Genomic DNA, 267,493 nt, shown 5'->3' on the forward strand with positions numbered 1-267,493 from the left:
CTTTTCGATTAAAACAAAAATCCATTAAATTGAGTAATCTTAAACAAAATAAAATAAAATTAAAATATTTTCAGTTTTATTAATTTAATTTTGTATAAAAAAACATTGAGATAGAATTTTGTTATGAAATTTAAATGCGCAAATCTTAGAAATAGACTCAAATATATATATATATATATATATATATATATATTTGTGATTCTTCAAATAAATCTTTGTGTTCTGCAGAAGAAAGAAAGTTGTGCGAGTTTGGGATGGCATGAGGGTGAGTAAATGATGAGATAATTGTCATTTATGGGTTAGCTATCCTTTTAATGGCAAACACTTCAGTATTTGTCACAAATGTGTAAAATACAGTATAATTTTGTCTAATTTGAGAAACGTTGACATCATCCAACACTCTGACACTATTATGACAGGTATTACTACCTGTCTGCTGCCTGAAATTGGTGCACAAAGCATTGTGTCTGTTATTAGAGATAGAGATTGTTTATCACAATGTTTATGAATTCAGTTTGTTAGCTTTATCACTTAAATGTAAGATGTTGTTGTCACTCTCGAAATATTTAGTGTGATTCAGATTTGTTTTAATCCAGTTTATACAGCAGAATTCAATGTTAAGCTAGCAGCATTGCTAATGTTAGCATAAACCTAGCTTATCTTAAATTTCATTTTTATTTGTTTTGAATGATGCTACAAACCAACAAACCGAAAAATTTGTCTTCAGAGAGGCACCTTTAGCCACAGTACTTCAGCATACAGTAAAACAACATTTTATTTACCAGTGATGGGAAGTTATTGTAATTAAAAGTAGCACACAAGTTTTGTTGCTGAGCAAGCTGCAACCAACCGCGCTTTTCGAAACTCTCCTCTCGTATGTAGCGTTGGACAGTCAGAATCTTTATAGTGAATCAGTTCTCCCTAAACAATCCTGCCTCTCATATGTAGCCCTGGAAAGTCAGTCTAGTGAATCGGTTCATCCCAAACAGTCCTCTCTCTCTCATGTTGATACGGTAGCTGAGGAAATTTTCAATTTCATTCTACCTCCATTGGACCATGAACAGATTCAATAATCCCTGCTTGGTATTTTAGGTCTACTTATTTCATAGCGAAATGTTTAGTTAAATGCTGCTGTTTATTACTGTTTTCAACTAAGTTCAAGTAAATTAGTTTGTATTCTATTTTTTTTTTTTTTTTTTTTTGTTGTTGTTGTTGTATTTAGTGTAAATGTATCTGTTCAAGTTTAATTCTGTCACCAAAATTGAGATTATTCTATCAAAAATCCTCTTTGTTTTTGTTTTTTTGTCCCAGACAAGAGTGCAGGGGGACTTCTCAACATAAATGTTCTAATTCAACACAGACTTGGTGACATTAAACAATGACATCCTTGTAATTTAACAAAACCTTTTTTGACAGTGAGACTAAGGTGTGATTCTGTGGAAGAGGGTTTGGGGCACACTAGGTAAAATAAGAAAACACTCATAAGTAGAGCTATTAATGTATGGTTACCTGAAGGAGCCAAAACAGTAATGAAATAAAATGAAACTCAGACAGCTATCACTGGTCATACTTCACCAGCCATCTTCTTTCAGAAACGGCACTTTATTTCCCCACCACATCTCATGGGTTGTGTGCTCTTGGGTATAAATTATATATTTTAATCTAATTTTCTGTGGAGATTTAAACCTAATCTTCAAATATGATGCGCATTGGTGCATTAAAAATAGTTCACAGAAAAAAAGTTGGGCTGAGGTATTTTGAAAGATGAGGCCACATACAGTATAAATGAAAAATGCAACTGAACAAAAAAACAGGTCTTCTAATGATTTTTATCTCCGGATCCGAACACTAAAATCTAGTTAATAAAATTAAATCAAGGATATTTTACAAGTGTAAGTCACAGTGGGAAGCTTGCGCTTAATCTGTATTCCCCCCTCAGTTTTTCTTTACAAACATACACACACAAAAAAAGAGCAATCCTCCACTGAGCCATAGTATGTGCAAAGCCTCCTTTCCTTAGCTGGAATTAGGCCCTCAACATTCAGGTCAGTTGGAGTCTTATGTATGTTTGTTTTAATTTGTATGTTTCTAATCCCATGTAAGGTTACTGTTTTATTGTTTCTTTAGAGTACATCCCTCTGCAGAAAAAAAAAAAAAAAAAAACTGCATTAAAAACATGCTATTACATAAAAAAGACTATTTAATTTTAAATAACAGCTTACCAGTGAGGGTTGCATCGACAGAGAAGACATGCAGTAGACATGTTTGTGAAAGCAATTGTTCTTTTGCAGACTTTAATGAGGTATTGAGTATTGAAAGTGTTATGTATGTTACAGTGGAGAGGCCGCAGACCAAACTGCAGTGTGTGACAATGGGGTGCATGTGTTCAAATTCCTTCACAAAGCATTGATGTTTTATTATCCTACACTAGGATAAAAGCAAGGAGGAACCTTGTAAATAAAAGAGCAATTCTGATATTCAGATGTTTGTTTCAACAGCTCAGAATCCTCGTTACTAGTTCTCTTCTACAACAAGCAAGACAATATGTGAAATTACTGCAATGAAGTATATATTTAAGCTTTTCAATCATATTCTGATATGTATAATGTACTGTAATTTAAAGTCAGATACAAAACGTCTGCATTTCAGTCATGAGCTGACATCACATTCATTTAAATATGCTTTGCCAGTATAGCACCAGTATGATATAAATATAAAAATATTTACGACTGCACTGCCGTGCAAATGCAAAACAGTAATTACAGATTTTGCCAAAATTGAAATATGACTATAATCAGATTTCTTTGCCCTAAAAAGGTTTTTTGAATCCTGGGGGATACAAACATTTGAAAGGCTAGGGTGATGAGCAAAACGTGAGTGGGCCAGATTTCAGAGAAAATTACTGAAAAAGGAGTACTTGCAATACTAAGGTCAAGTGACTTTGAATAAAAACTCTGACATCAACTGACAATCTGCAGTATATCTAAAAGTAACATGGCAGCATTTTTGAGAAGGCAGCTGACATCAAAGCAAATGTTCCTATCTCTTCAGTTGTATTTTCACGATTTCTACCAGCTATAAAATTCAAAGTAAAAGGATAATTTTGAAGAAAACATGAAAATGTATTATTTGGGACATGACGTGTTGGAAAATAGTAATACATTATCTTTCTGAGATACTGTATCTTTGAATTCATGCCCTTTTTAGGATTAGACTATGATCTGGCCTGTGACAGATGTGTTTAACTGAATTGTAAGTACAAAATCAACACTAAAACCAGTAACTTTGAAGCCATTTTGCAGTGTTTCCACCTGGTATTACGATGTGTCTCAGGTGATCCGATCACATGTGGTCAGGTGGGACACATCGCTGTTTACTCCTGGTGATTTAAATGTGTCTTCTGTGACAACTTGTGATCGGATTTGGAGGATAGGGACTCTGTTTCATGAGGACATACATCAATCACTATGTCAGAGTGTTCCTGCATGATAATAAACTGCAACAAAGTCAGAAAAAACAAAGTAAGTGCAAATAAAATGGCATGCTATTTCTCCCTGATGCAGCTGAAATTTAATCCAAGCAAAAAATCAGCATTTCGAGCAGAATTATCCATTATTTTAGTGGATTAGTTGTATTAAGCTGAGCTGAAGATGTTTGTGCTTCTCATATGTGTCCCTCTGCATGTTGATATCAGACACACTGAAGAAGACCTGTGAAGTTCTCACGCTTGTGTATATATCAGCTTTTTAATTTTTTCAGATCGAATGGTTATTTTCTTTTAAAACCGCTCAGAACCAGCGGTTGATTGGCAGGTGAAGGGTGGTGCTTCTCTGCTGCCGGGATGCATGCAGGACGGATTAGCGTTTACACCTCAAATGTGATACTTTCAGATGCGTTTTTGACCACGTTGGTATGTGTTTTTTGTGATCTAATCACAATACGTTTTAGATCCCGTTTAGACCTGTATTTAGTCTGTGAAAGTAACATGCCATTTGAATGCCATTTGAATGCCATGAATGGTTATGATTTTTTCAGCATTACAATATTACTGCATACAGATCGAGGGAACATGACATAAGTATAAAAGCAATAAATCTAATTAAATACATAATTACTGAAGGTATAAACATCCCACACTTTGTGGTAAACACATTTTTACCCTGAAAAAATATTCAACAAATATATGTACTGATAGTGTTACATGTAATAGTTTTGATTAATTTCAAATACTTACATTCTGAGAACACACCTGAGCTGTTTACTAAACCCATACAAATGTGTTAAATTCTTGGAATCTAAATCAAGAACAGCAGTGACTGTGTTTATAAGAATAGGCTTTGCAGAGGGAGGAAATCAATAGTAGAAATCAATGCTCGACTCCTCTTAATGGTGGAGTTATCTGTCACTGAACATGGCTCGCTCTCTGTATTTCAACCTCTATACTAGCTGTCCAGTAACTGCACAGCTTCTGTGTTGTTGCATTGTTGAGCCAAGGTTACGGCAGTACATCCTTTAGAGTCCAGCATAGCTTGCTGTGCATTATTCATTAGCTTTGATAACAGGGATGTTGCTGAGCTGGGCAGCTAAATGTAATGGTGTCGACTGGTTGTTGTTCAGGGCGTTCACATTGGCTTGATGGGATATCAGCTGTAGGACACTAGGGAAGCAGCTACTGTTACAGGCCATGTGGAGGGGTGTCCAGCCATTATCCTCTGCCCAGTTTGGGTCAGCACCTGCTGCTAATAGGACTGAAACCACTTCCTCCTGTCCATGATGGCAGGCCAGGTGTAGAGGTGTCCAACCATCCTTCCCTTGGACGTTGACTGAGCCGTGGTTCTCCTCCAACACAAGAATAGTTTCGGGATGGCCCTTTAGGGATGCCAGGTGCATGGCTGTCCAATTCTGATGGGTTCTGCTGTCAGGTTCTGCTCATTTACTCAATAAGAGTCTGCAGATGCCTGTGTATCATTTGAGAGTGGCAAAGTGAAGGGGACTGCAGCTTCGTTCATCAACTTTTTGCACATCAGCTTTCTTATTCACCAGCAAATGCACTACTCTGAAGTGCCCCTCATCTGCTGCCTGGTGTAAATTTTGTGGACTGGAAGTTATCTGCTTTGTTTAAATCAGCTCCTTGTTTGAGCAAGAGCTTGACTATATTTACATGGCCATAAACGCAAGCCACGTGAAGTGCCGTTTAGCCAGATTGGCGCTTTTTCTCATCCACACTATCCAGACGTGGGAGCAAGATCCTCACGATGTTCTCGTGGCCGTTCTGAGCAGCTAAGTGCAAAGGCATCCATCCACCCTTCTCCTTGGCATCAGCTCTCACCTTATTGTCTAACAAAAGGCGAGTGGCTCTGTCATCACCAGCCTGGGTGGCAAAATGCAGCGCGGTCCATTGGTCACCATCGCTGAGGGTGGTATCAGCCCCACAGTCCGTTAGCAGGCTGCAGATCTCATAAAACTTGTGCAGGGCTTTTGTTAAAGGGGGCAATACACAGTATTAAGAACTAAGGGTATGCAAACTTTTGAGCAGGGGTCATTTCATTTTTTTCTTTGTTGCTATGTTTTGTTTCATGATTGTGCCATTCTGTTATAACCTACAGTTGAATATGAATCCCATAAGAAATAAAAGAAATGTGTTTTGCCTGCTCACTCATGTTTTCTTTAAAAAATGGTACATATATTACCAATTCTCCAAGGGTATGCAAACCTTTGAGCACAACTGTATCTTTACACATCTCATCCACACCAGAATGTATTTTTCCTCCACCCAAAACTGAAACTTGCTCTTAAGTACTGTGTACATTAGAAAACGATGATGTTAGGAAACTTTTTTAACTCAATTTTGATTTTTCAACTCAGTTTTCAAGCTGTCAGCTCAGTTTTTCATTTCCTAACGTCATTGTTTTCCAAAGAATTCTGTACTAAAAAGCAAGTTTCCATTATTGGTAGAGGAAAACAGTGTTCCAGTGTGGATGAAAAGGGGTAAACAGCTAAAAAAAAATCTATGCGCTTTCAAACGACAACGTATTAGTGTGGACACAGCCTTAGACTATTCGAAATTTTAGCCATTTGTTGCCATTTGTTGGGGCAGTGTAACCTAGCCTTAAAATTTTTTTAACTTTACACTGCATCTAAAAAACGAGCCAGTCCAGAAAAAAACAAAAAAAGTTGAAAACTCAGTTGAAACCTCAAACTGAGTTAAAAACTAAAAATTAGTTGAAAAAAACAAAAAAAAAACTACGTTGAAACAGAGTTGAAGACTCAGTTTCCCATTTCATAATATCATCTTTTTCCAAAGTATGCAGTACTCTAGGCATCATACTCTTACCAACTTTGAAAATAACTACAGACAAAAACTGGCCATCACACCACAAACGATTGGGGATCCAGACTGTTAAGTCGATCTGCTCCAATTACAAATTCATGCAGAAACACACCCTCCTGTTCTAAGAGCCGCATAAAAGATGTAAACAAACATGTATATGGGAACTGCCTGCTGTTGCAACTCTATGTGCTGAACTGTAAAAGAAATGAGCCAAACGTTTTTGGGTGCGGATTTGGGTGTGAAGATGCCCACCATTTGTGGCATCTAGAGACAATGCGATGTGAGTGGTGTTAAAAGTTAAACTCCACTTGAATCCTTGTTCATGCCATCTCCATTTTGTGAGCTTCATGGCACCATGCAATCTATTTCAATTGGCTGCTCACCGTATGACATCAGATTTGAGTTGTGCAACATCATACACTATGAATTTTTTTCTGCTTTTGTGGATAGTCGGCTCAAAAAAATATAAAACATCCTAGTTGTAGGGTAATAAATCGGAGTTGGTACCCATCATACACTACACGATTTGCTCTGACTCACACGTTCTCAAAATCTGCAGACTGTTGCTGACTAGCACTAACTAGCACCAACTCGAGCCAACTGAAAATCGTGACTAAATTCTGCATTAAATTTGTGCAGTGTGATCCAGCCTTTAGTGTGGACATGACCTTAGAATTTTTTAAATGTTAGCATTTGTTGCCTTTGTTAGGATAATGTGAATTTGTTTAGTGCAGAAAGTTTGTACAGAAAAAAGAAGAATATGACTGCATAATTTCTTGACAATTCAGTCTTTGAATGCAAGTACTTCATATAAAATACTTGCCTGAAGTGTCAGCAGTTTGGTTTGATGCCTAATGCAAAGAAACAAGTAGAATAAGTGTTATACCTTTTGTGTGACAAACAACATTTACACTGACATCAATAAATGGAAAAGCATGAAGGTAAAGTTGTAATGGATTGCAAACAGCACATTGTTCAGTATTACTTTTGCTAACACCTTATGTGCTGATGGTGTACTATGGTCTAAACATGCACTGGAGGTCTCACTTACATTCAGCCAAACCTGTTCAATCAGACTCTTCCTTATCTCGCCCTGTGACTTCGTGTCTGGGATTTTCAGGACTTCACTAAGGACTTCAGTCAACCGAACTGTCTCTGCAGAGAAATGGAGATGATCCCGATCAGTGTCACTTTGGGAAACAGTGCTCATTTGGATAAATGTGCTATCTGCGAGCCAATGATTGACAGCCTTTCAGCCGCTTTAATGGAGGGGCATCTTAATTGGACAGCCCATAATGTGAGAGATAAAATCGTTGAGCATATAACCCTGCTAATCACATCTCATTTTCCGTAATCTGATGAACAAGTTTAATCGTATTCAGCTCATTATACAACACGGCAACAAAATTAGCAGAAGCTTAGTCAAGTACTTCAGTGCTTGAATACATACGATGAACATTAGCATTCCATCCCACAGCAACTAAATAAAATAATTTAATTAGATCTTTTACCAAAGGTGACCTGATGAAGATACAACAGAGGGAATAGGAGGTTGATGAAAGATGCAACACTCTTGGGGTTCTTTTCTAATTGTAATTTCAGAAGAAGCTTACGAAGCAAAACCAGTAAAGCTACAAAGCAAATGTCTGCTGAGACTTTGTCTTTAGATAATAGAGCACCATAATTGTCCACATTAAACAGAAAAGGGGACAAAAATTAGATTAGTTTCCGGAGAAAGCAGGTCGCTGGTTGCAGTCTTGGTGCCAGGATTACTCCATGACACCGATCATGTCGTGGCACTCTGGGGGCTTGTCTTCAGGGATCTTCTCAACACTAGGCCTTTTGCCAGTTGACACTCTGATTAATATTTCTGTCATACTCAGCCCTGTGTCAAAGAGAACAGAACAAATTGCTTGCAGTGTTGTCACTGTACTAAACAAATTCCAATTAATGAACTTCAGAACACAAATAATGTTTCTGCTTTGAGCTCCATCATAACAAACAGAGTGTAAAATTGGGAACAAGATATACCTTGATATGAGCACTGCTGAGAGAGAATTTCCCACATAACAATAGAAAAGCTGCAAGGTGAGAATAAGCTTTGAAGTTTATTTCATGGTATTCCATTTTTTTCCACAAGTTTTAAATTGACACACATACTGTAATGTTTTGCAAGTCATGAACTCTCACCTGTATACATCATACTTGGTTCCAGGGGATTCAGGATTCTGGGTAAAGGTCTCTGGAGGTACATAGTGTATATTTCCTCAAGCAGTTAGGTTTTCAACGAATTCCGTCATACTAGAGAACTCCTCCCATTTAATGAGGCCAAAATCTGAAATCTTTTAGAAGTAAATGTAGTCTAAAACTGCTTTCATTATTGCTTTTTAAATGAATAGTTCATACCGAAATGAAAATCTGTCATCGTTTACTTACCCTCATGTAATTTCAAACCTGCATGACTTATGCAGAACATAAAAGGAGAATATCTTGGTCTGTCTTTGCAATACAATGGCAGTTGATAGTGACACGGGCTGTGCCGATACAATCATATATCGATATAACACGATATTATATATATTATATTCTATTGATACTCTATGCCTGTATCAATGTTTTAATTAATCTGTTTGTGCATTCAAGAATCAGGTCTTATAAAAATGAGCGCAAACTCTGAGACCAGAAACGATTTGATGAAGCGCAAGAGATCGAAACTGAACTAGTAGATTCACTATTTCTCTCACGGATATTCTCAGGCTCTCACATTCACTCGTTGCAGTTTCGGTAGCAATTCAGTTATGATATTGTGATGTAACACAATATATTGTATAGTGACAGCCTATGTATTGCAATATGTATCGTATCATGAGGTGGTTGTTGATACCTAGCCCTAATAGTCTCTCACTTTAAAGCTTATAAAAAGACCCAAAAGTATCATAAAAGTAGTCCATGCGACTCGTGCATCATATTCCAAGTCTTCTGAAGACATTTGATGGGTTTTGTTGAGAAACAGCCCAAAATTTAAGTCATTTTTTCTTTGAATTCCAGAGCACTATGAGTGAAGCTCATTCACAGTGGCTTGCGTGTTTTTAGCGTGTAACAAAAAACAAGTTCTTGCATGAACATGCAAATCAACGTGAACAAGCTTTTCTCACTTGAAATATAATGCTTAAGTCGCATAGACTACTTTTATTATACTTTTGGGTTCCTTTCAAGTTTTAAAGTGAGGCACTATCCACTGTTATTGTATTGAAAAGACAGACCGGACCATGATATTCATTTTAGCTTCTCCTTTTGTCTTCTGCATAAGAAAGAAAGTCACACAGGTTTGGAAAGAAATGAGGGTGAGTAAACAATGACAGAATTGTCATTTTGGGGTGAACTATTTTTTCCACTGAAATTAATTCTAAATAGTATTTGACTCACCTTCACATGCAGATGATCATCAAGAAGGATGTTGGCTGGTTTTTAAATTCAAATGAAGAATGAGAGGCTTAAGACTGTGCAGAAAATTCATGCCCATGGCTATGGATCATTTGAAACTTCTTGAGCCACATTAAGACATGACTCTTGAGGATGTTGTCCAGGGATCCTTTGCTCATATATTCCATCACTAAAACTGATGGATCTTTGCTTATTCCGTAAATGGAGATTAAGTAATTGAATTTCACTTTGCCAATTTTGGACATATTTATCATGATCCTGATGGGACAAAAAAAAAAATATAGTGCTGAGTTTAGAAGAAAAGAATATTAAAAAAATAATGAGGAACAAACAGACACAAAGTAAGCATATATCTAATACAATGTACTTTAATGTTGTCTAATTACCAAAAAGTGTTCAACACAACTTTCAGTACAACAGTCAGATAATACACATTAATACTACTTTAAAACATACTGTAAGACAACTAACTACTTATGATCACTGGTCATGGTCTTTAGGGCACATGTTTCCTGCCAGAGTTTAAGCTTCACCTTATAGACTTGACCAAACTTGTGCTCAGCCACTTTGTCCCATTCATTTTCAAAGTCATCTTTTTTCAAGTAATTGAATCTCTCCAGGCTGTTATCTCTGGAAGGATCCCTTCCACTGTCATTTTCCAGTTCTTTCAGGAAATGAAGAAACATCCCTTCTACATTTCTCTTGGCACATAGAAACCAGGTCAAGGAACTACAAACTAAGCAAAATACCTGCTAGTTTTAATAGGAGGAGTCAAAGCTCTGATTATTTGAATAGAAATGTGACTTAGCCAGTTTTGAATGCTTTACACAGGAGAGGCTGAGATATCTGAATGAGACACCTGATAACTGGATATCCCAGCTTAATTTTTTTTACATAACTGCAAGGTTTAATTCAGGCACGTGTGCGCGGTTTGTTTTAAGGCATGTTCCCTATCTGTCACTCACTCGACGTTGTGTCGATGTAGTGACACTAGGGGTCACTCTTGGGAGCCCGAGACACCTCTGGTCTTTGATAAAATGCTAATGAAAATTGGCGAGTGGTATTTGCATGCCACTCCCCCAGACATACGGGTATAAAAGGAGCTGGTATGCAACCACTCATTCAGATTTTCTCTTCGGAGCCGAACGGTCATGCTCACTGAGCTGAATTCTCACGCCTGTTCATTCACCTCTGCTGGATCTGACGGCGCATTTCAGCAGCTTCTCCCCCCTTTGCACTGGTGAACTGCAGAGAATGCCCCTGGGCACTTCGGCAGAAATAAAAGAGTATATTTCTCTAAAAGAGCGGCACACACGGAACGTCTTTTAAAAGACGCGTCTTTCTAAAGATGCTTTTCCGATTGTGTGTTATTCCTGGTTGCGCTCGTTATCTCTTGCCTTCTGATGGTCACGATCACTGTCTTTCGTGTCTGGGCAGTGCTCACGTGGAGACAGCGTTTGTGGATGGTCATGTTCTCATTGCGAGGACATGTCCATGGCAACGTTTCGGTCGTGGCTCGCCTTCGTAAGAAAGCAAGCCACCCCAGAGGCTCCCCGCCTTGGTCCTTTTACACACGGGGTATGAGGCCAGCGTGGCTAGCACTGGGGGCGATTTGGGGGCCCCAATGGGACCGCCTCCGCCGGGTATCCCCCCGCGGCCCTCCCATTCCCCAGCAAGCTCGTCTGCCCCAATCGGGCTTCCGGATGAGTCCGCCGGCTTGTCTCACGGCGAGTTCGACCTCTTATTCAGAGCCCGCGAAAGTGATGAGCTCTCGAGCGCAGCATCGGAGAGTGGGCTCATCCAGTCGGAAGCCTCAGCTGGGCTCCTCCCTTCGGGGACGAAGGCTGATGCAGAGATGATGACATGCTTTCCTGGGCAGCCGCGAGCGGCGGCTAGAGTGGAACCCTCTGCTCTTCCCTGAACCCTCGCGGCTCGGTGATTGGTTCCTGGGCTCGCTGCGCCGCTCAAAGCCACGCCCCACCCCCGTTCCGTTCTTCCCAGAAGTGCATGAAGAGCTGACAAGGTCGCGGGAGGCACTTTTTACTGCCCTGTCCCGATTTATTCAGCTTCCCTGCCCTCACTACCCTCGATGGTGGGGTGGCCAAGGGCTATTCGGCAATCCCCTGGTGGATAAAGGCGCTCGCGGTGCACCTATGCCCGCAGAGTGCCGCCACCTGGCACGGGTGCCCAAAGCCCCCATCCAAGGCCTGTAGGTTTACGTCGTCTCTGACGGCCAAGGCCTACGGTGCCGCTGGACAAGCCGCCTCCACTCTGCACGCCATGGCTCTCCTGCAAGTCCGCCAAGGCACTAAAGGAACTGCACAAGGGTAGTTCCGCCCCGGGATTGATGCAGGAACTGCGCTCGGCGACCAACCTCGCTCTCCGAGCGACGGAGGTTACGGCGCGGTCTCTCGGGCAGACAATGGCCACACTAGAGAGTCAGCAGCTTCGAATCAGAAGCCTTGGATCAATAGCGATGTTCGCACGGCACTTAATGTGCGGACCTCCGCTTTTAATTCCGGGAACGCGGAGGAGCATAAACAAGCCAGTTATGCCCTCCGCAAAACTATCAAAACAGCAAAACGCCAGTACAGGAGCAAGATTGAAGGACAGTTTAACACCACCAACTCTAGAAGCATGTGGCAGGGAATTAACATCATCACGGACTTTAAAGGGAATAAAAACTCCGCCATGAACACCGCTGCCTCTCTACCGGATGAGCTAAATACTTTTTATGCTCGTTTCGAGGGAAATAACACCGCCCTTGCGGAGAGAGCTCTCGCGGCTGAAGCTACAGAGGTTAGTTCACTCTCCATCTCTGTAGCGGATGTAACACGATCCTTCCGACGGGTGAATATCCGCAAAGCCGCGGGCCCAGACGGCATTCCGGGCCACGTCATCAGAGCGTGCGCGAACCAGCTGGCTGGTGTTTTTATGGACATTTTCAACCTTTCCCTCTCTTTGTCTGTAGTCCCCACATGCTTTAAAACATCCACCATTGTGCCTGTACCAAAACAATCAAAAATAACTTGTTTAAATGACTGGCGTCCTGTTGCTCTGACCCCCATCATCAGCAAATGTTTTGAGAGACTAATCAGAGATTACATCTGCTCTGTATTGCCACTCAATCTTGACCCGCTGCAGTTTGCTTACCGCAACAACCACTCCACTGATGATGCCATTGCATCTACAATACACACTGCTCTCTCCCACCTGGAAAAAAAGAACACTTATGTGAGAATGCTGTTTGTAGACTACAGCTCAGCATTCAACACCATAGTGCCCTCCAAGCTAGATGAGAAACTCCGCGCTCTGGGCTTAAACAGCTCGCTGTGCAGCTGGATCCTGGACTTCCTGTCAAGCAGATGCCAGGTGGTTAGAATAGGCAGCAACATCTCCTCATCACTAACCCTCAACACTGGAGCCCCGCAGGGCTGTGTTCTCAGCCCACTACTGTATTCCTTGTACACACATGACTGTGTGGCAACACATAGCTCCAATGACATCATTAAGTTTGCTGATGACATGACGGTTGTAGGTCTGATCACTGACAATGATGAAACAGCCTACAGAGAGGAGGTGCACACTCTGACACACTGGTGTCAGGAGCACAACCTCTCCCTCAACGTCAGTAAGACAAAGGAGCTTGTGGTGGACTTCAGAAGAAAAGACAGAGAACACAGTCCCATCACCATCAATGGAGCACCAGTGGAGAGAGTCAGCAGCTTCAAGTTCCTGGGTGTCCACATCACTGAGGAACTCACATGGTCCTTCCACACTGAAGTCGTTGTGAAGAAGGCTCACCAGCGCCTCTTCTTCCTGAGACGGCTGAGGAAGTTTGGAATGAACCGCCACATCCTCACACGGTTCTACACCTGCACTGTGGAGAGCATCCTGACTGGCTGTATCTCCGCCTGGTATGGCAATAGCACCACCCACAACCGCAAAGCACTGCAAAGGGTGGTGCGAACTGCCAGACACATCATCGGAGGTGAGCTTCCCTCCCTCCAGGAAATATATACAAGGCGGTGTGTGAAAAAAGCTCGGAGGATCATCAGAGACTCCAGCCACCCGAGCCATGGGCTGTTCTCACTGCTACCATCAGATAGGCGGTATCGCAGCATCAGGACCCGCACCAGCCGACTCCATGATAGCTTCTTCCCCCAAGCAATCAGACTTCTGAACTCTTGATCTCCCACGATCAAAATACATCAGCACTGCACTTTATTACCCTTACTCTTATATCTCACACCGGACTGTCATAAATTATATTATTATTATTATATTATGTTCTCTCTTAACAACTGACTATCAACCGACAGCCTGAATGTCAATACAGTACAATACTGTACATTCTATATATATATATATATATATATATATATATATATATATATATATATATATATATATATACATATACTTTTTTTAATATATATTTTTATTTGTAATTTTTATTGAATAATGTGTATCTATATAGTAAAAAAAAACAAAAAAAAAACAGCGTATTGTATACTGTACAGTGTATGTTATTATTTGTATATTGTTGAGTGTAATTATGTGTATAACAGATGTTTAAATTGTGTTGTGTTAATTTGATGTTAGTGTATATTGGTATATGTCTCATCACTGTCATGACTGCTATGTTGATCGGAACTGCACCCAAGAATTTCACACACCATTGCACTTGTGTATATGGCTATGTGACAATAAAGTGATTTGATTTTTGATAGTGGTCCAGGAGTGCCACCTTTGGCTCAAGCTGGTCGAGATGGGCGAGGCTGACAAGACACGGTTCCTTGCTGCCCCCATTTCCCAAGCGGGCCTATTCGGCGACACCGTCGAGGACTTTGCCCAGCAGTTCTCGATGGTGGAGCAGTAGACAGATGCTAGCCGGCATATCCTGCCCCAGCGCGCCTCAAGACCCCGCACCCCATCTACTCATCGCCAAGGGCGTCCTCCTGCGGTGACTGCACCAGCTCCGCCGCAGCCCACCCCTTCGGCCCGGCCTCGGCGTGGAGCCCACTGCAGGAAGCAGATGCCACCCGTCTCGCGGCCGCCCAGAACCCGTGAAAGGCTTCAAAGTGCCCTTGAGACAGGCAACCCAGGGACAACGAAACCCGCTGCTCTGGAGCTGGTAAGCAGATCTCTCCATATTTTTGTTACCTTTTGCATTTAATTGCGCTGCATGCCCAAGTGGCTGCAGTACTCAAGAGCTCAGCAAGAGCGGTTTCCTTGTTCCCTGGGTCACATATCCGGTATGCATGGCCGTCATCACGACCACATCCACCACTCTATTTGGCAGGTTTGGTGCTCCAGCGGTGGTCTCCCGCCCCTGAGAGCCCAGCTGTGGCACAAATCCACCCCAATGTGACAGTCTCCACGGGTCACGAGAACAGGCCTCTTCCTCCCCAATCCCAGGCTGTTCTAGGGGTGGTCACAAGGAGCCAGGTAAGTGCTTCGATGTCCTTAGACTCAGCATGGCCATGATGTGGTGTGGCACCTCGAGCTCCGCCTCCACCCCACCTGCCGGTACGTCCAATGACGTTGTCCTTTTGGTCCCCCTTGCACGGGACTTGGACGCATGGCTTGCGCTTTCCAATCCGTCACGAGGGCTGGTCCGGACCGTCCGACTCGGCTACACGATTCACTTCGACGGGCATCTGTCCAGGTTCACCGGTGTCCACTTCACCTTGGTGAAGGACGAAAACGCTGCTACCTTGCGCGGAGATCGCTACCCTCCTACGGAAGGGTTTGATAGAACCTGTCCCTCCAGCCGAGATGAAGAAGGGGTTTTTCAGCCCCTACTTCATCATACAGAAAAAAGGCGGTGGGTTGCGGCCAATCTTGGACCTGTGAGTACTGAACTAGGCTTTACATAGACTCCTGTTCAAGATGCTGACGCAAAAACGCATTCTGGCAAGTGTCCGGCATCAAGATTGGTTCGTGGCGGTAGACCTGAAGGATGCGTACTTCCACGTCTCGATCCTTCCTTGACACAGACCCTTCCTGCGGTTTGCGTCTGAGAGTCAGGCGTATCAGTACAAAGTCCTCCCTTTCGGCCTGTCCCTGTCTCTTCGCGTCTTTATGAAGGTCGCAGAGGCTGCCTTAGCTGGCTAATCCTAGCTCATTCTCGAGTGATGTTGTGCGCACAAAGGGACCTGGTGCTCTCACACCTCAGCCAACTAGGGCTTCGGGTCAACTGGGAAAAGAGCAAGCTCCTCCTGGTTCACAGCATCTCTTTTCTCAGTTTGGAGTTGGACTCAGTCTCCTTGAAAGCACGCCTTACGAACGAGCGTGCCCAGTCGGTGCTGGCCTGTTTGAAGGCATTCAAACAGAAAACAGCGGTTCCACTGAAACATTTTCAGAGACTCCTGGGGTATATGGCATCCTTGGCGGTGGCCACCCCGCTCGGGTTGATGCATATGAGGCCGCTTCAGCACTGGCTCCAGACTCGAGTCCCGAGATGGGCATGGCGCCACAGGACACGTCGCATGGTCATCACACCGGTCTGTCACTGTCTTTTCAGCCCTTGGACCGACCTCTCGTTTCTACGGGCAGGCGTTCCTCTAGAACTGGTCTCCAGGCACGTCGTGGTCACGACAGATGCCTCCAAAATGGGCTGGGGCGCTGTTTGTAATGGGCATGCAGCCGCCGGCCTCTGGACGGGTCCGCGACTGCATTGGCACATCAACTGCCTCGAGTTGTTGGCAATTCTGCTCACCCTGCGGAGGTTTCGGCCGTTGATTCAGGGCAAGTTCGTGTTAATTCAGACAGACAGCATGACAACGGTAGCATATGTCAACCACCAAGGCAGTCTGCACTCTCGTTGTATATCACAACTCGCCTGCCATCTCCTCCTCTGGAGTCAGCAGCACTTTAAGTCGCTGCAAGCCACTCACATCCTGGGCAACCTCAACACTACAGTGGACACGCTGTCATGACAGGTTACCCTCAGGGGAGAGTGGAGACTCCACCCTCAGGTGGTCCAGCTGACTTGGAGTTGATTCGACAGGCACAGGTGCACCTGTTCGCCTCCCAAGAATCCGCCCCACTGCCCGTTCTGGTATGCCCTGACCGAGACCCCCTCGGCATAAACGCGCTGGCACACAGCTGCCCCCCTGGCATGCCAAAATATGCGTTTTCCCCAAGTGAGCCTACTTGCACAGACCCTGTGCAAGGTCAGGGAGGACAAGGAGCATGGTAGCACCCTACTGGCCCGCACAGGCGTGGTTCTCGGACCTCACACTCCTCGCGACAGCCCCCCCTGGCAAATTCCCCTGAGGAAGGATCTTCTTTCTCAGAGACGGGGCACCATCTGGCACCTGTGACCAGACCTCTGGAATCTCCATGTCTGGCCCCTGGATGGGACATGGAAGACCTAAGCGGTCTACCACCAGTGGTGGTAGACACGATCACTCAGGCTAGGGCCCCCTCTACGAGGCGCCTGTATGCCTTTAATTGGCGTCTGTTCGCTAAGTGGAGTTCTTCCCGTCGGGAAGACCCACAGAGATGCGCAGTCAGATCAGTGCTTTCCTTCCTGCAGGAGAGGCTGGAAGGGAGGCTGTCCCCTTCCACCTTGAAGGTGTACGTTGCCGCCATAGCAGCACACCACGATGCAGTCGACGGTAAGTCCTTAGGGAAGCACGACCTGATCATCAGTTTCCTAAGAGGCGCCAGGAGGCTTAATCCCTCCAGACCGCGCTTCGTTCCCTCATCGGACCTCTCTGTAGTTCTTCAGGGTCTACAGAGAGCCCCCTTTGAGCCTTTGCAATCAGCCGAGCTTAAGGCACTCTTCTTGAAGACTGCCCTCCTGACTACGCTCACTTCCATCAAGAGGGTAGGTGACCTGCAAGCGTTCTCTGTCAGAGAAACGTGCCTGGAGTTCGGTCCGGGTTACTCTCACGTGATCCTGAGACCCTGACCGGGCTATGTGCCCAAGGTTCCCACCACCCCTTTAGGGACCAGGTGGTGAACCTGCAAGCGCTGCCCCAGGAGGACGCAGACCCAGCCCTGTCGTCGCTGTGTCCGGTGCGTGCTTTATGCATCTCTTTGGATCGAATGCAGAGCTTTAGAATCTCTAAGCAGCTCTTTGTTTGCTTTGGTGCACAGCGGAAAGGAAGCGCTGTCTCCAAGCAGAGGATCGCCCACTGGCTCATTGACGCCATAACAATGGCATATCTCGCCCAGGACATGCCGCCCTGGCAGCACCCTACTGGCTACAAGCCCATTCTACCAGGGGTGTAGCGGATCCCTGGGCCCTGGACAGGGGTGCCTCTCTAACAGACATTTGCAGAGCAGCGTGCTGGGCAACACCCAACACATGTGCAAGGTTCTACAACCTCCGGGTGGAACCGGTTTCGTCCCAGGTAGTGGCACGCAACACAAGCGGATAAGCCCGGGATAGATGGCCGGGTGTATCGCTTGCACATAGCGCTTTCCACCTCCCTTGGAGCTGAAGACGTGCGCCATTAATTCCCAGTAGTGTTCACAAACTTTGTTCCCTGGTTGACTTCCTCCGAGCCCTGTGGCAGTCGAGTTTTCGGAGAGATTTGCTGCTGGCCCAGTACACGCGCTAACTAAGAGCTCTGTTCTGGGGAAGGTGCTCCGCATGTGGTGGTTCCTTGTAAGGCTAACACCATACGATTATATATCTTCCGCTAATTCGTTTCCCTGTTGGCAAACTGCGTCTTCCTTGGGCAGAGCCCCTCTGCCCCAGTCTCCATGTTTGTAGTAACTCCTCCCCCATTGGGCAGGATCTACCTTGAAAACTCTCCACATGGTTGGAAAGACCATGTGACATATTTTTCCACTTAAATATCCCCCCCCTCACTTTGGGCGAGGTGTGGTCTCCGCTGTGTCTTCCCCTTGGGAGGGACACCCCCCGACTAGACCTGGCGGCCCAGTCAGATCCCCCTTCCTTTTTAGGGAGTGGAAAAAAAGAAGGGGAAAAGAGGCCACGACTGGGTTAAGCCTGTCTCTATCTTTTGGGTAGTCGACTTGTCCCCAAAAAGGGCCGTTCGACACTCATAACTATGTTGGGGGAGGTTACGTGTCGACCTGGTGTTCTGGCTATGAGGCACACAGTAGTCTGCCCACCACACACCGCCAGTTCACGTAACACAGTTCAGCCAATTGTGGCATTTTGTATAGAGTCCCCTAGTGTCACTATATCGACACAACATCAAGTGAGTGACAGATAGGGAACGTCATGCTTACTTGTGTAACCTCCATACCCTGATGGAGGGAACGAGACGTTGTGTCCCTCCTGCCACAACGCTGAACTACCCGCTGAAATGGCCGGACCTTATATCGGCTCCTCAGCATAAAACCTGAATGAGTGGTTGCATACCAGCTCCTTTTATACCCGTATGTCCGGGGGAGTGGCATGCAAATACCACTCGCCAATTTTCATTGGACCAGAGGTGTCTCGGGCACCCAAGAGTGACCCCTAGTGTCACTACATCGACACAAAGTCTCGTTCCCTCCATCAGGGAACGGAGGTTACACAAGTAACCATGACTTTTCATTGTATTAAATGTAATTCATTAAAATAAGACCAAACCTTCTTACAGCTCAAGACATAAAACAGTACATCATGTTTTCATTTTAATCAGGAATATTCTCTGGAAGTTTATCCAATTGTTAATTACTCTCTCGAGTGCTACTTGAATTTCTTGACACATTAGCAAAACTTGTGGTGTGATGCAAATTAACCTCAAGAACATGCTTTCAAAAATCTTAAGTAATAATCCTAATAACAATCATTAAAAATCAAGCAGTGCGTACCACTTTTGAACTGAGGTGACAACATGCTGTTCCTGTAACACTTTGGAGGAGAGACTTGGCATGCAGCCACAGTGATTCAGGCTTTGTGTGGCCACCTGAAGGGACACTTCATCCTTAAAGTCCTGCACAGAGAGCCAGCCACTGTGTTTCATCATGAATATAGGATCTGTTGATGTTCTGCTTGGTATATTGATGCAAGGGCCAGGTGCACAGTCAGGCATTTTGAGTCATGTCAAAATGTACTACTTGTATTGATGCAGTGGAAGTGACTTATTTTACTGTGAAATGTGGAAAGCATTGGAAATTAGTTCTAAACAACATTTACCACTTAAGATAAAGTCAATATCAATAAGCTAATTACCTAAATCTTTGAGAGAGTAATTACATAACAAACTACCAGCACTGTTTCTGCCTTTGTATTTCTTCTCTTTCAAAGATCCTTTGTCTAAGATTTGATGTTGGAGCTTTTTCCTTTCAATGTTCTCTCTTTTCAGTTCTGTAATATTTCCTGTTGGGCCCATTTTGTTTACACTTTCAATTTCAAGAAACCATTACAGTTTTTATTAAATGATCTTCAACACAATTTCCCTCTTCCGTCTAAATCTGCTTTGCACCTGAGTAATCAGCCTTGTGTAATTTACATACAGATGCATCTCAAAGGCAATATATGCATGTTACTACTTAATTGCAGTTCTGTTTTTAATCTAATATTGGCTATTTGAAGGGTAAATGCATTATGTGAAACCTGATGTGCAGTAGTGCAAAACACGTCCAATGTGTGTGTTGGGTACACTCTATAGAGAAGCCTTTGTGCATCTATCTTTAATTGCAGAATAGCAGTTTAATAGCAGAATTTGTGGAGAATAACTACATTAGCCGTGATCCTGCTAAGAAACATCCAACAATCAAAGAATGGCGGCAAACAAACCATGGCAAAAGAGCCCAGCAACGACCTCTCAATTCCATGATGCACTGAAAATGATGCAATTGATTTGGTCTCCCCTGCACTCTCAAACTCAATATACAGTATATATGAATGTTAATCAACTTTAAATCAATATTTGTATATTTTTTCAACATTATTAATTCGATTACATCATTTGCAAGTTTCGATGGGATTGTAGTTCATTCCCTCATGAAAGACATTAAGTACACAGTTGTGTACCTTTGTCTTTTTGTTAGATTTTGAAATACCTTTTTGCTTCAAGTTTGTAATGTTGTGATTTACCTCAGAGCTGGTTGATTTGATTCTTAGAACTCTTTTATGAGGGATTTTATGAAAATATTAATTGGAAAAATACTTCTGGGCAGAACCAAGAAGGCTGAAAAAGTGGACGATCACTATCGTGCTCGATTAGGGGAGGGACATTCTAATGCTAGAGAGATTTAATTGGACAAAAATGTGTGTAGTGCAAGATGAGTCATCAAGAATTTTGGTATGTTTGGTCAGATAAAGACTGTAAGTTAGGGATAATGTAGTCAGTCGGTTGTTATCACAAAATTAACCCCGACAGGATGATCAGAATCCTGATGTGAAGAAAAGGGGATTGTATCAACCTAAAGGGGTTTATTTTGCGAAAACAACCAGCTGACTGTACATTAACTTGCTTTTTTACACAGCTACTAATCAAATAAATAAATACATGGGCATAAAATATTTAATTGAGTTAATGCACATAAAATGATGTAATTATGTGACAAGAAAGAAATTGCTGAACAGCTAAAATCCACCTCTGTTTGCATTATGAGTTCTGTTGATGTTTATTCTGTGAAAATTACCATCTCACTACCCATTATTCATACTATTATCAGGGTTGGGAGGGTTACTTTTGAAATGTATTCCACTACAGATTACAGAATACTTACTGTAAAATGTCATTTGTAATGTATTTCATTAGATTACTCAAGGTCAGTAATGTATTCTAAATACTTTGGATTACTTCTTTAGCACTGGTAGATTTTTTTCACTTGTTTTGACTATAAAAACTCTGCCAGTACAGTAAGACAAAATACACATGTTAAAAAAACCTAAATATCTTATGCAATGTTGTTTCTAAAACAAGATAAATCAAATTGATCATTTTTAGATAGTTTTTTACAGGAAAACAATACAAATGTATTATCAAGAATAAGATTTTTGCCCTAATATCAAAGAAATTATGATCCAACGTGAATTTTCTTGATAAAACAATATGATCGTGCCTGATATCACGTGCATATAAAACAGCTAGAAATAGCATTTTAGCTTAGCGTAAAGCTGACAATTTACACAAGGTTTATTTCTATTTCTTCTGCTACAAACTTATTTCAAAGTTCTCTGTCTGCTCGTATGAATGTAACACATCATAAGAAAGTGTTTCACCGCTGTTCAAATGCACTTTGGATCGCATCATTTATATGTATAAATGTTTTCCATCTGAAAGGAATAAATATTAAATGAAACAAATGACAATAAAATGCAAAGTAATCTCTTCAGAAATCAAAATACTTTTTGAATGTAACTGTATTCTAAATACCAATTATTTAAATTGTAACTGTAGTGGAATACAGTTACTTATATTTTGTATTTTAAATACGTAATCCCGTTACATGTATTTCGTTACTCCCCAACCCTGCCTATTATTACAAGATTACTTGCCAAAAAAACAAATAAATTGACATGAAACATTGATTTGCGATGAAATTAAGTAATTATATGAGAAGAAAAAAAATCGCTGAACAGCTGAAATCCACCTTTGGTTTGCGTCTGAATTCTGTTGGTGTTTATTTTGTAATTAATGAATGTCTGACTGCTCATTATGCATCTTATTACAAGACTACTTGCCAAATAAATATATGCACATAAAACATGTATTTGAGTTGAAATGAATTAATTAGCTGACTTGTAGAGATTGCACAGTGATCCAAAAAGCAGGAAAGATGGCTTGCAACACCTGCATATGCGGTCTGATTCGTGGATGTGCGGTTGTTACTGAGAAATATCAGACCACTAGATGGCACCATTGACCAGTCAGAATCAAGTATTCCAGAGAGCATGTAATAAATGTGTATTTTGTCAACTTTTAGGAGAATACTAGCATACATATATACTAGTCACATTACAGTAAATAAATCTCTATTTGCTCAGTTGTAACACTCAGAGCCTGGCACTAAAGAAACTAGATGATTATTCAAGAGCACTTTGGGTCGCTTCTTCCAATGTTAATTGTTTCATTAGTTTCCCAGTGCTGCAACTAAACACAGTGATGAGCAATTCAGGAACTATCAGTGAATGATTGAGTGTTCGCTGCTGATTAGATCTGGATGACTGGTTTGTTGTGATCTTTGTTCTGTTAGCAATCACAAAGGGCCCTGGACCAGCAGTAGGCAGACTTTTCAAGACAACGTCTGTTTGCCATCCAGACGAGCATCAGAGCCAAACACACCAGTAAACAGCTAGCCACTGAGCTGATAATCACCACCGCCGCTTCCATGTCAGCTGTGCCACAACAATAACATGGGTTAAAAATATTCTTCTCAAATTGGTTTGTTTTATTACCAAATCAGTGCAACCTGTTAATAAGTTACCTGCTGTTTCAGAAAATGATGAATTATCCATTCCTTTCAAAAGAGGACCAAAAGAAATTCGATTTCCTGTGCTGCCCAAGATGGCCCCTGCTTCCTCAACTGGATGTGTATTTCGATGCTGAACTGACTGCTGGGATTAGAAATGGATAACCAATAATGTGATCATTCTGGTATCAAGGCATTAACAGTGCAGAAATGAATTGCCTGAACTTCTGCATACTTTAAACTTGTTTACAGTCTGCTAGCCTACGAAATGCTTGCTACTTCACATTCTGTCTGGTGGTGACAGAGTAACAAGCTTGGGGAATATCATTTATTTAGCAACTGCAGGCACTGTCATCAAAAGAGGAAGAGTAATGAAAAGTAGAAAATTTTTCATGAGAAATATTGAGACCTCTTCAAAGTGATTAATGATCGGCAAGTTTTCATCTGGGAGGCCTATTTGAGTTATACGGTTGAGACTCACCTTCCTGCACTCAGAATGGTTCCTCAAGCACACACTCAGGTCACAGTGCAGGTAAGCAGTGGAGTAATTGATCATCTGGAAGAGACTGATGGTAAAGCTGGCCCTTTTTGACAGGACACTGGAAAGCAGTCTAATGCCATGAGGGTCTATAGGCGGCCTAAGGGAGTTCACATCGCAGAGACACATTAGCTCTCTGTGAGGAAAAGGAACTCTGAGCCAATCAAACAGGAAGTATCTATCTGACTGACATGTAAAGCAACCAACCACAGTGTTTTTTTTTTTTTTTTTTTAAATGCCGTTTAGGGAGAACTGTACAGTGTGACAGCTTTTCTCGCATTTGCGATTAAAAGTACAATATGCTATGACAAATTGGAACCCATTTGCACATGCTAAGTTCATGAAATTTGCAGACAACTAACTAGCTAGCTATCTAGATTCACTTGGATGTTAAAAGTTACGGTTCAGATAAGATAATAATGGCATACCATATAACACATAATTCTTCCAAATGTGACTTGCCTTTATAATATGTATTCTAAAAGTATTCTAAAAGTAATATAAGTTACTTTTACATTTGTAATATAAAGGAATACCTTACTGATTACATTTAAGAGAGAGTATTTATTATTCTGTGCAGAATACTTTCTTCTAAGTAATTTGCCCAACCATGGCAGTAAATAAGAAAAAATAGTGCGACCATTCTCTTCTGTCTGCTAATATATTTTCATTTGTGTTAATTAATTTTATAGTTCACTAGCACCATTACTAAAAAAGTAGCTAAAAAAGTAAGCATACAGCCCTGCATTTAGGGGTGGGTTCATCTAACATAAATTATATACAAGAATAGACCAATTGGGGTGTAACAAGTTTCAAAAGGGCAAGGAGGAGGCGGGAACCGGCTGAACAGTCAAAGTAATATTTTAATTTAAACTTAAACAAAATGACACAAAACATAAAAGCACCCACGGCAGCTGCGTGTGGCTCTCTCTCTCTCGAACTGCCACATCCCGCTGCACTTATCCCTCTCTTCGGCTGATTAGCCCAATTAGGGGCCGGGCGTGTGTAGTTATGGCCCAGCCCTGCCCTCCTCCTCATCGCAGGGGGTAAAATACATTCAAATAGTGTTCCAGCAGTCTCTACGAATAGTTGAACAGAAAGCACCATAAAAATAACTATAGTCAATTATCTATAGGTAATCTTGGAAATTCTGTAAATCCAGCAAATCATATTAGAGCTTGCTAAATCAAGAAAGTAATTTCTAATTTTGTGTACAATATACATCAAACCAGACATTCAGCGAATGGACTTTGGGTGGTTCGTTGGTGTGCCATCTGAAGTTTTGACTAACTGAAACTACACAATGTACTCTCGCTGGGTATTAGATGCAGCGTGTCATTGGCAACAGAGACTTTCACATGCAGAAAAGACTTGCAGTTCTAGTGCAAGTGAATACTTGACACATCAGCAGGGACACAGACATCAGCAGTTTGCTGAATAGCTCTGACAGCACAACTTTCAACTCAATACAGAGACATGCATTGCTCAGGATATTTATATCTTTCTCAACTTAAACAGTTTGAGGGAATGTTTCTTAGCCAATCATTACAATGCTGTTACCCTGTGATAAGGTGCCCAGCTAAAGCTGAGTCATATAAACAGGAAGGCTGCTGATGTATTAAATCTGCACATAAAAATTTGATTGGATCCATATAATCCATTTGGTACCATAATGTGAAATGTAGCTTGGTTCAAGGGCACTGTGTCATTTGAGTTAACACAAAATGACCTGAGAGGAGCACATTACCTGGAAAAAATGCAGCAGGTGGTGTTAAATTCATCAAGTCTGACGGTGGGCGAGAGGCAGCAGGATTTTATCTTGAGGTTCACCTGGCTGTTATTTGTTTTCAGGGTGATGACGACAAGCAGGTTTCCTAAGGCAGGGATGAGATCTCCAGGCATGATATCTCTTTCCAAATTCAGACTCATCTCTGCTGTGTAGTTGCCAGTGCCACAGATATCATCTGAGATGTGTGCCAGGCTGAAAGAAAACAATCAAGCAGTCAAAATTAAATTGAGTGCAGTGGAAATTAATCAAGTTGATGACAATTTGCCACCATGATGGCATCACCTTAGATCGCATTTGTACCTTTAGAGCTAAAGTTTACCCAGTAAGGTAAAAAGCTTTCCATCCACAACAATGGCAATTATAAGTCGATGGTTCTGCACCCAGAATAAATTTTTAATTGGAAAATCACTAAGTTGTACCTGTTGTGTGCTATTAATCCAAGCTGCTTATTGATTTAGCACAGCACAAATGCTAATTAAATACTACAACTATATGTTCCACAATATCAAAGTGATGTAAAAATCCAATGTCATTACCCACTGAGAGAGTCTGGTGATGTGATCCTCCTCTTCCTCTTTATCAATGGGAGGTCTGACAGAAACTCAGTCGAGTCATTTTCTGCAAATGATGTAGTGTTGTCTGAAACATTTTCACTCCCTCCCCTGGACTGTAATGAACCTTGTGGGACAGATTCTGTCTCTGTACTTGTGGAACTTAAATCCGTGTAGACACTGCGAGATAACTTTTTCCCAGTAACAGCAGACAGTGCATTCTGCCCAAGGTGTTTTTGAATATCTTCAGTTGTGCCTGAACTAGACATTTTGTCAGACAGAAAGTTAGGTTGTGCCATTTGTGACTGCTCTTTCCTTGTAGTGAAAAATTCTGTCTGGTTTTTGGTTAAGGTCAAAGAATCTTTGTGCAGCACAGTCTGCATTCGAAAGAGAAACAAAGGAAGTGTTGGTGAGGTTGCTGCAGTGGATGATTCAAGGGGTGAAAAGGGAAAAGCTGACGTGTTTAAGGCTGCTTCTGTTTGTGCTGCAGCTGTGGTGTGCACTGTATGTCTTTTTTGCAACTCTGTGATGCCTGAAATTTGGCTGGATGCCATGTTCTGAGCATACTCCTTAACATCTGTTGAATTTGCAAACCCTTGATGTGATAAAAGTGAATCTTTGTGGTTGTCCTTTCCACCTGACTCAGTAGGAGCAATAGGTTGAACAGTAAAATGAGTAGCACTTGTTTGTGTCATTGCCTGTTCAACAGATGTTGAAGTTTCAAGCAAAGCAGAGAAGGTTAAATGTTGGTTAAACCCAGAAGTCAAGTAAACAACTGGGGAAACAGATGTGCTGTGTATTGGGAGTATGTTCTGAGAGAGTGTAACAATCTTGGGCAAAATTGACATCAACGAGGTCTGATTCATGCTTACAACTGAGCCACTGCTGTGATCACTGTGTTTCAGAGTAGTTAGTTTAACTGTGTCATTTCTCTTCTTTAAGTATGACTCAGTCTGAGCTCTAGATTGTGATTGCAGTGTTGCTGTGACGAATACCTCTCCAGGTTGAGGTTCAATGTGCTCTTGGACTGATGGGACACTGCTAACTGTGTGGCTGCCAACAAAAAGCCCCTCAGTCGCTTTTTGGTTTTTAAGGTCTTGTTGTTTGTCACCTAATGGCAAACCAATCTTTCCAGTCGTTGAGTGATTTAAAAAGATGCTTTCGCTACTACTTTTCTTAGAGATGGCCAAAAGTTTTAAGATAAATGTGGCATCTGTTGTCACAATATTTTGCGACTTACTAAACGGTGTTGATAGCGGCGAGGTCTTGTTTTGTAAAACCTTATTTGCAACAAACACCTGGGGTTCAAAAGGTGAGGGTTTTATAATCAAGATCTTTATTGCCATGGCAGATGTGAAAGAAGCTGTTTTGGATACATTGCTGTTAGTATTTTGAGGTGTTGGAAGAATAAGTGGAACATGAAATAGTGAAGTCCTTTTGTCGCTTGTTGAAGGTATGGTAGAGTTAATGCTAATGTTCCTGTTTGGCCTCTCAGATATTAGTGATTTGCCTTTTTGTGACACTGTGTGTTCTTTGTTTTGGTCTGTAGAGTAGACTTTAGTGAAGTCTTGTATATTTTTTAACCTCTTAACAGTCGAAGATGTAAATGAAGATTGAATCAATGCAAGCTCACTGAATTTTCGAGTAGATTGAGCTGGTGTGAGTTCTGTAGGATTTGATACAAAAGGCTTCAATTTTTTTGAACCAAAGTGAGTTTGAGACACATTAAACACATTGTGAAGCTTTGTCAGAGGTGGAAAATGTGATGCTGTAGATAATTTTTCAAACTGATTAGGATGTGTTAAAGTACCTGCTTGTGGTGAAAGGGTTTGCAGAGCAGTAAATGAACTTTGAGTCAGTTTTATAAAATTTCTCTTAGCACTTGCTGTACTTCCTTCCTCTGCATAGGTAAATGGTGGGGTACTAAAGGCCATCAATTTACTGAGCAAAATTGTACAATTATCTATTCTGTTACGTTTCTCTATCACAGAGATATTCAATGTTCTGGCATTAATAGATACTTTGGTACAAAGATCCGGCGTTTGGAGAAAATGGCTTTGAGAAGATGAAGAATTCTGAAAGGCCAAGAAAAGGTCATTGTTAGGTTGGGCATCACTTTTATTTAGACGATGAAGGGAACTGGTTGTTGATGTTTGGAATGGAAGTATTGGTTTAATTTGATGCTCTTTACTTGATTTGGTATGAAAAATCAATTTGCTTTCTCGTTCATTACTTGTGGAGACAATTCTATGCAAAGAGTCAGATGTCAACCGTGAGGTCACAAATTGTTTTGTCAAGTGTATTTCGCCCGCAGCTGTTACATTGTTTGAAAAATAATTTAGTGTGGTTTTGTCTTGAGACTTTGTAGGTGCCAGCTTTGAAGCTACAAACAAAAATATTGAGTCTGGGCGCTTTTCATCTGTGCCATTTAGTGACACCCTCAAGATGGGATTTGGTCCATTGGTGCTGAGATTTCTGCTACTTTCTGTCATTTTATTAAGTCCTACTTGGCTGGTTGATTTCCCTTGTAATGGAGTTTCAAGGATCACTGAGCTTGGAGAGGGTAGATTTTTATGCACTTTTGACTCATGTACAAATCCATTTCTTGGATTTTGACCAACAATTCCCAACTCAGAAGCACTGCCTACTGTAGTTAAAAGTCCTTTATCCTGCAAAACTGCCAAATGCATAATGGTAGTATGGTTCTTATTCAAAGAAATCTCATCTACTTGAATTGGTTCAGTGCGATTCAGAGGGTCGTCAGTTGCGAAAGACTTCAGAGTCCAATTTTCATTCTTGTTTTCGCCTTGTCTTGCCACACTCTCATTTGACTCCCCAAGGTCATCAGTTACTGGCTGATCAGAGGCAGATACCATGGGAATGCCATTTGTGGGTGAAAGAGTAATGGAGTCTAAGACTGTTTGACTCTTGCTTTTCAGCGAAGTGTGATGTAAAGCAGAGATCATTTCCCTGCCTCTGGACACATGAGCAGCAGGCGTCATGGTGTCATTTATCATTGGCTCAAATTCAGCCTTTGCTGAGGGGTGAACATTCCCTTCATCATTAGAGATCAACTGGAGATCTCCTTTGAATTGAAACTGCTTCACTGTATTGCTGTCTTCACTCAAGGATAGGGAACCTGTGCCATATGCTGAGACAAAGCCAGCACCATTTGAGGTAATTGCAATAGTTGTGGTAGCATTTACTGTACTTGATTGCTGCCTTTCATGTGTTGTATGAAACAAATCTGTCCCTGGAGGACTGATTACAGACACAGTATGGAGAGCAGGGCTTTCAATGGAACCTTTTCCACGGTTGTGACTGGAGCTGTTTTGCTCTTCTGATGTCATAGTCATTATGAAGAGAACGCTTCCAGTTTGCAGGGACTGATAGCGTTGCAGGTCCTCCTCCTTAGCATTGACTGAAGAAAAGCAGAGTTGCAACATTTCTTGCAAGAGTGCTCATAAAAAACACATGAATACGATAATGTAAACAGTCTGAGAGGCAATACAATTTCACGACTGACTACACAAAAAAATGGATAGTTGCATTTTTAGAATTATTACATACACAAGGTTGTTCTATACCATTGTCAAGACAAGCAAATTGTAACGTTTGCTCCATCTAATGAATAATTAATGGCTCACAAATATGTAATATGGGAATTTAAACAATCGCTGAATAGCTGATTTGGTGGCGCAGTTAGAATTATTGCATATGTAAGAATGGGTCCATAACATTGTAAGGACAAGCAAATTTGCCATTATATCTCATGAATAATTCAGTCCTCTTTTCGGAGCACAAACATGTATGCAAAATGTTATGGTAAATGAAACAATATCTCTCTTTAAAGGACAATAAATGGAAGAATTCCAAATTTTGTTGTATTTACTCACCTGATCATGTTGTTCCAAAAGCATATGACATTCTTTCTACTGTTATTTTCAGTCACCATTTACTTTCATTATATGGTAGATAAGATGCAGTGAAAGTGAATGGAGACTGAGGATAACATTCTGCCTAATATCTCATTTTTTGTTCCAGGGAAGAAAGAAAGTCATACAGGTTTGAAACAATATGAGCATGAGTAAATGACAGAAGTTTCATTTTTGGGTGAATAATCCCTTTAAAGCTAATTTAATTACAATTTCATTTGTTTGTTTTCAAGGTGTTTTTAAACAACCATGTCTCTGACTTATGATATGTACTGCTGTTGAGAGAATTACTTACTTATCTGACATGATCACCAGAGAGGACATCAGATAAGCACAAGCAGTTATTGAGGAAAAAGTTTGTGTACATACCTGTGAGTCCAAAAATGAAAAATAGAAAACAAATCTCCATAATTAATCTTCTCCCTTGGGTTTTTTGACGGCAGACACATATAGCATCATAATAAAGTTCTTGAGATGCACTACACGGGATACTCTCCCAACAAAGCTCACACAACCCTCTTCAGGAGTCACACTGTGAGCCTACCTTCCTCTCTAGTCATTTATAAGTAGATTAGATTACTGACACGTGAACAAAAGCAAGCTGAGAAAAATAAAACGGTTTTCTGAGTCAGTAGAATCCCTCATCGCCCTCATGGTGTTTGACTGGGTATAATTTTCCATGTGCATAAGAACTTATGTGAGCTGCTATGATAAGGTAGTATTTGAGTCATCCATTATTAAACAGATTTAGATAAGGCTCAAATTCAGTGTACAGAGTTCTGTTAATAAGCTTGTAGTACTTTTGTCAGTTCCTCTTCAGGTACATTAAGCTGGAACATTTTCTGTGGTAGAGAGATTACAGCATAATCTATATCACTGATAGTGCAAACAAGTAGAAATATACACTAGAAAAGAAAATTACAACATTAATTTTTAACTCCACCACTCACTTGCTTGAAGCCCAAAGAAAAATTAGGGGTTGGTTATATCATTATTATATAATTTTAAAGGAACAGTTCATCAAAACATGAAATTATGTAATCATTTACTCACTCTCATGTTTCTTCTGTAGAATGCAAAATGAAACATTTTGAAGGATGTTCATGCTGCTCTTTTCCAAGTCACCAGAGGCCGGATTCACAAAAAAATAAATAAAAAAAAATAAGAAAGTTCTTAGGTAAATTATTAGAAGTTCGTAAGAATGTTCCTAAGTGCAATTATTGAAAAATTCTTACGTTATCAAATATTTTCTTAAGAACACCTTAATTTGATTGCAGTCACCACATTAAGAAGCTTCAAAACAACATTTATTGTTTAATTTTAGTTATAACATTTACATGGTTTCAAAGCGGAATCATATCCTAACTTTAAGATGATATTTACAATGATTTTTAAGATTTTTTTTTTTTTTTTTTTTCTCCTTCTCAAGTTCAAAATCTTCAAGAACTTTCTTATGAAGTTTTTCGGGAATACAAAACATTTGTAACTTTTTTTTTGTACAAATTAAAAAAACAAAATGGTACTTTCATGGAAGGTAATGGTAGTCGTGAATCCAGCCCAAGGACCTGTCAAGCTACAAAAATGGTAAACAGCACAATAAAAAGATCTTTAAAGTAGTTTATATGACTTGTGTGCTTTTTTCCAAGTCTTTTGAAGCCATATGATAACTTTTTGTGACATATTCATGTGTATATTCAAATTTGATGTGCCAACATGCACCACGGCAGATTTGAAATCAATATCTCCAAATGCAATTGGTTTCTCGTTACTGAACACAGCGTGCCAAGTCTGAATATACGGACAGGGAAATGAGATTTGAGATTTTTGAGACTTTGAGATTCCTGCTTTTGTGTTCCAAAGAAGAAAGAAAGTCATACTGGGTTGGAACAACATGAGGGTGAGTAAATGATGACATAATTGTTGTTTTGGGTTAACTGTTTCTATTAGGATGGTGTTGTACCATCTTTCTATCTCAGTATATTTTTATTGACAGATATAGAAACAGAATCAAATACATGCTCTGGGACGAACCTAAAATGTCATGGCTTTAAATTGCAGTCAGTTTTTAAAATCCTGTCCCAAACCCTGGATTATACTCTCATCGACTTGAATTGTATTACCTTTTTTTCTCATTAGATCATCAAAAGCTTTCAATAGCTATGAAGTCTGCAAACATGAACAGGCTTTAAGCATAATTATCTTCAAATGCAGTTTTATTAATAATTTTTATTCAACACATGAAAGCTACCATTAATCCATTTACCAACAAACAGAGAGCAAATGTAATCAAGGCAACACACTTCCCAAGTGGAACATTTGGGATGAAAGGAAACTGAAACGTTTTAAATATTGTCCTGGGGCTACATGTTTACTATGACAGCAGATAACAGAGTCACGTGTCAATGTAAATTCTCTCTAATTAAAATGAACACAGGAAACAGCTGCATAATCAAGCTAGGCCTAAAGGCATGACAGTAATTTGTGACCTCACTTCAGATGAGCATCTTAACTGGGGACCAAAGGACAGCATTCATCTGTATTTTTTTGTGTGTGGGTTTGCATGCTTGCCCTGAGTTATGGGGTCATTGATTGAAGAACTGAATGAGGGTAGAGGCTCATGTGATTAATCTCACACAGGAGTGAAGGATTTCTAAACCATGGAGCTCCCTGAGTTTCACCATGTGCCTGAAAAATCAAAACAGAGATTTATCAAACCAACAGAATAAGGGCCCCTCTCATTTCGGCCACACAATGAACTAAGACAAGCAAAATATAAAACCAGAGCTAAGAATATTAAATGCAAACAAGCATATATGAAAACATGACCTGGTGATTTGCTCTGCATATGAAGTAGTTTCTTCTGTTATGTATAATATATTTAGCTGATCTGTGCCTTCCACTGTTTTCTGTCCAGAATGTGTGATATCAAAGTCTTGAAACTCACTGAAAAGAAGCTCAAATGCTGTAAGTTTTTGATTCCCTGACAAACTGTCTGATTGTCCTTGCTGGATGCTGACTGGGAAAATATAAGATGCCCCAAGAACATTCAACTAACAGACTTGAGGAGCTACTACTTTTCTAAGGCCTGAATATGTGGACACAGAGAAAGCACCTTCATAAATTAAAAACAAATGACTGTCACATCCGTAAGCATACTTGATAACAGCTGTAAAATAAAGAGCAATATTATGAATTTTACAGTTTTACAGAATTTTATTGAACTGTGATAATGCAAGCACATTGCAAATACTCCTAAATGAATGTTTATATCTGAATCATATTGGTTTAAAAGGGTCATAGCATTTTCTAAACATTTTAGTTTTCCCAGTGATCATCATTTAGTTTTAGGGGCCATTCAGACTGAATCCGTGCTTGCTTTAAAAAAAAGCTAGAGGCCTTGCAACGAATAAAGCAGAATGCAGTTGTCTCAAGATGTATTTTTAAAAGTTGAAGTGTCAACAGTTTTTTAATGTTATTATGCGCTAGACATGCGTCTTTTGCAGTTGTGCCACGTTACGCTGTTTTTCAGTGTCTCGTGTAGGAGCACCGCGTTTTTCAGGTGCAGTGTCAAGTTAAAATGACTTTTAAGAAAAATCTGCTTTGAGAAACTTGCGTTCTGCTCTATCCATGGTGCTGTACAAGGACGCATTCTGTCTGAATGACCCCAAAGTCTTTATACTGCAGATCTGAGTGAAACACAAAAAGCACATCTCGTTAAGGTTAATTTTGAAGAGCGAATCACTTCAGTGTATTAGGGCATCAGCATATGTTAACCAATATAATACAGGTTGTTACTACAAAAGGTCTGACTTAATTATACCTGGGCTCTTTTTTGCATAGCTTCCCAAGGGTGATGGCAGCATTCTGCTGAACGGCTGCTCTCTTGGTGTTGCTGGCAGCATGGCGTAGCAGCAGCAATACACAGTCTGTGTCAAGGAGGCTAGTGGCAGCTCCATCCACTCCTAAGCAATGCCCCATACACAGAGCTGCATTCCCCACCACCACCTCATCAGTACTGCCCAGAAGTTTTCTCAAAGTGCGCAGACCTGAATAAACAAAGCACACCCAGCCGCACAGACACACACATACACACAAAGTCACTGTAAGGCCACAGAACTTTTAGACATCTTATTGAATCCAGTCCTCTGCCTCCCCACCCCTCAGAACTCACTCTTGTCAAGCTTAACCATCTCCTCACAGGCTGGTGGGATAGAGGCAGTGCACACTGTCAGGGCTTTAATGGAGTATCTGGAGCTCATCTCTCCTCCTCCCTGACACGACAGACACACAAGCAAACTGTACCATTTCACCAGTGTTCATTTTCACACATTTATTTATTTTAGTCATAATTTGTGTATTTTGAAGGAAATCTCCTTTAAATTTAGTTAATATTTGATTGTGTCATATTTATTCATTTTAGTCAAAAAACAAAAAAACATTATATTGAGTGCTAAAACACGATATAGGCTCTACCTTCAGAATCTTCAGCAGTCTCTTCACTATTCCTTTCTCCACGACTTCTTGAGTGGCAGAAAGAGACTCCGGAAGGAGGACACTTAGCAAACCTGCAGCTCTCTAAAGCCATAGACAAAAAAAGACAATATGTTTGAAACTACAGCTCCTATCGTTAGAAAGGAGGCGTGTTTGTGCTGAAAAGAATGATGGTGACTTCATTAAAACAGTGACTTAATTAAAATAATGCACTATTTTAGCACATTTAACCCCTGGTTAAACTGGACTGTAGGTGATTAGTGAATGAGACTAAGGGATTTTTGCTGAAGAACCATGTGCATTAAAGTGGTGAATTTACCCCATATGGCTTTTGCAGGATTAAATGCTTCAGTGCGTTAGATCTCTCCAGTCAGGCTGTTTCTCAGAGTAAAATTAAAGTGACACATCCTTGTCTTTGTCTTCCTTATATATAAAAATGGAACCAGCTTTTTACACCCAGTGGTGGAGTTTCAGTGCCGTGACATGGCTTGAGCAACAATTATGACAAGGTGCCACAAAATATGCAGGAACAAAGCCTAATCCTTTAATGTGGCTTACAAATGTTCCATCCTTCCTTTTAAAGGGATAGTTCACCCATATACTCACCCTCATGCCATCCCAGATGTGTACAACTTTCTTTCTTCAGCAGAAATGTCTCAGTTCTACAGGTCCATACAAGTGAATGGTGATCAGACTTTTGCAGCTCCAAAATTCACATAAAGGAAACATAAAAGTTATCCATAAGACTCCAGTGGTTAATTCCATGTCTTCAGAAGCAATATAATAGGTGTGGGTTTTTTTACTCTAAATCTTCACTTTAACTTTCACTTTCAGATGTGAAAGTGAAACTAAACAGGCACCACATGTGACTTTCAGATGTAAAAGTGAAAGTGTAGATTTAGAGTAAAAAAAGGACTAACATTTTAATCTGTTTCTCACCCACGCCTATTACATCACTTCTGAAGATATGGATTTAACCACTGGAGTCTAATGGATTACTTCTATGTTTCGTTTATGTGATTTTTGGAGCTACAAAGGACTGATCACCATTCACTTGCATTGTGAGGACCTACAGAGCTGAGATATTCTTCTAGCAGCCATATCACCTTGTAGCTCAAGACTGGTTGCCCACTGAAGCTAAGCAGGGTTGAGCCTGGCCAGTACCTGGATGGGAGGCCTCCTGGGGAAAACTAAGGTTGCTGCTGGAAGAGGTGTTAGTGAGGCCAGAAGGGGGTGCTCACCCTGTGCTCTTTGTGTGTCCTAATGCCCCAGTATAGTGATGGGGATACTATACTGTAAAAAAGGGCACCATCCTTCAGATGAGATGTTAAACCGAGGTCCTGATTCTCTGTGGTCATTAAAAAAATCCCAGGACACTTCTTGAAAAGAGTAGGGGTGTAACCCCGGTGTCCTTGCCAAATTCCCCCCACTGAATTGGCTTTATCACTCCACCAATATCTGGTGTGTGGTGAGTGTACTGGTTCACTATGGCTGCCGTTGCATCATCCAGGGGGATGCTGCACACTGGTGGTGGGTGAGGAGAGTCCCCTGTTCACTGTGTGAAGCACTTTGAGTGTAGTGTCAGAAAAGTGCTATATAAATGTAACGTTCATTCATTAATTCATAAAAATCTTTGTGTTCTGCTGAAGAAAGAAGGTCATACACATCCTGGATGGCATGAGGGTGAGTAAATGATGAGAACATTTTCATTTTTGGAAGAACTATCCTTTTAAGCTTATTATTGATTGTATCTTTTTCACAAAACTCAGCGCTATTTGTCTGGCACACTTAAAGGGGTCATGACATGCCTTTTTTATTATTTAATGCTCCTTGAGGTTCATTTATAATATTAGTAGTGTTTTTTTTTTTGTTTTTGTTTTTTTGCACAAAAATCAGACATATGTTTGTAAAACATGATCATTTTTCACCCTTATTCTGACCCTTTTTCAGAAACGCTTGGTTTTGGTGCTGCTTCACCTCTAAGACTTGACAGTAAACACCCACTGTTATGATTGGCTCTCTGCTCTTGACTGACCTGCTCTCTCTCCTTGCCACTGTTCACTGCTACTGGGCGGGGAAACAGAAGTGATAAGGTAAAGTAGCTGTTAATGTGTTGTTGTGTAAGCGGTCAGATGCAAATGTCAACCACAGTGTGACATCACAATTGGAAGTAGAGAATGAGTTTTGAGTTCTGAAACTTACAGTATGTTTTTATACTACAATGACCTCTTATATGTCAAAAGATTAAGGAAAATTTTATTCCTCATGTCATGACCCCTTTAATGTTACACTAATAGCACCTGCGGAAAGCAGGCAGTAAACAGAATTTTATGTCAGAGAGATGGTTTTCTACATTTTCGATTGATCATGGCAATAGTTATTCATAAAAATGAAAAATAAATTGTGCCATGCAATTTTTGGGCATGTTTACGGCATTACCTGACTTGTATAATTCATTTAATTAACTGGGTACTAAAACAATGCAGACAGCATGTGTGAACAGACAATGCTATCAGTGGACGAATTCATCATTGTGAATTTCCCCTATACATGTTTGTGTTTTGTGATTCATTGTAAAGATGTTCTAGAAATGCCAGTAAGCTGGGTTCCAGAACAACCCCACATCCATTAAAATAAACATTTCAGTAAATGTATTTGCAGACATCTACTGTTCAAATGTCAGAGCAGCTCCAGCCATCAGAGGTTGGGTTAAAGCTCACTTTGGCCTTGGTAAATAGAATTCAACTCACTGTGATGATGCCTCCATGGGGATCACTCAGCAAGCCCAGGCACCTGCTGCTGGTCAGAACAGCATGTTTCTGTTTTAAAAGAGAGGCGAAAAATGTTTTCTCCATTCCTCTGCATTTTCAGGCATGATTTTTAGGCATGATTGCAACATATGGATGTGCTAACAGAACAGCCTATCCAATTGCCCCTTTCCTTCGGCTACAAAAACTGTTTATGTGCTGGCTGAGAGCTCAGCCAGAGCCCAATGTATCCAAATTCCTACTTTACCTGTACAACTTGAGAGGGATTTGAGCCTAAGTTGATCATCAGACCCAAGAGGGGATAAAGGACACTTCTACATTCACAGCCACTGCACTGCTCCTGTGACAAAAACAGAGCTTTATTTTGACAGTGCCGGAAATTCAATTTGTGTCATTTTGCAGTTTTAGCATCTGTGGGAAATGGTTGTTTCAAAGCTCATGCAACAAGATAGCAAAAGGAGCTTAGAAACAAACGCGCTGAATCAAAATTCACACTGCAATGTCATACATTATTCAGTAACATTCAAGGACGTAGCATTTGGAAGCTCGTCGTGATGTAAAGGGTTATCATCTGAATCAAGCTTACCATAGCTTGGAGAGAGCATCTCCAAAATTCTTCACGGCTTGCCATTTTCTTTCCAATGACATCATCCAGAGCCATGCACCCAATCACAGAAATTAAGGAAGCTAGTATCTTGGGGTTGGCTGTCACAATGTTTGACTAAAAATGAAGAACTTCAAGTTAACATAGGAAAACCCAACGTGATGTCTTTAGTGATTTGTACATAAAGTGTGGTTCTTTCATATTTACATTTTTCATATGTTTGGATAGACACTGAAACGTATAATATCAATATACTGACAGCATCTAAAACACTTTTACATATAAACAATTTTAGTACAAGACAAAAATCCTTTGTTTCATTGTTTTTTAGAATATTGAATTCATATGTTGATTTTTTTTGCATTTATAATATATTAGATTAATTAAATATGTTAAATGGCATTACATTATTTAATGCAGTTAACACATTTACCTTTTTGACAGTTTCATTCTGTTCTTTGTTATTTCTAAAGAATGGTCAAACCACTGACAAAACATACCCACTATCTTCAACATTGTTTGACTTGTCATACTTGTTAAACTTTGATGATAATAACTTATGCAAATGACTTCTATTAGTCTGGATTTAATTTATAAATAACAATATTTTTCATGGGATTGTGTCTAAGTACTGAACTCGATACATTCAGCGGTACCCTTGCAAAAGTTTTGTATTTCTTTAATGTTCGCATTTTAGATGCTGTCTATACATTGATATTGTGCATTTCAAAAAGTACAAAAAGTACAAAAATGTTTGTGTACACTGTATGTACTAATACCTACTATTACGAATTTACCCTGGAAAAACTGTATTAGCCATAATGAGGACAATTTTAAAAGCTAATGATGCTTCAAGACATTATTATACATCACCAGAAGATGCTCAAAAGGAAGGGCAAAAACTGCTGTGAAATTCTCCCTTGATTGAATCTTAAATCTGTAAAAGACAAACCAAAACAAATTCATGATATAAAAACGACTACTTAATTCAAACGTAGAATAAAGCACTACAGATGTTTTTTCTAAAACCTCAGCTAACCCTCTTGCTGTAGTGCACACTGAGCCTTTGGGGGAAAATGATAAAACATTATAATGTGGTGAGCACTAATCCAAGCAGAGCTATGGTTTCAGATCTCACATTGCTGACTGCCAGCATACAACACGAGACAAGACCAATCCGGCTAACCATCCTTATCTAGAAACAAGAGAGCAATTTGAATTCACTAACCACATTTCACTGACTATCTATCAAACCGTTGCGCCATTCTCATTTCCTTTTGTGCATGAAGTGGCTTGCTATTTAATTGAATATCCTGGTCACCATGAGCAACCTTTCTCTATCTGTAAGATGGCGAATGCCTAGAAAAAGTGTAAGGCTGATTTCAGTCACAGAGATAAATGGAGGGATTCTTGAATGTGATGGATTGTTTTGCCTTAAATGTGTTCACTTTGCGATCTCAAGGGGCCTGAGCTGTTGAGATGAATGAATTTGAATGTGTCTCGATTTAATACGTGAGACTGTGATGTATGGGGATCTAATGGGCTCTTGGGTGAGTCGTGCCAAAGATTTCGTAAAAAGGATCCAGTTCTCGTCTCTTTTGCAGGCATTCATCAACTTCAAATGCAAACAGGCCATGGGATATGTTAAGGCAAAATATATTGACCATGCATACTTATTTTCTGCAGTCAAGTTCTCCAGAACTGTCAGCGCAGAGGCAAAGCTCGTATCATGGCAGACGCAGCCCATCAGGTTCTCTGCCATTCTACAGAGGACAGAATGCATTCATTATGAGGGGTTAATTAAAAGGACTTTAATAAAACATGCTTTAACAGTAGGGGGCCTTCGACATGCTAGCTAATGAGATGATTCACAGATACCGTGAGAACACCACACTTTCAAATATTATCTCTTGCTCTGCTCTGTAAACAACAGGGAAGGTTAAGATGAAACCAACATCCAAATGTACTTACACTGTAAATATTGTAAAAGAAAACCAGGCACTTTTGATAACGAATTTCCAACACTTTTTAAATATCACTATAAGGCTATGCAAAGAATCATTATTTGTACAGAACACATGAGGAAAACAAATCTTATATTTTAAGAGATTAAAATCGTCTCAATATAAACATGGAATATCTTTAAAATCATGCCTAATTTCTAAGCAGTTAATGATATCTGGATTTATTACTTATTAATTAGGCCTAGTTTGGAGTATGCACTTTAATCATTACCCTTGATGTAAAATGATCTAACACACATAACTATTTTAACATTAATTCTTAGCAGTGTGACTTATACATCAATTCCATTTGGTTTCACATTTTCAGCAATATCTAAATAGTTCATCTGGCTTCAAGTGTTTATGTTTTAAATAATTAAATTCAAGGCACATCATTTAATGCCCTTATCAATATGATACCCACTGGTATAAATTCAGGTTGTCTAGAAGCAGGTCTCTTCCATCCTGAGTATGTGAGTACATGCTGAGCAATTCCAGGCATTCCCTGTGTATTTCAAGTACTGGTGATGCCAACATTTGGACAATGTACTCTCTAGCATTGGGACACTCAATCAACAGCTGCTGGTTCTGCTCTGGAAGGAAGACAATTATGGAGAGGGTTTAATTGAGACAAATGCAGATTTAGTTGAGCAGTTAATGAGAATATAACTGAAGGGCACAAACTACTTACTAAACAGGCTTTTTAAATGTGGAGGCAATAACAATTTCACTACTAGTAGGCTGGAACAGGATAAATTGATATCGACTTGGATTCAGACAATTTCACAAATCCTCATTACTTTAAGAGGGGAAAATGCAGAACCGGATCAAGTGGTGTCGATACCTTTTAAGTTGTCCATAGGGAGGGAGTTTAATAGAAAAATAGAGGAATGCGCAATTGGGATTGCTATTTTTTCCTCAGCAATAACATCTTTCATTTTCAAGGACTTTGGAAAAGCTTCATACACTCACGTGATGCATCTTACCATTTCCACTGCAAACTGCCCTCCATAGTCTCAGGACAGACACGCATAGATCCACTGCACATGGATCTTTAAAATTCTGTGAGAGACAGCTGAACACAGAAAGAAAAAACCAGAGTTAAAAGAATGGCACTTGACTGAGTCAGTCACTGTGGTTCATGTGGAGTTAAATGGACATGTTTTAAAGATGAGGGACCACATGCATACAAACTGTATGAAACAAACACAGCGGATCTCCTAAACAAACCAACCAATCACTGTCAAATACAGATACAGTAAACCATGTAAATGTCATTCTGATGATGGAAAGGGAAATCCTGTGCAAAACATGATCACATTGCAGAGACAAGGTTACATATCTGTTGCTTAAATGCATTCAACTTAGTCAATTAATTTTAATAGCATTTTTTCATTGGATTAAGAAAAATGACAAGTAAAGATAAATCTGTTTGACAAATTTGAGGATGTAAATCAATCATACTTGGGATTGTGCATACACATTTGAATGAATATAGGGTGAACAGGTAAAGTGGGATAATTAGCCATTCTTTTAAAATACGATAAGCCAAATGGCTTAGCCACTCACAAAATACCATTTTAAGTAGTTAAAAATCTTCACTACACTATACAGATGTGAAAGGAAGAATTATTAAATGCAGTACGTACACATACGTTACCTGTTTTCTCCCTACTAAGCACTATGTATAAAGCTTCTAATACAATTATAATTTTATATAAATATGGCAGTATCTGGAGATCATTATGCTATATTACATAACCCATTTCTAAATGTTCAAAGTACACACTGACCACAAACTGTCAAGATCACTTCTTTAGCAACCTTACCTTCTTACAATGTTATTGCCATTAATGATACTGAAGCCATTGTTTAATCTGAATAACGTCTGCCCAGTACCTGTGAGGGACACCAGATAACATCAGTGTTACTAGGTGTGTAGTGAGCCCCATATATCAACACTGAAGCACAGTAACCAGCCTCAGACACACAATACGTTTTGTTCAAGGGCAAAAGTGCGAGCAAGGAGAATAAACAAAAGCTCATCAAGAGAAAGAGTGTTCCCTTATCTACACAAAGGCAGGGTTCTTTCTGTGGAAACACAAGACATTAGTTCACAAAGACCCATTCGATATCTTGCATGTACAAAACATTGGCATAAAGCTTTCCGTATTGGAAAGCTTTCAAGAAAAAGCTGCACAGTGTGCAGAACTTTGTCTAGAGGCCTTCACTTTAGTAGCAGATTACTTTCAACACTTAAAATAGCTTTAAGGACAACAATATAGAAGGTAGAAAGTCAAGACCAACATTAAAGTTATTCACTGAAAATCCAGACATACACCCAAGCTCTTCTTAGCATTTGCATGAGAGGAGTATAGCAAAGTCAGTCAAATCTTTGCAATCAATCTGAATGATTCGTTCACAAATCAGACTGATCTGTTTCTTGAGTTTAAACCAATTATTCAGTTGCAGCGGTGAAAAGCTCATCAGAGGGGAAGATTGTCAGTGAATAATGATTCAAATTTTAGACTGTTCCTCACAAAAAGCTATCGTATGGCTTCAGAAGATTTGGAATATAGCACAAAAGTTGTAAGGACTACTTTTATGACAGGTTTATAGTGCTTTATATTCTTTTTAAAGTTTGAAAGCCCCAGGCTCCATTCACTGTAAATGCATATATTTTAGTGAATAAAAGTGTAAAATATCACACCACTGTCGCACCATTCATTCAAGTAACGCAATCTGCTTTTTTCGACATGAATAAGTCCATAGAGGTCAGTGGACACACGACCCAGATAGCTCTATTTAAACTCTCAGTGAGAGTATATGGCAGATACCCGAACCATTACAGTAGATTACAGGTGAGTAAAGATGGATGTTCATTGGACGAGAAGCTCTAAACACATAATTTAGAGTCCCACCCCGATGCCGTGCTTCTCTGGGAGTCTATGGGAGCTTCATCTGATTGCCTAATTGACACTCTGATTGCTTTCCATCAAATCTGATTGCTTTCCATCAACGTATTTGCTGATTGGTCGAGCTTTAAAATGGGAAGGACTTGCCAACAAACAGCCAATAACTTTAAAACAGTGATGTAATTGATTGACAGCATATGAAATGTGAAACCAGAACAGAGTGTTGTTCAGCAGTTAGTAGATACTTCTTGTGCAATTATTTACAATCTGACATACAATCTGACATTTATTTCACCTTTATAATATGATATTTTGCCTATTTTGTTGAAAAAACAGTTTTGGGTTTAGTTAATTGTTTACATTAAGACATTTCACAGCTTGAGTAGTCATTTAGTAGTCGCAATTGCCAAAGATCGAATCGAAATTTTATGCACTGATCTGTGCAAAGGTATATTGGCACAAGATCAGAATTGAGTAGAGACAGACAAACTGAAAGGTAATGCATACATTCACTAATAGAGTCTAAAAGCCTTTGGGCTTGTGCTCGTGATAGGGCCTGCATCTGTCTTCAGTGGCTGATCATGAGGATTAGTTTGCTCATCATGAACTGCAAATGAACCGCAAAGCAGAATCAATGAGCCCTCCGCACAAAATGCCTCACTCCTTTTCTCTCTTTATCGATCCTGAGCACAAGAAATATCACCCTGCTTGCTGGAACAACACTGAGTAAACTGAAGGCATATTTCACACAAATCTGAACTTCAACACTGTGGCTCAAGCATTTGTTGAGCTTACCATAAACAGCTGCACAGAGTTCACTGGTGATTAATGGAATTAATAAGAAATAACAAAATTACCTCTTGAAAAAAGGGAGACTCTGAATGAATCATGTGAACTTACAGTTTTTAATAGCCTGTGTGAGCAGCTCCACTCCCCCAAAGTAGTATAGATTGATTTCATTTGGTCTGTCAAGCTTTTTCAGCAGCTCTGGTATCGCTGTGGCCTGCTCAGTTCCCTCCTGTAGCTCTTTCCATGCTGCCTTTTCCTGGAGAGCCACCTTTTCTTCCAAATCCACTTGGGTCAGATAAGCTATTGTAATTTACGGTGATCATTCAATAAACATATTTCTTCTTTGCAAATTCATGTGGAAATATTCTATTAAAATGCATTGGATGTGAAACAGTAATGCCATTATTCCTCTGGAAAGTTTCAAATTGAATGGAAATGAGCAGCTAATGTTGTAAAACTGCCAATGTAAGCATGTGGCACTGTATGTATGAATCCTCTGTATGTATGAAAATGAAAGACAGAGTAAATGAGAGAGAGAAAATGGGAGACTTATGTGAAAAGTGAAAGCGACGAGCTGCTTAATCTGGCACCACTGAGAGATGCTTGATATATACAGCACATATCAGACAGAGCAGACACCATGTTTCATATACGTAGCTACTCAATTGCTAACATGCATTTAGAGTCTATTTACGTTTATTAACTCCATGCGTCTTGATCGATTGGATTGTAATTTTGATTTAGTATGCACATCCTATTTATACTTGCAGTGGTACTACTCCTGTGCTATGCAAATATAACAGAGTTAACTCCATTATGATGCTAGTGCCAGGCAGCAACATTTTGCTATGATTTCTCAAGTGATTCGGTTTCTGTAAGTTTGAGAGAGTTTATGTTAAACACCAGTTTCACTGCTGCTACATCTTTGTGTCTCATCCATGATTGCTAGCTCATGTGTGGATTGTGAGGCTCTCAAATGTCTATATGCTGATGTAGTTCTGTTTATGTATGTGGACTAAACAAATAGATGCATTTACACTTGGACGATTCATGTCTTGTATGCTTCAAATGTCACCACCCAAGTAGGGTTGGGAACCAAGAACCGAGAACAAATGGTGAATACTAAAATAAAGATACAATTTCTTTTTTTTTTTTAATGGAACCGTTAAAGGGATAGTTCACCCAAAAATGAAAATTCTCTCATCATTTACTCACCCTCATGCCATCCCAGATGTGAACGACTTTCTTTCTTCTCCAGGAACCAATTGTACCAGCTATCCGTAAGTTACAACTTAGCATAGTTGTGGCGTAAATGGGCACTAAGTCACAATTTACGCACTACTAAATATTTGAGCCATTAAACTAAAGTAGAACGTAACCCTTCGTATAAACTAAATATTTACGGAAGCCTCCAACCAGGAGTATCGGTTGGAATAAAAAAGCAGACTGATATTTTATGACATCAATGAGCTTGTTTTGCATGACAGGCTTCAATCCTTTCGGCATACAGTATGATATTGATATTTTCACTCATTTAGATTTAAAGAGAGAAAAAAAAAAATCTTTTAAGCGGCTCTTCAGCATGAAACCATTCTAACGATGCAGTTTTCAGGGTGCGTCGTCCGGTGTCAAGTTTCAACACATTCAAAATATATATAGGATATTAAAATGAATAAATGTCTATTTTTCCAGCCTGTTGTATTAGTATTTATTTATCTGCCCTTATTTATTTTAGATACAGTACCTATATATTGGTATTTACATAGGGCAAATATACTATTTATCAAATCTACTTTTCAAAAATACTTATCGTATTTTAATGTACATTCAATGATATAATTTATTACAGCTGAGAGTTACGTGAACAAACCAGGTTTGAACATCAACCGTAACAAGATCAAATTGAAATTCATGGCTTTTTAACACTTCTGAGCACAAATTTCAAGGCTGTTTATTGGATCAATACAAGTAAACGTCATATTATGCGACTAAGTATTACTTTACGGAGAGCTTACAACATATTAGCTAAGTCTTGCCTTAAAAACAGGTGGTGCAACCAAATTAAGCACTGACTTAGTTACAAACTAACTAATAGTTCCTAAGCACTTAGTGTGAACTTTACGTCCTAACTTACGTGAGACCTTACGCACAGCTGGTGCAACCCTACCCAGAACTCAAAGATTTTTAGAATAATATCTCAGCTCTGTAGGTCCATACAATGCAAGTGAATGGTGATCAGACATTTGTAGCTCCAAAAATCACATAAAGGAAACATAAAAGTAATCCATAAGACTCCAGTGATTAAATCCATTTCTTCATAAGCGATGTAATAAGTATGGGTGAGAAACATATCAAAATGTAATTTCCACTTTCACTTTCACATTTACATCTGAAAGTCACATGTGGTGCCTGTTTAGTTTAGTATTATATTGCTTCTGGAGAAATGGATTAAACCACTGGAGTCATATGGATTACTTCTATGTTTCCTTTATGTGGTTTTTGGAGCTACAAAGGTCCGATCACATTCACTTGCATTGTATGGACCAACTGAGTTGAGATATTCTTCTAAAAATTGTTCTGCAGAAGAAAGAAAGTCATACACATCTGGGATGGCATAAGGGTGAGTAAATCATGAGAGAATTTTCATTTTTGGGTGAACTATCCCTTTAAGGAACCGAAATCTTTAAATTCTGACAATTCCCATGCCTCCTCACAAGTGATCGGATTCCTATTTGTCTCAGTTGCATCTTGCAGGGCACTTACACTTTTCATGATCGGATAGCTATTTGGTCAGTAAAAATGTGTGAAGTGAACAAGTGTAGATACCTCTTTAGTACAGTAGTGTTTGTTGCAGTAAAGCATGTACAGTTGAACTCAGAAGTTTACATATACTTAGGTTGAAGTCATTAAAACTAATTTTTTAACCACTCCACAGATTTCATATTAGTAAACTATAATTTTGGCTACTTTGTGCATGACACAAGTCATTTTTCCAACAATTGTTTACAGACAGATTGTTTCACTTTTATTTGACTACATCACAATTCCAGTGGGTCAGAAGTTTACATACACTAAGTTAACTGTGCCTTTAAGCAGCTTGGAAAATTCCAGAAAATTATGTCAATAATTATTGCCTTTAGGCAATTAGCCAATTAGTTTCTGATAGGCTAATTGGAGTCAACTGGAGGTGTACCTGTGGATGAATTTTAAGGCCTACCTTCAAACTCTGTGCCTCTTTGCTTGAAATCATGAAAAAAAAAAAAAAAAAAAAAAAAAAATCAGCCAAGACCTCAGAAAAAGAAATGTGGACCTCCATAAGTCTGGTTCATCCTTGGGTGCAATTTCCAAATGCCTGAAGGTACCACGTTCATCTGTACAAACAATAGTATGCAAGTATAAACACCATGGGACCACGCAGCCATAATAAAGCTCAGGAAGGAGATGCATTCTGTCTCCTAGAGATGAACGTAGTTTGGTGCAAAAAGTGCAAATCAATTCCAGAACAACAGCAAAGGACCTTGTGAAGATCCTGGAGGAAACAGGTAGACAAGTATCTATATCCACAGTAAAACGAGTCCTATATCGACATAACCTGAAAGGCTTCTCAGCAAGGAAGAAGCCAATGCTCCAAAACTGCCATAAAAAAACCAGACTACAGTTTGCAAGTGCACATGGGGACAAAGATCTTACTTTTTGGAGAAATGTTCTCTGGTCTGATGAAACATAATGACCATTGTTATGTTTGGAGGAAAAAGGGTGAGGCTTGTAAGCCAAAGAGCACAATCTCAACCGTGAAGCATGGGGGTAGCAGGATCATATTGTGGGGGTGCTTTGCTGCAGGAGGGACTGGTGCACTTCACAAAATAGATGGCATGATGAGGAAGGAAAATTATGTGGATATATCGAAGCAACATCTCAGGAAGTTAAAGCTCGCAAATGGGTAATGACCCCAAGCATACCTCCAAAGTTGTGGCAAAACAGCTTAAGGATAACAAAGTCAAGGTATTGGAGTGGCCATCAGAAAGCCCTGACCTCAATCCGATAGAAAATTTGTGGGCAGAATTGAAAAAGCGTGTGCGAGCAAGGAGGCCTACAAACCTGACTAAGTTTCACCAGTTCTGTCTGGAGGAATGGGCCAAAATTCCAGCAACTTATTGTGAGAAGCTTGTGGAAGGCTACCCAAAATGTTTGACCCATGTTAAACAACTTAAAGGCAATGCTACCAAATACTCACAAAGTGTATGTAAACTTCTGACCCACTGGGAATGTGATTAAAGAAATAAAAGCTGAAATAAATAATTCTCTCTACTATTATTCTGGCATTTCACATTAATGTTTTTTTCTTCTTTTTTTTTTTTTGATTTTCTCCCTTTTTCTCCCCAATTTGGAATGCCCAATTCCCAATGCGCTCTAGGTCCTCGTGGTGGCACAGTGACTTGCCTCAATCCAGGTGGCGGAGGATGAATCTCAGTTGCCTCCACGTCTGAGACCGTCAATCCGCGCATCTTATCACGTGGCTTGTTGTGCGCATTACCGTTGAGACCTAGCACGTGGGAGGCTCACGCTATTCTCCGCGGCATCCACGCACAACTCACCACGCACCCCACCGAGAGCGAGAACCACATTGTAGTGACCACGAGGAAGTTACCCCATGTGACTCTACCCTCCCTAGCAACTGGGCCAATTTGGTTGCTTAGGAGACCTGGCTGGAGTCACTCAGCATGCCCTGGATTCGAACTCACGACTCCAGGGGTGGTAGTCAGCGGTAATACTCGCTGAGCTACCCAGGCCCCCGGCATTTCACATTCTTAAAATAAAGTAGTCATCCTAACTGACCTAAGACAAGGAATTTTTTCTACAATTAAATGTCAGGAATTGTGAAAAACTGAGTTTAAATGTATTTGGCTAAGGTGTATATAAACTTCTGACTTCAACTGTATCTACAGGACACTGGTCTTGCCTTTTCTTGCCTCAGATCTTCACAGCATTTTCAGGTCTTACCTTTGACCATGCTATCCTGTTGTGGCTCTATCTCCAAAATCTTTTGATAGCACATTCTGGACTGCAGATGAAGCAAAAGAAATATGATAAAAGGAGAGAAGGCAAATAAAGTGAGAAGTGAAATCAAGCTTTAGACCTCGGGTCATGAAAGTACAGAAGGATGGGTATTGAATGATACTAACCTCTGGGAAATTTCTGAGTGCTAGGTATGATTTCCCCATGTGTATATACGCTTTAATACACTTCTCATTGCACTGTGAAAAAAATATATATTGATTATCCATTTAAAAAACTACAGACAGTTGCATTGATGTTATACAGTAGTCCATTTGCAGGACTTTACACCAGGTAAAGTATAAATCAATAAATAACATTTATTTAATACTTTCTGAAGTTTCTAAAAGTTTTCCAACAGCAAAGATATTATTTGGCACAGCTCAAGAGGAACTTCAACCCAATTTTCCGATAAATTTCTGCTAAGCAACTGTACAGATCAATGGACAGCGGATTAACCCTTTCATGTGTTTTTTCATGGGCCCACACGACTCCAGTCAATCAAGTAATGTCTTCTGAAGTGAATCGATACGTTTGTGTGAAAAACGAATCGCTAATTAAAACTTTATTCACTTTAAAAAATATCGCTTCCTGTAAACACTCAATGCCTCACATCGCTGTCGCGTAACGCCATCACGTTGGCGTATTCACGCAAGAATTCAGAAGTTTCACTCTGTTTAACACAGAGGAACGGACTTCACGTGAGAGTTAGGTTAATTCAAACAGCTACAGAGAGCTGGCAGAAGTGCCGATTTAAAGTTAAAAATGTTTTAATTAGCATTTTGTTTTTCACACAAACATATCGATTAACTTCAGAAGACATTACTTGATCGACTGGAGTCGTGTGGATTACTTTGATGCTGACTAAATATGCTTTTTGGATCATCAAAAATTAGTGTCCATTTACTTGCATTGGATGAAGCTAAAAACTTGGGATACTTTCCTAAAAATCTAAAATCCTGTTCTGATGAAGAAAGAAAGTCATATACATATTGGCTGTCCTGGGAGTAAATTATCAGCAAATTTTCATTTTTGGGTGAACTATTCCTTTAACGGAGCCTGCTGTTCCCACCAGACAAGGTAGGATGAGAAACTCTCTGCTTGGGTTGACACTGAAAAATGAGGGGGCACTTCCTTGCCCTCTTTCCCACTGTTCTACTCACCCTCAGAGCCCACTCACAGTCACTTATGGCCTCCTTATATCTCTTCAGCTTAATAAAGGCCTACATAATAGATGAATACATGAGACAAAAAACACATGAGGGGTATCTCATGGGAATATCAGGTTTCATGCAATTCAGCTGTTTATTAGAAGAGCTTGTTCTGAAATATAGAAGCATGTAGGCATAGAGGCACCTGAGCTCTGTTTGTGTAGAGTGTCTGCATGTCACGCAGCTGGTCCAGCCCTTCTGTATAAAACTTGACAGCCGTTTCATAGTCACCTTGAGTGAAAGCCTCATTCCCTTTCTCCCTCAGTGCTGCGGGTCACACGGGGACAAAGCAAATCTCAATGTTGCAACTGAAAATGCAGCCAGGCAAAACAAAACCTTACTATTTCACACCCATTGTACCCACAATTGGCCTTTTCCACCTTCATCTCTCTCCTCTGTCTTCTCTCCTCTGCATCTTTTTCTAATATCCTCATGAAACTCTCTGATGAATGGAAGGGCACCACAAAAACAACCGTTGCAACATTTATAATCAAAGAAAAGGAGAGAAGATGAAGGTGCGTTAGTTTGTATTGTTTTCTGTATTATTTACAAGACTTCTAAGACAGACATTCAAGTTTTATACTTGAAACCAAATTATTCAACAGAGAAAGAGATGTCATGTCAACAACCGAAAGAAACCGAGCTGATAAGTGACTCAATGACACAAACCGTACCTGGATTTTGGCTTGATATACACTGGACATACTAAAAAGGAAATGGAAGAAGAAAAATAACACAATGTACTGATAGTTTAAACAATGGATGAAAATGCATTTCTTCAGACTGTACATAGTATATACTCTATAGGCCAACATTAAATAGAGACAAAGGTGCATACTGTACCAGTGGCCTATTTTCAGATGAGGGATATGCGTTTATAATTGTCTTATTGATTTTGGTTTGACATGGTTTCTCCCGCTCCAGGGATGCAATAAATTGGTCTGTTTTCTCAACAGCTTTCTCTTGGCATGACACATCGCTGGAATTTAACTCTTTTACCAGTTCACCTGCAATCAAAGAGCACAAACTCACAAAACTCAATAACATATTTGTCTTATCTCAAAGAATTCAAAGAACTTTACATTTTTAGTTTCTTAAAGCCCAAAAATACTCTACGTAAGTATGTGAATGCAGACGCATCTTGCTATGTAAGCTCGATTTCATGCGTTGTTGTGTTGTGAAATGTGTCAGAGCGCAATTCATAACCTAACGCAAGTACGCGCTGTATTCTCAGCGTTGCCACAAGAAGCGCTACAGCGGATTTTCTTTTTTCGATCAACAACTGTCATGGCGGAGCAGCAATTTGAGGAGAGTCTTGCAGAACAAGTTAGATTGTACAATCATATTTTTCTGTCGTCTTTTCAGCAAATACAAAAGCACACACTCCTAAACTGTTGACATTTTGACTCTACTACATCTGGTTTCGTGGTGCCTAAAACTCATTCGCCCCCTTGTGGTCTGAGGTTTGTAACCGCCAGAGCAACTCAAGAGCGCACATAATGTATGTACAACGGCATCACGTGTTGGCGAAGTGCTCACGTCAGCGTTTGCGTATTTGCGTGAAGTATGTTTGGACCCTTTTTTATCCAAATTTTTACTTCTCACAGGTTTTTATTAACATATTTATTAACTTTTTTTTATTTTAGTTTATTTTGTCATGTGATGATCACATAAGAACTGTCCTGAAAACTTTTCACCCAGCATCATTATTTATTTTAGCTACTTTTCAAATGCTTTACAGTATGTACAAATTGTATTATTTTAACCTTATCCCAGACTTTTTACTTTTCTTAAAATATGAAAATGCTAAACAATGCTACACAAATCTAAACAAAAAGGTTAACAGTGTTTACACAAATTACGATTGTCCCTCAGGAGTGGCATAATTTCTACCACAACAAATAATTTTGCCCTTAGTAAATATCAAAAGTTTGTGCTCTTGTTTCAATCCCAAGAAGACTACAGTGTAAGTAAAAAGCACGCTTATATGAAACATCCCTGATAGCACATCACACCACTATAGCACACGTACATCACCAAGATGTCTATTTGATGTGTGTGTGTTTACATCTGGAAGATGTATTTTTTTTAGGTTGTTTGTTTGCTCATCTGCAATAAGTCTTTAAGACATTTCATCTCAGATGCCAATAAGACATTCAGCAGATGTCTTTGAAACTTTTATGAAAATCTGATCTTTTTAAGATGTTTAGCAGATGCTAATTAGAATTAATTATGTGGCCAAAATACTTTTTGGATTTTATTTTGAGAGAAAGAGAGAGAGAGAGAGAGACAGAGAGAGAGAGACTTATCCAAACAACAAGACATGTTCTTATGTGCTCTTTATATTCCTCCCTCTGAATCTCCTTACTATAATGAGGACATCATTGAATCTCTCCACAGTCAAATTAACCACAACCAGGCCCAGGGAAGTGTGTTGATCTGTGGGGATCTAAATGCCTGAACAGGATCCCTTCCTGACTACACTACAGATAATGGGAATAACTATATTTTTGGACAGAACTTCCCACAAAACATTGTAAACTTCCCAAGATATAATTCTGATGCCCAAGTGAATAAAAACGGGAAGCTTCTGATTGAGCTCCGTCAAAGCCTCGGTCTGTACCTCGTCAACGGCAGGGTGAGAGGGGATTCTCTGGGAAGGTACACCTACAGTTCATTTCATGGTTGCTCAACAGTAAATTACATGATCAAAGATTTAGATCTATTCTCTTTCAGAGCATATTCATCAATATTGTGAGGAGCTTAAACAGTATAAAAATACACTCAGAAAAAAGAGAGAACAGTGCATGCAAAATCAGCTAAAAACTATTGAAGAATCTATAAATTCTAACAAATTCTGGGACAATTGGAATTCCCTGAATAAAAAACAACATGAACAAACAGCCATACAAAATGAAGACACCTGGAAAAATCACTTTGAACAACTTTATAGCGAAATAAAAATGAACCCAGAACAAACCCAAATATATATATACAAAAAAAAAATAAAAAAATAATACATAAATACAATCAACCAAAACAAAACCAAAATATTTGCATGCTTTGTAGATTTCCAGAAGGCCTTTGATTCAATTTTGCACCAAGGTCTACTGTCTAAACTTTCAGAAATTGGTATAGGGGGCAAAACATACAACATCATAAAAACGATGTATTCAAACAATAAATGTGCAATCAAAACTGGCAATAAACAAACTGAGTTCTTCACTCAAGGGCGGGGTGTAAGACAGGGCTGCCCAATATCACCGACCCTCTTCAATATATACATTAATGAATTGGCGAAACTACTAGAACAACCAGCAGCTCCTGGCCTCACACTACATGACTCCACTATAAAGTTCCTCCTGTATGCAGATGATCTGGTCCTGCTGTCTCCAACAGAAGAGGGTCTACAGCAAAACCTGGACATCCTGTATCAGTGCTGTCAGACCTGGGCCCTGACGATTAACCCAACTAAAACTAAAGTTCTATCATTCCAGAAAAGACCCAGATGTCAGGGAAAGAAATACAGTTTCACCCTTGGTATGATCAAAATTGACCATGCCACAAACTACACATACCTTGGATTGAAATTCAGTGCAAATGGAAACCTCAACTTGGCCGTGAATGAACTGAAAGAGAAAGCAAGAAGGGCTTTCTATGCCATTAAAAAAATCTATCCAATTTGAAATACCAATTAGAATGTAGCTCAAAATATTCCAATCAGTCATAGAACCTATTGCACTATTTGGCAGTGAAGTTTGGGGTTTGGGAATTTGACAAATGGGACAAAAATCCATACAGAGTTTTGTAAAAGCATTCTTAGGGTACAGAGAAACACACTTAATAATGCATGCAGGGCAGAATTAGGCCAATACCCTCTAAGAGCCATTACATTTTGAAACATCTAAAATTGAGTGACCCCAACTCTTACCATTTTAAAGCCCTTGAAAACCATGAAATGAATGCTGAGAAGAGTCCCCTCATTCAGCTGGTCTTGAGGCTCCACAAACAGACTAACACGACTAGCACGACTAACAATTATCAGCCTCAGGACACTGACACCCTCATCCACAGAATCCGGCCCAACCAAATGATTAATGCACAAAAAGAAAACTACCTAACTTATTGGAATGAAACAACACAAAAACAAATCAAACTACAATGTTATTTGGCCCTAAACAGAGATTACACGACAACAGAATACCTGAGCACAGTCAGAGACCACAAACTGAGGAAAAACATGAGGAGGTACAGACTGAGCGACCACAGCCTGGCTATAGAGAAGGACAGATACAGACAGAGCTGGATGCCCAGAAAGAGCAGGTTATGCCTGTACTGTAGCCAAGGAGAAATAGAAACAGAGCAGCACTTCTTAACCACCTGCCCTAATTACAATGAAATTCGAAAACACTTCTTTCCCAAATTTGAAATTATTTGTCCCAACTTCAAAAAGTTGAAGAATGATGCACAAGCTCAATATTTACTTGGTGAACAAAGAGACTGCATTTCACTAGCAGCAAAGTACATCAATTCCTGCCACAAAAAGAGGGAAGAATCGACCAAACAGTGATGCGCCCATTTATTCACACACAGACACGCACACAGACACACACACACAAACACCTTTTTTTCTGTTTTTCCACACTTGTTCAATACAGAATTTGTTCTAGTTTGTTCATTTTTATTTTTCATGCTCATATAAATGCTTTTGCAATACAATGTACAATTTGTCGAGCCAATAAAGCTCATTTGAATTGAATTGAATTGAATTGAATTGAGAGAGAGAGTGTGTGTGTGTGTGTGTGTGTGTGTGAGAGAGAGAGAGAGAGAGAGAGAGAGAGAGAGAGAGAGAGAGATGAGAAGACATGCAGGTCATATTTTACCATTAGAAAAAAATATCTTTATTTAAGCATTGCATTCTAATTACCATCTGCTAAACTTCTTAAAAAGATCAGATTTACAAACATTCTTAATAATAAAAGTCTCTCAGACATCTGCTGAATGTCTTATTGACATCTGAGAGGAAACGTCGTATAGCACTGCAGACGAGCAAACCTAAAAAAAAACATAAATATATGTCTTCCAGATGTAAACACACACACATCTAATAATAGACTGATCTGGTGATTTACGTGTGCTATCAGAGGTATATTTTCATTGTGAATCATTTCCAATCAAGCTGTGATTTTGTCAAAATATGTTAGCATTTTATAATACATAAAATGCTGCTGCAATGACATTGGGCTTAGCCAATAATCACGTCGCTATCAGTTTTAAACACGAAAGTTATAATGAACTCAGCAAAACAAACAGGACTTACTTATCTGGTCTACATTACTCAAAAACCTTTCGAAATCGTCGCTTTCTTGCAAAGTCATGTTTGCAAAACGAGGAAGTCTTGTTTACGCTATTTGATCCGTAACCATAGCAACAACAGCCACGTGTTTGAGGGAGAGGGTTTTTTTTTATTTTTTTAATGCTTTATTGATTCAGTGCCACAAGAACAAGAGGTATTACATATCCACATAATCAAATTAGCTGCCAGAGAGAGAGAGAAAAAAAATAAAGGAAGAAAATTTCATAAATTTCAATGCTTTCAGAGCATTACATGTTTTCAGTACTTTTTTGTTTTTTGTTTGTTCCAAGAGATTTACATATAATTTAAAGTCATTTATAAAATGTGCAAGATTTGGTTTACATTGAGCCCACTTCTTTTTATGTATATGGAATTTTCCTAACAAAATAAACAAATGTATAATATGTTGTTCTTTACAATTCAAATTTTCTTTTTCTGTATAAAAAAGTACATCAAATATACAAATTTCTATCATACACTCCATTTTTCTGTTAATATAAAATTCCAAATCCTTCCAAAATAATCTTGAGTAAAGACAATGAAAAAAAAAAGATGCAAAATAGTTTCTTTTTCTTGACCACAAAAATCACAGGAATACGAAATATTAAGCTTAAATCTATTCAAAACATGCTTAGCAGGATAAATTCTATGAAGTATTTTGTAAGGCACTTCCTTAACTTTGTTATTGATACAAAACTTATTTGGCAGTTTCCATGCTTTAACCCAAGAGATATTACCGAATAAAGAAGACCAAAAAAATCTTGCTGCCGGTAAGGACACAGAACAAAGAGCATTCCTTATAATCTTATTGCTGCACTGTTGTTTTAAAACATCAACATTTTTGAGGGAGAGGGTCCTTGCTGCAGACTGTGGCACGATGACGTTATGGATTTTGATGACGTGGTGGATGTTTTGATTTTACACTGAGTACATTATTACTTAGTATTAAAGTATTACACTGAGATTTGTTTAATATAGCTTAGCTTTTAAAAATGGTCATAACCATGGATTTCGTAAATTACTTTTCTTTGTTTTTCCTCTTCTCCTACAGAAAACAATATATAAATTAAGCAATATACTCCTCACTATAATGTGCTCCTCATTTTAACATCTCCGCTGTACATAAATGCTATGGGGTGAATTATTTGTTTTTGTATATTGACATGTAGTGGTCAAACATACTTGGAAGTATACAAAAGTGAAATTAAAGTGAATCTGGAGCACTTTAAAAAATGATGCGATCAGCACACGGAAGACGGAACCGAATGGAGCACATCTGTTACTCTGAGCACAAGATGGAGTTGTGAAGCACAGAACTGCACTGAAAACAGTGTAATAATGCTTATACACAATACAGACAGGACAGAGCAGCTTGCATAGACTCTGAAGTGAACAGCTTGATTTATCTATTAATTTAAAGCTACTGAAAAATAAAACTGCATGTGTCTTGCGGAAGGACATTATTTTGGTTGTGCTTCGGCTCTGCTTCTCTGTATGGATGAATGTGATTCGAGGCACCGGTGTACACATGGATACAGGACATCTTATCAGAGCGAATGGACAAATAAACAAAGAAAGAAAAGAAAAAACAGATATCCGAAAACATGTCATCTGAGCAGGTAAGTGCCATATCTTATGCTGTTGTTTTGACTAATTGGAAACATTGATGTTTTGAAATAAATGACGTTACTAAAGTTAGGCAATGTTTGTTCACATTACACACAATGATTGCTGGTCTAATAAGGTCAAACGTTGTAAAGTTTTTATAACTGGAGGATATTCTGGCCAAATAGACCAAGATAGTAACTCATTTATAGATTGTCATTGTTACCAACCAGTGGTCAACATCATTTCAAGACTCACATGTCCTTGGCAAGCCTAAGACTAAAGGATTTATTTATGTAAATAAATAAAAGAAAAATACACACGTGTGCTAGCAAGTGAAAATTTCTGCACCGAATACAGTATTATTATTGTATTTTACTACACACACACACACACACACACACAGACATGATTACACAACTACACATAAACCATATCAATAAAATATCTTACCTGTTGAGTAAGAAAAAGCCATCTCTGGGTCGTTTTTAAGTCCTTTCAGATCTCTGTGTTTTCGCCACCTCTGAAAAGCCAAGCCGATGTTGATTCAGATTTTATTACAGACTCTGTCTTCTCTTTTTGCTTGTAGACTCTGCTCTGTTCAGGGTTTCTTTGTTTTTACAACCGGTGATTCCCCGGAGGTTTGCCATTTTTAATGATCCATAGTCAATTTTTCTCATTCGTTGTGACGACAAACTTTCAGCTTCATAATACTCCCACACCATACATGCACTACAGTAGCCGGACCTTATTTTCTCTGTGTACGGATATGACATGACACGCTCGAGCGAATGACTTATGTATGCAATTTTCCACTAAATCCATCCCGACAGCTCAAAAATATAAATCATTATTATAGGTTTATCAAAGTGTATTTGGGTAAAGACATGGTTTAGAAGATGGATTTTTGTTGCACTCTATCATTAATAACATTGTTTTTATTTTGTAAAAAAAAAAACATTTCAATAATGTAGCTTTAATTAAATAGTCATAGCCCTTTGCGTTGAAATAATCGCATAATGTCATTGTAACGGGTAAGGATGGGCAAGAAGGAGGAGGGAACCTGCAGAACAGTCAACATAACTTTAATGACATAAAAGAACTGAACAAAACATAAAACACATAGACGCCTCTGTCTCTCTCTCGAACTGGCACCCCGGCTCGTCTTTATCCCTCTCCTGGCTGATTAGGTGACTCAGTGCTGGCCGTGCACCCTCAGGGCCTGGCCACGCCCTCCTCCTCGTCACAGTCATACTGCAATTTTATTTTAATTAATTGTGCAGCGCTAATATATAAATGTGTGTGAGTGTGTGTGTGTGTGTGTGTGTGTGTGTGTGTGTGTGTGTGTGTGTGTGTTAAATGAATATATACTGTATTAATGACCGCTAAGTGCGCTACAGTAATAAAACAAAACATAAAAATTAGAGCCTGACCGATATGGGATTTTTGAGGCCGATACCGATTTTAGAGAGGGAAAATTCACCGATTACCGATATAGTGGCCGATATAGTTAATTTTTGAGCTGGAATGAAAACAGACCTTTTCTATGTGGATTGTGCACCGATTTTGCACCGATATGACCATGCAAAGGTACTCAGAAGGCTGCTTTCTTAAATATTTTTATCAAAGAATATTTGACATTATTATTATAATACATAGTCAACAAATTCTAAAAATGAATAAAAATACAGTAAATAGCTAAATAAACATCAGTACTGTTTAGTATCAGTCAAATGCTGACCATTAAAATAAAGAATAAATAAAAATAAAATAAATAGCTAAATAAACAACAGTATTAATGTTTAGTATTAGTCGATTGCTGACCATTAAAATAAAGAATAAATAAAAATAAAATAAATAGCTAAATAAACATCAGTATTACTGTTTAGTATCAGTCAAATGCTGTCAAGATACACAGCGGCAGCGATGTTACACCGTATTCTGCTATACAAGTTCAGGGGAAACTTTCAACAGTGGAAAACCAGACTTCTAAATATTGCATTTTGTAAATGCAATGACCGGAATTGTTCGGTTGAAGCGGGTACTAAACTGTGAATCCTGAACAAAACAGTTTGGTGAAAACATGTTTACACATTAGCTTCCACTCAGCTGACAACAATGAAAGTAGCTACGTGATTAGCTAGTTAGCTATTAGCTCGTTGTCACAGAGAGTAAAAGACGGACGTTGTTTATTTTACTTTCCAGCGTTGTGTCTCACCAAATAGGTAATAACATAGCATGAAATCAACACTCAAACACAATCCACCACTGCACCGTTGTCTGCTGAGCTGCAAAAAGATGCTCTGATGTTTACCTTTCAATCTGCTACATAACTGACTGCACTGGCAAACTATAGCTGGCTAACAGCAAACAGACATGAGTGACATGGTTGTCAGGGACAGGGTTAACGTTATATTAGTAATATTGAAAAGGGAAAATGATGGAGTAATTTTTATTAACTTTCCAGTATGTATTTCACAAACTAGTTAGCAACTTACCGTGAAGAAACACAGCTCAACTCCGCCCTGTCTGCAGAGCCACCGTCAGCTCAGAGTCAGCTCTGTAAACAATGGAGTCGGAGCGCGCTACGACAAACTATGCTATGACACCAATTCTAAAGCATTGTTTTCTGCATTATATGTTCTGAAAAAAAGTTTTCATATCGCTGCATATCGGTAAACATATACGCAGATACCGATATATCGGTGAAAGGCTAATATATCGGCCGACCGATATATCGATCGGGCACTAATAAAAATGTGAATATGCATGCGCATTAAAACATCCACTATGTCACTAAATATGTCATCGTGCTACAGTCTGCAGTGAGGAGTACTTGGAGAGAGGGGGAAAGCTTCCCCTTTTTCTTTAAGGTAAGGTACTGCACCTGTTATCATTCAACCCTGGTTGAACAGCCCCATTTTTACAAGGCATGTTGAATTATGATTGTTATAAGCTAAATGTACATGAATACATTAAAACTTGCTCATTCACCATTTTTTAAGTTTTATTAAAGCTGCATTATGGAACTTTGTGCTCTCTAGTGACATATGTGGTTTAAACTTAAGCTGTGTCTCGTTTGGAAGGCTGCGTGCTAGGTAGGACGCGTCCTTTGAAGGCTGCAGTAAACTGAGCATCCTCCTTTAAACAAAACTCATTTAAACGAGACGGCCTTCGTAGGACAAATGGAAACGGAATGTAACATGGTTGCTATGACAGCACGCCACTCTTTAACAAGCACTTTGAGTGAGAAGGGAACAAAGTCCCTCTGGAAGGGAATGTATGAGGTATATTTTAGGAGAGTTATAATGATGTAAAGAGAAAAGAAAATAGATTTTACAGGTGTACCTTTTGTCTAATACTTTATTTTAATTATGTATTAATATAATTATACATATTATATACTCTGCACCCATCTACTGAGGTACTTCAACTTGGGAATTAACATTACTTGCATTTGAACATCATATTTACGGGCAAATTGGCGTCATTTTTTTTAGACATTTCCGTTGCAGCAAAGAATTGTGGGTTGTGAATGCCCATGAAGGATACACTTCATGCATCCTCTGAATTCCCATGAAAGAAGGTCGCATTCGAAGGCTGCATTCGAAGTGTCCTACTTGCTTTTCTGAAACGAGACAGCCTCGATGACGTATGTGGCCGACAAATGTGACCTCCAGAGGACGCAGCCTTCCAAACGAGACACAGCCATAGTCATTTTGCCAGCCGGAACATGTGACGGACATGACGTAATGTAAAGATGAACAAAACAAGCCTGCAATTTCGCGCCATTTCCAACCTGACCACTCAAAATAAAAATAATATTTGTAGGCTTACCGTAGAGAATCGGAGTAAAGTAAGGACGTTTTGAACACTGCTTTATAATGTACTCAATGGCATTTTATAATTTTTTAACCAAAAAATCTTTTGAAGTGCAGCTTTAAAAAAAATAAATAATAATAATAATATATATATATATATATATATATATATATATATATATATATATATATATATATATATATATATATATATATGAAAAACAAAACTATTCTAGCATAATCTAATAGCAACTGAAATGCCTTTTATGCAGTGTAAATATAAAAGTTGCATTTTATTTATTTGGTACAAAACTGTTCACAAGTTGTAGTAAGTGAAGTGTTAAATTTTCAGTTTATTGCTCTGCTTAGCTATTTACTTAGTCTCAAAATAACATTTCACCAAACTATTACAAACTTTTATTCAATTTGGTTTATACTGGATGAAAACTGAATAAACAGTTCCACTTTGCTCAACAGCAGAGAGAATAACTGGTAAAATAACACCTTGGTTGGTGCACAAGGACACAAATCATGTGAATCACAAAAGTGAATTGCAGTACTTTTTAAAGAGAAAATATAAACAGCCAGAACACTAGTTTATGTTTTATGGTTTAGAACAGAGGAAGGTGCTCCAGAATATAAGCAACAACTCTTGTAATCCAAATGTAATCCAAAAACAGACATAAGATAAAAATGTTTTATTATTTAATTATATTTCTTGTTGTTGCACCACATTAACATACTTCATTGATTCTCAGGGGGAAATTCAGGCACTAAGTAGCAGCAATATCAAACATGAATAGCACAAGCACACCACCATCTACATAGTGCAATCAAATAAAACAGTGCGAGACAAAACATTGAGTGGCATATATGGGTATTTAATACGTATGGTAAACAAGATTTTTAACAACATTTTAAGACACCATTAATAAACAGAAAGAAAGACAGCTATTTTATGTGTTGCTTTGAATAGATGTTGTTTTGTTTAAAATGTTAGCATTCTAATTCTTCCCTGAGCATTTTGGATTATTATGTCTGCTCTGAACTGAATGCATAGTACAAAAAGGCTGTTATATGTGTTTCTACTTATTGTAGTCATAAAAATCAAATACAGTGTGTGACGAGGAGGAGGGCATCGCCGGGCCGTGAGGGTGCACGGCCGGTGCTGAATCAGCTGATCAGCAGGAGAGTGAGATAAAGGGGAGCCGGAGACGCCAGTTCGAGAGAGAGAGAGAGAGAGACACGCGGCCGTGTTGTGTGTGTCTGTGTTCATGTTTGTTCTATGTTGTTTTAAGTAGAGTTTTACCATTAAACTTTTTGTTTACTGTTCAGCCGGTTCCCGCCTCCTCCTTGCCCTTGGGGAGGAAAAATTGCCGTCGCTCCACTCACCTACTGTAATCTAGTGAGTGCACTGTTTGGCAACACACAAAGCTTGATGCTTTGACTCCTTTTGGTAATATTTTTGTCGGCGAAAAAAAAAAATACTAACTAACTGATCAAATTTTGTCTGAAACATAAATTACTCAAGATTATTGTCTTGTTCATAGTAGGGATGTGACGGTCTCATATTTTCATTTCACGATAATAGCTGAAGCATTTATAACGGTATATACGCTATTATCACAGTATTGTATTGAATTCCAAAATGGGTTGAAAGATAAATAAACTTTATTGTTGTTCTTAATTACAAGATTTAGTTACTTGTTTTGTACTATTAAATTAAAAGATCACAGAGAAAATAACTTTGCAAAGATCAAACAAGGTTCAAAGCGACATGGTGGCTTTCAGTCCAATGCTTCTATTTTTGCTTTAGGCCTATCTTATTTATTACGGTTCATTTTCATTGCAAATGAACAAGTAACAACAATGGTAACTTTTTGAGCGAAAAGTTTAACTGAAAAAGTAACATGAATTTTAGAGTTTCCTAATAATCTGGTATGTCTTCCTATTACTGAAAGAGAGAGAGTGTTGGGAATGTTGATTTATTGATGGAAATGCTACAGTGCATTCAGAAAAATCGAAACAGTTTGGTTAATATGTTATCTAGAAATGTTCACAGTATTTTGAAGTGCTCACGATAATAATATTGTGCATGTTAGTTATCACCGTATACCTTATTATTGAATATGGGCAAATGTCTAGTTTATAGAACTGTTGTATAAAATCAATATCAAACTACAGCCTTGTGCCTTCAGCTGTGCTAATATTCACTACAAACGCATACTTGCTCGTGTGAAACTGCTAAAAGAAATAGTTGACCCATAAATGAAAATTGCGTAATTATTTACGTGTGTCTCATTTGGAAGGCTGCGTCCTCCGGAGGTCGCATTTGTCGGCCGCATACTTCATTGAGGCTGTCTCATTTCAGTAAAGTGATTAGGACACTTTGAATGCAGCCTTCGAATGCAACCACCTTTCACGGGAATTCGGAGGATGCATGAGGTGTATCCTTCGTGGGCACTCACAACCCACAATTCTTTGCTTCAATGGAAAGTATAAAAAAAAAATTATGCCAATTTGCCCATAAATATGATGTTCAAATGCAAGGAATGTTAATTTCCAAGTTGAAGTACCTCAGTAGATGGGTGCAGAGTATATAATATGTATAATTATATTAATATATAATTAAAATAAAGTATTAGACAAAAAGTACACCTGTAAAATCTATTTTCTTTTCTCTTTACATCATTATATCTCTCCTAAAATGTACCTTATGCATTCCCTTCCAACTTTGTTCCCTTCTCACTGAAAGCACTCGCGCTTGTTAAAGAGTGGCGTGCTGTCATATCAACCATGTTACGTTCCGTTTCTGTTTGTCTTACGACGGCCGTCTCGTTTAAACGAGGCTTGTTTAAAGGAGGACACTCGGTATACTGCAGCCTTCAAAGGACGCGTCCTACCTAGCACGCAGCCTTCGAAACGAGACACAGCCATTGTGTCTCATGATGGATCGTGCAATATGAGAACCATTGAGGGTTGATGTTATCGACATAAGTGCCATATTTAATTCAAGCACTTTCCTTTATTAGTATGATTTGATTTGAGAGTCAGTAATGACTTACATTAATCGAATGGCTTCAGAAGACTTGGAATATAGTCATAGTGACTCACTTAGGGTGAGTAAATAATGACAGAATTTTCATTCTTTTTGGGGTGAACTAATCCTTTAATTCTGTTAGCACATTCCTTTAAGATTCGGTCAAGCTGTGGTGGTATGTGGCGTTGCATGTAGTAGCTTGAAGAAGGCCCTCTGGAAGGCAGTAGTGGAGTCGGTCCTCATATTGTTGGTGGAAATGTGTGCACAGTGCATCAGCAGCAGAGACAGGCCACCCACCGACTGCAACCTCTGACTGTGAACAAAGACACGGGAGAGTGCTAAGTGAACGGAGGTTTGTATGACAGAACAGTAAGTGTGCAAAACATGAATAAATTATCGCTCACCCTGTGACTGACAAATGAGCTCATTTAACCTTATTAAAACCCAAGTAGCTGTGAAGCCAATTAAATCACAGGGAAAGTGGAGTTAAGTAACAGAAGAATAGTTTCCACTAAGTTCTAATGATTAGTAATACATTTGTATTAATATTAACAATATAAACTAAATATAAATGCTAAAAGAGATGTTAAGCAGTATGACAGCCTCAGTCAACATTTACTTTCATAGCATCTTTTTTCAAAGTGAATGGTGACTGAGGCTAACATTCTCCCTAACATCTTCTTTTGTGTTCCACGGAAGAAAGAAAAGTTATAAGGGTTTGGAACGCATAAGGATGAGTATATGATGGCCAAATGTTCTATCTATTTTAACAATACACATGAAAAAAAAACTTGCTCTATAAAGCACCTAGAGCGCATTGGGAATTGGGAATTCCAAATTGGGGAGAAAAGGGTCACTTTCAAAATCTTTTGATCTGAAGGCGTATGCTTAAATGTTTGAAATTAGTTTTGTTGACAAAAATATAATTGTGCCAACTTATTAATTTATTTAATTACAAAACTAACATTTTATTAAAAAAAAAAAAAAATTTTTTTGAAATGGATGACTTGGACCGAATAATTAAGAAAAGCTGGGAACTCCTTCAATACTGTTTAAAAAGCATCCCAGGGTGATACCTCAAGAAGTTGGTTGAGAAAATGCCAAGAGTACATTTCTGCTAAATCTAGGCAAAGAGTGGCCACTTTGAAGATGCTAAAATATAACACAGTTTTGATTCATTTTGGATTTTGTTTAGTCACAACATAGTTCCATTTATGTTATTCCATAGTTTTGATAATTTTACTATTATTCTAAAATGTGAAAAAGAATAAAGAATAAGTAAGTGACCCTAAACTTTTGAACGGTAGTGTACATACACATATATATTCAGTATATAGATAGATAGATAGATTGTAAATTGTATGTAAAAATGAAATAATTAAATTATTTTAGTAAATGAGGGATGAGTCGAAATTAATTTTTATGGTAATCAATATTATGCTACAAATGCTGTTGACTGAGCTCAACTTGTATTGAACCCAGAACATTCCTTCAAATCTGATTGCTTAGAACATCATACCTTACCATAACAAGTCACAACATTTGAGGTATTTTTCATGTCCGCAGCAAACGTAGTGTTAAGAGTTATGCACCAAATTATCATCCTTAGTTTTAGGGGTTTTGAAAAATACCTAACCCTAAGTATGACCAATAGTGATAATACTGATTCAGTTAGAATAGAATAGAATAGAATAGAATAGAATAGAATAGAACAGAATCGTTACTGGGCTTAAAAACACATTGATTTTGCTACGTTTATGCCTCTTATCCACACTGGAAAGGCGTTTCCTTCCAACAGTGCTCTTCATTACCATATACTTTGAAAAATTATGACGTTAAAAAAATGAAAACTGAGGTCTTAAACAAAAAATGGATTAGTGTGAATGTGGCCTAAAAATGCACCTCAGGACCTGTGCATTCTGTTCTTGTCGACCAAAATGAACCCAGCAATCCAACTCCTACGCCTACGTCAGGGGAATCGTCCCCTGGAGGATTATGTGGAGGACTTCTGCGCTCTGGCCTGCCATTTGGACTTTAATGACATTTTCCGTTTTGGACTGAATGAGCCAATCTCTTCTCTGATGCCAGGCGGTCAGAGTACCCACAGCTTGGCTCAGTATATCGACCTTGCCCTGCAGATTATTGGTTCTACGTTCACTGTGGGGGAGGCGGATGCCGAGCCGGAGTTCCACATCATGGCCGCCGAGCCGGAGTTCCACGCCATGGCTGCCGAGCCGGAGTTCCACGCCATGGCCGCCGAGCCGGAGTTCCACGCTATGGCCGCCGAGCCGGAGTTCCACGCCATGGCCGCCGAGCCGGAGTTCCAAGTCATGGCCGCCGAGCCGGAGTTCCACAAACACCCCCCCCCCAGCTCCCTACAGAACTTTGGGATTATGCCATGTTTAATGTGTTGTTCATGTGTTGGGGCATCAGGAGCTGCCCCTAGTGGGGGGATATGTAATGTTTATTCTGTTCGTTCATTTTTTTCATGTCTTTTATTTTGAAAATCTAGTTCCTGTTTCATGTCATGTGGCCCCCTAGTCATGTGATTTTATGTTTCCCTCCATGTTCATGTGTCTTGTTTTCATTGGTTTATTGTCTAGTTATTTTGTTATCAGTTCTGTCTTTTCATTGGTTAACTTGTTTGTCTTGTTACCCTTGTCCATGTATTTAAGCCTCATGTTTGCCATTGTCCATGGTCAGGTATTGTTGAATGTAACTTTGGTTGTGTTTTCAAGTCTATGTCAAGTCAAATTAAAGTAAAATTCATGATTTTTGTTTACATTTGTAGTTAGGGTTTTTGGATTTCACTTTTGTTAATAAATTTGCACTTGAGATCTTTACTTCATTGCCAGTGCCAGCAACAATGTTACAGTTCTTTGCAAATGCCACAGAGGTTTGCTAAATAATTACACTGTCAAATGTGTAATCAAGCCACAACACTGTCCCTGAAAGCCAAAAGGTCGCTAAAAATAAAGCTTTGCTCACGTTCAAGTTATTTCCCCACTGACATGTCGTGATAGTTCTCATGGCTTTAAGTCATCTGTTGCTAGACTAATAACTATGCAGTTCTGATGAGTTCAGATTGCACATTTCAGTGGTGATAATTAGAGCTTGACCTGGGGGCTGAATCTTGAGCTGGCCTCTATCTCTGGCACTATCCCTGAGCTGCTGCTCCACTTCCTTCATCAGCTGGAAGAGCGGAGATAAAGCTACCAGTCTGGACCAGTCTTCCTCTGCAATGCAGACAGTAAAACAAATACAAAACATACAGAACATAGAAAAGGGATGAATCTATTTTCTGAAACAGTTTTGCGTTCCCTTACAATAAGTTTTCCTCCCTGTCCCCTTAGGGGCTCTGTTGGAAAGTCACATGGTCACATGATCACGTATTGTTGAATTAATTAAAACTAGATTGGTTGCTCAGGTGTTCTGAGTGTTTTTTATTGTTTTTGTTTTTTTAGCAAGTAGTTATGTGGTTGCTAGCGTGTTCCAAGTAGTGGCTACTGTAGGTACTGGCCCTAGTAAAAGGAGCCCAATGGTTTTAAAGAAACCCCCCCCCCCACCAGTTATTACTGGTTAAGCTAGTCAAAAAGCCAAAAATTTTGAGATATCATTTATGCCTGTAGCACAAAAGTGGGGGACGATTAAAGTGCTGAAGTTTAATACTTAGACATGGGATTTGTTCCAATATCCAACCCTTAGTATGAGCAATAGTAATAGTGATGCTTGCCTTGGCCTAGTATTTGGGTCACGTGACCACTGAGTGATTCTGATTAAAAAGCGTTGGATCACAAAGCCCTTTAAATTGGGTCATGATTTTTTTCTCAGTGCCAAAGCATTTTAATAAATAACTTTTCTGGTTCACTGTTCTCTTACCGCTCAAACTTGACCTTCAAGGTTAACAGAAACATAGTCTGCAACCAAAAAATTGGAAAATGCTGCCTTCGGAGGCTGTGTATGTTGGTAGGATGAAAATAAGGTGCTTTTCAAACTGTTCTGAGACCAGAGTTCCATTAGTTCAAAAACGCTGTCAGTTAAGCCATTAACCGATCAGGCAGAAAGGCAGCAAGCCAGCTGCCTACATTTTCAGATGCAGCCTAAGAGTTTTAAACACGTACTGTACTGGTTCCATTCAAAGCTATCCATTAAAGAGCCTTGAAAAGGAACTAACCTGCCAGTTCAGGGATACCAATGTGAATGGGCAACCCGGGTTCCTGGATATCTGTATGAAACAAGAGGGAACATCATGTCATAATCTGAAATTTGGATGCCAGTAAGATCTCTAACTGAAGACCATCTTACCCAGGCTGTGGCTCAGTTGAGTCTTTTCCTGGACTTTGTGTGAGTAAGATGGGTTTGACAGAAAAGGAGAAGGCACTGTGGCATTCTGTTCATTAGCAGACAGAGCCTTCATTTGATCTGAGTTGAGATGCCTGCGCAGCAGGGAACACAAACACAGTGGTGAAATTCTTCAGGCTGACTGACAACCAAAGTCTCACAGTTTTTCTCCCAGCATTCAGATATACCTTTAACTACAGACACCAATTCAGTCCACGCTCTGGAAATAGTCTCTTGGCCGAATGCCTGCTTCCCTGGCATATTTTGAGAAAGATTTTAAATAGCATTGAAGATAAAGGCATGATTAAAGGTATAGTCCAGCCAAAAGGAAAGTTCTGTCACCATGTACTCACTCTCATTCCAAACATGTATGACTTTCTTCACAAATACAGCAAAAGTGAATGGAGACTGAAGCCCAAAGTACACTTCTGTCAGACGCTAACACTAGGGGTCTGCATACAGGATCCGTGACGCAATTTTCAGCATCAGTAGAGGGCTCGACCACTGAATGCGTGCGGCCTGATTTTTTTTTAATTGCTCATATTCTGAATGCAAAGAATGCGCATGCGCCTGGAATTTTTTGCAATAATTAGTGGGTCCACAAGTTGACAACACTAAAACTGAGCCATTGCTGTCATGAAGAAGCACTAGAAGAAGATGTAATCGCACTAAACAACAGGAGACGTAGATGGAAACAACAACCGTAGATATGCACGTCAAGAGCGCATGTGTGAGGAGGTCAGGAGATACCTGCATTTGTATAACTCGAGTCTGAAGGAATATAAAGACATCTTTATGGGTCTAAACTCCTGAAGAAAAATAGTCCAGTATCTCATAGCAGTCGTAGTGTATGCGCACTCAGTCAAATGAAGTTTACTTTGAAAGGCTAGCGTTTGACTGCATGCAGGAGCTAACACACTGTCTACACAGGACGCCAGCGATGTTGCGATGCATTGCAACACCTTAAGGCTGTCTACACTGGATGCTTTAATGTGAAAGTTCTAAACTGTTTATTTGACTTATTGGCTCGAGTAGCGCCAGCGCGTGCAGAGCAAAATAGAATGGGGCATCCCTTTACTGTCGGCATGACATGGCGGACACAAAAGACGCATTCAGTATAAACAGCATTATTGATTATAATGGGAAATATTTAATTATGTTGCATCGTTCTGTACGGCTTGCATCTGGTGTAGACAGGGTGTAAGAATTCACGTCAAAATGAATTATCCTATGGGCTTGAGACTAACATTCTTACATCTCCTTTTGTGTTCCAGAGAAGAATGAAAGTCATATGGGTTCTGAACAATATGCAAGTGAGTAGTAGAATTTTCTTTTTTTTTTTTTTCTGAACTAAGGCATTAATGTGAATATTGGACCAGAGCTTGGCTGTCGCTGGGTGCTGGTCGATTGACCAGGTGCTTTGCTTTCCACCAAGAGCTGAATGAGTCATTCAAGCCCAGGAAGGATTTTCTGCTAAGTCATAGCTATGACATTCAGAGGGTTTTTGACACCCCTGGGCTGCAGCACACCAAAATCTCTATACCAGAATGAGCCAGACACCAAAGACTAGAAAGGAGAAGAAAGGCATTTCAATACACTGTCAGAAAAAAGATCTCCAAATGATAAAAGAGATTTATTCTTTCCTAAGCTGCATATACTATATACTGAACACCTCCAAGGTAAACCAAGGGCATTACTATACAATTCTCGGTCATTGCCTGAGGTTCAGCACAAACATGTATAATGGATTGTATGTCTCGCCTCTAGCATGAGATACCTGCGCGGTGTCAGCACGCAGCTGGCAGACCTGACGAGCACAGTGGAAAGATGAAAGAGCTTTGCTTGTCTCTGCATTAATTGCTCCCACAGTTCCCTCTCTCTCAGTTTCCCATCCTGCAATAATCACAAGACACGTCCGTGTTATTCACTTCGGGCCACACTCCATCAAACCGGAAAATGGACAATGGAGTGCAAAGCCAGAATATTGGCAATCACACGAAAAGGACATGTAGCAGAGGAGTACATTAAGACTTCAATGTATTGATCAGTTCATTCAGCTGTTTAACGAAGTAGTAATGAGCTCAATTAACTGTTGTCAGCTTATATGTTTTTGTCGGAAGGTGTGAGTGTGTTATATGTTACAGTACAGTGCCAGTCAAAAAAATGGGCACACCACATTTCCACATTTTAGAATAATTGTAAAGTCATAAAAACTATGAAATAACACAAATGAAAGTATGGGGATTATGTGGTGACCAAAAATGTTGTATACCTTATATTTTAGCCTCTTCAAAGTAGCCACACTTTGCCTAGATTAACGCTCAGTGAATTCTCTCCACAAATTTCATGATGTGCATCCTGAAATACTTTTAAAATAAATTTTAAGGAGTTCCTAACTTCACTAACCGGTCCAACTCTTTAAAAAAAACAAAAAAAAAACATCTAAAATGTATATTTGTGTACAAAACTAATTTCAAAACTAATGTTTTGGATGTTGGTGTCCAGCATGGGATGCTGATTTCCCTACCAGGTTTTTTTACTAAAAATAACACTTCCCAGTGATTGATGCACAGAGCGCTAGATGGCGCTAGGAATTGTAATCAAGCTTGAAAACATTATCTCCAAGGAAACTGCTGATGTCAAGATTTATAGTGAAAAAGGAGTTGTATTTTTGTTTGTTCTCATCCAAAATCAATTGGATCGCTTCAGAAGGCATGGATTAAACCACTGCAGTCTTGTGGATTACTTTTATAATGCCTTTATATGATCTTTGGATCTTCAGAGTTCTGGCAACCATTCACTTGCATTGTATGGACCTACAGAGCTGAGATATTCTTCTAAAAATCTTAATTTGTGTTGTGCAGAAGAAAGTCTGGGTCTTACTCACCTGGGATGGCATGAGAGTGAGTAAATGATGAGAGAATTTCATTTTTGGGTGAACTATTATTTTAAGCAAGACTTCGTTGGTCAACTAGTTTGAAGATTCAGAAAGACCATTTATGCTGGTGAATAGCATTAATGAATCAGCCTAGACCTGCATATAAATGGATTCTGTTCTAAGTTGATCTTTGCAGCAGGAAAGCCTTTAGATTTTTGGGGATTTTAAGATCATGGCAAACATAAATTCATTCATATGTGTGTTCAAGCTTTTGACTGGTAGTGTATGTGAGGAAAGTGGGAATGTATGTTAAGAAAAGCAGACCAGATACTGCACTTCCTGTACTGACAGCTGATCCTGATCCCTCTGCAGTCTCTCCATGGACACATTCACTCAGTTCAGTACAGCCTTTAGCTTGGAGTTCCAGTAACACTGCTGTTCCCACTCCTCGTCCCCTTAACACACACAAAAACACACTGTTAGTAAGTTGTCAAAAGTAGTTTGTTACTTGTCTATGTCTATGTTTTATATATGAGGATCATGAGTGCTATTTAAAGCATAAATGTTTGTAGTGTTTGTGGGAGTGTGAATGTGAGGGCTGAACTCCTGTGAGTGCGAGTAACACTTGGACTGGTGGAAGCAGAGATAACTCTGTGTTCTGGAGAGCTTTTCTCTGGGCTTCACACTGGGCAGTTTCCTGAATCTCAGCAGCTGTCTCCCTTAGCTGCCTGTCTGTGTCTGTCCAGTCTATCTGGACACACACACCATACAGTCTCATTCAGATTGCAAGGATAGTGGAAACTCTTCCCCATCACACTGACAGAGAAATAAAATAGACACTTGGTCAAAACACATGCATGTTAACTAGGCAACTCACACAGTCAGACTCTTGTATGGTTGTGCAGAGATAGCGTTTAATGACTCCCATCATCTCCTCTTCCTTCAGTGTCTGCTCACACCAGTAATTGCCCCGAACACTGCTCGCCTTCTGGAGGGCTTCCACCTGAGGCAAGCAAACACATTTACACACATATATAACACCCCAAAGCCAAATGAGATTTTGTGCGGCTGTGATTTAGTTCAACTTTGCTTACCATTACTGTCTGAGTTTTCTCCTAATGTCAGTAACTGGGACACAGTTACAGGGACCACGGTCCACTTCCAAACATCCTGTTGGACCCCCACAACAGAAGCCAGCACACCTGTGACTGGGTCTACCATCTGGGCTCCAAAACATATGGGAACCAGCCCTGAGAGCAATAATATACTCTGGGTTAACACACGGAGATTCATCTAACAGGATTTGACATTCCCCATAAACTCTACCTTTACCAACTGCATCCTCCATGGTTCCTGGCAGGGGCACCATGCAGCCTGACACCCAGTCTAACTGAGCATCGAGAACTGAGATATGTAGGCCCGAGCCCCTGGGGTCAGGATTGTCCAACCCTGGTAGAGAAGGCAAGGACAGCTCAATGCCAGGCAGCTTGATCTCTCCTGTGTAAACAAAAGGATGGAGGCAAAAATCGGTTTTTAAACAAATTTATTATAATATTACAAAATTGACCAACTTTGCTTATGTAATTTTAATCAGACTACTTAAATTACTAATTGTAATACTCATTTGGTAAGTATTTAGTTAATGATATTAAAGGAATATTCCAGGTTCAATACAAGTTGAGCTCAATAGACAGCACTTCTGGCATAATTTTGATTACCACAAAATTAATTTCAACTTGTCCATCCTATTCTTTAAAAAAATACAAATCTGGGTTCCAGTGAGGCACTTACAATGGATGTAAATGGGGGCCAATCCATAAACGTTAAAACACTCACTTTCAAAAGTATAGCCACAAGATGTAGACAATATACATGATTTTAATGTAATAAAATTGCTTGCTAACATATTCTGTGTAAAGTTATAGCCAGTTTTACAACTTCGTTGCCATGACGATGTAATCTCAGTAAACCCTTAAACCCTAAAATGACTAAAAATGATGATTTAAACAACTTTAATTATTCTGTTTAAACTCGTGCATTATTTGAGCTGTAAAGTTCTTTTATAAAATTATTTATTTTATAATATTTCTGCTTTTAAACCCACCAAAAAATTTGTCACATCCACTTCCATTGTAAGTGCCTCATTGTAACCTCTATTTTTGCTCTTTTGTTTTTTTTTTTTTTAAGAAAAGAAGGGACAAGTCAAAATTATTTTTTTGTGGTAATCAACATTATGCCACAAACAAAACATTATGCTGTCCATTGAGCTTAACTTGTATTGAACCTGGAATATTCCTTTAATATTATGTGAAAAAAGGAAAATATTTAAGTATATCATCAAACATGTTTATAACACTTCATTTGAAGTTACGTAGACGCATTAACAGAAGGGACCAGCAGGGGGCACAAATGAAGCTGCAACAAAAAATTTTTACAGTGGTGCCATCTTTGATTTTTGGCAGGAATGAAAATGAGGCTGTGAGGGATAGGGATACTATCTCTTCAATTACATGCACTGTAGAAAGCTATCAAAAAGCTCCTAGATCACATCTAATTCTCCACAAATCATGTTGTCTGGAGTTTTATGACTACTGAAATTTCTTGGAAATTCAAAGACATCAATTTAGCACATTTACAAAGGATAACAGCATGGAAGGACACAAAAACTATTTTGGTGTGAATGACCCCTTAGTTGTATTACCTGTAAAATTATATGTTTGCTGCTCATGAGCGAGTGGCTCCAAGTGTTGAGGGAAAATAATCATGTTATATAAGTTAATGGCATTGTAGGAGACTTTCTTGGAGGGAAGCAATTGGCAAGCCATCAACAGGTATTTTGAGGTAGGCCTCCTTGCTTCTGCTTTTGGTGATGTTGATATATCATTGTTTGTAATGTATGCCCTTACAGTAACATTTGTGTGGATGCTGATGTAATAAATAAATATGCCAGTTTGTTGTATTAACATAAAATACAGCGTGCTGTGTACAGTGGTCCCCATCACATATTCATGTCATTAAATCCAGTATGGTGGGCCTTACAGGTGTGAACAACGCTGTGAAAATGTGTCCAACTGAATCAAAGTTTGCAATGCAAAAAAACTATCCTTCTTATGAAAATCAGAGAAGCATTACAGCGCTGCTTTTATCAAGTGGGAGACATCAGTACCTAGGGCATGCTGATGTCAAAATCCATCTCTGAGTTTCTGGGGAGAACTTGGGTATTCAGAGTAGCACCATATGTATTTTTGACAGGAATGAAAACAAGGCAGATTTAAAAGTGTATGAACTGACACTATTGAAGTAATGTGCTTCAACCCACACACACTACCACCATTATCAGCCACACACTGGCCCCACTCCTGCATAGATTCCAGGCGGTTCAGCAGCTGCAGCATATAATGCTGACTACACCTCCAGGCCTGCTCCAGCTCAGATGTTGCTGCTGAGAGTTTATCCAGGTCACATTGTGGATCTGCTGCTCCTGAGCTCCACTCCTCACTGCATCCTTGCAGGAGCTCTGCCACCCGCAAACATGCACCCAGAGCCTGGCTGACTTGCAGAGCCTGAAAACCCCCAGCATGAGGCACCACCTTTCCTCCCTGCATGCTGACTCCACCAACCCTCACCATCCATCTGCTCAAGGGCTCGATGAAGGACTCGCCCAGGAGGAGTCCCCCAACTGGAAGTATAGCCCATGAACAGACAGCGTCATCAATCAGCTCTTAAACAGTCTGTCTGAACCTGCTGAGGCAGTTTTCACCACAAATCATTGTCTCAATTAGAATTTTTTCTTGTTTTCAATAAAAAGTATCTAAACATCCATAAAACAAAATCAGTTTACATGAGAAGTTAAATTGCATTAAAGGAACTGGCTATTCTGGGTTCAATACAAGTTCAAACGACAGCATTTGTTATAATGTTGATTACCAAAAAAATATTTCAGCACATCTCTACTTTTCTCTTGAAAAAGCAAAAATCGAGGTTACAGTGAGGCACTTACAATGGAAATGAATGAAGAGCATTTCTGGAATGTTTAAAGGCAGAAATGTAAAGCTTATCATTTTATAAAAGCACGTACAATAATTCTGTTAAGTTTGTTTAAATAATAGTTTTTTATGGTTGTTACGAGGTTACGTAGTCATGGCAACAAAGTTGTACAATTGGATATAACTTTACTAGATAAGCATACTCAGATTAGCAATTTTATCACACTACAGTCATGTTAATATGCATATTGTTTACATCTTGTGGTTATACTTTTGAAACAGTGAGTATTTTTACTTTTACGGGTGGGCCCTATTCACTTCCTTTGTTAGTGCCTGACTGTAACCAAATTTTTGCTTATTTTAAAGCAAAGAAGAGACAAGTCAAAATAAATTTTGTGGTAATCAACATAATGCCACAAATGCTGTCGATTGAGCTTAATTTGTATTGAACCCAGAATAATCCTTTAAGACTTTTTTCAGAGAATATATATTTAATCACTTTTTCTTACTCCACTGGCAACTTGTCTTTTCTTGTTTTAAGCACAGATCTATCAGAATTTGGTGAGGTTTATACTTAAAACTAGAAACAGCTAACAATTTGCTTAAAAAATAAATACATTAATAATAGACATATTCAAGATGTATTCTCCTAAAAAATTATTATTATCTTAATCAATTGTGCTTCTCAATAATTTTATCTTGTTTTGAGGACATTTAAGGAAATTTACTCGAAAACGAGACAAAAATACTGCGTATGAAAATTACTTTTTGCAGTTTTCCTGGGTTAAAAAAAGAATGATAAAAAGAATAGCAATATTTGAAAACTGACTCCAAGCCAATGGCTGTGAAATGCATTAGCAGATTACTTACCTGTTTGGGGATCAAGATTGACCCCTGTGATGAGCACCAAGTTGCCTGTCCTTGGGACTGGCATTGGAGAGCCGATCTGAATAGGCTGTCGCAGGCATGAGAAGGGGCACGTGTTAATGCCACTTAGAAGATAAACCAGTCCTGTTTGTGGGTGGATGGTGACTGCCAGAATAGGGACCAACACCCCAGTGTCATAGTCACACATTGCTCCCCCGAGCTCCAGCCTTTGCCCTGCACGGAGTCCCCGAAGCTTGGAAGCTGTGTGGATTGCGTGACAAGATAAAGGGAAGGGGATAAAAGGCAGCAGGGGTGATTCCCATTTTCCCACCTCACCTAAGAAGAGAGAAAGGCTACTTAAAGACAGAAAGTTTTTAAAGGGTTAGCTCACCCAAAAATGAAAATCCTTTCATGATTTACTTACCTTTAAGCCATCCCAGATGTGTATGTATGACTTTCCTTCTTCAGCAGAACTGAACTGAAGATTTTTATAAGCAGATTTGTCCATACAGTGCATGTAAATTGGTGCCATCAGGCTGGTGGCTGTTTGACGGTCCAAAAGGCATATTTAGGCATCATAAAAGTAATGCACATGACTCCAGTCGATCAATTAATGTCTTCTGAAGCAAATTGATAGGTTTGTGTAAAAGATACATTGAAAATTAAAACTTTATTAACTTTAGAAAGACACTGGCCAAAAATGGCATCCATGGAAGCGTGGCGAGGTGAAAACCATTGCTAACCCAGAACAACATTAAGGCTAGTCTGAATTTTGCCAAAACACACCTTAATGATCCTAAAAGCTTTCAGGAGAATGTTCTGTAGACTGATGAGTTGAAAGTGGAACTGTAAGGAAGACGGGTCCCGTTACATCTGGCGTAAATCAAACACAAAATTCCACAAAAAGAACATCATACCTACGGTCAAGCATGGTGGTGATAGTATGATGGTGTGGGGATGCTTTGCTGCTTTAGGGCCAGGGCGACTTGCAATAATTGAGGGAAACATGAATTCTGCGCTCTATCAGAAAATCCTAAAGGGGAACGTCCTGTCATCTGTCCATGAGTTGAAGCTCAAGTGCAACTGGATTATACAGCAAGACAATGATCCAAAGCATTGGAGTAAGTCCACCTCTGAGTGGCTCACAAGAAGCAAAATTAAAGTTTTGGAGTGGCCTAGTCAAAGTCCTGACTTGAACCCAATTGAGATGCTTTGGCAGGAGCTTAAAAGGGAAGTTCATGCTCGAAAATCCTCAAATGTGGCTGAACTAAAGCAGTTCTGCAAAGAAAAGTGGGCCAAAATTCCACCACAGCATTGTGAAAGACTGATCTCCAGTTATCGGAAATGTTTGGTTGCAGTTGTTGCTGCTAAAGGTGGCACAACCAGCTATTAAGTTTAAGGGGGCAGTTAGTTTTTCACAGGGTGATATAGGTGTTGGATAACTTTTTTGCTTCAATAAAAATATATATATATATATATATATATATATATATATATATATATATATATATATATATATTTTTTTTTTTTTTTTTTTTTTTATTGAAGCAAAAAAGTTATATATATATATATATATATATATATATATATATATATATATATCTGAAAACTGTATACTGTGTTTACTCAGATTGCCTTTGTTTTATGATATACTATATCTTGTTGTGAGATTTAAAACAATTTAGTATGAAAAATACACAAAAACAGAATGGGGCAAATACTTTTCCACAGCACTGTACATGTAATACATGCATTGTATTGACAAACAAAGCTGAAAAGTGCTTATAAAAATCTTCACTTTGGTTCTGCAAAAGGAAAGTCAAACATATCTGGGATGGCTTAAAGGTAAGTATATCATGGGAGGATTTTGGGTGAATAAACCCTTTAAAGGGATTCAGTAGTTCACCCAAAAATGAAAATTGTGTCTTCATTAATTCACCCTCATGTTGTTCCAAACCCATATGACGTAGTTTCTTCCATGGAACACAAGAAGGAGATGTTAGGCAGAATGTCGCCTCAGTCACCATTCACTTTCATTGTATGGAAATAAGACATTCTGACTAACATCTTGTGTGTTCCTAAGAAAAGAGAGAGTAATACAGGTTTGGAACAACATGAGGGAGAGTAAATTAATTGTCAATTTTGAGTTAACTATCCCTTTAAATCCATTCTGCTGTTCAAAGACAAAGCGCTGTAACTACACATGACCAAAATCAGGATTTTTAGACTATGATTTGTCTTGTGACAGACTGATGTGGCTCAATTATGCTCAAATTCAGAGAAAATAGAGTGGAAAAATGCAGTTAACAACTAAAATTCATAAAAGTTTGCTATTTTTCCAGTTTTAGTGTTGGCATAGTTATTGTGTTTTGCCTATGTAGAGCAGTGTGTACTAGTGTATTTTGTGCTGGTAAAAAACTTTTGCATGCATGACTCACCTACACAAGCATCCGTTGTAAAGACAAGGGTAGAGGTAGCAGGATCAAAGCCCACATTCCCCGCCACAGGCAGTAGTTTGCCAGTCTGGGGGTGCAGGAAGAAGTCAGGGGACACTGGCATGCTATGCCCGCTGGGCAGTAACATATGAGCACTAGGGATGGGTTGAATGAGGCCTGTAAGGGGGTCTAAATGCACAGCTTCACAAGCCCTAACAGACCCATCTAGAGCTGCAGAAGTATAAAGAGTGAAATCTTTTTGTGTTTTCCTTAGACTTTAATCAATCAGCCATGCCACAGACTTGCCAAGATGAGCTTCAGAAGAGATGTGTCTGGATTTGACCAGCAGATATGTGTGTAATGTTGTAAAATAGCACCACCTAGTGGTGAAGCTGTACTTTTCAAATCTTACCAGGAAGAACTATATAGCTCTGGAACAAATTAAGTGACCACTGCAAAATTATCAGATTCTCTGGATTTACTATTTATAGGTATGTGTTTGAGTAAAATTCAACATTCCCCCCGTTTCAACATTTTAGTTTTATTCTACAAATTACTGACAACATTTCTCCCAAATTCCAAATAAATATATTGTCATTTAGAGCATTTATTTGCAGAAAATGACAACTGGTCAAAATAACAAAAAAGATGCACTGTTTTCAGACCTCGAATAATGCAAAGAAAACAAGTTCATATACATTTTTAAACAACACAATTCTATTGTTTTAACGACGAAGACAAATCACAGCCAGGTCAATCAAAGTGTGGATGGAGGACCACCAGATCAACCCTGTCATGGCCAGCCCAATCTTCAGACCTGAACCCCATTGAAAACCTCTGATCAAGAGGAAGATGGATGGCCACAAGCCATCAAACAAAGCCGAGCTGCTTGAATTTTTGTGCCATGAGTGGCATAAAGTCACCCAACAGCAATGTGAAAGACTGGTGGAGAGCATGCCAAGACGCATGAAAGCTGTGATTGAAAATCAGGGTTATTCCACCAAATATTGATTTCTGAGCTCTTCCTAAGTTAAAATATTAGTATTGTGTTGTTTAAAAATGAATATGAACTTGTTTTCTTTGCATTATTTGAGGTCTGAAAACACTGCATCTTTTTTGTTATTTTGACCAGTTGTAATTTTCTGCAAATAAATGCTCTAAATGACAATATTCGTATTTGTAATTTGGGAGAAATGTTGTCAGTACTTTATAGAATAAAACAAAAATGTTTTAAATAGTATATAAATAGTAAATACAGAGAAACTGATGATTTTGCAGTGGTCTCTAATTTTTTCCAGAGCTGCATAATTCCACTAGGGGGTTGTTATTGAACAGTAATGAAGACTGAAAACATCAGTTAAAGCCTGTTATTATTGTATGTATACATGTATGTGTCCTTTAAACACTTTCTGAATACATAAGAAATTAATTTTTGGCCAGATTTACAGTGTTTATATCTATAAATTCCCTGAGCAGGGTCTCACCGATTATGTCTTTACTACTGAGGGCTGAACCAATAGCAGGGCATAATAGCTGTGCTCCAGTGCCCTATTTAAGCACAACACTTGCCCCTTGATTCTGGCTCTCCACTTATACCATGTCAGTCATCTCATCAGCCAGTACAGCCTCTCGCTCCAGAACACTGCAAGTATATAGGTTAAAAATCATTAGTCTAGCATTGACACAGATATAGCAGGCCTCTTATAAACTTAATGACCCAAGCAGGCCATCTGTGTCAGTCCAGAAGAGTGATGATAAATGGATCAACATAGCATTCATAATTAATTCATTCATTCATTCATTCATTAATAATAAAGGACTACTGGTAGGTAAATACTGCTTTTAACAAAATGTTTATTCACTGTTGTGGTGGAGAAAGAACCTTCTCAAAAATTGACAATGGTAACCATAGTTTCTGCAAGTAGAATTATTGCTACTACAGTAAAACTCTCAAAAAAATTAATATGACAAAAATAATAATAAGATGACAGAAAAATTTAAAAAGCTTTTTACACTGTTTTATTATTACCATGGTATTTTTATTTTATTTTTTTCTTAAGGGAAGACAGACAGCGGGATAGGTGTTGACACCTGGAGGATTTATTTAAAAATAAACTACAAATTATGTTATCCATTTTCCACAACACTGCAAGCCATGCAGATTTAAGTGCATATGAAGTGTGTAATAGAGGGTCCGTTTGACCAATACAGGGTCTATTGGTCAAGCGGCTTTTAGCTAAATTAATTTGCAGGTCAGAGTTTACAAACACTAGGCGTATGTGTAAAGGACGCATGATGCAAATTTCATCGTCAGCAGAGTATTGAACACGTGCGGTCCAAATTTTCTAAACACGCCTATTCAGAATGCGCATGCGCCTGTATTATTTATATAAAAATGGATCCACAAGGTGGCAACACTCACAATTGAGCCATTCCTGTCAGGAAGAAACACTAGATCAGGGGTGGGGAACCTTTTTCCCACTAAGGACCATTAGAATATTTTCTAAATTATTCGCGGGCCATACAATTGCTTGCAATTTCTGATTGTGGGTTGAAATGCTTTTAAATTAAGTTATTTTAGGGTTTTAGGTTTTGCTGACATTAAATCATCATGGCAACAAAGTTGTAAAATTGGCTTTATCTTTACAAAGAAAAGGTTAGGAAGCGATTTTATCAAACTAAAATCACGTTTACCTTGCATATTGTTTATGTCTTGTGACTATACTTTTGAAAAAGTATTTTAATGTTTAAAAATTGGCCCTCATTCACTTCCATTGTAAATGCCTCACTGTAACCTCGATTTTTGCATTTTTTAAAGAAAAGTAGGGGCAAGTCAAAATAACTTTTTGTGGTAATCAACATTACGCCACAAATGCTGTCGATTGAGCTTAACTTGTATTGAACCCGGAATGTTCCTTTAAGGCTAGCATTCTGCTCAACTTCTCGTTTTTGTGTTCCACAGAAAAAAAGAAATTCATACGGGACTAGAACAACATGAGGATGAGAGAATGAAGACAGAATTTTCATTTTTGTGAGAACTATCCCTTTAAATGCTAATTAAAAAAGAAAAAACTTTTAGCATTTTTTAACAAATTAAAAAGATTTGTATGGACCTCTTTTCCGTTAGAGCACATCCCCATAAAGAGGTGTGACATGTTTGACATGTCAGAGTGACATGTTTGTCACCAAATTATGGCCACATTACAGCACACACCTCTACACAATCAGAGAGAGGAAACAGACAGGTATTTATCCCTTTACATGACATAATGTTGCTTGATGTTTTTATCCCAAAGTGAAGTCTGGCCCTCAGAGAGCAGTCTCAGAAGTCTTATGCACTCCCTCAGTTGCACTCTGAAGGACTTTTGCATGGCCTGATGCGCTCTTGTCTCCACACGCAGGATCTGAATCTGACAGTCCAGTAGCTGTGTCAGTTGATTCCCCAGTGCTCTCCTCCAGACAATCTCCTGTTCCACCTGTCTTTCCAAATTCTCGGTTTTTACCCCTTAGCATCCTCCAGCCTGGGTGGAGCTGGGGGGGCCCTGTTTCCATAACCTTAATGCGCATAAACTTTTATGTGAATTTTAAGGGTTTATGCACATCTCAAGCATTTCCATTCATGTTTTTTCAAATGCAAATTCTAAATTCGCAAAATAGTGTTGGTTGGAAACCCAGCATATTATATTATGGTCCCTAGATATGGATTGTGGCCTTCCTTAAATGCAGGTCTATGGGATATTGTTGCTTGTTTTATTGTCCACCAGTCGAAAATTGCCTTAGCAAGCACCATGTGAATCGTTTCTTTCACCATGTAAAAGAAAGTTTGTAATTAGGGATTCTGAAGATCATAATACCATGTGCCTGAGTTGGTTGCTGCTGAGTTTGAACACATACACCCCAGGCTCATCGATGCTTATGGAGAACAGAGAGTGAGCAGACTTTGTCTGTTTCTGGCTGTGCACCAGTAATCTGAAGGCTCCCCAGTCAAAGGCAGCATTGGTGTTGTACAAGTTGTCTCTGTGAAGAAGAATTGAGTATTCCCGCTGTGACAGTCAGGGATGGTGAAAATGGTTTTCAGAAAATGAATCATATGTCAGCATGCACTTACTGATCACACTGAGGGTAAAGTTGTTGGGTCACAGTAAAGAGAAGAATGTCCCCCTGGATGTAGACATGCTGCTGGGTTCAAGACTCCTTCTGGCCTATGTCAGATGCACTGAATGTGGATGATTTGATAGACCAGTGATAGCCGCATTCTTCCTCTTTGTCTTTGATGTTTCCCAACAAAACACATCTCATAAAAAAAAACCTTACTGTGTCTTGTTCACTGTCCTGAGTACACATGCTAGGTTTATGTATTAAGGCAAGGGTATACTTTGTTTGGTAACACTTAACATTAAGGTTCACTTTGTAAAGGGGTTTATTAATGACTAATAACTCATCTACAAATGCATTATAAATCATTTATGTGCAGTTATAACAACATGAATAAAAAGAGTGAAGTTCATGCAATACCTGCCAAATAGTGAGCCAGTTTTTACTCACATGTAATAAATGCTTAATAAAAGTATCGATTCATACTTATTTTAATCAAAATCATGAAATGTCATAATTATTTATGTCATGATACAGCAAAAATTACTTTAATGTCTTGACTCGCATCACTTTGCTTGTCAAGTTGGTGACAAAAGAATGCAGCTACTCAGAGTGGTAACCTACGTATCAAAGTTGGAATGTCTCAGCCAAACACTTTTCAGGTCTTCATGCTCATCCACAGCAATACCTGTAACTTTGATTTCTGTCATTTATTAAAAGTATATCTATGTTATTTACTTCTCTTCATATTAGAGGTCATTTATTAATTAAGTGACAATATCTGCACTTTCTAGTACAAGTCTTAATGTAAGGTGGATTTACAAACTTATTTAGCAACCTCAAAAAAGTATACAAGCTGAATGACCATGGCTAATTTATTGAGTAATCCATGAACCATTCACTGTATTAATGACTTACCAACATTAATAAGCTGTGAAAGTGTACCTTAATGTAAAGTGAACACCTGTGAACCATTTATTAATTATTTACTAACATTAATAAGCTATGAAATTGTACCTTAATGTAAAGTGAATACGTTTGAACCATTTATTAATGACTTACTAACATTAATAAGCTATTAAAATGTACCTTAATGTAAAGTGAACACCTGTGAACCATTTATTATGATTTACTAACATTAACAAGCTATGAAAGTGTTCCTTAATGTAAAGTGAACACCTTTGAACCATTTATTAATGACTTACAAATATTAATAAGCTATAAAAGTACACCTTAATGTGAAGTGAACACCTGTGAACCATTTATTAATGACTTACTAAAATTAATAAGCTATGAAAGTGTACCTTAATGTAAGGTGAACACCTGTGAACCATTTATCAATGACTTACCAACATGAAAGTGTACCTTAATGTAAAGTGGGCAACTGTGAACCATTTTGTAATGAGCTACCAACATTAGCAACCTATAAAGTGTACCATAGACAATTATGAATCATTTATTAAAGAGTTTCCAACTTATGCAGGTCATTTATTAATGAACACCTAATGCTTCATTATTACATCATGTATCATGTCCATAAATGAAAAACATGAAATATAGTCTAATGACCATTTACTGAACTTTATTTACAATAAATAAACATTACCTTTATAAAACACAAGTGTTTTTCTTACACTTTAATGTGCTTCATATTAAATGTACATGTGCAATTTATTAATAATTTTACTTAAAAAAATATATAGTCCAGTATATTTTTTCTGAAAAAATTAGAAGTCACAATGTGAGCACTGACATATCAATATAACATTTCTGTAAAGTATTAAAGTATATCTAGTTCATGGACATTGCCTGTCTTTCGCAGCAGCCAGCCATATCACCCTGTAGGTCTAGACTTGTTACCCACTGAAGCTAAGCAGGGTTGAAGCTAAGCAGGGTTGAGCCTGGTCATTACCTGGATGGGAGACCTCCTGGGAAAACTAAAGTTGCTGCTGGAAGAGGTGTTAGTGAGGCCAGCATGGGATGCTCACCCTGCGGTCTGTGTGGTTCCTAACGCCCCAGTATAGTGACGGGGATACTATACTGTAAAAAGGCTCTGTCTTTCAGATGAGACGTTAAACCAAGGTCCTGACTCTCTGTGGTCATTAAAAATCCCAGGGCACTTCTCGTAAAGAGTAGAGGTGTAACCCTGTTGTCCTGGCCAAATTCCCCCCATTGGCCCTAATCCATCATGGCCTCCTAATAATCCCCATCCATTAATTAACTGTATCAGTCCACTCTCTCCTCTCCACCAACAGCTGGTGTGTAGTGAGTTTACTTGCACATTATGGCTGTCGTTGCATCATCCAGGTCAATGCTGCATACTGGTGGTGGTTGAGGAGAGTCCCCTGTTCACTGTGTAAAGCACTTTGAGTGTAGTATCAGAAAAGTGCTATATAAATGCAATATTCATTCATTCATTTAAAAAAAATATTTTCTCCCCCATATCACTTTGTCCATTCCAAGAATCTCTGCTCCGATCTCACAGATAACCTGGTGTCCTGCCTCCAAGCCAATCACCGCTTTGAAAATTAAGAGGACATCTAACCAATCAGCTCCACGTTTTAAACGACACACAACTTCATAAACAAAACAAAATAACAATCCATTATTGAAATCATAACAAAATAAGATATACATTTTATAAAAGTAGTGTTTAAAAAAACGCTTATATACAGTGGCGGTCTGTGACGGAATTTTCTGAAGAGGCACATATACAAATTAGTATCGAAAAATCAAAACAATAAAATATTACAGTGGGTCTAAATATAAAATATTACTTGGGTAATTATGCTCCCGTACACATGCAGATGATGTCCTCTCCCTGATATCTTAAAATAGTCTTGATAACTACAGATGTGTTATAACTCTTTCCGGTCACCAAATCAACACTTGTAAATACAACAAACGAACAGAACAAATGACCCAGTGTCCAGCTACAGACTACATTCAATTCAAACATTTATAAATGAATGGAGGGCCCAATTCTATGTACAGTAACATCTACTCACCTAACAGGCTACTGTATGTGTAGACGAACTCCATCCTCCACTGCTTCATTGCATCAAATATATATATACATATCAGTGGTGGCTGGTGCCCAAATGGAGGCAGATGGATTTATCAATTAAATCCAAGTCCAGACGTAAATTGCTTTTTACACTGAATTCTCTTTCATTCTTTATATTATTTAATGCCAATGTTAAATTATAATTTTACAAACGTGGGTGTGTGTGTGTGAGACAGACATCTTATTTGTCCAGGAATTTTGCCCTCGTGCCTTCTGTGTGGCAAACTTCTCAATGACCCTATTATTGAAGTCAGGAATGCTTTGATAAAATGTGCCAATTCTTATCCACCTCTTCATTGTGCTTTCTTACCCGATTCTGTGGCCTTCATCCAGTTGCGTAGCTATGTTGACTCTGCCAAGGATTGCTAGCTTGGCTATATTGTCCATATGTTCTCTTGTAGACTCATGTTTCTTTGTCCTCTCTGATAAATGTTTTAGGTCCCTTAATCCTAAAACAGTCCATGTTCCATCTGTCCCCGTCATTTTAAAAAGTAGACATGGAAAGCAAAATAAGGTATTTGCATTACTACACCCAGCTAGCCAAGCCTTTCTGCTGTACCAAGTACAGGAGAAGCATTGTGTGTACATTTTGCTCTTTTCGCTAGCCTGTTGTTTGATGTTGATATCAGGTTGATCTGGGCCAAGCTCTTTTACCCGTAATTTCTCCAACAAAGTTTCCTCTCAAATGGATTTTGCTGAAGATATCTTATTGAATTTGGGGGCAGACTGGGCAGCTGAGATCCTGCTCATGTGTCCGCGTTCATCATTGCTATAGTATTACAGTCTATTAAGAGAAACTGTCAGTCGTCCAATGAGACGATGGTGAGAGGGAACTTGACTATGTCAAGAGTCCCGACTGCGCATGCTTGGGGCGCTTCTCTCAGTGCCCCTCAGGCCATAATATCGAGGCCACCGTTTGGCTAAATTTCTTTTGCACATGTGAATATCTTGCATCAGCATTGGTTGGCACTGCTCCACCGAGGGGCACTGGAAAAATCACCCCAGGCATGCGCAGTCGGTGGTGGTCGGGACACTTGATGAGAGAAGGGATGAAAAGGAAGCTAATTTTCCCCCACATAATGATATATATTTTATATATTACACATTAATATGCATTTTAAAAACACACATACTTAAAAAATTGTTTTTAAATTCCTCCGTTTTGCCTTTTGTGGATGCATTTTGAACAGAAGCAGATGATGTTGCTTCATTTCAATATCCATCTTGATTGGTCAGATTACTAATGAGAGGAGGCATCATGCCATCGTGACGATTCATACAGTAATTTAAACTCACCTGTCTACCGCACATGAAATACAAATAAATTGAAAAACATATTTTTGCATTAAAGACATATGAGTTAGTAAGTAAATTGATTAAAACAACCTTCATTTTGAATAAATTTTTGCAGAGGCTGAGCCTCCCCTGCCTCCTCTGAGGAGCCGCCGCTGCTTATATATATATGTTTAGATTGTTTAAATCAAACTGCTGGGATCTCATTGGCTATGTTGGCTACAACCAGTCTTGCTTGCCAAAACTGTACGTGAAATACGACTGGTAAAAAATGTCTGTAATTTTAACAGTAAAAGACTGTTAAAATACTACAGTAAAAAAAACTTAAATTGATTAACGAGTAGTTACTGAAAAATATATGTTAAATTTTTTAATATATTTAAAAAGACAATACATGTAGTTTTACAGTAAAATGTTGTAAAAATACATGCTTTTATGTAAAAAGTATGATTTCCCGTATAATTAATGGTTAAAATGTATATTATGTTTAACAAGAGAGTACATGAATACAGAATAGAGAATTCCCTGCGTGACCCATTGCATTTCATTATATTTTATGGGAATAGTTATGTTACTTCTTATTTTTAATATCAGTTATGTACTTTGGGTGTTCTGTGTTATATTTGATGTAGTTTAGTTAATGTTTATTGCATAATTTTAATTTCACATGTTTTACCCTGATGGTGTTTAGTGTTTGTGTGAGTGACACTGAGCACTGTCTCTTTGCTCACTGTGTGGGCTGCTCCTGGGCTGGAAGGGCTACTATTGATAAACTTTATGTCATCATGTCCCCTTCTGTAATTACTACAGTGATTAACAATTCATTATATATATATATATATATATATATATATATATATATATATATATATATATAAACAGATTTTTACAGTTTCCGATGGTTAAAGGTGCACTCAGCAATTCCTGAGAAACACTGTTGATATTCAAACTCAACTGTCAAAACAAACACACCTCTCCTTTCAGTGCTCCTTTGGAAGCTCAGCCCCCCAAAATTCATGCACGCAAGACAGTTTTACGTACACCAGCTCCAGACACTCACATCTCTCCTGCTACTAAATCTAACATCACAACAACAGCATATATGGGTTCTGTGAAACATAGCAAAATTTATGTTACCCACCTATGGAGAAGAAAAAGAGCAACTTCAGCCTTTTACATCTCAGAGGTCTCTCCACTACTGAAAAGCCTCGCCGATGTTGTCGCGGCTCCTAGCCCTTGACTTATCATAATCCTTTTTTAGTTTATATTCTTCTGACCTTTTTCTCTTGGTCTGTTTCTGAGCCATTTGTCCTCCTTGGAGTTTAGAAAGTTCGCATCAGCCAGATGCATTTGCTCTACTAATTAATTTCCCTCTCACTCTGCCCCCACCCCCCATCCTGTGCACGTGCAAGAACCACCCCCTGTTGCTGATTGGCTGGAGTAGTGTTGTGTGGATCGGTCTGATCCACTTTGTTTTTGTCCCATTTACTGAGCCAGCGCTGTGTACAAATACTAGATTTTTTTCAGCCCACCCACAGAACGAACAGCTAGCAGACTGTGAGGAGATATTTTCAGAATTTGACAAAAAAGTGTATTGGATTAGAATTACTGAGTGCACCTTTAATATATATCGTTTATCATTTAATATTAATATAAACGACGGTACTGCACCATAAAATATACCATAAAAACAACAGTTTTAAACTGTAAAATTTACAGGTTGTTCAATAAAGTTGTTTACATTTTTACTGTATTTTTTTATATAATTATTCTGGCAACCACAGCTGCCAGGTTATTTATTTATTTTTGTAAAAACAACAGAATTTTTTTTACAGTGCAGGTAAGGGAAATGCGTGAGTCTGGAGCTGCAGTGTGAAGAATGAGAAAAGTCAGGAAAGACACGCAGTATGCATGAACGAACTTGGTGAAATGTAATACTTTGCAGAATATTTATTTTAATATGGCAGTGCTCAGATTGTGAATAGATTGACAACAATGATGTGTGCAAAAGGAACTGTGTACTAGAAAGAGCAATGCTAATGCTACAGTATAGATAGGGCAACTTCTGGCTCTTTAGGAAGAGAGCTGGTAATTAATGGAAACAACTTGGGGTGTTTTACTTCTTTACTCCTAATCTATCCTATAAAAGTTGTAAAATGGTGTTTGTTAATTAGGCCTATATTTCAGATCAATTATGCCCTTATTAAAATGTGTTCTAAACATTTTTATTTATCTATTTAATTTATATAATTTGCATGTATTAATTTACTATTTATAATCAATATAGGCTAGGCTAATGTAACAATAAAGCCTTAGTATATATACAGTACATATTCAGGTGTTTTTTTTTTTTTTTTTTCTAATGATAGTGTAAGTATGTCTATTTTTCTAATGTTGAGTTTTAATGTTAATGCAGGTCTGTTATACTTTTTTTTTCTCTTTTTTTTTTTGGCTTTATATAAAGTTCTGAATGGTTTACATTACATCACTTTACATTAAAAGTGCAATATGTAAAAATGTTCATGTAATATTCACCCTTACCAATGTGTGAACGGCTTGTAACACAACTTAAAAAATGAGCCCTTCCTGGACTGTAGACTGATTTTCATGCGAAGGGAGCGGGTTGCTTTTGCCGGGAAAGTCCAAAAGATGTGACGTTTATGCACCTTGCCTCAGTGCTTCTCTTCCGCTATTCAACAGCGACAACAAACTGCAACACTAGGTAACGTTATCTTAGAGATGGAATCCAGCAAACGGCCGGCTCCCAGCACAACACCGACTCCTACACAAACTCTGAGTATGCCAAAAAAATATTTATCTACTGAATCCCATCTGGCTAAATTGGAACGTGATCATGGTCGAGCGAAAACTAGAGTGAACATCGGCAGGGTATTTGATTCCTGGAGGGATCTTCGATCGGTTTTTGGGATCAAAACCGACCCTGAATTGGCATTCTTCTTACTGGACAGGTAAGCTTACATAACTGCAAAGCATGTGAAATATAGTGCCATAAGGATTGATCTGTGTAATTTTAGCTAAACTACAATAACACATGAAATGAATGCCAGACAATGTTCAAGATCATGCAAAAAGACCCATTCATTAATGTAACGTAACTTGGTTATACAGAAAATATATACAATCTATTTTTATAAAACAATAGCGCATCGATATATCAAAATGACAGATGTGATGGAATCACATCAATACTGAATTGTGTCAACATATTTATAATGAACAGTCTATTTTATAAACAGCTACTGTCATCATCCACCAAATTTAGCTAACAGCTATTGATAAAGCTGGCTAGCTAGTTAACGCCGATATAGGTATGAATGCAGTCAATGTATTATGCAAAGAAAAGTGATTATTTCAAACTACAGTCTCACATAGTCAGACCTATATCCACATTTTGTTTAGCCCTGTTCCTGCACTGGAGAGTCAAATATAGTCTCAAAGTTTGTAGAAAAAATTATAACCATGTAATTTTAATTATGCTACATTATCTGTCAGCATGATGTCGGTGAATCACGTTCAGTCTCTTTGTACGTTACATCAATGTTTTGGTAGATGCTCACTTACTCGCGTCCCTATGGAGTGTGTGCATGAGCATGAGCAACAAGTAGCTGGCTGCAGTTCACTTAACGGCCACAGGTGTCATTAATAACAAGGGTTTCTGAATCTTTCATACTGCACCTTTAAGGTATACACTTTTATTGCTTACTGGCATTCATAACTCATTCATAAATGGTTCACAGGTGGTCACTTTACGTATACACTTTTATAGCTTACTGACATTCATAACTCATTAATAAATGGCTCACAGGTGGTCACTTTATGTTGTGGTACACTTTCATAGCTTACTGACATTCATAACTCATTAATAAATGGCTCACAGTCTGAGCCACCACCTAGCGGGCTGCGCTCATGACATATAATGCTGATGCATCACGGGTGACCTGAGTACGAGTCCCGGCTCATGGGGTCCCTTCCCAATCCCATTCCTACTCTTCTCCCCTATCGTTTCCTGTCACCTCTCCACCGTCCTCTCACTAATAAAGCCACAAAAGGCCCAAACAAAAATAATAATAATAATAATGGCTCACAGGTGGTCACTTTACATTAAGGTACACTTTTATAGATTACTAACATTCATAACTCATTAATAAATGGCGCACAGTTGGTCACTTTACATCAAGGTACAATTTCATAGCTTACTAACATTCATAGCTCATTAATAAATGGCTCACAGGTGGTCACTTTACGTTGAGGTACACTTTCATAGCTTACTGACATTCATAACTCATTAATAAATGGCTCACAGTCTGAGCCACCACCTAGCAGGCTGCGCTCATGACATATAATGCTGAAAAGGCCAAAAAAAAAAAAAAATAAAATAAAAAAAAATAAAATAATAATAATAATAATAATAATGGCTCACAGGTGGTCACTTTACATTAAGGTACACTTTTATAGATTACTGACATTCATAACTCATTAATAAATGCCGCACAGGTGGTCACTTCACATTAAGATACACTTTCATAGCTTACTAACATTCATAACTCATTAATAAATGGTTCACAGGTGTTCACTTTATATTAAGGTACATTTTCATAGCTTACTAACCTTCATAACTCATTAATAAATGGCTCACAGGTGGTCACTTTACATTAAGGTACACTTTCATAGCTTACTAACATTCATAACTCATTAATAAATGGTTCACATGTGGTCACTTTACATTAAGGTACACTTTCATAGCTTACTAACATTCATAACTCATTAATAAATGGTTCACATGTGGTCACTTTACATTAAGGTACACTTTCATAGCTTACTAACATTCATAACTCATTAATAAATGGTTCACAGGTGTTCACTTTATATTAAGGTACATTTTCATAGCTTACTAACCTTCATAACTCATTAATAAATGGCTCACAGGTGGTCACTTTACATTAAGGTACACTTTCATAGCTTACTAACATTCATAACTCATTAATAAATGGTTCACATGTGGTCACTTTACATTAAGGTACACTTTCATAGCTTACTAACATTCATAACTCATTAATAAATGGTTCACATGTGGTCACTTTACATTAAGGTACACTTTCATAGCTTACTAACATTCATAACTCATTAATAAATGGTTCACATGTGGTCACTTTACATTAAGGTACACTTTCATAGCTTACTAACATTCATAACTCATTAATAAATGGTTCACATGTGTTCACTTTACATTAAGGTACACTTTCATAGCTTATTAATGTTGGTAACTCAATAACCGGTTCACAGGGGTCAACTTTAAGGTACATTTTCATAGGTTAATAATGTGGATAATAGGGCTGGGGAAAAAATCATTTCTGTTACAAATCATACTTCCTGAGCCAAATCATGGCTCTATTTTTTTATTTTTTTAAACATGCTAATCTTAATGCCACAATGATTAATAGATAAATATAGGAAGCTATATTTGTGTGCATTCCATGTAACAGGTTTTCTATCTGAAAAGTTTTGTCTCTTTAATTCTTTACATTTAGTCCTTTAATGCAACGCTGTTACAGCTGTCAAAGCGCCATTTGCCCGTATCTCGCAGAACGCGTGCAAATGGTGAGTTCTCAATTTTGTTCTCTGCCAGTCATCTGGGAGCAGTTTGTAAGAATAGTGTTGTCTATGAGAACGCTGCTCAGACTATCTCAGGATGCATATGCAAATAACAGGAAACAACATTGGGACTACAGTTGAATTGTTATGTGTCTCATAATCAAGGTTGGGAGGGTTACTTTTGAAATGCAGATTACAGAATACATGCTCTAAAATGTAATTTGTAATGTATTTCATTAGATTACTCAAGGTCAGTAACGTATTCTAAATGCTTTGGATTACCTCTTCAGCACTGGAAGATTTTTTCACTTGTTTTGACTATAAAAACTCTGCCAGTACAGTAAGACAAAATACACATGTTAAAAATACATCCTCTGAAAAACCTAAATATCTTATGCAGTGTTGTTTCTAAAACAAGATAAATCAAACTGATCTTGTTTTAAGGATTTTTAGATATTTTTACAGGAAAACAATACAAAAATGATTATCAAGAATATGATTTTTGCCCTAATATCAAAGGTCTTACTAGAAAAAAAGAAATTATGATCTAATGTGAATTCTCTTGATTAAAAAAAAAAATATGATCGTGCCTGGTAACATGCATGTAAAATGGCTAGAAATAGCATTTTAGCTTAGCGTAAAGCTGACAATTTACACAAGGTTTATTTCTATTTCTTCTGCTCCAAACTTACTTCAAACTTACTTCTCTGTCTGCTCGTATGAATGTAACACATCATAAGAAAGTGTTTCACAGCTGTTCAAATGCACTTTGGATCGCATCATTTATATGTATACATGTTCTACATCTAAATATTAAATGAAACAAATGACAATAAAATGCAAAGTAATCTCTTCAGTAATCAAAATACTTTTTGAATGTAACTGTATTCTAATTACCAATGATTTAAATAGTAACTGTAGTTGAATACAGGTACTAATATTTTGTATTTTAAATATGTAATCCCGTTACATGTATTTCGTTACTCCCCAACCCTTCTCATAATTCAGTACAGCCCCAGAAATAGTTCTTCAACAAGTTTACACTGTAGCCTCCATTTGAATGTTGCAAAATTATCATTATGATAATATTAATAACATATGGTAATATTTGTTAATGTTTTGATTCTAAAATAACAAAATTAGTTTGATAAGTTAAAATTTTATATTGTATATTTTTATTTGTTGAATACAAATGGACATAATGCAGCCTTATACATGGGTTCCTTTGCACTAACTAGTCGCCTAGCTCAGACAATGCACTGACTGGTGGATTGGTAGTTTTAAATTGGTAGTTTTACACATCCCTCCATTTTACCTGCAAATTATACATTACAAAGTAAAAACAATTGTCATTTCAAACACAACTGTTCTTCAATAGACATTTCTTTCTGAGAAAAAGGAGTTTATCTTTTTATGAAGTTTTATATCAAACCATCAAATCGCAATTACAGAATGGCAATATCTCAAAACCTATCGAATCGGCTTGGAAATATAGTTCAAATATCTAACTGGGAGGACTGTGGCAATTCCCAGCCCTAGTGGATAATAAATAGTTCATAGTGAACTCATGATTAAACAACATGGGTGTCCATTTTGCATTAAGGTATTGTTGCATTTTTTGCATTAAAATGACCAGGAAAGTGACATAAGTCAAGGCATTAAAGTAATGAATATAGACACCTTTTAATCTCTATACTAGTAAATTTTTGCTGGATCATGTATGAATAAGTGCCTTTATTAAGCATTTATAACATGTGAGTTAAAATTGGCTCACTATTTGGCTTGTATTGCATGAAATTCACCCTTTTTATTCATGTTGTTATAACTGCACATAAATTATTAATAATGCATTTGTAGATGAGTTATTAGTTATTAATTAATCCCGTTATAAACCCTTTACAAAGGGAACCTTAATGTAAAGTGTTACCCTTTGTTTTCCTGCATTCTGTGATGTCTTGTGCACAGTGACATTTCTGAAAAATCAGATTTTTTGGTCTAAACAGCAAAAAAAGACATGCAATTTTATTTTACAAACATGATGAAATCTGGTTTAAAATCAAATGTACAGTACTGTGCAAAAGTTTTAGGCACTTGGGAAAAATGTTACATAGTGAGGATGTCTTCAAAAATAATGCCATAAATAGTTTTCATTTATCAATTAACATCATACAAAGTCCAGTAAACATAAAAAAAGTTAAATCAATATTTGTTGTGACCACATTTGCTTTCAAAACAGCACCAATTCTCCTAGGTACACCTGGATACAGTTTTTCTTGGTTGTTGGCAGATAGGATGTTGCAAGTTGTCTCATCATGTAATCCCAGACTGACTCAATATTCAGTGGGGGGATTTGTGGGGACCATGCCATCTGTTGCTCCCTGTTCTTCTATTCTATTTGCAAAATAAATATTTGAGAGTCTAAAATGTATATTTACTATTGACACAATAAAGCTGAAAATATAAATAACCATCTTAAGACAAATGTTTTTGTGAAACATCTTATGTGCCTAAGAATTTTTCACAGTACTGTATGTCAGTCTGAACATTCAGGTTGGATTTTTAATAGTTTTTCCATAATTCGGGACAAACAGTGCACAGCATTGTCATTTTTGCTCACTCTATGGTCATTTAACAAATTGTTAACAAACAAATAGTGAATTAGTGAACAAGTGAGTGCTTATAGACGGCACATGCATGAATGTGTAAATACAGCAACAGCCTTTTTTTTTCATCTTCAGCAATACTATGTGTATCTAGGAGCTCAGAGGTGCTGGTGGTCTTTTGGCTACGTGCCAAAATCAATCCCTGGACTTCCATCGGGACCGTACTGAGAAGGCCAAAGAAGCCTGTCTCTGCACCATGGCAAATAGATAGCAGGCTGCTGAGACAACATAGTCAGTTAACCCTCTTTACTTCCTGCCCTTGTCTCTGGCCACTCACCCCCTGTTTGCACTGTGTACACAGGCTTGGTGAAGTCGAGCTGCACATTGCATTCCAAGCTCCCATGGGAGTCCCAGTGTTTAAGGACAGTCTCTAGCATGCTTCCTGATTCTAGCATGCTCACCTTTAAAGAAAACACAAGGTTGCGTTATGACACATAGGTCAGAGTGATATCTTAACCACTGTTTGTGCTAAGCTCTCACTTTTGTATTACACTGGGGCTGTATTACACTCATGATATCCTGTGCAAGTACTACACATTGTGTACTGTTGAAAAGCTATCTAGCCAGACTGTGGCTTATCGTCCTGTGGATTATGATATCTGTTTGGAGGATTTGGACAGTGAGTCATTCTATCATATGAAGATACTATTGATATGGGGTTGGACTTCCTGACTAATACCAAAGAATATGTGGATGGACTGCAGGCCTATGGGTGTGAAACACCGGTTTCATTTTTTATAAAAATATTGGAACCAAATTACTTTTAAAACGTTCGGTACGTTAATGTTCTTAAACATCTGCATTTTTTACTAAAACAATCCTAATATACAATGCTGATTCTCATTACAGCACCACAACAAAAGAAATGTTTTGTGATATGAGAGGATGTCATGAATGTGAACAACAAACGTAAAGCGGGATAAGTGTAGCCCTATTCACGAAGGAATGACTCTTATGAGCAGTCTCAAACGGACCATTCACAGAATCAGTCAGAGCATTTACTGAATTAACATCTTATTTCAAGGTGCACTCAATAATTTTTTTTCTCACAAAAATATATTTACTCCTTAAGAAATTAACTGCACTTTTGAAACATATGTATATAATCATGATGACTCGCATGAGATTAAGACATCAGTCATATCAGTAACCTTATAAAAGCTGTTTTTGTTTTTTTTTTGCGACATGGAGAGGGTCCCCTCATGGGGGTTGCCATGTTAGAATCACATTACCACTTAATACTATTCACTTAATAATATAATAATACATTTTATTTATAGGCGCCTTTCATGACACTCAAGGTCACCTTACAAACATAACACAAAAAGTCATCCTTGAAAGCATCAACAATAACAACATTAAGCAAACAATACTATGATATACAATAAGATATTGGAAAATACAAAGTATGAACTCAGTGCATGCACAGTCATAAAAAGGCCTGTTTAAATAGGTGAGTTTTAAGACGAGATTTAAAAGTATGAAGGCTATCATTGTTACGAATATCCAGTATAACTAAAGGCTCTAGACCACATAGTGTTCAGAGGAATACGTGGTATAACAAAAAAAGAGTTGACGAGGAAGATCTAAGGGTACGAGTAGGTGTATAGATATGAAAAAGATCATAGAGATATGAAGGAGTAAGATTATTTAAGGCCTTGTAGGTAAGAATAAAGATTTTAAAATCAATTCGGTACTTAAACAGAAGCCAATGCAAATGCTGAAGAACAGGTGAAATATGTTCAATAGAGGGGGTTCTAGAAATGATTCATGCAGCTGAGTTCTGGACCAGCTGAAGTTCATGAAGAAGTTTGGAAGGAAGACCAGAGAGGAGAGCATTGTAGTAATCAATACGTGATGTAACCAGTGCATGAATGAGAATGGCAGTGCTGTTCAATGTGAGAGAGGGACGAAGACGATTAATATTACATAAATGAAAGTATGCACAGCAAGTTATGTTATTAACATGGGCTTCAAAGGATAAGGTGCTATCAAGGACAACACCCAGACTCTTAACCTGTAAAGAAGGAGAAGCAGTGGACTGATCGATAGTCACAGAAAAACTGTCATTTTTTGCTTAATTAGATTTGGTTCCTACAAGGAGGATTTTGGTTTTACCACAATTTAATTTGAGAAAATTAGATGAGAACCATTTTTTTATTTCAGCTAAACAGCTGGACAGAGAGGGCGGAGGAAGGGAAGAAGTGGGCTCAGAGGATAGGTAGAGCTGGGTGTCGTCAGCATAGCAGTGAAAATGGACACCGTGTTTACTAAATATATGACCAAGGGGCAGTAAATAAATAATAAATAGAAGAGGGCCCAAAACTGAGCCTTGTGGAATGCCAGTGATAACTTGTGATGACTTAGATCGAAAATGTTTGAGTTGCGACCAGAAAGATACGATCTAAACCAAGACAGGGGGGTTCCCGTAATTCCAAATGAGACTAGCTTGTCTAGGAGGATGTTATGTGAGATCGTATCAAAGGCCGCACTCAGGTCAAGGAGAATGAGTATAGACAGCTGACCAGTAACTGCCCTGTTACTGGACACTTTCACTCATGGATTAAATTAATCATCATTTTCTACAATGGCATCTTTAACTGAAAATGATTGCATTTGAATGATGCTGCATCCATGCCCCTAGGTGTCAGTGTAAGTCCAAGACGACATGAACAAAAACTTACTGAATGCACCTTTATGTAACAGAACAGTGGATTTTAAAAATGTTATCAAAAAGAGTATTGTCTTTGTCTAGATTTGTTTTCCTTTATAATATATCTCAACAAAATATAGTTAGGATCTTCCTCAAAAGTGTCAGGAATCCTTAAGGAACTGGAATTGTTAAATGGAATTGGAATCAGAACCAGAATCGCTACACTCCTTACGCAGACCTGACCTGTTGATTAGACTCTGTGTAGAGCAGGTAAAGGCTTCCAGTGCAAACCAGCTGCAGAACTGGACTCAGTATGCTCTGGCACCACCCCACACACTCAACCCTCTCTGGCTCAGGTCTGGAAAGCCCCCTGCAAGCACACAGGCCCAAGGAGCCATCGTAGCCCTCATACAGCTCAGGAGATGGACACACCTGGTGAGTTACAGCACATAACAAACAGTACTTAAAAAGAGGGCAACTGCGTCATTAGGTTGTGACCAGTCAATAGGTGTATAGGTCACAAACCATGTTCAGTCGTACACGTGAGCACCCTACAAGTGTCATTATAGTTCATGGAAGAATGTATTTTACTTTGGAGGTCACTGACTAGCAGGCTAACCATTCAACATTAAGAAAAACATTAAACTTTTTGATTGAACTCCCTTGTTTTGACACACAAAATTCATACAATTTTGAATGGCGATCACTCTGTGAATGGAGAGTACGTTATCATCACTGTGCAAACATAAGGCCTGTCTTCATGAATGATAGGCTGATAGCACATGTTTGCAATCTTACCTTGGTTTCATCTGTGTATACCCAGTTAAGCCTTATTTATTCAGTGGAAGAAGCCAATTTTTTTTCTTTCTCTTGAAGGAACTAAAGCACCCTAGGCAAACGTAGCCTGCATTTATGGTACACGCTGCATCTGCAAAAGATTTCACTTCTTTGCCTTACTGAAGTTGTTGCAGACTTTTAGTGATCTGATTCCATAGTCTTGTCTTTGTGAAGTTTGTGTTGAGCATCATAGAAAAATGTGCACTTTCGAACACAATCTGTCCATTTTTAACGTTAAGAAAGTAACCTAGCTAGCTACAATGTCCTCAGCTGGCATGCGCGATTGTAAATAAAGATTATCAAACCTCGTCCATGATTAGGTTTAACAATCATAAACGCTCTTCGAGAAGCCGAGTTCTCCTACTGTAGGTCAAGAATTTGAGGAATGTGTATGATCAGGAGAAATATTACCATAGGAACAACTTAGCGGAACAAAAACAGTGCATTTTGTAATCACTTTTAGCCGAATTAGAAGAAGCATCTTAAACATCTTAAAAAGATCAGATTTGCAAACATTCTAAATCATAAACGTCACAAAGACATTTGATGAATGCCTTATTAACATCTGAGAAGAAACGTCTTACAGATGTATTGCAGATGAGCAAACAACCTTAAAAATACATCTACCAGATGAAAACATGCACATCAAATAGACATCTGGGTGATGTCAGTGTGCTATTAGGGTCTGGATGCAATTAGCTACAAATGCTTGGGAATTTATACAGTTTACTACTTGTCCGTCTTGAAGACATATACAGCTGTCTTGTCCTGGGAGAGGCAGCTGTGACCAGTGGAGATTTATCATAAAACAGTTAAAAGAACAGTTTTTCATGTACAAAACATTTATTCGATTTTCACATGATCTGTCGCTGAAAATGACAGCAAAATGCTGCATCTGCAGATTAGGACAAACATTGATGCAGCATTTTGTGTGTTCACAAAACATTTTCCATTTTCAATTGAGATAAAAAGTTCTACATAGCTGTATCTTTTAATCCCAGAAGTAGAAGTGCACTCATGCACTCAATGTATGATGCACAATTTTCTGAAGTGTATACAGACTGATGGGACCATTCTGTGATTGCTTGAAGTTTTGCTGCTATTTTTCTATCATGTTTTAGTAAAACTGAATAAAGGCTGAATAAAATTATTAATTGTTTATTTTACCATACTTCAATGCAGTGGTAATTTAGTATTCAGTTTAACACTCTACATCAGGAGTCTGGTTTAATAGTAAAATAGAATATTCTGAAATTATAGAATCTAAAAGCTTATTTTAAAGTTGGCTGCATAGTGGATTCTTAAAACATTATCAACCTGTTTACACGCTCATGGATCATGATGTGGGTTCTTCAGTGGTTTGTTTGGCATCCCATTCAGCACACAACTGTATAAAACAGGCTGCATGACACTGATAAATGATTACTGCCAGAGTAACATTCACATACAGGTGTGAGGGACTTCAGCATTTCACAAATAACTCAAAGAACAAACATATTCCTCTCTCGCTTGGTTTTGCTCGTATGTCCCCTCCATGTGCGAATGATGCGAAGATCTATTGGGATTTTACTAAAGATCATCACTGAAAAAGTTTGCTCGCAGACTTCACACTAAACAGCACACACAGTCTCACGAATGGACACGGTGTGGTTGCATCACACTTTTCTTTGAGCAGAATATTGCACTATTGAGCGTTAAGTATTTTATTTTATTTTATTTTATTTTTTCGAAGAGGAGAAAGCGCGCACTCCCATACATGGTTTCCAGATTGCATAAATTAAGTATGACATAAGGTGAAATATTTCCTATTTGTGCATGTATAAATCTCTGATTGGGGAGTTGAATCTATTATCTGGCAACCCTGAGCATATTAAAAGCTTGTGGATATGCGATAGAGCCAGATAAATGAAAGATCTAATAAAAAACATTCATGATAAATCGACCTGTGGGCAGTAGTTTGCCCTGGTCTGCAATTGAGGGTGCTCTAAGGTTCATTTGAGGGTGCTGCAGAGACGAATTAAGGGTATTAAGTCTATCAAAAATTTCAGACAGGAATGCAAGATATGCGAGCCACTTTGGGTCAGTAAAATAATTTGCAAAGGAAGATGCACAATCAAACAGAAAAATGATTAGTTCATCATGCAATGAAAATTTAAAACCTTACCGTAATGAAACCTTACCTCCGTGTGCAAAAGTAAGGATTTATATTCTGACCTCATTTCTTTGCACAACAGGGCAAACAGTCTTGATTATATGGGACAAGTCTTGAAGAAATGTACAATTTGTGTTGCTGTTTGAAGCACTGCGTTCAACTCAGCAGGAAGAGTTTTTGCTGCAAGGGCCTCCCTGTGAATCATACAGTGGGTGAAACGAACATGCGGAGCTACATCACGAACCAAAGCAGAGAGTTCTTTATTTTTCCCTAACATGTCTCCCACTCCATCTGTGCACACACCGACACAGTTGTCCCAACAAAGACCAAGTTCATCCAGTTTGCCATTGATTTTTTCAAAAATATCTCTCCCTGTGCATGTTTTTTCCAGTGCTGAGCAAAATAACAGATCCTCAAGCAGTTTTCTCTCACAGCGGTAGCAGACTAATACAAGTAGTTGGGAGGAGTTTGAGATGTCTGTCGACTCATCTAATTGCAATGAAAAAACTTTTCCGTCCTTTATTCTCTCAATAAATTGACATTTGACGTCGGTTGCCATCTCAGTGATACGGCGGCTGATGGTGTTTTCTGATAGTAGAATTTCTTCAATGTCACTGGCACACTTATCACCAAACATAGTTCTACAGATGGCCATTGCTGCTGGCAATGCTCAGTCTTGAGATGCAGAACCAAGAAAGTAGGGTAGGCCAGCAGAGGCAAACCCTGAACGTGCACAACATCTTAGTGTGCTGCTCAGGGCTCAGAGTCATCTCGAAGGCATACAGGAAGCTCTCTCCATGCCATGCTGAATGATTCATGAACATTCTGGGGATAAGGTATCGCAAATGCCAATAGGTAGAGAGAGATGCAACCTGATGCTGCCAGTTCAGATTACAGGCTGATGTGGATCACAGTGAAACCATGAAACTGATTAATGATTTTTGCTGTGCTTTAAATGTCTTTCAGCACATCTTTGAATCGGTCACAAGTTGCTGTTTCAAAATACTTATTAGAATGCTAGTGTACATTTTCTAGAATGCTTTGGCTGAAAATGGGCACATTCTAGGCAATCTGTATTCAAACAAACACTGGACACTAAAATAACAAGCCTTGTTTTTGACATCCCTTTACTTGGCTCCATTCTCTTGATGCAACCAGTAGGCATGAAGGCCATGGCCAGCCTAGTAAACCTGTTGTAATATCTAGGTTAAAGTTGAAACTGCACAAAACAGAGCCAGTATCACTCAATAAACAAACGTGAATAAACACAAAAGACTTACATAAGCAAACCTTGTAACACTCTTTGAACTATGCATGGGAATCATGTTTAGTGTAAATAGATCATTACATTTGAAAAGAATAGCGTAATATATTTTTTAAATTCATATTCTAAAATGCATTATGTTGCACTGCAGTTACACACTGTGTACTGCTTATGAATACTTTATAATTTTTTGTAATTGCTCCAAAATCATTAAACTTTTACCCTGAATTACTTTCAGCAGAGTATGTATGGACTATGACCTAATGATGACTTCTTGATTATGTAATAAATTATTCACATTTCACACACTTTTGGTCATTCATTGAAAGTGAACTCAAACGACAAGGTGGCTGGAAGAGTTACAGAGAGTTACAGTTAGCTGGAAGAGCATGTTACAGACAGTGTCCCTGTGTTGCAGGTTTTAAAATATATATGGTACAAAATCTTGAGCAAAAAACATTAAGTGGATTTATTTACATACATTTATAGATGTTATTTATTAAAATATTAATGGGATAATTTACCCAAAAATGAAAATTCTCTCATCATTAACCCTCATTGTTCCCAACCCTGAATATTTACTTTCTTACCTGAAACACAAAAGGAGATTATGGGCAGAGTGTTAGTCTTAGTCACTGTTCACTTTCATTACATCTTATTTCCATAAATTGAATGGTGACTCAGGCTAGCATTTTGCTAAATATTTCCTCCTGTGTTCTTGCATGCTCAGAAGAAAGAAAGGTTTCTTAGCTTGAAACAATCTGAGGGGGAGTAAATGATGACAGAGTTTTCATTTTTCATTATTATTTTAATATTATAGGCATTTAGTAACTGATACCAATTTCCTCAAAATAACCTGTTGCACAATTTGTTATTATATTTGTAACTCTTAACATGGGGTTGTTGTTCTGCAATGTATTTGTAATGCCAGGTTTGTAACTATCCCTTTAATACTCACTTATACAACTACAAAAAGTGGGTTGAGGCTTTTTAGTCCGCTTCTTACCCCCACTGCATATATAATTTACTCTTTTAACTTGAATAATCAAATCTTCAAAGTAAGCTGCCATTGGATTTGTTTATCACTAGCTCTGGCCCTGTGAATCAAAGTAAACCAAAGAGGTCCCATTCAGTAAAGCACAAACAAACAGCACCTTTGTTCGCAGAGCACAAGATAATGCAGCAAACATAGACCTGTGGGGTTCAGTCTCTGTGACTTATTTCTGCATCAATGCTGTGGGAAAGCCAAGTAGGACACAACTCGACTGATGAAACTGAGCCAAATTGCAGACAGTTCACAGAATGAACTTCACACCCAATATAATTTCCGGGACAAAGCCTGTCCAGATATCCATATGTTAATGTGCATTTAAACAATATGATTCAGTTTAACACTTAATTTAGACCTATCTTACATATCAAACTTCTCAGCCTTCTTCACTGAAGGTGTCGCCTCTGCTTAGTGGTAAACATATTCCAATTCGCCTGACTTGGAAATGCGTCAGTATCGGCCTTGATATGACATCACTGAGGCTACTCTGAATAGGTGTTATTGGAACACAGAAGCTTTGAAGAGGGCAACCGGCAAAACACCTTTAGGATCCCACCGCTTACCATTATCAAACTGACCCTCCACGTGGTATGTGTTGTTGACACAGATGAAGATCAGGATAACCTCTGATAAGGGACTGCTTTAAATGTGGAACCTGAGAAGAAATTCTCACATTTACACATTAGCAGGAAAGGGCCTGATGCTCCCATTGCATTCATTGGGATAAATCTACGTATAGACTAATTACTTGATGACATTTGAGTTGCCAACTTGAATATATTGAGAACCAATAAAATTTAAGTAGTTGAAGTTTATGAGACTTTATGATTCTTTGTAAAGATCTATTTCTGATCTCCATTTTTAAATAGAGAGAATAACCTGTTGAAATGATGCATCTGCAGTTTGCGATACTGACTTTGGCCATTGCTACTACAACAGGTTTGTTGCCTCTGCTATTTTTTATTGACATATTTTCTTTCATTTCGGGGATATGTAATTTTAATTATATTACGTTGATCTTATTGTATTTCAGCATTTCCACTCAATCATGAAACCAGTCGAGAAGCACCATGGAGTTTACAGAAAGACAATCAAGCATTTGACAAAAAAGCTTTTGCCAAAGATTCAAAGTGAGTTTTTATCACTCTCATTGTCTCTCATCTCATTGATCTCATGAAAATTTTGCGACTGTGCAACATTTTTGAAAAACAAGATAACGTGGTACATTACACATATAACAGCAGTTCCGGGGTCAAATGTCCGCTGTGTGGTGCTAAGCGAGTTACAATGTTCTCCCAAACAGATAAGGTTTTTAAAGTTAATGATCTATCGTGTTTTAAATCAACAAAACCTACCTCTCTACCCTAAATCTTCAACCTAAACCTAACTGATAGTGTCATAAAAGCAAATGTGAGATGAAAAAAACAATTGCCTGCATAATGTTGTGTTGCTTCTATGACACTTTCAGCTCATGTGTCAACTCATGTTCTCTCCAGGACCTGTTCCCTTGTCCTTTGCATCAGCAGTGCTACTGCACAATTTGATTGCTCAAGAACAAGCTTGTAAATGTAGTTGGTTATGTAATGCAAATGTTAAAATATATTGCATTACAAGTCATACACTAGAGTAAAAGTGTTTTGATGCCATAAGATAGCATTGCGTGAGGAAAAGGGCGAAAAGTACGTTTTTCATGAACTGATAATCTGTCGTTTTACTCGTGATTTGAGTTAAAGGGGAAAAAAAGTAATTGTTGTTGTAGCGCCTCTAGTGTTGATTTCTCCAGGAAACTGCCACGATATGTACAACGAGAAATTTAAAAGTAATTTTGCAAAAATGCAGGTTGTAATGTGATTCTATGAGACCTGGTTGGCCATTGTAGAAGTGTTAATTGGAGAACAGAAACATGATAGGAGTGAAAAGAGGAAGAAATTGAATAATGTAAATTGATTTGTTCCTTTTACAGCAGTGGAATGTGGAAGAACCATGCTGTGAGCAGTGACCTTTACTCCCAGAACTCCTACAACCCCATGGCTGCTGAACTCCGACACAAGCTGAGTATGGAGTCTGAACGGCTAAAAGCTCGTCTAAAGCAGGAGCTCGCTGAGCTGAGGGAGAGACTCTCTCCTTACCCCAGTCACCCAAAACACACCCTGGCCAATATCCGAGAGTTTCTAGCCCCTTTTACAAAGCAACTCCAGACTGCTCTCCAGTCCAACACCCAGGAACTCTGTGAGAAACTCAATTTGAACTTCCAGGACCTGAACCCAGATGAAGCAACACTCTACCAGGAGGCTGTGCAGAAGATCACTCAAGCACTGGATGAAAGCCACCAGAAAAGGACTGCAGCTTTTGATGAGTTTAAAACAAAAGCCTTCGAAGCTGTAGAGGAGGAAAAGGACAGCAGTGGAAAGGAACTCTGGGAGGAAGTGACTGCCAGGCTCGGACAGGAAGTGTGTACCTTCAGTTTGGAGGTGCAAGGCAAGGTGGCGGCACTGAAAATTACTTTGGTGGGCCATCTTGCATCGATACAGCCTCCAAGGGATGTGATGGCTTCAAAAGTGGACCAGTTCTGCCAGAATTCCTCAGCACAGAATCAACAGTTTATTTCAAATTTAGACCAACAGATAATCACTCTACAAGAAAATCAGAATAATGGTGAGTCATCTGGCTTTCATCAGACAAACATAGAGTCCATACAGGAGGATTTCTCTACTAGACTTACTGCCCTTTTACAAGATATTGTACACACCCTAAATTAATTAAGAAAACCTCTCAATTCTTATCCATTTCTAGAAATACAACTGTAATGTAAATAGTATCTCATGTAATGCTTGGATTGTATATTGTAAACTGTAACTTTTGTAGAACACTCTTTGTACATGTATGTACAATTTTTAAAGATAATTTTATATAAAGTACATGGAAATCAATTGATCTGTCAATCGAAAGAGACAACCAAGAATCTTTCATTTAATGCAGGTTTATTGAAAATGTGTGTGTTGTACTGTATATGTTGTTTCATAAACAATTTGAAAGCATGTAAATAAAGATATATTTGTACATATGTTGAAATGAATATACTGTATGTTGTCTGTTCAACTTTGTCTCAACCATACTAATAAAAAATATCAATTCCTAAATACTCGCATCACATCTAAACAGTTATTACATCACATTACACTACAAGAAAGCAGCTAGTCATTGGCCAATATACAAGCAATGTGCATGAAAACTTTTAGAAATGAGAAAATCAGAGCATTAAAGGAATATTCCGGGTTCAATACAAACAGATCGACAATCGACAGTATTTGTAGCATAATGTTGATTACCAAAAAAAATAATTTCGACTCATTCTTGGTTTAGAAAAGATTGTGGTTACAGTAAGGTGCTTACAATGGAAGTGAATTTGGTCAGTCCATAACCATTAAAACACACACCATTTAAAAATTATATCCACATGAATTAACAATGATTTAATCAGGGATTTAGTGGCATTACAGCATTTGCCGGATTACAAGGTTTACTGCCGTTATATCGTCATGACATGTAATTTGTAATGTTGGATATAACTTTACACAGATAAGGTTAATAAGCGATAATATTAAAAGTTCACTCGGTCTATAACTGACACTATTTGTTCAATTCATGTTAACTAGTATAATGTTTACATCTTGTGGCTATACTTCTGAAACAGTGTGTATTTGAAAGTTTACGGACTGACCCCATTCACTTGCATTGTACTGGGAGTGTTATCCTGTAACCTCAATTTTTGCCTCTTTTTTTTAAAACAAACAAGCGACAACTCTATTATTTTTGTGGTAATCAACATTATGCCACAAATGCTGTTTGATCACGCTTAACTTGTAATGTGCCCTGAAAATTTTTTTAAAAGCAGCGATCATAATAGTACAAAAATATTAGTTAGCAATTACAATTGTAATAATCCACAGTTTGTTCCTCTTATTAATGCAGGTCTGCATGCATGCCTCTAATAATTCAGATAACAAACATTTAAAACATATACAGTAAGCTGTAGCAGTATTTTGCATTTACTGTACATGTAGTATTAAGCATCATAGTTTTCTGCAGACCGATGGCTGCAAAGAAAGTTACAAGACTACTAAATGTTCTAAACAGATTAAAATCTCTCTGCTGGATTGTGCAGATGCTGTGATGTGATCAGACGTCTTATCGGACATACCAAATAAAGTTTCATTCAAAACAAAGCAGTTCGCGTGTTGATGGATCCCTCAGTGGAAAGCCCGAGGCAGAGAACCAGCCCAGTAAAATTTCTTCAGCACAAACCTTCCAGTTATAACCAGCAACACAACACCACCGGTGGCAAATATGACCCCCACCACCACTGCAGTCGCATTCACATCCAACACCTCACTACCTCCTGATTCAGAGCAGAAAACAAACACTTGACACATGCCACACTGTTCTGTTAGTTTCTAGGTGGAATGTTGTTGATTATTTTCAAGATATTAAAAGATAGAACACCTGATTGGAACTACTGTACATTTCAAATACAAATATTTTATTTTAAAGTGAAAAGACTCTCATACCATAGGCGGATGCAGTGGGAACATCATTCTCTAAAAGATATATGGTATTAGTTAGGCATGGCTGCATCTCAAAACTGTCCGTTTTTTGACAAACCCCCATTAAGATTTCCATAGCTTGTGTGTTCTTAAAGGGCCAGTCTGACCAAAACAAAATTCTGGCATCATTTACTCAAGTGGAACACAAAAGGAGATGTTAGGCAGAAGATTAGCCTCAGTCGCCATTCAATTTCATTGCATCATTTATTTTTTCATTAAAAAAATAAATACAAAAAAAATGGTGGCTGAGGCTCTCAGTGTTGCACATGAGAAAGAAAGTCATATGGGTTTGGAACAACATGAGGGTGAGTAAATGATGACAGAATTTTACATTTGGGTGAACTATCCCTTTAAATGTAATGATGTCTTGTATATATCTTCAGACTTACTCAGGACTGTGGTGTACAGAGGACCCACAGACACTGTGGCAGAGTCTTTTGCTTGTGATCCATAAGGTTCTACGGCTCTTCGTCTACACTTTCCATTCCTGATGCAAGACTGCACAAAAGTAGTAAATTAATTGACTTACCTCACTTGTAGTAGCGATTCTATTTTGTTCTGTTCTGTTCTGTTCTGTTCTGTTCATCAACAGTGAAAAGTGCACTTACATCAAGTAGTTCTTGGCACTTACTTGGCTCACAAAGTCGCAGTATACAGTGCAGGTATATAGTGGACTTTTCTTGATCACGGTGCTCCACAAAGCGGAATGCTTCAAACGAGAATCTGGAGAACTTCGAAATGCCATTATGAAGTACTGTTGTCCGGTTCTCTACAACACATCTGTGATGAAAAAAATAGAAAAACTTTGATTTAATCACTTACAAAACCAACAACATATTTATAAGGGTCGATTGCACATTCAATGAAGATTTTTGAAAAGGTGGTAAAGGTAATAGGAATAGCTTACCCGGTGAAAAGATTATACTGTTTATTGTTGGTTTGATTATAAGGTGATGGGGTAGCAAAGCACTGGCCCAGCAACAGATGAAAACTGAAGATGGAAAATCAGACAAGTGATATTTAATTCCATAATAAAACACAAACAGAAACATATACAATTCACTGTCCGAGAGACGACTGAAATAATTCTTACTTTCCAGTGAGATTGACAGATTTAACTTCAACATAGACCTCAGTGCGCAGCTCCATCCCTGTAGATGGAACCACCAATGGGTAGGTATAGTCAGTGCTCTGCAAAAGGAAGAGACAAGGATATCTTTAACATTTTGAGTGTAGACACTCATACTGAGAGAGTCAATGAAAGTTCCATTGTTGTCACTAGTGGCCACTGACACGGATGACCTGCATGATGAACATGAGTCAACTCAATCCTCTTGTTGTCATATTGCAGTGTGTCAAGTATGTAGAGTGAAGGGTGAATCTATTCATACTCACGCTACAATCTGAGTGTTGTTGACAAGAGATATTCCAGTGGGTAACGGCAGGAGAAATGGTAATAGAGGTCTGTGGAGTAACTGATGAGGCCTGCCGAAGAGATGGGTATATCAATGAAGCCTGTGATGATGACGGACTGAATGCTGGAGAACATGCTGAATGGACCAGAGGAACTGGGCACCTCATCCACAATCTGTTAACATGCAACAATCACATTCAGAGAATAAGCATCTACATCATCCACCTTTAAAAAATAAAGCGGTACCAAATCTCAAATAGAAAGTGAGCTCCAAAAGTGTGAAACCACATTGAAAATCTGGGATTTTTTTAATTTAAAGGAATGTTCCGGCTTCAATTCAAGTTAAGCTCAGTCGACAGCATTTGTGGCATAATGTTGATTACCACAAAAATGAATTTAGTCTTGTTACTCCTTTACCTCACTTACAAACCTTTTCTGTGCAATGTTAAAGCCAAATTTACAACTACATTACCATGGCAATGTAATGTCAACAAACTCTAAAACGACTAAAATATTTTCTACAAATGAAAAATTACAATTTAAAAAATTTTACAGCTCAAATAATAGACAAGTTTTAACAGAAGAATTAATGCTAGTGCATTTATAAAATTATAAGCTTCATATTTCTGTGCTTAAATCCTGCAAAGATTGGTGACATTCACTTTCATTGTCCCCATTTATTTCCATTGAAAATGTCTCACTGTAACCACGATCTTTGGTGGTATTTTTTGTGGTAATCAATATTATGCCATAAATGCTGTCGATTGAGCTCAACTTGTATTGAACACTGAAAATTCCTTTAATCCTGCAAATAAGCTGAAAGTTTTAGGATTTTAAAAAAAAATTGTAAAACAAAGATATTAAAAGTTACTATATTTAATGTATAAGAAATATTGAAGATTTCTTCTTTCACTAATCAAATGTAAGCACATTTGTGAGACTGACTATGTGAACTCCTTTATACCAAAGGCCAGATTGCCTTGCTTCCATTGAAGCACACATGATCTTGCTGGAAAAACATGTATCATCTGTCCATGCCAGCTCAAGTGCATGCTGTCATTATGCAAAAGGGGAATATACCAAATACTAGTACATTCTTAAATATATTAACTTCTCAATTAAATTTTAATTTAAATATAAAGAAAATGCAACATAGGAGCATTTTCTAGTGTATACAGTAAGTGTATTATTTCAATCTTAATGAAAGGTCCAATGTCAAACTATTTTCAACTTCTTAGAGATCAATACAGTTATGGAATAGAGGAAATGTCGAGAAACTGTTTGTTATCACCTGCAGAGACTGTCTGCATGTATTCTCCTTACTGTGATTGACAGGCAGCTGGTAGCGGATGACCGGTGGGTTCACACTGGTGTCAATGGTGCCTGTGCACTGGACATTATTGCGCTCCCCGTTCAGGGTCAGGCCACTGGGGTCAAAGCCTGCCCACTCAGCGGTGCACATGTTTACCTCCAGAGAGATCATATTGGTGCCACATTGGACTGTCAGGTCACTGTTATCTAGACAAAAAGGGAGGTGTTAGTTGTGAGACATTAGAGAATGGAGAACTGTGTCAGATCTGGAGGAACAGAGACTCACCTGGAACCCTGTTATATACCGAGGAGCAGTTATAGACCGAGTGAACTGGCTGCAGGAAAAGAGCCGGTGCACCAAGATAGAGACACAGCATAATTTCTGCTTTTGAGCAAAGGCAGAAAATGTAACAGGTTGAAGGATGATGCTCAGAATTTCATATCCATCAGCTGTATTCTTGCATACAGACACTTGTAAATAAAACACATATGCACTTTAGGATTCAAGGGATAGTTCAGCCAAAAATGAAAATTCTGTCATCACTATTGACGTTCACTGTATGAAAAAAAAAAAAAAAAAAAGATGCAATAAAAGTGAATGGTGACTGAGGCTAACATTCTGCCTAACATTTTGTTCCACGAACAAAAGAAAGTCATACAGGTTTGGAACAACATGAAGGTGAGTAAATCATGGCAGAAGTTTAATTTTTGGGTTAACTTTCCCTTTAAGGCAAACATTTTACGCATGTGAAACCAAATTACAAACAGATTTTAATAGACGACAAGTTCAACACTATCATCTAACATAACATTCTTAACCTCTGTGAAAGTTATATTCAAAATGAATGTTACTATTCAGAATATGTTGTGCTTTTATTCTAATTTAAAGAACATTCTCTAAAGCAGAATACATCAATTTAAAAAGACATTAGTGTGCCATACCTGTTTCTCTTTAAGTGGGAATCGCAGAATTTGAGAAAGCTGGATGCTTCTTATATAGACCCCAAGCGTGATTGAATATGTGCAGGGAGTGTCTCATACCTCATTCTACGATAATACTGTTCCTTCCAAAATTACCTAAAACATTAATACTCACTTTTCTCTTTTATAAGGATTACTTGGTCAACAATGACAGTTCTTGAATACTATGACAGTGTTTTTGACACATATCCGAGTGACACCTGTTCTATGATTATCAGGTGATAAGTTTTATATATATATATATATATATATATATATATATATATATATATATATATATATAGTGTATTAGAAGACACTTAGGTATTCATGGGTTTTATATTCTAATATTTGTGCATAAACATTTTGTCTTATATAAATTTTTTCATTACATGAAAAACAATCTATAAATTTTCAAATGCAGTGTTGTTGTTTGTGTGAAATGACAATGAAAGCAGTTTGAAACAGTGTTTTTTTTTTCTTTCTTTCTTTCTTTTTTTTCAGTTATCCTGTGTGATTTCCTTCTTTGTATTTTATCCATCTGGGACCATTTTCTTTTTATATTACTCAATCTCAAACTTTAGAAAGCAAATTAGGAGTCTATTATGCATAAACCATTAGAAACATAAAATGTTGCAAAATCTCCAGGGAATAGAATATTATGAATATAAGAAATGTGATAATGTGCCACAAGGTACAAAACACAGGATGCCAGAAATAGTCTTTGTTTGTCTGACTTGCATGCAAGCATCATCTTTTGTATTCTGTGAGCAGTTAGCCCAAGACACCCCTGCTAAATGCAAAAGCGTTAGTTTTAACTGAGTGTCGGTATTGTCTGACAAAGAACCTTGAATGAAGCACACAGACCTGTTTGTGCCAAAAAGCCCCATGGTCAGAGAATGTACTGTATTTCACGTTTTATACTCGGATTATACTGGGATGCGTCACACTGTTTTTATTTTTTATTTTTTATTTTTTTTTACATTCTCATCCTCTGGATAAAACAACTCAGTAGTGTTAGCAATCTTAATGTATATCTCTGTATTCTTTTATTATATTCTCAGATTGCATTAATCCACATGACTGCAAGGGTCTCTCCAGACATCTACTGTAATTGAAAGTCTTAAATAGTTAAATACTGTAGAAGGTCTTTGATGTATGATAATCTTACTCATTTCTGTACAGTAGCACTAAGGACAGAATCAAGAGACTTCTTCAACAGCTCCACTGGGAATTTCTGCACTTCATAAATCATAATTCATTCAAGTTTTATAATTTTCTGATTTCATAACACATTCTGGTTTTGTATTCACAGAATGAAGTACAAGCCACCAAAAACAATATTTCATGGCTAACCTTCCAAATACATAAGCTGTCTCTTTTCATTTAAACCTTTTACTACTTTTAAACAAGTTTCTATCAGTTTTCATGCCCCTGAAGATTTTTAGCCAAACCTAAAACACAAATGTTCAGACTGTGGCAACAGTGCTCCTTTTACAAGTGTCTATTCTAGTCTAAAAAAAAAAAGTAGACCAAACCCGAAAAAAAAAAAAATCTGTCATTGTGTGTTTGTTGTATTTCATTTCATGAGCCAGCAATAAAGGTAATGTGATTTGACCGCATTCTGTAGAAAAACAGGCGGAAATCAGATTCATTTAAGATGCATCTGCAGTTATGTAAAATGATATATTGAGAATTGTTTACCACACTGAGAGGGAACACCATTTTGTGAAGAATGGAAGTCTGTAATGAAATGATTCATGACTCTTTTATGATTCATAGCCTGAGGTCTCAAAAGACATCCATCCAATCACATCTGTCCAATGCAAATTTCCTTTTGATGTTTTTAATCATTATTTTAATAATCTCATGGGGGTTAACTGTTGTGAACAGCTTCGGAACAAACATTCCTAGTCCAATATTGTCACCTGCAGGGAAGTTCAGAATTTCTTTGTAACAACAACATGGATTCTGCAATTGACATCTCAAAGCTATCTTAACACATGAGATGTGGTCTATGTACCATTGTCGGAAAGACAATTAAGAGAACTTAAGACTTTTAGGACTTAAATATTGCAAAACTTCACACCAGAATTGACTTTGTCCGAAATATTTGTGACTTAGACTTAAAGGAATAGTTCACCCAAAAATGAAAATTCTCTCATCATTTACTCACCCTCATGCCATCCCAGATGTGCATGACTTTCTTTCTTTTGCAGAACACAAATGAAGGTTTTTAGAAGAATATTTCAGCTCTGTTGGTTTATTCAATGCAAGTGAATGGTGGCCAGAACTTTGAAGCTCTAAAAATCACAAAAAGGCAAAATAAAAGTAGTCCATAAGATTCTAGTGGTTAAATCCATATCTTCAGATACAATAAACAGATCAACAGATCAATATTTAAGTCCTTTTTATTAAAAATCTCCATTTTCACTTACAGATGTGAAATTGAAACTAAGCAGGCTTTCAGATGTAAACATGTAAGTGGAGATTTATAGTAATAAAGGACTTAAATATTGATCTGTTTCTCACCCACACTAATTATATCACTTCAGAAGACATGGATTTAACCACTGGATTCATATGGATTACTTTTATGCTGTTTTTAACTGCTTTTTGGAGCTTCAAAGTTCTGACACCCATTCACTTGCATTGTATGGCCTTACAGAGCTGAAATACTCTTATAAATATATGTTTGTGATCTGCAGATGAAAGTCATACATATCTGGAATAGCATGAGGGTAAGTAAATAATGAAAGAATTTTCATTTTTGGGTGAGGTTTTCCTTTAAGTTTCAAAAATGGTTAAATGATTTAGAAATGTGTGAATAAAGTAATTTACCCCACATGCTTTGAAGAATCTTGAGGTGTCTTCTCTCAGTAGCACAGGAAGTGCACAAAGCACAGTGGTTTGACTTGTGTGAACACTATGTTGATCCTAAAAGTACATTTTTAATCTAGTGTTGAATGTTGAACATGTTGAATGTGTTATTCAGCCTAAACATGGTGAATTTTATATATATATATATATAAACTTCAGTTCCCAACCCAATTCCATAGCTTTTGTAACCTTCACAATAGTCTAAAGATAGGAAAGCTTAGGCCCAGATGGAATCTGTAGACATTTTTGTCTCTTTCCAAGCAGATTATTTGGGAAAATCTGCAGAATTTTGTGGATGGTATTTAAACATGAAAAAAATGTGTTAAATGAACCTGAGAGTACTGTACTCTTAATGGTTGTTAAAAGCATCACACAATTACCCTATTTCACAAACAACATGCAAGAGATGGGGAATTTGTAGAACATTTAAGATATGAGAAATGTTGCAATTCTGCTGAGTTTTCTGCACAAACAGATTCTGTCCGGGCTTATAATATAAACATATTCTAACATAATATGTGAATACAACTTTCAGTACACTCACCATTAAAGGGATAGTTTATCTAAAATTGAAAATTCTTTCATTATTTACTTACCCTCATGCCATCCCAAATGTATATGACCTTCTTTCTTCTGCTGAACACAAACAAAGATTTTTAGAAGAATGTTTCAGTTCTGTAAGTTAATTCAATGTAAGTGAATGGGGACCAAAACCTAAGCTCCAAAAAGCACATAAAGGCGACATAAAAAGTAATCCATACTTCAGTAGTTAAATCTGTTTCTTATGAAGTGATCCAGTTGGTTTTATTGACCAAAGAATAGACCAAAATATAATGAATTTTTCACTATAAATTTTGACATCAGTCTCCTTGGCGATCATGATTTCAAGCTCAATTACACTTCCTATAGCGCCATCTAGCGCTGTATAAATGCATTAAGCACCAGGAAGTGTAATTGAGCTTGAAATCATGATTGTGCTTAGAGATTGCAATGGCAAGATGCACAGTGAAAAAGGGGGTTTATTTTGGTCTGTTCTCACCCAAAACCAACTGGATCACCTCATAAGACATTGATTAAACCACTCGAGTTAAATGGATTACTTTTATCAACTATCATTCACTTGAATTGAATGGACCAACAGAGCTGAAATATTCTTTTAAAAATCTTTATTTGTGTTCTGCAGCAGAAAGTCAAACACATCTGGGGTGGCATGAGGGTGGGTAACTGATGAGAGAATTTTCATTTTTGGGTGAACTAATCTATACAACTCCAGTGGTTAAATATCAGTAGCGATAGTTTTAAAAAAAAGGACTTAAATATTAATCTGTTTCTCACCCACACCCATCATATCGCTTCTGAAGATATGGATTTAACCACTGGAGTCTTATGAATTACTTTTATTCTGCCTTTATGTGCTTTTTGGAGTTTACGAATTTTGGTATCCTCTCACTTGCATTGTATGGACCTACAAAGCGGAGATATTCTTCTAAAAATCTTGTGTACAGGAGAAAAAAGTCACACATCTGGGATGTCATGAGGGTCAGTAAATGAGAGAGGTTTTATTTTTGAGTGAACTATCCCTTTAAATTTGGACAGGCTCAAATTATTCTGTGTAAAATCAAGGTCTGTTGAACCACAGAACAATATTAACAACTAAGACCATATTACCTCTAAGTAACGAATCAAGAGAATCTCAAGTCTTTTCCGACTCCAATGCCTTCTGATGAGATAGAAAGTCATCAGCGAAGCAGTGGCGGATTTAGGCGTGGGAGACATGGGCAGTTGCCCAGGGTGGCATCTTGCGGGGGGGCGGCACGAGGCACCCACACAGAAAACAACATTTTGGGGCGTGTTGAAGCGGTTTCGCCCAGGGCGCCATACAAGCTAGAACCGCTACTGCAGCGAAGACTGTGCCGATCAAGTTCTGCATATGTGTGTCTGGTAGATTCTGGTTTGTAAAGTGCTACTCAGCAAACACCTGAAACAAAGAGATAAGAAAGGCTAGTACATTCACAATGGATTGAAAGACTTGTGCATGTACACAACAGTTTATGTTGTCCATTTAGATCAAATAAAGAAATATGGCTATTTTACAGTAAACACACATACACACACACACACACACTTGTTATTTAGGAAACTTGTACCATGAGAACAACAATATACATCAACCTTGTTCAAACTGTTGCTGTTTGTTTTGTATTCTAGATATCCTAAAATATCATCATTAAACTTCAGGTTACTTCAGTTACCTAAACCAACAACTTGCTGTATGTCCTCTTCCAACATTAAGTACTGTTTGGGATATTTATGTAAATACATCTACATTTAATATTTGTGTAGTTCCAATATAACAAAAATAATAACAGAAGTTATGATTGAACTTGAGATTACTTTTGAATCCACTCGGACAGCAACGAACATGTTGATGGAGGTAAAGTGCGCTCAGAGACAGCGTGTGTTTGAACAGAAGTATATTCCTTCTCCAAAAGAAAACTCCTCTTATTAGAAGATACATGCATGCAAACCTTAAATACATGCAACCCCATTTTTTTTTTTCGTATTCGGTTAAATAAATAAGTAGATATTATGTCCAAATTAATATGCACGACAATAAAGGTGTCTGTTTCAGTTCAACATGTTAACGTTTTTAATGTTCTTGCTTTGCTTTGCACATCACATAAAAACGTTAATTGATTCTTTCAATACACAGTAAGTTCATTTTGTTCATTCAGGACAAATCCTTTTTAACTGGCGTTATGCGTTGTATTTTGGAATGATATTGATAGGGGAATGTAGTGATGGGTAATTTATGCTTGATTTACACGTCATATAAATGTAAGGAAGTGTAAATGTCCTGGTTACTTGTGTAACCTCTGTTCCCTGATGGAGGGAACGAGACGTTGTGTCGATGTAGTGACACTAGGGGTCACTCTTGGGAGCCTGAAACACCTCTGGTCTTTGATAAAAGGCCAATGAAAATTGGCGAGTGGTATTTGCATACCACTCCTCCAGACATACGGGTATAAAAGGAGCTGGTATGCAACCACTCATTCAGGTTTTGTGCTGAGGAGCCGAGACAAGGTCTTGGCCATTTCAGCGGGTAGTCCAGCGTTGTGGCAGGAGGGACACAACATCTCGTTCCCTCCATCAGGGAACGGAGGTTACGCAAGTAACCAGGACGTTCCCTATCTGTCACTCACTCGACGTTGTGTTGATGTAGTGACACTAGGGGTCCCTATACGAAACGCCACAACTGGCTGAACTGTGTTACGTGAACTGGTGGTGTGTGATGGGCAGACCACCGTGTGCCTGTAGCAAGCGCACCAGGCCGACACATAACCTCCTGTTGTGAGTGTCGAACGGCCCTTCGGGGACAAGTCGACTGCCCAAAAGATAGAGACAGGCTAGCCCAGTTGTGGCCTCTTATCCTTTCATTTTTTCTCTCCGCAAAAAAAGAGTGAAATTTGTTAACTGACTGGGGGGGGATGTCACTCCCAAGGGGAAGACACCGCAGATACCACACCCCGCCCAGAGGGGGGGGGGGGTATTTTGAGTGGAAATACGTCACATGGTCTTGCCGAGCTTTGTCAGAAGTATGTCATGTGGAGAAGTCCCATGGTAGGTCCTACCCTACGGGGGAGGAGTTTCTACAAACATGGTGACTGGGGCCTCTGCCCAAGGAAGATGCAGTTTACCAACAGGGAAACGAATTAGCGGAAGATATACGTTGCATGGGGTTACCTATGGGGAACCAACACATGCGGAGCACCTACCCCAGTACAGGGCTTAGTTAGTACATGTACTGAGCCGGCAGCAAGTTTCTCCGCAAACTTGTCTGCCACAGGGCTCGAAGGAAGTCATCCAGGGAACACAGTTTGTGAACACAAGTGGGAGTCAACAGCGCACATCTTCAGCTCAGGGGAGGTGAAAGGCGCTATGCGCAAGCGATACACCCGGCCAGCTGTCCCAGACTTATCTGCTTGTGCCTGCCACTACACGGGACGAAACCGGTTCCACCCGGAGATTGTAGAACCTCACAAATGTGTTGGGTGTTGCCCAGCCCGCTGCTCTGCAAATGTCTGTTAGAGAGGCGCCACTGGTCAAGGCCCAGGAGGCCGCCACACTTCTAGTAGAATGGGCTCGTAGCCCTGCCAGGGGTGGCATGTCCTGAGCATGATATGCCATTGCTTTGGTGTCAATGAGCCAGTGGGTGATCCTCTGCTTTGAGACAGTGCTTCCTTTCCGCTGTCCACCAAAGCAGACAAAGAGCTGCTCAGAGACTCTAAAGCTCTGTGTGCGATCCAAATAGATGCGTAAAGCGTGCACCGGACACAGCAACGTTAGGGCTGGGTCTGCCTCCTCCTGGGGCAGCGCTTGCATGTTCACCACCTGATCCCTAAAAGGGGTCGTGGGAACCTTGGGCACACAGCCCGGTCGGGGTCTCAGGATCACGTGAGAGTAGTCCGGACCGAACTCCAGGTGGTGCTCTTGTGACCACCCCCGGAACAGCCTGGGACAGGGGAGGAAGAGGCCTGTCCTCGTGACCCATAGAGACCGTCACATCGGGGGAAGATTTGTGCCACAGCTGGGTCAAAAATGGCCAAACCTGCCAAAATGGAATGGTGGACGGTGGTTGTGATGATGGCTATGTGCACCAGGTATGTGACCCTGGGAACAAAGAAACCGCTCTTTTGCTGAACTCTTGGGTACCGCAGCCACTTGGGCATGCGGCGAAATTAAATGAAAAGGTAACAAAAGATTCTCCTCCCGGCCCTCCACCAGGGGATGGAGTGGTCTGCTTACCAGCTCCAGAGCAGCGGGTTTCGTCGTCCTTGGGTCGCCCGTCTCAGGGGCGCTTTGAAGCCTTTCACGGGTTCTTGGCGGCCGGCCGTGAGACAGGTGGTGTCTGCTTCCTGCGGCAGAGCCGGTGAAGTCACCGCAGGGGGACACCCTTGGCGACGAGCAGACGGGGTGCGGGATCTTGAGCCAGATAGCCTCCATCTGCTGCTTCACCATCGAGAACTGCTGTGCAAAGTCCTCGATGGTGTCGCTGAACAGGCCAACCTGGGAAATGGGGGCGCCAAGGAACCGTGCCTTGTCGGCCTCTCCCATCTCGACAAGGTTGAGCCAAATGTTGTGCTCCTGGACCACCAAGGTGGACATCGCACACCCGAGAGACTGTGCTGTGACCTTCGTCGAGACAAGCTGGTGGACTCACCCAGAAGCCCGATAGGGGCAGACGAGCGTGCTGGGGAATGGGAGGTCCGTGGGGGGATACCCGGCAGAGGTGGTCCCATTGGGGTCGCCAAATCACCAAATCGCTGGCCTCATACCCGTAGGTAGAAGGACCGGGGTGGGGAGCCACTGGGGTGGCTTGCTTTCTTACGAAGGCAAGCCGCGACCGCATCGTTGCAATGGACATGTTCTCGCAATGAGTACATGACCCATCCACAAACGCTGTCTCCGTGTGGGCAGCGGCAGACACGAAAGACAGCGATCGTGACCATCAGAAGGCGAGAAATAACGACCGCAACCAGGAAAGGAACACACAAACGGAAAGGCATTTTTAAAAAGACGTGTCTTTAAAAAGACGTTCCGTGTGTGCTACTCTTTTAGAGAAATATACTCTTTTATTTCTGCCGAAGCACCCAGCGGTGTTCTCTGCAGTGCACCAGTGCAGAGGGGGGAGAAGCCGCTGAAATGCGCAGTCAGATCCAGCAGAGGTGAATGAACAACCGTGGGAATTCAGCTCAGTGAGCATCGAACGTTCGGCTCCGAAGAGAAAATCTGAATGAGTGGTTGCATACCAGCTCCTTTTATATCCGTATGTTCAGGGAAGTGGTATGCAAATACCACCTGCCAATTTTCATTGGCCTTTTATCAAAGACCAGAGGTGTTTTGGGCTCCCAAGAGTGACCCCTAGTGTCACTACATCGACACAACGTCGAGTGAGTGACAGATAGGGAAACACAGTTATTCACTTTTTTAATTTAATTCTATGGTTTTACACAGGTTGTTATAACATGAAATGCCCTTATTTAACAATAAAATCTTTCAATTAATACAAATATAGTGATAAAGTTACGTCAAAATCTGATCAAATGTAGTTTTTAACTGTCTCATAGGATAGTCAATACCTGTTTTGTTTTTGTTTTGTTTTTTTTGGTTTTTTTTAGTTTATGAATGTAAAGAAGTGGTTAAGTTTTGCAAAATGACAAAATATTTATTTCTTTAGTCATATAATTTCTTGCAATTATACATTTTTAAATGTATTATTAACAGTGGTTTTATGTATTTGACAGTGATATATCGCCATAACAAAAGCATTTTTTGGTAATATTAGAGAAAATTATGCTACTTTTGTCAATAAAGAATACTTTATTTTGAAATACAGGGAAAAAATGTAAAAAAAAATATAGGTAAAAACTGAAAAAATAAAAAATTAAATAAAATACAAATTACAGTGTAAGCATACTGTATAAAACTGAGATAAACCTTTAGCAATGAGCAAATTTAAATATCCTTGAAACTCCTTGTCTTAATTGTAATGTTGTTTAGTGTTTTACGAGTATAGCAACTACAACATACGGGAGAGCAAAATATATGGTCAATCACCAATCACGCAAAGGAGACCTTACTTCGACACTGAAAACGCGTTCATGGCCATGCACTGAAGTTTGAGCTCTTAAGATTTTGCAATAGTAAAGACATCAGGGTTGGGGAGTAACGGAATACATGTAACGGGATTACGTATTTAAAATACAAAATATAAGTAACTGTATTCCACTACAGTTACAATTTAAATCATTGGTATTTAGAATACAGTTACATTCAAAAAGTATTTTGATTACTGAAGAGATTACTTTGCATTTTATTGTCATTTGTTTCATTTAATATTTAGTTATACATATAAATGATGCGATCCAAAGTGCATTTGAACAGCAGTGAAACACTTTCTTATGATGTGTTACATTCATACAAACAGACAGAGAATTTAGTTTGAAGTAAGTTTGGAGCAGAAGAAATAAAAATAAACCTTGTGTAAATTGTCAGCTTTACGCTAAGCTAAAATGCTATTTCTAGCCATTTTACATGCATGTTATCATATTTTTTATCAAGAAAATTCACGTTGGATCATAATTCTATATATATATATATATATATATATATATATATATACTTTTTTTATATATATTTTAATTTTAAATTTTTATTGAATAATGTGTATCTATATAGTATCTATATAGTAAAAAACAAAAAAACAAAAACAGCATATTGTATACTGTACAGTGTATGTTATTATTTGTATATTGTTGAGTGTAATTATATGTATAACAGATGTTTAAATTGTGTTGTGTTAATTTGATGTTTTAAGTTGTGTAATTATGTATAACAGATGTTTAAATTGTGTTGTGTTAATTTGATGTTTTAAGTTGAGTGTAATTATGTGTATAACAGATGCTTAAATTGTGTTGTGTTAATTTGATGTTTTAAATTGAGTTTAATTATGTATAACAGATGTTTACATTGCGTTGTGTTAATTTGATGTTATTGTAAATTGGTATATGTCTCATCACTGTCACGACTGCTATGTTGATCGGAACTGCACCCAAGAATTTCACACACCATTGCACTTGTGTATATGGCTGTGTGACAATAAAGTGATTTGATTTGATTTGATTTGAATTTCTTTTTTCTAGTAAGTCTTTGATTTTAGGGCAAAAATCTTATTCTTGATGATGATTTTTGTAAACAAGATTGTAAAAAACAAGATCAGTTTGATTAATCTTATTTTAGAAACAACATTGCATAAGATATTTAGGTTTTTCAGAGAATGTATTTTTAACATGTGTATTTTGTCTTACTGTACTGGCAGAGTTTTTATAGTCAAAACAAGTGAAAAAATCTACCAGAACTGAAGAAGTAATCCAAAGTATTTAGAATACGTTACTGACCTTGTGTAATCTAACAGAATACGTTACAAATTACATTTTACAGCATGTATTCTGTAATCTGTAGTGGAATACATTTCAAAAGTAACCCTCCCAACCCTGCTCTTAATAGGCATCACATCCAGCATTCAATATTTAACTGAGGGTGCTCCAACCTTCGCTTGCACCCCATAGAACCGGGCCTGAATTTATGTGATTTTTGGAGCTTCAAAGTTCTAGCCACCATTCACTTGCATTGAATGGGCCTACAGAGATGAGATCTTCTTCTAAAAATCTTTGTGTTCAGCAGAAGAAAGAAAGTCATACACATCTGGGATGGCATGAGTGTGAGTAAATGATGAGAGAATTTTCATTTTTGGTTGAAATATTCCTTTAAGATGATGACTTGAGACAAATGTATTTATTCACAATCCCAAACCAAAGCTGTCGCATTTGGCAGGAGATTGTTAGGACAGGATCAGATGTTTGAAGGAGAAGGTTTTTTTTTTTTCTGTTTATGATGTCATTGAATACAGTGGCAGTGGATCTAGTGGCTTTTAAACTCATTTTGAAAGTCAGCCAATACATGTTGACTACTCAATATCAGTCAGCTGCAATACCAGCTTTCTTGGATCCAGGTTATAGAAAATTCATTGAACTCAGTGAGATACACTTTAATTATTCATTCTACGTATATGCATGTGCAATAAATATGCATACTGAAGCAGCCACACAAGGTGACACAAGTCCAACATATCTCAACAATCTCCTCAAACTTGCATATTACTGTAAATAAATTTCAACATCCAATCGTTTTTTTTATTTATTTATTTTTTTATGTGAAAGTACATGTCCGAATTTATATGCACTAACCTGCAATAAGCCGGTAAAAATATAACATAAATACAAACAAATATATATTTTTATCCAAATTATTTTACCAGCTTCAGTATTGTGTATGTTGTCATTAAAGCTACAATAACAAAATCATAATTTATTCCATAAAGCGATACTCTAGTTTAAACTATAAATAAATAAATAAATAAAATAAAATAAAAAGCATTCTGTCATAATTTACTCACTCTCATGTTGTTCTAAACCTGAATGACTTTCTGTCTTTTGTGGAACACAAAGGAAATGTTAGGTAGGATCTTAGCCTAAGTTACCATTTACTTTCATTGCATCTTTTTCCATACAATGAATATAAATGAATATAAATGGTGACTGAGGCTAACATTCTGCCAAATGTCTCCTTTTTGGTCCACATGAGAAAGAAAGTCATATGGAGTTTGAACATCATGAGGGTGAATAAATGATTAACTATGACTTTGATTAAACATTTTAAAGGCCTAATCATGGCACAACTCCACTGAAATACTTTACATTATGCTTAAGGCAATATATATATATATATATATAATATGATAATTATTAAAATAAGCACATAAGGTTTTGTGTTACAGCTAACATTAACTGCCAAGGACGAAATAACCTTGTTGCACCACAATAGAAACTCACATAAAAAAGTCAAGCATATGTCCAGAAGTCGGAGGTTCTCAAAAGAATGAACTAATAAAAGGACATGACAGAATCTCCATTCTGTAAGGAGGGGCGATGAGTCTTCAGTCTGCCAGACATCAGCACAAACCAACTTCACATGCAATGTGTCATGTGTATTCTGTTGTTTCATGTCCCTCCGATCTGTCAGGTTCACCGGGGACCTCCTTCCCTACAGCTCCACCTTGGTCCTCAGTCCCACCGGCTCCACCTCAGTCTTCCGATCCCTCAGCTCCGCCTTGCTCCTCTGAGCCTCCAGCACCGCCTTGGTCCTCCGTGCTATCGGCTCCACCCTGGCCCTTCGAGTCTTCGGCTACTCTCCGGGCACCACGTTCCATGGCTCCACCCTCGAGTCTCTCACGGCTCCACCTTCCATGGCTCCGCCCCTCGAGCCTCTCATGGCTTCACCCCCCACAGACTTTGCCCTGGTCCCATGCCCCTCGCCCTTTCTCACCATGCCACGCCCCACGCCTCAAGACACCCCCCGCCCCCCCCTACAGAACTTTGAATTTATGTCATGTGTTACGTGTTTTGTTTATGTGTTGGGGTGTCAGGAGCCACCCCTTAGTGGGGGGGATATGTCATGTGTATTCTGTTGTTTCATGTCTTTTATTTTGAAATTCTAGTTCCTGTTTCATGTCATGTGTTCCTGTTTCCCTAGTCATGTAATTTCTGTTTTCCCTCCATGTTCATGTGTCATGTTTTCATTGGTTTATTGAGTTATGAGTTCTGTTTGTTCATTGGTTTATGTTCTCCCATGTCTTGTATTTAAGCCTCATGTTTTCCATTGTGTAGTTGTCTAGTATTTAATGTGATGAATGTGTTTGATACAGTCCAGTCTAGTCCAGTCCAGTCCATGTTTTGTTTTGTTTTGTAGTCAGGGTTATTGGTTTCACGTTTATTAATAAACTGCACTTGGGTTCTCAGCTTCATCTTCACGTCTTCGTCATTGCCATCATTGTCAGCAGTTCCAGCATACGTTACAGAATACTCAACCAACCATGAACCCAGAGGTTTTACTTCTGCGCCTACGTCAGGGGAATCGTCCCCTGGAGGACTATGTTGAGGACTTCTGCGGTCTAGCCAGCCAGGTAGACTTTAATGAGGTTGCCCTCAAAGACTGTTTTAGATTTGGACTAAATGAGTCCATTTCTTTTTTGATGCCTGGTGGTCGCAGTTCCCTCAGCCTGGCTCAATATATCGACCTCGCCCTACGGTTCATTGGTTCCCCGTTCACTGTAGGGGAGGCGGATGCTGAGCCAGAGTTCCACGTCATGGCCGCCACCGAGCCAGAGTTCCACGTCATGGCCGCCACCGAGCCAGAGTTCCACGTCACGGCAACGCCTCAGCCTGCTCCATGCCACGTCACGGCAACGCCTCAGCCTGCTCCATGCCACGTCACAGCAACGCCTCAGCCTGCTCCATGCCATGTCACAGCCACACCTGAGCAGTGGGACCTGGAGATGGTTCCCACCCTTATACCCACCCTTAATTCTCCTGAGCAGGCAAGGGGAACTTTTGGCCCTCCGATCCCGCCTGAACCCTCTGAGCCCTGGACTTCGCCTTGGCCTGTCGGTCCCTCGACATTGCCTCAGCTCGGCGTTCCCTCGGCTCCACTACGGTCCTTCAGCCTGTCGACTGTGCCAGGGTCCCTCGTCCCTCCGGCTCCTCCTTGGTCTGTCGGTCACCTGGCACCGCTTTGGCTCTCCGATCCTCTGGCTGCACCTCATCCCTCCAATCTGTCAGCTTCACCGGGGACCTCCTTCCCTACAGCTCCACCTTGGTCCTCAGTCCCACCGGCTCCACCTCAGTCTTCCGATCCCTCAGCTCCATCTTGCTCCTCCGAGCCTCCAGCACCGCCTTGGTCCTCCCTGCCATCGGCTCCACCCTGGCCCTTCGAGTCTTCGGCTACTCTCCGGGCACCACGTTCCATGGCTCCGCCCCTCGAGCCTCTCACGGCTCCACCTTCCATGGCTCTGCCCCTCGAGCCTCTCATGGCTTCACCCCCCACAGACTTTGCCCTGGTCCCATGCCCCTCGCCCTTTCTCACCACGCCACACCCCACGCCTCAAGACACCCCCCCCCCCGCCCCCTACAGAACTTTGAATTTATGTCATGTGTTACGTGTTTTGTTTATGTGTTGGGGTGTCAGGAGCCACCCCTTAGTGGGGGGGATATGTCATGTGTATTCTGTTGTTTCATGTCTTTTATTTTGAAATTCTAGTTCCTGTTTCATGTCATGTGTTTCTGTTTCCCTAGTCATGTGATTTGTTTTCCCTCCATGTTCATGTGTCATGTTTTTATTGGTTTATTGTTTAATTAGCTTGTTATGAGTTCTGTTTGTTCATTGGTTTATGTTCTCCCATGTCTTGTATTTAAGCCTCATGTTTTCCATTGTGTAGTTGTCTAGTATTGAATGTGAATTTGTGTTCTAGTATTGAATGTGTGTTTGATACGCTGTAGTCAAGTCCATGTTTTGTTTTGTTTTGTAGTCAGGGTTATTGGTTTCACGTTTATTAATAAACTGCACTTGGGTTCACATCTTCATCTTCACGTCTTCGTCATTGCCATCATTGTCAGCAGTTCCAGCATACGTTACACAATGCCACTTGCCAAATGCCCTCAAACGTGTGTTTCCCTTATTTCTCAAAAACTCATGACATCTGCAAGATCTGTTCATAATATCCCCACAAAATGTTCACGGCATACTGTATAATTACACTGTAACACAGTAGGAGATTTGCCCCTTGTAACTTAACCATATTTAACCCAAGTTGTAACTGGCCCTCTTAAAATCCACAAACACCAGAAAAGGTTTTAAAGCTTATATTTCCCAGCTTAAGCTCTGTATAATTAATTTATTTTATCTGTCAAATCTAGGGGGAGATGTCTGGAAATGAAAAGGTACACAAAACAAACCACAGAAATGAAAAGGAAACTGTTGAGAAAACATGTGCTACCTTTCCTGACTGACTTCCTATTCCTGGGGGATTGTGTGGGTCTGACTGTGAGCTGGCAGGGTCAACAGCACTCACTGAACTCTTTTATGTCACTAGTGAGCCAAACAAAATTGGTCTCACTACTTTAAATGTCTCTGAACAGATTGCATAGGGATTGTAAAAAGTACAGTAATGGTGATTAATTCTTTGTACAAACACATTCTAAATGCTGACAGATGATGTGCAGTTATAATCAGGGCTGTCCCAAGCAAGGGCGGGGCCCTTGGTGAGGTCGACTGCGGGGCCCCTCGCCTTTGGGGGGCAGGGGTTTGGTTCCCCCTTGGTAGCGGTCGCAGCGTGGGCGGGATCCGGCGCCAGTTGCACTGCCCAAGGACGGCCCTGGTTATAATTATCTCATGCAACAAATTAAGCATATTAAGGTCAAAGCTGTTGTCATTTTGTGAAGACGACCTTCATTTTGCTGAAACCAAACTGAAACATACATTAATTCTAGAATTAGCAAACAGGCTCTATGATAGCCACAATGAAAACAAAAGAAAACAGAAATAGCTAATAAAGTTACAATTTATTTGCACTTAAAATAGCCGACATGTTGTATTTGCTTTATATGCTTTTACATGATAAAGATGCTGTAACATTGGGTACGTGGAGTGGAAGAGAGGAGACGCAGGACTAGATACTTTAAATATTTTAATCATAAATGCTGGAGTGGAACAAACAATAAAACTAAACATCACAACATAACCATTAAACGTAACACTTCAACCTTACAACAAAACACTTTATAACCAACTAGTAACACTTTAAGGGCTGACAAAGGAATGTACAAAACAGGAGAGTATTTATACAAACAAGGGCAGATGATGGAATGGAGGACAGGTGAGGAGGATTGGAAACAGATGGAGGTGATGAGGGCAGTGAATTCTGGGAAATGTAGTCCAGGGGAAAACTTCAAAATAAGAGTCCTTAGGAAACCATGAGGGAGACAGACTGTGACAGATGCCAATTAATAAATAAATATAATTCAATATAATAAATATATAACAGACTCAAATAACCCATTAATTTTTTTAGCCTATTTTAATATTTACACATTTCAATTTCATAACAAAATGTCATCAAACTGAATTGTGTAAGGTTTAACAAAATTCAATTTATAAAACTTAAAATAGTTGATAATATAATATTATATACTTTATAATATATAATATTATACTGTATATTAAAATAATATATAATATTGTTGTTTTATTTTAATAAAGATTACTCAATTCAATTGGATAGAATTTTGTTCTGAAATTGAAATACGATAGTCTTTAAAAAAGCTAAAGTATTTTTATGGAAATGAAAGGAGAAAAAAATGCTGTGTGAGTGGGTAAAAAAACAAAAGACTTTCTTGAGTCATCTGAAACTTCAGAACGAAAACTTTGCATGCATTTGTTTCGTCTGACAACGGGACGTTGTGCCAGGATCTAGAATCAGTCTAGCAGAAATGTGGACGCGTCGATCGTGTCGTGGCAATCGCACACACTTTGAAACTATGTAGAGATGGAGTTCATGAAACTGTTTGGAACTGTTTTAGCAGTTTGCTTCCATCCCAGCTGCACATCGCAAGCGTTCAGTGGTGAGTATCTGCTTGTGCGTTATGTAAACATTAATGCACAGTGATGATATTCAAATGATATCTCCGTAACAGTTGTTATGGAAGTCTATCCTTTGACATAAAAATGATCGTCTGAGCGCACAGCGCGCAAAGCTGATGAATAATCTGACTGTTGTCAAATAATAGGCTACGATGGTTTTTGGTTAATGGACCACAATTGTTTTATAACAAACATTTTGAAGCTTTTAATGTTTACCAGAACCTAAAAATATTCAGGAAAATGTATCGGATTTTAGTATTTCGTAAGAGTTTTGCTTTTGTATTATTTATTTATTTTATTAACTGTCTTGAAGTGCATTTTTCTTTGTTTTTATCGCTTAAGGGGCCGTTTACACCGAACGCGTTTTGCGTCCGTCTGTGCTGTTTATCAGTTGTTTTTTTTCCTTGTAAACAAGTCTGTGACAGTTGCGTCTCCTCTCGCGCAGGAGCGCCCCGCTTTTCTTTTCTTTTTTTTTTTTTTTTCTCCTGGTTTCCTCTCTTATAATTCCCTCATCAGCCAACTTTCCTATACTGTCCCTATGATATTACCATAATAGGACTTTTAGTTCAAAACTAACATCATAGAGTTTTTGTGAAGTAATGTATTTTGTATGTGGCTTACAGATCAGAGATATGCCGGAGAGTGACAGAGAAGCCCTGCTATAAGATCACAAGCTTCCAGGACAGCAGGCTCAGAGCAAGCTTTGAGGCAGACAGTCAGAAGTGCAGGGACCATGACTGAGAGCTGCTCAGCATTGAGACAGAGAATGAGCAGCATCTGGTGGAGAGGTTCGTTCAGGAGTTCAAGGCCTCTGATGGAGACTTCTGGATAGGGTTACGGAGGAACCCACAAAACAAAGACTCAGCTGCAGATTGTCCATCACAGTTTTTCTGGCTGGATAACAGTCATGCCACATTCAGGTATGAGATTTGCAGTCATACTATTCGGAAAATTTCTTTTTTTGAATTACGTTCAGTAGTCTTCAAAGGAATAGTTCACCCAAAAATGAAAAATCTCTCATCATTTACTCACCCTTATGCCATTTCAGATATGTATGTCTTTCTTCTGCAGAACACAAATGAAGATTTTTAGAAGAATATTTTATATCTGTAGGTCCATTCAATGCAAGTGAATGGTGATCAGACCTTTGAAGATCCAAAAAGCACATAAAGGCACTAAGGCAGCATAAAAGTAATCAATAAGACTCCAGTGATTCAATCATTATCTTCAGAAGTTATGTATGATAGGTGTGAGTGCGAAACAGATCGATATTTACGTCCTTTTTTTAACTATAAATCTCCAATTTCACATCCACATTCTTCTTATTTCGTTTTTGGTGATTCACATTCTTCGTGCATATCGCCACCTACTGGGCAGGAAGGACAATTTATAGTAAAAAAAGGACTTAAATATTGATCTTGAAATAATGATAGAGTGAAGAAAACTTGCAGCTAGAATCCCTCTGGACCCCACACACCCTGCCCACTCCCTCTTTGAACTGTTGCCCTCTTGCTGGTGCTACAGGGCACAGAGCGCCAGGATATCCAGGCACAAGAACAGTTTTTACCATCAGGCCATTTTCCTCATGAACAATTAAACTGCCTCAGGACTCCCCCATAGTGCAATAATGTAAATACATACATGTATCTCATGTACATATGTAAATTCACTTCTTTAATTCAATAACTGTATGTACCCCTACCTCGCACATACATTACCACTTGCACATGTACATACGACATTCTGTTATATGTCCAATTATTTGGATGTCTATTTATACTCTTACCTTGTTTTATATTCTGTGTCTCACTGTAATGTTCTGTGTGCACTTGTTTCTCCTATCACCAAAAAAAATCCTTGTGTATGTGAGAACACTTGGCAATAAAGCTCATTCTGATTCTGATCTGTTTCCCATCCACACCTTTAATATCACTTCTGAAGACATGGATTTTACCACTGAAGTCATATGGATAGCTTTTATGCTTCCTTTATGTGGTTTTTGGAGCTTCAAAGTTCTGTCCACCATTCACTTGTATTGTATGGAGCTACAGAGCTGAGAAATTCTTCCAAAAATGTTTGTTTGTGTTCAGCAGAAGAAAGAAAGTCATACTGGGATGTGTAGTTATATTCACCCTGGCACCAACTGAAATGATGCCTCACACAAGACACCAAAATATGTGGTGATTTTTGATCACACTTCATTTAAGGCGTATGTGTGTTTGATTGTTAATATCAGATGGCCCCTCCCTCCATCCTCGGGGCACCAGCTAAGGAGTTTCCCCTTAACAGTGAAAGAATGATCCAAATGGACCATTCAGTAAATTAGAAATATGTAAATTGGAGGGAGCTGGTCATCTGATTAATCTGAAGGATTCATGAGTTTTGGCCTAACACTTTAGAGCTCTTCTGTATCATCAACACAAGGAACACACGGTTTTAATAAAATGAGTTTATTTTCAAAAAGATAAATAAAAATAACTAACAAAACTACAAAATGGTACTAATATGCTAAAAGATAACATTAATGAATAGGTAAATAAAAGTGCATAGGATGGAAAAATGCAAGTGGTTGAATTGGATGTAGCAATGGCAAAGTATGTCTATTATCTTATTGAAAGATAAATTGCTGTTTCTCTGTTAATTAATAAGGTGAAAACCTTGTTTCTATTTAAACAAATAACTCATAGATTATTTGTAAGACATTTGATACACAGGATATGCAATCTAAAGAACATTAGAAAATCAAAAACTGATAGTATACACACTAATGCCAAGGTCTCTGGAAAGAGGTTTAGTAGTGATATTTACATTCTCCTTGATTGATCGATGAGTTTGGCGACATCTTCCACTGGGGCTCAGGGCCACGTTACAGTGGGGAAGGAGCTGGATTCCATTTCAATAGCCTTGGACACGAAGGAGCTGAGGAATGCTGATCTCCTAGAAGCACAGAGAGGGTTCTTGCAATCTAGAAACACGCAGATATACAGCCCTTATGTCTGTACAAGATTCGTCATCTGGAACATGCAGATGCACGAAACTTGATGAGAGGGTTTGCTCGTCAGAGCTAAACCTTGTTGCTGTAGTTATCTCCCTGGTATAGGGATTCCAAAATTGGCGTTGCAATAGTCTCTTGTAGTGAATCTTGGTACTTTGTTGATCTTCTTCTGTCTCTCGGATGGAGAACATTTGATGATCTGTTATCCTCTCTCTCATGGAGTGAGACTTAGCATGTTGGATGGTTTGTATTCTGTTGCATCTCCTACCACTCAGGCTAGAGATTCAGAATGTTCATTATTATTCTGCTATTGCTTCTCTCTCGTAGAGTGAGACCAGAACAAAGGTGTATTTCTGTTTTCCTGTTTGTGTCTTCTTCCAAGACTCAGGACAAAGGTGTTTTAGAAGTGTGTCCTGTTAATGACCCTCTGGACAGGGACTCAGGACATTGATTATTATTCTGTTATTGCTCCCAAACTCAAACAGCCAGGAACTCAGAACAAAGGTGTGGTCATCCAGAGGATAGTTTTATACATTCCTGATGAGGAGGAGATTTCAGTTTGGTGCTTATTGTTTCAGGGTTATGATTGGCTGCTGAGATTGGAGGGGGCCCATACAGTGTGGCTCACCCTCCCTTCTCTGTGTGGAACATTTGCATATTTTAAAGTACATAGTTAGAACAATGTCTTTAAAGTCTAATTATCTATGAATTGTTCCTTTTCCAGACCTCTTCAAAAATACTCTTGGCAATTTTTCTGAAGATATAAAGACCATACATGATATTTAAAGTTTAAATATTATGCATGCATTAATTTATACCACCAGAGTAGTAGTTTTTGTGAACTGTTGTGATAATTGAACTGCAATTTACATAAACAGTTCTGTGAACAAACATGGAGTGGATGTGTTGCAGTTGGTGTCCATGTTAGGAATAAAAGTCTGTGTGTAAAGATTTGCTTTGTGGCTTATTTGTTTCAGCTTTTGCAACATTGTAAGTTAATGCTGCTTCGAGAGGTCTTGAAGATATTTATGGCCCTTCTCACTTCTTGTATTAGGTCAGACCTTAGGATGGGGGGTTTTAGATGTTGCTAAGAAACCACTCATGAACCAATGAGAAGTCTTTTCCAATGTGTTGGAAGGTCCGAGGCCTTACTTTCTGAAGTATCTGGTAGTTGTCCAAGCAGCTTATCTGATGGCTGTGCTTGGCATTTGTTTGTGTTGGTCCTGCCACGATCCAATCAAAATGGAGCCACTCTTCTTTGCCTTGACAGTTAGGGAGGGGCTCTGCCATAAACTGGCTCATGGAATGTCATCTGGTCCAATGGTTCACCACAGATGGCATTAGGGTGAGTAAATGTTGAGAGAATTGTAATTTTTGGGTGAACTATCCCTTTAAAATATGTATTGCCAAGTATCTATGCTTAAAATAGAAGCCTGTGACGTAAGGCACTCTCAGCTGTCTTGTCTTAAGATAGAATTTTCAGAGAAGCAGTTTTGTGTGCTATGTATCTCAGGAACTACTGGTGACAGAGCCATCATGTGTGTATGATCAGTGTGTGGCGTTATTCTACCAACTCTCTACTTCTGCTGGCCAAAGGGAGTGTAATCTGTTCATGTGCCAAGAATAATTTCATCTGCAAGTACTCAGAGGGTGGGCCTTTGCTCATGTTAATATTAGCTGTCACAAAGATATTTAATCGGCAACAACTATGAGACAAGCATCTTTCAGTCTAAATAAGGGAAAGATTATGTAAAAGACTTAAAAATGAAAATGAAATGAAAGCTCTGCTGTGTTTAGAAAAGCATACTGTCCCCACTCCAGTGGGAAATTTGACAACACACACAGGGAAACAAATCTGTATGTTTTATCTGGTGCTTTTGCTACTTTTTCCCCTGACACAATAATGGTGACTTGCAATTTAAATGTTTTATATTGCTATTACAGTGTAACAGGAAAGAATATTACTTAAGTAACCAAGCTCTACAGGCCTTTTCATATGTGTTAAAAATATAAATGAGTATCAAATGCACACACATAAATATATGAGATATTTGTATTGTTATGGTAACCCTTAAAATGATTGTTCACATAAAAGTAAAGATTACAGGAACATTCCTACTTTGCAAATACTAGGCCTAATACTTATGATGAACTCCAGTGGTGAGAAATAAATGAATAAAGGGATAGTTCACCCAAAAATGAAAATTCTTTCATCATTTACTCACCCTCATGCCATCCAAGATGTGTATGACTTTCTTTCTTCTTCTGAACACAAATGAAGATTTTTAGAAGAATATTTCATCTCAAGTAAACAGAGTCCAAAATGTTTAAGCTCAGAAAAGAGCATAAATGCAGCATAACGGTAATCCATACGACTCCAGTGGTTAAATCCATGTCTTCAGAAGTGATATGATAGGTGGGTGAGAACTATGAACTATTCCTTTAATTTTTAAAAAAAATAAACAGTACATTCTGTTGGTTTGACTACAGTATATAATCACGTATAAAAATAAAATAAAAAACGTAGCCCAGAGATCATTCACCATATAAAGTCAAGTGTAAAGTCAGCTTTTTCAAGGCTGAACATAATGACTGCTTGTTCATCATTCATGGTAATACTTAGGTTTTTAGGTCTTTAGCAACTCACTTTGGTACCAAAGCACCAACCTATTACAATGAATAATGACAGGGTAAAAACAGCTATCAGAGTCATCAGGTAATTAAGCAATATATAATCAGTTTATAATTAAGAGCAATTTATGATGTTTCATCATAATCTGCATTTTGCCTAAAGCAGATTTTTGCTTCTCTTCATTGAAAATAGGCTTTAACCCTCCCTTTTCAATAATTTCAGCCTTTCTGTCAATTTCTCTTTCAGATGACTCAATTAATATTTACTACATTATCCTTGCTACTTTACCTGTAATTCTGCTATGCAGTGCAATGCCTACATTATTTAACATTGATTATATTTGTTAATTATTATATGTATATTACCTCATACTTGCCATTTTAAATATACTTCAAAATTGTGCCTTTGCAGGAGAAAAGATCAGAATGAAATCAATGCAGTGCCAGGGCAGTGGGTGCATACAACATCTCCAAAAAGTCCAAATGAATATGAACGCATCAACAAATTCAAGGAGCCAAGAGCTCATTTGGAGTACATGAGCTCCAAAGTTACTTCCACCAACAGTCAATTTAAGGACTATGAGAATGTTCCGAACAGAATTGCCCAGTGTGGTTTTGTCACAAATGACATTTATGAGACCTGTCGAAACCCCTCGGCACTAGAGGCCAGATGGGTTTACAGTGACCTCTGTGGATACTAGAACACTCTATATACTGACTAGCAGAGTGACCTCTCTCCCACTATCGTGGCTGGCTCTCCCACTATCTTTGATCTCCTCTCCCGTCTGTATGCCAACTCTTTGATGTGCACTATGTGTGACCTGGCGTGAAGGATGGGGAGGCCTGTGAGGGGTCAGCACAGGAGTGTAGCCTGGATTCCCATAACTGACTATACAAAGAAGCATGAAGATGTCATCAGCTTGTGGGAGCTTCCTCTGTTGAAGCTGGCATCCTGGAACAGGAGCTTCCATTTGGAAATTCACAAAACAGTGCACTGACCTCTCAGCCCATCTCAACAACATCCTTTTGTATATCCGAGAATGCCCTCTTCAAGGATTCCTGCTGTTGTCCGCTTGTGTTTAAGATGAAAGCTACAGTATATACTTGCTGTTTTGAGCTGGGCAACAGCCAAACACTGACCAACCAGAAAGTTGTTGCTGATATATTCTGGGATTCCTAGAATCAAGCTAGAATCACACTTGAATCAAAGATGTTTTGTTCCAATATTTGTCCATTGTGTAAAAAAAAAAAAAAAATGAAGCATATTAGCAAAATAATTTTAATGTACAGGATAATATTGTAACATACATTATTTAATGTGTTTTGCTTTTGGATATCAAATTATGAACAAAAAAGGTAAATAATTATTTGTTGTTCTTTGGATTGTAAATGCTGATATAATTTTTGTCCTTGAGATATACGAGCTGTCTAATTCTTTGGATATTGTACATAGAAGAAGCTGCAATGGGTATTTTGTGTGTGTGTGTGTGTGTGTGTGTGTGTGTGTGTTTATTTGATTGTATTTGTTAATTATAATGAATAAAAAAAATTAGACCTTATCTCGACTGGGAATCTTTTAAAGTTTAGGTCAGTGGTTTTCATATATTAATGACAATAGTTTACCTATCTCATCCATGTCATCAAACGTCACTGCTACTTTTTCCATTCATGTCAGGTGAAGATGAGTATATTTACCAATCCAGTTAAAAACCAGCTGTTTCAGATTTTGTAGCATTTGTTGCTGTGTTCATTTATTACAAAGATTTTGAGCGAAACAGTATTCTTTAGAAGAGCATCATTATTCTGCACAACGCTCTGACGTCAGAGAGCAGGAAATGCAGCAACAGGAAATATTAAATGAGATTGCAGCATAATGCCAGGAGATGTCGCCATATGACAGGCCACCTAAAACTTCTTTGCCTGTCACACACTAGCAGTGGAGCTTTGAGGATATGTGACACTCATGGCTTAGAGATGTTTACGTTGACATTTCCAATACAATATACACTACACTAGTTTTTTCTGCACTTAGGGTCAAATCTAGATCTTCTATATAAAATCTAGATCTTTAGATTTTAAACAAAATCAACGTAATGTGACAACTGTTATTTAGAATGTTTTTCGAAGCCCGTATTTCGCGCGTAAATCGCTTCAGAATTCACATTCAAATATTTAAAATAAAGCGTTCTAGAACGCAAAGTACTTTTTGAATATTATAAACAGAATGATTGCCCAGACCATAATCAATGCATAAGTAGGCTTATTTACTGCATTCCTCTTAGACACATGGCAATCAGCAGCTTAATGTTTGTAATCCGGTATATATGATGATTACATTGAGCAAATATGTGGCACGCCTACTATGAGATCTGCAGGGTTCGGTTAAAAACTCTTGATTCAGTGGTGCCCTAGATGTCAAATGCCACGAATTACATATAACACATAAAATACGTGACACACTTGATCTTAATGTATAATAAAGATAACACTTGGACACAATCATCGACTGATAACACGCTGCACAGCCTTCAAATAAGAGCACTTATCACTCGGTTCTCATTCCTCGACTGAAGTACGAAAAAATACTTTATCAAAGTTGCTGCCGGCGACAGGGTTTCACAGCCAGCTACTAACAACAGGCGGTCGACCAAACGGACGCTTTATTTATTTATTTATTTTCGAATCATTAGGTTTTTGTTATATTTGCACATTACGTAAACAAAGAACAGTGAGCACTGTATTAAATAAATACAAGAAAATTAGGTGTTGGGGGGGGGGGGTAGATATATCGTATAATACATTAATAGATAACTAAAATAAAATGATAACTAAAATAGGTTATTATTGCAATTATATATAAGTTTAGGAAACTGTTTAGTATGAGATATTTATTTCAACTAAACAGGCCGACGCTCTTTCATAATAGCAATACTGCCGGTTGACGTAAGAGGTGGGTCTGGTCGTCTTGGCAACGAATTGGCAGTGAAGTGTGGAACCGCTTGAAAGCCCCGCCCCCTGTACAAATACCCCCATAGCCTATGACGTCAATGCACGTCAACCAGAGAACATGATTCCTCCTGCAAGTCAACTCGTGTACTCTCGCAAACAGAGCTGAAATATTAGACCGCTATTGTATTGAAGGAGGGTGGCGTGACATATCGCCACACTTCTGAACGCTTTATATCTTTTGAGCAGAACATCAGTGATCAAACTGGCCGCCAGACCGAGTTTTGTACTCGGTCTATTTTTGATAGACACATTTTAGCTTTTGCCGACCTCGTTATCTTGAGGCTGAAGTGGCAGGTCTCCTCTCCTAGCGAACTATAGTGTTGCACAAAAAGCATGGTCATGGCTGACTGTCACCAAAAGCCAGTGCTCCGGGGACCGGTCCGAGTGGGCTTCTACGATATCGAGCGGACTCTTGGAAAGGGCAATTTCGCGGTTGTAAAACTGGCAAGACATCGTATAACTAAGACAGAGGTGAGTTTGGAATATGAACGGCACTGTCTAATAAAAGAAGGAACCTAAATCCTCGTGCATGCATGTTAGGAAGTAAACAAATTAACTGGAACAAAGTTGCGGTCTTATTAGAAATAGTTCGTGTTGTTATCTTGATCACTCCATTTAATCGTTCGTTCATAGAAGTGTTGATAATAGTTATGTTTGGAGCTTGTTATTATTAAGTTAGGGTAATAACAACCTGTTTGCCTTCTGAATAGCTGAAACCTTTATGCAACTTCGCAAGAGAGGATGAATATGTCAAAAACTAATTATAAAAGAATATACTATATACTAAAGTGTATGTATACTGATTATAAAGTATGAAATAGCAAGACATTGTGCTGGTTTAAGTGCACTTTTAATATGGGGCATGCTGTATGTTTGTGCAGAGGTTGCATAACCAACAGGGGTGATTTTGTGATTATATCTGATAATCTGATGGCTCCCTTACATTCCTTTATAAGAAACCCTGCTGAGTATCAAATGCATGCCATTCTGTCACTGAGCCTGTGCAGTAAAGTTTGGGTTCAAGGTGCTTACAGTGCAGTCATAGGTGCAAGATGCAATTTGCACTTGGTCAGATTCAGTGTGCTCCTGTGGTTTTCAGACAAGTCTGCAAGTGTGCAACTGCAGATGTAGAATTTTGCAGTGGAGCAGTCAGTGTGTCTGGGGATTAAGATACTAAATAGGATTATGTTATACACAGTTGACGCATCTCTGCTATGGCTGCCTTGGGGCATCTTCATCTCTGCGGGAACCACACTGCCTCTGCTTCCAGAGTTTCCTAGCAGTCTCTTGTGTTTTCAAGCACTTGTGAAAAATGTTGCATAGTGAGGATGTCTTCAATAATAATTTCATGAATAGTTTCTTTTATCAATTAACATTATACAAAGTCTAGTTAACAAAAAAAAAAAAAAAAAGAAAAAGAAAGCTAAATCAATATTTGGTTTGACCACCTTTGCCTTCAAAACAGCACCAATTTCCTAGGTACACCTGGACACAGTTTTTCTTGGTTGTTGGCAGATAGGATGTTCCAAGCTTCTTGGAGAATTCTCCACAGTTCTTCTATATATTTAGGCTGTCTCAAATGCTTCTGCTTCTTCATGTAATCCCAGACAGACTCGATGTTCAGAGGGGAGCTCTGTGGGGGGTCATGACATCTGTTGCAGGGCTCCCTGTTCTTCTATTCTAATCTTTTCTATTTGCTAAAAGAATGTTTGGGAGTTTAAAATGTATATTTCCTAGTGACACACTGAAGCTGACGATATATAAATAACCATCTTAAGACAAAAGCTTTTGTGAAACATCTTAATGTGCCTAAGACTTTTGCACAGTACTGTAGTTTTGTCTGATTTGTGAATGAATCGTTATCTCAAGTCAGTTCTTTTCAACAAATTGGTCAAATTAGTTCAAAAATCATCTGAAAGATTCATTAGTGTATCTGTGTGAATCAAATGATTTATAAAAATCCCTATCCAGTAATCACAACTGAAAAGGTCATAGAAAATTCACATTTTTGTCAAGGGAAGAGGTGCTCTGACATTTTCAGTTGGTTATCTTTATACATTGAAAATACGGTATGTATGGTTTAATTTTGGCTATGTCAGAAGCTTTTTGGGGTTTTACGGTATATTTCTCTTTTTGGTTCTGTTATAAAAATGTGATTGAAAAACTGCGGTGTTGTAAAACTTCAAAACCTAAATGTTTTATATCACTAACAAAGGTCAGAGTGTTTTCTCTGCTTCTGTATATTTATTTTTTACTGAACATTATCATTATAAAGTGTGAAAAGGTATGAGTGGTTATTAAATGGTAAATTACTTGTCTGGCAAATGATGCAAAGCCTGTGGGAAAATGATGAGATAATTTGAATCATTAGCCTAGTTCAATAGTTTAGCTGTGAACCAGACGTTTAGTTGTCTGTTAGCTTCGCTCATGTGAAATCTGCCTTTGATGTGCACCAGGGCTTGTGAAATCGACATGTGAATTGAGTGTATAATGAAGAATAGCTTGAGGCATTGGGGTCAATGCCAATGAAAGTCTCTGTGCTCTTGATTCAACAGGTGGCTATAAAGATCATTGACAAGACTCAGCTGGATGCTGTAAACCTGGAGAAGATCTATCGTGAAGTACAAATCATGAAAATGCTGGACCACCCGCACATCATTAAATTGTACCAGGTAATGCCTTCCCAAACAGTTTCCTTAAAATAATAGCTTGTTAGCTTTACTTTTTCCAAATGAGTGATACCAAAACTCTGTGATGATACCATGGTACAGTGATGGTATCAGATGGTAATATCATGGTACTTTGATAAATACCATGGTAATGAACGATTACCATATCCATGATATTTACGTAGTTCAAAAAAGATACTCAAAGAAAACCAAGCTTACAAAGAACTTCTGTGTTGGCACTATGGTACAGTGATGGTATCAGATGGCAATACTGTATTTCTTTAAAATATGCCATGATACAGAAGTTCATGTACCTTGATCTGATGGAACTTCCAAGAATACCATGGTACATGTCCAAAACTTATGGTAGTACCATGGTACCATGTCCAGAAAACTATGGTAATATATATTGGTAGTACATGGTAATACAGTTTGGTACTTAAGTGCATGTTACTATACTGTCCAAAAAATGCATGGTAAGAGTACCATGGTACGTTTTGTTTCTGTATGTTAGTCAAGGTTTTGAAGAACTCAGTGAATTTATACAGCATTTAACCTGAGCCAATATCTCCAAATTGCCAGCCATCAGGCCAAAGTTAATGGCTAATGGCTTAAATGTTCACATGGCCACATTAAAGTTGTCAAGCTGGATTCAAGCCTGTTGTTTTTAGCAGGAGATCATTGGCACTCTGGAGTCACACAAACACTTAGAAGATGAGATAACTTCTCTCCCAGTGTGACTTCACTTTTGCATTATGTAAGACTTCAGGTCACTTTGTTTTTTGGGAATGTGAATAGCGTTTCGTTATTATACAACGTAGCGGCTCCGGTCCAGGGCTTGCCGTGTAATCATAGCGTATAATTATTTCCAACAGTTACTCCATTCAAACGGCATGGGTCAATTAGTCATTTCCTTTCAGGCCTTATAAACAGAAAGCAGCTCTCCAGGCCCCTGCTTTCTCATCTCTAACCCCCTGTTTCCCTCTGCCCCATCTGCCACGGCTCAGGGTCCTAACACCAAGCAGCTGCTCTGCACACTCATGCACACATGCATGTAACACAGCAGCAAATGGTCCATATTTACTGTGGTGCTCTGCCTCTATTCACAAGTCATACGTTTGCTGCATTACAATGCAAGTTTTCTTGACTTTTCATCTTGAATTACATTTGCTCTGTTCCAAAACCTAGCGAGATGCCAGTGGAGGCAGCACTTTAAAGGAATATTTCATCCAAAAATGAAAACTCATAATTTTCTCAGCCGCATGACTTTCTTGCTTATACGGAACACAAAAGGAGATGTTTTTATGAAGATCCACTTGCGTCTTTGCGATACAATTGCAGTGGATGGTGCCACACTTTAATGCTTAGAGAAAGGACCCAAAAGTGGTCATAAACTTGTGCATCATATTCCACATGATGATATAATGATATAATGTAGTCTTCTGAAGGCATACAATAGGTTTTGGTGAGAAACAACCTAAAATTAAGTCATTTTTCAGCAAAAATCTTGATTAATTCTAGGGTTGTCAAAAGTAAAAGATGTAATGATGTCAGTGTTGCTGCAGTACGTGTATTTTAGAGCACCGACTCAATTCGGTACTGGCACGCTGTCTGATACACAAACGGCTGCTTACACATGCTCACATGCTTATTTGAACGCTTGTTCTGTGACTCTTTTACACTGAAATTGACAATAATTAAATTTAAATTGTGATATGTGCTAGTATGATTATTGAACAGCAAATGGATGCAATTTAATTAAATAAATATACAGTCTACATGTACTTTGCGCTGCAAAGTGAATGTGTGATCCTGCTCATATGCTGAAAACAACCAGGGCTTGACATTAACCCCCGCCAAATGCGGGTAGCAATCAGCAGTGGCAGGTAATTCCATCACCCTAACTAGCCACTTTGGCTGGTGGCCACAGCCAAAGCAAATTTAATTGTATGCATCTTGTGTTCAGTGCCTTATAAGCACAAAATATGCCTCTCATAACTTACACGTGCATCTCTGCGGGCCAATTGAAGCATGCTTTCGCATGAACCGCCACAACGCACATCAGCATTCTCCAGAGATAAGATCACCATGGACGCGTGATGCAGTTTGCGCATGCACCCTGAATTTTCTTACCATGCATACTCTGAACGCGCAGAATGCGCATGTGCCTCGAATTATTTGCACTAATAAATGTATGAGATTTACCATAGTGCTTTTTTGTGAAAGCAATGGCTCAAAAGTAAACAACAGAGGACGAAGATGGAAACAAAAATTGTGGATGTTCACGTCAAGAGCGCGTGTGTGATTAGGCAAGAGATGCATGCATATGTATGACTCAAGTCTGAAGGAATATTAAGACATCCTGAAGAGGAATAGTCCAGTATCTCATAGCAGTCGTAGCGCTCATGTGGCAACCGCCTGTGTATGCACACACAGTGAAATGAAGTACACTTTGAAAGGTGAGTGTTCTACTGTACGCAGACGCTAAGCATTCGTGTAAAAAATGAAGGGCTTTAGAAGGCAGCTGCCTATGTAGGCAGTAGGCAGCAAGGCAATTTTCTTGGTTGTAACAGAGCAACCGTACTTATGTGCACACTCATTTCAAGCATATTATATTTGTCATATTCCTCATGCATCATTTATGTTGGTCTCCAGGCAGCATGTTTGCTGGTTGACACTTTGTTCACAATTAGTTTTGACAATAGCGTGACCCTTCCCTCAACATAATGCGAGGCACGACCAGCGGTTAGTCATATAAACAGACAGCCAACTAGTGTATAATCAACAATTCGCTTGAGATCATTTGAGTTATTTCCAGCTATTTGCATATTTGGTAGCTGTTTGGGAGAAGAGCTTTGTGGTCCTTGTGTTCTGAACAGTTCTGAGATCACAGCTTCCATCAAAACAACTTTCTGGAAAAGGCAAGAGAATGTTTAGGAGTTTAAAACTTGATTCATATTCTGGCCTAGTTGCCGATTTTATTAGTCAACCCTGTAATGCCTTTAAATGGCAAGAACATTAAATCCTCTCCAAGTTGATGCCAGATAAGGCTGATTTACACAGCAGCCTCTCAGTACAAATGAGGTTGATGTATCAGTAAACCCCAATTTAATTGGCTGCATAAACCCCTAACAGTAGTGTTTATGTGGGACTCAGTGAATGTATCTGAATCCGTTTCTCTTCACTACATTTAGGTCTATTCATCTTTTTGTTTTGTTTGGCTAATTCTGGAGGCCTCCCACACATTGCTGGCTCTGACACTGCACTGTGAATCGAGCCTACGATTACACCAGCATCGCTGCTCTGATACATATGTGTTTCATTATGCTAGCAACTGAATGGGATACTTTAGTTTTCATCTGCTGAATGTAGCTGTGATTTTTTTTTTTTTTTCATAGACTTACTCAACTTACTTTTTTTTATTTTTTTTTTTAAAGCATTTTGAACCCACTCAATGGTTCATGTGTTATTGGATCTAAACTCAGCAAAAAAAGAAACGTCCTCTCACTTTCAACTGCTTTTATTTTCAGCAAACTTAACGTGTAAATATTTGTATGAACATAAAAAGATTCAACAACTAAGACATAAATTGAACAAGTTTGATAAACATGTGACTAACAGAAATGGAATAATGTGTCCCTGAACAAAGGGGGGTGGGGGGGGGGGGGGGGGGTTGATCAAAATCAAAAGTACCTGTAAAAGTCAGTATCTGCAGTATCAGGTACATTAAGTACTGCAGTGCATCTCCTCCTCATGGACTGTACCAGATTTGCCAGTTCTTGCTGTGAGATGTTACCCCACTCTTCCACCAAGGCACTTGCAAGTTCCCAGACATTTCTTGGGGGAATGGCCCTAGCCCTCACCCTCCGATCCAACAGGTCCCAGACGTGCTCAATGGGATTGAGATCCAGGCTCTTCGCTGGCCATGGTAGAACACTGACATTCCTGTCTTGCAGGAAATCATGCACAGAACGAGCAGTATGGCTGGTGGCATTATCATGCTGGAGGTACCACATGAGGGAAGAGGATGTCTTCCCTGTAAAGCACAGCATTGAGATTGCCTGCAATGACAACAAGCTCAGTCCGATGATGCTGACACCTCCCCAGACCATGACGGAACCTCCACCTCCAAATCGATCCCGCTCCAGAGTACAGGCCTCCGTGTAACGCTTATTCCTTTAATGATAAACACGAGTCCGACCATCACACCTGGTGAGACAAAACTGCGACTCATCCGTGCAGAGCACTTTTCGCCAGTCCTGTCTGGTCCAGCGAAGGTGGGTTTGTGCCCATAGGCGACGTTGTTGCCGGTGATGTCTGGTAAGGACCTGCCTTACAACAGGCCTACAAGCCCTCAGTCCAGCCTCTCTCAGCCTATTGCGGACAGTTGAGCACCGACGGAGGGATTGTGTGTTCCTGGTGTAACTCGGGCAGTTGTTGTAGCCATGCCCTACCTGTTCCGCAGGTGTGATATTCAGATGTACCAATCCTATGCAGGTTTTGTTACACGTGGTCTGCCACTGTGCGGACGATCAGCTGTCCTTCCTGTCTCCCTGTAGCGCTGTCTTAGGCGTCTCACAGTACGGACATTGCAGTTTATTGCCCTGGCCACATCTGCAGTCCTCATGCCTCCATGCAGCATGCCTAAGGCACATTCACGCAGATGAGCAGAGATCCTGGGCATCTTTCTTTTGATGTTTTTCAGAGTCAGTAATAAGGTCTCTTTAGTGTCCTAAGTTTTTATAACTGTGACCTTAATTGCCTACCGTCTGTAAGCTGTTAATGTCTTAACAACCATTCCACAGGTGCATGTTCATTAATTGTTTATGGTTCATTGAACAAGCATGGAAAACATTGTTTAAACCCTTTACAATGAATGATCTGTAAAGTTATTTGGATTTTTACAAAATTATCTTTAAAATACAGTGTCCTGAAAAAGGGACGTTTCTTTTTTTGCTGAGTTTATGTATGCCATTTATTGCAGTGTCAAAGGAGGGCATATAGAGTGTTCAACATATATTTTTTTAAGTTGCCGTTTGTCAGGCAACTTAAAAAAAAAAAAAATGCTTCATGTGGCGACATTTAAATTTATTGGTCATATGGAGTTATTTATGTAAAATATTTAATGTAATATTACTGAATCACAGGACTGGGTAAAAATATAGATTTTCCGATGCATTGTGATCGTTTGAACAATCTCGATATCGATTCTTAAATCCCAAAATTGATCTTTCAGTTGATCTTGGCAATCCTCTACAATGCGAGAAAATCACTCGCATATGCAAACAAATTTTGCGGTATATGACAAAATATGTGATTAGCCACTGGCTGGTACATTTTTAGAATTCACTCACCATGATTGAGTAGTATATTGGCAAAGAAGTTCAGTACCGAGATCCTTTCACTGCGTTTTGAGAGTACAGCTTTGGTTTGACTCGTTCTGTAAAATGTGTGTCCAAAGATGAGATCCACGAAACCCATTTACACCTATAAATTTATCCAGAAATATACCCATATGAATCGAATCGGGAAATCTTTATCAATAACCAGCCCTACTGAATGAACCTGAATATATTAGGTTACACCAACAAAAGTCATTTTTAAGGTTTAGAGATAGCAGAAATAAGTTTTTACGGTAACAAATTGCACATATCCACACTTTACAGTGATCACAATACTCTTCATCCTTACACAGGTCATGGAGACCAAGAATATGCTGTACCTAGTGACAGAGTATGCCAAGAATGGGGAAATTTTTGGTAAGTCTTTATTTTTTTTAGTTTTTTTTTTCTTCATTAATGTCACCTGATCTTGACCATCAATGAACACAATTTAACAAGTGATAATTTTACTTTGTTACTACAAATAATTTGTTTGTATTCAGACACAAGGCAAAAAGACAGGCCTCTTTGTGGACTTAACAAAAATATCAGGGACATCCTAATCCAAAATAAACTGATATGGCAGTTTTGGCTGAATATTGAGTTATCTTCAAGATGGTTTGCATATAATTACCCTGAATTCTCAAAGAAAGCCACTATTGATATTATATGTCTGAAGGATTCCTGTGAAAGCTGATAGTCATGTTTCTGTAGGCAAATTGAGCATAATTACTCAACAGTTTTGTTGTTCTTGTCGATTCAAGATGATATTAGGTTCACTCATTTAATTGCCTGCCAGATCAGAACTACCTATCTCTTGTCAATTTCACTGTAAATTTATCCTGATTCCAAATTTCACTGACATGGTGCAAGTACTGTGTTCAGACTAACAGCTTGGTTTCAGGTGATCGTGACAAAGGTCAGGCTGAAATTAGCACAGGCGAGACAAACACAGTCTGTGTGAATAACCATCATAGTCACAAGCAACAGTGATGATGATCTTATTCTGACAGATCAGCTGTCTGTCTCTCCATCATTTTGGAGTTCTGTACTGTCTGACATACAGGCTGGACCTTAAAACTAAGAAAATTCAGACCAAAACTGAAGGTCACAGGTAATTAAATATCACTTGTTGGGCTTGAAGGTGAAAGTGCTCTAAATGTAGACTATAACAGGTCCACTGACTGATCCCTTTGACTTTGTAGCAGCAGCTGCTGTGCACCACCTGTGAAAACTCACATAATCATCAGACATTATTCTTACATAATAGTGTGTCTGTGTCACAGTACACGGCAATGTGGTATGCTACCAAGAAATTGTTCCTACCCTGAGGAGTCACGTTTTTTTTTGTGTGTGTTTTCTATAGAGAGTAGCCAACCCAATCTCATGAAAAGTTGTACATAATCTACGAGGTGGCTATTTCGTGTGATGTCAAATGATTTTGTTTGCATAAACTCGTACAATTTCATCACGTGCAAATTCCTGAATGTCTAATGCAGAAGTAAGCGTGAGTTTCACGCACGAGGCGTTAAGGACATGCTTATTAATATTATACCCTTACCCAAACCCCTTATCTAAACTTATCCATTCAGTAGAGTGTGTAAACATGATAGGAAGATGTTGTGTGTGACAGAAGTAAGTAATTGTCACGTATTAGAAGTAAACGATGTCCAGCGACGTCATTGGCTGTAGTGAAAGTCGTGGGAATTAAAACGAGTGCAATCGCATGATATCACACGCATCAGCCAAATTTAGAAAAGTCCTTCGAATCCTGACGATTTCGCTGTGAGAGTGTGTTGCAGTAGCCCTGTGAAATCTCATTGGTCCAAAATGCCATTTCACATAACTATATTAAACGTCAAATATGTTCAGGATTGGCTGGTATTGCAAAATTTTTGCCTTCAGTGTGGACAGACAAATGATTTCACTGTGGAAACTTATTGCGTTGTGCCTGGTTAGGACATAATATTTTAAAGCATCCTATGTTGTACAACAATGGGATTTTAAGTGGCCGTTCACAATGAACACGTTATTTGTGTCCGTGGTTTTACACGAACTAGACGAATGTCTTTGACTATTGCGACACATCTCGCTGTTTTTTTCATCGTCTCAAGCAAGAACGCTACATTTTTAGATGCAGTGTCCAGTTTAAAAAGCACTTCAACTTTTAAAAACGCACCTCGGGGCCTGGGTAGCTCAGCGAGTATCGATGCTGACTACCACCCTTGGAGTCGCGAGTACGAATCCAGGGCATGCTGAGTGACTCCAGCGCATGCTGAGTGACTCCAGCTAGGTCTCCTAAGCAACCAAATTGGCCCGGTTGCTAGGGAGGGTAGAATCACATGGGGTAACCTCCTTGCGGTCGCTATAATGTGGTTCTCGCTCTCGGTGGGGCATGTGGTGAGTTGTGTGTGGATGCTGCGGAGAATAGCGTGAGCCTCCCACGCGCTATGTCTCCGCGGCAACACGCTCAACAAGCCACGTGATAAGATGTGTGGATTGATGGTCTCAGACGCGAAGGCAACTGAGATTCATCCTCTGCCACCCGGATTGAGGCGAGTCACTACGCCGCCATGAGGACTGAGAGCGCATTGGAATAAAAACGCCCCTCAAGGCATCTGCGGACTTTTTGTTGCACTGTGTCTAGTGCAAGTACAGGTTCGTTGTGAATGACCCCAAAATAAGTTAGTTTTTATGGACATATTCTTCATGAAAATTCTGTTTTATCAACCTTCAGAGTAGAGGTCGAACAATAGTGGATTTGCCGATAATGATAACTAAGGTGGTGGAAAAGGCAAAAACACGATTAATTAGCAGATTGTTTTTAAAGTCAGTTTATAGAATGTATAAAACATTTCTTTGACTTTCCTTAATATGACGGGGACAGATATGGTCCAAAATAAATAAAATCCCAGATGCAGTTTGTTGTTACATCAAAATTCCAAAACTAACTGGAAAAAAAATACAAATTTGGTGCACAACGTAGGACTTTTAACTATAAACAAGCCAGAAACACACTGGAGACTCTTATTTTGAAATGACGGAGACCTGGCTCTTTTATAAAGCTTTTATATCCTATATATTCACTATAGGAAGGATTTTGTAAATATACATTAGATCAGATGAGCTTTAAAGGGATAGTTCACCCAAAAAATGAAAAATCTCTCATTATTTACTCACCCTCATGATATCCCAGGTGTGTATGACTTTTCACCAGAACACATTTGAAGAAAAATAGAAAAATATCTTAGCTCAGTAGGTCCTTAAAATGCAAGTGAATGGAGATTTCTCTTTTGAAACTCCAAAAATCACAGACAGTCAGCATAAACGTCATCAATATGACTCAAGGGGTTAAATTAATGTCTTCTAAAGCGACAAGATCACTTTAGGTGCAAAAAAGAAAAATATTTAAGTACTTTTTAACTATAATCCAACGCTTCACAAGAGGGTGGAGTCCAAGTGGTCTCCCGTGTGACATATCGCGTTGCCATGGATACAGATGTAATCTCACGTTCTCCACTCAGTTGAGACATCCAGGATGAGCACACAAATGCACCATTGTGAGTAAAGAAACAGATAAATACAGATCTAAACCAAAACCAACCAAGCTGCTGTACAGCATTCCTCTTTCTCACTTGTAAACAGCGCTGCTCTTCCGGCTGTGACGCACGTTTGTCAGTTCCAATGCCAATGCGATTACGTCACACACGTGTACCGCTGCTGACCGGAAGCATGATTTAGAAGTAAAAAAAAGTACTTAAATATTTTTCTTTTTTGCACCTAAAGTGATCTTGTCACTTTAGAAGACATTAATTGAGTCGTATTGATGACGTTTATGCTGACTGTCTGTGATTTTTGGAGCTTCAAAAAAGAAATCTCCATTCACTTGCATTTTAAGGACCTACTGAGCTAAGATATATTTCTATTTTTCTTCAAATGTGTTCTGGTGAAGAATGAAAGTCATACACACCTGGGATATCATGAGGGTGAGTAAGTAATGAGAGATTTTTCATTTTTGGGTGAACTATCCCTTTAATAAGGAAAAAGGTTAATTATTATTCACAATATACACTACCGTTCAAAAGTTTGGGGTCACTTGCCTGAAATGTTTCTCATGATCTTAAAAAACTTTTGATTTGAAGGCATATGCTTAAATGTTTGAAATTAGTTTTGTAGACAAAAATATAATTGTGCCAACATATTAATATATTTAATTACAAAACTAAAATTGTATTTAAAAAAAAAAAAAAAAAGGTTTTTGAAATTGATCACTTGGACTGAATAATTTAGAAAAGCAGCCACTAAGTGCCCAGCATATAGATGGGAACTCTTTAAATACTGTTTAAAAAGCATCCCAGGGTGATACCTCAAGAAGTTGGTTGAGAAAATGCCAAGAGCACATTTCTGCTAAATCTAGGCAAAGGGTGACTACTTTGAAGATGCTAAAATATAACATAGTTTTGATTTATTTTGGATTTTCTTAGTCACAACATAATTCACATATTTCCATTTCTGTTATTCCATAGTTGTGATGACTTTGCTGTTATTCTAAAATGTGAAAAAATTCCCTGCCCTCATCACTGCCAGCTGCCCTTGATTGTCTTCACCTGTGTTTCATTAACTCATTAGTCTTTGTGTATATAATGCCCTGTTGTTTGCTTGTTCTTTGTCAGTTGTTATATGTTTTGACCTCCTGTTCATTGACCCGTTCCCATCGTAGATGTTTTCTCTTCCTGTGTTTTCCCATCGTGGATGTTTCTTTTGTTCCTGTGTTTACCCCGTTAATCTGTACTTTGTTTCCTTTATTAAATACTATTTCACTGCACCTCGATCCAGCTCTCGTGACTTCCCTCCGTTACAGAACAACTGTCCGCAAAATGGATCTAGCAGCATACTTCGTACAGCTGAGCCAGGTGGACTTATCAATAAGAGATTTCTCCCATTTCTTCTCCACCATTGCCATCCACACTGGTTTTGATGATGATACCCTGAAATCCATCTACCGAATCAGACTAACAAGACACCGGTGGAGGGAATTGCTGGAGACCGGAGATTGCACGTGGGAGGAATATGTGAGGCTAATCTTAGAGACACTCGCTGCAGAGGATCTTCCTCTCTCAATCCCGGTTCCGGCTTCTGAGTCTTCCACGCCTAAGTCCGCTCCACGCCATGTCACAGCCACGCCTTCGTCTGCTCCGTGCCCTGTCACATTCACACCACAGTCAGCTCCACACCATGTCACAGTAAAATTTGAGTCCGCTCCACACCAAGTCACAGCCACGTCTGAGTCTGCACCACGGCATGTCACAGCCACGTCTGAGTCTGCACCACGGCATGTCACAGCCACGTCTGAGTCTGCACCACGGCATGTCACAGCCACGTCTGAGTCTGCTCCACGCCATGTCACAGCCACGTCTGAGTCTGCTCCACGCCATCGGACTAACAACACGCCGGTAGAGGGAATTGCCAGAGACCAGAGATTGCACATGGGAGGAATATGTGAGGCTAATCACATGCTGCAGAGGATCCTCCTCTCTCAATCCCGGTTCCTGCTTCTGAGTCTTCCACGCCTGAGTCTGCTCCACGCCATGTCACAGTGCAGCCTTCCACGACTCATTGCTCCAAGCATTCCGCGGCCCCGGTCTCGAGGCCCTTCATGGACCTTGTCTCCAAGTCGAATTATCCGCCACTGATATCGGTGCGTAGGGCCATGAAGACCCTTCCCCACAAATTGTCAGTGCCCTTGCCTGCCACGGCCAACAAGCCAACGCCCATGCCTGCCATGGGCAATGAGCTGACACCCACGCCTGCCACGGCCAACGAGCCAATGCCTACGCCTGCCAAGACCAACGAGCTAACGCCCATGCTTTCCACGGCCAATGAGCTAACGCCCATGCCTGCCATGGCCTATGGGCCGACGCCCATGCCTGCCATGGCCAACGAGCCAACGCCCATGCCTGCTACGGCCAACGAGCTGGAATCTTCGTCCGTCCCTGAGCCAGCGTTGCCAGCCTCGTCCGTCCCTGAGCCAGCGTTGCCAGCCTCGTCCGTCCCTGAGCCAGCGTTGCCAGCCTCGTCCGTCCCTGAGCCAGCGTTGCCAGCCTCGTCCGTCCCTGAGCCAGCGTTGCCAGCCTCGTCCGTCCCTGAGCCAGCGTTGCTAGCCTCGTCCGTCCCTGAGCCAGCGTTGCCAGCCTCGTCCGTCCCTGAGCCAGCGTTGCCAGCCTCGTCCGTCCCAGGAGAAAGGCTTTCGTTTCCAAGTCTCTGCCCATGTACACGACCACAGAGGTCGTCTCCGAGTCTCTGCTCATGTACACGACCACGGAGGTCGTTTCCAAGTCTCAGCCCAGGTACACGACCACGGAGGTCGTCTCCGAGTCTCTGCCCATGTATACGACCACGGAGGTCGTTTCCGAGTTTCAGCCCATGTTCACGACCACGGAGGTTGTCTCCGAGTCTCTGTCCATGTTCACGACCACAGAGCTCGTACCCAAGTCTCTGTCTACACCCACAACCACAGAGGTTGTTCCCGAGTCTCAGTCCACGACCACAGAGGTCGTTCCCAAACCTCTGCCTATGCCCACGACCACAGAGGTTGTTCCCGAGTCTCCGTCCATGCCCACGACCCCAGAGGTTGTTCCCAAGTCTCCATCCATGCTCACGACCACAGAGGTCGCTCCCGAGACTGCTCATGTTCACGACCACTGAGGTCATTTCCTAGTCATCCTGGACTCTTAGCCTCGAGCCTGCCATGGCTCTGCCTTCTACGGCTTCACCCCTTGAGCCTTCCACGGCTCCGCCTTCTACGGCTCCGCCCCTCAAACCTGCCACGGCTCCGCCTTCTACGGCTTCGCCCCTCAAGTCTGCCACGGCTCTGCCTTCTACAGCTCCGCCCCTCGAGCCTCCCATGGCTCCGCCTGCCACGGCTCCAGTCTCTAATCTGTGGTCGCCACCCAGGCCTCCTGATCTGCTCTGGTCTTCTGAGTCTCCTGGCCATCTGCCTGATCTGACCACTGAGGTCATTTCCCAGTCATCCTGGAGTCTTAGCCTCGAGCCTGCCACGGCTCTACCTTCTACAGCTTTGCCTTTCGAGCCTGCCATGGCTCTGCCTTCTACGTCTTCACCCCTCGAGCCTGCCACGACTCCGCCTTCTACAGCTTCGCCCCTCGAGCCTGCCACGGCTCCGCCTTCCACGGCTTCGCCCATCGAGCCACCCATGGCTCCGCCTTCCACGGCTCTGCCTTCTACGGCTTTGCCCATCGAGCCTCCCATGGCTCCACCTTCCACGGCTCCGCCTTCTACGGCTTCGCCCCTCGAGCCTCCCATGGCTCCACCTGCCACGGCTTCGCCCCTCGAGCCTCCCATGGCTCCGCCTCCCACTGCTTCGCCCCCCGAGCCTACTACAGCTCCCGATCTACTCTGGTCTCCCGGCCTTCTGCCTGTTCTGTTCTGGTATCCTTGGTGTCCAGCTCCATCTTGGCCCTGCCTGTCCTTGATTGTCCTCACCTGTGTTTCATTAACTCATTAGACTTTATGTATATAATGCCCTGTTGTTTGCTTGTTCTCTGTCAGTTGTTATGTGTTTTGACCTCCTGTTCATTGACCCGTTCCCATCGTAGATGTTTTCTCTGTTCCTGTGTTTTCCCATCATGGATGTTTCTTTTGTTCCTGTGTTTACCCTGTTAATCTGTACTTTGTTTCCTTTATTAAATACTATTTCGCTGCACCTAGATCCAGCTCTCGTGACTTCCTTCCCTCCGTTACAAGGGTCATAGAATGAAAAACTGTCTATTAGTAGCATGTAAAGGCGGTAACATGGGATGTGGTAAGCGTGAGTTCCCTATTCATTTTGGGATAGGGAAGGAGGCGCCAGGCAGCTAAATGGAGACACCTCCGTTTGTCAAGACACGAGAATTTAATTGCATTTTCATGCAGGACTGTTTGCGGCACACTCTGCAAAATATAATTTTTTTTTATCTTTTCGCGGCTGCAGCGTGTCATTGACCATCCACAGGTGACTGTAATCAACTGGTTAGTTCCCTTAAGAACAGTCTGAAATCGCTCCCTATTCTGTAGCATTCATTATAAAGAGAATGAATTAAAGAATGAGTGTTTTTGTTCACAGCCAATGTCTGCCCGGCAGTCATATTTAATTAAGCCAAGTTCTATTCGTGTTTAAACTGTTTTATGGAGAAATTACACATTTTACGGAGATACAAAAGCAATATTAACATAATATATATCGTAATCGGTGAAGAAGGCAACAACAATGAACTTAACGTTGGTCAAATGGATGCATACAGTTTTGAATAGTGAACAGAAAGCCAAACTCGGCAGCATCCATCCATCCATCCATCCATCCAGTCTTATCTTATCTTATGTAGGTTCACAGGGTGAACTTGGCTGCACAAACTTTCTTTACCTCAAAGTGCGCTTTCTTTCCCCTTAATCTTGCATACTCTGCCCTGTGTCTGTTGCGAGAGGTTTCCTGTAATATGAGACAGACACATTGGGTATTAATATATAATGATAATCGATTCTTAAATTTCATAATCGATGCATTTAAATTTCTTTGCATCGCGGTGCATCGATCTATCATCGATGCGTTTTCCCACCCCTATTGGTGAATATTGTCAGTGGCTGATGAATTAGATTCAGCAAATCCCTACAAGGTGTCAGTGATTTTAAAAAAAAAAAAATAATTATTTCACATCTAGAGGCCACTTATATGCTGTAGAACCAAAATGTTCTAACTGAAGAATCCTACAGTGCCGTCCACAGAGGAAAACAAAGGGGTAAATAATAATCATAAAAAAATAAAAAAATAAATTCCGATAACTGATAATTCCAAAAAGTTACTATGGGGACTGGTTAATTTGTAAAACTGATATATCGTTCTACCTTTACTCCAGAGTTATTGGAATAGTTATATTACCCAACAATAAACAAACTTTGAGCGTCACACTTTTACCTTCTTCCATTTGTGTTGTACTTTGTGTGATGTCATGACTAGTGATCAAATGATATAGGTTTTTTAATGGTCGATGCCGATATGCAAAGAACAGGGTGGCCAAAAGGCTGATACAATGCCGATATATCACGCAATTTAATATAGTAAATAACATTAACATAAAATTACTAAAAAAATTAATAAACTCTTGTTTAGCACTATATTTACTCACACTAAACTTTAACTTTGTAAAAAATTATATTGTATTTTAAATGGTAGATAGCAGTTTCTTCTAATTTCTGTTTAGTAATAAAATTTTAGTAATTTATTTGCACATGAAGAAATTGTTAATATATTAGGAAGAAGGAAATAACAATACACACTGTAGTCCAGCAACCATGGATGGCATGTCCATGTTAGCAATCACATTTTCTCAAAAAATACCAAATCAAACCAACTGTACATACAGTGCATAGTGTACTTATAGCACACATGAAGCACTTTTACTTTGAAGTTGCACTCACGCGCTTGTGCAGATCCAGCGCGAGCAGCAATCTCCTGACAGTTGGATTGGATTGCTTGGATTGTCACGTACTGACCATCGTGATTTGTGAATCAGAGAAACTTTTGATCCTGATCCTGAAGTTTTGATTCTGGTTGATAGAATATGTGCTTCAGAGGAAGATATTAGATGGGCGCTCGATGGGAAGAAAATTCTGGATTTTCGTGAGGTTCGTGAATGACATCTTTTGAAACGAGATATCTGCATATTTGCAGATGGTATATAATAGAAGTTTTATTGATATTTGCCTTTTATCATTAGAAAAGTTACAGGGAACTGTTGAGGAGAGACTGTTAGAATATGTGCTTTAGAGGTAAATGAGCGCTCCACAGGATGCTGGATCTGCTGAAGTTGTGTGAGGTTGGTTTATTACATCTGTTTAAACGAGATATGCACATATTTGCAGACGGTATATGATATTAGTTTTATTGATATTTGCCTTTTTTATCATTAGTTAAAAGTTACAGGGAACTGTTGAGGAGAGAGAGGGAGAATGAAACAGGCGAGCACTTTAACATTATGAGCTCAAACGCGTCTGCCACGGCTCTGATATGCGTACCGTTTAAATTAGACTATTTTGCACACTGGTCTATTATTGTAGTAACACAAAGGCACGTAACAACAAAACGAACCGTGACTGATCGTTTACATGTCTCAGTCGCTTCAAATGCAAGCAGGCGATTCTCAGCGCCATCAAGAAACAAATCGGCCAAATGGGAAAATTTATCGGCGAATATCGGCGATATATTGGTTGACCACTAATCATGAACCTGATGTTCAATGTGTCAACAGCCTTTTTGTTTTTTTAAAGAGATATACACAGATAAGTCGTTGCTATGGCAAGCCAAATGGCATGTTCCTGCCCAAATGTGCTAGAGGGTGAGAATGGCCAAATGTCCCATAGAGACTTGCTGAAATGAGGTTGCCAGAGGTCAAGCAAATAAAAAAAAACAAATAATAGCACATGTAAAGGGTATGTTACTTTAAAGGTATAGTTTACCCAAAAATGAAAATTCTGTCATCATTTACTCATGCTTATGTTGTTCCAAACCTGTATTACTTTCTTTTTTATGTAGAAGACACAATTAGATATTAGACAGAATGACGGCTTCAGTCACCATTCACTTTCATTGTATGAAAAAAAAAAAAGATGAAATGCAAGTGAATGGTTAGTGACAGTGTCATTCCCTAACATTCTGCTGAATATCTCTTTTTGTGTTGCACAGAAGAAAGAAAGCCATACAGGTTTGGAACAACATGAGACAAAGTCAATGAGTAAATTAAACAGAATTCATTTTTGGGTGAACTATACCTTTTAACCGACATAGCACGTCAAATACTTACATGACATTCTTTATCTAGATTACCATACAGTATGATTATTGTCTGAACCGTACATACTGAGAGGCTGGGTTGTCCAACGATTGTGATTCTGTTGCACAAGATGGTTATGCAACCTATACAGCATGTCATCGCTATCAAGGTTAAAAGTCTCCAGTTAATCCCAAATTATGAAACATACTTTTTTAAATTGAACTGGGCCATTTGAACCCATTATGATCAAGTAATATAGGCTTGCACCAAACAAACAGAACAAGTCAGCTAACTGGTAGCTATGTTTTCTTCAGTTTCCAGACTGAACGTGGCTATACTAACATAACAGAGGCACTCACTTCAATCAGTTAATCTTCACAGGGAAAAAGGGGAGAGGCGAGAGATAGAGCAGCATTTGGTTTTGTAAACTGTGCAGGGTTCGTTCCCCTGTAGAGGAGTTTAACTGTGTAGAAGCCCGCCACAAGAGCCTGTCTGCTCCACCAGCACTGCAGAGCCGAGCGGAGCTTCAGTTTTACAGGGACCTGGAAACTGGGTCAACCTCGAATAAGCAGGAGCTGCCGAATGAACAGGCAAAGCATGAGAGAGAGTGAAAGCTAAGGGACATTGATTAGAATTTTGGAAATGGGGGGAGAAATGTAGGCCATGCATAATTTAGAAAAACCCAGAGTTGGAGAGAAGGTTCTGTTTGAAGGGGGAGGGCTTGTCAACGGAGTCTGATCAGTCTTGACACCCGTGTCTGCCCTCAGCCTCTTGATCCTTGCATTATACAATACCCCTCTGCGCTCTTTCTAGACTGTCAATTTTAGGATTTAGCATTAGTGATGGGGCTGTATGAAAATGCAGAATTTTTATCTAGAGCATTTCTCACTCAGGTCACATCAACACTAATCCATTTTCGTTTGAAAACCCTTCTACCAGTTTCTTAACGGCAATGTTTTCCAAAGTATGCCGTAATAGAGAGCGAAACGCTCCATTTTTAGTGGAGGAAAATACTGTTCCAACGTGAATGAGAGGTGTAAACGTTGCAAAATCAATTTGTAATTTTGTTTAACTTTTTTTTTATGGAAATGTATTGCACCCTGTGTGTCGCTCGTGTGGCTCATAAACAACCATTAAGCGCTGGATGCGCTGGCACCTACTCATGCCAACAAGACAAACAAGTGGTTTATAACGTTCGTTTCGATGCGTCCAGTGGACAGCTTTAAGCCGTTGTGGTGCGACGCAACACTGCTCGTTCCCGGCGTAGGCAGGGTGTAAGTTTGGACGTGGCCTCAGTAATCTATAGTGGAAAGAGCAGACATGTGTGTTAAGACCTGCAGAATTTTGTATTTTGTTTATTGAAAATAGTTTTATGTATTTGTGCAGAACCACTTACATGGTATAACCAAGAGTTTTTTGTTAGTTTTTTTGCACATGGTACTATGGCAGTACCATGGGTTTTTTGACATGTACCGCAGTTGTGTCATTTACCATGGTTATTATTTGAAGTACCATGTAAATACCATTTCAAGCACTTCAAGTGTTAACCAGAATGGCAATGTTTTCTCATTTTAATTTCAAATTCTACAATTATTATACTTTTTGTTTTTTATAAGCTCATTTTTTGAAAGACTGCAGTACGTGAAATATTTGTACTTCTGAAAATCAATTTGTTATAGCACAGGGCTATTTAACTGAACTGCAAAAAGCTCAAATTTGATTAAAAATTTACCAGTTACAGTACTTGAACATATACACTCGTTCTTAAAACCTAAAATCTTGAAGATCTTTTTTTTTTTTAACTACATTATTTGTCAACCCAATGAAAATGGTACCCTGGTATATACAGTATCAAAGTACAATGGTATTACCATCTAATACCATCAATGTACCATGGTACAGGACTTTTTTCTAAGATACAGTGCTGCAAGGAGTCACACAAGGTTCAACTGGTTCATGCTTTTACACACGTAATACATACAGTAGAGCCTACAGAAATTGCACCTTGCTCCTTGATCATGGGAGTGACCCCAGAACGTATTTGGACACTTAGCAGTTTTCAAATTCTAAAACAGTATATTATTCAAAATTAAGACAAAAGGTAATAAAACACTTTCTGGTTGTCAAATGATAGTGGAACATGACCGTAGTTAATGTGATGAACTATACCTGTGGTGACCCAGCTAGGACACCTGTTTGATCTTGAAATCACCTTGGGACCAGATGGCTGAAAGTAATTGTAAAAATGTGAAAATAGATAGAAAACGTCAATAATCTTTTATTTGTAGATGCCACTTGGTTTGATATCTTGTTATCTAATTCTAAGTGTGGCTAAAGTGTCCAGATACCTTTTGGGGCCACTGTATGTATTTTCTGTTCACTCTCACATGGCTAAGAAGTAGGCTAAATACATGTAGAACGTGCACAACAAGCATATTTTACACAGGCCTAAGGTGCCTGGTAGGCTGGTACCAAACTGATATTTTGTTTTGTTGGCCAAAGTCCGCAGTGTTTGTTAAAATGGGGGTGATTACTGCCAGTTGAGTTGTATAGTGCAGAGTGTATGTGCGTCTTATCTGAGAGTTCATTCCTGTTGGCCAGTTGAGATGAATATGAGACATTCCAATGTAAGGTGTGTTTTTTGATTAGCAACATGGCACCAAAGAAGTTTTGTCAAAACAGAGCACAATTTCAGAATGTTGCACCCTGTATCTAATCAGATCCACGTCAGTTTTCTCAATGTATTTTACATTTTCCCAGCCGTCTCTTATGTGTACTTTACTTAAATATGTTTGTGTATTATGATGTTGAATGGAGGACTGCAAAGATAAACAATTGAATGCCGTGGCTCAATGTTAGCACAGAATTGTTTTCATTTGTCATAATTTATTCCAGGGCTTAACGGTAAGGATTTTGTTTTTGTTGCTCTTGTCAGGACCACACAAAAATTATGAATTGCATTTTCAGCCATGTATTTTTATATGTGTCATAAAAATATTAACTTGTAAGTTCAAGAAAGCTATAAATTTAAAAACGGGACTTTTCTTGAAAACAATATGATGCAAAAATTATTAAAAATTATAGTTATATTGAAATAATTATATTGTATATTACAAATATAATAATTCATATTATTAAAATGCATTAAATTATTGTGGGAGACGAATAAAGCATTGAGAAGACAATACAAATAGTGGCTTTAGTAGGCAATATATTGTTTATTTCCATTTAATTGAACATAAGCCTATCATTGGCCTACAGTCCACAACAGTCCATTCTGTAATTGAATTTGTCAATATCCGAGAGAGGTTTATTATAAAGGCTTTTTTTGAAGACACATCAATGTACACATGCATCAGACGGACACTTCTGGAGCATCTCACTTTGGTTGCGACACAAACACAGCATTTTTTAGGTCGTTGTGTCAAGTTAAATGTAGTTTGAAACTTATAAATACATGCCTCGAGATCCCTGCATTCGGAATTGTGCTTGGTCCAGCTGTGTTTGAACACAAGAATGGGGTCTCATCTTGTGCTGTTGCTAGTTTCAAGTAAGCCTGCCCTAAATTTGGATTGTTCTCTGTGCAGCTATGCGTTGCCTATACAGCTGGAGTTTTGGATACTGCCCCCTGCTGAAACAGGTCCTACTTGCATAATTTTTTTAACGCATTATTTTTTTATATAATTAATTGCACTGAATTAACGCGGTAAATCAACAGCCTTAGTTTAAAGCCGAAGTGTGTCATTTATGCGCTACTAGCGACATTAAACTGAATTTTCAACAGTTTTCAGATTCCATACAACAAATCAATAGTACCATCCCAAACTCACGCCATTGTTTGAGCCAATGTTGCTGCGTCAGAATGGATAGGCCACTCCAACAAACATACTGTTGGAGTGTTTTAGTAGTGCCACAGTGCTACATTTTTAGGTGAAATCAATCTAGAAATGGTTTATTTATACTGTAGTTCACTGCATATTAAGCTAGGATTCAAGGAATTTTAAAATCAAATGACTTACATCAGCTTTACATTTGCAAATCTGATGCAATAAAAATAAATGTGTATGGCCAATAACATAAAATGATCTAAATCGCTCACATTGGCCCTGAGCCAACCTTATTATTGAGTCCAGAATTCGAGTTTATCCTAGGTCATTTTTACACATTAGCCCTATACATACAGTTGAAGTCAGAAGTTTACATACACTTTCTGAAATTAAAATTAAAACTCATTTTTTAACTACTCCACAGATTTCTTATTAGCAAACTATAGCTTCGGTCACTTAGGACATCTACTTTGTGCATTTTCCAACAATTGTTTATATACAGATTGTTTCTTTTTTTAATTGACAATATCACAATTCCAGTGAGTCAGAAGTTTACATACACTAAGTTAACTGTGCCTTTAAGCAGCTTAGAAAATTCCAGAAAATGATGTCAAGCCTTTAGGCAATTAGCCAATTAGCTTCTGATAGGCTAATTGGAGTCAATTGGAGGTGTACTGTGGATGTATTTTAAGGCCTACCTTCAAACTCAGTGCCTATTTGCTTGACATCATGGGAAAATCAAAAGAAATCAGCCAAGACCTCAGACTGGTGCACTTCACAAAATAGATGGCATCATGAGGAAGGAAAATTATGTGGATATATTGAAGCAACATCTCAAGACATCAGTCAGGAAGTTAAAGTTTGTCGCAAATGGGTCTTCCAAATGGACAATGACCCCAAGCATACCTCCAAAGTTGTGGTAAAATGGCTTAAGGACAACAAAGTCAAGGTATTGGAGTGGCCATCACAAAGGCTTGACCTCAATCCGATAGAAATTTTGTGGGCAGAACTGAAAAAGCGTGTGTGAGCAAGGAGGCCTACAAAAACCTGACTCAGTTACACCAGTTCTGTCTGGAGGAATGGGCCAAAATTCCAGCAGCTTATTGTGAGAAGCTTGTGGAAGGCTACCCAAAATGTTAAACAATTTAAAGGCAAGGCTACCATAATAAAGTGTATATAAACTTCTGACCCACTGGGAATGTGGTGAAAGAAATAAAAGGTGAAATAAATAATTCTCTCTACTATTATTCTGACATTTCACATTCTTAAAGTAGTGATCCAAACTGACCTAAGATAGGGAATGTTTTTGCGATTAAATGTAAGACATTGTGAAAAACTGAGTTTAAATGTATTTGGCTAAGGTGTATGTAAACTTCTGACTTCAACTGTACAGTAAGCTATACAATTAGTCACTAATACTGTATGTGCTCAGTGCAAGGTGCATAATAATACATTCTTAATAATAAGCGTCACAACAGCAAAGTGTAAACACCAAATAGACTTAACCTACTTTCTAAAATATGGACGTGGACACAAAGTGGTTTTTATATAGTAGCCCTACATTTCTCACAAACTCTTTTCACCTCAACCGTTCATTCAGGTATAATTTGCGATGTAATGCTAGGTTACGCAAGGCAATTCTGCGATCACAAAATTTGGTCTCTTTTAAAATTCATTTGAGTGTTTCTGCTGTTTGAAAAACAACTTGTGTAGAGAAGGATGCCTTAAACACACTGGCATGTACACACGCTTGCTCTTGTCAGCCCATCTCAGTGGAGTATAGAATGGAATGTGTGAGGACTGTAGGTTAGGTTTGGCCACGGGCCGAGGGCCAGGGGCTGACCCAGCATTCTAGGGTGTGGTGACTGCATGATTACACCATCCGGGGGGATGTTTACCCTACTCACACACCACAGAGCCTCCATTATTGTGGCTCATCAATCTCTACCCCTTGCCACACCACACCGCCAGAGTCTTTCCCGGTACAACATGTGGTTATGGTTGTTGTCCAGTAAAATTTTGTCACCCATTTATGTAACCTATATTAAACTGTTGATGCTAATGACTAGTCAAAAAAAGGTTAATAATGTTGACAAATTGTTCAGATGTATAACTTGTCAACATTATTAACAATTTTGGACGGTAGACTATATAGTAAATGAAAACTAATTTAAGCAAAGTGACATCAGGGCCGTGGGTGGGGTAAATGGTGTAAATGAGCTTCAACAGGTTTAAACTACAGTACCCGTGCAGAGTGGGGATCTTTAAAGACCCCATTCGTTTTTAGTCTATTTCGAGTAGCTTTGAAGCCATGTCTAAGCTAGTGTAATCCTAAAAATTTCCTAAATTAACCTTCACATTTAAAATTTCTTTTTCATCTGGGATAATGGACCAAAATATTGATGACTTTTCTTGCAATACACAGATTTTTATCCAGTCTAATACTCTCTAGGATGATCATCAAGTGTTTTCATGGTTAATTAATTGATTCAGGGCAAAGTTTAGAGAAGTGATTGTTTTTGATTTATTTATTTAATATTTTGTTAACCCCATCTTCTTTTTTTGTTCAGATCATTTAGCCAAGCACGGACGGCTGAATGAACCAGAGGCACGGCGTAAGTTTTGGCAAATTCTGTCTGCTGTCGAGTACTGCCACAATCGTAACATTGTTCACCGGGACTTGAAGGCAGAGAACCTGCTGCTAGACGGACACATGAACATCAAGATTGCTGGTAAAAACTGTGAAAATTACACTGTCCTTCCCTGTAGCCCATGTAATCCACAAAGATATCATCATCCAAACACAGTGTTTGACCAATCAACTTTTTGGTCAAAAGTTAGTTCTGATAGAGTCTAGGGATGTGCCACGGTTGTCGACTAATCAACTAGTCGTCCAACAACTGACTAGTCGATTAGTGAGGCCGACTACTAACATACATTTTTTTAGTGATGGTGGTTTAATGGGAGGCAAAATTCTCAAATAAACTTCTTGGAGAGCTTTTTTGCATGATTACAGCTTAATGTGCTTAAAAGTGAATAAAAGTCAGCACAGTAAAACCCTCTGCAAGAAGTTTCATCTCTTAAATGCTTTAAGTTTAACCCATTTATGCTCCACTGCTGCTTCAGCCTTCAAAGCGCTTCATCAACAATACATCACAAGACGATCACTGTCGGACATGAAATCCTCTGCTGTGGGTAATGTTCCTGAATTTTTGAGGGACTGTGGAGAGAATTAAGTCTTTTGCTGATTCTGTCTGATACTGCTTAAATAAATAGTTGCAGTAAAAAAGGTTTAAACTTCTTGATGTCGTGAATTAGATGTGTACTTGCATCATTATTTTGCAGTTCTGTGCTTTTGAATGCGCAGCGAGGATGGCCCTGAGACTCCCAAGTGCTCTGGTTACATTGAAGCGTGACATTCTGCATTCAGGATGTGCTTAAGTAGTTTTGTGCCACTCTGTTTTGGAACCTTTCATATTTCTTCTCTTACTTTGAAGTTATTTAGTTTGTATTTTTATTGAATATCCGTTAGTTACTATGTTGAAATGCTGCGCTTAGCATCCATAAATCCCTCTGAAACATGTCTGATCAGGGTCACGTGAACATAACGGAGCCTAATTGTACACAGACTAGTCATTCAAACAACCAACCAACTAGTTGATTAGTCGATTCAAATGGTAGTTTTGCCTAATTGAATCGCAAACAGCAAAACAATGCTAAATGTAAATGCCAACATGGATAGCTAGCATCCCCAAAAACCATGAAGAAAACTATTCAAAATAAAATATGACCCAGACTAGATTAAATATGGGTTCACTTGCAAGAAGGATACATTTGGTTTCTGCCAGCCATAATGTGTTTTGTGTGATGAATTATTTGATGCTGAGAGCATTAAGCCATCAGAATTCAATAAACATTTAGAAAGCATTAACAATTTTTTATTTTTGTATATTATGTATACTTTTGTGTATTATATTGGGTCTATGCTGTTTGTGGTAATATTAATACATTGTAATATTTGTTTTTAAGGACATTTTTGTGCACTAAACAATTTTGATAATGTGTTGGGTTGCCACTTGATGTCCAATGTAAAATCTCTGTCCTAACTTCATTAAGAACCACTGCTATAAATTATCATGTAAAACATTACAGGTTGTAGCACCTATATACACAAAACAGAATCTCAGCCAAAAGTGGTAATGTGATGGACAATTCATTAATCAAAGCTGTACTGATCAGGGATGATGACTCAGGGACTGGTTAGTTGTTGGAGCCATGAAAAACAGAGGACACCGGTGTATTCTGCTCTATACTGTGCCATAGATTAACACCAAGGTTCCCTCTCATTTACAATTTGAGCAATCAAGATGCAAACTCACTGACTCCAAAGTGAGCATGCATGCTTTGAGTATTGTAGCCATATGAGTCTCTTACTAAAAGGAGAGATTCCCTGCTCTGTGCCCAAACTCCACAGTCATGGTTTTTGATGTTTTACACAGAAAATAATGCACTGGCCAGTCACGTAGCGGGGTGTCCCACAAGTCTCTGTTGAAGGTCCTTTTTCTTTTATTCCTCACACAATGCACTGTTAGGCTGTCATAAACTGGCTGGAGCTACGGTCACTCAAAGAAAGGTCATCAGTCTTTTATGTGCTACTTCAAACATTTTTGTGCCCCTGTTATAATTAAAAGAAGAAATTTTGATAAAGCAGATTACACTGTGAAACTGTTATCTATTAAAAAAATATTCAAAAGTGTTCAAGTTAAGCTCAATCGACAGCATTTGTACTGTGAAAGTGAATGGGGCCAATCCATAAATGTTCACATACTCACTGTTTCAAAAGTATTCCAAGTCCAAGTTGTTCCTTGATGAAAAGTTCAAATCTACCAACAGCAGCTGCGGGTCAATTGGGTTTAATAGAGAAGACGCGATAACAATGATGTTGATCCATGAAATATCATAGATAATGCCAAATCATGAGTTTTTCCTGATCCAATGATCCTAATGGAAATTTAAAGAAGCCCAAATCTGTAATAATCTGTAGAAAATAGGGTGTTTTAAACAACACTTTTGGGGCATTTTCTGTTCAAATTAAGCAACGTGCCCATTGCACGCAGTTCTTTTCTTGGCTGGCAAAAGAACCCGGAAGTGGCGGAATGGATCGTTTATTTGTAAACAGTAGGTTGTAATAAGTTCTCTCCTCCAAGTCAGAATGCACTCAGAGCTTGATTCCAAGTCTGAGTCATTAGTGTTCAAGTCCGAGACGAGTCACGAGTCATGAATATCGTGACTCAAGTCGGACTCGAGTCTCAGTCCTGAACTCAAGTAATACAACACTGCTAAGCATTGCAGTATGCTTCATTTCCCTGTGAATCAGTGCATCATAAATTTATGACAGATTAAAATGTGAAAGTATGAAGCAAGAGTGCTCTGAATGGTATTTGCTTCATCTGTTTTCCCATAATTCATGGATTGTGTCTCTCAAATGAGCAAACCTGTAGGAGTGGGAGAGCTCCCAGAGGTGGGAAATGATTAGGAAACCCTACCAAAAGTTATGATTGGATCCCTTGAGATTGTTACACAAACGACCTCAAACACAAATCTAATGCACAGTATTGTACATTATGCATGTTCACCGCATAACAAAATTGACCTCAGCTATTGACCTCAGTAAAAGCTTTTATTTAAGCAACACAAAGATCAGCTCTGCCTGGATGAAAATATAGGAATTGCAACTGTTCCAAGCTTCAGGAGTTAAAGGGATAGTTGCTTCACAAATTAAAATTGTATGGAAGAAGCAATGAAAGTGAAGACTGGGGCTAACCTGCAGCCTAACATCTCCTTTTGTGTTCCACAGAAGATGGAAAATTAAACAGCTTTGGAACAACATGAGGGGGAGTAAATGATAAACTGAATTTTAATTTTTGTGCAAACAATCCCTTTAAGCTTTGCAGCCAGATGAGATTGAGTGATTTCTTGAATGTTGAGTCTCTGGACTGCCTGGAGCATTGACGTCAATTCCCTGTTTAGCATTCAACCCAAGAAGTGGGTCAGCTCAACTGATATGGACTCATCGTCCTGGCTTCTTACATCACAGTGACAATGCAAACCTCCTATGGCTTTTCGTCTTTCTCTTGAGCTTCATGTCTTCGTTTTATGAGGCCACAAAATTTCTCTCTCACTACTCATTGGAAATTACATAAAATCAGCTGATTTTATAACATTCCATATAAAATATAATTTCACCCCAATTGACAAAATCCATCCTTACAAATCACTAGTGGGTAGTTTGGTCGCATTGGTCATGTAAAAGTCACAGATATGCCTTTCCACACAAACTAGTGGTGGGAATCAGCAGGGACCTAACGATACAATGTTACAGTTGAATTCAAATGTTTACATATACCTTAGCCAAATACATTTAAACTCAGTTTTTCACAATTCCTGAAATGTAATATTAGAAAACATTCCCTGTCTTAGGTCAGTTAGGATCACTACTTTATTTTAAGAATGTGAAATGTCAGAATAATAGTAGAGAGAATTATTTCTTTCAGCTTCTATTTCGCTCAGCATCACATTCCCAGTGGGTCAGAAGTTTACATACACTTTGTTAGTATTTGGTAGCATTGCCTTTAAATTGTTTAACTTGGGTCAAACATTTTGGGTAGCCTTCCACAAGCTTCTCACAATAAGTTGCTGGAATTTTGGCCCATTCCTCCAGACAGAACTGGTGTAACTGAGTCAGGTTTGTAGGCCTCCTTGCTCGCACATGCTTTTTCAGTTCTGCCCACAGATTTTCTATCAGATTGAGGTCAGGGCTTTGTGATGGCCACTCCAATACCTTGACTTTGTTGCCCTTAATCCATTTTGCCACAACTTTGGAGGTATGCTTGGGGTCATTGTCCATTTGGAAGACCCATTTACAACGAGCTTTAACTTCCTGGCTGATGTATTGAGATGTTGCTTCAGTATATCTACATAATTTTCCTTCCTCATGATGCAATCTATTTTGTGAAGTGCACCAGTCCCTCCTGCAGCAAAGCACCCCCACAAAATGATGCTGCCACCCCCATGCTTCACGGTTGGGATGGTGTTCTTCCGCTTGGAAGCCTCACCCTTTTTCCTCCAAACATAATGATGGTCATTATGGCCAAATTGTTCAGTTTTTGTTTCATTAGACCAGAAGACATTTCTCCAAAAAGAGTCCCCAGGTGCACTTGCAAACTATAGTCTGGCTTTTTTATGGCAGTTTTGGAGCAGTGGCTTCTTCCTTACTGAGCAGCCTTTCAGGTTATGTCGATATAGGACTCGTTTTACTGTGGATATAGATACTTGTCTACCTGTTTCCTCCAGCATCTTCACAAGGTCCTTTGCTGTTGTTCTGGAATTGATTTGCACTTTTCGCACCAAACTACGTTCATCTCTAGGAGACTGAATGCATCTCCTTCCTGAGCAGTATGATGGCTGCGTGGTCCCACTGTGTTTATATTGCGTATTATTGTTTGTACAGATCAGGGGTCAGCAACCTTTTTGACATGGAGTGCCATTTTTTATTTTCCTGGTCAATGGCTCCAAAGTTTGAGTCCACAAATGTTTAAAATTTGCATTTTTCTAATTTATTCATTTATTTTTCATTACAAATTATATTATCAGCATAACAGTTTGAGTGAAAAATTTTAGCAAAACCCAATGATTATGATATAATCATGATCCTGCATGTGAAAGGATTTAATGAAAGAAAACCTGTCCTTTTGTACAAAATGAGTTAACACAGTTAATGTCACAAATTTGCTTATTTGATTACTGATCACGAAATTGCGAGGAATCTTAAATATTTCTTATATTATGTCATACATTTTTCAATATCACACAGAGGGGTAATTACTAGTACATAAGCAACAGCAAGAGAAGCAGGCTATTTTACTTATATGAAGATTTTCGCACCTGCATTCCAATCTACAGTACATGTTGATGTAATCCTTCCTCACGATCACGCAGCGTGTGCAAGCCATTCGCGCATCACAAGCCGATCAACTATTTAGCTCTTTTCAGTGAATCGCACCTGCAAAATCCAAAAACTTTATTTCCAGGTTTAATTTATATTTTGAAAAGACTCAGATTTTTTTTAACCCCATGATGTGGGTTTATGTTTTCTCTTTTAATCATTTAATGTAATTTTTAGTGTGTGACCATGGTTTAAGGAGGGTGTACCTGTATGCGAAATCTCAAGAATTAATAATGGTCTTATCCTTATTACATGACATGTTGTTCTGAAAGCAAAAAGAAACAAATGAAACGCGGAATGTAGGCTGTCATCCGTGCAACCTGAACGAAGCAAAGCGGGTGCGTTTACTTGCGCGATTAACCGAAAGTGAAATGCTGCCAGCTCATGATGCGCGAATTGCTTGCGCGTTGAAAACACGCTGCGTGATCATGAGGAAGGATAACATCGTGGTGTAAATTGGAATGCAGGTGCAGAATTTATGTAAATAAAAGAGTCTACTCCTCTCTCGCTGTTGCTGCCGTGCCAGTGATTACCCCTCTGAGTGCCAATGCTGGCATGCATAGGTTGCCGACCCCATAAACGTGGTGCCTTCAGGCATTTGGAAATTGCTCCCAAGGATGAACCAGACTTGTGGAGTTCCACAATTTTTTTTCTGAGTGGCTGATTTCTTTTGATTTTCCCATGATGTCAAGCAAAGAGGCACTGAGTTTGAAGGTAGGCCTTAAAATACATCCACAGATACACATCCAATTGACTCCAATTAGCCTATCAGAAGCTAATTGCCTAAGGGCTTTACAGTTAACTTGGTGTATGTAAACTTCTGACCCACTGGAATTGTGATATAGTCAGTGAAAAGTGAAACAATCTGTCTGTAAACAATTGATGGAAAAATTACTCATGTCATGCACAAAGTAGATGTCCTAAATGACTTGCCAAAACTATAGTTTGCTAATATTAAATCTGTGGAGTGGTTAAAAAATGAGTTTTATTGACTTCAACCTAAGTGTATGTAAACTTCTGACTTCAACTCTATATCAATATCTGAGTCACAGTAGAATAATATGGGGTCTGTTCCAAAACCTAGTGAGCTGCCACTGGAGGCAGCATTTTAAGACATCACTGGTGCTCCCGACTTGAAGGCTGTTCCAAAAGGTAATCTTAATTATACTGCCTTCTAAGATTTCTCGTTTTGGCCAAATTCTAATGTATTATCCTTCCCCAGGCAGGAGATCCCAGAATGCACCCGTGATGAGTTCGGTGGAAAAATAAATCCAAGATGGCGGACAATGCAAGATAAATTTTGATTATAAATATACTGATAATCCTTTCAATACTGAAAAGTATTGCTAAAAGTAGTTTAATATGATAGAAAACAGACTATTTTACCCAAAATGTGTGTGTGCTGTGCATATTTGTGCTCATTAGAGTATTGCGTCATTCCTCTCACGTCACCTGTATATAATTTAGTTGGGAGTCGAGTTGCCAGTGCGCAGCATGTAAGGAGCACTATTTGAGTGACACAAGGAGTTGCTTCCTATGTAAAGTGTTCCAAATCGTTCTCTTATGAGGCCTCATTTTAGTTTGGATGCTGCCATAGAAGACACCTGCCTAAGTAGGCAGGAGACAGCAAGGTAGCTCAACAAGTTTTTGAACAGACCCATTGTGATACTTCAAATACAGGTGCATCTCAATAAATTAGAATGTCGTGGAAAAGTTCATTTATTTCAGTAATTCAACTCAAATTGTGCAACTGGTGTATTAAATAAATTCCATGCACACAGACTGAAGTAGTTTAAGTCTTTGGTTCTTTTAATTGTGATGATTTTGGCTCACATTTAACAAAAACCCACCAATTCACTATCTCAAAAAATTAGAATATGGTGACATGCCAATCAGCTAATCAACTCAAAACACCTGCAAAGGTTTCCTGAGCCTTCAAAATGGTCTCTCAGTTTGGTTCACTAGGCTACACAATCATGGGGAAGACTGCTGATCTGACAGTTGTCCAGAAGACAATCATTGACACCCTTCACAAGGAGGGTAAGCCACAAACATTCATTGCCAAAAAAGCTGGCTGTTCACAGAGTGTTGTATTCAAGCATGTTAACAGAAAGTTGAGTGGAAGGAAAAAGTGTGGAAGAAAAAGATGCACAACCAACCAAGAGAACCGCAGCCTTATGGTTGTCAAGCAAAATCGATTCAAGAATTTGGGTGAACTTCACAAGGAATGGACTGAGGCTGGGGTCAAGGCATCAAGAGCCACCACACACAGACATGTCAAGGAATTTGGCTACAGTTGTCGTATTCCTCTTGTTAAGCTACTCCTGAACCACAGACAACATCAGAGGCGTCTTACCTGGGCTAAGGAGAAGAAGAACTGGACTGTTGCCCAGTGTTCCAAAGTCCTCTTTTCAGATGAGAGCAAGTTTTGTATTTCATTTGGAAACCAAGGTCCTAGAGTCTGGAGGAAGGGTGGAGAAGCTCATAGCCCAAGTTGCTTGAAGTCCAGTGTTAAGTTTCCACAGTCTGTGATGATTTGGGGTGCAATGTCATCTGCTGGTGTTGGTCCATTGTGTTTTTTGAAAACCAAAGTCACTGCACCCGTTTACCAAGAAATTTTGGAGCACTTCATGCTTCCTTCTGCTGACCAGCTTTTAAAAGATGCTGATTTCATTTTCCAGCAGGATTTGGCACCTGCCCACACTGCCAAAAGCACCAAAAGTTGGTTAAATGACCATGGTGTTGGTGTGCTTGACTGGCCAGCAAACCCACCAGACCTGAACCCCATAGAGAATCTATGGGGTATTGTCAAGAGGAAAATGAGAAACAAGAGACCAAAAAATGCAGATGAGCTGAAGGCCACTGTCAAAGAAACCTGGGCTTCCATACCGCCTCCGCAGTGCCACAAACTGATCACCTCCATGCCACGCCGAATTGAGGCAGTAATTAAAGCAAAAGGAGCCCCTACCAAGTATTGAGTACATATACAGTAAATGAACATACTTTCCAGAAGGCCAACAATTCACTAAAAATGATTTTTTTATTGGTCTTATGATGTATTCTAATTTTTTGAATTGGTGGGTTTTTGTTAAATGTGAGCCAAAATCGTCACAATTAAAAGAACCAAAGACTTAAACTACTTCAGTCTGTGTGCATTGAATTTATTTAATACACGAGTTTCACAATTTGAGTTGAATTACTGAAATAAATGAACTTTTCCACGGCATTCTAATTTATTGAGATGCACCTGTATAGTATATTGTGATTATATTGCAATCTTTTTCTCACTTGCTTCTCATTCATCTTCCTTGGACTCCGATATTTTTGCAATAAGTGCTGAACTTCCGGCTTTACTTCATCTTAGAGCCATAGAAGTAGCGTGAAGCATAGGCATGTCAGTGTCAGTTAAAAAAAAAAAAACAATGTGAGGGAATAGCGTACCTTTGTTCCAGCATGTTTATCATTACTTGAAAACCCTTGCTGTCTAGCTATATGGAAGATCTGTATAACATCCTTACAAAAGAAATAAGTTATAGATTACCTATTTTATTTAATCGTCTTTCACAGTTGCTCTGAGTGATGGTCAATCTCTTTAATGAAAAATTTAACAAAAAATATTGATTCTTGTTGTTAGAATATCATTAAAGTATTGTGAGGTAAAACATTGCGATACTTTGAAATATAAAATTTTCCTTCACCACATTAAAGCACAGGCGGGGGGATCCCACGCATCGGCCATGCAGACGTCAGAGCATAACACCTTCCAACAACGAGCACGCACTTGCAAACAAATACTAGGCAATAACTTTTTAGGACGTTTGCTTTTAAGGAAAGTCGACCATTACCCATCAGTTTTTTTTCTTTGCCTGAGAGCCATATTTGGCAATCTCACACAACTGTCTTTGACTTCAGGCAGTTGTGGCCATTGTATCTAATCTGTGAGCATTTTGCAAAGCTCGTCCAACCCATTAATGCCAGCATGGTCCACTGAGCCCTTTTACAGATACTGTTCAGGCTGCCCTCTGTTTCTTCATTGGCTGTTGTCAGTGTGGCGTGTTATACAACATTTGCCAGCAGAGTATGGCAAGTAGTGTGGATGCCACATGGCATAGAGCCAAGCCCATAGGCTGTCACAGAGTGGAGAAGATTTTAAGTGACCTTATATATTGTGTGATCTTTTCTCGTAATTCTCACAATGTTATGGGTTGTTAGTTATGGCACACATTGAGTTGTTTTACCCATAAGAGCTGAAAGATTGCTTTTAAACTTTTTTATATATATATTCAAATCATGCTGTAGTGCTGGAAGGATTAGAAATATATATTTTTTTGAGAGTCAGGAGTAATGTGTTGCAGAGTCAGACACTTCCTGTTCATGCATGAACAGATTTAACACAAATTATTACAGCATACAGGTGGACGGATATTATATTCCCAACTCCTTACTATTTTTATTCGGTGATTCACACACACATGTACATAACTAACTATCTAGGGCATACCAAAGAAGATAAACACTAACCCTGCCCCTAAAATATTTTTTTTGCATTTTTAGAATACAATAAAATATTTATTTTATGTGTGAATAATATATCCAATTGAAGATGTCCCTGCACTCAAAAAATATTTTAGCTTATGTTAAGATTTATGCATTTAAATTTCATATCAAAATTCCATCAAATTGTATGTGTCATTTTTAACTAAATAAAATGAATAAAACTTTAAATATTTACATGAATACAATTTTATTTTGTTAAAGTTTATTCGATTCAATTTGATGGAATTTTCTTATGAAATTGAAATGTGTAAATCTTAAAAGTATTTTTTTGTTTGTGTGTTTGTTTGTTTTTAATGTGGATGTCTTCAAAAGGAGGCTTTGTCAGATTAGACTCATGTTTGAGGACAATTTTGTGCGATGACATACAATAGACTTTAATATTAGTACAGAGAAGTACAATAAAAAACTCTTTAAAGGCAGATATCCCAGAGGGGACATAACCTCTCCAACTCTGGGAAAACATTGACCTGTCAATAATACAATCAATGTTGTAAAGAAAACTTCCCCTGTATTGTCCCCCTAAGTTTAAATGAGATCTATTCCTCTGAGCACAAGCATAGCCAAGCCTGTCTGCTTCATTCTTATCTCAAAAAGGCCTCTTTCTTTTCTTTGCAGATTTTGGCTTTGGAAACTTCTTCCAGCCAGGAAAGCCCCTGGCCACATGGTGCGGGAGTCCTCCATATGCAGCCCCGGAGGTTTTTGAGGGACAGCAGTATGAGGGACCCCAGCTAGACATCTGGGTAAAACAGTTCTGCAATGATCTAACAAGCAAGTGTATCTGTGCAGGTTCACGCTGCAGTGTGTTTGACTGTAAATGATTAGTGAGTCAGCTGATGGTTGTTTGTGTCACCACCTATTCAACCTTTGATAGCTTGGCTGACGTCAAAGCACAAACCAAATACCCTGTGGTCCGCGTGAGAAAGATAGACATCAGATCATGTGAAAGCTCTATCGTTCTGTATAAACTGCCATTAAGTGTTTGCACCTGTACATTTGCACAGTGTGACTTGGTGCATCATCACTGAACTGATCACTCGTTAGGGATAGAGATAAAGTACCAGTACTCGTACTATGCGCAATTTTTTTTTACAGGGTTCCCATGGTCATGAAAACCCAGAATTTTAGAAATGTGATTTCCAGGCCAATAGAAGTCATCAGGTTTTTTTTTTTTTTTTTTGCTAGCTATGCTGAGCTCTAAAATATTTCATCTGCTAGAAATTGCTCTTTGTGAGTGCAATCTCTATAAAAATATTTTTTTTGTTATTTATTTCTTATCCTGTAATCACAAAGGACCAGAAAAGTCATAGAAATTCCTTGGTCAGTAAGGATGAGAACCCTCTTTTTTTGGCTGGTGCTTCGCATCTCGCTTTTTCTTAGCATCTTGCGCAATGAGAGTCACGTTTTAACTTGGCATGTCATGTAAAAATTGTATAAATGTAAAATAATACTAAATATACAATTTTATACAAAATAGTTTTGTAAAAAATTGTATATATATTTTTATTTGTTGTACATACAGTATGTGTCAGACGGAGTTCTTTGGCCGTTGCTTCACATCTCGCTTTTTTTCAGCATCATGCGCCATGAGCATAGGGTTTTATGATTTCATGTTAAAATTAGTATAAATTTAAAATTAATAAATATACTATTTTATACATACAAAATAGTAATGTGGTAAAAAAATAGTATAAACATTTTTAATTGTTGTACTTATGTGACAGACGGACGTTTTTGGACATTTTTCGAATCTTGCTTTTTTCATCATCTTGCGCCATGAGCATCGGGTTTTAATATTTCAAATAAAAGGATAACTAGGTTAAATTTAAGATGATAATAAACATACTAAATTCTAAATAATGGTAAAAAAATAAATAAATAAATAAAAAATTTGTGTAAATATTTTTTATCGTTGTGCATATGTGTCAGAGGGACGACTTTGGCCATTGCATCGCATCTTGCTTTTTTCAGAATCTTGCGTCATAAGGGTTGTGTTTTAAGATGGTATGTTATGTTAAAAATAGTATAAAAGTAGTTAAATCACTTGAGTTAGTTAAAAGCTACATATGCATCTCAAGACCCCAACGCTCTGTTCCATTCAGTTGTGCTCTGTCTAGCTGTTTAAAAGGTAGAACCCTTCTTATGTGAACACCCTGATTCTCCTCAGAGCGTAAAGTGCTGTTGCTTTCTCAGACTGAAAGTCTCTGTTTTTAGTGTTGATACAAATTCCTGTAAGAACACAAGGTACCATCGAAAAATGAGGCTCTTTTTTTTTGCTTTGGCCCTCGTATAGATGTCACTGGATTTCGATCAGTGTGAAATTGAAAAAATAAATTTTTAGGTTTCAAAAATAATCAAATTACACCATTAACTGATGAACTGACGCAGTATGTGTGTTCCTACAGAGTATGGGGGTGGTCCTGTACGTGCTGGTGTGTGGGGCCCTGCCATTCGACGGCCCCTCTCTCCCCATCCTGCGACAGCGTGTTCTGGAGGGCCGATTCCGTATCCCTTACTTCATGACAGAAGGTGAGACGTTCTCCTTGCCTACGGAGCCGCCCACAAGAAAGCTTTTCTGCCGGCGGTTGCTGTTTTTGCACGAAACTCAAGCCCCGTCAATTAAAACATTCCATAACTGCTTGGCTACAGTTTGTGTGCGTCTGGACTATATAAAGGGAAATGGCTCTAGCTTGGAGACCTTGAGGAAACCTTTGAAGTTGGGATGGGTCACAATGATCGACTAATGGTCCGACGAGCGAGGTCGGTTAGTTTATCAAGACTTTTTCTTACATAGACTTTTTCTCGACAGCGTGTCGTGGTAAATTTAGTCCAACTTTAAAAAATGCATCATTGATTTTGAAAATATGTTGTTTTTGCACATATTTTCATGACTCTTTGAAATGAATCTCAACCCTCGCTGAGTAAACACAGCAGTCAACAATTACTCCACTGACTCATGCAAGCCGTGAATGGCAGGATTTTGATTGAGGGAGAAAGCAGAGAAAGAGAGATAAGATGAGAGGGTGCGAGACAAGGCAGTTAAGACCATCCTGATGACAGGTAGACAGTACGTGGCCAACTTTGAGAGAGTGAGGGTGGCGGGCCGCTTTTGACGTAAGAGTTAGAATGTCACATTTGGTCATTCTACACAAGCTTTACTTACTCTGATCAAGTTAACCTACTGCTCTAGCCAGGATGGCCCCTGATTTGGGAGGAGGGGGTCCAGTGGTAGGGGTCAGCTGGCTTTGTTCAGGACATTTAAACAATTAAGCCACGTTGAGAATGTTTAAATGTAATTCAAGCCCTTACGGGCCTCCAAGTGAAGCTGAGCACCATTCCTCCAAATGAGAAGAACAGTGTGTGCTTTTCCTTTACATTTCCTTTTTAAATACTCTCATCACACAGGATTTTACCCCTGCAGCATACACACCCCACCTTAGCATATACTCAGCCAAGATTCATAGCACACACTAAACACGATACAGTGAATACAATGCAGGCAGAGATCATGAGAGCCTGGTTTGGCATTCAGGGAATTTTGGTTTATTTGTCGATACAGGGAAGTCACAATGTTACCCATGTATGAGGAGTGCATTTCTAGAATTATCCGAGTTATTTTAATGAGGACCCAAGACAAGACAGAACATTCTGGAACTTCTGGAAGAATCTCATTTATTTAGATATACTTAGGGGCAGTTTAGACCAAAGGCGTTCTTGCGCTTCAAAAGCTGGACACGGCACAAAAAAAAAAAAAAAAAGAACCGAACACGTGTCTTGAGAACATTTTTACATTAAAGGTTGAAGTTCTTTTTTAAGTTGACATGGCATTTAAAAAAGCAGTGCTCCTGCACTAGACGTTCTTCCATGTAAATCGTAATTTTTGTGCTAACCCTGTATTTACAAACAGTTGTGAGAAAAAAGGTTTGTGAACACTTTAGAATTATCTGGATATCTGCTGAAATGACACCTAGAATGTGATCTGATCTTCATCTTAGTCATCCTAGTCACAAGTTTTATTCAGGTGGTTAGATATTTTTGTACACTGACATATCTTTATTGATTTAAATGTTAGAACAATTATAGCCACTGATGGTAAAAGCGTGAGGACCTGTAGGTTGTTGACCTCTTTGAGGTCAGTCACAGTTCAGTCAAGATTATCAGGTCAGGTTCCGTTTAACCTGCCCAGAGATTTAACAAAGGAGGCCACAGTACTACTGGAACAGTGTTCTGTAGGAAAAAGTTGATCTTCAAGATAATTATACACTGAGAAAACTAAACACTTCATACCATAACCATGATGGATGGAGTGAAATGGCATGGAACTGCTTTGACCAGTGAGGATCAGTGAGTTCCATGATGAAATAAGATTCTACAGCAGAATTCTACAGCATCTGTCTGTGATCTAAAACTGAAAGAAATTGGTTCGTTTTGCATAGTTCAAAACATAGGGATGCATCAGTTGTAGAGTGCTTCAAACTGTAGAAAGTATGTATTTTAGAATTGTGAAATCATACTCCTGGCTAAGTCACAATGAAATACTAAGTTGAAGCAGTATATCAACAGTTTACTTGAACTAGGGCTGTCAATCGATTAAAATGTATCTAATTAATTAAATGACATGATAATGTTAGAAATCATGATAGAAAGCAATCTCATATATAATCTCTTATATAAATATGTGCAGAGAAAAATGTGAAATGTGATAAACATGTTAAATCAACAGCCCTAATTTGAACTGAAACATATATCATGAAATATAACCAGTGCTCAATTCTGATTAGCAAATATTGAGGTTCCTGCTTTAAAAGGAGGGTACACAAGTTGTTAAATATAAGGGTGAACATACTTTTCCATTAATGACCGATATCTAGAGAGAGACAAATGTGGCTGACATAATGCTGGCAAATGAGATGCACACAGAATGGTTTAAATTAAATAAACACTTATGTTTCACAGTATTTGCTCAAAATTCCCTAATAATTTGAAACTGTAATGATTTACGTTCCATTGAAACACACAAAAGGCTACTAACACTTCTTTCAACTGTCAAAAGTGCACGGTTATCCGATGACGATAATCTTAAAATCGGCAACTATTGGCCAATTTAATTGGCCAGTATATCAGCCTGGCCGACGTTTCAGTCTGTCAATAGTTTAAACTGTTTTTCAGTAAAAGTACGGTCGCACTCGACTCCACGCTCCTTTCACTTCCCTTCATACTCATCCGAATGCAACAGACCGGAAACCCAATATCACACGAAGAAATTTTAGTAACACTTTCTATGAAGCCCTTATTTACAGTCATGTGAAAAAGAAAGTACACCCTCATTGAATTCTATGGTTTTACGTATCAGGACATAATAAAAATCATCTGGTCCTTAGCAGGTCTTAAAATGAGGTAAATATCAACCTCAGATGAACAGAAACACATGACATATTACACCGTGTCAATATTTATTTAACAAAAATAAAGCCAAAATGGAGAAGCCATGTGTGAAAAACTAAGTACACCTTATTATTCAATAGTTTGTAGAACCACCTTTAGCAGCAATAACTTCAAGTAATCATTTTCTGTATGACTTTATCAGTCTCTCACATCATTGTGGAGGAATTTTGGCCCACTATTCTTTACTATGTTGCTTCAGTTCATTGAGGTTTGAGGGCATTTGTTTATGCACAGCTTTCTTAAGATCCCGCCACAGCATTTCAATCGGGTTGAGATCTGGACTTTGACTGGGCCATGGCAACACCTTGATTCTTTTCTTTTTCAGCCATTCTGCTGGTGTGCTTGGGATCATTGTCTTGTTGCATGATCCAATTTCGGCCAAGCTTTAGCTGTCGGACAGATGGCCTCACATTTGACTCTAGTATACTTTGGTATACAGAGGAGTTCATGGTTGACTCAATGACAGCAAGGTACCCAGGTCCTGTGGCTGCATAACAAGCCCAAATCATCACCCCTCCACCAACATACTTGACACTTGGTATGAGGTGTTTGTGCAGATATGCTGTGTTTGGTTTTCGCCAAATGTGGTGCTGTGCATTATGGCCAAACATCTCCAAACATCTCCACTTCGGTCTCGTCTGTCCAAAGACAGAAGTCTTGTTGTTTGTTCAGATGCAACTTTGCAAACCTAAGCTGTGCTGCCATGTTCTTTTTAGAGAGAAGAGGCTTTCTCCTGGCAACCCTTCCAAACAAACCATACTTGTTCAATCTTTTTCTAATTGTACTGTCATGAACTTTAACATTTAACATGCTAACTGAGGCCTGTAGAGTCTGAAATGTAATTCTTGGGTTTTTTGCAATTTCTCTGAGCATTTGGTCACACTTGCTGATGATCAATTAATCAAGGGCATTTGATTAGCAGCACCTGGCTACTACTTAGCCTCTTAATTCCTAAGGAAGCAGTAAGGGTGTACTTAGTTTTTCACACATGGCTTCTCCATTTTGGCTTTATTTTTGTTCAATAAATCATGAGTGTGTAATATGTGTTGTTGTTCATCTGAGGTTGTATTTACCTAATTTTAAGACCTGCTAAGGACCAGATGATTTTTAGTATGTCCTGATACGTAAAACCATAGAATTCAATGAGGGTGTACTTTCTTTTTCACATGACTGTATAATGCATTGTAAAGGCATTCATAATGTCTCAAAATACACCTTATAATAAGTTATAACTAACTACAGTTATAATAAATTATATGACTTCCCATATTCATAGTTATATTTAAGAGTATAATGCATTAGAGCACAAGCAACATCCAATTTTAACACAGCAGAAGCTTATAAAGTTAATCGTATTAGTGCTGTCATGCAAAAGCAGCACAGTGTAAACAGTCAAAAGGCTTTATAACACGACCATATTATAAGTTGTCTTTGCCTGCTTTAAGTTACGTTACAAAAGCAATATCTTCTTATAAACAGACATAACAAACTTGTAACACAACGTATTACAAGTCAAACTTATACTATGGAAGTTATTTATAAGATAAGTCTCCAAATAAGATTCACAAACATTAAAGTTTAATGTTTAAAACATTAAAGAGTCCAGTCTAAAATCAGTTTGATTTTTTTTTTTTCTTTGGTGTGTTTTTGAAGAACTAAATGTCACAGATTGACCTCTTAGCTCAATACAAAGAATACATATTTCAAAGCTGCATGTTTGTATTGTTGTTATTTGTGATCTATTATTTATTTAAAAAAAACAGAAGTTCAAAAACATGACATCATATTGTAACTTTGCAGGTCTTGTGACCGCGGCTTACTTATGATACTGTAAAACGATATGCTCAATGATGATTTCAGGTCAGTTTGCATCTGAGGAACCACTAATGCTGAAATCAAGATATTTCCAGAGGTTTCACAAACTTTTCCTCACAGCTCTATTTAAGTGTAATGATTTCTTCATGCAACCTTGCAATAGTTCACTAGTGCCACATGAATCTGATGATGAGATTCTCTTATTCCCTGTGCTGAAAGGAGGAGGATGTTTTGAGCAGGAGGTCATTCCTCTGTGTTCCAGCACAAGGAGTGTTACTGTGACTCCCCCTGTTTGCTCTAGTGTCTCACAGGCTCTCCAGTAACCGTAAATACAGCACACAAACAGGATGAGTGAGTCCTGAGTCCCACGGTCAACAGGAGAATAGTGGAGCAGTGAGCACACCCACATAAAGCCCTATAACACACAGCCCTGTGACGTCAATTTCATTCAGCCCAGCTGAGTCAGACGCAGTCATTAGACAAGGGCACAGATGGCAGACAAAAGACCTTGTGCATTCTTGGATGAGATTATGTGTTTTGAGTTTGTGTCGGCCCGGTCCCTGAAGTCTTCTCTCCTCGACAGTGTTGGATTTGTTGGGTTGTTTTCAGTTGGGGTTTGTAGACAGACTGTTCCACAAATCTCATCCCAAGCAGTTGATGGTACATGCTGTCACCACTTTTGTCTAGCAAGCCAAAGTGTATGTCTCAGATGGAGCAGTGTTTACCGTGAGGCAAACACACAGTGACCCTTTCAGGGTGAGATTATACAGAGATTCTCGCTTTTCTCGCCAAGTGCAGACAAGTACAGGACTCTTTTATTGCTCCCACAATAATCATACTGCGAGAGGTCTGTGTGTCATCTCAGCCAGGTGCACTGCACTCCAATTATTGCCATGGGAGACAAATTTCAGGAATCGTATTAGATTTCTTTCATCGTAGGGCAGAATTGTCAGCCATTGATCACTTCGTGTGACCAAAATCCGTTTACGGCATGTCAGGTCATTCGGAGTCAACAGCCAAGTTCGTAAGGCTTTCAGGCTTCTCTTGTATTGGATACAAGCAGGATACAAGTGTAGCTCCTATCTACTTGAATGGGGAAAGACCGAAATTTCCAAAGACTGAAATTTTCAAAACGATTGGTCAAGATTACGGTCAAATAACATATTGCCATTCAGCAATAAAATCTGACAACAATGGCGTCACATCATAAATTGTGCTTTAACTAAAATCATGAAAAATGCAATCTTTGCAAGCTGCCCTAGCTGACACAAGCATGTTTTTGAGTAAACTTTTGACTGTAAGGCTGGACTTGTATTCCTAGAGCTGCCTTATTCAGTGTTATGATTTCTCCCATTCAAAATTATACGAGTGACCCGTTTTATCCTATACTGTCTCTGGTGTGACATGATCACTGATGACCGAACAATAACCTTTGCAATAAACATTGAGCATGATGCAGGTGCACACTGTATGTTTTTGGCCACAATTTTGCAGTGTAAGACAAATTTCGTGAAAGATATATTTTGTTTTAGGGCAAAATTAGTAGTCTTTGATAGCTTAGTATGACATAATCACAGCTGGTCGATGAATTTGCCTTTCATGTACAGCGAGATTTTGCCATTTTTGACAATTTATGCAAATCGTGAAAGATTTCATTTATCGTAATGCTTAATTGTCAGTCTTTGATTGCTTGGTGTGACATCACCAATGTCCGATCACTTGTCTTTGCGATGAATGTTAAAGGGATAGTTCACCCAAAAAAATGAAAATTCTCTCATTATTTACTCACCCTCATGATATCCCAGGTATGTATGAATTTCTTTCTTCTCCAGGAAACATTTGAAGAAAAATATCTTGGCTCAGTAGGTCCTTAAAATGCAAGTGAATGGAGATTTCTCTTTTGAAGCACCAAAAATCACAGACAGACAGACAGCATAAAAGTCATCCATACAACACCAGCTGTTAAATTAATATCTTCTAAAGTGACACGATTGCTTTTGGTGTGAAAAAGATAAATATTTAAGCTTACCCTCACGTTGGTTTATAGTTAAAAATTACTTAAATATTGATCTTTTTTCAAACTATCCCTTTAAGCATGATGATCACTGTACAATTTTTTCAATGATTTTGCAGTTTGAGAGAAATTTTGGAAGTCAAACGATTTCTTGTGGCAAAATCTGTATTATTTGATAGCTTAGTAGTGTGACATGATCACAGACAGCTGATGAATTGCCTTTGCGATGAATGTTAGCCTCTAATGAAGTTCTGATGTCTCCTGCGACAATTTTTTTTTTTTTTTAATGAAGAACAAATAAGCAATTGATGACATATTAAGGATGTATTGTACTATCAAAAAAACCTTGAGTTCACTCTGTAGAATGAGCAGTCCACATTCCCTCTTTCGCACAGCCACGACAGAATCCAGACATTCGACAGTCTGACATAAAAGACCATTGATGTCAAACAATTTGCCTTTGCTTTTTCCCCAAGATCTCACTGGGGGTCATGAGTAGCAAAAATCGTAAAGGACAGAAGAAATAATCACACGTGTACACTCGGCTTAAGGAATATTCTGGGTTCAATAAAAGTTCAGTCAACACCATTTGTGGCATAATGTAGATTACCACAAAAAAGTATTGTGACTCGTCCCTCTTTTTAAAAACAACAACAAAAAAACTCCTTCACTGGCAGGGATCCCCAGCGATCTAACGATCGATATTGTTTACATTAACTGTATGCTATTAACATTAAATTTGTATTTAATCGTGACAAACTATACATTATAAGAAAGGTCTAATAGTTCAGCTTTGATATTTAGCCAATGTTACACAATAGAAATATTACTGCCTGAGTAATTTCTTAATTTATGTCAACATATCAAAATATCAAAGCGAGATTTATGAAAATGAAACCGTTATAAAGACTCACGTACCTATTCAGTGATGTAAACTCCCTTTGAGTTGTCCCAGGTTCTAGTGAACAACATCCAATAGAACATTGTGCACATTTACGGCATTTTGATATTTTCCCATATTTACTTATTATTTGTGTCCATTTTCCACTAAATTATGCGATATGATCCTTTGACAGGCTGTAATTCTTTCATAAGTTGATTTCCAAACCTCCATGAAGCTAGAAGGCACACAAGTTTATTTCTCTGTCCAAATATGGTAAAGATAAAGAGAAAGTTATGACATCGTGCAAACATCAGTGCCCACATGACAGGGACTTCCCCATCCCATACCATAGTAGGATACATTTCATATCAAGCATAAAACGAATCAGTTGACTGCTGAGAGTTATTGTAAATAAATAGACTTTTTAACAACAAACGTCCAAGTGTCTCCTTTCAAAAGAGACCAAAATTATGTCTGTAATACAATGTGTGGATGAACTACAGCCATTAGATTTTGAGTATGTCCTTTCAGGCTTGTGCTCAAAATAAGGGGGCACTCGGAAACAGGTTAAAAGCAAAGATCATGGTTACAGTAAGACACTTACAATGAAAGAAAATGGGGTCAGTTAAAAATGTTTAAGCTACACAGGGTTTGAAAAGTATAGCCACAAGACATCAACATTATACGTATAAACAAGATTTTATGGAGACAAAATTGCTTACTAACTTTATCTGTGTAAAGTTCTATCCAACACTGTGATTACAAAGTTTCGTTGTAGGATATAACTGTACACTAATAACATTAGTAAGCAACTTTATTAAACTATAATCATGTTAATGCCCAATAACTTCCATCGTACAAGTACATGTCTTACTATAACCTTAGTTTTTGCTTTTTTAAATAAGAGGGACGAGTCAAAATAGTTTTTTGCAGTAATCAACATTATCCCGCAGATGATGTTATTTGAACTTAACTTGTATTGAACCCGAAACATTCCTTTAATGTAGAGGATGTGTTATGTTCATCTTACTCTCACTTTCTGTTCCACTTTCATATGCAGACTGTGAGCATCTGATCAGGCGGATGTTGGTGTTGGACCCTTCCAAACGTCTGTCTATAGGACAAATAAAGGAGCACAAGTGGATGGTTATGGAGGTACCAGTGCAGAGGCAGATGTTATATCAGCCAACTGCTGAGGCAGAGGCTGGAGTGGGAGAATACAGCGAACAGGTGCTCAGGTTAATGCACAGTCTGGGCATTGACCAGCACAAGACTGTAGAGGTAAGACCTCATCCACAAATTACTTTTTAAACAAATTAAATTCCATAATTAATGTATATGCGGTTACCTCAATGTTGCAAGGGTGATAGAAAACAATGCGTTTCCATGCTTTTCTGAATGAAAGAGTTCAATCTACAGTGTAGCCATTCTCGAACATTGACAACTCATTCGGACGTCTGAGCTATTATCAGATTTACATATGACCTTCCACATACATATCACTGCCTAGTCAGTATTCAGCAAAAAGGGCATTGTTATTCATGCACATATGACTGGGTTAGCCAATCATTGCAGGGATCATTTGCACATATATATATATATATATATATATATATATATATATATACACACACACACACACACACACACAGTTGTGCTCAAAAGTTTGCATACCATTGGAGAATTGGTAATATATGTACCATTTTTAAAGAAAACATGAGTGAGCAGGCAAAACACATTTCTTTTATTTCTTATGGGATTCATATTCAACTGTAGGTTATAACAGAATGGCACAATCATGAAACAAAACATGGCAACAATGAAAAAAATGAAATGACCCCTGTTCAAAAGTCTGCATACCCTTAGTTCTTAATACTGTGTATCACACCCTTTAGCATCAATGACAGTGTGCAGTCTTTTGTAATAGTTGTCTATGAGGCCCCAAATTCTTGCAGGTGGAATAGCTGCCCATTCGTCTTGGCAAAATGCCTCCAGGTCATGCAAAGTCTTTGGTCGTCTTGCATGAACTGCATGTTTGAGATCTCCCCAGAGTGGCTTGATGATATTAAGGTCAGGAGACTGTGATGGCCACTCCAGAACCTTCACCTTTTTCTGCTGTAACCACTGGGGGGTCAGCTTGGCCTTGTGCTTAGGGTCATTGTCGTGCTGGAAAGTGCAAGAGCGTCCCATGCGCAGCTTTCGTGCAGAAGAATGCAAATTGTCTGCCAGTATTTTCTGATAACATGCTGCATTCATCTTGCCATCAATTTTCACAAGATTCCCCGTGCCTTTAGAGCTCACACACCCCAAAACATCAGTGAGCCACCACCATGCTTTACAGTGGGGATGGTATTCTTTTCACTATAGGCCTTGTTGACCCCTCTCCAAACATAGTGCTTATGGTTGTGACCATAAAGCTCTATTTTGGTCTCGTCACTCCAAATTACAGTGTGCCAGAAGCCATGAGGCATGTCAAGGTGTTGTTGGGCATATTGTAACTGGGCTTTTTTGTGGCATTGGTGCAGTAAAGGCTTCTTTCTGGCAACTCGACCATGCAGCTCATTTTTGTTCAAGTATCGTCGTATTGTGCTCCTTGAAACAACCACACCGTCTTTTTCCAGAGCAGCCTGTTTTCTCCTGAGGTTACTTGTGGGTTTTTCTTTGTATCCCGAACAATTCTTCTGGCAGTTGTGGCGGAAATCTCTCTTGGTCTACCTGACCTTGGCTTGGTATCAAGAGATCCCCGAATTTTCCACTTCTTAATAAGTGATTGAACAGTACTGACTGGCATTTTCAAGGCTTTGGATATCTTTTTATATCCTTTTCCATCTTTATAAAGTTCCATTACCTTGTTACGCAGGTCTTTTGACAGTTCTTTTCTGCTCCCCATGGCTCAGTATCTATCCTGCTCAGTGCATCCACGTGAGAGCTAACAAACTCATTGACTATTTATACACAGGCACTAATTGCAATTTAAAAAGCCACAGGTGTGGGAAATTAACTTTTAATTGCCATTTAAACCTGTGTGTGTCACCTTGTGTGTCTGTAACAAGGCCAAACATTCAAGGGTATGTAAACTTTTGATCAGGGCCATTTGAGTGATTTCTGTTATCATTATGATTTAAAAAGGAGCCAAACAACTATGTGATAATAAATGGCTTCATATGATCACTATCCTTAAATAAAAGTCATTTTTTTTGCATGATCAGTCATATTTTCAAAATCAATGTATAATTCTAATATATATATTAGAAGCTTTAAATGTACTGTAACAAAAAATTTACATTCTGAGAGTCAGAAAAAGGTTGGAAATTAAAGCCAAATGTCTGTTTTTGTTGCTATAAACCTTGACTAACATTACAAGTAGACTACAAAAGTGTAGCATGTGGCCCCTTTAAGGAAATCTGTCTGTCAGCTAATTTGTTTTCATAATTTTTCCATCCCTACTGCAGTCTCTTCAGAATAAGAGTTACAATCATTTTGCTGCTATCTACTATTTGCTGGTTGAGAGGTTAAAGGCACACCGCTGCAGTTTTCCTGTTGAACCACGTCTCGATGCCCGTCAGAGACGACCCAGTACAATCGCCGAGCAGACCGTTGTCAAGGTAGCTCTCTTCAATTTTCAGTGTAAATATGATATTTGTCAAAACATTGCATGATTGCGCATCTCATTTTCTGTGCTGCAGGCGAGCAGCGCTGCTCCTCAGGTGAGCCTCCTGCCTCAGAACGTATGGCTCCTGCGCTCCCCAGCGGTGCCTCAAACCTCCACGGACTCATTCACATTCCCACAGTCCTCTTGTGCTGCTGAGCACAGCCTTATGGAGGAGGAGGTTGGAACTCCCAAAGTAAGTGAGAGATTAATTAGTTACAGTTAAAGAAGAGAGCTTATGAATTGCCTATTGACTTTTATCTCTTAAAAGGTTAGTTACCCAAAAAATGAATTTACAGTACACATGCTCAGGGCAGCTTATGTTGATCATAGAGGACATTGACTCCAGTGGTTTCTACAATCTACTTAGGCTTACAATGATTTTGCAAAACGCAGCTCAAGTTGATTCAATCCTGTATGACTTTCTCTTTTTTGTGTAACACAAAAGGAGATGTTTGGCAGATTGTTAGCCTCAGTCACCATTCACTTTTAATTCATCTTTTGTCTATACAATGAAAGTGAATGGTGACTGAGACTAACATTCTACCTAATATCTAACAACAGCTGTTATCACAAGAGCATTGGGTGTAATCCGACTGCTGGCTGCTGAGTGCCTTTGCACTCCTTTCCTACTTAAGCAACTTTAGTCCCTCCAAGGTCAGGCAGTGGGCCTGGCTGTTCGCTCAGGCCTCCTCATCACGCGCGCTCCCCGAGGAGCCTTTTGTTCAGAGCCGTCCTGACAGGCAGCCAGATTTGCTGTCAGCTTGGCATGCAGCACAGGAATAACAGCAGAAGAGTCGGCCAGCTCTGCCACTCGATCTCCTTCACGCACAAACAGAAAACGATAATGCTGAGAGGCCTAGTTACTAGAGTCCTAGTCTTCTTTTTTTATCTGTTTGTTTCTCTCTCTCTCTCATCGCTATGACACCCAGAGCAGGATAAATCTGAGGAAGTCTTGACTGCTTTGATGTCTCCGCATCTTTAAGAGTCATTTCTATTTACTCATACACTTTGTTTTATTGATTTTCATGTTACCGAGGGAAAGGCTGTGTAATTTAATGTTTTTTTTGTGTCCTTACTTTAGTCATTTTTGTCTGTCTATGGGGTGCATTGAACTGTTGTAAACGGCTGTGTCTAGATATATGCCTGTTTATATGCTCTTCTCCATCATTTGATCATTATTTGAATAATGACTACTGTATGATCAATAGAAAATGTGCACAAACATCTTTTTAAAATAGAATTCTGTGGGGGTGGTAGTGCAATGTTAATTGCAGCAGACAAATAGCTCTCACTTTTGTGAATAAGGCGCAATCTATAATAAACCTAATTAGAAAGAATGTATGTTTGAATTGGAAAGAATGACAATGACTGAGGTTAAATTCTCATGGCATAGCACCATTTCAACGCAATTAGCACCTGGTTAAACTAAATTGTGGTGATTAATGAATAACTGTGTAACTGTGCTGAAATACTGTGTGTTAAAGTGGTGCAGCTCTCTGTGATTCGCCCCTCTTCTGATGGCGAGGTTAGACACACGCTATGAGTGTGTTTTCCCATTAGGTCGTCCACAGCTACTTGGATAACATAACCAAGTTAGACTGCAACCATTTCTGACTGTGGCTTACATTGGATGTGACAGCTGTCCATTTGCTCTGTCTTAGTCATTCCGTTTTTTCTTCTCTATTCTTTTCTCTCTCACACAAACACACACAAACAACAGAGTGTCTGCCTGTCTTACCCACTACAGCTTGGATATCCACACACAGATACTGCACTGGCTGGCTTTGCATGTGCCAGTATTTACTGTCTTTAGAAATGTGGACTTATTGAGCATTAATGGCACTCCTACTGAGAACAACATCAACTAAAGCCATTGAAACAATGCATAAAATTCCTCTTATTGTAAAACCTTAATGTCGGTATGTGTCCACACCTTCTTGTTGGTATTTAAAGTCCACATAAAAGAGGCCTTTGAAACCCATTTTACTTTAACGTGACATATTTTCAAGTGAAACAGGAAACAGTGTTGGATGGGACTTGATTTTATACATCGGAAATTAACTTAATCATGAAAAGTGTCTTTATATAATGTCTTTATGTCTGAAAAATAAGAGGGCAGACAAGGAAAATCGTTTCAAAGGCAGATTGTTATTACATTTGATTAAATGGTTTGTTTGTTTTTTTCTTCTTTTTTCTTTGGAATAATGTGCACCAATGAATTGTGCACAATAAGACCAGGATCCTGTATTAAGAAGGCAAATTGAGCCGATTTTGATTTCATGTTGACTTAAAGACCAGAGGGGTAATGGTGACACTTTCCAGTAAGGGAACATCAGAACTGAAGCTTGATCTTGGAGAGCACAGCATGACCCCAGAAGGGAGGAGATTGCTGGAATTACATAATGTGTTCGGAGTCCATATGATCACACTGTTTGTGTGTGTGAATATGGAGGGGCCAGGCATGATAATTCGCTCAAGGCAGAATGAAAAATGACTGAGGATCTATAGCTGTTCTTCACCCCATGTGTTGGGATAACAGCATTCCTGACCCAGTATGCTGCTGGAAACTAAGTGCAGAAATGGTACAACTGCAGCTCTGACTCATTCAGCTCCATGAGTACAAACAATACATTTCGGTTTAGTGTGTGTTTGAGTTGGGTATGTGCAAAACTGTATACTTTCAAATTCGAATAGCCATTGGGTTGCCTAAATGGCTAGTCAACTAATGAATGAATGTTACACTTACATAGCGCTTTTCTGACCCTACACTTTAAGCACTTTACATGGTGGACAGGGGGTTCTCCTCGACCACCACCAGTGTGTAACATCCACCTGGATGATGCTACAGCAGCCATAGTGAGCTAGTACGCTCACTATACACCAGCTATTGGTGGAGAGGAGAGAGTAGAGTGATACAGCCAATTAATGGATGGGGATTATTAGGAGGCCATAACAGAGAAGGACCAATGGGGGGAATTTGGCCAGGACACCGGGGTTACACCTCTACTCTTTACGAGAAGTGCCCTGGGATTTTTAATGACCACAGAGAGTCAGGACCTCGGTTTAATGTCTCATCCGAAGAACGGTGCCTCTTTATAGTATAGTGTCTCCACCCCCTGCTGCCCTCACTAACACATCTTCCAGTAGCAACCTTAGTTTTCCCCAGGAGGTCTCCCATCCAGGTACTGACCAGGTCCTCAACCCTGCTTAGTTTCAGTTGGCAACCAGTCTAGTGATACAAGGTTATATGGCTGCTGGCTAACTAATCGTTCTTGAAGAAGCCCTGTATAATTAGGCAAGTTTTGGGTTCACCTGACCCTGATTGGACACGTTTTTAAGGAGGTATTTACATAAGATGCGTTCTTGCATTCAGAAACAGCAGGACAGAGCGCAACAGAATGCAGGCATAAAGATGCATTTTTAGAAGTTGGACCATTTTTTTTATGTTGATGCACAGTCGTAAAATGCAACGTTCATAGCAGGATGCTCAAAAAAACGATGGGAGTTGTGACACAATGACCCAAAACGTCCATCTGAATTCACCTGAATGTGTAGGACTATAGCAACAGTGCTTTAAAGGGGATGAATTTTAAGATACAACTTAGGGCGTTTACATAAGACCTGTTCTTGCGTTGAAAAAAACTGAATGGTACAGAATGCAGGAGTTGAGACACATATTTTTAAAAGTTAACTTTGACACATAGTCGTCTTCAAAATGCAATATTTGTGGTGGGCTTTAAAGAAACAACACAACGGCCAAAGATTTCAGTCTGAAAGTGCATGGCTGTAGTGGCAGTGCTTTAAAGGAGATGAATTTATAGGCATAATTTGGAGGCGTTTATTGAAGATGCGTTCTTGTGTTGAAAAACAACACAGCGGCCGTAGATGTCCATCTGAATGTATATGGTGGTAGAGAAATCAAAGACCAACATTTCTCCAAGATGGGTTTACTGTGCAAACCTGTCTAACAGGTAAAGCATAACATGCTTTCAGCATGCTAATTAAAGGAATATTCTGGATTCAATGCAAGTTAAGCTCAAACAACAGCATTTGTGGCATAATGTTGACTACCACAAGAATTTATTTTGACTTAATTAAAGCAATGTCTGGGTTACAGTGATGCACTTACAATGGTAGTGAACAGGGCCAATCTGTGAATGCTGAAATACTCAGTGTTTTTAAAAGTAAGCCACAAGACATAAACAATATGCGTGTTAACATGATTTTAGTGATAAAATCTTTACTTAACATTTCTGTGTAAAATTATATCCAATTTTACAACTTAGTTGCCATGACGATGTAACGCCTTAAACTCTAAAACCCCAAAACATCGGTAAAAACAAAGATTTAACATTTTTTACAGCTCAATAAATAAATAAATAATAAACCCTCCAAAAATTGGCCCCATTCACTTCCGCTGTAACCCTGCTTTTTTTATATTTTTTTTATATTTTTATTTATTTTTTTTAAGTAGAGACTTTTTTGTGTTAATCAACATCATGCCATAAATGGTGTCAGATGAGCTTAACTTTTATTGAACCAGGAATATATCCTTTAAAGCACCACCACCATAAATATTAATATATAAAATACATATATATGCATTAAAAAATCTGGATAAACTAGTCAACCACACTAATTGATTAGTCATCCATCGTGACCCATGCCTAGTTTCAACGTGCATGCGTGCGTGCGTGTGTTTGGTGGCATGTCTTGGTGTACTCTGTCTGCATGAGGCTCTGACTGTCCTCTCAGCCAAAACACACTTCCTGTCCCTGCATTCCAGACTTCCACCCCCTCCTCTCCGCTCACTCATTCGTCTGAGCAAAAATACGAGAGAGAGGGAGAGAGAGGGAAAGAGAAGGAGCAATATAAAAAAGCAGACAGAGAGAGACAGGATGAAAGAGAGTGTGCAAAGCATTTGTTTACTCTCACTCAGTCCCCAAATCATTTAAGAACGTGTTTATGAAGCTGTCATCATAAAGCACATAAGGAAATGTGCCTCAGGATGGTTTGTGACTTATGAGGGCTGATGGGAGATTAGAGTTTGTTCTTTGGAAAAACAGTGCTGGGATGCATATGGGTGAAATGTCATATCTACAACAGTGTGAGGGGGAGTTCATCCGAAAGATATAGAGACATCCTGAAAGGCTGTCATCTCCTAAAGGATATACTATACATATACCTATAACTTTGATATATTGTGAATATACTGTATAGGTTATGTATTATATTTATTACATAACTCTGTGAATTACTTGATTCTGATTGGTCATTCTACTAAATTTGTGTATAATGACTAGTAAACTGTATCTGAAAAAACATGCATTTTGTTTTTTTATTTTTTTTTTTTTTTTAAACATTTTTACTGTCCTGATTTCTCATACATAACGTAACAATGGTTATTTTCAATTCTTATTTTTTCAAGATCTTGATATAAAAATTAGTTTTCTCGTGATCATGACTTAATTTTCACGAGATCTCGACATAAACGTTTTCTCAATCTCAACATAAAAAACACTTGTTTTTGTGTGATCACAACTTAATTTTCTTGTGATCTCAACATAAAACATTTCTCGTCATCACAACTCATGAGAAAGCAAGAGAAAATTACATTTTATGTGATCATGAGATAAACAACAAAAACTTACAACAAAAACTTTCATTTACTAGCTAGTTTCATGTCTCTTGGTCTCTTCTCACTTAATCAAACAATCTGCTTTACATTGGGGTTCTGATCACCCTGTCAGGGTTTATTTAACGATTAATGACTGGCTGACAGTACATTTATCCCTTATATAAGTTGAGTTATGAGTTATTAATACCATTAAAGGAATGTTCAGTGTTCAGTTCAGGTTAAGCTCAATCGACAGCATTTGTGGCATAATTTTGATTACCACAAAAGTTAATTTTGTCTCATCCCTCCTTTAAAAAAAGCAAAAATCTCTGTTACAGTGAGGCACTTACAATGGAAGTGAATGAGGCCAATTTTTGAAGGGTTTAAAAGCAGAAATGTAAAGCTTATAACTTCATAAAAGCACTAACATGAATTCTTCTGTTAAAACTCATGTATTTTTTGAGCTGTAAAGTTGTTTAAATTGTCGTATTTACAGTCCTTTTAGGGTTTGATGACATCTCATCGTCATGGTAATGAAGTTGTAAAATTGGCTTTAACTTTACACAGAAAAGGTTAGTAAGTGATTTTTATCACACTAAAATCATGTTAACATGCATATTGTTCATGTCTTGTGGCTATACTTTTGAAACAGTGAGTATTTTAACATTTAAAAATTGACCTCCATTCACTTCCATTATATGCGCCTCACTGGAACCTCAATTTGTGCTTTTTTTTTGTTTGTTTTTTTAAGAAAAGGAGGAACGAGTCGAAATTAATTTTTGTGGTAATTAACATTATGCTGCAAATGCTGTCAATTGAGCTAAATTTGTACTGAACCTGGAGCATAACTTTAAGGGAGTGGTTTAGTAACATTGAGAAACACAGTTATTTTAATTATGTGGGTGGAATTGGGTTGTCTTTCCTAGAGAAGAATTCAATATTTTTAAAGAAAAATCCAACCAGCATTACGTCAACATTGTCAATATATAGGTCAGAGCCATGGCATAGTAGCTTGCACATGTGCTCCAGACACATTGAGCTTTGCTGCTCATTCAAGAGTTACAGGTTCGATTCCGGCCTGTGTTGTGTCCCAATCCCATTTTCCTTCTCTGTCTTGTTTCTATCAATAAAAAGTGGCAAAAGCCAAAAAAACAACATATTTAGAGACCTACACCTTGTTTGCAGGTCAACGGCTGCATGCTGGACCCCCTTCCCCCAGTGGTCGTTCGCAAATCCAGTGCCTCATCCCCCAGCAACATGATGGAGACGTCTATAGACGAGGGCATCGAGACAGAGGAGCTGGACACAGAGGATGACCCTATCCATGTCTTCAATGCGTATCAGACGGCACGCTTCGGGCAGCGCAGACACACGCTGTCAGAGGTCACCAACCAGCCAGGAGTCATGGCCAGTGCAGGTGAGTTGATCTGTGAAATGTGGTGCATGTGATGACAAAGCTGAAGATGGCTGTTTTACATCCTTCAGAGCAAAAGCTAGCACATCTGAGAGTTGATGGGTGCAGCTTAAAAGTTAAAACATCTGGGCTGCTACCACCCCTGGAGTTCGCTAGTTCAAATCCCAGGGCATGCTGAGTGACTCCAGCCAGGTCTCCTAAGCAACCAAATTGGCCCGGTTGCTAGGGAGGGTAGAGTCACATGGGGTAACCTTCTCGTGATCGCTATAATGTGGTTCGTTCTCGGTGGGGCGCGTGGTGAGTTGAGCGTGGATGCCGCAGTGGATGGAGTGAAGCCTCCACACAAGCTATGTCTCCGTGGCAACGCGCACATCAAGCCACGTGATAAGATGCACGGGTTGACGGTCTCAGACGCGGAGGCAGCTGGGATTCGTCCTCCACCACCCGGATTGAGGTGAATCACTACACGACCACGAGGACTTAAAAGTGCATTGGGAATTGGGCATTCCAAACTGGGTGAAAAAAAACAAAAAAACATCTGGGCTTGCAACTAAAATGTTCTAGGTTCGAAACCCACAGAGGGTTATTCATGAGCTACTGTTTGGCTAAGTGCCCTTATTAAGTGCTTAACCTCAGGCTGCCCTAAGGGGATTGTCCCTGTAGTAGTGTACTGTGATGTATGATACATACCAATACAAGTCAGAATGCTTGAAATGAATGTCTGCTAACCCTGATATAGAAAGTGACAATACTTCTAGTTCCATCTTTTGTCTTAACGACACCATGCACTGGCATGGAGCTGGCATGGACTCCACAATTTTTGCAAAGCCTGATGAGCCATGTTATCCCAGCATGATTTGAAAATGTTCCAAAGAGCATCCTGTGTGCTTTAGTGGTAGCAAGGAAATCTGACCTTTTGTCAAAGGAGTTAACATGGTCAGTGTCAGGTTAAGCTCAATCGACAGCATTTGTGGCATAATTTTGATTACCACAAAAGTTAATTTTGTCTCATCCCTCCTTTAAAAAAAGCAAAAATCTCTGTTACAGTGAGGCACTTACAATGGAAGTGAATGGGGCCAATTTTTGGAGGGTTTAAAAGCAGAAATGTAAAGCAGTTTTCCTTATTATTCTATTAGTATTCCATTTCCTGGTTTAAATTAGATTTTTAGTTCCAGATTTTCAATGTGGAACCAGACTTTTGAACCCCACTGTATTATTAGGACTATGATTTAACTTTGGTGCCAAGAATAATAATGAAGATCCTCTGTCTCAACCCAGGTAAACTGTACAGCATGGGTCCTAACCCCTCACTGGGCAACGTTGATTCAGAGTACGACATGGGCTCCATGCACAGCGATCTGAGTCTGCTGGAGGACACACTTTCTCTTAACGAGGTGGTCCTTGCCAATACACCCATCACTCATATGACTCCGCCCTTCATCAGTGCTAGGCCCGCTAACCCTGCCATGCAGGCACTGAGTGCTCAGAGGAGAGAGACGCACAACCGCTCTCCCATCAGCTTCCGGGAGGGCCGTAGAGCGTCAGACACTTCACTCACACAAGGTGAGTATCGTCTGTCTGTGGAGCAAATCGGAACACAACTTTACCTGATAACTTTCATCCAAGAATTTACTCATCCTTGTTTTGTTCTAAAACATCAAATTGTTTTCTTCTGTGGAACATGAAAAAGGGAGATGTTAGGTTAGGTAGACACCCTCAGTCACCATTCACTTTCATTGTATGGAGAAAAAAAAAGATGCAATTAAAATGAATGATTACTGAAGCTGTTAGTCCCTCACGTTCTGCCTAACATCTCCTTTTGTTGTCCACGGAAAATAGAATTAATGGAAAAACATCAGGGTGAGTAAATTAAGACATTTTTAGGTGAACTGTCTCTTTATGATCTCTCTTTTAACATCTGTTGCACAGCCTATAATTTATATCAGTGAGACTCTATACAGCTATATTGTTTATTGTACCACATTTAATGTAGCTAGGGTTAAGCTAATGTGGTTTTCAAAGGTGAGTCACCTGGCATCTGCCTAATTTGGCCAGACTGATCTCACAGTGAAATTGGAAACAGTAGGTTAACTTTTCTCTTGATAAATCGGTCTGTGCTTACCGAAATGCGAAACTCTGCCCCCAGTGGCCAAAGCGGAAAGTGTTGTTGTGCGTATGGGCATGTGTGAGCGCCATTTTCCAGGTGCAGTGTCCACAGAGGGGCGCCAAAATCAAGATGTGAAGCGAATTGTTTTCAGCTGTACAGGCGGTAATACAGTGAAGAGGAATTCATATTTTATAAACTCTACCCTCCATCGCAGAACCCTAAACCTAACCATCAGTGGAGTAAAAATGTTATGTTGGAGGGAAAAATACAACCTCCGAACAGATTATGCAAACGCGAGTACTTCCTGGATTCAACATAGAATCTGAACATGTCTCCGATGCTGCTGGTGCAAAGCGCTTTTGGTAGAGCCACAGGGGAAGGAAAACATGCTGGAGCAGATGCAAAAATGTCTGATAGGTGATGCTGCTCGTCGGTGAGTTGCAATAATGTGGCAGATCCTAGGGTACCGGAACTCTCGGAAACAACATGCTGACTTCCCATGTGATCATGTTGAATGTGGCTCACCTGCTAAGTGACCAAAATACTGTAGAGTTTAATAGGACGCATGACCTTTGACGTCAACGACAAAATCTATGGAAAATGTATTTATTTTGCTATTTATAATGCACAATTATATGGTTAGTTGCATTTTATTATTTGCATTTAGCTTTGTTTTCACCATTGTCCATGACCCTATTAGAACAGACCTGCAACCCATTTTTGGGTCACAAACCACAAGTTAAGAACCACAAAAGTAGATTAAAAGATTTCTCTGCATTTCCCTCTTTCCCTGTTTCTCACACTTATCATTTTCAAACACACTCTAGCTCTCTGTTTCTCTCCTGTTTTCCTCCTCCTAAATGTACCACCCCCCGTCAGATGATTAATTGAGTAAATTAGAGAGTGCTTTGAAGATCGGGCCAACACAGTCATATTGAGTTCTCCTGTACTGTGGCATGAATAATTACCCTTATTCACTTGAAGCCCTAAAACAACCTGAGAATCCTTTTTTCAACCCATATTCCCCTTTTACTGTTCAGTAGCAGAGGAGTTAAAAGCAACTAAACAGCATTTTAAGGTGCACTTGAGCGATGAATAAAGCATTTGCAGCCCAGGCTGGACCTGTCTTCTCCTGAAATAGATTGATTAGCCACTTGAAGTGATGTCACATGGGGGGTTGGAGATGGGGGTAGAACAGCTGATTTCATCTGTAAATCAGTGATATATGTAGTCATGTTTTTTTTTCTCTGTATAGGCTTGGTGGCCTTCAGACAGCACCTACAGAACCTGGCACGGACCAAAGGTATCCTGGAGCTAAATAAGGTGTATGAGCAAATGGGCTCTGGAGAAAACCCTTCCCTGGGGCTGCTCAGCCCTCATGCCCATCCACATAACTTGCTGGACCCTGCACTACAGGTCAGTCCACCTGGATAGGTACTGGAAGCCATTGATTTGTGCTTATCTGAGATCAGTTTAGTAGTATCTTTTACATTGAGCAAGATAAAGGATATTAGTTAGCTATGAGGTAGAGTAATGGGTAATGGCCATTTGACATGACTCGCTTCATGTGCCAGTTTAACTTCCACATGAAAGCAGAAGCATAATGGAAGGGCGATTTTAGAATATTTATTCTGCATATTACTAGAGGTCGACTTATTAATCGGTACCAATTAATTAAACCATCGGTTATTGGCAAAAATCAACAACAATAGTTTGCCAATAGTTTTTTTCCCCCGTGGACACCACCGGAGTGTTCTGGAGTATGACTGCAGCCTGGAGGTGAAATATAAACAATCACTGGCAACTTGTGGGGATTTGCTTGTGTCTAAATCTGTCGTCATTTGCCTATATTCATCCCTCACTTCAATGCATATTTTGTTATTTTTATTAGATAATCAAGTGTTCTAAATTATGGCATGCAAATGGTGTATTTTGATATTGTTTATGCATTGTGCAGCAAATCTATAAGAAATTCTGGTTATTGGGATTTTGATTGCACACTAAACAGATTTTATTCATTTTGGAAACTCTTGTTGTCTCTATGTCTGTGCAAGTCACAGGAAGGAAAGACTAATACATTTTGTAATATTCAGTAAGTCCGTTTTTTAAACTATCGGCCGATGCATTGGTTATCTGCCTTTTCCAACAACTTAGTTATCGGTATTGGCTAAATCTAATGTCAGTCGACTTCTGTATATTACAGTGATCTGAACATCATGCTGTAAATACACGCACATATTTACTGGCTGCATTTTGAAAGGTCTGCAGAAAACAGGGTCAAATTTGACATTGTTTGTACTTTTACTGTCACATTACAATTCCTCACATGCACGCAACATGGCATCAGGGGTAACGCTGTAGCTTAATGTTTTGTACCAGAGTTCAATGTATCGGGAACTTTGATGTGAGTCATGTAAAAGTGCCTTAACACTGGGATGCTGAAAGGAACCAAATGGGTACCAAGATCACAATCCACAGGTTTGTGACCATGAGCAGTACTTTATCCCAGGTTACTCCAAGAACACTTTACCTGTCCTGCAGTTAGTCCACTGTGAGTTACTTTAGTTGCAAAGTGTCAGGATACTCTTACTTGAACTCTTTTACCCATCTAACCTCTCTACTGACAGACAGACAGCCCCGCTTATGTAATGACTGGAGAAGAAGCAGCCAATTGTCAGTTGTTTACTGTCCGTCCGGGAAGCACCATGAATGCTGGCATTGTTGAATAACAGGCTGGTAACTGGTGCCCATTGCTCCAATGAAACCTCACCAAAGACTGAGATTTAGTATGAATCAATGAATAAATACCTCTGGGGATAAACCATGAGGATACTGCACTGGGCAGGCGCCAGTGTCTATATGTATTTATACATCTTTTTCTGAGGTCTAAATAAATGTAGAGCAGAAAATGATTTCCGTACCCAGTATTTTTGTCTTGTTTTTCTCATAAAAATGCCTAAACATTCTTAAAACAAGATTTACTATAAAAACCAATAAAACAAGAAATTACCTGAGAAGCAAAATAACATTGGGGGTAAGGAAAAATACACTTAATCCAAGGCATTCAGGAAAAACAACTTTATTTTTCTAGCACAATTAAATTTATCTTTTAAGATGTTTAGATATTATATTTTATTTTTACGGGAAAGAGACAAAATACCGATTAGGGAATTTTTTTTGTGAATAGGGTAGAAATCAAGAGCAAATCTTGCATTAGAGGCATGTGGCATTGTGAGGATTAGCTACTGGAGCAGACTGGCATTTTTTCTCAGAATCCCTCTGGGTCAGCGAACGGCTATTCAGGCATTTCATAAGCAACTAATGAATTCATGCATTTCAGTGCAGAGCTGCTGATGTGGTCGCCTAGCAAGCACTCACATCTTGTCTCCTTGTGTGTGTTGTGTTTGGTTTGTTCAGGAGGAAAGAGGACACCAGCACGACATGGCTCTGTGCTCAGGTGGAACACACCCTGCACTGCTGTCAAGGAGACAGAGTCTGGAGCCGCAGTACCTCTCTCACAGAATACAGGTAATGCTGACATAATCTGTGTATACCTACAGAGCACTGATTCCCTCATAGTTTATAACAGGTGCTTAGTATAGCTAATCATATTGTACAGCCGAGGCAAGCATCACTATTACTACTGCTCATACTTAAGGTTAAGGATTTAAACAAACCCCCCAACCTTAAGTATTCAATTCGGCTCATAACCGATTCAGCATCAGGTGTACCTCTAACAAATTGAGCTGTGGTGCACATGATAGAGATGTGAGTTTGAATCCGATTCTCTGCGGTTCCCAGTCACTTTGTTTCCATAATTTCCTGTCCTCTTTCTGCTATCGATATCAATAAAAGTGTCAAGAACATTAACAGTGTAGTGTTCACACTGTAAATTTCTCAATATGTTCATAGAGGTACAAAAAGGTTGCTACAGCTCTGAATTTCACAATTCTCAACTCTGTGTATCTCTGTACAGAAAGCTACTCTGATGGCCAACAGCCCCAGCAGCTGCCAGATGTTCTGCAAAGAAACTCCTCGCAGTCTAGAGCAACAGTTGCAGGAACACAGGTACTAAATTTCACTTACTTCAATCTCCAGTTCTGTCAAACCAGGAAACAGTCTGTTCTACAGTGTTCCCAGCATCATAAAACAAAAAAACTATTTTAGAATAGTTAAACTCTAATGATGACACGTGAGAGCAGCACTGCACTTCGCGCCTGACTGAGGAGAAGAAGAATTGCACAGCTCACAGTCCAGATGCACTTTAAACTTTCCAAACAGCTTCAGGTGATGTAGATTGCAAAGTATGAGGGAATTATTATACAAAAATAAAAAATAAGTAAATACAGAAGCACTCTCGTTGTTGAAAAAGTGGAGCAGGAGCAAAACTTGCGTGTTGAGCGTCTTTAAAGGAAACACCCCAGCGTTACATCTTTAATGCAGTTATATTTAATGAGTTATAGCTTTATTAAAGTTCAAATAATAAATAAGCAGGTCATGTAAATAATTAAAACTCCGAAACTTGCATTTCTTTGTGCGGTCAGCGCCTCTTCTTCCTGATGCACACTCTGTCACGGGGGACGCTCATCCCTCAAGCGTGCACACTCGCTGCAGCTAGATTATAATGTGATGCCTCGTGACTTATTGAATCATAATATATGTGTCACTGTGCATTTCTTATTGTGAAGAAAATTGGCAATACGCAGCTTTATTAATAAGAGCGAGTATGTTTTTTTTGTGAGTTAAAGATGGATTGAAGTGAACAGAAAGGTTAGAGAGGGTAGTCTTCACCCCATTATACACTGCAACAAAATATTTGTTTTTTTTTTAATTTACAAACAATTTGTTTTTGTTTTGGCTTGTTTTCCAATAGAAATATCTAAAATTCCTTTAAAACAATGTACATTTACTTTAGGAGCTATACTGCAGAAGAAAAAAGTGTTATCTGAGAATATTGAATATAATATTAAAAATACAAATATTTTAAAATATCTAAAAAGCCTTTAAAAAAAGATGCATTGACCTGGGAAGCAGCATATAAGATATTTAGACTTGCTTTTAGAGAACAGATCTTGAATACAAGTATATTTTGTCTTTACTTGCAAAAGTTTAACCAAGTGAAAAAATACACTTATATTTAAGATACTTAAAGCAAGTCTAAATATCTTAAATGTTGCTTCTCAAGTAAATAAGTCTTGTTTTGAGGATTTTTAGACAATTTTAAATGGAAAACAAGACAAAAACACTTGATAACCATAGGACTTTTTGCAATGAATTTCTTTACTGAATTAAACTTAAAAGTATTTTTTCCTTTAATTCAGTGAATGTCATTTAGAGGTATTTTAAAAAATGATTTTGTCCTCTTTATTGTTAGTAAGCATGTTTAATACAACCTTTTAAGTCGAGGCACAAGCTGAATAATCAGTTAAGAGCTAATGATTAATCGTTGCAATAATCACCGAATAGCCGAATAATCGTTCTAATAATCATTTGATTAATCGATTATCAAAATAACCGTTAGTTGCAGCCCTATTGACCAATTCAAGTGCTTCAATAAATATTTCACATAATTAATAACTTGATCTGTACATCTTACACTGTCAGTACTGGGATTTTGTTAGTCAGTGGATAAATACATGGACCAGTAAGTAGGCTATTAGCCAGAATGACTGATTGGTCTCATGGTTAAGTTTTCGTATCTAGTACGAGTTCTAGGTTCTAATCCGCCCCAATATACCTTTTCATTTTAATAAATGGAGATTGCATCCATACATTATTGGATGTACTGTATATCATGAGTGGAGACACGTCTGTTTGCATTTTGCTTTGAAATTACCTGGAAAGGAGCGTGAAATTTGCAACAGCGGAGCGAGTGGAGAGAACATCACCACTCACTGTCACATAAACGCCACTGATAAAAGCTGCAACGAGCACTTGTCATTACATAAAAACTAATAAACTCCAGTGCTGGATCGGCACTTATTATACTTAACATACGTGAACAAAATGGAAAATCTTGCTCAAGAAATGTAGATGTTTCTTCCGCATTAGATACTTGACGAAAGCTATTTAAAATAGTGGTGGGGACAAAATTGGTGAAGGCAAAATTGGTAGTGACATGTCCCACCTGTCCCACCTGTAGATGACCTCTATGAAAATAGAAAATATATTAAAAAAAATTTTTTTTAAATGCATTTATTATAGCAAATTGTATTATATTATAGCTTATTAATATATTTTAAATAATATTAAGTCATCTCGAGGCACCTTTTGAAGTTTGCTAAGGCCCCCTAGAGGGGCCCCCTGGTTGAGAACCACTGCTCTAAAATATTTCATCATGTAGAGTAGTACTTCGCTGTTGTCCAATGAAAAACACATATCTCCACTTTTGGCAGTTTTGACTTTTTACCATAGACAGAATGCGCAGAATGACCTCTTCCTACTGTTTGAATTGTGCAATCGAAAGACCAGTGAAAAGATGTTTAATCAAGCGATCTGTTTAACAAGTATCTCCACTGGCCTTGAGAAGTGTCTATCAAAACCACGTATGTCCCGCCCTTATGTTTTGAAGAACATCAATTAATTTACCTAAGCTGTCAGGCTGAAGTGTAGTGAAGAGATTGTCTACATCGCACTGGCTCTGTGATTTCCCTGACAACCAAAGCCATTCATGCACGCACAATGTCAGGTGGCTTTAGAAAGTAGACTATACTAGCCATATATGGTTGCCAGATTTCCATCTCTGCAAAAATGTGACTAAAAGCGAACTGTCCACTCAACAACCGGACTAGAAACCCTAGTCATAAAACTGATTTTGATATAAAATAGTAAGTGAAAGCTCAGATTTTTGCTAAAAATAAATTCTCTAGCAAGCGATAACCTACCAACTGAGCTCTGGCAACACGAACAGTCAGACTCGAATCTGTAACTGAACATGCGCCATTGGAACCCATGATAAGAAAACAGTGTATGTCCACGCTCACTAACAAAAATCCAAGTCCAATTAAAATATCGAGCAGTTCACTAACAGATGTGTAATGATAGAATTCTATTTATGGTGCTAAAGGTGACTAATGCATTTTGTAAGATTGTTTATGAGAAGTTTTTCCATGCTCTTGAAAAATAAATCTTTTGGAGATGTTCTTTTCATTTTCAAATCGGTCCAAGTGATTCATAAGCAAATCAGTTGAAATCAAAATTATATTTAAAAATAAGTTTCCAGAAATCACAAACCACTGGAAAAGTCTTGGAACTCAAATGACTGGTCAAAAAGAATGGAACCCTTGTTATACAACCTCTGTTTCTGTTTGATCTGCAGGCTGCAGCAGAAGCGGCTACATCTCCATAAACAATCCCAAATGCAGGCCTACTTCAATCAGATGCACATTGTGGAGGACCCATTTGCTTCTTGTCAACCATTGGGGCACCAGGACTCAGGAGTTCCTCCTCAGCCACAGGGTTCCATAACACCAGCTCATCAGCAACAGCAGGGTCCCCAAGCCTCCCCGCCGTATGCACACTCACAGCCCCTCGGCCTTCTAATGGAGCCCAACCCAGAGGCCCAAGCTTATGAGCCCTACCTGGGCCATTACCCTCAGATGCAGCCAACACCTCTACCACAAGGATTCTCTGCTCCGCTACAGAGCCAACAACCCAAACCCCTAAACTACAGCTACCCAACCTGTGATCCTGGCCACTCTCCCTCGGGAGAAACACTGTACCAGGAGCAATACAACTATCCACTTGATCTGGGGCAGCCACCTCCAACGGCCCCAGTAGAGGGCGCTGCAACTGGGTACGAAGGGCTGAGTGACCCCTTTCTGGACAGTGAAATGATGGAAACGGTGGACTCCCAGCATGGTTTTGTGCTGGTGAACTAAGTCAAAGCAGTGAAAATAACCAGTATTGCCTTGATTGACGGACGAATTGATGGAGATTAGGTAACGGGATGGATCAAGTTTTGTATTGTCATCGTTTTAGGTTGTGGCGAACGTGAGCTGTAATCGGTTTTCTTATTTTACGAAACTCCTCCCTACCTCCCTCCTCATTCTCTGGTGGTCCTACCTGCTTGCTCTTTCTTACAATGGAGGGCCAGATAGCATGGCATTTGGGCCAGCGCCGGGTCGGCTGTGTGGGTGCTCACCTTTCGTCTCCGAGCTGACTGCGGGATAGGAGCTGCTCGCTATGCACTGTATGTAGCACAGAGACAGCCTAGATCTGCAATACAGAGCCTGCTCGAGAGCACAATTAAATAATGACACATTTTGTACTGAAACTGAACAAAAATCAAACTCAGAGTGACTTTCATTATGAAAGACTGCTTGCTGTTGTGCACACTTGATAAGTGCAGTGTTAGTTAAAAACACATATTGAATAGTTACAATATTGAAGCAATATACTGATTCATCTGGAAGCCATACGTTGGAACTACACCACCCAAAACATTTTCAATGGCGCAAGTTCAGTGTGGCTGAAACTGTGATTTTTCACTGGATTCCCCCTTCATCCTAAAGGCCCTCAAAATAACAATTTGTTCTATAAATGTAACCGTGTTATCTTGTTCTGTAATATTACAGTTCCTCTGCATCGGCACACAAGCATTTGGTGCACCATGGAGGGATGAGTCACGACACTCTTTCCACAGTGATGATTAATGGGGAGTTGTTTGTTTGTCAGGTGACATCATCACCTCCATGGGCGTTGTCAGTTTAGGCATGCATTTATGTGATTTAGAATGTCCAATTATGATTATTTCGGTGGTATTGCCTTTTACACTACACTAAACTAGAATACATCAGCATTTCAGAATCACAGTAAACTCCACATTTAGTCACAAGACACTGGATTCCGGCAAATTCATTCCGTTACCGTTACGACAGACAAAAATAAAATAAAAAATGGAGATTGTTTTTATTAGCAGCACTTAGTAAATCTGTTCTACTTGAAATTACAGTCTGTGACTAAACCCAGATGTCACATGCTACTATATACAGAAAGATGATGAAGAAAAGGATCATTTATTGTTTGGGACTTCGTAACAGAATATGTATTCTGAAGCTATTAAGACAGACACAGAAACTAGAGCACTTTGTCGAGGGAATAAATGGAAATGTAGCTAAGGAGGAGATGGCAGATGGGTAAGGTGAACCTGCTCTGCTTGTTTCGTCAACTAAGAAACACAAAACTCATCTCTTTTCAATAATGAACTACCCACAAGTCAGCGCTCTTTCAAAGAAGGATGCAGAGAGAGCATGACTTGGTGATTGTTCGACATGCTTTGTGTAAAGTAGGGGTTAGAAAAGCACTTTAAAAGTGTTTTCAAAATGCAACAAATATGATGTTTAATGTGATGGTGTTTAGTGTGCCTTTTTCTTTGTTCTTTTTAAGTTAAGATCTTAAAGGGATAGTTCACCCAAACATGAAAATTCGGTCAATATTTACTCACCGTCATGTGCTAAACCCGAATGACTTTCTTTCTTCCATGGAACACAAAACATTTTTAATAATGTATTGGTTGCTGTTTTCCATACAGTTATAATGAATGGGGGACTGAAGCTTTCAAGCTTCAAAAAGGATGTAAAAGCACTGTAAAACCATCATAGAATGTTTAATATTGGTCACTCTTGTCCATGCAGTTACAATCAAAGGCAGCTGAAGCTTTCAGGCTTAAAAAAGGATGTAAAAGCACCATAAAGGTATCATAGAAGTAGTCATGGCCTAGTCAGGGCATTGCCCTTCTCATATCCCCCTCCCTGACTGGCAGAGTAACCATGAAGGGGCACTCCACCCCTTTTGTGAACCAGACTAACCGATTTCTTGAGATGTTCTGACTCAAAAGAATAATTCATGGATCTCCAACGAGAGCTAGAATGATTGTCAAGATTTTCAGTGAAAAACTACATCAATTTTGATCTGTTTGTCATAGAAAGCTAGTGTATTGCTTCAGATGACTTGGAATATATTACACAAGTTTATGCTACTTTTTATTGGTGCTTTTCTCTCCTTTTTAATCTTGAAAGCTTCATTATTTCTTCTTCTGTGTTCCACGGAAGTGAGACATACAGTTTTGGAATATTTGGGTGAACTACCCCTTTAATAGCTGTGCTTTTCAGTTTAATTCAGTTTTTGTTGGTATTGTTACAGAACAAATGTAGATCCAGGTTTTATAAAGGTACAAAACCAAAGTCCCCTCAGAAATGTTCCTGCATAACCCCACCATGTGGAGTTTGGAGCCACTTGGTCAGCTTCGTAACAGTGCTTTTTATTTTTGTTAAAAAAAAAAAATTTAAAAAAACATTTTTTTTTGTCAATCAGTATATGCCGTTGAAAAGTATTAATAGCAATATTTCTTATGAGTAGTTCGAAAGAACAGATTAGTGAACGTGTTACCATATCATAATCACACCTCCTGCTGGCAAATACAATTCCTTAGAAATCCAATTCTACATTTACCTTCATGGTTGTCGACCACACATAAGCTAATGTGCTGTTAAGATTAACAAAAGGTTTATTGATCAAAGCATTTTGTGTCTTTTTTTTTTTTTTTTTTTTCTAGGTGGAAATTTCAGTATCTCAACTCTCATTGTTCTGTAGAGTTACCCAGCTGGGTTTTAAACAGCCTGTGTTTACATTCAAAATAAAAGGGATTTCAGACTGTGTCTGTAAATGGAACAGATGAGTATAGGTTTTGTGTCTGAGAAGGGGTCATGGGTTTAGTTATGTGCATCTTTGTGTCCAGACTTTCTATTCCCTATTAGAACTATTATATTCCCTTTTAGTTTTAGTTAATGTGCGAGGCAGAGTTCAGCAGAGAGGTTCGAGTTCGCTCTCAGAGAAAACTTCCTCTTATACTGTGATTTTCACATGACCCTGAGAGCTCACTCCTGCTCATTCACACTTATACGTATGCTCTCGCTCTCTCTTTTATTCTCATTCTCTTTCAGTCTGATCGCAGATGAGGAAAGATTCAGATCACCACACAGGAATGCTCACAAATTACACAAGAGGGAGAAATAGTTGTTTCTCAAAATCAACAGCCACTAAACATTTCTCTTACCAAACGCAATTCAGATCATTTTGGCAGCAGAAAAAAAAAAAAAATAGGAAGAAAAAAGTTGCATGTGCTGCCCATTGCAATTCAGTCCAATTTAATATGCTACATTTAGTTAATAGCTAGAACAAAAAGCAGTTAAAATGTAAAACAAAACAAAAAAGTTTTATTTGGTGGTGTTCTACTTGGGTGAACCTTACAAAGCCAGTCAAGATATCTGGGGCATATTTCACCCCATAATCAAAAAATAATAAGATATTATATTTTTGCATTGTGATCCATGTAAAGTCTCATGATTGTAATTCTGATTATTATAACTTTCATTTGAAAGTATTTATATACTGTAAACATCATTGTAATATTGTAATTCTGTATTACAGTAATGAGAATCAGCTTTGCGAATAATGGTAATTACAAAATTTTGTTGTAATAATTCAGGCAGAAATGTGCTTTATTGTAATGAAAATTATGCAAAAAGATCACAATGCAAAAAGAAAAAAAAATATATATTAATGGTCCTAGAAGTAGGCTTCATTGTCTTTATCTAAACAGATGCACAAACAAGCATCAACAACAGCCACATCGTTATTTACGCCTTGCAATGGCAGGATGGTTGACAAGTCAGTGAATGGAATGGCATTATGCTAATAAAGGAGCTACAGTTACAGACAAATGTGGTTAATGTAATAACACTCCCATTGCTCTAGGATCCTATTATTACAGCATAATTAGGAGGTTATCAGACATTTTACACTCAGAGGAACATCCTGACTGACACGGATTAATTCAGTCTGCTTAACTAGACAGAAACCACTGACCCAGTGGAGTCTGTGTTGGCTGACCTGTATCTAAGCCCCAGCCAAACAGTATTTGTAGTATTGTGTAGTGGACATGTCTAATGCAATCTGAAGGCCATACAGTGTGTGTATATATATATATATATTATATACTGGCGGCCAAAAGTTTGGAATAATGTACAGATTTTGCTCTTATAGAAAAAATTGGTACTTTTATTCACCAAAGTGGCATTCAACTGATCACAATGTATAGTCAGGACATTAATAATGTGAAAAATGACTATTACAATTTGAAAAAAATGTTCAGAACTTCTTAAACTACTTCAAAGAGTTCTCATCAAAAAATCCTCCATGTGCAGCAATGACAGCTTTGCAGATCCTTGGCATTCTAGCTGTCAGTTTGTCCAGATACTCAGGTGACATTTCACCCCACGCTTCCTGTAGCACTTGCCGTAGATGTGGCTGTCTTGTCGGGCACTTCTCATGCACCTTACAGTCTAGCTGATCCCACAAAAGCTCAATGGGGTTAAGATCCATAACACTCTTTTCCAAATTATCTGTTGTCCAATGTCTGTGTTTCTTTGCCCACTCTAACCTTTTCTTTTTGTTTTTCTGTTTCAAAAGTGGCTTTTTTTTTTTTTTTTTTTTTTTTTGCAATTCTTCCCACAAGGCTTGCACTCCTGAGTCTTCTCTTTACTGATGTACATGAAACTGATGTTGAGCAGGTAGAATTCAATGAAGCTGTCAGCTGAGAATGTGTGAGGCGTCTATTTTTCAAACTAGAGACTCTGATGTACTTATCCTCTTGTTTAGTTGTACATCTGGCCTTCGACATCTCTTTCTGTCCTTGTTAGAGTCAGTTGTCCTTTGAAGACTGTAGTGTACACCTTTGTATGAAATCTTCAGTTTTTTGGCAATTTCAAGTATTGTATAGCCTTCATTCCTCAAAACAATGATTGACTGATGAGTTTCTAGAGAAAGCTGTTTCTTTTTTGCCATTTTTGACCTAATATTGACCTTAATACACGCCAGTCTATTGCATACTGTGGCAACTCAAAAACAAACACAAAGACAATGTTAAGCTTCATTTAACAAAGCAAATAGCTTTCAACTGTGTTTGATATAATGGCAAGTGACTTTCTAGTACCAAATTAACAATTTAGCATGATTACTCAAGGATAAGGTGTTGGAGTGATGGCTGCTGGAAATGTGGCCTGTCTAGATTTGATCAAAAACTTTTTTCAAATAGTGATGGTGCTGTTTTTTACATCAGTAATGTCCTGACTATACTTTGTGATCAGTTGAATGCCACTTTGGTGAATTAAAGTACCAATTTCCTTCCGAAACGGCAAAATCTGTACATTATTCCTAACTTTTGGCCACCAGTGTGTGTGTGTATATATATGTATACAGTGCTTCCGGAAAGTATTCACAGCGCTTCACTTTTTCCACATTTTGTTATGTTACAGTCTTAACATAACATATATATATATATATATATGCATACAGTTGTGGCATAAAAACAGCCCCACATGTTAAACTTCACCATCATATTTAACCGTGGGCATGAGGTACTTTTCCATATGGCTACCTCTCTATGTGCGCCAAACTCGTCTCTAGTGTTTACTGCCAAAAAGCTCTATTTTTATTTTATCTGACCATAGAACCCGGTCCCATTTTAAGTTCCAGTAGTGTCTGGTAAACTGAAGACTCTTGAGAGCAGAGGCTTTTTTCTTGAGACCTTCCCAAACAACTTGTGGTGATGTAGGTGACGTCTGATTGTAATTTTGGAGATTTTCTGACCCCAAGACCCAACTATTTCCTGCAATTCTCCAGCTGTGATCCTCTGAGAATTTTGGCCACTCGAAGCATCCTCCTCACCGTGCATGGAGACAGTATAGACACGTCTTCTTTCAGGCCGATTTGTAACATCTCCAGTTGATTGGCACTTCTTAATTATTGCCATGATGGTGAAAATTGGTATTTTCAATGCTTTAGCTATTTTCTTATAGCTACTTCCCATTTTGTGATGCTTAACAACATTTTTGCTGCACATCATAACTTTATTCTTTGGTCTTACCCATTGTGATGGATGACAAAGAGAATTTGGCCTTTGTGTTACCTCATATTTATATCCGTGTGAAACAGGAAGTCATGGCTGAACAATTTCATGTTCCTTGTCACCCAGGTGAACTAAACCAAATGTAAAATATGAATGGGAATATACTTCAGATATATTTTACTCATAAGAATTTTTAGGGGTGCAAATAATTGTGGCAAACGTGTTTTGGAGAAAAATATTTAATTATGAGATCCCCCCCCCTTTCATTTAGTTTACTTCAATTAAAGGTTAGATTTTTTTGAATATTTTGAATGAAAGCTCAAAAGGATAAACAATAGAGACATTTTTCACAGCCTTCTTTGCTCATATTTACCAAGGGTGCCAATATTTTTGGCCAATACTGTATATATACACACACCCACACCAATGATTAGATTGTTTCGTATTACATCATTCTCTGCAATCTTTTCTTATGGAATCAGATTAGTATCTGAATTTCGCAGTTACATTAACGTTAGGTTACGTATATAAACCCAGTTCTCTTTTTAACATCCGTTCGGTTTCTCACTATGATGGATTATGGACATAATCTTTACATATTCACAAATGATATTTGTGGAGCTGATAATGAAATGGTATATAGTCATAAACATGTTAGGCATGGTCAAAGGTAGAGAACAGAAGGTTTCCTTTCAATTGCGGCCATGATATTTTTATCCTGTTGTCATCTTAGCTCAAGGCAACACAACAACTATCTGAAGTTAGATTGTTTATGGTCTCCATGTTAGTGAATGTTGGCCCTGTGATTTGGTTGGATTGTTTTTTTATGGTTAAAAATTTAATGGAACATTGTTTTCAGAGAAGAAACCACAACCAGATACCCACCACATGTCCTCAATCAAAAAATGTGAAAACTTTGCTCATCAATGAATCTAATAATGCATCATTGATATAAGAATAAGAAAGAAAAAGAATACAACAAACTTGGATCTATCACTTACCTTCAACAAACAAAACAAAAGAAACAAATTCTGTGAATATTAGCTGCACATCCACCAAAACATTCTTTTGCGAGGCCATTTGCTTTTTGTGTTAAAACAGAGACCTGTGACCAATGGAGGAGAACTGAAACCAAGAGACAGCATATAAACCAGCAACTGATGACCAGAGGGAATATATGGATGAAGCAACTCTGACAGATAAACAGGACAGTTCAGACCTTTGTTGAAAGGAGTATTTTGAATTCAATCTGGGATGGGGACAGGCAACCAGTGAAGAGGTTGTAGAAGAGGAATGATGTGAGCTGAAAGTACTCTTGCTGCTTGGTTTTGTATATATTGTAATCTAGCAATATTTTTGTTGGGTAGGCCCATGAGTAGGGCATTGCAGTAGTACAAGCATGAGGTTTAGAAAGCATATACTAAATTTTCTGCATCTGTTTTTGCGAGTATGGGAACATTTTATGTAGATATGTGAAATGCGTGTTTTAGAGCTGGTGATGAAATCTGAATGTCATCAGCATAGTAGTAAAACCCAATGTTCACAGATGATATCACTTAGGGGAAGCATACAAGTAATCAAAAGAAGAGAGCTAAATATTAAACCGTGGAGAACAGCTTGTGTTAGGTTGGATTTGTGGATTTCTAATTCCATCAAAGCACTATCAGTGCAGTCTGAATGACAACATTACCCAAAACTGGACACTAGAAAAGAAAACATTGCAGCATCTTGTGACTTGACCACCCCATCTCATTCAGTGCAATCCGTCTTTGCATTTCAGCTTGATATGCACTGACATTAACATATCATTGATAAGAATTTACATAAATGCATTTAAGACATTTTTATCCAAAGTAACTTGTAGTGCAACTTGTAGTGTTTTATATATATATATATATCTATCACACACCTGTGCTCCCTGGGAATTGAACCAATGTTCATGGCGTATAGTGTCATGCTCTACCACTTGAGCTAAAGGAACACTAAGCAAAACAAAGTGGCTATTTCATAATCCTTCTAACACACAAGCAGGAACATCTGACAGCTATTGGCTACAATGATCCATCCTGCTGCTCTAAAGGAAGAGCTTCATCACTGACAAGAGCAAGGCCTAAAACCCTGAGGCTTGTACATTCCACTTTCTTCACTTAAGTTCTGCTCTACAGTGTGCCCATTTATGAGTGATTGCAGAAGACGTTATAGGGTTAGTTCACCCAAAAATGAAAATTCTCTCATCATTTACTCACTCTCATACCATCCCAGATGTGTATAACTTTCTTTCTTCTGCTGAACACAATCAAAGATTTTTAGAAATATTTCTCAGCTCTGTAGGTCCATACAAGTGAATGGGTGCCAAAATTTTGAAGCTCCAAAATCCATGTTAGGGCAAAATAAAAGTACTCCAGACGACACTGGTGGTTAAATCCACATATTCTGAAGAGATCTTATAGGTGTGGGTGAGAAACAGATCAATATTTATGTCCTTTTTTTTTTTTTTACTATTAAATTCTCCACCCTGCTCAGTCAATTTCAACTTTCTCATTCTCCATTTTTGGTGATTAACATCCTTCTTGCATATCGCCCCCTAATGGGCAGGGAGGAGACTTTATGACAAAAAATGACTTAAATATTGATCCGTTTCTCACCCACACCTATCATATCGTGTCTGAACACATGGATTACATTTATGCTCCCTTTATGAGGATTTTGGGGTTTCAACATTTTGGCACCAATTCACTTGCACTGTGAGGACCTACAGAGCTGAAATATTCTTCTAAATATCTTAATTTGTGTTCTGCAGAAGAAAGTCATACACATTTGGGATGGCATGAGGGTGAGTAAATCATGAGAGAATTTTCATTTTGGGGTGAAGTATCCCTTTAATGTGAGTTTTAGATTGCTCCCTAATTATCCACGGTCTCGATATACAGGCTCACGTAATGAGATTGCATAAAATACTCATGCAAACCTGTGAGCTAAAGTCAGCCTGATCTACAGTATGACAACATGCCCTTAAAACTTCTAAGGGTGCACATTCAAATAATATAGGATAGTTTATTACCCTTTTCAGGGTTCAATGATTAGGATGGCTCGGGGACAGTGAGAGAGCATTTTGGGCCAGTTGACAGAACTTTCACCTGCCCCACTGGGCCAGAGTACACATTTAGATGAACTTACATTTGTTGATCATGTATAACTCAATAACGTGAATTTTTTTTTTTTTTTTTTGTCAGAATCTATTAACTCAATATACAAAAGAAAAATGTAATTCACACAAAACAATGACTTGAATACACCTCTTCTATGATTACAATTTTTTAATTCCGGAGTTCCAAATCATTTTGATATTTTTTTTCTGGGGCTTAAAGTAAAAAAGGTCATGTGGTGTAACCATCTGGAGATAGTATAAAAAAAATAAATAAAAATCAGTCTTTTTAAAAGCTGAAATTCTTTAAAAAAAAAAAAAAAAAAAAAAACAATGTTGGCATGAGTAGAGCAGAATAAACTTTTCAGATTTTTACTTTTAAAATAGAAGCAATTTTTTTAAAATATTACAAGTAAAACGTAATTAAAGGAAAAAACTTTCAACCAAATCAAAGTCAAGTGGTGTAACAGACATAGGTTGCCATTTTGCTGTCATGTGACAATTGTTTTTTCTTTATATATAGAAAACCCTTTTGGACCCACAAGATGGTGTTTGGGGTTTAAAAAAAAAAAAAAAATATCAAGATATTTTGACATTGTGAAAAGGTGCATGTTGTACTATTTTTGTACGTAAGAAATTAAAATTATATGTTTTATAACTTTTCAATTATAAAGTTGTGTTCACTTATGTGTTAGTATTTTAATACCTTTTACTTGATGGTTGCACCACTTTTAAAAAGACATTTAAATAAAAAGACTGAAAGTAATTAAATCAACATTTTTGCATAAAATGCTAGAAATATTTTTCAAAAATGTATGAAACCAACATGGACACAAAGATTACATACAAACCTGACATGTGTTTAATCTAGATTTTAATTTATTTTTTCTCCCCAGTTTGGCATGCCCATTTCCCAATGCGCTCTAGTCCTCGTGGTGGCGTAGTGACTCGCCTCAATCCGGGTGGCAGAGGAGGAATCTCATTTGCCTCCGCTTCTGAGACCGTCAATCCGTGCATTTTATCACGTGGCTTGTTGAGCGTGTTACCGCGGAGACCTAGCACGTGTGGAATCTTCACACTATTCTCCACGGCATCCATGCACAACTCACCACGCGCCCCACCGAGAGCGAGAACCACATTATGGCGACCACGATAAGGTTAATCCAACGTGATTCACCCACCCTAGCAACCGGGCCAATTGGTTGCTTAGGAGGCCTGACTGGAGTCACTCAGCACACCCTGAATTCGAACTTGTGACTCCAGGTGTCGTACCCAGGCCCCTAATCTAAATTTTTAAAAGATGTGTTTTCTCACCAAACATAACCTTATTTGATAAAGGTGCACTCAGGAACTTTTTGTTTGTGTCATCATGGACTTACAGTAATATCTAGTGGTGTGGATTCAGCATCATTCAAAATCAATAGTTTTCAGTTACAGATGCCATTCACAGTCAGCCATGATTAATTTAATCCAGGAGTGAAAGTGTCCAATAACAAGACGGTTACTGAGATTAAGCGAGTAGTATTCAGCTGGTCATGTGATTCTAAAATGGCAGCCCCCATGAGGGCCCCCTGCCCCATGTAAAATAAAACAGCTTTTATAAGGTTACTGATATGACTAGAGTCCTCATTTCATGTGAGTGGTCATGATTTAATACACGTTTCAAAATTACAATTAATTTCATTAGGCGTAAAACTTTTTTTAATGGGGGAAAAAAAATACTGAGTGGACCTTTAATACCCGTATGCATTTATATTTTGAACATAATTAAATATTTGGTTTTCTGTGATGTTTTGATCAAGGTTACATTATTTAGCTGGCTGACTGAGATAGACTTGTGTCTCTGCAGAACAAAAATGGCCACTCTTCAATCAGTGGGCATTTTTCAAACGCGCTACGTGATTTGCCTACTACATTAAGATTCCTTCCTTTCATTGGATAGTTCAGAAAAGTCCATGGATTACTACAATGAGATTCGCTACTTCTATTGGATAGCTGAAAAACACCCATCCCGGTTTGAAAACGGCCACAGATTGGGAAACGCCGATTATTGTTCCGAGACCTATACTTTGAGGTTTTGTTGAAACCATAATCTTAGGGGAACCAAGACTTCCATAGTCTTGGAAGTTAGCTAGGAAATGTAACATCTATTATTGCAAAACATTATTTCTTCTATTTAAAAGAAAACAGTTGCATGAGAAGTCTTTTTTGTGTTAAAATGAAAAAACTGGACTACTTAACCAACTGTGCCAGCAGGAAAAAAAATCCTTATTGTTGAGCACTGTTTTCTAAATCTAATAATTTAATAACTCTATGTGAGCTGCGTAAATTTGTTCCATCTAGGTCTTCTCCTAAATACAGCCTAAGAGTTTTTATAGCCGTTGAATTGTTGCTGGTTTAAAAAAAAAAAAGACATCTGATACTACAGGAGAAGTGCCAGACTGCAGTACCTCCAGTTCCTGCCAAACTCGGTGACAAAAACATGCAATCCAACGCCCTCGATAAGATCATTAGCCAGGTAACTGTAGAAAATGGTTCATCAGGAGACCAAAAACCTGATTCCACATTAATCTTTAAAATTCATATAGAATAACAAACTCTTAGAGACGATATCTTTCAGGTGTGACGCACACACTGTTCCACTTAGAATTATGCAATGATTAGTCAGGAAAAGTGTTTCAAAAGGAGGACAGTAGCAAGATACATTGTTCAAATGACTTTATTAAAACCCAAAGTGACCCAGCTGAGTTATTAAAAAAAAACAAAAAAAAAACAAAAACACTTCCTCATGATATTGAGCATGAACAAAGGAGATACCTCAGAATGCAGTAGGTGAATGTTATTTGTAGTAATTAATATTGCTGAATCAATTTATCACCTACAAGAGAAAGCATTCCTCCAGCCAGCCAAATAACTGACACAACCATGCTTTTAACAGAAGTGTACATCAAGCCCTTCAAGTCCACTACTAGAAAATATAAAAACTGTCACAAACAACTGAATTATAACAAGAGATCGTTGGCACAGGAGTTAGAACAAGGTCTTCGAGGAAGAGTAAAGAGGGGCTACAACTGATCCTGCAGGTGAAACAAGAGTTAATTAAGTATGAGACGTTAAGACTTGTATCCTGTGTTGAAGCACAACTGATTCAATTATACAGTCCCTTGTTGAAAAATGCTTATGACAAAGTGTAACTTTATTATGTCAAGTAAATTCAAGAGAGATCGCAATCTTACCGTGTGTTCAGGGGACTAATTTGCCCTGCATACAAAAGAGGACTCTGTGGTTAAAAACCATGTGAGTGCATGAGAGATTTTCCCTGGAGAGGGAACACATGTAAACAATGTGCTGTACACTTGCAAATCTACTAAAGCAACTGAACAGGCATTTCGCACCATCTGCTACTGGCAGGATGAGGTCTAGTCTAAGAAAAGCAATGGCAAGGTGAAGCAGGCACATACCGATTACAAAACGACTGAACTGAAATGGCTTGCGGCGGTGATCTTTGAGAGTCTGAAGAGCAATGCGCAAACTGTACAAGCATGCAGAGCTGAGCTGTGGCAGCAGCGTGTTCGAGGCAGATTTACATACAGCATAAGAGGTACTACTTGACAACAAGTCCGTCTTTTGATCATTCAGTATCTTTGAAAGTACACAAGAATACACTGATGATACCAATTCAAAATGAACAAATAGAATGCAACAAGTTTTGTGTTGTCAGTTTTTCAATGGTGTGGAGAGCAAGTCTTTCAGGCCAAGTTAAGAACTGAGGAGAGAAAAAAAAAAAAACAGCATAGAAGAGAATTAAAATGTGAGAATTTACTTTGTATTCACTTCATACATTTTTACTGACCAGATAGCTATTACTATGAAAAGACTAGGGCTGTCAATCAAGTAAAGTGTTTTAATCAAATGAATTACATGATCTACCAATTAATTAATTGAATTTATCACATATACATTTATCACAGTACATTATCATATTGTGGCAGCAGACAAGTAAAGCATTTAGACAATACACATTTTTTTTATTTCCATATCATTGAACATAATCATATTATTGGCCTAATTCCATCTGCACCATTTTTGAATGTTGGTCTTAGAGCTCCTTGGTTGGTCTACAGGTGCATCTCAATAAATTAGAATGTCGTGGAAAAGTTCATTTATTTCAGTAATTCAACTCAAATTGTGAAACTCGTGTATTAAATAAATTCAATGCACACAAACCGATCTCAACAAATTAGAATACATCATAAGACCAATAAAAAAAAAATTTTTTTAGTGAATTGTTGGCCTTCTGGAAAGTATGTTCATTTACTGTATATGTACTCAATACTTGGTAGGGGCTCCTTTTGCTTTAATTACTGCCTCAATTCGGCGTGGCATGGAGGTGATCAGTTTGCGGCACTGCTGAGGTGGTATGGAAGCCCAGGTTTCTTTGACAGTGGCCTTCAGCTCATCTGCATTTTTTGGTCTCTTGTTTCTCATTTTCCTCTTGACAATACCCCATAGATTCTCTATGGGGTTCAGGTCTGGTGAGTTTGCTGGCCAGTCAAGCACACCAACACCATGGTCATTTAACCAACTTTTGGTGCTTTTGGCAGTGTGGGCAGGTGCCAAATCTTGCTGGAAAATGAAATCAGCATCTTTAAAAAGCTGGTCAGCACAAGGAAGCATGAAGTGCTCCAAAATTTCTTGGTAAACAGGTGCAGTGACTTTGGTTTTCAAAAAACATAATGGACCAACACCAGCAGATGACATTGCACCTCAAATCATCACAGACTGTGGAAACTTAACACTGGACTTCAAGCAACTTGGGCTATGAGCTTCTCCACCCTTCCTCCAGACTCTAGGACCTTGGTTTCCAAATGAAATACAAAACTTGCTCTCATCTGAAAAGAGGACTTTGGAACACTGGGCAACAGTCCAGTTCTTCTTCTCCTTAGCCCAGGTAAGACGCCTCTGACATTGTCTGTGGTTCAGGAGTGGCTTAACAAGAGGAATACGACAACTGTAGCCAAATTCCTTGACACGTCTGTGTGTGGTGGCTCTTGATGCCTTGACCCCAGCCTCAGTCCATTCCTTGTGAAGTTCACCCAAATTCTTGAATCGATTTTGCTTGACAATCATAAGGCTGCGGTTCTCTAGGTTGGTTGTGCATCTTTTTCTTCCACACTTTTTCCTTCCACTCAACTTTATGTTAACATGCTTGGATACAGCACTCTGTGAACAGCCAGCTTTTTTGGCAATGAATGTTTGTGGCTTACCCTCCTTGTGAAGGGTGTCAATGATTGTCATCTGGACAACTGTCAGATCAGCAGTCTTCCCCATGATTGTGTAGCCTAGTAAACCAAACTGAGAGACCATTTTGAAGGCTCATGAAACCTTTGCAGGTGTTTTGAGTTGATTAGCTGATTGGCATGTCACCATATTCAAATTTTTTGAGATAGTGAATTGGTGGGTTTTTGTTAAATGTGAGCCAAATTCATCACAATTAAAAGAACCAAAGACTTAAACTACTTCAGTCTGTGTGCATTGAATTTATTTAATACACGAGTTTCACAATTTGAGTTGAATTACTGAAATAAATGAACTTTTCCACGACATTCTAATTTATTGAGATGCACCTGTATGTACTCGTTTTCAGTGTTTCACATCATAAGTGCTGTATTTTTAGGATGCGGTGTTAAGTTTAACGTAGTTTGGAACTTTAAAAAAAAAAAAAAACGTGTCTCGTGAACCCTGCATTATGTTGTCCTCGGTCTGAGCGTAAGAGCGCATCATCTGTGGAAGGCTGTGCTGCCAGCTCTCGTTTGTTTGACGAGGTGCGTTGCCTGTACAGCTGGAGTTTTGCTGACTACCCCCTTCAGCCACAGATTCACAAAAACATCGAGATGGTACATTCCTTTCGAAGGAATTTACATATGGTTTGGGGTCATGATTAATTGCGTTATTTTTCATTTAATCGCACTAAATTAAATGTTAAATCGGCAGCCCTAAAAAAAAAAAAAAAAAAAAAAAAGACCAAATCTAAATGCCCTCCAAGACACATTTGAGACGGAAAGCAATTTGATCACTCAGGAGCTTGAGATGCAACTAAACACAGCTTGGCCAAGTGTAAATATTTCTGGTTGTTCAGGCCACATTCATAAACTTAACTCAGCATATAAACTCAGCAAAAAAGAAATGTCCTCTCACTTTCAACTGCTTTTATTTTCAGCAAACTTGACATGTGTAAATATTTGTATGAACATAGAAAGATTCAACAACTAAGACAAACTGAACAAATTTCACAGACATGTGACTAACAGAAATGGAATAATGTGTCCCTGAACAAAGGGGGGATCAATATCAAAAGTAACAGTCGGTATCTGGGGTGTGGCCACCAGCTTCATTAAGTACTGCAGTGCATCTCCTCCTCATGAACTGCACCAGATTTGCCAGTTCTTGCTGCGAGATGTTATCCCACTCTTACACCAAAGTACTTGTAAGTTCATGGACATTTCTGGGGGGGAATGGCCCTAGCCCTCACCTTCCGATCCAACAGGTTCCAGACATGCTCAATGGGATTAAGATCCGGGCTCTTTGCTGGCCATGGCAGAACACTGACATTCCTGTCTTGCAGGAAATCACACACAGAACGAGCGGTATGGCTGATGGCATCGTCATGCTGGAGAGTCATGTCAGGATGGGCCTGCAGGAAGGGTACCACGAGGGAGGAGGATGTCTTCCCTGTAACGCACAGCTTTGAGATTGCCTGCAATGACAACAAGCTCAGTCCGATGATGCTATGACACACCGCTCCAGACCATGACGGACCCTCCACCTCCAAATCAATCCCGCTCCAGAGTACAGGCCTCGGTGTAACGCTTATTCCTTCAACAATAAACGCGAGTCCGACCATCACCCCTGGTGAGACAAAACCGCGACTCGTCAGTGAAGAGCACTTTTTGCCAGTCCAGTCTGGTCCAGCGAAGGTGGGTTTGTGCCCATAAGCAACGTTGTTGCCAGTGATGTCTGGTAAGGAACTGCCTTACAACAGGCCTACAAGCCCTCAGTCCACCCTCTCTCAGCCTATTGCGGACAGTCTGAGCGCTGATGGAGGGATTATGTGTTCCTGGTTTAACTCGGGCAGTTGTTGTTGCCATCCTGTACCTGTCCCGCAGGTGTGATATTCGGATGTACCGATCCTGTGTGGGTGTTGTTACACGTGGTCTGCCACTGCGAGGACAATCAGCTGTCCTTCCTGTCTCCCTGTAGTGCTGTCTTAGGCGTCTCACAGTACGGACATTGCAATTTATTGCCCTGGCCACATCTGCAGTCCTCATGCCTCATTGCAGCATGCCTAAGGCACGTTCACGCAGATGAGCAGGGACCATGGGCACCTTTCGTTTGGTGTTTTTCCAGAGTCAGTAGAAAGGTCTCTTTAGTATCCTAGCCGTCTGTAAGCTGTTAGTGTCTTAATGACCGTTCCACAGGTGCATGTTCATTAACTGTTTATGGTTCGTTGAACAAGCATGGAAAACATTGTTTAAACCCTTTACAATAAAGATCTGTAAAGTTATTTAGATTTTTACAAAATTATCTTTAATATACAGTGTCCTGAAAAAGGGATGTTTCTTTTTTTGCCGAGTTTAAAACTATGTTACCATACGGATGTTTGGGAGCCTAATGACAACAAAAATGCGACAAAACAGCTTGCACCTTTTGTTACGCAATCGAAGCAATTTTAGCAGCCTACATTAGCGACATTAGCTTAATCACGGAAGTTATAGTTGCATATAGTGTGCAAATATTAGATCAGATTTACATTGGTTTTGCAGAGACTCATTTATCTAGCCAAGTGTAAATGCAATGTGCATAATCAGATAGCAATCCAATCGCAAGACACATGGTGAATAAGTTTAAATATGTAAATCTGCTTGAAAGCTAGAGGGATACAGGGATACATACCACTTACAGCTTCCTGAGCAAAGTATTTCACATCCATATCTTGGTCTGTGGCTAGTTTCTCCAGTACTGGTTTAACCTCTGCTTGCAAAGCACTGTAGGACACATCATTGTTGGTACGTCTGCTTCTAACAACAATTCTACTATCAATAATCCATTATTTAGACTGTTAAAAACAACATACCTGCTTTCCAGAACTGGTCCAATTTTCTGTAAGCATTTGGCCACATTGAAGCGCACATTGGCCACCTGGTCAGTGGCCATCTTGAGGACTACAGGCAGCATGTGCTTTGTGGTGATCTCCTCTCCACATGCTTCAGACAGAGCCTGAAAGCACATATTGAATATATCAAAACTTTACTGGCACTGGGTATGAAAACTGCAAAATGACTTTCTATTAGAACACTTAGTTGTAAAGGACCAAACGGCTACCATAGCTTCAAGGTTTCCATACTCACATTGATGCAGAAAAGTGTGGTCATCCTGTGCAGGTAGTTGGGATCGTTGGCCATACCGAGCACTTTGGGCACGATGGTGTTCTGGGCCCACTCTGCTCCAAACTTCTCCACCAGCTTCATCAGGTTGCAGGTGGCAGCCTCTCGAATGGCATACACTGCAAATAATGCAAAGAGGCTTCTGTTACCTCTACTTCTACTAACAGTAGTGCAGCGATATTTAGATGGTTGTAACCACAAATATGTCACTCCAGATTGGCAGAATCACAGTGCACTGCATTACTCCTTGAAGGCACATTCTTCATTCTCACAAGCAAGTAGTCATTTAACACACTTTTATCCAAAGTGACTTTCAGCACACTCATTAAAGTTGTTGATTATACATATAGAGATAATATATTTTTATCCACAAAAATACAAGTAGTTTGAGAGTGTTGGGAAAAAACCTGATTGACATCATTTGCAGTGCAGTCGCCGGCTGCAGAGCTCTTTTGGCGCAATTTGACATTTCCGAGTGCAACATTATATTCAACGAGAAAATAAAAAGTAGGACATGTCTCATTTCACTGTGAATAGATTGGATTGTGAAATTGGACCTAAAAGCGAGTTTGTAGTCAACTGTTACATTAACTGCATTATTTTAGAAAGGCTACCTTACCTACAACAGTAGCCTTCAAAAACGTCTAAATAGCTATTTGACTATTGGTTAACATTAAAGGAATATTCAGAGTTCAATTCAAGTCAAGCTTAATCGACAGCATTTTTGGCATTATACTGATTACCACAAAAATGTATTTTGACTTGCCCCTCCTTTTCAAAAATCGAGGTTACAGTGAGGCACTTGCAATGGAAGTGAATGGGGGCCAATTTTTGAACATTAAAACACTCACTTTTTCAAAAGTATAGTGTGATAAAATCACTAAACTTTTTCTGCGTATAGCCAATTTTGCAACTTCGTTGTCATGACGATGCAATGTCAACAAACCCTAAAATGACTGTAAAAATTATGATTTAAACGACTTCACATCTCAAATATTACATGGGTTTTAACAGAACTAATGCAAGTGCTTTTATAAAATTAGAAGATTCACATTTCTGCATTTAAAACCTCCAAAAATTGGCCCCATTCACTTCCACTGCAAGTGCCTCACTGTAACCTCGAGTTTTGAAAAGAAGGGGCAAGTCAAAATACATTTTTGTGGTTATCAGCATTACGCCACAAATGCTGTTGATTGAGCTTAACTTGTACTGAACCCGGAATATTCCTTTAACAAATTGCCCATGCAGCATAGGTGACATCAGAAGACAAGTTTCAGATGCAGAGCAAGTTATTAAATTTCAAAAGATTACAAAGTATTTTTTTTCCCATTGGAATCATTAACAATAATACGAGGAACATGCATGAAGGAAGTAAATAGGGTCCATTTTGATTACATGTTGACTTTAATCATGATTTAAGGGCAGAATGGTGATTATCCCTTGAAGGGCTAGAGCCTACAACCTTTCAGTTACCAGCCCAGATCTTTATCCAATACACCACACCATGGCCGGCAATCAGAGGTCTAAACTTGTATGAGGTGAAATAACTTGAATTATGCACTTGTTTACTTATATTTATTCTGCCTAGTTTCAGCTTTCGCTGGCTCTTGTAATCAAACAGATTGTTGGCATGAAAGTCTGACCTAAACTTGGATTCTGTGCTGTTTTTCAACCTTGTTTTGGTGTTCCACGTAACCTCTGCAGATTACATTCCACCTGACTTCCCAATAACTTGAATATAGATCACAATCTAAGCTATTTAACCTCAATTCTGGGAAGAGCAGATGTCTACAAAGATCCTGTGAAATTGTGCATTACATATCTGTTACACATTAGACAGCATGACATAACCCCTATATCAAATGGCTCTGAATTGGTTCGAGACAATCCTATTTAGAATTTGCATTTCAAGAAAAATCCCCCACCCATATTCCTTTAAAAAAATATATATATATATATAAATATACTTGACATCAAACAAACGGATATACATTTCCATTAAGTAGGTCAAGCTTTAAATGGAGATTACAATAAACACACACAAACCGACAATCCATTTTGGCAACGTGTAAACTTGTATTTTGCAAAGAGTACGTTTACATGCACAAGTTTGATTTCAGTCACACTTAAACAATAATATATATTTTTAATATGTCAACACTTTTGTCCGACTGAAATCGCACCAGATTTTTTTAGTTTTTTTTTTGCAAAGTTAAACTAACAGACCCAGATAATGTCATTCTAGCTTGGCTTTCTCCTGCATTTATACATATTAATAAACAGACCTCTAAGGGCCCTGTGCTCATGCTCCGAAAGACAGATGCACAACGTGTATTTGACCCGGTGTATTTAACATCCTTCAAATATTCGATTGCACATTATGTTCTGTATACTTGGACAGAGATGAAGACTGTAGCTCAGTTATAACTGTGCGTGTAAACGTACTGACAGATGTGCCTGTGTTTATTTGTCAAAAAAGACAAGCTCACATTTACACATAAGAGAGCAGAGAATAGTGCCGCCCAGACTCTTGAGCACTTATGTAAGTAGAGAGCGCTGGCCTAGCAGCACAGGATAAACAAGAACATTCCAGTGATGTAACCCAATTGGCCCTTTGTCTACAACTGTGTCAGAGTGTAACTGTGCATCTCTGCATGTAGATATGTGCGCTTCTCGCTGAAAATCACCATCCAAAACACCTCAACAGCTGGGTCTGCTCAGCCTGTTTCAGAGTGAGATCATAACCGTTCTTACAACCATTAAATTAAAGCTTTACTAAGAGGCCCACCAATCTTTAATATTCATTAACATTTACATGCAAATCAAAGCAAGATCAGCAGGCAGTTCAAAAGCCTGATCTATTCTCTAACAGGGGCACAGCGGCATCAGAATAAAACTGGAAATTAGGCTGATATGAACATAACTGGCAACTCGGTGAGAGATATGTGGGGCATTCACAGTGGTCAAGTCTTATTTCGTTAACCAGCCCACCTGTGAAAAAGGTTGCACTGTGCATTTAGTACTGTGGAAATTAGGACTGGGAATATGATGTTTTATACCATGCGATGTTAGAAATCTTTCAACTGAGATTCTTGCATTATGTTTATTATAGTGCTGCATATCTGCACCATGATTTTAATAAAATCTGTCACCAAGAATAAAACTACAGCATACTCTGCAAATTTTATCACAGTCAGCCACTTTGCTCATTTTAATGGGAGCAGTTTAGTTTTGACGTGTTGAATTGCTTGTGTTAACAGGTGCCAAGCAACATTGCAACTCACTGCAACAGGTATTGCAGTGAAGTCTGCAAGATCTAATCAGCATTATAAAGCATTGCCTTGGTGTTGCTAAAGCCATGTCCTACGTGTTGAGGTACAGGAAGCACTCCTTCCCTTTTGGGAAGTAGGAAAGTGTGAGAGAAGGCAACTGCTTTGGTTGGCTGCCATCAAAAATTCAACAATAGCTTTCTTTTTTCCTATAATGCTCATCAAACAAAGAAAACAGGAGGACTGGGAGGACATACCGTGATCAATGAGCCATGCCATACACAAGGAATTCAACTTCTCATCGAAGAACTCAACTCCCTGGGAACAAAGTTGGGACAGTCACATTCTGACTAGTTTAAATGAATAGCTAACCCATAAATGAAAGTTGTCATCATTTACTCACCCTTCAAAACCAGTATCACTAACTTTTATTCCAGAATATTTTATACCACAAAAATGAATGAAAAATAGGGATGAGGGCTGTCAAGCTCCAAAAATACAAAATGTAGTACCATAGTAGTAGTCTATACGAGTTATCTTAAGATATCTGATAGCTTTGTGTGAGGAGCAGACTGAAATTAAAGCTGGAAAAAAAAAAAAAAAAAAACCTGGCACAACACGTCTTGAATTGTCACGTTCATATTAAACTAAAAATGAGATTTGAGAGCTATTATGGATGGCAGGGAAGATTTTTAGGGAACGATGGCTTAAATTTCTGTCTGTTTCGCATTTAAATCTATTGTACGGCTTCAGAAGACTTGAAACACAGCACGTTTTACAAACCAATTTCCGGTTATTTTGGCCATTTGGAGCTTCACAGCCCTAGTAACAATTCTTTCAACGTGTAGAAAAGACATGAGGTTGTGTTAATAAAGGAATTTTCATTTTTGGGTGAATTATTCTTTTAAGAACGGTGTTAAGACAAAATCAGTCCAAGGCAGAAGTAACTAGCCTTCATTTCAGATCTAAATAGTCAATCTTAATGCAGAAGAGTGGAGAACAGACTTACTAGTTGGCCTGCAAGCAGGGGCATGTACTCGATGATGGCCAGTCGAACTCTCCATTTGGCATCCTCAGCCAGTTCCACTATAGCCGGCAGCAGAGACTGAGAGAGCTGCCGGATCCCAATCACCTCATTCACACAGTCTAGATTAGAGATGATATTCAACCTCACCTCAGGACACTGGGGGGGGAAAATGAGAAAAATCTCCAATTTGCATCTATTTTAAAAAATAAATAAAATATTTTGCACATTCCTCATTTTTTTCAACTTTAAAGTGGTCATAAAATGGAAAAAAAACATCTTCCTTGATATATAGACATAAGAGGTAACTACTTTAAAACAAATACTGTAAATTTCAGAACTCAAAACTTCCTCCCCAGTCTAAAAAGAGTATTTATAGTACCCACTCTACTGAAACGTCTCATTTTGAGAAACTGTGTTCGTGACATCACGAGACATTGCTCAGTTCTATTTACATGGCCCACAACGTGTTTCATCGTATCCTTGGGCCCGCCCACTGGCGTTCGGTTTGTATCATAAACAGAGAGGGAGACAGACAGGCCTAGTGTTATCAACTGTTCTTGAACACCAAGGGGGACCCTTTTTCAAAAGTTTTTTGTGCATATATCATGCATTACACAGACGTCTTTGACCATTGTCATGTTTATCGCGCCGCTTTTAAAAGACGCGATGTCAGTTACAACTCAGAAAGGAGACTCCGTTCGGCTTCAGTCAGCTGCTCTGCGTCTTGCTGTTCTCGCACCCATCTGCGCCATTTTTAACTGTTGGTGTAAGCAAGCAAGCACTAGCTGGACGTCTTTGACCGTCTGGATGCGTTTCTGGCGATCTGAGCCTCAGTGCACTGTGTGAAGGTCATGTTTCACCGTGCTATGGACTGTGTATGTGCAAATATCAGCGTGGACTGCTTGTGAACCAGTCATAATACAATTCAAGCTTTGCAAAGGAAATGTTATTGAATAATGGGGCAGTTAAAAACACTTGGACTTGTCAGCAAAACCGTGAGTAAACAGTTTACTTCATGAATATTTAAAATGTCATGACTGTTTGACAGTTATGGTGCTGATGTGCTTGAGTGAAGTTTAAAATATTCAGATGCAATGTGTTGGAGGTGCGTTGTGTAAAGCCTGAAATTTAGTTTTATAATGTTGTGGAGAGCTTGTTCTCTTCCGACTGAGTTTCCAATATGGCTGTTTTTAAGGGGCTGCATGATGTTAGCCAATCAGAATAGTGGGCATTTACATTGAAGTTTAAAGGAGCCGCTGAGGCCAAAACCGAGCGTTTAAGTCAGAGGGCCAGAAACAGGGTGGAAACTTATTTATTACTAAGCTATGACAGTTTTGGTGCAAACAACTTTACTGACATTAATCAGTGGACCTCAGGGAAGATAATTAAAAAAATATATATTTTGGATTTTCTCCTCAATTTGACATGCCCAATTGCAAATGCGCTCTAAGTCCTAGTGGTGGCATAGTGACTCACCTCAATCCGGGTGGTGGAGGACGAATCTCAGTTGCCTCCGTGTCTGAGACCGTCAATCCATGCATCTTATCACGTGGCTTGTTGAGTGCGTTAGCGCGGAGACGTAGCGCGGAGGCCCACGCTATTCTCCGCGACATCCACGCACAACTCACCACGAGCCCCACCGAGAGCGAGAACCACACATTATAGCGACCACGAGGAGGTTACCCCATGTGACTATACCCTCCCTAGCAACCGGACCAATTTGGTTGCTTAGGCAACCTGGCTGGAGTCACTCAGCACGCCCTGGATTTGAACTCACAACTCCAGGGGTGGTAGTCAGCGTCAATACTCGCTGAGCTACCCAGGCCCCAAGATAATAAATGTTTTTTTAAATTGCATTTCATGACCCCTTTAATTGCTAAAACATAAAATAGCATGTGATGTATTTTCAAGAGAAACAGTATATTCAACTAGAAAGAAATTGACTGGATCATTAAGAGTTCTTAAGGTAACAGGGAGGGGTTTTAAAAAAAAAAAAAAAAAAAAAAAAAAAAAAGGGCTTGGTGACATTGTTAAAGGGACGGAATGTCGTTGCAGATGCGGAAAAAGTTATTACATTTGGATGAAAGATTATGAGAAATATTTTTGCACTGCAAAAAAAAAATACAAATAAAAAAGAAACGCACTAAGGAAGACCATTACCATGTATTAAGAAAGTACATTAGTGTCAATTTTGATTTCATGTTGACTTTTAAGTCCTCATAATTTCAAAGTATAACAGTAAAAATCACATGATGTAACCTTTTCAAAGAAAAAAAATGAAGGTCTTCATCTTATTTTTCCTCAAAAAGCCCCATAAGGAGGCTTGCCCCATGTGACATTTTTAAAGCGCATGCACACATGTTGCTAAATATTTGATGACTTGCTTGAGCAAGTGCACTTTGGTGATGACTGACTAAAATCCAAACAAGTTTGTTAGTCAAACAGAGCCGGGTATACAAACAGCCAATGGCAATACACTTCAGGTCAGAATTCACAGAAACCAGCTCTTAACATTTTCTTATTGTGTGTTTGACCTCTGAGAGGAGACCAATAAAACAGAAGGGAACACAAACACAGGACGCAAGCGTTTGGACAAGTTTCGGTTTTGGCACAAAGTCTAGCTGAAAGCCAAGGCTAAAGTTCAACTTCATTTAAAAAGGGACTAAGAGTTTATTACCATGATCTAAAAGCTAATATGTCAAACAGAGTGGTCATTGAGAAGAGCCCAATTAAAGGAACATAAATCAGAGACTTTAGAGTAGATAATTTAACAAATAGCCCTTAAGACTGGCACAAGGGCCTCGTTTACACCTGGAATAAACATCTGTCTCAGTTGATCTGATCACAAGCGGTCAGCTGATAGTAACATGCATCTCAAATGTGTCTCCTGTAACCATTTGTGATCAGATTTTGAGGAAAGGGTCAGAAACATAGCAAAATCAATGGCTTTCCAAACAAAAACATTATTATGTGACTGTAGCCATAGTAAAATACCTGTATTTACTGAAAATTGTATGTGTGCTTCACATGATCTGCATTACTCCTTGCTGATTTCAGAAGTCTTGTGCATGTAGGGTTGTCACAATATCAAAATTTTAATGGTTGGTGCTGATACCAGTAAAATTTCAGTTCTCCGTACCAATTTTCGATACCACAGCAAAAAAATATGCTAATATGGTATTGTGCTATTGAACACACTCCTTCAGCCAATTTAAAAAGTAAAGTTTCAATGTAAATAATAAACTGAAACAAATGCAATTTTCCTTCAAGTTAATTATGCACTGCTTAAGTATTTTTTTTCAGTAGGGCCCTACTGAAATCTGTTTTTTTTTTCCCAAATCCAGATTTCCATTTAAAAAAAAAAAAATTCTCAGAATTCCATGTTTTTAAGTTAATTTAATCAAAATGGTGTATAACCAATTAATTCCTAAAACTTAACATATAAAAACAGAAATACTTTAAACCATTGCATTTTGTTTTTACTAAACTTTTATTTAGTACAACAGCACCCTTGCTTGATATATTGCTGAATTATCATCATTATTAATCACTATAATTTATTATGATTATTATTATTACTACAGTGAATATTACATTTTACTATAAATTTGTAATGTATCTCTGTCACAATTTCTTAAATTTCAGACATCTAGCTTTTATTTTGACGTGTTTTTAACAGAATCTTCACAAGTCTGTATAAACAGTTAGCGACATGGCACAGTGTGATCTAATTTCCTCATCAAAATGGTGTCTAACCAAATTAAAACTTAACATATGAAAACAATTATTTTTTAACATACCATTGCATTTTTATTTGCAAACTTTTCAGTACAACAGCACTCTTGCTTGTGATATATTGCTGAATTATCATCATTATTATTAATCACTCCAATTTATTATTATTACTACAGTGAATTTTACATTTTACAATAAATTTGCAATGTATTTGTAAAAATTTCTTGAATTTCAGGCATCTAGCTTTTATTTTGACGAAAGCTTCACAAGTCCGGATAAACAGTTTGCGACATGACCCAGTGTGATCTAATGATATAAATATGTAGTCTACTTGTGCTGCGCGCTTCACAGTGGATGAGTGCTCTGCTCTGTCATCTCATATAACACGGCGCGCATGATTCTGAGGAGTCTGGAGTTGTAATCGGTATGCTTCACACATTAACTTTAAAGCACACAGCTCATGCAGACTAAGATTGCAGCCTTTCACGGTTTAATAATCACACTAGGACATATCACCATTCTAATTTGTGCATTAATTTCCCCCCAAATATGCCAAATGTGTGTAAGCATTGTTGTGCATCAGTCAGACAGCCTGCAGGTATCGGTACTAGGGATGCACCGATACCACTTTTTCTCTTCCGATCCGATATCGGAAATCTCGGAAATACCGATCCCGATCCGATACCAATGTTGTTTTTTTGCATGATCAGTTTAGAATATCTTCACATTATTGTGTGGAACTAATTGGGGGTACTCTTTAATATGTAAAGAAACACAAACCTCTAACTACACATTATTTCAATATAAATGTATAGATTATTAAGAAAAACTTTGTTAACTTGTATACTGGATAATGTAGCAGCAAAATTAACAGTAATTCCAGTATAAGTAGAAAAGAAGCCTTTTGTTTTTGTTTTTTTGGCAAAATTTTCTCAACTTGTATCTGTACTTTAAAGGATTCAGATTTTTTGTTCAATTTAGTTTTAAGATATCAGCTCACTTTTCATTCAAACAGTTATTTTTTGGAACCCATTCAAGTTAAATATTATTATAATTTTAAACAAATGACAATAATAATAATAATATATTATAATAGTAATATATCTCAATCATGCACCTTTTGTCACAGATCCACCGGTCTCTCTCTCTCTTTCTTCCTCACTGTCATCACAGCGCTCACTCTCCTTGAGTTCTGATTACATGCACCTGCACATCATTAGTGGCTAATCAAGGACTGTATATATACCCCGCTTTCACACACACTCTTTGTCTGTTCTCATCGATAGTAGAAAGGTCTGGAGTCTCAGAGATACTATGTCAAACATACCTGTGTCTTCAATATTGCCTGCAAGTATCATAAGACTGTTGTGAGTTATCGTGTCTATACCCTGTCTGGATATTACTCACCTGCGGTTTGCCACTCTGCTCAACTGGATTTACTCACAATGTTTACATCACTGTTTCAATCATCCGTTCAATAAACCCTGCTACTGAGTTCATATCTCTGCCTTCGTAACACCTTTAACTTTTAAGTCCTCACGCTTTTTACATTCTGAACTCTCCGGGAAGTCCTGTACGTGTCTGTTTGTAGGAAAGTTCACAGTAGTTTAATTAGCTTCTTATTCAAATTCTGGTAAAAATGCACCTCCGGTGCTGTTCTAAATGCATATAAGTGAACCAAACTATTGAGCATCTACATCTGAGATGTTGTTCATGAGTAGCGCTCAAATATTGCGCACTGCTGTGAAGGCTAAAAATAGGCGTGTGTGTAAACAGAGCAGCGCCATTCAATAATGCGCTGGCACTGCGCATATTATATATTTACTTATTAAACACAGCCTTTTGTGATTCACAGAGCTATCGCAGTCTTCAAGTGGCTTTGAATAAAATGCACAAGTCATATAAACTACTTTAATTGAGTTTTAATGGTTCTTGTACGTCATTTTTTGAGCTTGACGAACATGACTAACACACAGTATCGGATTTGGATCGGGCTGGTCGGCCCGTTTAAAAACATCAGTATCGGAACTGATACCGATCCAGGTATCGGATCAGTGCATCCCTAATCGTTAATACCGGTACTGCACAAAACACTGGTATATTTTTTATTTTAGTATCAACTTGGTACAGAAATACCGGTACTTTTGACATCCCTATGTGCTTGGGGTGTCTGGGATTTTCCAAATGGACTACTATTTATAATTAAAATCTCATTCAACCAGCAAAGTTTAAAACCTTTGTTTTACCTCAGTGATTGATTGACAGATGAGTAGGCATTCCTTCACTGTTGACCAGGATGCATCAGGACAGATTAGCATTTACAATTGGTTACATGCATTTCTTTCTACTGAATGTACTGACTGTCCGCTTGTGGTTTAAGTGATCGGCTCACAAACTGAACCCCTTTTGTACACCTGTATTAAGCTGTGAGATGGATCTTAATACCAGGTGTAAATGGGATCTAAGATGACCCACCAAATCTTTAACAAAAACATCTGTGTCTCTGCACTAAAGTACGGTCCAACAAGGAGCTGGGACCACAGGAGACAAAGAGAGACAGATTAGAAATTGGGCCGGTCGCCAGGTAGGTTACCTCATCCTTGAGTTGGGCCAGGAAGAGAGGCAACAGATGTTCTATGGTGTTGTCCTTGCCCAAGATGGTGGAGAGACCCATGATGACAGACGCCAGAGCAGACTTCACATGCTGGTTTGTGTCAGACACCAGCTCCTGTAATGGGAAGAGGAGGAGGCTTGAGGGCTTTGAAATCAAGCTATTCTTCTACAAGTAGCTCTAATCAGAGACAAGGTGGTTACTGGAGTCTTTAAAGAAAGAAGGCATTGCGGTGCCTTAAAACCTGGACATTTATTTGCTCGTAAAACATAAGAGGGTCTGAAAGCCTGTTATCATCGATGATATCATGTTTCGGCAAACAGCTTGTATGTATAGGCTAATTGAGATAACATCTGCTGACTAAGTAAGCAGCAAGCTGTTTGTATCAGTGAGGAATGACCTCCTTACATAAGCTTAATAACAGATAGCAAACATCAGGTCATAAGACTCACAGGCCACACAGGCAAAGAACGGCTTGTAAAGCTCAAGCAGACACACCAAAGCCCTCTTCCACTCCCCCCCCTTGTATTCCAGTCTGTAAAAACAGGTCTGTTCTGAAGTGGAACTAGCTATATATATATATATATATATATATATATATATATATATATATATGAGCTAATCACTACAAATGGTAAGGAAAGTTGGGGATCAATGTCTATATTTCCACCATATGTCAAGCAGTGATGTCCGATTTGTGAATAAATCATGCTTTTGAACCAGTTCACTGTAATGATTTAGTCGAATTGATCTGTAGCTACAGGAATTTTTTGATGACAGTGGTGGCTAATACCAAAGTTACCAGTTTTACTAAAGTTGCAATTATTGCAGTAACTACAGTATTTTAATATGGTACATTTTCTAAGGGTAAAGCAGTAAAATTTACATAGCCGAAATGAAAACTACGATAAAAAAAAAAAAAGGAGTATTTAACTAAAAATTTGTCATAAAACCAAACAGAAGACGTAAAATGCTACGCAAGGACTTCTGAGAACACCTTTAACCCTTCCGTGCAGTTGGCAATCAAGTAACACTGTAGCACTTAGCGGGTCAAATTGACCCGGCTCGATAAACCGCAGTTCAGCAGTCACAATTTGCACATTCCCAGCCTCAACATAATCAATATTATCATCCATAATCAAACTTTCACTAATTTTCAAATATAAAATGTACTCATTTTACATAAAGTAAATGCCTGTTCAATTACGTACAGTATGCATTTATGTATATGTGTGTGTGTGCGTGTGTGCTTGTATATGAGTGGGTAGGTGTGGGTATATGGGTGCATGTGGGTCAGGTTTTGCTTGAAACAAACACACAGACACATTTGTTCCAATTTTTCCCAATGACTCATATTTGTTTGTGTGTTTGCATGTATGTGTGTGTGTGTGTGACACATCACTGATACTGGTTTCAATTGTTTTCAAACAGTTCTAGGCTCTGGTGTCATTCTGATAGTGCATAACAATTTTAAAATACAAGTTTTCTGGCATATTTCAGCTTTCTCGTGAGTCTTTATTTGAACCAGGTCAAATTGACCCATAACACCTTTATAACTATTTTTATAACATTGTTTATAAACACATGAAATTAATCATTTTAACATTTTCAGATCCACATCACCTCCATGGAGGCTGTCATGAAATTTCAGACTAAAAAGTTAAAGTTGATGTAAATCGGTGTTAAAAGTTTAAATGGGTCAAATGGATCTGGAACTGCATTATGTCCAAACAAATAACTAGGCGTGTAACGGTTCGCTCATCTCACGGTTCGGTTCACAATACTGAGCTCATGGTTTAGTTTAAGATTCTTTAAGCCTGAATCATGAAAAGTTAAGACTGAAAGTTTTATTATTATTATTATTATTACTACTTCTATAAATGACATGAAAAACATTTCCAATTTAGCACTGTCATTAAAAGTGATATATGATCCATCAGAGATGCACTTGGACTAAAAATCCCAGCCTAAAAAGCCTTGAACAGGGCAATGGTGACATCAAATGGAAATATTAGCTAAAAATTAGCTTTAATGTAAATACGGAATAATGTCAGATACATATGCTGCTTACACACTGTCACTGTTTACATGCATTTTAAATATTTTAAAGTTGTATTTTTCTAAAATAATATTATCTCTGATTACATATAATTATTCTTATCAAAAATACATATTTAAGGGAAGTGCATGCTTATCCAGTTAAATAATGTCCCTACTAACCATGCTTAAATGTACTGATGAAATCAAATCAGACATGACATTTGACATAGCATCATTATACATATTCAGCATTATATACAGTAGATTACTATGGCACTAACATTAAACCTCATGACAACCGCATTCTATTACCAAACTGACACACGCAAATTTTCAGGACTCAACCGCATTTTTGGCAAACCTGCACTGTATGAACGCAACCTTACTGAATAACTAGTTGTCAGTCACGTCATTTAATGTGAGAGAGCCACGCTGCACTGTACACGCATGCGTCTTGTTTGTTTCATGTGGGGTTTCATTAACACATGGATACAGAGATATTTGCACGAGCCGCGTGACACAAAATCTGCACTTTGCACATGGTAAAAAAGCATTCAAAGCTGCTGTCGGTTAATTATGATCTGTTGGATGAACTCGTGCCTCGATTGGACTTGTTTATTTAATAACGCTGTGTCAATTTTGATTAGACATGCCGGTGTTATGGACGTCGCCATCTTTGATATTTACTTGAGTCACTGTGACTATGGTTAAATCTGTCAGAATACGGGCTTGACTTCAGTTGTTCGTTCATACAGACATTATTCGAACTGCTACTGTACGCTGTTGTATGAACAGGAAGTTTCAAGACTCAAACCTGTAAGCAAATATGGTTGTCAATCCCAAACATTGACTGTGTGAACGTAGCCTACTTTTCTCTCACACATCAGACGGACATCAGATCCCTCTCGGCTAAAAAGGCGCTTCTCTCTCCCGCACCGTGTTACATTTGTTTACATGGTTTCACTTTCAGTTCTCGCACATTCAACTAGTAATCGCATTTTAGAGCTCCTTGTGTGCATTGAAGCGACATGAAGTGCATGCCCTCGTAATGCAGGCGTAGGACATTGCGCGTATTGGATACAGACGCTTGTAAAATAATTATAATAATAATAAAATGCCCAATCTCCACGATGCGTATCATCACAATGTATCGTGCCACGATACACCGTTACAACCCTACAAATGACTGAATTAAAATGACTGAAATGAGTAAATCACTTTCCATTGCTAATGAGAAGGTAAGCTCAGGCTGTCCACTAAAAAGTTACGAGAACAGCTAACAAAAGTTTAGCAATGGAATAATGGAATCTCTGCACAGCTCCTCAGGTATCCTGCTTGGGTTTGTCTTAAGCATAGCAAACCAGAATACAAATATAATAAAAAACCTAATCTCAGCCTGATGCTTTAGTAAACTTTGAGATACACAGTTGACATGGGATCTAACAGGTATAAATGATATAACAGCAGTGACCCCTGCTGTCCATGACCTCCTGATAGAATCAACAGTCCAATGATGAAATTCGGTGAACAAAGTCATATAAAAATTATTAAAATGTGAGCAACTCTACAGATGGGGCATACATAATATTATAAACTCTTATATGCAACTGTAAATATGTATGAAAAGTCTGCAATAATTATTTCACCATACCAAAAATGGTACCACTTGTTTATGGCATATGTAAACACTTCTAACATAACAGAAAAGCAACCAGACCTACTGCAAGAACTCTTGCAGAGACAACCTGGACACCTGCCCAGATATGATCTCACATCATCAAAAAACAAATAGGCTTGAGTTTTCTAAGTACCCCCTCTTGAGAACTTGGCTTCCACTGGGTTGTATAACTGTTGAGACACATGCGATTTCATAAACAAGTAGGCGAGATTAAAATACATACCTTGACGCATGGCAGAATATGAGTCATGATGATCGTTTCCCTGCTGTCTTCGGGCAAACTTTCGCAGAACACTGGGAAGATAAACAGGGCATCACAAAATTTTGTTTTTGTGAGACTGTTTTCATAGAGACATCAGGCTTTGGGTAGCTGGCAGAGGGAAACCTCACCTTTCACCTTGTTGGCTGCAGCAGCCCGGACCTCTGCCTCGCAGTCTTTCAACAAGTTCTGGAATGCAGGGACCAGATCATTCTTGGTGATCTCTGGGCCAACAGCATTTTGCAACTATACACAAACAGAAAAACAACTAGGGTTAGCGCAAACACTGTTGCGGAAACATACTGGACCCTGGTGAAATGTCAATATCAAGGGCAGATTTGAGTTTCCAAGTACCCACTTCTGAGAACTTGTCTGCCACCATGTAGCGCACCCTCCAAGATTTGTCCTCTGCGGCCTGACGGAGAGTGGGCATAACTAGAGACTCCAAGTCTTCCTGTGGCAGCAGGGTGGCTATGCTAACACCAGCCTCTACTGCAAGGAGTCGCACAGAGTCCTGTAAAATCAAGTAAAAATGTTTGTACTCCCAATAAAAAGCATTAGAGCACAATGACCGCCTCAGTTCCAGAAGTATTTTTCCCATTCATTTTCTCAATGGGGATTAAAATAAATAAATAAATAAGAGTTCCAAGCCATAAACCAAACAAACCAGCTCTGAGGTAAATCACAACATTACAAAATTTGATTCGAAGGAAAAAAGGATTCAAAAAAACGACAAAGGTACAAGACTGTATACTGTGTGCTTGATGTGATTTATGAAGGAAAGAGACTACAATCCCATGATCTAGTGAACAACCATGGTACAACAAAATATACGGTACAGTCTTTGATTAGAAGTAAAAACGATATTTTATTTTTATTGAAAATATTCTGATATATACATTTACATAAGTATTTTTTTACATAAATACCTTCTCTGATTAGTGACTCTCTCTTCAGGATTATGGGTAGTGTAGGTTTTCACTGGGAACTGGGCATTTGTGACGTGTGAATAAAAAATAAAAAAAATGGAGGTGCCAATTTTTGGAGGATATAAATTTGAAATTTAACTAATTTTAAAGGCAGAAATGTGAAGCTTAAAACTGAATAAAAGCACTTACATTAATTCTTCTGTTAAAACTCATGTGTTATTTGAGCTGCAAAGTTGTTTAAATAGTCATTTTTACATTCTACAGTCGTTTTAGGGTTTGTTGACATCTCATCGTCATGGCAACAAAGTTGTCAAATTGGCTATAATTTTACACAGAAAAGGTTAGCAAGTTATTTTATCAAACTAAAATCATGTTTACATGCATACTGTTCATGTCTTGTGGCTATACTTTTGAAAAAGTTATCATTTTAATGTTTAAAATTTGGCCCCCATTCACCACTGTAAGTGCCTCACTGTAACCCAGATTTTTTTAAAGAAAAGGAGGGACAAGTCCAAATAAATTTTTGTGGTAATCAACATTGTCACAAATGCTGTCGATTGATCTTAACTTGTATTGAAGCCAGAATATTCCTCATAAATGAGATTTTTAGTTCTTGAACTAGACTTTTCCTCTCCATACAGCTGTACTTAGGAATGCAGGTGGATTTCACTGTACCTGCTCATCAGATGCTAGCGCTGTAAAAAGAGGAATGATGTCACTCTTAACATAGTCCAGCTCCAGAGCTTTCGCACACTCGCCTAGTTTAGAGGCAGCGGCACGTCGCACCATAGGGGTGTCGTCAGAGCAAAGGGTGCGGAAGTGCCTTCGAAAACAATGACAATATTATATATTATTGAACTTAACATCACGTCTCTAGGTCAAGTGATTTTGAAAACCATCAGTTTAACTCACTGGCGGATTTCCGATTTAACAGTGCTGGACACACGAGGATAGCAGACGCTTAACAGACCACAGGCAGACGTTCGGGAGGTGAACCAGTCCCCGCTCGCCAACCGCTTCACAAGTGGCACAAAATGCACCTCCAAGTCTACAGGGGAATGTTCCTGAGAGATCTTATGTAGAGACTCCACGGCTTTGTCCCGCACAACTGTTTCCTCCACAGTGGCCAAACTTTCCAGAGGAGGCTGAGGAGAAATAGGAAGTCAAAGATGAAAACATGTCTTGACTCCAGGTAGGCCACGGCTAATATATATCGCCTCTTACCACTTACCAAAAGGCAGTGCACAAACTCTGGGCCTCCGACCAGCACGGTGAAGCTCCCGAGCTGCTCAGCCAAGGCAAGAAGCACTTCATCCTCATCATAAATGGTGTCTACAGATGAAAAGGTGCCAGTTAGTCCCAATTTATATAATATCCAATGCAATTAATGTCTGGAACAGCAAATGGTAAAAACCAAAACAAAAAACTTCTAGGTGCATCTTGCTACATGTTTTCTTTACATGTATTTAATATTTTTTTTTGGACTAACTTATAAAGATGTTACATCCAATTTATCAATAGATTTCTTCTGAACAAAAGAACAATAAAATTATGATATTTAAAGACCAATTAAGAGCAGTTTATCTGTCTTGAAGATTGGATCAAAACAACTTTTGCTCATTTCAATCAGAGCAACTAAAGATTGTTGGGTTGATGTCTTACCGGTGAGGAAAGGCAGTAGTTCAGTTCGTGTTCTCTCCACACCCAGAGCCAGAGCAATAGTGGACAACTTCTTAATACTGTTCAACCGCAGCTGTGGATGTGCCAAAACAGTTAATATTATTAAATCACATCAAAGATTTAACACCTGGCATTACCTACATTTGCTGATGTGTTTCATTACCCAAAACCATCTAGGTCTTACTGATGTGACAAAATGACTCATCACCGTTTAAAAAACCTAATGTTCACGTTTGACCATGCCAGTGACGCCCAAAATGATGTCTAGATAGACAGCTTTTGAAACACATTCATACTTCCAGTAGCCGGCCGACTACAGGATCATTGTGACTGGATCCACAACACCCAGCAGGACATGTGGGTAGTGGGGTAATTATACGGATCAACTAGGCATCTTTATAAAAACAAAAAACACATTCCATTTCCTGAAATATATGGTCAAAGGCGAGAATAGGCGATTTCTTTTCGCTTGCATGCGCCCTGTAGCTGGTCTCCGAGTAAAGATAGCTATTAGCTAACAAATCATTTGTGAGTGTTTTTCAGGTGATCCAACACGGCTTCTCTTGAACTGAAATTTACCTGAACATCTTCATTCCTCAGCTCGTCAATTAAAATAGCGATAGGATAAAGCGAATCGTCGCCTTCTGCTCCTGCCATTTTCGTCTTGGCTGATGAACACAGTTGAAGCTGCTCGTGCTGCTCTATTTCCGCTTGGCGGAAGTGAGAGAATACACGAGAAATTAAAAGTCCTTCAGTCTTATTTATCCTGTTGATTTATATATAAAAAATAAAATTAAAAAATCAGATAAAATGAAACATAGGGGGAAAATTCTTTATATATATATATATATAATAAAAAAGTATAACATTGATACATTTGCAGGATTGTTTACCTTTTTATATATTTAAAGGATGAAAAATAATCACAAATAAAATCTCTTCTAAAAACTGAAAATTGAAGTTTTGGCATTGACATTTATAATTGAAAAACATACAAAGACCCAGCATTACATAAAAAAATCTTGTTGCACGTACTCAGGAAGTTTGTTTGTTTGACTGTTTATTTTGTGTTTTTAACAATTACTTTAAATGTTCCAGGCTTCACTTTCAATAAAATGTTGTGTAGATGTTTATTTATATTTATTTGCAGATTTGTATTCACTTGCCTGAAAACCATAAAAGAAAGAAAGAAAGAAAGACTATGGTTCCTTTCATTTATTATCACTATTTTAGTTTTCAGAGATACTGATGTTTTAGGCACTGGTGAAAAATGTTGCATAGTGAGGATGTCTTCAAAAATAATGCCATAAATAGTTTTCATTTATCAATTAATGTCACACAAAGTCCAGTAAACATAAAAAAAACTAAATTAATATTTGGTGTGGCCACCTTTGCCTTCAAAACAGCCCCAATTCTCCTAGGGACACCTGGACACAGTTTTTCTTGGTTGTTGGCAGATAGGATGTACCAAGCTTCTTGAAGAATTCTCCACAGTTCTTCTATCTATTTAGGCTGTCTCAATTGCTTCTGTCTCTTCATGTAATCTTAGTCTGACACGATGTTCAGTGGAGGTCTCTGTGGGGGACATTACATTTGTTGCAGGGCTCCCTGTTCTTCTATTCTAATCTTTTATATTTGCAAAAGTAATGTTTGGGAGTCTAAAATGTATTTTTCATATTGACACACTAACATGTGATCCTAACATGGCAGCCACCATGAGGGGACCCTCTCCATGTAAAATAAAACAGCTTATATCCACGGTTTTCCTGAGCAACCACTGGGTGGAGCCTTTATAAATCTAATTGCCTGGAAATTGAAAACAGGTGAATCGTGGAACACCTCTGTGTTCAGGAAAGAGGTGGATCAGGTTAATTATTTGACTGGAGTCTTCATCTAATGTGAGTTGTCATGATTTTATAAATTTCAAAATTACAACTAATTTCTTTAGTTTCATGACATGAGGAATGAAAATGTCCATGATCTTTTGACATTACAGGTCACTGTACTATAGAAACATACTGTACATTTCAGAACTCAAAACTTCCTCCTCTCTGCAAAAAGAGCATTTGTTGAAACCAAGCTGCCAAAATGACTCATTCTCTACTTCCTCCACATTGTGATGTCACAATGACCATCTCCACAACAAGGGTTTGGGAGTAACGGAATGCATGTAATGGGATTACGTATTTAAAATACAAAATATAAGTAACTGTATTTCACTACAATTTAAATCATTGGTATTTAGAATACAGTTACATTCAAAAGTATTTTGATTACTGAAGAGATTACTTTGCATTTTATTGTCATTTGTTTCATTTAATATTTAGTCCTTTCAGATGGAAAACATTTATACATATAAATGATGTGATCCAAAGTGCATTTGAACAGCGGTGAAACACTTTCTTATGATGTGTTACATTCATACGAGCAGACAGAGAAGTAAGTTTGAAGTAAGTCTGGAGCACAAGAAATAGAAATAAACCTTGTGTAAACTGTCAGTTTTACTAAGCTAAAATGCTATTTCTAACCATTTTACATGCACGTTACCAGGCACGATCATACTTTTTTTATCAAGAAAATTCACGTTAGATCATAATGTCTTTTTTTCTAGTAAGACCTTTGATATTAGGGCAAAAATCGTATTCTTGATAATAATTTTTGTATTGTTTTCCTGTAAAAATGTCTAAAAATCCTTAAAACCAGATCAATTTGATTGATCTTTTTTTAGAAACAACATTGCATAAGATATTTAGGTTTTTCAGAGAATGAATTTTTAACATGTGTATTTTGTCTAACTGTACTGGCAGAGTTTTATTTAAAGAAAAAATCTACCAGTGCTGAAGAAGTAATCCAAAGTATTTAGAATACATTACTGACCTTGAGTAATCTAACGGAATACATTACAAATGACATTTTACAGCATGTATTCTGTAATCTGTAGTGGAATACATTTCAAAAGCAACCCTCCCAACAATGTCCACAACAACACATCAACGCATACTTTACCTTATCACTTCCGTAGCCCCGCCCAGTAGTTGTGAGCAGTGAGATGGCAAAGGAGAGAGCAGGTCAGTCAAAAGCAAAGAGCCAATCATAAAAGTGGGCGTTTACTGTCAAGTCTTAAGGGGGAAGCAGCACCAAAACCAAGGGTTTCTGACAGAGGGTCAGAATGAGTGTGAAAAATGATGATACTTTTCAAATATATTACTAATATTACAAGTGAAATTCAAGGAACATATTTAAATAAAAATACAAAATGCATGTCATGACCCCTTTAATGGGGAGTGCACCTTTAATGACTTTATTTTTATAGCCCATTTGAAAGCAACCAAAGTTAACCAAAGTGCTTTACAGTTCAATTAAATGCTATATAGCCTACATTTGTATAGAGTTTTTCACAATACACATCGAAAAAAGCAGCTTAACAGACCAATGTAGCAATTTAGTATATCTTTACAGATCAAATAATGTAGCTATAAATAAGTAAAAAGGTAAGAAGCATATCAACACACATCATACGTTCAGTAAGACTCATGAGCACCATTGTCATTGCTCTGCCTCAAAATCTGAACTATAAAGTTGTCTTTAGACAAGATTTAAAAGAGTCAACTGTAAGAAAGGATTTGATGTATAAAGCGAGATTATTCCAGAGTTAGAGGGCAACAGAAGTGGCAGTCACCCTTTGATTACACTTATTAAATGGTACCAAGTTCATTTAGGGGTATAAAATACAGTAGGGTATTCTTGATGTTACATTTTTCAAAGCATAGAAAGTATACATTTGTTCATATTGGCTGTGGGCAGTTTGGGGATTTTAAATTTCAAAAATCTTCAAATCAGTATTTTGAAAAACCTTGATCTCTGTCCAGTTATACAATATTAATACTAATAATATTACACTATTCAAATTCTGGGAAAACTACTGTATTGTTCGGTATATGACCCCTAAAGGTGGGGGGGGGGGAGTGCTGTCAGCTGTTAATAATCATGAAGCTGTAGGCCACTGTGGATGACGTCAAGCATTCCTCTCTCACATCAGGCTGTCTCTGATCCAGCCCTGCTTCACATTGACTGTATACACTCTCCTCAGATGCCTCCCTCATACTTTCCACTCTGAGCTTATTAATGTTAGAGCATGTTTCCTGTACACTCTCCTCAAAGGTCCAGGCCCCTCCAGGTGTGCGCAGACCACCCTTTGACTTTTTGTTTATATAACATCAGGATAAGCTCTTTCATGTGCTCCACACTTTTTAGGAACCACTGGGAAGAAACAGATTCAGCACGTACCATGCCCTCATCTCAAACATAAACATGACAGTTAGTGCATGCATGCTTAAGTTTGTATGCACAGATGAGGGAAAACAAGTGGAATTGATTTTGATCATGAATACCAGAAAGCATGTGTCAAGCCTGATCCACATACTGTACGGGAAGACCATAATCCTTTATAGTAGGGTGAGCAAGGATAATTGTAACACTTTTGTTTTTGCTCATTTATTCACAAATGATTTAGCATCGAAATTTTGCTTCAAACATCTTTGATATTTCAGCTGTCAGTACTCATGACAATTAAATTACATTACAATTAATCTAGCTACAATTAAACTTGAGGTACATTAAAGATTAGATAACTGTAACAGCTGTATGTGTATAAGGATTACTAACTCTTTTACTCATCCATGTTGTTTCAAACTCGTATGGCTTTGCACTTTAATTTTTCAGTTTTAATTGTAACATAAATTGGAAAAGCTCTATAATATGAGTATATACAGTACATATACGGTATAATTTCTTTATTTACGCCATCCTCAATCACTAGACATATCCTCAGATTAATACAGGCTTTCTTCAGCAGTCTTGACATCAGAAAACATGTAAACACACAGCTATCAAGACGAACTGGCTGGCATGAACCAATAAACCACAAAGAGACACAGACACTTTTTAAATGCATAACATAAGTGTACTTCAAAATCTACCTTTCATTCACACTTTAACATGAACAGTATGCTGGTATGCCCTTTGTGTATTCATATGACCAGTGCCAACATGCAGAACATCTGACATAGCAACTATTACATGCTGACAGAAACACTGCAGATTTTTTGTAATACTGCTGCCAAATCAGGTCAGAAAAGAACATGAAATCATATGTAACTTTTGAAGGAAAGATTACAGTTTAAAATTTTTATCTGGGCTGCATTTCCCAAAAGCATCGCAAGCTTAAGTTGATCGTAGAGACCATTGGCGCCAATGGTTTCTATGATCTGCTTAGGCTTACGATGCTTTTGGGAAACGCAGCCCCGATCTTTTGCTAATGAAATTGCAACCCTAATAATGAAAATGATGCAAGGAAGACATTTTATGGAATTTTCTCAAAACACAACGAAACCTAACATACATATTTGATATGGGGAGTGCATTGTACATTAAGTTATTACAAATAATACATTTGTTAAGCGATACATTTACACCAGCTCTCCCCTAGATCACTCCTCTGTGTTAACAGATTTCCATTTTCACTTCTCTCTGGATACATGAGGGAACAATGTCTTGGCTAAACTACATTTGCATAAATTACTTCATCATGTCTGATTATATGTTGTACTTGTACTGTTGCTTATAAATTGTAGTCATTACCTCGAAAAGAACATTTGGTCTTCAAATGAATCCCCTTTGCTCTCCTGTTCCCTAATGTGTTGCTCCAAAATTACATTGGAAATCCCTGATGTGCAATTGTCTGCGATTTTACAGTTCAATTTTCACGGCTGAGATTTCTTTAAATATCTGTAAAATTACCAAATATGTACTGGTGAGCATGGAAATAAAATATATGACATAAGATGCATTAAATCACAAAAGTACTATGCTTTTCAATAATTAAGCTAAACTGGTATTAAGCCAACACATATTAACTGTGGGGAAATAAACATATCCTTGTTGGTATGATGTATTGTCAGCAGTTGATTGGATTTAAAGTTTGTTCAATGGTTATATAATAAATCTTATACCTCAACCACAGACATCACTGTTGGCCCAACTACCAACTTAGAATGAATGAGTCATGCCTTACTATGTGCACTGCACTGAAAAAAAAAAGTGTTGAATTTATTTAAAATACCTACTATGCTTTTTAAGTAAATTCAACTTATGGTCATTTTATGTCAGCATATAGAAAACCCTTGTTAGTCATTCACAAATGTATCAGTACATTCAGCTTTATTTACTTAAAAAGGTATGTCACACGATTCAACAACTAACAACACATTGTTAACATGCATATAATTTTTTCTACGTAATATATTTGACTTAAAAGAAAATAATGACCGGGATCAGTCATTAAACTTGATTCCCCAATGAAGTGCAGATGAAGCTACATTTCAGCAACTCACATTAACATGCGCAATTAAAATGTACACGAGTTGAAGAGCATCCAACTTAACTACACAGATCATCACCCTAATGGGCTACTTTACACAGAACAACTAATTACAGTAACATCAATAACACTAAAAAGAGCTAAAATCTCTATGAATTTTTAATAACAACTAATTAAATGCCCCAATAAGTTCCTTTTGACCAAACAAACATGCTTAAATTCTTCAAGCACAAGGACTTATGGGTATTCCCCACAATCTTAGTTGTGTACTTGATCGTTTCATTTACTTTAAATCTTAATTTTATGAATTTTTAAGCCAGAAAAGTTCAAGGAACTCACAATATTTCTCTTACTTTATGTACAAGTTCACCTTATAATTGATATGTTGTGTTGTACACCAATAATGCAAATTAAGTAAAGCTAAAAATTTTATAAATATGTACATTGTTGAGTAGAAGCAATTTATTTTCATACGTTATGGTTGTTGAGCCAACAAATGTTTTTTTTCAATGTGGGTATTGCAATTTAGACTGAATGGTGCTGGTGATGACCAATCAAGTCAGTCTTAAAGATCAATACTGTACATTGTGGATGCACAATGAGATGACGTTGGTGAGTCATTCTTCAAAAATAGCTAGCGCACTAATGAGCAAGTAGACAAGGCGAGGGAAACAAAGCAAAGGAAGGGAACTATGGTTCAGGGTCACAGGAAAAGGAGGAGAGATATAGGTGAGGGGTTGCTTGACTTGCCTGACACAACATGGTCAGTTTGTGAACTGGATGAAAGTTTGTTACTGCCTCAACATCAATTAAGACTTATTATAGTGGACAAAAACAAGAACAATTTCTGTACTTTTACATTTGAACTCTGTATAACCTGTAAGAGCACTTCCTCAGTGTAGACCAAAGCCTGATCATTATACTGCAGCGTACAGATTTAAATTTGGATATGTAATCAAAAGACTGTCAATTCCAGCTGAGAAAACTTCTGAAGTTTTAAAACACATTTAGTAAAATATGAACTGTCAGGCACACAACAATTACTCTATTGTCAGAAATTAATTTTTCCATTATCAGGAGATTTGATTTTCAGGGGCATTTCTTCCCATTAAATCACTAACATAAATTCTCAATTTCAATAAATAGATTAAAAATGTTATGTGATAAGATGTATAACTAAAATAGAACAGAATAGAATAGAATAGAAAGCATAACCTGCAACAAATAAAATAAATAGAGGGGGCATTTTTCGAATTTCCAGGACATTTTTTGTCACTTTTGGTACAAGGCCGGTACTAGAATGTGATATTTGGGGTGTCCGACTGAGGGGGCACAAGGAAAATCTAGGGAGTCAATGCCCCCACCTCCTAGCACCCCATAGACCTGGCCATGTTTTAGTGGTATTTTTGCCCCTGAGCCCCTGTTATATCCAACCCTGCCTATCACCCATGTTCATGTATGCAGCATCTAGTTAGAATTCCCAGAATTACAGATGATGCAACTCATTAAATGTTGATACCAGACATTACAGAATCGTAGAGAGTAGAGCACCCAGGTACATTTCAATCATCCATCAGATGATGCATAAGCCAACCTCAGCCTCATATTTGCACTGCTTAGAAAAGTGCGCTGTACTGTTTGTTTGACGTAAACTGAGAGAAGATGAGAAAAGAGACCTGAAAGAGAGCAGCTGCTGCTGCCTTGGACTAATTAGCTGGAAGCTTGTTCTGCTCTTCTGAATCAATTACCACAGCCATTTAGCAGTAGAGGCAGAGCTGACACTCGCTGACGTCAATTCGGCTTCCTGGAGGTAGAGATGTGATAGCTGGGATGTGAAAGTGAGGCAAAGCAAGGGTTGACTGCTCAAATCAAAGGCTCTTGAAAGCTCTGAAAGCTAATTTTCCTCTGGATCATGCATCCGATTCCCCCCTTTTTCTGAGAATGGATGAGACAGACATGAGACAGACTCTGTCCTGGATTACTTTGAATTGAACATAAGGGGCTGATGGCTGCTCAAACACCTTTTATGTTATGAAACAATACAGCAGAGTGTGATCTTTCAGACAAAGGTCAGGCAAGTGCTATTATGAAAGCATGTAATGGGGTCCTCAGGCTGTTCATGTTTTTACAGTTCACTAACATATTTAGTGGTGCTTGTTAAGGCAAGCATCACTATTATTGCTCATGCATAGAGTATTAAACTTTTTTTGTGCTACAGACATTATATGTGGCTTGTTGAGAAGGGCTGTGCTATTACTTTTCTACGCAATCAGACTTACAATTTCTGCCTGGTGGACGATAAAACAGATAAAAAAATCCCATAGATGTCAATGGTAGGATGGACTGAAAACATATCTATGGACCAGAAAATCATAGAGACTTGGGGGTGGGCCTTTTTAATTTGGATGAGAAAACCCACGGGGAGGGTAAGTTGTTTCTTAATGTCCCAAGTCAAAAGAGAAACAGCTCAGAACACCCATGCAACAGCATCATGGCAATGCACTATAAAATTGCAAGGTTATATCTCAGAATCGTTACTATTTTTTCAAATTCGAAAATAAATTCGGATTTGCAAGATATAGAGACGCAATTGCGATATACAGTATAAAGTCACAACTGTGAGATATAAAGTCGGTTTTGCGACATATAAAATCACAATTGTGAGATGTAAAGTTGGGTTTGCGAGAAATAAACTTGCATCGCAAATCCGACTTCTCATAATTGCAACTTCATATATCGCAAATCTAACTTTATATTTCGCAAATACGACTTTATATTTCAGAAATACGACTCTATATCTTGCAAATACGACTTTATATTTCACAATTGTGAGGTTACATATGGAATTGTGACTTTATTTTTCGCAATTTCAAATATATATCTCGGAAATCTGATTTTATATGTCACAAATATAAATGTATATCTTGTAATTGTGACTTTATATCTCGCAATTGTGACTTTATATCTCGCAAATCCAACTGGATTTCTCGCAATTGCAAATTTATATCTCACAATTGTGACTTCATATCTCACAATCGTGACTATATCTCGCAAATCCAACTTGATTTCTCGCAATTGCAAATTTATATCTCACAATCTGACTTTACATCTCACAATTGTGTCTTTATATCTCGCAAATTGCAACCATAATATCTCACAAATCCAACATTCTCACAATTGTGACTTTCCTGTATATCTCACAATTAAAGCTTTATATCTTACAAAATCCGACTTTATATCACATAATTGTGACTTTATATCTTGCACTAGCAACCATAATATCTCAGACATTCGACTTTATATCTCACAATTGCGATGTTATATCTTGGAATTGTGACTTTGTGTTTTTAGCAATTTTGACTTTATATCTCACAATTGCAGCCCTAACATTTCGCAAATGCAACATTATATCTCACAATTGTGACATCATATCTCGCAACTGTGACTTCATATCTAACAATAGTGACTTCATACGTATCTCACAATTGTGACTTTATATCTCAAAACTGTGACTTCATATGTATCTCGCAACCGTGACTTCATATCTCACAATTGTGACTTTATATCTCACAACTGTGACATCACATCTCACAATTGCAACTTCATACGTATCTCGCAACTGTGACTTCACATCTCACAATTGGGACTTCATACGTATCTCGCAACTGTGACTTCATATCTCACAACTGTGACTTCATACGTATCTCGCAACTGTGACTTTATATCTCACAATTGTGACTTTATATCTCACAACTGTGACTTCACATCTCACAATTGGGACTTCATACGTATCTCGCAGCTGTGACTTCACATCTCACAATTGGGACTTCATCCGTATCTCACAACTGTTATTTCATATCTCACAATTGTGAATTCATATGTATCTCACAACTGTGACTTCATACGTATCTCACAACTGTGACTTCACATCTCACAACTGTGACTTCATATCTCACAACTGTAACTTCATACGTATCTCGAAACTGTGACTTTATATCTCACAACTGTAACTTCATACGTATCTCGAAACTGTGACTTTATATCTCACAACTGTGACTTCATACGTATCTCGCAACTGTGACTTCATACCTCACAACTGTGACTTCATACGTATCTCGCAACTGTGAATTCATATCTCACAATTGTGACTTCATACGTATCTCATAACTGTGACTTTATATCTCACAACTGCGACTTCATACGTATCTAGCAAATGTGACTTTATATCTCACAACTGTGACTTCATACGTATTTTCACAACTGTGACTTCATACGTATCTTGCAACTGTGACTTCACATCTCACAACTGTGACTTCATATGTATTTTCACAACTGTGACTTCACATCTCACAACTGTGACTTCATACGTATCTCGCAACTGTGACTTCACATCTCAAAACTGTGACTTCATACGTATTTTCACAACTGTGAATTCATATCTCGCAACTGTGACTTCATACGTATCTCGAAACTGTGAATTCATATCTCGCAATTGTGACTTCATACGTATCTCGCAACTGAGAATTCACACGTATCTCACAACTGTGAATTCACATCTCGCAACTGTGACTTCATACGTATTTTCACAACTGTGACTTCACATCTTACAACTGTGACTTCATACATATCTCGCAACTGTGACTTCACATCTCACAACTGTGACTTCATACGTATCTCGCAACTGTGACTTCATATCTCACAACTGTGACTTCATACGTATCTCTTAACTGTGAATTCACATCTCACAACTGTGACTTCATACGTATTTTCACAACTGTGACTTCACATCTCACAACTGTGACTTCATACGTATTTTCACAACTGTGACTTCACATCTCATAACTGTGACTTCATGCGTATCTTGCAACTGTGAATTCATATCTCACAGTTGTGACTTTATATCTCGCAATTGTGACTTTATATCTCACAACTGTGACTTCATACGTATCTCGCAACTGTGACTTTATATCTCACAATTGTGACTATATCTCGCAATTGGGACTTCATACGTATCTCACAACTGTGACTTCATACGTATCTCACAACTGTGACTTCATATCTCGCAACTGTGACTACATACGTATCTCGAAACTGTGACTTCATATCTCACATCTGTGACTTCATATCTCACAACTGTGACTTCATACGTATCTCGCAACTGTGACTTCATACCTCACAACTGTGACTTCATACGTAACTCGCAACTGTGACTCCATACGTATCTCGCAACTGTGACTTCATACGTATCTCACAACTGTGACTTCATATCTCGCAACTGTGACTACATACGTATCTCGAAACTGTGACTTCATATCTCACATCTGTGACTTCATATCTCACAACTGTGACTTCATACGTATCTCGCAACTGTGACTTCATACCTCACAACTGTGACTTCGTACGTATCTCGAAACTGTGACTTCATATCTCACAACTGTGACTTCATATCTAACAACTGTGACTTCATACGTATCTCGCAACTGTGACTTCATATCTCACAACTGTAACTTCATACGTATCTTGCAACTGTGACTTCATATCTCACAACTGTGACTTCATACGTATCTCGCAACTGTGACTTTATATCTCACAATTGTGACTATATCTCGCAATTGGGACTTCATACGTATCTCACAACTGTGACTTCATATCTCGCAACTGTGACTACATACGTATCTCGAAACTGTGACTTCATATCTCACATCTGTGACTTCATATCTCACAACTGTGACTTCATACGTATCTCGCAACTGTGACTTCATACCTCACAACTGTGACTTCATACGTATCTCGAAACTGTGACTTTATATCTCACAACTGTGACTTCATACGTATCTCGCAACTGTGACTTCATATCTCACAACTGTGACTTCATACCTCACAACTGTGACTTCATACGTATCTCGCAACTGTGAATTCATATCTCACAATTGTGACTTCATACGTATCTCATAACTGTGACTTTATATCTCACAACTGCGACTTCATACGTATCTAGCAAATGTGACTTTATATCTCACAACTGTGACTTCATACGTATTTTCACAACTGTGACTTCATACGTATCTTGCAACTGTGACTTCACATCTCACAACTGTGACTTCATATGTATTTTCACAACTGTGACTTCACATCTCACAACTGTGACTTCATACGTATCTCGCAACTGTGACATCACATCTCAAAACTGTGACTTCATACGTATTTTCACAACTGTGAATTCATATCTCGCAACTGTGACTTCATACGTATCTCGAAACTGTGAATTCATATCTCGCAATTGTGACTTCATACGTATCTCGCAACTGAGAATTCACACGTATCTCACAACTGTGAATTCACATCTCGCAACTGTGACTTCATACGTATTTTCACAACTGTGACTTCACATCTTACAACTGTGACTTCATACATATCTCGCAACTGTGACTTCACATCTCACAACTGTGACTTCATACGTATCTCACAACTGTGACTTCATATCTCACAACTGTGACTTCATACGTATCTCTTAACTGTGAATTCACATCTCACAACTGTGACTTCATGCGTATCTTGCAACTGTGAATTCATATCTCACAGTTGTGACTTTATATCTCGCAATTGTGACTTTATATCTCACAACTGTGACTTCATACGTATCTCGCAACTGTGACTTTATATCTCACAATTGTGACTATATCTCGCAATTGGGACTTCATACGTATCTCACAACTGTGACTTCATACGTATCTCACAACTGTGACTTCATAACTCGCAACTGTGACTACATACGTATCTCGAAACTGTGACTTCATATCTCACATCTGTGACTTCATATCTCACAACTGTGACTTCATACGTATCTCGCAACTGTGACTTCATACCTCACAACTGTGACTTCATACGTATCTCGCAACTGTGACTCCATACGTATCTCACAACTGTGACTTCATACGTATCTCACAACTGTGACTTCATATCTCGCAACTGTGACTACATACGTATCTCGAAACTGTGACTTCATATCTCACATCTGTGACTTCATATCTCACAACTGTGACTTCATACGTATCTCGCAACTGTGACTTCATACCTCACAACTGTGACTTCGTACGTATCTCGAAACTGTGACTTCATATCTCACAACTGTGACTTCATATCTAACAACTGTGACTTCATACGTATCTCGCAACTGTGACTTCATATCTCACAACTATAACTTCATACGTATCTTGCAACTGTGACTTCATATCTCACAACTGTGACTTCATACGTATCTCGCAACTGTGACTTTATATCTCACAATTGTGACTATATCTCGCAATTGGGACTTCATACGTATCTCACAACTGTGACTTCACATCTCACAATTGGGACTTCATACGTATCTCGCAACTGTTACTTCATATCTCACAACTGTGACTTCATACGTATCTCGCAACTGTGACTCCATACGTATCTCGCAACTGTGACTTCATACGTATCTCACAACTGTGACTTCATATCTCGCAACTGTGACTACATACGTATCTCGAAACTGTGACTTCATACGTATCTCGCAACTGTGACTTCACATCTTACAACTGTGACTTCGTACGTATCTCGAAACTGTGACTTCATATCTCACAACTGTGACTTCATATCTAACAACTGTGACTTCATACGTATCTCGCAACTGTGACTTCATATCTCACAACTGTAACTTCATACGTATCTTGCAACTGTGACTTCATATCTCACAACTGTGACTTCATACCTCACAACTGTGACTTCATAAGTATCTCGCAACTGTGAATTCATATCTCACAATTGTGATTTCATACTTCTCACAGCAGTGACTTTATATCTCACAACTGTGACTTCATACGTATTTTCACAACTGTGACTTCATATCTCACAACTGTAACTTCATACGTATCTCGCAACTGTGACTTCACATCTCGCAACTGTGACTTCATACGTATTTTCACAACTGTGACTTCATATCTCACAACTGTGACTTCATACGTATTTTCACAACTGTGACTTCATATCTCACAACTGTGACTTCACATCTCATAACTGTGACTTCATACGTATCTTGCAACTGTGAATTCATATCTCACAACTGTGACTTTATATCTCACAACTGTGACTTCACATCTCACAACTGTGACTTCATATCTCGCAACTGTGACTTTATATCTCGCAACTTTGACTTTATATCTCACAATTGTGACTTCATATCTCGCAACTGTGACTTTATATCTCGCAACTGTGACTTCATATCTCACAACTGTGACTTCATAAGTATCTCGCAACTGTGACTTCATATCTCACAACTGTGACTTCATATCTCACAATTGTGACTTCATATCTCGCAATTGTGACTTTATATCTCGCAACTGTGACTTCATACGTATCTTGCAACTGTGACTTCATACGTATCTCACAACTGTGACTTCATACGTATCTCGCAACTGTGACTTCATATCTCACAACTGTTACTTCATATCTCACAACTGTGACTTCATACGTATCTCGAAACTGTGACTTCATACGTATCTCGCAACTGTGACTTCACATCTCACAACTGTAACTTCATATCTCACAACTGTGACTTCATACATATCTCGCAACTGTGACATCATATCTCACAACTGGATCTTCATACGTATCTTGCAACTGTGACTTCATATCTCATAACTGTGACTTCATACCTCACAACTGTGACTTCATACGAATCTCGCAACTGTGAATTCATATCTCACAATTGTGACTTCATACTTATCTCTCAGCTGTGACTTTATATCTCACAACTGTGACTTCATACGTATTTTCACAACTGTGACTTAATATCTCACAACTATGACTTCATATGTATCTCGCAACTGTGACTTCACATCTCGCAACTGTGAATTCATAACTCATCTCGCAACTGTGACTTCATACGTATCTCGCAACTGTGACTTCATACGTATCTCGAAACTGTGACTTCATATCCCACAACAGTGACTTCATACGTATCTTGCAACTGTGAAATCATATCTCACAACTGTGACTTCATACGTATCTCGCAACTGTGACTTCATACGTATCTCGAAACTGTGAATTCATATCTCGCAATTGTGACTTCAAACGTATCTCGCAACTGTGAATTCACACGTATCTCGCAACTGTGAATTCACATCTCGCAACTGTGACTTCATACGTATTTTAACAACTGTGACTTCACATCTTACAACTGTGACTTCATACGTATCTCGCAACTGTGACTTCACATCTCACAACAGTGACTTCATACGTATCTCGCATCTGTGACTTCACATCTCACAACAGTGACTTCATACGTATCTCGCATCTGTGAATTCACATCTCACAACTGTGACTTCATACGTATTTTCACAACTGTGACTTCACATCTCACAACTGTGACTTCATACGTATTTTCACAACTGTGACTTCACATCTCATAACTGTGACTTCATACGTATCTTGCAACTGTGAATTCATATCTCACAACTGTGACTTTATATCTCACAACTGTGACTTTATATCTCACAATTGTGACTATATCTCGCAATTGGGACTTCATACGTATCTCGCAACTGTGACTTCACATCTCAAAATTGGGACTTCATACGTATCTCGCAACTGTTACTTCATATCTCACAACTGTGACTTCATACGTATCTCGCAACTGTGACTTCATACGTATCTCGCAACTGTGACTTCATATCTCACAACTGTGACTTCATATCTCGCAACTGTGACTTCATATCTCGCAATTGTGACTTCATACGTATCTCGCAACTGTGAATTCACATCTCGCAACTGTGACTTCATACGTATCTCTTAACTGTGAATTCACATCTCACAACTGTGACTTCATACGTATTTTCACAACTGTGACTTCACATCTCACAACTGTGACTTCACATCTCATAACTGTGACTACATACGTATCTTGCAACTGTGAATTCATATCTCACAGTTGTGACTTTATATCTCGCAATTGTGACTTTATATCTCACAACTGTGACTTCATACGTATCTCGCAACTGTGACTTAATATCTCACAACTATGACTTCATATGTATCTCGCAACTGTGACTTTACATCTCGCAACTGTGACTTCATACCTCATCTCGCAACTGTGACTTCATACGTATCTCGCAACTGTGACTTCATACGTATCTCGAAACTGTGACTTCATATCTCACAACAGTGACTTCATACGTATCTTGCAACTGTGACTTCATATCTCACAACTGTGACTTCATACGTATCTCGCAACTGTGAATTCATATCTCGCAACTGTGACTTCATACGTATCTCGAAACTGTGAATTCATATCTCGCAATTGTGACTTCATACGTATCTCGCAACTGTGAATTCACACGTATCTCGCAACTGTTATTTCACATCTCGCAACTGTGACTTCATACGTATTTTCACAACTGTGACTTCACATCTTACAACTGTGACTTCATACGTATCTCGCAAATGTGACTTCACATCTCACAACAGTGACTTCATACGTATCTCGCATCTGTGACTTCACATCTCACAACAGTGACTTCATACGTATCTTGCAACTGTGACTTCATATCTCACAACTGTGACTTCATACGTATCTCGCAACTGTGACTTTATATCTCACAATTGTGACTATATCTCGCAATTGGGACTTCATACGTATCTCACAACTGTGACTTCACATCTCACAATTGGGACTTCATACGTATCTCGCAACTGTTACTTCATATCTCACAACTGTGACTTCATACGTATCTCGCAACTGTGACTCCATACGTATCTCGCAACTGTGACTTCATACGTATCTCACAACTGTGACTTCATATCTCGCAACTGTGACTACATACGTATCTCGAAACTGTGACTTCATACGTATCTCGCAACTGTGACTTCACATCTTACAACTGTGACTTCGTACGTATCTCGAAACTGTGACTTCACATCTCACAACTGTGACTTCATACGTATTTTCACAACTGTGACTTCACATCTCACAACTGTGACTTCACATCTCATAACTGTGACTACATACGTATCTTGCAACTGTGAATTCATATCTCACAGTTGTGACTTTATATCTAGCAATTGTGACTTTATATCTCACAACTGTGACTTCATACGTATCTCGCAACTGTGACTTAATATCTCACAACTATGACTTCATATGTATCTCGCAACTGTGACTTTACATCTCGCAACTGTGACTTCATACCTCATCTCGCAACTGTGACATCATACGTATCTCGCAACTGTGACTTCATACGTATCTCGAAACTGTGACTTCATATCTCACAACAGTGACTTCATACGTATCTTGCAACTGTGACTTCATATCTCACAACTGTGACTTCATACGTATCTCGCAACTGTGACTTCATACGTATCTCGCAACTGTGAATTCATATCTCGCAACTGTGACTTCATACGTATCTCGAAACTGTGAATTCATATCTCGCAATTGTGACTTCATACGTATCTCGCAACTGTGAATTCACACGTATCTCGCAACTGTTATTTCACATCTCGCAACTGTGACTTCATACGTATTTTCACAACTGTGACTTCACATCTTACAACTGTGACTTCATACGTATCTCGCAAATGTGACTTCACATCTCACAACAGTGACTTCATACGTATCTCGCATCTGTGACTTCACATCTCACAACAGTGACTTCATACGTATCTTGCAACTGTGACTTCATATCTCACAACTGTGACTTCATACGTATCTCGCAACTGTGACTTTATATCTCACAATTGTGACTATATCTCGCAATTGGGACTTCATACGTATCTCACAACTGTGACTTCACATCTCACAATTGGGACTTCATACGTATCTCGCAACTGTTACTTCATATCTCACAACTGTGACTTCATACGTATCTCGCAACTGTGACTCCATACGTATCTCGCAACTGTGACTTCATACGTATCTCACAACTGTGACTTCATATCTCGCAACTGTGACTACATACGTATCTCGAAACTGTGACTTCATACGTATCTCGCAACTGTGACTTCACATCTTACAACTGTGACTTCGTACGTATCTCGAAACTGTGACTTCATATCTCACAACTGTGACTTCATATCTAACAACTGTGACTTCATACGTATCTCGCAACTGTGACTTCATATCTCACAACTGTAACTTCATACGTATCTTGCAACTGTGACTTCATATCTCACAACTGTGACTTCATACCTCACAACTGTGACTTCATAAGTATCTCGCAACTGTGAATTCATATCTCACAATTGTGACTTCATACTTCTCACAGCAGTGACTTTATATCTCACAACTGTGACTTCATACGTATTTTCACAACTGTGACTTCATATCTCACAACTGTAACTTCATACGTATCTCGCAACTGTGACTTCACATCTCGCAACTGTGACTTCATACGTATTTTCACAACTGTGACTTCATATCTCACAACTGTGACTTCATACGTATTTTCACAACTGTGACTTCATATCTCACAACTGTGACTTCACATCTCATAACTGTGACTTCATACGTATCTTGCAACTGTGAATTCATATCTCACAACTGTGACTTCATATCTCGCAACTGTGACTTTATATCTCGCAACTTTGACTTTATATCTCACAATTGTGACTTCATATCTCGCAACTGTGACTATATATCTCGCAACTGTGACTTCATATCTCACAACTGTGACTTCATATCTCACAACTGTGACTTCATAAGTATCTCGCAACTGTGACTTCATATCTCACAACTGTGACTTCATATCTCACAATTGTGACTTCATATCTCGCAATTGTGACTTTATATCTCGCAACTGTGACTTCACACGTATCTTGCAACTGTGACTTCATACGTATCTCACAACTGTGACTTCATACGTATCTCGCAACTGTGACTTCATATCTCACAACTGTTACTTCATATCTCACAACTGTGACTTCATACGTATCTCGAAACTGTGACTTCATACGTATCTCGCAACTGTGACTTCACACCTCACAACTGTGACTTCATATCTCACAACTGTGACTTCATACATATCTCGCAACTGTGACATCATATCTCACAACTGGATCTTCATACGTATCTTGCAACTGTGACTTCATATCTCATAACTGTGACTTCATACCTCACAACTGTGACTTCATACGAATCTCGCAACTGTGAATTCATATCTCACAATTGTGACTTCATACTTATCTCTCAGCTGTGACTTTATATCTCACAACTGTGACTTCATACGTATTTTCACAACTGTGACTTAATATCTCACAACTATGACTTCATATGTATCTCGCAACTGTGACTTCACATCTCGCAACTGTGAATTCATAACTCATCTCGCAACTGTGACTTCATACGTATCTCGCAACTGTGACTTCATACGTATCTCGAAACTGTGACTTCATATCCCACAACAGTGACTTCATACGTATCTTGCATCTGTGACTTCATATCTCACAACTGTGACTTCATACGTATCTCGCAACTGTGACTTCATACGTATCTCGAAACTGTGAATTCATATCTCGCAATTGTGACTTCAAACGTATCTCGCAACTGTGAATTCACACGTATCTCGCAACTGTGAATTCACATCTCGCAACTGTGACTTCATACGTATTTTAACAACTGTGACTTCACATCTTACAACTGTGACTTCATACGTATCTCGCAACTGTGACTTCACATCTCACAACAGTGACTTCATACGTATCTCGCATCTGTGACTTCACATCTCACAACAGTGACTTCATACGTATCTCGCATCTGTGAATTCACATCTCACAACTGTGACTTCATACGTATTTTCACAACTGTGACTTCACATCTCACAACTGTGACTTCATACGTATTTTCACAACTGTGACTTCACATCTCATAACTGTGACTTCATACGTATCTTGCAACTGTGAATTCATATCTCACAACTGTGACTTTATATCTCACAACTGTGACTTTATATCTCACAATTGTGACTATATCTCGCAATTGGGACTTCATACGTATCTCGCAACTGTGACTTCACATCTCACAATTGGGACTTCATACGTATCTCGCAACTGTTACTTCATATCTCACAACTGTGACTTCATACGTATCTCGCAACTGTGACTTCATACGTATCTCGCAACTGTGACTTCATATCTCACAACTGTGACTTCATATCTCGCAACTGTGACTTCATATCTCGCAATTGTGACTTCATACGTATCTCGCAACTGTGAATTCACATCTCGCAACTGTGACTTCATACGTATCTCTTAACTTTGAATTCACATCTCACAACTGTGACTTCATACGTATTTTCACAACTGTGACTTCACATCTCACAACTGTGACTTCACATCTCATAACTGTGACTACATACGTATCTTGCAACTGTGAATTCATATCTCACAGTTGTGACTTTATATCTAGCAATTGTGACTTTATATCTCACAACTGTGACTTCATACGTATCTCGCAACTGTGACTTAATATCTCACAACTATGACTTCATATGTATCTCGCAACTGTGACTTTACATCTCGCAACTGTGACTTCATACCTCATCTCGCAACTGTGACTTCATACGTATCTCGCAACTGTGACTTCATACGTATCTCGAAACTGTGACTTCATATCTCACAACAGTGACTTCATACGTATCTTGCAACTGTGACTTCATATCTCACAACTGTGACTTCATACGTATCTCGCAACTGTGACTTCATACGTATCTCGCAACTGTGAATTCATATCTCGCAACTGTGACTTCATACGTATCTCGAAACTGTGAATTCATATCTCGCAATTGTGACTTCATACGTATCTCGCAACTGTGAATTCACACGTATCTCGCAACTGTTATTTCACATCTCGCAACTGTGACTTCATACGTATTTTCACAACTGTGACTTCACATCTTACAACTGTGACTTCATACGTATCTCGCAAATGTGACTTCACATCTCACAACAGTGACTTCATACGTATCTCGCATCTGTGACTTCACATCTCACAACAGTGACTTCATACGTACCTCGCATCTGTGAATTCACATCTCACAACTGTGACTTCATACGTATTTTCACAACTGTGACTTCACATCTCACAACTGTGACTACATACGTATCTTGCAACTGTGAATTCATATCTCACAGTTGTGACTTTATATCTCGCAATTGTGACTTTATATCTCACAATTGTGACTATATCTCGCAATTGGGACTTCATACGTATCTCGCAACTGTGACTTCACATCTCACAATTGGGACTTCATATGTATCTCGCAACTGTTACTTCATATCTCACAACTGTGACTTCATACGTATCTCGCAACTGTGACTTCATACGTATCTCACAACTGTGACTTCATATCTCGCAACTGTGACTACATACGTATCTCGAAACTGTGACTTCATACGTATCTCACAACTGTAACTACATACGTATCTCGAAACTGTGACTTCATATCTCACAACAGTGACTTCATACGTATCTTGCAACTGTGACTTCATATCTCACAACTGTGACTTCATACGTATCTCGCAACTGTGAATTCACACGTATCTCGCAACTGTTATTTCACATCTCGCAACTGTGACTTCATACGTATTTTCACAACTGTGACTTCACATCTTACAACTGTGACTTCATACGTATCTCGCAAATGTGACTTCACATCTCACAACAGTGACTTCATACGTATCTCGCATCTGTGACTTCACATCTCACAACAGTGACTTCATACGTACCTCGCATCTGTGAATTCACATCTCACAACTGTGACTTCATACGTATTTTCACAACTGTGACTTCACATCTCATAACTGTGACTTCATACGTATCTTGCAACTGTGAATTCATATCTCACAGTTGTGACTTTATATCTCGCAATTGTGACTTTATATCTCACAATTGTGACTATATCTCGCAATTGGGACTTCATACGTATCTCGCAACTGTGACTTCACATCTCACAATTGGGACTTCATACGTATCTCGCAACTGTTACTTCATATCTCGCAACTGTGACTCCATACGTATCTCGCAACTGTGACTTCATACGTATCTCACAACTGTGACTTCATATCTCGCAACTGTGACTACATACGTATCTCGAAACTGTGACTTCATACGTATCTCACAACTGTAACTACATACGTATCTCGAAACTGTGACTTCATACGTATCTAGCAACTGTGACTTCACATCTCACAACTGTGACTTCGTATGTATCTCGAAACTGTGACTTCATATCTCACAACTGTGACTTCATATCTAACAACTGTGACTTCATACGTATCTCGCAACTGTGACTTCATATCTCACAACTGTAACTTCATACGTATCTTGCAACTGTGACTTCATATCTCACAACTGTGACTTCATACCTCACAACTGTGACTTCATACGTATCTCGAAACTGTGAATTAATATCTCACAATTGTGACTTCATACTTATCTCACAGCTGTGACTTTATATCTCACAACTGTGACTTCATACGTATTTTCACAACTGTGACTTCATATCTCACAACTGTAACTTCATACGTATCTCGCAACTGTGACTTCACATCTCACAACTGTGACTTCATACGTATTTTCACAACTGTGACTTCATATCTCAAAACTGTGACTTCACATCTCATAACTGTGACATCATACGTATCTTGCAACTGTGAATTCATATCACACAACTGTGACTTTATATCTCACAACTGTGACTTCATATCTCACAACTGTGACTACATACGTATCTCGAAACTGTGACTTCATATCTCACATCTGTGACTTCATATCTCACAACTGTGACTTCATACGTATCTCGCAACTGTGACTTCATACCTCACAACTGTGACTTCATATCTAACAACTGTGACTTCATACGTATCTCACAACTGTGACTTCATATCTCACAACTGTAACTTCATACGTATCTTGCAACTGTGACTTCATATCTCACAACTGTGACTTCATACGTATCTCGCAACTGTGACTTTATATCTCACAATTGTGACTATATCTCGCAATTGGGACTTCATACGTATCTCACAACTGTGACTTCACATCTCACAATTGGGACTTCATACGTATCTCGCAACTGTTACTTCATATCTCACAACTGTGACTTCATACGTATCTCGCAACTGTGAGTCCATACGTATCTCGCAACTGTGACTTCATACGTATCTCACAACTGTGACTTCATATCTCGCAACTGTGACTACATACGTATCTCGAAACTGTGACTTCATACGTATCTCGCAACTGTGACTTCACATCTCACAACTGTGACTTCGTACGTATCTCGAAACTGTGACTTCATATCTCACAACTGTGACTTCATATCTAACAACTGTGACTTCATACGTATCTCGCAACTGTGACTTCATATCTCACAACTGTAACTTCATACGTATCTTGCAACTGTGACTTCATATCTCACAACTGTGACTTCATACCTCACAACTGTGACTTCATAAGTATCTCGCAACTGTGAATTCATATCTCACAATTGTGACTTCATACTTATCTCACAGCAGTGACTTTATATCTCACAACTGTGACTTCATACGTATTTTCACAACTGTGACTTCATATCTCACAACTGTAACTTCATACGTATCTCGCAACTGTGACTTCACATCTCGCAACTGTGACTTCATACGTATTTTCACAACTGTGACTTCACATCTCGCAACTGTGACTTCATACGTATTTTCACAACTGTGACTTCATATCTCACAACTGTGACTTCATACGTATTTTCACAACTGTGACTTCATATCTCACAACTGTGACTTCACATCTCATAACTGTGACTTCATACGTATCTTGCAACTGTGAATTCATATCTCACAACTGTGACTTTATATCTCACAACTGTGACTTCACATCTCACAACTGTGACTTCATATCTCGCAACTGTGACTTTATATCTCGCAACTTTGACTTTATATCTCACAATTGTGACTTCATATCTCGCAACTGTGACTTCATATCTCACAACTGTTACTTCATATCTCACAACTGTGACTTCATACGTATCTCGAAACTGTGACTTCATACGTATCTCGCAACTGTGACTTCATATCTCACAACTGTGACTTTATATCTCACAACTGTGACTTCATATCTCACAACTGTGACTTCATACGTATCTCGCAACTGTGACATCATATCTCACAACTGGATCTTCATACGTATCTTGCAACTGTGACTTCATATCTCATAACTGTGACTTCATACCTCACAACTGTGACTTCATACGAATCTCGCAACTGTGAATTCATATCTCACAATTGTGACTTCATACTTATCTCTCAGCTGTGACTTTATATCTCACAACTGTGACTTCATACGTATTTTCAAAACTGTGACTTAATATCTCACAACTATGACTTCATATGTATCTCGCAACTGTGACTTCACATCTCGCAACTGTGACTTCATAACTCATCTCGCAACTGTGACTTCATACGTATCTCGCAACTGTAACTTCATACGTATCTCGAAACTGTGACTTCATATCTCACAACAGTGACTTCATACGTATCTTGCAACTGTGACTTCATATCTCACAACTGTGACTTCATACGTATCTCGCAACTGTGACTTCATACGTATCTCGAAACTGTGAATTCATATCTCGCAATTGTGACTTCAAACGTATCTCGCAACTGTGAATTCACACGTATCTCGCAACTGTGAATTCACATCTCGCAACTGTGACTTCATACGTATTTTCACAACAGTGACTTCACATCTTACAACTGTGACTTCATACGTATCTCGCAACTGTGACTTCACATCTCACAACAGTGACTTCATACGTATCTCGCATCTGTGACTTCACATCTCACAACAGTGACTTCATACGTATCTCGCATCTGTGAATTCACATCTCACAACTGTGACTTCATACGTATTTTCACAACTGTGACTTCACATCTCACAACTGTGACTTCATACGTATTTTCACAACTGTGACTTCACATCTCATAACTGTGACTTCATACGTATCTTGCAACTGTGAATTCATATCTCACAACTGTGACTTTATATCTCACAACTGTGACTTTATATCTCACAATTGTGACTATATCTCGCAATTGGGACTTCATACGTATCTCGCAACTGTGACTTCACATCTCACAATTGGGACTTCATACGTATCTCGCAACTGTGACTTCACATCTCACAATTGGGACTTCATACGTATCTCGCAACTGTTACTTCATATCTCACAACTGTGACTTCATACGTATCTCGCAACTGTGACTTCATACGTATCTCGCAACTGTGACTTCATATCTCACAATTGTGACTTCATATCTCGCAACTGTGACTTCATATCTCGCAATTGTGACTTCATACGTATCTCGCAACTGTAAATTCACATCTCGCAACTGTGACTTCATACGTATCTCTTAACTGTGAATTCACATCTCACAACTGTGACTTCATACGTATTTTCACAACTGTGACTTCACATCTCACAACTGTGACTTCACATCTCATAACTGTGACTACATACGTATCTTGCAACTGTGAATTCATATCTCACAGTTGTGACTTTATATCTCGCAACTGTGACTTAATATCTCACAACTGTGACTTCATATGTATCTCGCAAATGTGACTTTACATCTCGCAACTGTGACTTCATACCTCATCTCGCAACTGTGACTTCATACGTATCTCGCAACTGTGACTTCATACGTATCTCGAAACTGTGACTTCATATCTCACAACAGTGACTTCATACGTATCTTGCAACTGTGACTTCATATCTCACAACTGTGACTTCATACGTATCTCGCAACTGTGAATTCATATCTCGCAACTGTGACTTCATACGTATCTCGAAACTGTGAATTCATATCTCGCAATTGTGACTTCATACGTATCTCGCAACTGTGAATTCACACGTATCTCGCAACTGTTATTTCACATCTCGCAACTGTGACTTCATACGTATTTTCACAACTGTGACTTCACATCTTACAACTGTGACTTCATACGTATCTCGCAAATGTGACTTCACATCTCACAACAGTGACTTCATACGTATCTCGCATCTGTGACTTCACATCTCACAACAGTGACTTCATACGTATCTCGCATCTGTGAATTCACATCTCACAACTGTGACTTCATACGTATTTTCACAACTGTGACTTCACATCTCACAACTGTGACTTCATACGTATTTTCACAACTGTGACTTCACATCTCATAACTGTGACTTCATACGTATCTTCAACTGTGAATTCATATCTCACAGTTGTGACTTTATATCTCGCAATTGTGACTTTATATCTCACAATTGTGACTATATCTCGCAATTGGGACTTCATACGTATCTCGCAACTGTGACTTCACATCTCACAATTGGGACTTCATATGTATCTCGCAACTGTTACTTCATATCTCACAACTGTGACTTCATACGTATCTCGCAACTGTGACTTCATACGTATCTCGCAACTGTGTCTTCATATCTCACAACTGTGACTTCATATCTCGCAACTGTGACTTCATATCTCGCAATTGTGACTTCATACGTATCTCGCAACTGAGAATTCACATCTCGCAACTGTGACTTCATACGTATCTCGCATCTGTGAATTCACATCTCACAACTGTGACTTCATACGTATTTTCACAACTGTGACTTCACATCTCACAACTGTGACTTCATACGTATTTTCACAACTGTGACTTCACATCTCATAACTGTGACTACATACGTATCTTGCAACTGTGAATTCATATCTCACAGTTGTGACTTTATATCTCGCAATTGTGACTTTATATCTCACAACTGTGACTTCATACGTACCTCGCAACTGTGACTTTATATCTCACAATTGTGACTATATCTCGCAATTGGGACTTCATACGTATCTCGCAACTGTGACTTCACATCTCACAATTGGGACTTCATACGTATCTCGCAACTGTTACTTCATATCTCACAACTGTGACTTCCTACGTATCTCGCAACTGTGACTCCATACGTATCTCGCAACTGTGACTTCATACGTATCTCACAACTGTAACTACATACGTATCTCGAAACTGTGACTTCATACGTATCTAGCAACTGTGACTTCACATCTCACAACTGTGACTTCGTATGTATCTCGAAACTGTGACTTCATATCTCACAACTGTGACTTCATATCTCACAACTGTGACTTCATATCTAACAACTGTGACTTCATACGTATCTCGCAACTGTGACTTCATATCTCACAACTGTAACTTCATACGTATCTCGCAACTGTGACTTCATATCTCACAACTGTAACTTCATACGTATCTTGCAACTGTGACTTCATATCTCACAACTGTGACTTCGTATGTATCTCGAAACTGTGACTTCATATCTCACAACTGTGACTTCATATCTAACAACTGTGACTTCATACGTATCTCGCAACTGTGACTTCATATCTCACAACTGTAACTTCATACGTATCTTGCAACTGTGACTTCATATCTCACAACTGTGACTTCATAAACTCACAACTGTGACTTCATACGTATCTCGCAACTGTGAATTCATATCTCAAAATTGTGACTTCATACTTATCTCACAGCTGTGACTTTATATCTCACAGCTGTGACTTCATACGTATTTTCACAACTGTGACTTCATATCTCACAACTGTAACTTCATACGTATCTCGCAACTGTGACTTCACATCTCGCAACTGTGACTTCATACGTATTTTCACAACTGTGACTTCATATCTCAAAACTGTGACTTCACATCTCATAACTGTGACTTCATACGTATCTTGCAACTGTGAATTCATATCACACAACTGTGACTTTATATCTCACAACTGTGACTTCATATCTCGCAACTGTGACTTTATATCTCGCAACTTTGACTTTATATCTCGCAACTGTGACTTCATATCTCACAACTGTGACTTCATAAGTATCTCACAACTGTGACTTCATATCTCACAATTGTGACTTCATATCTCGCAATTGTGACTTTATATCTCGCAACTGTGACTTCATACGTATCTTGCAACTGTGACTTCATACGTATCTCACAACTGTGACTTCATACGTATCTCGCAACTGTGACTTCATATCTCACAACTGTTACTTCATATCTCACAACTGTGACTTCATACGTATCTCGAAACTGTGACTTCATACGTATCTCGCAACTGTGACTTCACATCTCACAACTGTGACTTCATTTGTATCTCGAAACTGTGACTTCATATCTCACAACTGTGACTTCATATCTCACAACTGTGACTTCATACGTATCTCGCAACTGTGACATCATATCTCACAACTGGATCTTCATACGTATCTTGCAACTGTGACTTCATATCTCACAACTGTGACTTCATACCTCACAACTGTGACTTCATACGAATCTCGCAACTGTGAATTCATATCTCACAATTGTGACTTCATACTTATCTCTCAGCTGTGACTTTATATCTCACAACTGTGACTTCATACGTATTTTCACAACTGTGACTTAATATCTCACAACTATGACTTCATATGTATCTCGCAACTGTGACTTCACATCTCGCAACTGTGACTTCATACCTCATCTCGCAACTGTGACTTCATACGTATCTCGCAACTGACTTCATATCTCACAACTGTGACTTCATACCTCATCTCGCAACTGTGACTTCATACGTATCTCGCAACTGACTTCATATCTCACAACTGTGACTTCATATGTATCTCGCAACTGTGACTTCATACGTATCTCGCAACTGTGAATTCATATCTCGCAACTGTGACTTCATACGTATCTCGCAACTGTGAATTCACACATATCTCGCAACTGTGAATTCACATCTCGCAACTGTGACTTCATACGTATTTTCACAACTGTGACTTCACATCTTACAACAGTGACTTCATACGTATCTCGCAACTGTGACATCATATCTCACAACTGGATCTTCATACGTATCTTGCAACTGTGACTTCATATCTCATAACTGTGACTTCATACCTCACAACTGTGACTTCATACGAATCTCGCAACTGTGAATTCATATCTCACAATTGTGACTTCATACTTATCTCTCAGCTGTGACTTTATATCTCACAACTGCGACTTCATACGTATTTTCACAACTATGACTTCATATGTATCTCGCAAATGTGACTTCACATCTCGCAACTGTGACTTCATAACTCATCTCGCAACTGTGACTTCATACGTATCTCGCAACTGTGACTTCATACGTATCTCGAAACTGTGAATTCATATCTCACAACTGTGACTTCATACGTATCTCACAACTGTGACTTCATACGTATCTCGCAACTGTGACTTCATAGGTATCTCGAAACTGTGAATTCATATCTCGCAACTGTGACTTCATACGTATCTCGCAACTGTGACTTCATACGTATCTCGAAACTGTGACTTCATATCTCACAACTGTGACTTAATACGTATCTCGCAACTGTGACTTCATACCTCACAACTGTGACTTCAT

At 38.6% G+C, this 267,493-nt stretch overlaps 5 protein-coding genes, 2 long non-coding RNA genes and 2 pseudogenes across 13 annotated transcripts; 4 read left to right on the forward strand and 5 right to left on the reverse strand.

Moving 5' to 3' along the window:
* Nucleotides 1-4,442: 4,442 nt before the first annotated feature.
* On the reverse strand, nt 4,443-10,461 carry LOC127429678 (ankyrin repeat and protein kinase domain-containing protein 1-like; annotated as a pseudogene).
* Nucleotides 10,462-21,529: 11,068 nt separating this feature from the next.
* On the reverse strand, nt 21,530-30,434 carry LOC127429730 (uromodulin-like 1). Of its 3 annotated transcripts, XM_051678852.1 has the most exons (6): nt 30,299-30,434; nt 25,980-26,371; nt 25,402-25,635; nt 23,598-23,754; nt 23,132-23,261; nt 21,530-23,042 (listed from the first exon to the last, which is right to left on the reverse strand). In XM_051678852.1, exons 2-6 carry the CDS (start codon nt 26,291-26,293, stop codon nt 22,897-22,899), a joined length of 981 nt encoding a protein of 326 aa, XP_051534812.1. In that variant the 5' UTR covers nt 26,294-26,371; nt 30,299-30,434; the 3' UTR covers nt 21,530-22,896. The 3 variants fall into 3 exon arrangements, with proteins under 3 accessions (XP_051534812.1, XP_051534811.1, XP_051534810.1); XM_051678851.1 differs by lacking the exon at nt 30,299-30,434 and having other exon boundaries at nt 23,132-23,258; nt 25,980-27,540; XM_051678850.1 differs by lacking the exon at nt 30,299-30,434 and having other exon boundaries at nt 25,980-27,540.
* A 1,712-nt stretch (nt 30,435-32,146) lies between these two features.
* On the reverse strand, nt 32,147-55,166 carry ttc12 (tetratricopeptide repeat domain 12). 2 transcript variants are annotated; one of them, XM_051678846.1, is made up of 21 exons: nt 55,086-55,166; nt 50,609-50,772; nt 50,440-50,470; nt 50,130-50,207; nt 49,911-50,032; nt 49,718-49,777; nt 48,683-48,754; nt 48,501-48,561; nt 43,611-43,799; nt 41,625-41,694; nt 40,782-40,870; nt 40,220-40,388; nt 39,466-39,555; nt 38,666-38,729; nt 37,775-37,909; nt 37,436-37,528; nt 37,171-37,239; nt 34,403-34,504; nt 34,101-34,200; nt 33,750-33,975; nt 32,147-32,614 (listed from the first exon to the last, which is right to left on the reverse strand). In XM_051678846.1, the coding sequence occupies exons 1-21, from the start codon at nt 55,141-55,143 to the stop codon at nt 32,545-32,547; spliced, it is 2,112 nt and encodes a 703-aa protein (XP_051534806.1). In that variant the 5' UTR covers nt 55,144-55,166; the 3' UTR covers nt 32,147-32,544. The 2 variants fall into 2 exon arrangements, with proteins under 2 accessions (XP_051534806.1, XP_051534807.1); XM_051678847.1 differs by lacking the exon at nt 32,147-32,614 and adding an exon at nt 33,026-33,615.
* Nucleotides 55,167-90,396: 35,230 nt separating this feature from the next.
* On the forward strand, nt 90,397-91,756 carry LOC127429761 (uncharacterized). 4 transcript variants are annotated; one of them, XR_007895326.1, is made up of 3 exons: nt 90,397-90,676; nt 91,156-91,424; nt 91,497-91,756. It is a non-coding gene; the product is annotated as an uncharacterized LOC127429761 (long non-coding RNA). The 4 variants fall into 4 exon arrangements; XR_007895327.1 differs by having other exon boundaries at nt 90,676-90,801; nt 91,209-91,424; XR_007895328.1 differs by lacking the exon at nt 90,397-90,676 and adding an exon at nt 90,981-91,011.
* A 6,145-nt stretch (nt 91,757-97,901) lies between these two features.
* LOC127429750 (apolipoprotein A-IV-like) lies at nt 97,902-105,910 on the forward strand. Its single transcript, XM_051678893.1, has 4 exons — nt 97,902-97,913; nt 103,652-103,721; nt 103,816-103,912; nt 104,746-105,910. Exons 2-4 carry the CDS (start codon nt 103,670-103,672, stop codon nt 105,539-105,541), a joined length of 945 nt encoding a protein of 314 aa, XP_051534853.1. The 5' UTR covers nt 97,902-97,913; nt 103,652-103,669; the 3' UTR covers nt 105,542-105,910.
* Nucleotides 105,911-107,023: 1,113 nt separating this feature from the next.
* On the reverse strand, nt 107,024-110,518 carry LOC127429748 (zona pellucida-like domain-containing protein 1; annotated as a pseudogene).
* Nucleotides 110,519-127,814: 17,296 nt separating this feature from the next.
* LOC127429763 (uncharacterized) lies at nt 127,815-135,360 on the forward strand. The gene is made up of 3 exons (XR_007895331.1): nt 127,815-128,026; nt 128,669-128,965; nt 134,084-135,360. It is a non-coding gene; the product is annotated as an uncharacterized LOC127429763 (long non-coding RNA).
* Nucleotides 135,361-136,738: 1,378 nt separating this feature from the next.
* sik2b (salt-inducible kinase 2b) lies at nt 136,739-205,199 on the forward strand. The gene is made up of 15 exons (XM_051678845.1): nt 136,739-137,151; nt 139,236-139,352; nt 145,045-145,108; nt 161,951-162,112; nt 172,558-172,682; nt 174,345-174,468; nt 183,157-183,377; nt 185,549-185,701; nt 185,783-185,941; nt 192,551-192,782; nt 194,058-194,342; nt 196,142-196,302; nt 198,304-198,414; nt 198,863-198,954; nt 202,205-205,199. Exons 1-15 carry the CDS (start codon nt 137,014-137,016, stop codon nt 202,764-202,766), a joined length of 2,706 nt encoding a protein of 901 aa, XP_051534805.1. The 5' UTR covers nt 136,739-137,013; the 3' UTR covers nt 202,767-205,199.
* Nucleotides 205,200-214,643: 9,444 nt separating this feature from the next.
* LOC127429733 (serine/threonine-protein phosphatase 2A 65 kDa regulatory subunit A beta isoform-like) lies at nt 214,644-238,334 on the reverse strand. Its single transcript, XM_051678858.1, has 15 exons — nt 238,192-238,334; nt 237,595-237,685; nt 237,164-237,264; nt 236,845-237,077; nt 236,608-236,755; nt 235,362-235,517; nt 235,135-235,249; nt 234,968-235,038; nt 231,009-231,143; nt 224,663-224,836; nt 223,911-223,971; nt 220,349-220,503; nt 220,075-220,217; nt 219,894-219,985; nt 214,644-215,706 (listed from the first exon to the last, which is right to left on the reverse strand). Exons 1-15 carry the CDS (start codon nt 238,267-238,269, stop codon nt 215,690-215,692), a joined length of 1,770 nt encoding a protein of 589 aa, XP_051534818.1. The 5' UTR covers nt 238,270-238,334; the 3' UTR covers nt 214,644-215,689.
* Between the last annotated feature and the right edge of the window lie 29,159 nt (nt 238,335-267,493).

Source organism: Myxocyprinus asiaticus, chromosome 39 (assembly GCF_019703515.2).
Source record: "Myxocyprinus asiaticus isolate MX2 ecotype Aquarium Trade chromosome 39, UBuf_Myxa_2, whole genome shotgun sequence".
Lineage (NCBI taxonomy): Eukaryota > Metazoa > Chordata > Actinopteri > Cypriniformes > Catostomidae > Myxocyprinus > Myxocyprinus asiaticus.

What these genes read in the sequence shown, in the direction of transcription:
- LOC127429730 (XM_051678850.1), bottom strand. Translation starts at nt 27,340, where the DNA reads ATGGCAATAAAGATCTTGATTATAAAACCCTCACCTTTTGAACCCCAG. An exon ending in ACCTGCTGCATTTTTTCCAG is followed by an intron (nt 23,755 to 25,401) that starts GTAATGTGCTCC and finishes GAACTCCCTTAG; the next exon opens with GCCGCCTATAGACCCTCATG. An exon ending in ACCATTCTGAGTGCAGGAAG is followed by an intron (nt 23,262 to 23,597) that starts GTGAGTCTCAAC and finishes TTCTAATCCCAG; the next exon opens with CAGTCAGTTCAGCATCGAAA.
- ttc12 (XM_051678846.1), bottom strand. Translation starts at nt 55,143, where the DNA reads ATGACTTTGCAAGAAAGCGACGATTTCGAAAGGTTTTTGAGTAATGTA. An exon ending in TATATCAAGCCAAAATCCAG is followed by an intron (nt 50,208 to 50,439) that starts GTACGGTTTGTG and finishes TCCATTCATCAG; the next exon opens with AGAGTTTCATGAGGATATTA. An exon ending in TCTACACAAACAGAGCTCAG is followed by an intron (nt 49,778 to 49,910) that starts GTGCCTCTATGC and finishes TCTATTATGTAG; the next exon opens with GCCTTTATTAAGCTGAAGAG.
- LOC127429750 (XM_051678893.1), top strand. Translation starts at nt 103,670, where the DNA reads ATGATGCATCTGCAGTTTGCGATACTGACTTTGGCCATTGCTACTACA. An exon ending in GGCCATTGCTACTACAACAG is followed by an intron (nt 103,722 to 103,815) that starts GTTTGTTGCCTC and finishes ATTGTATTTCAG; the next exon opens with CATTTCCACTCAATCATGAA. An exon ending in GCTTTTGCCAAAGATTCAAA is followed by an intron (nt 103,913 to 104,745) that starts GTGAGTTTTTAT and finishes TTCCTTTTACAG; the next exon opens with CAGTGGAATGTGGAAGAACC.
- sik2b (XM_051678845.1), top strand. Translation starts at nt 137,014, where the DNA reads ATGGTCATGGCTGACTGTCACCAAAAGCCAGTGCTCCGGGGACCGGTC. An exon ending in ACATCATTAAATTGTACCAG is followed by an intron (nt 139,353 to 145,044) that starts GTAATGCCTTCC and finishes ATCCTTACACAG; the next exon opens with GTCATGGAGACCAAGAATAT. An exon ending in CCCTTACTTCATGACAGAAG is followed by an intron (nt 174,469 to 183,156) that starts GTGAGACGTTCT and finishes TTTCATATGCAG; the next exon opens with ACTGTGAGCATCTGATCAGG.
- LOC127429733 (XM_051678858.1), bottom strand. Translation starts at nt 238,269, where the DNA reads ATGGCAGGAGCAGAAGGCGACGATTCGCTTTATCCTATCGCTATTTTA. An exon ending in CGCTAGCATCTGATGAGCAG is followed by an intron (nt 235,518 to 236,607) that starts GTACAGTGAAAT and finishes TTGATTTTACAG; the next exon opens with GACTCTGTGCGACTCCTTGC. An exon ending in GGCATGGCTCATTGATCACG is followed by an intron (nt 220,504 to 223,910) that starts GTATGTCCTCCC and finishes CATTATTTGCAG; the next exon opens with TGTATGCCATTCGAGAGGCT.